The 286,221-nt window shown below is 43.2% G+C and overlaps 1 protein-coding gene across 3 annotated transcripts; it reads right to left on the bottom strand.

The window, feature by feature from the left end:
* Positions 1-82,576: 82,576 nt before the first annotated feature.
* SYT9 (synaptotagmin 9) lies at positions 82,577-220,632 on the bottom strand. Of its 3 annotated transcripts, none has more exons than XM_069968399.1 (7): positions 220,478-220,632; positions 167,272-167,614; positions 160,997-161,543; positions 96,832-96,952; positions 93,211-93,382; positions 92,597-92,726; positions 82,577-83,927 (listed from the first exon to the last, which is right to left on the bottom strand). In XM_069968399.1, exons 1-7 carry the CDS (start codon positions 220,623-220,625, stop codon positions 83,859-83,861), a joined length of 1,530 nt encoding a protein of 509 aa, XP_069824500.1. In that variant the 5' UTR covers positions 220,626-220,632; the 3' UTR covers positions 82,577-83,858. The 3 variants fall into 3 exon arrangements, with proteins under 3 accessions (XP_069824500.1, XP_069824501.1, XP_069824502.1); XM_069968400.1 differs by lacking the exon at positions 220,478-220,632 and adding an exon at positions 172,667-172,755; XM_069968401.1 differs by lacking the exon at positions 82,577-83,927 and having other exon boundaries at positions 92,651-92,721.
* Positions 220,633-286,221: the final 65,589 nt, after the last annotated feature.

Raw genomic sequence — 286,221 nt, 5'->3', positions numbered from 1 at the left:
AAAGGAGGGGGCCATCTATGAGGGTGGGGGGGAAGGAGGGGGGCATTTATGAGGGTGGGGGGGAAGGAGGGGGGCATTTATGAGGGTGGGGGGAAAGGAGGGGGCCATCTATGAGGGTGGGGGGGGAAGGGGACCATCTATAAAGGGAGGGAGGAAGGGGACCATCTATAAAGGGAGGGAGGAAGGGGACCATCTATAAAGGGGGGGAAAGGGGACCATCTATAAGGGAGGGGGGGAAAGGGGACCATCTATAAGGGAGGGGGGGAAAGGGGACCATCTATAAGGGAGGGGGGGGGGGAAGGGGACCATCTATAAGGGAGGGGGGGGGAAGGGGACCATCTATAAGGGAGGGGGGGGAAGGGGACCATCTATAAGGGAGGGTGGGGGGAGAGGGGACCATCCATAAGGGAGGATGAGGAGAGAGGGGGCCATCTATAAGGGAGGGGGTAGAGGGGGCCATCTATAAGGGAGGGGGTAGAGGGGGCCATCTATAAGGGAGGGGGTAGAGGGGGCCATCTATAAGGGAGGGGGTAGAGGGGGCCATCTATTTGGGGGGGCAACATAGGGGGAGAGGGAATACACAGAGGGGGGCATATATTAGGAGGTCACATAGAGTCAGGGCTACCCACTAAATGAGGGTGTAAAGGGGACAGTACAGATGTGCAGTGTGTATAGAGATGAGGATGGTGCCAGAGTGTGGAGCCTAATATATCTGTCTGGCAGATTCTGTGGATTCGTGGCTCGGAGAAGTTCTCATAACGGCCCAGGGCAGATGGAGAAGATAATGAAAAGGAAAGAACTCCGATCAGAGAAGACGTCCCCCTGTGAGTCACCTGATATATCTGCACTGTAATGTATATGGTGTATAGAGCCTGTGTAGAACTGGGGCCACCTCTATATGACTGGATGAGGTGATTTAGTATACTGGATTTGGTCAGTAACAATATGGTGGTGATGGTAGTGGTTGTGGTGTGGCGGTAATGTTTCCTCCCTATATACTGGTATTACTGGTAATATTGGTCTCAGTATACAGGATTTGGTCGGTAACAGTATGGCGGTAATAGGTAATATCTGTCTTGGTGTGTGTGTGTGTGTGTGTATATATATATATATATATATATATATATATATATATAATATATATAGTGGTACCTTGGTTTAAGAGTGACTTCGTTTAAGAGCGTTTTGGTTGAAGAGCTCACAGTTTTTCAAAATTGTGACTTGGTTTAAGAGCATTGCTTTGGTTTAAGAACTTCCTGTATTGGGTGGGAGCGCGAGTGGAGAAGGGGCATGGCCTGCATAGCGGGGTCTACAGCACTGTACTCTAAACACCTTCCAAATCATAGCAGATCCCCTTCAGGCTGGGGCTTACATCAGGGGACAGGACTGTGGGGGGGGGTAATCTCTCCATAGCTGTAACCCCTCTCTCCCCGGACAGAGAGTGCTGCATGTATGTGCCCACATCTGCCCTGCTCATTCCTTCCTGCTCCCTGCAGTCTCTGTCAGCCCTTGTGTTTCCCATCCTCTCCATTACTGTACAGTACAGAATAATAAATATATTTGGGGTGTGGAACCAATTGTCTGCATTTACATGATTTCTTATAGGAAAATTTGCTTTGGTTTAAGAGTGGATTTGGATTACAAGCACGGTCCTGGAACGAATTATGCTCATAATCCAAGGCACCACTGTGTATATATATATATATATATATATATATATATATATATATATATATACACACACACACAACAATAGCATCACTTGGTCGTGAAAGGAGGGGGGGGGGGACGGGGGGGTCGTGAAAGGAGGGGGGGGGGGCCCAAGTTGGCCTCTCCCACCAGGGCCCAGGAGACATTAGCTACGCCCCTGACCTCGCCCACCATTGTTAGCAAGCCTAGCCAGGGGTAGCAACCTGAAGGTTGCCTGTCGCAGCAAGTCCATCCCACCTTGTGGTTGGCACTGGTGAAGACCAGCGGGCCCTTAGACTCCGCTCCATGGTGTGGCTTACGCCATTGCTAGTTGTACATCGGATCCACGACTCCAGTGGTTACACCACCTGACTATGTTAAGGTAACCTCAGAGAGATGGTCTCTAACACTTGCCTCTCTCGGACTGTAAGTCTACAAAATTAGGCATAAAGGAACTCAAATAAAATAATAATAATAAAAAAAAATGAAAAAAAGGACTGTTTCTAGGGATATTCACATAATTACCCCAATCTATTTTGATCAGGAATTTAAATATTCATTTGCTTGGGGAAAAGAAAATGTGTCTGGACTGGCAGATTGCTGGTTACATAAGGGTAACATTTATAGGAAAGATGTGCAATGCATTTTTCAGAGTCTTGCATGTGTGTCCTTAATCTCACATCAGCCACCTGCCCCATATAACACACCCTCAGAGGATGAATAATGCATGGCTGTAAGAACATGTGTAATGTTGCTCTACATTCAGTAACTATGAGCCCATTTACACATTTTTCGAAACACCTACAATTATAGAGACCTTACCTGAATGCACAATAGAAATGTATATAGTAAGCCAATACATTATACAGTAATTTATACTCTGTTTTATTAATATATATAGCAACACGATAACATGTTTTATAAGGCTGAAGAAAACACATATGTCAATCAATCAAGTTTAGCCTATTACCGTGCAGTCATGATCAACAGGAAGATGGGAAAAAAAAAAACATTCTTTCACTATAAGGATAGACATTCCTTCCTGGATCTAACAATTAGAATAATTCCCTGGATGACTGACAATTCTCCAGAATTAGCTAACTATAACGTATTATTTTACATGAAATATATTCAGTACCTTTTATTGAGTTCATCATTACATCTTTCTCTGGCAAAGAGTTCCATAGTCTCACTGCTCTAAAGAATCCCCATATGTTAGTTTAGAAACCTTTTTAAACAGAGAGGATGTCCCCATATTAAAGCTTCAATATAATAAATAGATCGATAACTTCTCTATAAATCCTGTATTAGGCAGCGCTCTATTAATCAGAGCTGATAGATCTTACATAGTGAGGACGTACATTCTAGCATTGTATGTCATGCGATTATGGGAAGCCAATCAATATAATGGAATCTCTATACCAGCAAGCTGAAACTTAAAGGTGTATTCCATTTAAACAAAACTTTTTATATGTTTCTGCCCATGGTGAAACTAACTTCATTCCATACTTGTTATTATCCATTTAGTCTCCTTCTCCAGTTCTGAGCTGTTGCCCTCTGCTAAAGACATAAAAAACTATCTGTGAGCCTTTCTCTCTGTCTCACCCTCCTCTCCAGGGCCTGACTGGGACAGAAAATCCGCCCTGGCAGTCAAGCCCCACCAGCCCACAAACCATATCCTCTCCCATACATCATGGCTAGCAGCAGGCTTGGACTGGACCACAGGGGGGCAGGGGGATCCCCCGGTGGGCCCTACCCTGTGGAGGAGGGAGGGAGAGGGGCTGCAGCCTGCCCAGTGTGGCCCTGGGGCTGAAAACTTGACAGCATGTGAGCTGCACCTGGTGCTTTCCTGTACCACAGGTAAATATATGTCTGTGGACATAAAGTATGTATATTGTGTGAGTCTGTATGTATGGTGCATGTGTGTGTATTATCTATGCATATATGTAATGTGCATTTGTTTAGATGTGTAGATGTGTGTATTCTGCATGTGTGTGTGTACTATGCTGTGCTGTTTGCATAGAGTGACTGACCAGTTACTAGCAGTGAGCTAGCATCACTGGTCACATGCCCAGCTAGTAATTTGAAAGGTTTGGCGCTGCTTATATCTGGTATATGTAAGGTGGGCCCCTAGAATTAAATTCCCTGGTGGGCTCAAGGTACCCCTGTCCGAATGTTGCTTTAATTGGTCCCACCCCTTACCACTCCTTTAAAGGGATATTTCGTGAACAATTCACTTTTCCCCTATCCACAGAATAGGGGAAAAGTAGGAGATTGTGGGGGATCCAACTACTTAACGCCCAGACGATCTCTGTATTGTACCCTGTCAGCTCTGTCATAAATAGAGCCCCGGGTTGGCATGTGACCCGCAGCTCTATTTATTCCTATGGAGTGACAGAAAGAGCCAAGTACAGCAGAAGAGCGCTGTACTCTGCTCTTTCCATCACACCATAGTAATTAATAGAGCCGCTGACAGAGCCGGCGGAGTCCAACACATAGATCGCCAGGGGTTTCAGGGGTCTGGCCCCCCCACGATCTCCTATTTTCTCCTGTCCTGAGGATAAAGGAAAAGTACATTTTTCCTGGGATAACCCCTTAAAATATGTCAACCTTACCATCAACATGTGAAGAAAAAAAGAGCTACAGCATGACTTGGTCAGGGGCGGGCATACACTACTACCATATAAGCATCAATATATGGGGCTGGATGGCAAGCACACACTGCTGGTTCAAAATCTACAATGGCTTAAGTATGAATGAGTCCTTAGGGTACGTTCACATGTACCATATCCGCAGTGGATTTTACGCTGTGCGTTCGCAGTGAAATCTGCTGCGGATACCTGCCCATTCACTTCAATGTGATGACATACTCTGAACGGGATTGTGGCGGGGCAGTGCACTGATTGGCTGAGCGCCGGGAGACGCCCAGAGCCCTTGAAGTAAGTAATATGTGTACCCGGGCTGCGGGGATTAAGGGTGCTGACTTTGACACACATACAGCGGGATGACACGCTATGAAGTGAATGGGCAAGTATCCGCTGCGGATATGTTACGCATGAATCTAGCCTTAAATAGAATCTTTGAGGCCCATATCAGGTACAGAGCTGCAGATTCCAGCAGACAGGTCATGGGACCTTCACTGCTGCTCATCACCACTTTTATAATTGTCCTTTTTATTACCAGCTGAAGTGTCAGAGAGGCGGAGCCAAAACCACAGCAGCACAGCCCTAACCCACTCTTCCCTGACTGATTGACATTGTCATTGTGACACTTCAGCTGGTAATGAAAAGGACCATGGTAGAAGTTTACAAGCAGTGATCAGCATCACTGAAGGTCCTGTCACTTATATTTCCCTGGCATTTGTCTGCTGGGATCTGCAGCTCTGTACCTGGTATGAGGTTAAGAGATTTCCTTTAAAGGGGTTATATCCTATCTATATATCTATCTAGACAAAAGCAAAAGATTTGGTGAGAAAAAGCTTAAGGTTTATTTCATACGAAAACACATGGAAAAATCAGCAGCAACGTTTCAGTCATTTGGACCTTTTTCAAGCCAGTGAATACACACATCATATATATATATATATATATATATAAAAAAAAAACATATATAGTATACGTGATCATTGATTAGTGACGTATGCAAGTGCACCTGATGTCCAAAACATCAGAAATATAAAAGTGAGTAAGGGAATCCAAATTCCATATTAGGCTGGGTTCACACTACGTATATTTCAGTCAGTATTGTGATCCTCATAGCAACCAAAACCAGGAGTGGATTGAAAACACAGAAAGGCTCTGTTCACACAATGTTGAAATTGAGTGGATGGCCGCCATATAACTATAAATAACTGCTATTATTTTAATACAACAGCCATTCTTTTAAAATATTTGCCATTAAATGGCGGCCATCCACTCAATTTCAACATTGTGTGAACATAGCATTACTGTGTTTTCAATCCACTCCTGGTTTTGGTTGCAATATGAGGACCACAATACTGAAATATACTGTGTGTGAATATGTTCATACAATGTATGAGACCTGCCGTTCTGTGACCCAGCCGGGTCGTGGAACGGCCGGTCTCTGAAAAAGATCATCCCGGCCGGTACTGCCAGTGGCTTGAAAAAGGTCTGAATAGAAGGACTGAAACGTCGCTGCTGATTTTTCTGTGTTTTTTTTGCATGAAATAAATCAGTATTTGAGTTTTTCTTCACCAAGCCTGGAGTGCCGCAGTCATTTTTTCTATCTATCTATCTATCTATCTATCTATCTATCTATCTATCTATCATATCTCTTAATTTCCTATGTCTGATAATACTGTATATCTCTAGGTACCTCACGAAGCTACCAAATAACACCAGTATACAAGAAGGAAATATCACTATACATGTTACAGCCAGACTGTTACCAACCAAAACCAGCAAATAACGGTAGACTTAATAAATGTCCCCCTTAGTCTCACCATGGGCAGCAACATATGAAAAGTTATGTTTGAGTGGCATACTCCTTTAACTTCCACTGAGAGGTAGATAGCCCTTCCAGGCGTGTAGCCAAGGAGTTTTTTTTGTTTTAGTTCTTATATATTTATTCCTTATTAAAAAAATTAACAAACAGATCAGCTTGCAAGCCCCATGACACTTGTCAACACAAGAAGTCAGGTATGCTCAAGAATAAGCTATACATCTTCCACTTATTCTATTTTATTTTATTATGCAAGGAGGGGCGCACCCTGACACCTCCCCCTCATGTCACTACAACTTAACCCTACTTCCACTCCACCACCCCCTCCCTCACAAGGGACACACTACCTATTTATTTATTTATTTATTTATTTTATATACTGCCATTTAACCTAAATAGGTCAAATAACCATCAGCAGCAAAGACCATTCTAAATGTGCTTGGTGTGTTGAAAGAGTAATAAAACCATTCTGATTTAACCATGATACTTAGATGTAGGGATAAGACAGCTGAATTAAAGGGAACCAATCAGCACATTTGGGCCTCCCAGAATGGCTGCATGCGCCTCGTAGACAGATCTCCAATGGTGTTGGGGGTCCCAGGCTCCATAGTCTTCATGTCTGGTAAAATCATTTTCAATCCCGCTTGCGAGGCAGGAGGAGAGCCATAAACTAATCATCTGAGCTGTGACTAGTAAAGATAAGCGGAACTTTCGGACTTTTGGTCTGAAAGCCGCTCACTCCAGTGCAATGCCTGCGAGTGCCTCCAGTGCGAGTGCCTCCAGAGCAATGCCTTGCGGGTGCATAGTTGCGCTTCTGGGAATCTGCGGCAATCCAGGGAATGTATCTTGAATTCCCTGGAAGATCCTGCCCGCAAATTCCCGGGAATGCAACTATGCACTCGGGATTGCAGGCATCGCAGGCATAGTAATTGAGGGAAGATGCCGTCAGACCAAAAGTCCGACGGTTCGCTCATCCCTAGTGACTAGTCACGGCTTTTTACATTTTATAGTGCAGAATATTTATTTTAATTTATATTCCAAAATGGTTTCAAACATTCTGGCTAAAATCCACAAAATAATTCAGTTTATTCCCCCTCTGTTTGGCTGTATTCATCTGGAGAATAAAAAAATTAGCATTGCAATAGCCAGCCAATATCATGAATACTGAATGAAAGAATGTTTTTTTCTCTTAAATTAATCTCATACTAATTAACTTCCATAATTAGTAAGTGAAAGCTAAATTAATTGAATGTGATTGCTTGAAACATCTCCACCAAGAATGGGCAGAATGATTTGTTTTACAAGCCATTAAGCCGTTAAAGGGGTTATCCAGTGCTACAAAAACATGGCCACTTTCCCCCTACTGTTGTCTCCAGTTTGGGTGGGGTTTTGAAACTCAGTTCCATTGAAGTAAATGGAGCTTAATTGCAAACTGAACCTGAACTGGAGACAACAGTAGAGGGAAAAGTGGTCATGTTTTTGTAGTGCTGGATAACCCCTTTAAACCTAACCTTAAAGGAGAAGTCCGGGCAAAATTAATTTTTGATATGTTGTTACTTATGAAAAGTTATACAAATTTCGAATGTACATTAATTATGGGAAATGCACATATAGGGCTATTTCCCTTAATTTACTAGATCAGGAAGTGTTAGAATTCTCTCAGATCCAGTGACGTCACGACGAAAGGTGTAATTCCTATGGAGTGTCCAGCAGGGGGCGCTCTCTATATAGAAGTCTATGGGACTTTATTGTTTCTATGGATTTCTATGTAATGTAATGTAATGTAGTGTACAGTGCTTTATTGAATGAATACATCTATGGAATACTTTGGGGAGCAAGTGTCCCTGCTCCCCAAAGTATTGCATAAATGTATTCATTCAATACATTAGGATATCACAGTAAGCCTGCCGATCCGCCACATTCCCGCCGCCCGCCGATCTGCCGCATTCCCGCTGCACGCTGATCCGCCGCATTCCCACCGATCCGCCGCATATACACTGAACTACAGCTCCCATCATCTGCTTATAGTATGAATAGGTGATGGGAGCTGTAGCTGGGTTATGGATATGACTTGCCTGCCGCCGCTGATGCCACTGCTTATGCCGCCGGGCGCAGGGGGAAGCTGCTCAGTACACAGGAGCGCTCCCCCCTCCTCCTCCTTCTTCCGGGATACCTTCTCCCTATACCACTGCTGACTCCCCGCCTGGTGGCCGCTCTCATATACCTGCTCCCGATGCATCAGTGCGGACACCAGGATGCATCGGGAGCCGGTATATGAGAGCGGAGAGAGGTGGCCAGGCGGGGAGTCAGCAGTGGTATAGGGGGAAGGTTCCCGGAAGGAGGAGGAGGAGGGGGGAGCGCTCCTGTGTACTGAGCATTTCCCCCCTGTGCCCGGCGGCATAAGCAGTGGCATCGCAGGCAAGTGATATCCATTACCCAGCTACAGCTCCCATCACCTGTTCATACTATAAGCAGATGATGGGAGCTGTAGTTCAGTGTATATGCGGCGGATCGGCGGGAGTGCGGCGGGAATGCGGCGGATCGGCGTGCTTACTGTGATATCCTAATGTATTGAATGAATACATTTATGCAATACTTTGGGGAGCAAGGACACTTGCTCCCCAAAGTATTCCATAGATGTATTCATTCAATAAAGCACTGTACACTACACTACATTACATTACATTACATAGAAATCCATAGAAAAAATAAAGTCCCATAGACTTCTATATAGAGAGCACCCCCTGCTGGACACTCCATAGGAATTACACCTTTCGTCGTGATGTCACTGGATCTGAGAGAATTCTAACACTTCCTGATCTAGTAAATTAAGGGAAATAGCCCTATATGTGCATTTCCCATAATTAATGTACATTAGAAATTTGTATAACTTTTCATCAGTAACAACATATCAAAAATTTATTTTGGCCGTACTTCTCCTTTAACATATCCTATTAGACCTTTTCTAAGTTAAAAGGGACAGGTGATTGGCCGGATTGGAGATCAGCTACAAAGACCATCCCTCTCTCTGAACGATCATCATGTCCATTCACTACACGGACAGACCACTGATTTCAGTAAGCAACATAAAGAAGGCTTCATTTCTACTTTGGGAGTACTGCAGGAAAATGTAGGGGGTCCAAGCAGAAAGCACATTTTCAGCTTCAGCTTATCATTATGGGACTTTTAGATATAAGGATTGTCAAAATTGCACAACTCCTTTAAGAACTTAGTGAATTACACTTTTCTGTTAGTTCAGAGTTCTCTAATAAGAGAGGGGACTTATTGGTTATTGGTTACTATGGAGAAAAAAGTTTTACAGATATGTAAATTACTTCTATTACAACTCAATACTTTCAGAGCTTATCAGCTGCTGTATGTTCTACAGAAAGTAATCCATTCTCTCTAGTCTGACACAGGGACATGCTACAACTCTGGACAGTTACTGTCACAGACAGAAGTGGCAGCAGAGAGCATTGTGTCAGACTGAAAAGAAAACATCACTTTCTGCAGAACATACAGCAAAGTACTGAAAAGTACTGGAAGGCTTAAGTTTTTTTTTATAGTAAAAGTAATTTACAAATCTATATAGCCTTCTTACCAGTGGATTTAAAAATTATTTCCATCCAGAGTACCTCTTAAACAAGCTATATGAGCGGTGCCCATAGTGCAATAGTGTTGGGCACCAAAGCAATGTCAAGTGCTCACCTGTTTAGTTGTGTATATAGACAGTAAATGTAATGGACTTTATAATAGAGATTTCTAAAAATTCTGGCATCAGAGGGATCATTGATTTTTCCAAAATAATAGTGTGTTGGGAGTTACTAACACTTAAAATCCACAGGGGCTTTTCATTGTACAATCCAATTATACTTGGATCCAGTTGTACTTTGATACAGCATCTTTTCTTAAAGGAGAATTCCTTTAGGAGAATTTTTTAAACTTTAAGTATTGTATTGCCCCCCAAAAGTTATACAAATTACCAGCATACACTTATTACGGGAAATGCTTATAAAGTGCTCTTTTCCCCTGCACTTACTACTGCATCAAGGCTTCACTTCCTGGATAAAATGGTGATGTCATGACCTGACCTTCAGAGCTGTGCGGGCTGTGGCTGCTGGAGAGGATGATGGCAGGGGGACACTAAGGGACACAGGGAACTGGAGGGACACTGAGCATCCCTCTGCCATCATCCTCTCCAGCAGCCACAGCTCTGGGAGTCGGGTCGTGACATCACCATTTTATCCAGGAAGTGAAGTCTTGATGCAGTAGTAAGTGCAGGGAAAAAAGCACTTTATGTGCATTTCCTGTAGTATGTGTATATTGGGGATTTGTATAACTTTTGGGAGACGATACAATACTTTAATAAAACATTTCGACGGACTTCTCCTTTAAGTCCCCTCTGAAGGCAATGCTTTTAGAAATCTTCATTATATAGTCCTCTTTCTAAGGGAACCTAGCATGTCTGTGTGACACATGAAAAACAACTGATTTCAATAGACACTATGCAATGCATCATTTCACCTATGGTTGTCTATAGGGAAGCTTAAAGCCGCTATTACACCGGGCGACTGGAGGAGCAAACGAGCGCTACCAGCGCTCGTTTGCTCCTTGTTCCCGCTCGCTGTCGGCAGCGAGCGGGTGACTGCAGAGAGGGATTTGGGGAGCTGTGGGGGGGCTGCCCGGGTGATCACTAGAATGGTTGGCCAGATGAGATGACCCTGCCATATAAAACGCGCAGCCGGCAGTACTCGCTTCAGACGCATGCTGTGAGAGATTAGGGACAGAGCTGCTGCTTCTCAGGGAGAGTGTCAGTGTAGGATTTAGCGTTCCAGTAGGCAGGGAATACTAGCAATATAAACAAACAGCCCTTTTCAGGGCTTCAAATCGTTTCTTAATAGTATTACTACAGACTGCTGGCTGGGACTTGCAGTGCTGCTACCACGATTTAACCAGCACACTGTGGTGATAGGCTGCTGGCAGAAAGGGGACATTAGGTGTTGCATACAGACCCCTAAGAAGTACTCAGTGTACTCCTTTTTGATTTTAGGGCTGGTGGTCCTGCTGTACTACATTGGATTGCTGGGATTTGTAGCACACCTGCAAAGAACTTCACTGCTCATTGTAAGGGGGTGTCAGAGAGTGTGTCTAGGTCCAGTCACTATCAGATTGTAACAAGCCAAAAAGACAGAAATGGCTGCACATCGCACCCATGGCTGACACGAAAGCTTATTCAGCTACATTTAAAACCAACATCAGAAGTTAGTATATAATTTGGCCAAACCATATTGCCTCATGTACCACGTGCAGGTCTTCTGATACCCTTTAGGGTCTGGTCCTGTGACAATGGGATTGCAGGGCCATGCCATGGCCCCCTTTCTCTGCTTGAGCACGTTTTGCGGAGATTGTGGTCACTGACCGGCACAGTGATGTTTTTTGGTTAGGGACTCATGTGTATCAGAAGACCTGCACCTGGTACATGAGGCAATATGGTTTGGCCAAATTATATACTAAGTTCTGATGTTGGTTTTAAATGTAGCTGAATAAGCTTTCGTGTCAGCCATGGGTGCGATGTGCAGCCATTTCTGTCTTTTTGGCTTGTGCATATTTTATGTATTCTGTCCCTTTTTTTTTATTGTGGCTAGCACTCGTGCTTTGTAAGACCCATGTGATCCAAATTAGCAGGAAGCACCTGTGTACATAAGGGGAGGATCTCCTAGTATTCTCCCATTCTACCTGCAGAGGAATGGAGAGAGAGGTAAGAGCTTGTTCACACTTGTGTTGCTTGGCGTCCACTTTTTCCGCCGGTGGCGCCTGCGGGGTCCAGGGGGGCCCTTTAGGGTCTGGTCCTGTGACAATGGGGTTGCAGGGCCATGCCGTGGCCCCCCTTCTCTGCTTGCGCACGTTTTGCGGAGATTGTGGTCACTGACCGCCACAGTGATGTTTTTTGGTTAGGGACCAGGGGCTGGCTGGCAAATTTTAGCCTGGGGGGCAGGTACACAGCAGTGGCCCATGAGTAGCCGGCTAGCGGTCCATCCTTCAAGGACCACTCTGGTCCTTACCTTTTATTACGCTCCCCACATCGGTGCGAGGAAGGTAGATGCCACCCACTCCAATACTTCCTCCAGCGGCAATGTTCTCACACTTCGGATAACACATTCGGCCCTTCCAGTCATTTGTAAACAAGGAATTCCTACTGTTCACTGTGAAGGGGTCGGAAGACACTTTCCTATATAAGTCTATGGGACGGCTCAGCGCTGACACCGAACCATAGTCCCATAGACTTACATTGACAAAGAGACTTCTGGCCCCTTCACACAGAGCAGTAGGAACTCGCTGGTCACAAATGTCCAGAAGGGCTGGAGACATTATCCAAACTGTGCTGCTGGCAGAAGTACAGGCCCGGGTTATCATCCACCATCCCTGCACTGATGTTGGGAGGGTAATATTTGGTAAGAGCACAATTGTGCTGATATGGTTTTCAGCTGCACAGTATAGATTTACTGTGCATCTCCCCGAGGCTACCAACCACTGAGTATAAGATGCTGGGAAAGCTGGGTGACCTCCATTACACTGAGTACAATACAAGATGCTGGGAAAGCTGGGTGACCTCCATTACACTGAGTACAATACAAGATGCTGGGAAACTGGGGTTTCTGTATTTTCACCATAGTCACTTTTCCCTTCACATGATCACTTTTGCTGTCAAAATTCCCCCCGCCCCCCTCATGTGCGCACCCCCTATTAGTAAAAATAATAATAAACATGGGATGCTGTGTGTGGGGATGGGAGGGGGGCTGCAGGGGATGCTGGGAGGGGGGGAGGGTAGGATGGGGGGCTGCAGGGGATGCTGGGAGGGGGGGAGGGTAGGATGGGGGGCTGCAGGGGATGCTGGGAGGGGGGGAGGGTAGGATGGGGGGCTGCAGGGGATGCTGGGAGGGTAGGATGGGGGGCTGCAGGGGATGCTGGGAGGGTAGGATGGGGGGCTGCAGGGGATGCTGGGAGGGGGGGAGGGTAGGATGGGGGGCTGCAGGGGATGCTGGGAGGGTAGGATGGGGGGCTGCAGGGGATGCTGGGAGGGGGGAGGGTAGGGTGGGGGGCTGCAGGGGATGCTGTGTGTGTGTAGATGGGGGAGGGCTGCAGGTTATGCTGTGGGGGGGATGGGGGGGCTGCAGGGGATGCTGTGTGTGGGGATTGGGGGGCTGCAGGGGATGCTGTGTGTGGGGGGGTATGGGAGGCTGCAGGGGATGCTGTGAGTAAGGATGGGAGGGGTGCAGGGGATGCTGTGTGTGTGGGGATGGGGGGGCTGCAGGGGATGCTGTGTTTGCGGATAGGGGGCTGCAGGGGATGCTGTGTTTGCGGATAGGGGGCTGCAGGGGATGCTGTGTGGGGGGGATGGAGGGGGCTGCAGGGGATGCTGTGTGTGTGGGGGGATGGAGGGGGCTGCAGGGGATGCTGTGTGTGTGTGGGGATAGGGGGGGCTGCAGGGGATGCTGTGTTTGGGGATAGGGGGGGCTGCAGGGGATGCTGTGTGTGTGTGGGGATAGGGGGGGGGCTGCAGGGGATGCTGTGTTTGGGGATAGGGGGGTCTGCAGGGGATGCTGTGTGTGGGGATAGGGGGGGCTGCAGGGGATGCTGTGTGTGTGTGGGGATAGGGGGGGGGCTGCAGGGGATGCTGTGTTTGGGGATAGGGGGGTCTGCAGGGGATGCTGTGTGTGGGGATGGAGAGGCTGCAGGGGATGCTGTGTGTGGGGATGGGGGGGGCTGCAGGGGATGCTGTGTGTGGAAGGATGGGGGTCTGCAGGGGATGCTGTGTGTGTAGGGATGGGGGGGCTGGAGGGGATGCTGTGTGTGTAGGGATGGGGGTCTGCAGGGTATGCTGTGTGTGGGGATAGGGGGGGCTGCAGGGGATGCTGTGTGTGTGGGGATGGGGGTCTGCAGGGGATTCTTTGTTTGGAGATAGGGGGGTCTGCAGGGGATGCTGTGTGTGTAGGGATGGGGGGGCTGCAGGGGATACTGTGTGTGTGGGGATGGGGGTCTGCAGGGGATGCTGTGTGTAAGGATGGGGGGGTGCAGGGGATGCTGTGTGTGGGGATAGGGGGCTGCAGGGGATGCTGTGTGTGGGGATTGGGGGGCTGCAGGGGATGCTGTGTGTGGGGGGTATGGGGGGCTGCAGGGGATGCTGTGTGTGTGGAGGGGGGCTGCAGGAGATGCTGTGTTTAAAGGGGTTGTCCGGCGATAAAAAATTATTCACAGAATAACACACATTACAAAGTTATACAACTTTGTAATGTATGTTATGTCTGTGAATGGCCCCCTTCCCCGTGTTTCCCCCCACCCACGCTAGACCCGGAAGTGTGGTGCATTATACTCACCGCATCTCGTGTCGTCCACGGTCTCCGATCGTCAGCAGTGATGTCTTCTTCGGGAGGCCAGCGGATCTTCCCGAGTGCCGGCCACCCTCTGCAGCGTCATCCGAAGCTCAGCCGCGATTGGCTGAGCATAACGTCACTGCTGAGGATCGGAGACCGTGGTCGACACGTGACAGGTAATGTATAGCGCACCACACTTCCGGGTACACGGGTGGGGGTGGTGGGACACGGGGAAGGGGGCCATTCACAGACATAACATACATTACAAAGTTGTATAACTTTGTAATGTGTGTTATTCTGTGAATAATTTTTTATCGCCGGACAACCCCTTTAAGGATGGGGAGGGGGTGCAGGGGATGCTGTGTGAGGGGGGGGGGGGGGATGGGGGGGCTGCAGGGGATGCTGTGTGTGTGGGGATGGGGGTCTGCAGGGGATGCTGTGTTTGGGGATAGGGGGGGGTCTGCAGGGGATGCTGTGTTTGGGGATAGGGGGGGCTGCAGGGGATGCTGTGTTTGGGGATAGGGGGGGGCTGCAGGGGATGCTGTGTGTGTGGGAGGATGGGGGGCTGCAGGGGATGCTGTGTGTGTAGGGATGGGGGGGCTGCAGGGGATGCTGTGTGTGGGGATAGGGGGGCTGCAGGGGATGCCGTGTGTGTGGGGATGGGGGTCTGCAGGGGATGCTGTGTGTGTGGGGATGGGGGTCTGCAGGGGATGCTGTGTGTAAGGATGGGGGGTGCAGGGGATGCTGTGTGTGGGGGGATGGGGGGGCTACAGGGGATGCTGTGTGTGGGGGGATGGGGGGGCTGCAGGGGATGCTGTGTTTGGGGATAGGGGGGGCTGCAGGGGATGCTGTGTGTGGGGGGATGGAGGTCTGCAGGGGATGCTGTGTGTGGGGATAGGGGGGGCTGCCGGGGATGCTGTGTGTGTGGGGATGGGGGTCTGCAGGGGATGCTGTGTGTGTGGGGATGGGGGTCTGCAGGGGATGCTGTGTGTGGGGGGATGGGGGGGCTACAGGGGATGCTGTGTGTGGGGGGATGGGGGGCTGCAGGGGATGCTGTGTTTGGGGATAGGGGTCTGCAGCGGATGCTGTGTGGGGGGGATGGAGGGGTCTGCAGGGGATGCTGTGTGTGGGGATAGGGGGTCTGCAGGGGATGCTGTGTTTGGAGATAGGGGGGTCTGCAGGGGATGCTGTGTTTGGGGATAGGGGGGGCTGGAGGGGATGCTGTGTGTGTGGGGATGGGGGTCTGCAGGGGATGCTGTGTGGGGGGGATGGAGGGGTCTGCAGGGGATGCTGTGTGTGGGGGGATGGGGGGTCTGCAAGAGATGCTGTGGGGGGGGGATGGAGGGGTCTGCAGGGGATGCTGTGTGTGTGGGGATGGGGGTCTGCAGGAGATGCTGTGTGGGGGGGATGGGGGGGCTACAGGGGATGCTGTGTGTGGGGGGGATGGGGGGGCTGCATGGGATGCTGTGTGGGTGGGGATGGGGGTCTGCAGGGGATGCTGTGTGTGGGGGGATGGGGGGGCTACAGGGGATGCTGTGTTTGGGGATGGGATGGGGGGGGTCTGCAGGGGATGCTGTGTTTGGAGATAGGGGGGTCTGCAGGGGATGCTGTGTTTTTGGGGATAGGGGGGGCTGCAGGGGATGCTGTGTGTGTGTAGGGATGGGGGTCTGCAGGGGATGCTGTGTGGGGGGGGGATGGGGGGGCTACAGGGGATGCTGTGTGTGGGGGATGGGGGTCTGCAGGGGATGCTGTGTTTGGGGATAGGGGGGGGGTCTGCAGGGGATGCTGTGTGTGTGGGGATGGGGGTCTGCAGGGGATGCTGTGTTTGGGGATAGGGGGGGGGGTCTGCAGGGGATGCTGTGTGTGTGGGGGATAGGGGGGCTGCAGGGGATGCTGTGTGTGTGGGGATAGGGGGGCTGCAGGGGATGCTGTGTGTGTGGGGATGGGGGGCTGCTGTGTGTGTGGGGATGGGGGGCTGCAGGGGATGCTGTGTGGGGATGGGGGGCTGCAGGGGATGCTGTGTGTGTGGAGGGATAGAGGGGCTGCAGGGGATGCTGTGTGTGTGGGGATGGGGGGCTGCAGGGGATGCTGTGTGTGTGGGGATGGGGGGCTGCAGGGGATGCTGTGTGTGTGAGGATGGGGGGCTGCAGGGGATGCTGTGTGGGGATGGGGGGCTGCAGGGGATGCTGTGTGGGGATGGGGGGCTGCAGGAAATGCTGTGTGGGGATGGGGGGCTGCAGGGGATGCTGTGTGGGGATGGGGGGCTGCAGGGGATGCTGTGTGGGGATGGGGGGCTGCAGGGGATGCTGTGTGTGTGGAGGGATAGAGGGGCTGCAGGGATTGCTCTGTAGGTCTCCCCTGTACAGATGTTACCTGGCTCCCTGCAGACCACCATCTTCTCTATTTTCCGGCTCCTCTATCCAGGCTGTATTAGTGGCAGCTGGGGGGACAGAGCGGCCTCTAGTGGCCGGAGGGAGAAGGTGCAGCAGTTTACTTTTAACTATAAGCCTCATAGGCTTTAGTTAAAAGTATAGGAGTCTGCTGAGGGGGCGGGGTTTGACGGCGTGGAGAGGGCGGAGCTTCAGCGGCGGCCCGCAATACAGCCTGAACTCTCAGCGCTCTTAGGTGACAGAGAAAAGAGCGCTGGGGAGGCAAGAAGCTGCAGGGCGGCCCTGACACCATCAACCAGCTGTCAGTGAGTGACAGCTGTGCGGCCCTTTAATGAAGTGGGGAAGAACGGCCCGGGGGGCAGATGCCACCCTGCCCCCCGGCCCAGCCCGCCCCTGTTAGGGACTCATGTGTATCAGAAGACCTGCACCTGGTACATGAGGCAATATGGTTTGGCCAAATTATATACTAAGTTCTGATGTTGGTTTTAAATGTAGCTGAATAAGCTTTCGTGTCAGCCATGGGTGCTATGTGCAGCCATTTCTGTCTTTTTGGCTTGTGCATATTTTATGTATTCTGTCCCTTTTTTCATTGTGGCTAGCACTCGTGCTTTGTAAGACCCATGTGATCGAAATTAGCAGGAAGCACCTGTGTACATAAGGGGAGGATCTCCTAGTATTCTCCCATTCTACCTGCAGAGGAATGGAGAGAGAGGTAAGAGCTTGTTCACACTTGTGTTGCTTGGCGTCCACTTTTTCCGCCGGTGGCGCCTGCGGGGTCCAGGGGGGCCCTTTAGGGTCTGGTCCTGTGACAATGGGGTTGCAGGGCCATGCTGTGGCCCCCCTTCTCTGCTTGCGCACGTTTTGCGGAGATTGTGGTCACTGACCGGCACAGTGATGTTTTTTGGTTAGGGACTCATGTGTATCAGAAGACCAGCACGTGGTACATGAGGCAATATGGTTTGGCCAAATTATATACTAAGTTCTGATGTTGGTTTTAAATGTAGCTGAATAAGCTTTCGTGTCAGCCATGGGTGTGATGTGCAGCCATTTCTGTCTTTTTGGCTTGTGACTATCAGATTGTAACGTACAGATTGTAACGAGTGTGTATCTAGGTCCAGCCACTACCACATTGTACTGTACAGCCCCCCCCCCCCCCCCCCTAAACTAGTGGGTACTACACTGTATTGCTGGGATTTGAAGTACACCTGCATAAAACTTCACTGCTCAATGTAAGGGGGTATCACAGCGTGTGTCTAGGTCCAGCCACTACCAGATTGTACCGTATAGCCCCCCCTAAACTAGTGGGTACTACATTGTATTGCTGGGATTTGAAGTACACCTGCATAAAACTTCACTGCTCATTATAAGGTGGTATCACAGTGTGTCTAGGTCCAGCCACTACCCGGTTGTACCGTACAGCCCCCCCTAAACAAGTGGGTACTACACTGTATTGCTGGGATTTGTAGGAAACACCTGCATAAAACTTCACTGCTCATTGTAAGGGGGTATCACAGCGTGTCTAGGTCCAGCCACTACCCGATTGTACGTACAGTCCCCCCTAAACTAGTGGGCACTACACTGTATTGCTGGCATTTGTAGTACACCTGCATAAACCTTCACTGCTCATTGTAAGGGGGTATCACAGCATGTGTCTAGGTCCAGCCACTACCATATTGTACCGTACAGCCCCCCCTAAACTAGTGGGTACTACACTGTATTGCTGGGATTTGCAGTATACCTGCATAAAACTTCACTGCTTATTTTAAGAGGGCATCACAGAGTGTGTCTAGGTCCAGCCACTACCAGATTGTACTGTACAGCCCCCCAAAACTAGTGGGTACTACACTGTATTGCTGGGATTTGTAGTACACCTGCATAAAACTTCACTGCTCATTGTAAGGGGGTATCACAGCGTGTGTCTAGGTCCAGACACTACCAGATTGTACCGTACAGCTCCCCTTAAACTAGTGGGTACTACACTGTATTGCTGGGATTTGTAGTACACCTGCATAAAACTTCACTGCTCATTGTAAGGGGGTGTCAGAGAGTGTGTCTAGGTCCAGCCACTACCAGATTGTACCGTACAGCCCCCCTAAACTAGTGGGTACTACACTGTATTGCTGGGATTTGTAGTACACAACCCCTCAAGTGATGATCCCTTTGCATGAGACAATTGCCAGATCCTCAAGGATCAAAGTCAAATTCAAAATCAAAACAGCAGTGGGATGAGAGGTGGCGAGTCACATTATGGAGGGAATGTTACCCCAACTGCTGCAGTCAAATTGAAAACTGAAAGGGTGGTGGTGGTAGAAGTGAGTAGTTACATTATGCAGGGAATGTTACCCCAACTGCTACCGTCAAATTGAAAATCGAAAGGAAACTGGGGGTAGAAGGCTATTTGTTGGCTACTGCTGGGCCTTCACTGGCATCCATGTTGACTACTGGTGTGCCTTCCCTTGCATCCTTGTTGCTGGGCCTTAACTGGCATCCATGTTGGCTACTGGTGGGCCTGCCCTTGCCTCCTTGTTGCTGGACCTTAACTGGCATCCATGTTGACTACTGGTGTGCCTGCCCTTGCCTCCTTGTTGCCTGGCCTTAACTGGCATCCATGTTGACTACTGGTGTGCCTGCCTTTGCCTCCTTGTTGCTGGGCCTTAACTTGCATCCATGTTGACTACTGGTGTGCCTGCCCTTGCCTCCTTGTTGCTGGGCCTTAACTGGCATCCATGTTGACTACTGGTGTGCCTGCCCTTGCCTCCTTGTTGCCTGGCCTTAACTGGCATCCATGTTGACTACTGGTGTGCCTGCCTTTGCCTCCTTGTTGCGGGGCCTTTACTTGCATCCATGTTGACTACTGGTGTGCCTGCCCTTGCCTCCTTGTTTCTGGGCCTCAACTTGCATCCATGTTGACTACTGGTGTGCCTGCCCTTGCCTCCTTGTTGCTAGGCCTTAACTGGCATCCATGTTGACTACTGGTGTGCCTGCCCTTGCCTCCTTGTTGCTGGGCCTTAACTGGCATCCATGTTGACTACTGGTGTGCCTGCCCTTGCCTCCTTGTTGCTGGGCCTTAACTGGCATCCATGTTTACTACTGGTGTGCCTGCCCTTGCCTCCTTGTTTCTGGGCCTTAACTGGCATCCATGTTGACTACTGGTGTGCCTGCCCTTGCCTCCTTGTTGCTAGGCCTTAACTGGCATCCATGTTGACTACTGGTGTGCCTGCCCTTGCCTCCTTGTTGCTGGGCCTTAACTGGCATCCATGTTGACTACTGGTGTGCCTGCCCTTGCCTCCTTGTTGCTGGGCCTTAACTGGCATCCATGTTTACTACTGGTGTGCCTGCCCTTGCCTCCTTGTTTCTGGGCCTTAACTGGCATCCATGTTGACTACTGGTGTGCCTGCCCTTGCCTCCTTGTTGGTGGGCCTTAACAGACATCCATGTTGACTACTGGTGTGCCTGCCCTTGCCTCCTTGTTGGCTACTGCTGGTCCTTAACTGGCATCCATGTTGACTACTGGTGTGCCTGCCCTTGCCTCCTTGTTGCTGGGCCTTAACTGGCATCCATGTTGAGTACTGGTTTTGAACAACACAGATTACTGGGTGTTCACCCTTCTGGACCCTCGGTACAAACCGAACTTTTCCACTGTCATTCCTGCCGAGGAATGCAGTATGAGAGTGAATCAATATCAACAGGCCCTGGTGCAGAAGCTGAAAATGTACTTCCCATCTAACACCACTAGCGCTAGAGTACGTAGTTCTGTGGGCCAAAGAGCTGTAAGAGAGGAGAGGTGGAGCAGGCAGCTTGTCAAGGGGCAGGGGAACACTCTCCAAGGCCTTTTGACAGTTTCATGGCGCCCCAGCAAGACTATGTAAACCGTCCCCAGTCTAGACAGAGTAGGGGGGAAGCCTTCAGGAAAATGGTGAGGGAGTACCTTACTGACCATACCAACGTCCTTCCCGATCACTCTACCTACAACTACTGGGTTGCAAAGCTGGATACGTAGCCCAAACTTTACGCCTTTGAGGTGCTGGGCTGCCCTGCCGCTAGCGTGTTGTCAGAGCGTGTCTTCAGTGCAGCTGGTGCCATCATCACTGATAAGCGCACCCGCCTGTCAACTGACAACGCTGACAGGCTGATGTTAATAAAAATGAACAAAGCCTGGATTTCACCTGAATTCAACTGTCCATCCGGGGAAAGCAGCTCAACATAAAAACTCTTGTTGTTTCCTCTACTCCTCCTCCTCTCCCTTCCTTCCCTTCCTTCAATTCTCAGCCTACAGCCAAGTCTTCTTCCACCATGCAGTGTCTGGCCTAATTATTGGGAGGCTCAATTGCTTCCTCACTCACTTCTAATGCTTCTCTGTGTCCTCTCTGTGTCCATGCTCTGACGTCACACTACGTCTGCGGAGGAACGGGACTGGTTGCCGAGGGCCCGTCGATCGTGCCCCCGCCAACCAGCCAGCTGTTTTTTTTTTTGTCTAGCCGTGGCCGGGGCCTCACCACCCCGGTCGAGAGGCATCAGGTGTATCCTTGATGGTGACTGACAGCTGACCAGGCCAGATTGTACCATACAGCCCCCCCAAAACTCGTGGGTACTACACTGTATTGCTGGGGTTTGTAGTACACCTGCATAGCACTGCATACCACTGCTCATTGTAATGGGGTGTCACAGAGTGTGTATAGGTCCAGCCACTACCAGACTGTACCGTACAGCCCCCCCAAACTTGTGGGGGCACAAGTATTTTTCCTGATTTCTGTAGGACTATCTAAGTTCCATACTGTGCAGTGCCCAGAAAATGGGGTAAGGGGTCGAGGATGAGGGCATGGGTGTGGGGTCCCAAGTGATGCCGTTGCCGGAGGCCGTGGTTCAGGGCAGGGTGACACAGCAGCACCTGTTGAGGAGGTAGCAATGACACACCGCAGACGTCCACTCCCTAGCTTCTTTGCCCAACTTACGGGGTCTCAAGGTAGACCGATATTGAAACCGCAGCAGTTTGAACAGGTGATCACGTGGATAGCTGATAATGTGTCCAGTAACTTATCCACCACCCAGTCTTCCACGCAGTCCATCCACGCTACCCAAGGGAGTGGAACCCTTGCTCCATTAGCTCAGCCTCCTTCCCCACAGCCTGGCCCCTCCAGGGAAAGAAGGGATTCAGATCCACCACCATGCTCCCAGGAACTCTTTTCTGGACCCTTCTTTGAGTCAGAGCAACCGGAGCAGTCGATCTGTCCTGATGCCCAAACTATGCAGCTCACGCAGTCAGTGGGTGATGAGAGTGGGGACTTGCAAGCGGGGTTGGAAGAGGTGTCTGATGATGACGATGAGACCCGGTTGTCAGACAGTGAGGTTTTTGTCATGGATGCAACTCAAAGTGAGGAGGAGAGTGAGGAAATGGAGTTGACAAAAATGACGTTTAGGATACACACCGTCACAGTTAATAGTTTGTTAATGCTGTTTGTGCCTTAAAGGCGAGGGTAACTATCACTTTATAGAACGATTGAGGTGACTATAACTTTCATATTGACATGTCAGCCTCTTACCCCCAACAGTTGCCAAAATAGGGCAGAGGTGGTCAGGTCGTCACCTTTTTGTTTCTGTTTGTCTATCCGGGAAGAGATGATCAGGAAGGAACAGATGCCGCACTCTGCTGAGGGCCCTCTGCCCCTTCCTTTCAGCAAGTAGGGTTAGGGTCAGCACTTGGACCCTAAAAAGTTTGGTGACATGTCAGAAATTTGGAAATGATAGTTACCCTTCAGTTTTATTTCTTGGGATATATACATATTGTTTGCACACTATGAGAGAGAAATCTATCTAGCTTTGCTCATCACATTAGTTAACTAGGGAATGGGATGTCACTATTGTTTGGTGACTGTTTTCAGTTCATAGTTCACATTGTAAAAGTTTAACGTTCTGCACATATCTCACTTTTCATTGGTTGTTGTTTGATTGCACAGTTCGGGTTCACTTTTACCACTTTGATAGTTTAGAAGGATGTGTGCTTCCCCCCCCCCCCCCGTTTGCACTATAATGTACCACACCACCCCTTACTAAGGCACCATGTATAGATATATTGTACTTTTTTAAGTTAATTTTTTATTAATTTTTCTTAATGGTTCTCTGTGTGCTCACTGCCATGCTGTGTCTGGTATAATTTTTGGAAGGCTCACTTGCTTCCTCACTCACTTTTAATGTTTCTTTGTGTGCTCACTGCCATGCTAGGTCTGGTATAATTTTGGAAGGCTGACTGGCTACCGCTTCTACCTTGTTCACTCTGTTCTCTCCGCCATGCTGTGTCAGGCTGAATTTTTGGCTGGTTCATGATATGCTACCTCTGTTTTAATGCTTCCCTGTTAGAGATGAGCGAACCTCGAGAATGCTCGAGTCCATCCGAACCCGAACTTTCGGCATTTGATTAGCGGTGGCTGCTGAAGTTGGATAAAGCCCTGAGGCTATGTGGAACACATGGGTATAGTCATTGGCTATATCCATGTTTTCCAGACAACCTTAGAGCTTTATCCAAGTTCAGCAGCCCCAGCTAATCAAATGCCAAAAGTTCGGGTTCGGATGGACTCAAACCCAAACCCGGTTCGCTCATCTCTATTCCCTGTGTTCTCACTGCCATGCTGTTTTTGGGTGGTTCATATGCCTACCTCTGTTTTAACCAGGCTGTTGCACAGAATTAGGCATAATGATGCCATTAGGCAGGCTCAGAGGCATGCATACATGCTGCCCCTGCTGTTTCCTGTCCATTTCCGTTGTGTTTCCATCAATTTCTGAGGTTAACAGGTTTTCACACGACCTTCCCTCTACCAAACTTGAGTCTCCTGCAAAAATGCTCGAGTTTCCCATTGACTTCAATGGATTTCGTTACTCGAAACGAGCACTCGAGTATCGGGAGATATTCGTTTCGAGTAACGAGCACCCGAGCATTTTAGTACTCGCTCATCACTAGTTTTTAACCAGTCCCAAAATCAGCAGGTGTGATTAATGTCAATGTCACAATGTTAATGTCGCCGCTCCTATTCCACAGAGCGATTGCTGCTATCATAGTCATTTGTCTTTCAACATGTCAAAAGAGAAACAACTGCAACGATCATTGTTGCCTTCTATTACACTGAACGATTATCGGCCGATATCAGCCAAATGTGCCTGATAATCGTTTTGTGTAATAGGGCCTTATGTGCATACTACGGAATTGGGGTAGAAATTTCAAGCAGAGTCCATGCAGCGGTCTCCGCTTGAAGTTCCGACTGTCCCACAGACTCAGTGATATTCTGAAGCTCAATCCGCCATCCGCCAAAAGAAATGAAATGTCAATTGAAATTTCCTCCCCAAATCCGTAGTGTGATCACATACCCTAATGCTGCGTTTACACAGACAGATTTATCTGACAGATCTTTAAAGCCAAAACCAGGAACAGACTATAAACAGGGATCAGGTCATAAAGGAAAGACTGGGATCTATCCTCTTTTCAAATCCATTCTTGGCTTTGGCTTCCAAAATCTGTCAGATAAATCTTTCTGTGTAAACGCACCCTAAGGCTATGTTCACACTGCGTATGAATCCGTCTGTAGTGCGAACCGCGAATATACACACGTAGTTTTGAGGTTGATGCGTTCGCTTGAAAGTATACGATATACGCTCGCACAGTGCACACTACGTATGAGCTTACGGCCGGATCGTATATGGCGCCGTGAAAAATGAACAAGACCATTGTTTGAGGGCGGAAATGTTGAAACTCACGGCCTGTGGATTTCCATGCAGTCCTGTACGAAGTACTTATTTCAGCCAAATTGAACTTGATTTTTCGATCCAAAAGGTTCTGTGTGGTTTACGGGGCTGGGCGAAGATTTCCAAGTAAATGACCTGCCTCACATCGCTTCGAAACAAGCTAGGGAAACATAACTGTACTGTAGGCGTATGTTCGCGGTTCGTACCAGGAACCAGGAACAGACTATAAACAGGGATCAGGTTATAAAGGAAAGACTGGGATCTATCCTCTTTTCAAATCCATTCCTGGCTTTGGCTTCCAAAATCTGTCAGATAAATCTTTCTGTGTAAACGCACCCTTACTTTTAAACTTGCCATACATTCATAGATTAACATTGGTCACACCTGCTGATTTTGGGACTGGTTAATGACCTATTTTAATGCCCAATCCTTTGTTCTCAAGGGAGATAAGCTGTCCTCATTGAGGCCAAACCAAGCATGCAAATGTATTGGTAAGTTGGTTGGAATACCTGTTGGTTGATTGAGTGTTTTTACTGATAGCTATTGAGGACTGGTTTCCTAATAATTTATTTTTTTGTATTTTTGAAGGACATCCCCTTTAAGAGCAACTCTTTGAAACTCTCAAACATTGTGTTGAAACCCTCTATTTATTTCGGAACGTCTTAGGAATATCAGTATGTAATGATGCTCATGGCGGAAGCGGTATTAGCACAGATGGTGATTGTGGAAAGCAGGAAATAAGTGATGTCTAGCCAGTGTCATATTGTTTTATGTGCTGAGGATAAAAAAATGAATTGCAGGCATCATTGGAGGAGTAGAAAAAAAGTAATAAGCTGGTAGTGTTTTATACAATACAAAGGTGAAGAGAAATATATGAGACCTATCTACAAAGCTCGCTACTGGACAGACTCAAGAATGACAAATTGCCTACAGCTATACGAAACAGATGAAAGGATAACAAGGCTGCTATCATTTATGGAGGACTTTTATCATCCTGGTTAATCATGATGTCATCAAAAGATAGGTCTTATATACCTGTATACTAAACCAGTGCAATCTACAACCAAAACATACCAGAGAGATTGGGGTAAATTAAGGTGAGTTTGATAAAATAACATCATTTTACTATGTCCCTCAGCTATGTTCATCACAATTCTCATTGGATCCATTGCGCTAGCCAAATAAATGGTTAAAAATTAAATAATTTGAAATAATTGTCCAGGCAGATATATAATAACATTTTTTTCTTTTTCGTTATTTCAGTAAGAAAATGTATTCTAACTGATGTGTTATGCTTTATAAATAAAATGCAACATGACTTAAAGGGGTTATCCAGAGCGAAAAAATGAAATGCTAGCTGGTCTTACTCACCATGTCCCCCTGAGTATTTTGAACTGTCTCCTGTCTTTTTAGCTGCTGTCATTCCTGAGTTACAAGTTTTTCTAAAAGCCATTTTATAATCTAGATAGGAAGCTAAAATTATTAAGTTAATTTGTTTTCCCTAAGACCCATTGGCATCACAACATATGGGGTATTATCGCTCTTGCGAGCCACTGGGAATAAGGAATTTTTAATGAAGTTATTAACTAAAAAACTTTATTCCCCTCCTACAGGAAGTATAAATGGAGCCCGCCTTCCAACCTCCACAGTCTAGTAAACCAGAAATACAATACACTGGGAGGGAGTCTTGTGATGCCAATGGACCTTAGGGAAAACAAATTAACTTAATAATTTTATCTTCCCTTACATCCCATTGGCATCACAACATATGGGGAACTAGCAAGTACTATGCCGAATAGGAGGGCTATCCTGCACAGCAACACTTAGAATGGACCTAGCGAAGACCGTCCTAGCAGAAAACATGGAATCAAGGTTGCAGATTGACAAATGCTCTCCAGAGGTACCAAAGATCGTTCAGCCCAGCTAGTAGCAACGGCCCTTGTAGAGTGTGCTTTCATAAATTCAGGAGGCGCACGTTCAGCTGTAGTGTAGCACAGACCAATGGCATCGCAGATCCACCTAGAAACTTATGGCTTGGAGGCATTCTTCGCCTTATTCTTCCCAGAAAACAAGACAAGAAGATTTTCTTCTTTACGAAATGATTTCACTCTGTCCAACTGCAACTTGACAGCTCTGGAAACACCCAAAAAGGAAAGATTTACATCATCCTGATGTGGATCTGCATGAGCAAAGACTGGAACCATCAAAGGCTGATTTATATTCTCGAAAGAAGCTACCTTGGGAAGAAATCCAGGAAGGAATCTGAGGATGACTTTATCATCAAAAGGGTGAGCTGATCCAAGAGCTTGAAGCTCCTGTACCTTCTTGGCAGAGGTAATGGCCAACAGTGGTGTAACCTTAAACATTAAAAACTAAGTTGTCATACATAGTGTGAACCCGGCCTTAGAATGTGCAATACTGATTAAAGTGACTCATGCTGTGTGATAGACCAGATAGTCTAAAAGTTAACTTAATTTGTTTACAACCACTGTTGTTTAGTTTAATTTGTGCCAGAATCTTGTGAATTTGTTATTCTAACTTCTACTCTTCCAGTACTTATCAGCTGCCAGATGTCCTGCAGGAAGTAGTGTATTCTTTCCAGTCTTACACAGTGATCTCTGCTGCCACCTACTGTATATGAAATGAGGTGCCCAAAGCAGTAGCAAATCCCCATAGAAAACCTCTCCTGCTCTGGAAAGTTCCTGTTATAGACAGAGGTGGCAACAAAGAGCACCGTGTCAGACTGGAAAGAAAACATCACTTCCTGCAGGACATACAGCAGCTGATAAGTACTGAATGACTTGAGATTTTTAAATAGAAGTAAATTACAAATCTGTATAACTTTCTGATAGCAGTTGATTTGAAAGATTTTTTTCCCCTCTGGAGTACCCCTTTAATACTTGCCACCATTCACATCTACTTTATATATTTTTATATATATTTACATTCTATTTTATGCTCTATTCACACCCAAAAATAAAATCAAACCCCTTCTGGTTTCCCGTTACAGGGAATGCAAAGCATTATGAGAGCTAAACTTACAGAGGTATCTAACCACCTGTTATATTTCCAGGGCCTGCAGAGAGTAAGTCGCAATCCATACAAAATGGATATATACCAAAGTTTATATAAAGCTCCACCACCTTTTTATGCCTTTGAGCTAAACTGTGAAATGTTATAAAATAGTCACAAAAGCTGCAGATCTCAGCGCTTCACATTAGAATGCAAAGTTCTACTTCCAACTGAGAGCTGCAGGTTACCACCACCCATATTTCTTTATCGGCCTCTCATCAAGCTCAGTGGAACTCATTATATTTGCTTGCAGACCTATTTCACTGTGTCTGCCAGAAAGGCAGGGAGATTAACTGTATATTCCTGTTCGAATAGACACATAAAATTACATTTTAAGAACACTCTCCATGCAGACAGAGGAGAGGCCATTGACCTTTTCTAGCATAAATGAAGTGCGAAATGATTTCTTTCTTACATTACAAAAATATTATGCACTGATCATGAATTGCCATTTTACAGCCGGGGTTCTGCTTTGCAGGGGCCTACACAGAAATCATAGGCCCACATAGTACAAAAGTAAAATTAAAGGGGTACTCTAGTCCTAGAAATCAGGATCAGGACGCTATACAAAAACATATTTACTTACCCCTATCGGACAGTTTTGTTTAGAACAACACATTACAGGAAACAGGAAGTAAATTTTTACAGCATACCTTTATAGCAGGGGTGTCAAACCATCGGTCAGGGGTGTAACTACCACTGTGGCAGCCATAGCGGCTGCTCTGGGGCCCTCTGCATCAGGGGGCCCCATGGCCTGCTCCTGCAATACACTGGGCCCCCTGAGCTGTCATCATTTTGCAGCACGGGTTGGCCAAGCGGTCCCCCCGCGATCTGCACATGTCCCTTTAACTGAAACACTGTAGTCATGACTAGAGATGAGCGAACCTGCTGAGGTTCGGGTTCGTATAAACCTGAACTCTCGGCTTCTGACTGCCGCTGTCTGCCCGCTCCATGGAGAGGGTGGATACAGCCAGAGGACCGTCTGGAAAACTGGGATACAGCCATAGCCATAGGCTGTATCCCAGTTTTCCAGGAGGTCCTCCAGCTGTATCCACCCTCTACACGGAGTCGGCAGACAGCGGCAGTCAGAAGCCGAGAGTTCAGGTTCATAGGAATCCGAACCTCGGCAGGTTCGCTCATCTCTAGTCTTGACTACACTTCAAGGCTTTGTGGTCAGTCGGGAAGGGGCCCAATCAAATGTTTGCTATGGGGCCCAGCCATTTCTAGTTACGCCACTGCCATCAGCCCTCCAGCCGTTGGATATTGGCTATACAGACATACTGGGAATTCTAGCTGTGAAACAGCTGGAGAGCCAGTTTGATACCCATGCTTTATAGGGTTTCACAATTTAAAATCCCCGGCTTCCCTTCATACAACATATTTTTAAATTTTGGCCGCCTGCAACCAACCTTAACAGGTGCTAACTGTTATACATGTATTGAGATCAGTGGGAGCTGTAAAATATATATTTAATGTGATGTGTTCCCATAGTGATAACTACAGGAAAAAACTAGCTATCAACTAGAGAAACCAATCCAGTTTTACTGTAGATTTTTCCAGCATTATTTTTTACTGTGAATAAATAGCAGTAGGGGCAATTCATTAAAGGAGTTCTTCCACCAATTGCATAGTTGCCGACAGTCCTGGTTTTACCGGGACTGTCACGATTTTTAAGCAAAATTATGTCCTAGGTATGTCCCAGGAAGCCCTCCCCCGTGACTTTAACCATCCCCCCCTAATGAGTGCTTATTATTAAACACAGTAGTGCACTGAAAGAGGGAGGAAAAATTGACTCCTCTCTCTGACAGTATGTCTTGTGGCTACAGGCAGTATTCTACCTCCAGCCACAAGTGGGTGCTCTCTCTTTCCAGCTCCTGCCGCATTAGTGAAATTACTGATGCAGAACATGAGTCACCTAAGTACTATATTAGAGCAATGTTGTCTTTTCTATTGTGGTGCAGAGGGAGCTTATACACTAAAGGGGGGCTTATTACTATGTGAGGGCACGGAGGGAGGCCTATAAAATACCTGTAATATGCTGAAGGTCTGATACTGGGGTGTGTAATATGCTAGGGGCCTGATACTGGGCTGTGTAATATGCTGGGGGCCTGATACTGGGGTTTGTAATATGCTGGGGGCCTGATTCAGGGGTGTGTAATATGCTGGGGGCCTGATATTGGGGTGTGTAATATGCTGGGGCCTCATACTGGGATCTATAATATGCTGGGGGCCTGACTGGGGTGTGTTATATGCTGGAGGTTTCCTGTGGGCATATCTCCAATCTAGAATCTGGTGTAGCAGACCAGATTCTAGATTGGAGGATTGACGCACATCGAAGTGCATCCATACTATAAATATGGTGGTATAGCGTCCCCTGAAATCCATGAGATTCTCTTAGTGCCCCCAGGTAGAGTGAAATGATGCTGGTTCTTCCTGGTGCATAAAGGCTGTAGGTTAATGTTGGGCCACTGTGATATAGTGGCCGCATGTGAGGCTGGTCCATTCCCTTAAGGTATGTGCACAATGATCAAGTTCATTCTTTGGACGGAGGAAGGAATCCTCCCGTGCATAGAATGGAGTCTATGACACGGGCGGAGACGCGCAAGCCCGCCGCAGTCCGCGAGCAGCTGATTACACAACTGAGTTTCTGTCACTTTTCAGCAGTGTGCACATACCCTAATGAAGTATCCAGAAGACTTACTACAGAGGAGAAGCAAGGCAGACCTTCTCCTCATCCCACTACTCTAACGCTGGCTTGTGCAAAGCATAAGTGATGGCAGGTAACTACATTGTACAGACAAGACTTAACTAGTTATATTGCTGACTAACTGGAAAGCCAGTAATCTGCCATGAGGGAAGCTAAGCTAGAGGCCTCCACCCATGGGTCTTAGAAAATTCTAATAAAATATACCAAAATCACATAGCACAGCGTATACAAATGTAAAAGGGTTCAGTAAATATTAACAGCTTACAGTACTGAGATATTATACAACATTGTCATATCACTAAAGCCATCCAATACTACATACATTAATGGAAGCAATGGGACAATACACTGGTATTATCTCTTCAGATACCAAAGCCCATTGGCCTTGCTACCCATGTAACCACTACACCCCTTTGTATCTCAATTAACACAAACTATACATAAGTTTATATATGACTTGTCTCACTCTTAAATAGAGCAGGCCGGTCCCTGTAATAAACCAGTGCTCTATTTATCGAGTGCTTTGTAACATGTTCATTATCTCGCCTATGTGTATTCTTGAGGTGACCTAGTTAAAAGTTAATTTAATTGGTTATTAATAAGTAAAATGAAAGAAGTCCTTTATAGGTGAAATAGTCTCTACAGTTACATCTAGGAACAATATGATTAGACAGAAATCATTAGCTTAATGAACAGTACGGTCATGACTGACCCTAGTGGCATCATTAAAAAGGTAATGAAGACCACAATAGGGGTGGAATAAAGGGGCCCAAATCCACTATCCATTGCCAGTCTACTATGCTAGGTAGTTTCTGGCATGTTAAAGGGGTAATCTAGGGTAAAATGTTTTCAAATCAACTGGTGCCAGAAAGTGATACAGATTTGTAAATAACTTCCATAAAAAAAAAAAAAATCAACTACTCAAGCTGCTGTATGCCCTGCAGGAAATTGTGTATTTTTCTAGTCTGACTGTGATTTTTGCTGCCACCTCTGTCTGTGTCAGGTTGCAGAGCACCATGCCAGCATGGAAAGACAACACCTTCCCGCAAGTTATACAGCAGCTGATAAGTATTAGAGGGCTAAATTTTTTTTAATAAAAGTGGTTTACAACTGTATCTGTATAAGTTTCTGGTAGCAGTTGATTTAAAATAAAGGACATTTACTAAGGAGTCTAATGTGTGCAAAAATTCTAATGAGGATTAGTGTGTATTTTGTTCCAATATCTTGTGACTGATTTATTAACATGTAGCGCTGCCATAGTGAATGTATCTAAGTAAAAAGTTGCACAAAAAGTCGCAAAAATTGTGCAAGCATATTCACCTGGTACTCACCAGATGTAGGCCTGCACCTGTTTGTGCGACTTTTTAAAAAGTTGCAAATGATAAATTGGGTGCTAATCCCAGATAATGCGAACTTTTTGTGATGAATGCTCAAAACAGGCAGATAAAAAAAAAGTTGCATCTAAAAAATATTCGACTGTTGATTACTGGTTCATAAATAGAATTTAGACCAAAACTGGGCGAAAAATACAATTATTCACCTAAAAATAGGTGCAAAGCACTTGTTAAATTTCCCCCAATGTTTTTGTTTCCGGAGTACCCCTTAAAATTGTCCATCTTTTTGCCATGTTCACACAACGTATGTTTTTTATAAACCACGGCCGGCCACACGAAAAACTGACATGTCAGTTTTGTGCGGGCGCTATTAATTGAACAGCAGGAATGAGACTTCTGGATACTACGATTCCTTGAAGCAACATAAACAATTTACTAGATCTGTGCAAATCCTGATATAGTAAAGTCACTACAGCACAGGATGAAATGTTACAGCCATTAGCACAGATTAATATTTGGATTAACTTCTCTATTGGCATGTGTACATGGAAGGATTAATACAGATGCAGGATACAGATGTTGCACAGTCCCATTTACTTTATCATGTATTGTTCAGGATATGCACAGATTGGATTTACTGTACTTTTACTCATGAACTCTAGTCTGTCACGAGACACCTGTAGGGGTATATGGTAACCCTGGTGGAACTTGCAAGGGCAGGTGTTGCGGTACCATGGCGGCACTTGTCATAGTGCTCGTAATGGTATATGCCCTCCTTCCTTGGGTCCCAATAAACGTCCTTTGGAGGTATAGGTGTAGTTCCTGGTGTCCATTGTGGTGTGGTTTGTTTGAATAAGCTTGGAATTGCGGTTACTTAAACAGTGGAACAGCTTCACTTGCAAAATTCTTAAAGTCACAGTACAGTGCAACATAAAGCGTTTTTTATTCGCTCAAGAATAGATTTTCCTTTGAATACTGGTCATGATTACTTAGCAGTGCTGGGCTTTAAATATAGACACTTGAATAGGAAAGTCCCTTGGTGGCTTTTAGTTAGGTGACTTGAAGTAGAGGCTAGGGGGGCACCAGGAGGGACCTGTCTAGGTACAGCAAAGCTCTGTCAGAGTGACTCTTATGGGTCTGTTTGTAGATGACAACACGTACACACAGTATGAAAGAGAACTGCCTAATGCTAGAAGAGATCACTGAGTGCCAGGTCCAAGAACAGGTAGATATGTCCGGGTAGAGCTAATACTCAAGATTACCCAAGCAGATCAAGCAAAGGTCAGTGGGGTATTTCAGCAGACTAGCAAACTTAACAAACATGCTGGGGATAGTCCTGAGTAGCTAAAGAACTTCCTGAAGAAACTTGAAGGGCACTGGTCACCCCAGACGTAGACAGGTTGGGTTACCCTTTTAGTGGTAGTTCCCCCTGTTAAGGTTTAGCAGGCCATACCAGCAGTAAGTCTCTTGCAGAAAGATAACAGTGTTAAGCACTTGGGTACCTGGTTACACCTAGGAACTAACTAAGGGTCTTTTTTACATAAGGAGCTGGGACTAATCCCCCATTGGTCAGGCTGTCAGCAGGGGCAGGGGGGACAGTGATTAAAAGAATGGAATTACCTCTCCCTGTGCCTGCGGTAAGCGGTGGAATCGACCTTGGGCTCTGGGATCTCCGGCGCTGACGATTCACAACCTGGCTTATAAACTGGCCCTCAGCCAGTCAGTGACGCCACACCAGTCACTGATTGGCTGAGAGACCAGCCCATCAGTTGTGACAGGCCTCCCCCCCACGAGTCGTGGCATCATCACAACTGCACCTGTCCCTTCTGGATGCCTGATTTTATAAATCTCTGGACTTCTCATGTAACCCCCATTGCTTTCAGTGTACTGGCAGTGAATAGAGGAAGCTAGGTGGCTGCATCTTGTGGTCAAAACATAATACTGCAGCTACCTTAGGGAAGCATTAGAAACCCAATACTATATACCTCAGCGTAGACTGACATGAATAGAGACCTAGCAGTGGCAAATGGCTTTTAGACACTGCAGGTACATGCAGGAAAATTTCAATGACATCCAGCACTTTCTCCAACCATAGGCCTCAGAAATGATTACTGTATGCAGAAAACGCGAAAAAATTTATCCTCACCGTCTCAAATAGAACAGGACAGTGACTTGTTTGTAGCAGTTTTGATTTTGACAAGTTTGAGAGCAGGATTATACCTAAGAGTAGCCCACTTTACTTTACAACTGGTCTACCCAGTGGGAGCATTGCTGCCAGACATGCGGCTCTGGAACAAGCCAAACTCTCTGGTTTGGGTCCACTGCTATTGAGAAAGGCAGTTGGAAGAGGGACTCCTCCCGTATCTGTTACAGAGAATTTTGCATAAAAAGCTTAGCTGGGAAAAGGGCATAATTCATCCTTACAAGGCATTTGCAAATATTAACCCTTGTGAATGCAATCTTTTGCAAAGACAGTTTCCCAGGTAAACTCACGATACTCCATAGAGGTTGGAAAACAATTGTTCACAGCCACACAACAACTGTTGATGAATGGTAGCTGGAACATAACTACTTTGATACTTTTTAATGAAAAAGATTTTGTATATTTTAAATTCCTTGGTCCCAGTTTGCTTTGTGCTAATAAGTCTGGTGGACAGGCTTACATACACAGAGATAGATGTCAATCACTAAGCGGGACTACAGAAATCATAAAAAATCACATGGTAGTCTAGCAATGTACGATAAGTTTGGATCTACTTTTGCTGGTTCTGGGCATGAATATATGCTACATAAGAATTATACTCCATTTATGCTGGGCTTTCAATGACCAATGCCTAGAAATGTCTTGACGGTGTTGATATAGCTGACTAGCAAATTGGTCTGGAAACCACATTATTGAAATGGGGACACTATATGAGTGGTATTGTCAAAATCATTGCTACTTTGAATGCTGTTCTGTTCTTTACCCAACATGCACTTTTAGGCCTCAAAAGACCGTCAGGATTGGCTACATTCTACTCTGTGCCCCATTATGTTTCTTTTCCTCTAGGGCACCAAACACATTGAAAAGTTTTTATGTAAAACATGCTTTGTGAATCTTTATGGCCACTTTCTTCTGATGGAACGTGTATAGAGATTGAATATTTAAGCCATGAAAGCTTCTATCTCCAAGGAGATTATTTGCTATTTTAATGGAGGGAGTTTTTCAGAAAGGCTGATTAATAAAATATGACCATCCATAATTTAGTTTTAAATTTAAAAGCGAGAATTCAGACCTGATTGGATAGAAATTCATGGTTGCTGTCACTTGTAATCTTGTAAGACTGGCTAGCTATTTGGAACTACATCACACATTGTTATTCATGTGAATGAATTTCCTTGTCTTCCTCTAGATGGTAATAATGTGTTTCTAGGTGTGAGCCTAGAAGTATCGTGTGAAAAAGAAACAGTACTTATGGCCCTTTTACACAGAGCGGTAAGTGCCCGAATTGGCCCAATTTGGCCGATTATCGCTCCGTGTAATAGACACAACGATTTGCTGATGAAACTATCATCAGCTGATCGTTTCTTTAGGCCTAGACCTAAAATCATCGACTAGCGACAGTGCATTGGTATGTGTACTAGTGATGCGCAGCCGACGATTGCCCAAACAGTTCCTACCTGTCTGCGCTTCCCTGGTGCTCTCTAAGGCATCTCCGAGTCCACTGTTCAGTGACAGCAGTATTCTACACTTGCTGTTTGATGGAATAAACTATGTAATATCTATCTATCTATCTATCTACTCTATCTATCTATCTATCTATCTATCTATCTATCTATCTATCTATCTCCTATCTATCTATCTCCTATCTATCTATCTATCTATCTATCTATCTATCTATCTATCTATCTAGTGAAGGAAAGTCACCACAACACTGTGGTGACTTTCCTTCACTAACTACTACTAACTATTTAAAGAGTCACTGTCGTTTTTTTTTTTTTTTTTTTTTTTGTAGAAATTAATAGTCCAAGCGATTTTAAGAAACTTTGTAATTGGGTTTATTAGGCAAATATGCCATTATCTGCATTTAAAAAGACTTTTCCCAGGTCCCCCCCTCCTCTCCTTTCTTTCATCCACTGCTCAGAATCAGGAAATCTCAACCGGATGGATCCTGTCTGTGCTATGGAGAGGGGAGGGGGAAGGAGAGAAGGAGGAGAAATGTCAGCAGCAGAGAGCAGAGAACAAAGGATTACACAATGGGGGAGCTATTCAGTGTGCTATTCAGAGGTCAGATAGGTCAGTGGTGACATCAGAGGAGAGAGAGATGTAGCTTTAAATTAACTCTTTGTTGTCCTGTTTTGGTGTCTCATTTCCCTCTCCCCATAGGAGAACAATGAAGACAGGGGAGAGAGCTTCAAGCTGCTTTTTCATGATAAAAATTCATTTTTCAGCTAATAGACCCAATTACAAATGTTCTTAAAATTTCCTGTAATATTGATTTCTGAAAATAAACGATTGAAGGGGTTCAAGTGTACACTGTTATTAGGTGTACTCACAGCACTTATTGACTGCAGCTCCCTGTGCACCTTATAGAGCTAAATTCAGACTCCCCTCCTCCAAGCTGTGCTGCCCTGCTCTGTGGGAAGTCTTTCCATAAGATGGCCAACATGGAGGAGCATGTGACCATGCTCCACCCTTCAGTGTCCTCCCTAGAGATACACAGGATTAGTTGTAGACACTGGTAATCGGGCATGGTCACATGCTTCCCCAATGCTCTGCTAACTTATGGGCAGAATCCCCAAAGAGCAGGGCAGCCTGGAGGAGGGGAGTCTGATTATAGCTCTTGAGGTACACAGGAGCTGCTGTCAGTATATACAGGGAGTACACTTATACTGTACACTGAACTACCTTTAACAAAGTTTTGTCCAAAATTGTCAAATTCTCCTGACACATATATCTACTGAGTTTACTAGATATATACAGTATGTGGAGAATGAGGACATATGAAATATGCACAAATACTCTCAAGTGACTTTTTTTTAGCATTTGATTATCATGTTTTCTAGGTCATGTTAATAATTCATGAGCTATTTCAGGGTAAAAGGAGTTATAAAGCTTGTCATTTCTAAGTGTCTGGATTGCTGACAGAAGGAAGGACGAACATATTGTGCTCGTTTGAGAATGAATTACTCGACATAAATAATTGGAGTGTTGTTGTGAACATAAAGAAGGATACACGTGTACAGGACATATTTCTCCGTCATATTAAGGCCCAATGAAGCAGGTAATATCAATTTCCTCAAGAAAGCTGGCATGAATCTTTTATTGTGTTGTGCCAATCAAATTGTGGGAAAAGAATGTAAACTGGATAGAAATTCAGTATATAAAAAAGACCAGTCAGCTATTGTTAAAAGTAATTGAGCCATAGAATAATATGGGGGGGTTACAATACACTCTATGCTCTGAATATCAATTTTCTACCCTGCACTCCAATTACCCCTACTAAAGCATAGCAGTGCCTTTAGGGTTAAACCAAAAATAAAGTCACTGTCGTTATAATCTCAATCAACTGTAGGTGTGAAATAAAGCAAGTTTGCACTTTACATTTATAATTTTTTTAATAAGTTAGCATGCTGTAAAACAAAGCTGAACTTACTAGAAATCCAGGTCCAGTCTCTTGAAGGCAGCTTCTTAGTCTTAGACACCAAAAATTGGAGATGCACACTCATACCTCCCAACTTTTGCAAAGAGCAAAGAGGGACATGTGCGCCGCGGTCCCCATAGCCACGCCCCCATAGTGACCCTCCATAGCCACGCCCCCATAGCAACCCTCCATAGCAACTCCCCTACAGTCACTACATGCTGCTGACTGAATAGTGCCCGATATAGTATCCAATCCTAATTATAGTTCCCTATACAGTATCCAATCCCCCCAAAAATGCCCTATATAGTATCCAATCCCCCATTATAGTGCCCACATAGTATCCCATCCCCCTATATAGTGCCACACATAGTATCCAATCCCCCATATAGTGCCCCACATAGTATCCAATCCCCCATATAGTGCCCTACATAGTGGCCAATCCCCCCGTATAGTGCCCCACATAGTATCCAATGCCCCCATATAGTGCCCCACATAGTATCCAATGCCTCATATAGTGCCCCACATAGTATCCAATGCCTCATATAGTGCCCCACATAGTATCCAATGCCCCCATATAGTGCCCCACATAGTATCCAATGCCTCATATAGTGCCCCACATAGTAGCCAATCCCCATATAGTGCCCCACATAGTAGCCAATGCCCCCATATAGTGCCCCACATAGTAGCCAATCCCCATATAGTGCCCCACATAGTAGCCAATGCCCCCATATAGTGCCCCACATAGTAGCCAATCCCCCATATAGTGCCCCACATAGTAGCCAATCCCCCGTATAGTGCCCCACATAGTAGCCAATCCCCCCATATAGTGCCCCACATAGTAGCCAATTCCCATATAGTGCCCCACATAGTAGCCAATCCCCATATAGTGCCCCACATAGTAGCCAATGCTCTCATATATGCCCCGCATAGTAGCCAATCCCCATATAGTGCCCCACATAGTAGCCAATCCCCATATAGTGCCCCACATAGTAGCCAACCCCCCATAGAGTGCCCCACATAGTAGCCAACCCCCCATAGAGTGCCCCACATAGTAGCCAATGCCCCATATAGTGCCCACATAGTAGCCAATGCCCCCATATATGCCCCACATAGTAGCCAATCCCCCATATAGCGCCTCACATAGTACCGAATGCCCCATATAGTGCCCACATAGTAGCTAATACCCCCATATATGCCCCACATAGTATCCAATCCGCCATATAGTGCCCCACATAGTAGCCTATCCCACATATAGTGCCCCACATAGTAGCCAATCCCCCCATATAGTGGCCAATCCCCCATATAGCGTCCCACATAGTAGCCAATCCCCCCATTTGTGTGGCCCGACCAGAAAAACAATAAACCAGTAACTCACCTGTGCGTTGGTCACAGCAGCTCCTCTACCGGCAGAAAATACTGTATACAGAACCACAATACAAGAAAAAAGCCTGAGAAAGATATAAAGTATGCACATCCAATAGCTAAAAAATTATTTTTAATGAGAAAAATTAAGAAATTTTTAGTCTTGTGTTGGTTGAAAAAAATAGACTAAACACAGAAAGTCCAGTATAGAGTGGCACGGCCCAATGTATCCATCAATCACATGACTGCCTTCTCTTGTGAGCGCTCAGATGACCTGGGAAACATGGGACTTCCAGTGTATACTCAAAAAAAAAAAAAAAGTCTAAACACAGGTAGTGCCATGTTTTCCAAAACAAAAAATAAAATAGAAAAATAGAAAAAGGAATAGAAAATAGAAAAAAAAAAGAAAAGGGGTGCTTTCTTGTGTATTACCCAGGTAGTGTATAGGTGAGTTCTATGTAATGAAACTCACTCGCCTGATCGAGTTGTGCTATGAGACACAACTCTATGGAGCATTTGAGAATGGTATCACCGCAGCTAGGATAGGAGCACCAAAAAAAGGGTGTGTAGAACAGGATGGGCTGATCCAGACAGGGCTATAGAACCGGGAAAATCTCCTTTTGGACCGGCGCTGGTGCTCGGGTAAACCAGATTGTTAGTGTGCAAGTGTACTGGATGGAGTAACATGTAAATGCACTTCTTAACCATAAGGTGATTTATTAAATGCAACGCCTCTAAAAATAAAATAATGAATGTAAACTGCAAACTTGATTTATATCACATCTGCTGTTAATTTAGATTTTGAACGTTATAACGACCGAGACACTTTAAACAAATTCTACTTTTTGACAATGTTTTGCTGGAGCTTATAGCTATCATCTGTTTTTTGCATGGGACAGTGAAGAGATCAGAAATGACTAAGCTCTCTGTAAGAAATACACTATGTGCATATAGCATTTAATTTTTTTCCCCTAGTGACTCTCAGCAAACATCTGGCCACAGAGCTACTTTTTAGTTCCAGTCTAGCCCTGCGTCTGGTGCTATTTTGGAAAAATGCTGCCATGTTTTTGTAATCTTGCGGTAAGTATGTATTCCCGTTATGCGCCTGTATGCAGATTTTTGCTCAGACCAGCTAATCATCACCTGCATTCGTGTCCAGCTGATTGGCAGGGTGGGCCCGAGGACTCAAACAGCGGGACGGAGTGGCAGGATAGCAGGAGGTTATTGTCAATTATTATTCTTTACCATGAGAACAGTGAATCTGTGGAACAGTCTACCCCAGGATCTGGTCACAGCTGTGGAGGGCTTCAAAACAGGCTAAGACAAGTGCATATGTATAGAATGTAGAACTTATCAATCCACCTTCACCTCACCAACTGCTATTTTTACAGATTTTTTCTTGGATTTTTTTTAGTGGCTCAGATTTATTCCACCTTACAATATGCTCATCTATCCCTGTGCCCAGGCTGAGATGCATCTCTGGGCTTCCATATCCCGCTGGATGTCCTCTTCTCCCTGTTTCCGGGTACATCCCAACCCAGTGCTGCATGGGCACCTGGAAAGGTGAATATAACTTTTATGTTCCCTCACCCCAAGCCTAAAATAATTTTTTTGCCCCACTTTGTTGCTTCTCCTTTGAGAGTGCCTTCACACGTACACTATGGCAACAGATTTCACGCTGTGAGTTACACATCGAAATCTTCTACAATACTCTGGAGTGTCATTTCTCATGGCTCTACATTCTGTAAGAGCCCCTGCCCATTTATCCCACCGCTGCCAGGCAATACATTACTTCTCCAGCTCCCGGCTACCTGGTGTCCCGCTCAGCCAGTGGCGTGGCTACCGCGGTCGCGGCGGTCGCTGCCGTGACCAGGCCCGCCACGAAGGCCCTCCCGATCAGTCACTCTTGTGACCGCAAGCATTGTTTTGCTTGCGGTCACAAGAGTCCGGCTCCGTCTTCCCCCGGCTGCTGTGCGGCTGCCGGGGGTGTCGCGTCTTATCCCCGGCAGCGCGCGCACCCAGAGCTCCCTGCGCGCCTTGGGCCCTGACTTCTGGTTTCGGCTCGCAGGGAGCTCTGGGATGCGCGCGCTGCCGGGGATAAGAGGCGACACCCCCGGCAGCCGCGCAGCAGCCGGAGACAGACCAGGAGGAGTGAGGATCGATGTGGGAGCGCGTTGTCAGGTGAGTTAAGTTTTGGTTTGTTTTTTATCAGCCTGCACACGGGAGGGGGGGGGGGAGGGGACCATCTATGAGGGTGGGGGGAAAGAGGGGGCATCTATGAGGGTGGGGGGAAGGAGGGGGGCATCTATGAGGGTGGGGGGGAAGGAGGGGGGCATCTATGAGGGTGGGGGGAAAGAGGGGGGCATCTATGAGGGTGGGCGGAAGGAGGGGGGCATCTATGAGGGTGGGGGGAAGGAGGGGGGGCATCTATGAGGGTGGGGGGAAAGAGGGGACCATCTATGAGGGTGGGAGGAAAGAGGGGGGCATCTATGAGGGTGGGGGGAAAGAGGGGGGCATCTATGAGGGTGGGGGGAAAGAGGGGGGCATCTATGAGGGTGGGGGGAAGGAGGGGGGCATCTATGAGGGTGGGGGGAAGGAGGGGGGCATCTATGAGGGTGGGGGGAAGGAGGGGGGCATCTATGAGGGTGGGGGGAAGGAGGGGGGGCATCTATGAGGGTGAGGGGAAAGAGGGGACCATCTATGAGGGTGGGGGGAAAGAGGGGGGCATCTATGAGGGTGGGGGAAAGAGGGGGGCATCTATGAGGGTGGGGGGAAAGAGGGGGGGCATCTATGAGGGTGGGGGGAAAGAGGGGGGCATCTATGAGGGTGAGGGGAAAGAGGGTGGCATCTATGAGGGTGGGGGGAAAGGGGGCCATCTATGAGGGTGGGGGGAAAGAGGGGGGCATCTATGAGGGTGGGGGGAAAGAGGGGGCCATCTATGAGGGTGGGGGGGAAAGAGGGGGCCATCTATGAGGGTGGGGGGGAAAGATGGGGCCATCTATGAGGGTGGGGGGAAGGGGACCATCTATAAGGTAGGGGGGGAAGGGGACCATCTATAAGGGAGGGTGGGGGGAGAGGGGGCCATCTATAAGGGAGGGGGTAGAGGGGGCCATCTATAAGGGAGGGTGAGGAGAGAGGGGGCCATCTATAAGGGAGGGGGTAGAGGGGGCCATCTATAAGGAGGGGGAGAGGAGGCCATCTATAAGGGAGGGGGTAGAGGGGGCCATCTATAAGGAGGGGGAGAGGAGGCCATCTATAAGGGAGGGGGTAGAGGGGGCCATCTATAAGGAGGGGGAGAGGAGGCCATCTATAAAGGAAGGGGGTAGAGGGGGCCATCTATAAGGAGGGGGAGAGGAGGCCATCTATAAGGGAAGGGGTAGAGGGGGCCATCTATAAGGAGGGGGAGAGGGAGCCATCTATAAGGGAGGGGGTAGAGGGGGCCATCTATATGGAGGGGGGAGAGGAGGCCATCTATAAGGGAGGGTGGGGGGAGAGGAGGCCATCTATAAGGAGGGCAACATGGGGGGAGAGGGGTCATCTATTTGGGGGGGCAACATAGGGGGAGAGGGAATACACAGAGGGGGGCATATACTATTAGGGGGTCACATAGAGTCAGGGCTACCCACTAAATGAGGGTGTAAAGGGGCCAATACAGATGTGCAGTGTGTATATAGATGAGGATGGTGCCAGAGTGAGGAGACTAATATGTCTGTCTGGCAGATTCTGTGGATTCGTGGCTCGGAGAAGTTCTCATAATGGCCCAGGACGGATGGAGAAAATGAAAAGGAAAGAACTCCGATCAGAAAAGACGTCTCCTGTGAGTCACCTGATATAACTGCACTGTAATGTATATGGTGTATAGAGCCTGTGTAGAGCTGGGGCCACCTCTATATGACTGGATGAGGTGATTTTGTATGCTGGATTTTGTTAGTAACAATATGGTGGTGATGGTGATGGTAGTGGTTGTGGTGTGGCGGAAATGTTTCCTTCCTATATACTGGTATTGCTGTTAATATTGGTCTCAGTATACAGGATTTGGTCGGTAACAGTATGGCGGTAATATGTACGGTGATAATACTTTCTCTTCCAATATGCTGGTGTTATTGGTAATATCTGTCTTGGTGTGTATATATATATATATATATATATATATATACACATACACCAATAGCATCACTTGGTCGTGAAAGGAGGGGGGGCCCAAGTTGGCCTCTCGCACCAGGGCCCAAGAGACATTAGCTACGCCCCTGCGCTCAGCCAAACAGTGTCTACAGCAGGAAAGCGCACTTTCGGGACGCCAGGTAGCCAGGGACCGATTTTCATTCCACTAGGATAGGGGATAGGGAGTAGGGGATAGCCATAGGGAATGACACTACAGAGTAACACAGCAGATTTTGCTGCGAAACATGTAGCATGAAATCTGCTGCAATACTGTACGTGTGAAGGCACTCTAAAGAAAAACTCTGGAAAAACTTCCTTTCAGACACAAGAAACGCATGTAAATTGGTCCTTGAAAACACACTGTACAGAGGGGAACACCAGGGACTACCTTTTATTAGGCGTGTATTGGGACCTATCACAGACACCTGGACGTGGCGTCAGCAGCACTCTGACTCTCTTCGACCCTGAAGGGCCTATAACGGACATCGGGAGGTTGCAGCGGCAGCACTCTGATTCTCTTTGACCCCTAGGGACCTACTAGAACAGACACCGGGAGGAGTCATGGACAGCATTCGGATGCTCTTTGACCCTGAGGGACCTAGCATAGGCAGTTGTGGTGGTATCTGTAGCAGGACTTTCCTTTTTTCTTTAAAATATATGAGAAAAAAAGAAAGCCCCCAATGAATAGACACTGAGGGGGAGATTTATCAAACTGGTGTAAAGTAGAACTGGATCAGTTGCCCCTAGCAACAAATCAGATTCCACCTTTCATTCCTCACAGACTCTTTGGAAAATGAAAGGTGGAATCTGATTGGTTGCTAGGGGCAACAGAGCCAGTTTCACTTTACCCCATGTTTGATAAATCTCCCCCACAGAACCTATTTTTTTTAACATGTCAAGTAAAATTACTGTAATCTGACAGTTGAGCTGAATTCGCCAACTGCCAAAAAATGGAAATGAAGTTATGTAGTTATGGGTGACTTCAACATGCCGGATGTGGATTGGAATATCCCTTCTGCACTTACATGTAAAAGCAAGAATGTAATGGAGGCCCTTACAGGGGCATCTCTAAAACAGCTAGTGAAGTTACCAACCAGAGGAGAGGACATTCTAGATTTAGTATTTACTAATGGGGATCGGGTGTCTGAAGTTAAAGTGGAAGAAAATTTAGGTTCCAGTGACCACCAGTGTTTATGGTTCGACATACAAACTGACTGCGTCCAATCCCATACTACAACAAGAGTATTGGATTTTAGGAAGACAGATTTTAAGAAAATGGGGGAATATTTAGATAAAGAATTAAGAGGGTGGGATAAAACATTGTGAGCGAGCACTCAGTGGGCAGAATTAAAAAATGCCATATTAAAGGCAACTAGACTACATGTACGAGAAGTTAGCAAAAGTAAAAGGAAGAAGAATCCATTATGGTTTACCAGAGAGGTTAAGGCCATTGTAAAAGGAAAAAAGGCAGCGTATAGGAAGTACTAGAAAAAGTACCCGGCGCTGCCCGGGTATAAAGTGTCAGTGTGTTAATTAGATTTGTTCTAAGGTGCCCAGGAGACCAAGCTAAAGGTATTGTTTCATCTAAGTTAATCAGTGCAATTAGTGTATACCTGTAGTGCATAGTTGGAGGGGTTCTGTATACCCACAATGTATAGTTTTTAGGAGTCTTGCATATCTGTAGTGCATAGTTGGGGGGGCTGTATACCTATAGTGTATAGTTGGGCGGGTCCTGTATACCTGTAGTGTGTAGTTGGGGGGGGGCTGTATACCTGTAGTGTATAGTTGAGGGAGGTCCTGTATACCTGCAGTGTACAGTTGGTGAAGGTCCAGTATACCTGTACTGTTTAGTTCGGGGGTCCTGTATACCTGTAGTATATAGTTGGTGCTGTATACGTGTAATGTATAGTTGGTGGAGGTCTTGTATACCTGTAGTTTTATAGTTTAAGGGTCCTGGATACCTGTAGTGTATAATTGGTGGAGGTCTTGTATACCTGTAGTATATAGTTGGGGGGTCCTGTATACCTGTAGTGCATAGTTTGAGGGTCCTGTATAACTGTAGTATAGAGTTGGTGGAGGTCCTGTATACCTGTAGTGTATAGTTTGGGGTCCTATATACCTGTAGTATATAGTTGGTGGAGTTCCTGTATACCTGTAGTATATAGCTTTGGGGTCCTGTATACCTGTAGTAAAGTGTTGGTGAAGGTGCTGTATACCTGTAGTATAGAGTTGGTGTAGGTCCTGTATACCTGTAGTGTATAGTTTTGAGGTCCTTTATACCTGTAGTGTATAGTTTGGGGTCCTATATACCTGTAGTATATAGTTGGTGGAGTTCCTGTATACCTGTAGTGTACAGTTTTGGGGTCCTGTATACCTGTAGTGTATAGTTTGGGGTCCTGTATACCTGAAGTATATAGTTGGTGGAGGTCCTGTATACCTGTAGTGTATAGTTTTGGGGTCCTGTATACCTGTAGTGTAAAGTTTGGGGTCCTGTATACCTGTAGTATATAGTTGGTGGAGGTCCAATGCACTTGTAGTGTATAGTTTTGGGGTCCTGTATACCTGTAGTGTCCTGTATACCTGCAGGGTCGTATTTACCATTAGGCACCCATGGTCTGGTGCATAGGGTAGCACCTTGCAGAGGGGCAGTACCCTCCCGTTCAGACTTGCCAGAAAATCTTTGGTCAGGTCTTGTATAGCGCTGTTATCCAGTCACAGTATGGCGGTATTGGTCAGCTCTGGTATGGCAGTGTTATTAAGTCACAGTGTGTCGGTATTGGTCATGTCTGGTACGGCAGTGTTATCCAGTCACAGTATGTCGGTATTGGTCAGGTCTGGTGTGGCGGTGTTCTCCAGTCACAGTGTGGTGGTATTGGTCAGGTCTGATATAGTGGTGTTATCTAGTCACAGCATGGAGGCATTGGTCAGGTGTGGTATGGCAGTGTTATCCAGTCACAGTATGGCGGTATTGGTCAGGTCTGGTATGGCAGTGTTATCCAGTCACAGTATGGCGGTATTGGTCAGGTGTGGTATGACAGTGTTATCCAGTTACAGTATGGCGGTATTGGTCAGGTCTGGTATAGCAGTTTTTTCCAGTCATAGTATGGTGGTATTGGTCAGGTGTGTTATGACAGTGTTATCCCGTCACAGTATGGTCGTATTGGTCAGGTCTGGTATGGCGGTGTTATCCAGTCACAGTATGGCAGTATTGGTCAGGTCTGATATGATAGTGTTATCCAGTCATGGTATGGTGGTATTGGTCAGGTGTGGTATGACAGTGTTATCCAGCACAGTATGGCGGTATTGGTCAGGTCTGGTATGGCAGTGTTATCAAGTCACAGTATGGCGGTATTGGTCAGGTCTGGTATGACAATGTTATCCAGCACAGTATGGCGGTATTGGTCAGGTCTGGTATGGCGGTGTTATCCAGCACAGTATGGCGGTATTGGTCAGGTCTGGTGTGGCAGTGTTACCCAGTCACAGTTTGGTATACCTGTCCTGTAGTGCCCTGTATATACATGTACTGTATAGATGGAGTAGGGGGTCCTGTATATACATGTACTGTATAGATTGAGTAGGGGGTCTTGTATACATATACTGTATAGATGGAGTAGGGGGTCTACCAGTTATTTCTGTGGATGTTGTGAGGCAGCTTCCCTAGCATCCATTGCTCCCTGTGAAAATGAAAGCAGTAATCCTATTGGTTGCTAAGGCTCCAACTGCTGTGTCTGCTGCAGCTAATTATATCACCTGTGTGTGCAGTGAGGAGATTTTCCCATTCATCTCTATGGGGCGCCGCTCTTCCCCCTCCTCTCATGTACATCTGACGGGGACGGGACCTTCGCTAAAACCTTCCCGGGCACCCAATGTATCTGTGTGCCAAATTTGGGGTCAAACTGTTCAGGCGTTTGGAAGTCTATTTGGGACAGACAGACAGACAGACAGACTTTGATTTTTATTATATAGACTAGAAAATGTACCCGGCACTGCCCGGGTATAAAGAGAACATTCTAGATTTAGTATTTACTAATGGGGATCGGGTGTCTGAAGTTAAAGTGGAAGAAAATTTAGGTTCCAGTGACCACCAGTGTTTATGGTTCGACATACAAACTGACTGCGTCCAATCCCATACTACAACAAGAGTATTGGATTTTAGGAAGACAGATTTTAAGAAAATGGGGGAATATTTAGATAAAGAATTAAGAGGGTGGGATAAAACATTGTGAGCGAGCACTCAGTGGGCAGAATTAAAAAATGCCATATTAAAGGCAACTAGACTACATGTACGAGAAGTTAGCAAAAGTAAAAGGAAGAAGAATCCATTATGGTTTACCAGAGAGGTTAAGGCCATTGTAAAAGGAAAAAAGGCAGCGTATAGGAAGTACTAGAAAAAGTACCCGGCGCTGCCCGGGTATAAAGTGTCAGTGTGTTAATTAGATTTGTTCTAAGGTGCCCAAGAGGCCAAGCTAAAGGTATTGTTTCATCTGAGTTAATCAGTGGAATTAGTGTATACCTGTAGTGCATAGTTGGAGGGGTTCTGTATACCCACAATGTATAGTTTTTAGGGGTCTCCCATATCTGTAGTGCATAGTTGGGGGGGCTGTATACCTAAAGTGTATAGTTGGGGGGGTCCTGTATACCTGTAGTGTGTAGTTGGGGGGGCTGTATACCTGTAGTGTATAGTTGAGGGAGGTCCTGTATACCTGCAGTGTACAGTTGATGAATGTCCTGTATACCTGTACTGTATAGTTTGGGGGTCCTGTATACCTGTAATGTATAGTAAATGGAGGTCTTGTATACCTGTAGTTTATAGTTTGAGGGTCCTGGATACCTGTAGTGTATAATTGGTGGAGGTTTTGTATACCTGTAGTATATAGTTAGGGGGTCCAGTATACCTGTAGTGCATAGTTTGAGGGTCCTGTATAACTGTAGTATAGAGTTGGTGGAGGTCCTGTATACCTGTAGTGTATAGTTTGGGGTCCTATATACCTGTAGTAAGTATATAGTTGGTGGAGTTCCTGTATACCTGTAGTATATAGCTTTGGGGTCCTGTATACCTGTAGTATAGAGTTGGTGAAGGTGCTGTATATCTGTATTATAGAGTTGGTGTAGGTCCTGTATACCTGTAGTGTATAGTTTTGAGGTCCTGTATACCTGTAGTGTATAGTTTGGGGTCCTATATACCTGTAGTATATAGTTGGTGGAGGTCCTGTGTACCTGAAGTATATAGTTGGTGGAGGTCCTGTATACCTGTAGTGTATAGTTTTGGGGTCCTGTATACCTGTAGTGTAAAGTTTGGGGTCCTGTATACCTGTAGTATATAGTTTGTGGAGGTCCCGTGCACCTGTAGTGTATAGTTTTGGGGTACTGTATACCTGTAGTGTCCTGTATACCTGCAGGGTCGTATTTACCCGTATGGCAGTGTTATTCAGTCACAGTGTGTCGATATTGGTCAAGTCTGGTATAGTGGTGTTATCCAGTCACAGTATGGCGGTATTGGTCAGGTGTGGTATGGCAGTGTTATCCAGTCACAGTATGGCAGTATTGGTCAGGTCTGGGATGGCAGTGTTATCCAGTCATAGTATGGCGGTATTGGTCAGGTCTGGTATGGCAGTGTTATTCAGTCACAGTATGGTGGTATTGGTCAGGTGTGTTATGACAGTGTTACCCAGTCACAGTATGGTGGTATTGGTCAGGTCTGGTATAGCGGTGTTATCCAGTCACAGTATGGCGGTATTGGTCAGGTCTGATATGATGGTGTTATCCAGTCACAGTATGGCGGTATTGGTCAGGTCTGGTGTGGCGGTGTTATCCAGTCATAGTATGGCGGTATTGGTCAGGTCTGGTATGGCAGTGTTATTCAGTCACAGTATGGTGGTATTGGTCAGGTGTGTTATGACAGTGTTACCCAGTCACAGTATGGTGGTATTGGTCAGGTCTGGTATAGCGGTGTTATCCAGTCACAGTATGGCGGTATTGGTCAGGTCTGATATGATGGTGTTATCCAGTCACAGTATGGCGGTATTGGTCAGGTCTGGTGTGGCGGTGTTACCCAGTCACAGTTTGGCGGTATTGGTCAGGTCTGGTATGGCAGTGCTATCCAGTCACAGTATGGCGGTATTGGTCAGGTCTGGTATGACAGTGTTATCCAGCACAGTATGGTGGTATTGGTCAGGTCTGGTATGACAGTGTTATCCAGCACAGTATGGCGGTATTGGTCAGGTCTGGTATGGCAGTGTTATCCAGTCACAGTATGGCGGTATTGGTCAGGTCTGGTATGACAGTGTTATCCAGCACAGTATGGCGGTATTGGTCAGGTCTGGAGGTGTTATCCAGTCACAGTATGGCGGTATTGGTCAGGTCTGGTGTGGCAGTGTTACCCAGTCACAGTTTGGTATACCTGTAGTTCCCTGTATATACATGTACTGTATAGATGGAGTAGGGGGTCCTGTATATATGTACTGTATAGATGGAGTAGGGGGTCCTGTATATATGTACTGTATAGATGGAGTAGGGGGTCCTGTATATATGTACTGTATAGATGGAGTAGGGGCAGTGTCGGACTGGGGTACCTTGGCCCACCAGGGAAATTGATTCTTGGGGCCCACCCAACATATAAAGACATAATCAGCGCCAAACCTTTCACGTTAGTACAGCGACTTTGCATAGAGCTGTGTATGTGACCAGCAACGCTAGTGCACTACCAGTCACTTATACAGTTGTTACTGATTTATGCAGTTGTGGTAAAACTGCACCATTTATGTAGAAACTTTAATGAAATTCCAACAATATTGCTGTAAAAACACATAAAAAATGTCGTGTGTGAACACAGCCTCAGAAGATGAAGGAAAAAATGACCATCTAGTCTGCTCCTCTATTACAATCTCCAGCAGAGGAGACCCATGACGGTTTATTCTAGCCTCACCACAAGCTGTTGGGCTGGAATAAGACTTTAAAGGACCATCATGAAAAGCACATCAGTGGTCATTAAAGTGTTAAAGGGGTACTCTGGTAAAAAAAAAAAATATATATATTTTTTTAAATCTGATGTCAGAAGTTACAGATTAGTAAATTACTTCTAATTAAAAATATTCAGTCTTTCAGTACTTATCAGCTACTGTATGTCCTGCAGGAAGTGGTGTATTCTTATTAATCTGACACAGTGCTCTCTGCTGCCACCTCTGTCCATGTCAGGAACTGTCCAGAGCAGCAGCAAATCCCCATAGAAAACCTTTCCTGCTCTGGACAGTTCCTGACATGGAGAGAGGTGGCAGCAGAAAGCACTGTGTCAGACTGGAAACAATACACCACTTCCTGCAAGACATACAGCAGCTGATAAGTACGGGAAGACTGGAGATTTTTAATTAGAAGTAATAAATAAATTCGTATAACTTCCTCACACCAGTTAGTTTAAAAAAATATTTTTCACTGGAGTACCCCTTTAAGGTCAATACAAAATGTCAGACAGACGTGATTAAAAGTTTAATCTGTCTCAGGGGTGAGACACCCAACAATGGCCAGAATGTCACTCAGTCCATCATAATGCAAGTGAGGGGCTGAGCACTCATTATAGGAGATGGGTTCCATTATAGTCTATGGGCCCGTCATGTGTAACATGACTGATGGAGTGATGATCTAGCCCCCAGATGAGGTCTCAGCACTGCCCCCCCGACTGATCGAAACATTTTACACGTCTGCATGATGTCAAAAGTTTTTATAATGACAGTCCAGGCTCTTGCACACATCCGTGTATGCCTCCATAAATGCACCGTCCATAACCGCACGCTGCCCAAGTCTATGCAGCCCGGGTGCAATCTGGGCCATTTAATAACATGTATTTCTTATGGGTTCTGCTGATTACAGGAAACAAACTTTATATAATAAAGTGGAGACAGTGACCTGTAATCAGCCGGACTGCGCACAAGGTCTGGGAGTGATGCTTCACCTGGCTGTTACTATCAGAGAGACCCCGACCAAGCTAAACCTCTCATATGTCAAAAGTTCATTCAAATAACAGTTAACACTTTAAAGACTGCAAATATTCACAATCAATGGCTGCAGCAGGTCATTGCAGTGATTGGCTGAGCGGGCTGTCAGCGAGTCAGGACCAGTAGAAGCAGCAGGAGTGCACCAGTGGAAAGAAAGCGGTAAGCATGGTGTCACACAGCTAGGTTCACACAGTAGTTTGGTCATTTTTTTTGTAACCAAAACCGGGAGTGGATCTGAAACACAGAAAGGCTCTGTTCACACGCTGTTGAAATTTAAAATAACGCCAATTATTTGCCATTAAATGGCGGCCATCCACTAAATTTCTACAGTGTGGGAACATAGCCTTTCTGTGTTTTCAATCTACTCCTGGTTTTGGTTGCAAAATACTGAGCAAAAATACTGTGTGTGAACCTAGATTTAGGCTGGGTTCACACCACATATAACACCGGCTGTTTTGTGACGCAGCTGGGTCACAGAGCAGCCGGTGTTACTGGAGATCATCCCGGATAGTACTGCAGTACTGGCCGGATGATCTTCATTTCTGCTGAATTCGGATGCAGGTGCACCAGTGTGCACCCGCATCCGAATTCACCACTGCACACAATGGAGCGTGTGGCCGGAGCCGCACACTCCATTGTGTAAACTGCCATGTCTGTACGGCCGCAGAAAAATTACATGTCAGTTTTTCGTGCGGCTGGAGCGTATACTATGTGTATACGCTCCATCTGGGATTCCATTCATTCCAATACAACGTATGTTTTGCATAAATCGCGGCTGTTATTGCAAATTGCAACAACAGCTAAGATTTATGCAAAACATATGTTGTGTGAACATGGCTTTAAGATGTAATCTGCCATTTTATACATCTACTAGTAGAAGAGAGAGAACACCATGCGGCGCACATAGCGTATTACTGCAGAACAAATGTGTGTAAGTGGCTAAACTTGCTGCTCACCTTGGGCGGTCATGCTACAAGCCCAACACCGCCAGTCACTTTAGCGGTGGTTTGCACACCTTGATGCCGCTTGCAGCCCTTTCAACGGAACCAGGAGACTTGGTACAATAATTCAGCAGCGAAGATAGCACCAAAGTAGTCAAAAATCTTGTGACTTTATTAACTCCCTCTTGTGCAATGTTTTGCCTTTCTCAGAGCTAAAACGAAGAATTTTTACTACTTTAGTGCTGCCTCTGCTGCTGCTCCGGAGGGGGTGCAGTCTGGTGAGGGGGGGGCATAATCCTACCTATCACTGATACTACTGCTCCGGAGGGGGTGCAGTCTGGTTAGGGGGCATAATCCTACCTATCACTGATACTACTGCTCCGGAGGGGGTGCAGTCTGGTTAGGGGGCATAATCCTACCTATCACTGATACTGCTGCTCCGGAGGGGGTGCAGTCAGATGAGGGGTGCATAATCCTACCTATCACTGATACTACTGCTCCGGAGGGGTGCAGTCAGATGAGGGGTGCATAATCCTACCTATCACTGATACTACTGCTGCTCCGGAGGGGGTGCAGTCTGGTGAGGGGTGCATAATCCTACCTATCACTGATACTGCTGCTCCGGAGGGGGTGCAGTCTGGTGAGGGGGGGCATAATCCTACCTATCACTGATACTGCTGCTCCGGAGGGGGTGCAGTCTGGTGAGGGGGGGCATAATCCTACCTATCACTGATACTGCTGCTCCGGAGGGGTGCAGTCAGATGAGGGGGGCATAATCCTACCTATCACTGATACTGCTGCTGCTGCTCCAGAGGGGGTGCAGTCTGGTGAGGGGGGCATTATCCCACTTGTGTCTGTGTCTGCTGCTTATATCTTTTTTCCTGAGTCGGTACAATAGTTGAGAAGAAGTTCACACTCTGGAGGTCCCAGTTGTGCACGAGATCCCTGAGGCTTGGGCGCTGATCAGCTGATTCAGGATTCTTACATTAAAGATAATAGGTGTCGTATTAGACGTAGGAGTAAGATTTAAATCAATGGATGAGGCGTTTCTAAGGGAATCCTCAATAGATCTGATGATCTCATCTGATGAAACCCGTCATCCATTGATTAAAGTATTACTGTTATATCTACTACAACACCTATCATCTGTGATGTGAGAATCCTCAGCTGATCAGAGCCCAAGCCTCACGGATCTCCGGCACAACTGGACCTCCAAAGTGTGAACTTCTCATCACATACATACAGTATACATATATACACAGACATACTGCATACATACATACAGTATACATATATACACAAATAGACATACTGCAGACATACATACAGTATACATATATACACAAACATGCAGACACAACACACCTTACATATATACATCTAATCATACTAACACACACAGACTCACCAACATGGATACACAGATACAAAAGCATGCAGATTACACATATAAACCATCTATAGAACTACATTACATAATATACACTATATACATGATAGAAAACACACACACACATATATATATATATATATATTACTCACATGCATAAACACATGACACATGTACAGACACACACGGATGACAGATAGACAAGAATATACACTCACACTCACATGTTCAGCAGGGCAGGAGGCTTCAGTCTTCTTGTCTCCATCTTCTCTTCTCCCTGCCAGGCCCAGCAGCCTGCAGCCTCTCCCCATCTCCTGTGCACCGACTGCACACATAGCAACAGGAGAGTCACATGATTGCAGAGGGGAGGGGGGATGGAGGAGGCCCTGCTGCTGCTGCTGCTCTCGTGACAGGCAGGAAGAGGGCAGCGCTGAGGCCCAGAGCTGATGTAAGGGAGTCAGGTGAGCAGGGGGAGGGGAGGGCCCATGATTACAGAGAGAACAGGCCCTGATGCCGTGCTGAACTCACCCCAGCAGTGTGGGAGCCAGCAGGGGGCCCCTTGAGCTCCCGACACTAGGCAGCTTCCAAACGGGAGGCCCCTCTCTGGCTTAGGGGAAGGGCCCTGCAAGAGGGAGGAGGGGGTGGGGCCCACCGGGGGATCCCCCGGCTCCCCGGTGGGCCAGTCCGACGCTGAGTAGGGGGCCCTGTATATACATGTACTGTATAGATGGAGTAGGGGGTCCTGTATGTACATGTACTGTATAGATGGAGTAGGGGGCCCTGTATATACATGTACTGTATAGTTGGAGTAGGGGGTCCTGTATATACATGTACTGTATAGTTGGAGTAGGGGGTCCTGTATATACATGTACTGTATAGATGGAGTAGGGGGTCCTGTATATACATGTACTGTATAGATGGAGTAGGGGGCCCTGTATATACATGTACTGTATAATTGGAGTAGGGGGTCCTGTATACACATGTACTGTATAGATGGAGTAGGGGGCCCTGTATATACATGTACTGTATAATTGGAGTAGGGGGTCCTGTATATACATGTACTGTATAGATGGAGTAGGGGGTCCTGTATATACATGTACTGTATAGATGGAGTAGGGGGTCCTGTATATACATGTACTGTATAGATGGAGTAGGGGGCCCTGTATATATTTGTACTGTATAGATGGAGTAGGGGGTCCTGTATATATATATGTACTGTATAGATGGAATAGGGGGCCCTGTATATACATGTACTGTATAGATGGAGTAGGGGGTCCTGTATATACATGTATTGTATAGATGAAGTAGGGGGTCCTGTATATACATGTACTGTATAGATGGAGTAGGGGGTCCTGTATATACATGTACTGTATACAGGGCCGCCATCAGGAATTTCGGGGCCCCATACAACCAAAGTCTGGGCCCCCCACATTAATAAATAAAAAAATAGTGTGTTCGACCCACGCCTTGCTGGGAGGTATAATTTGGTTCCAATCAATTCTAGAGAACTGGCTCATATACCCCATTTTCCCAGTGGCTTAAAATGTAACCTCTGTTATACAGTTATAAAATTGTAGAAACTAAATGTGAACAAGGTGCAATTTAAATGTCACCATACAGACACTTACTTGTATAGCTGTCTCTTGTGCTCTGTATGCAGTGCATTATATTCACCCTTGCAACGTACAATTTATAGCGTGTCTACAAGCCCAGCGGGGCTCATTATGATGGAGACTAAAACTTATACAAGAGTGGGGTAGGGGTTCCCCTGTATTCAGAATGCTGTTGAGTACTAGGCAATGCCCCCTTTGGGGTTATTGAATTTCGAGGGTCTGGGGGGCTGTTTGATTTGTATATGTTCACCAATAATAATGCCCCCAGAGGTGCCCCCATACACTAATAATGCCCCCAGAGGTGCCCCCATATACTAATAATGCCCCCAGAGGTACCCCCATACACTAATAATGCCCCAGAGGTGCCCCCATACACTAATAATGCCCCCAGAGGTGCCCCCATATACTAATAATGCCCCCAGAGGTGCCCCCATACACTAATAATGCCCCCAGAGGTGCCCCCATACACTAATAATGCCCCCAGAGGTGCCCCCATGAGCTAATAATGCCCCCAGAGGTGCCCCCATATACTAATAATGCCCCCAGAGGTGCCCCCATATACTAATAATGCCCCCAGAGGTGCCCCCATATACTAATAATGCCCCCAGAGGTGCCCCCATATACTAATAATGCCCCCAGAGGTGCCCCCCATGAACTAATATTGCCCCCAGAGGTGCCCCCATACACTAATAATGCCCCCAGAGGTGCCCCCATATACTAATAATGCCCCCAGAGGTGCCCCCATATACTAATAATGCCCCCAGAGGTGCCCCCCATGAACTAATAATGCCCCCAGAGGTGCCCCCATATACTAATAATGCCCTCAGAGGTGCCCCCATATACTAATAATGCCCCCGGAGGTGCCCCCATGAAGTAATAATGCCCCCAGAGGTGCCCCCATACACTAATAATGCTCCCAGAGGTGCCCCCATACACTAATAATGCCCCCAGAGGTGCCCCCATATACTAATAATGCCCCCAGAGGTGCCCCATATACTAATAATGCCCCCAGAGGTGCCCCCATGAGCTAATAATGCCCCCAGAGGTGCCCCCATATACTAATAATGCCCCCAGAGGTGCCCCCATATACTAATAATGCCCCCAGAGGTGCCCCCATATACTAATAATGCCCCCAGAGGTGCCCCCATATACTAATAATGCCCCCAGAGGTGTCCTATATACTAATAATGCCCCCAGAGGTGCCCCCCATGAACTAATAATGCCCCCAGAGGTGCCCCCATATGCTAATAATGCCCCCAGAGGTGCCCCCATATGCTAATAATGCCCCCAGAGGTGCCCCCATATACTAATAATGCCCCCAGAGGTGCCCCCATACACTAATAATGCCCCCAGAGGTGCCCCCCACATACTAATAATGCCCCCAGAGGTGCCCCTAAAAAAACAAACATCCTACTCACCTAATCCGCGCTGTGCAGGCAGCAGCTCTTCCTCCTCTTCGGGCTCCATCTTGCGAGCCGCAGGGACGGGACTTGCGGCAGGCGTGATGACGTCACATGATCACGCCTGCCGGAGAGGTCACGGCCCGGCCTCCCATAGGCTGCTGGTATGAAGTGCCGGCAGCCAGGCCTGTATTTAGAGTTTATGCTGCCCTAGGCACTTTGCACGCTGAGGCGCCCCCCCCCCCCCCACCCCATTACTGTACATGCATGGTATATACCCTGGCACTTGGGTGTCGCTCTGCTTGATGCCCGCTGTTCTCATCAAACAAATGTGATGGAGGAAGGAAGGAGGCCGAGGACGTCTTAGTTTGGGGGCCGCTTCTGTCCAGTGTCGGACTGGGGTACCTGGAGCCCACCAATATAGAACCAGTGAGACACGACATGCTGACCCGCTCCTTTCCTGAATTCATCTGTATTTGTGACAAATCCCTACATTTATACAGCTCTCAGGGTATGCTGGGAGTTGTAGTCTCTGAGAGGACAACCCTGTAATAAATCACTGTGTGCAGAGGCTCCTGGTGGCTGCAATCTGTGGGTGACAACCATCAGCCCTGAAGGTCCAGCAATACATCTGTCTACACTGTACTACAACTCCCAGCATACTCTGAGGGCTGCAGACTGTCAGTACATGCTGGGAGTTGTAGTGCCTGCAGCTGTTGTAGTTGGGTCCTATACACTGAATGCTTTGTGGCATATAAGAATACAAAGATCTGTGGGGGCTCAGTGCAGGGAAGTGACCCCAGAACATCACTAATAGGGGATAGAACAAAAACATCTACCACTATCCCCTATTAGTGATGTTCTGGGGTCACGTCCCTGCACTGAGCCCCCACAGATCTATGTATTCTTATATGCTACAAAGCATCCAGTGTATAATGCACCTAGGACCCAACTACAACAGCTGCAGGCACTACAACTCCCAGCATTTACTGACAGTCTGCAGCCCTCAGGATATGCTGGGAGTTGTAGTGCCTGCGGCTGTTGTAGTTGGGTCCTAGTTTAAAAGTTTGCGCTAGTGTACTGTAGTGACCGCGGGGCTGTGTCAGTACACTACCGCAAACAATACACTGACCCATTTAGACCCCAATGGTACACAGGCTCTACACACTATAGAAGTGATTACAGTGCAGTTACTAATGACTCACAGGTGACGTCTTCTCCGATTGCCGTCGCTTCTTGCTTTCTTCTCCATCTGGCGCAGCAATCAAGAAGACTTCTCCGACCACAACTAGTCTGCAAGCAGGCAGCTGGGGGTGACTGGGGAAGGGAGGCAGCTGGGGGTGGCAGGGGAAGCCGCTGGGGTGACAGGGGGAAGGAGAGCAGCTGGGGTGACAGGGGGAAGGAGAGCAGCTGGGGTGACGGGGAGGGGGAGCAGCTAGGGGTAGCAGGGGGAGAATCTGGGGAGGCAGAGGGAGCAGCTGGGGGCAGGGGGAGTAGATGGGGGCAGGAAGAGGAGCAGATGGGGGGCAGGGGGAGCAGCTGGGGTGAGAGGGGCAGGGGTAGTAGATGGGGGCAGGGGGAGCAGCTGGGGTGAGAGGGGCAGGGGGAGCAGCTGGGGAGGGCAGAGGGAGCAATGTGGGGCAGAGGGATCAGCTCGGGGGCAGCAGCTGGGGTGGCAGGGGGAGTAGATGCGGGGCAGGAGGAGCAGCTGGGGTGGCAGGCAGGGGGAGCAGATAGGGGGCAGCTAGGGTGGCAGGGAGAAGATTGGGCAGCTGGGGTGGCAGGGGGAGAAGATGGGGGACAGGCGGAGGAGCAGATGGGGCAGGGGGAGAAGATGGGGGGCAGGAGGAGCAGCTGGGGGGCAGGGAGAGCAGCTGGGGGTGCTGGTGGAGAGGCTAGGGGGTGCTGACAGAGAGGCTGGGGGGTGCTGACAGAGAGGCTGGGGGGTGCTGACAGAGAGGCTGGGGGGGGGGCTGACGGAAAGGCTGGGGGAGAGGCTGGGGGTGCAGGAGGGTAGGCTAGGGGGAGAGGTTGTGGGGTGCAGGAGGAGAGGCTTTGGGGTGCAGGAGGAGAGGCTGTGGGGTGCAGGAGGAGAGGCTGTGGGGTGCAGGAGGAGAGGCTGGAGGAGAGGCTGGGGGTGCAGGAGAAGAGGCTGGGGGAGAGGCTGGGGGGTGCAGGAGAAGAGGCTGTGGGAGAGGCTGTGGGGTGCAGGAGGAGAGGCTGAGGGGTGCAGGAGAAGAGGCTGTGGGAGAGGCTGTGGGGTGCAGGAGGAGAGGCTGAGGGGTGCAGGAGAAGAGGCTGGGTGAGGCTGTGGGGTGCAGGAGGAGAGGCTGGGGGGTGCAGGAGAAGAGGCTGGGGGAGAGGCTGTGGGGTGCAGGAGGAGAGGCTGGGGGTGCAGGAGGAGAGGCTGGGGGGTGCAGGAGGAGAGGCTGGGGGAGAGGCTGGGGGGTGCAGGAGGAGAGGCTGGGGGTTGCAGGAGGAGAGGCTGGGGGGTGCAGGAGGAGAGGCGGGGGGGTGCAGGAGGAGAGGCTGGGGGTTGCAGGAGGAGAGGCTGGGGGGTGCAGGAGGAGAGGCGGGGGGGTGCAGGAGGAGAGGCGGGGGGGGGGTACAAGAGGAGAGGCTGGAGGGGGGGTACAGGAGGAGAGGCTGGAGGGGGGGTACAGGAGGAGAGGCTGGAGGGGGGTACAGGAGGAGAGGCTGGAGGGGGGGTACAGGAGGAGAGGCTGGAGGGGGGGGACAGGAGGAGAGGCTGGAGGGGGGGTACAGGAGGAGAGGCTGGAAGGGGGGTGCAGGAGGAGAGGCTAGAGGGGGGGTACAGGAGGGGGGGTACAGGAGGAGAGGCTGGAGGGGGGGGTACAGTAGGAGAGGCTGGGGGAAGAGGGAGCGGCCGGGGGAGCAGAGGGAGCAGAGGCAGGTGAGGCAGGTCCCCCCTTCCCATGCAGCTTTGGTCCGGTGAGCTTCCGGCACACGCTGCCTCTATCACTGGCCGGAAGCTCACAGCTGCAGCCCCGCGGTCCAGGAACTTCTCTCCTGCTCGGCGCGATGACATCACGTGCGCCGCTGCCGAGCAGGAGAGAAGGACCGCAGGGCTGCAGCTGTGAGCTTCCGGCCAGTGATAGAGGCAGCGTGTGCCGGAAGCTCACCGGACCGAAGCGGCACAACCCCCCCCCCCAGGTGGCAAGGGGGGCCGCCGGGCCCCCCCCATGTCTCTTAGGGTCCGGGCCCCATACGGCAGTACCGGTTGTACTGCCCTATCGGCGGCCCTGACTGTATAGATGGAGTAGGGGGCCCTGTGTATACATGTACTGTATAGATGGAGTAGGGGGTCCTGTATATACATGTACTGTATAGATGGAGTAGGGGGTCCTGTATATACATGTACTGTATAGATGGAGTAGGGGGTCCTGTATATACATGTACTGTATAGATGGAGTAGGGGGCCCTGTATATACATGTACTGTATAGATGGAGTAGGGGGCCCTGTATATACATGTAATGTATAGATGGAGTAGGGGGTCCTGTGTATACATGTACAGTATAGATGGAGTAGGGGGTCCTGTATATACATGTACTGTATAGTTGGAGTATGGGGTCCTGTATATACATGTACTGTATAGATGGAGTAGGGGGTCTACCAGTTATTACCGTGGATGTTGTGAGGCAGCTTCCCTAGCAACCATTGCTCCCTGTGAAAATGAAAGCAGTAATCCTATTGGTTGCTAAGGCTCCAACTGCCGTGTCTGCTGCAGCTAATTATATCACCTGTGTTTGCAGTGAGGAGATTTTCCCATTCATCTCTATGGGGCGCCGCTCTTCCCCCTCCCCCTCCCCTCCTGTACATCTGGTGGGGACGGGACCTTCGCAATAACCTTCCCGGGCACCCAATGTATCTGTGTGGCAAATTTGGGGTCAAACGGTTCAGGCGTTTGGAAGTCTATAGAGGACAGACAGACAGAAGGACAGACAGACAGACAGACTTTGATTTTTATGATATAGATTATACATAGAAACATAGAAGATTATCGACAGAAAAAGACCACTGGGTCCATCTAGTTTGCCCTTTTAGTATTTTCTTTCTTTTTATCTTAGGATAGATGCATGTTTATCCCAGGCGTGTTTTTCTGTTATTGTAGATTTACCAACCACCTCTGCTGGAAGTTTGTTCCAGGTATCTACTACTCTTTCAGTAAAATAATATTTTCTTACATTGCTTCTGATCTTTCCCCCAACTAACCTTTCACTGTGTCCTCTTGTTCTTGAGCTCAGTTTTTTACTAAAAATACTTCCCTCCTGAACCTTATTTAGTCCTTTAACATACTTACAGGTTTCAATCATGTCCCCCCTTTCCCTTCTTTCCTCCAGACTATACAGATTCAAATCTTTAAGTCTTTCCTGATATGGTTTATGCCTCACACCCTCCACCATTTTTGTAGCCCGTCTTTGGACCCGTTCTATTTTATCAATGTCCTTTTTTTAGGTGAGGTCTCCAGAACTGGACACAGTATTCCAGATGTGGCCTCACCAGTGCTCTATACAGCGGGATCACAATCTCCTGCTTCCTACTGGTTATACAGTACCTCTAGCTATACACCCCAGCATACGATTTGCTTTCCCCACCGCCTGGTTGCACTGGTGACTCATTTTAAGGCTTTCAGAAATCACTACCCCTAAATCCTTCTCTTCTGAAGTGTTTTCCAACACAGTACTGCCGATGTGATACTCGGATAGAGGATTCCTCCTTCCTAAGTGCATTATTTTACATTTGGAAACGTTGAACTTCAATTTTCACTGTTTGGACCACTTATCTAGCAAAGCTAAATCATTTTCCATATTACTGACACCTCCATGAATATCAACCCTATTGCACACTTTTGTGTCGTCAGCAAACAGACAAACTTTACCTAACAAACCTTCTCCTATGTCACTTAAAAACATATTAAAAAGAATAGGACCCAGAACAGACCCTTGTGGCACACCACTTGTAACCAGTCTCTGCTCGGAATATACACCATTAACAACAACCCTCTGATATCTCTCCTTCAGCCAACCACAAATCCACTGAACTATTCAGGGATTAAGTCCAATTTTCTCCAACTTCTCTATCAGCTCTTTATGGGGAACTGTATCAAAAGCTTTGCTGAAGTCCAGATTCAGAGCACCACCTTCACCCAGCACTTTTGTGGCATTATCAACCAAATATTTTTTTTTATTGTAATGCAAAATGTCTTGTCAGCTCCCAGCAACTTGCTATATTGCACAACCAGTACCCAGTCAATGATTATGCACACCCAGTAATTTGGTATAATGTACACCCAGCGACTTGCTATAATGCACAACCTGTACCCAGTAACTTGGTATGCACACCCAGTGACTTTGGATAATGTACATCCAGTAACTTGTTATGCACACCCAGTGACTTTGGATAATGTACATCCAGTAACTTGTTATGTACACCCAGTGACTTTGGATAATGTACATCCAGTAACTTGTTATGTACACCCAGTGACTTTGGATAATGTACATCCAGTAACTTGTTATGCACACCCAGTGACTTTGGATAATGTACATCCAGTAATTTGCTATAATGCACAACCAGCACCCAGCAACTTTGTATACTGGAAACTGACTGCACAGCTCCCACAGAAAACCACTCACAATCAACTCACAACCTACAATCCACCCAACTATCCTCTCCTTTCTGTCCCTATCTCTCTGTATTTCTCTAACTGCCTGCTGCAACCTACTCTCCACTACACATACAGCCGACTGTCTTCCTCCAGGAAGTAGCTTACCCTATATAGAGAGTGAGGGGGAGGTGCTGACATCACAGAAGGGTTTGCGGGTGATTGGACGGGCGCAAGGGCTTATGGATAATCCTTTGCTCCAGCCCAGTGACAGTACTGTAAGCTAGTATGTGCGGCCGCCATTGCATCTACAATGCTTAGCGAGTTTGGTTACAGATCGATGTGAATTCGATTTGTAAAACAAAGCGAATTGACATCACGACTCACAGTATATCTGGCTGATTTCAAGCACTGGTGCAGAGAAGAACTTTCCTGAGGCCAGAGGAAGCAGGAAATACAGCAAAACAGCTGTAGCCTGATAACTCAGGTGAAAGGCGGAACATTCTTCTCTGCACCAGTGCTTGAAACATAAAATAGAATAAAGCTTATGAAATTTATAGTGAGTGCCACTTTGCATTTTTTTTTTTTTTTTTTTTTTTACTTTGGAACTTTTGATATTATTAGGATTGTGCCTAGGAAATTTAATGTTAGCAAAATAATCATGGTTTATGATTTACAGGCCATGCTTATGTAGCCTTAGGGTTTAATAAACTACACAGAAAAATGCAATGCTGCATTTATAGGTATCAGAGCCCCAGGGTATGAGAAATGCAGACTTGGGTTAACCTTAAAAACCAAACACATACATATGTATTATATATATATCTCCAAGACTACATATATTAATACTGTATAGCCCTAAAAATAGTCATAAAGTCTCCAAATAATAACACTATACAAAAAGCAAATATTATCCCCTTACTGTCATAGTATAACTGGCCAAATCCAGAATACCAAGACCAATATTACCAATAATACTATTTTACAAGGAATAAATTATCCACCATGACTACTGCCATTACCAGTACTCAGTGATTGATACTACCACCTTACTGTTGCTATACACAAAACAAAATTACTAATAATGCTTTTAACTTTATATGCTTATAAGCAAATATAGGTGCAGTGTTAGCTAGGGCAGATAGTAATGTGCTGCTTAGGCACTTATCACAGTGGCCAGGAATGGTATGTGCCCAGTGGCGTAGCTATAGGGGTCGCAGCGATCGCCATGGCGACCGGGCCCCTATGCTAGGGGGCCCGCACGGCCCCCCTTGCCACTTGTCTCTTTAAGCATCCCGAGAAGATGCGGCCACGCAGCTTCTCGGAATGCACAGATTGCTTTGATGTTCCGCCCGCATAGTGAGCGGGCGGAACATTAAAGCGAGCAGAATGCAGGAGCAGGACCTGTCAGCGTCCTGCTCCTGCATTCCCTCCCATAGGCTGCTGGCACTTCATACCAGCAGCCTATGGGATGCCGGGACGTGACCTCTCCGGCAGGCCTGATGATGTGACATCATCACGCTTGCCGGAGGTCCCGTCCCTGCGGCTCACAAGATGGAGCTAGAAGAGGAGGAGAGCTGCTGCCTGCACAGCGCGGATTAGGTGGGTAGGATGTTTGTTTTTTTAGGGGCACCTCTGGAGGCATTATTAGTTCATGGAGGCACCTCTGGGGGCATTATTAGCTCATGGGGGCACCTCTGGAGGCATTATTAGTTCATGGGGGCACCTCTGGGGGCATTATTAGCTCATGGGGGCACCTCTTGGGGCATTATTAGCTCATGGGGGCACCTCTGGAGGCATTATTAGTTCATGGGGGCACCTCTGGGGGCATTATTAGTTCATGGGGGCAACCCTGGGGGCATTATTAGTTCATGGGGGCACCTCTGGGGGCATTATTAGTTCATGGGGGCACCTCTGGGGGCATCATTAGTTCATGGGGGCACCTCTGGGGGCATTATTAGCTCATTGGGGCAACCCTGGGGGAATTATTATTTCATGGGGGCACCTCTGGGGGCATTATTAGTTCATGGGGGCACCTCTGGGGGCATTATTAGTTCATAGGGGGAACCTCTGGGGGCATTATTAGTTCATGGGGCCACCTTTGTGGGCATTATTAGTTTATGGGGCCACCTCTGGGGGAATTATTAGTTCATGGGGGCCATCTCTGGGGGCATTATTAGTTCATGGGGGAACCTCTGGGGGCATTATTAGTTCATAGGGGCACCTCTGGGGGCATTATTTGTTCATGGGGGAACCTCTGGGGGCATTATTAGCTCATGGGGGCCACCTCTGGGGGCATTATTAATTCATGGGGGCACCTCTGGGGGCATTATTAGTCCATAGGGGCACCTCTGGGGGCATTATTAGTTCATGGGGGAACCTCTGGGGGCATTATTAGTCCATGGGGGCACCTCTGGGGGCATTATTAGTCCATGGGGGCACCTCTGGGGGCATTATTACCTCATGGGGGCACAGCAGGGGATCCTACATACAGGGGGCATCCCACTTTCCTACTCGCTTTACTGCACATAACACCAAACAGTGCAGTTATTTTGGGAGCCTACAGGAGGGAGAAAGGAAAGGAAGTTGCTAGAAATGTGCGGAGCCTAAATTGTTTGTCTCGCAGGTTATGAAAAGATGAAACATATCTGGAAGGAATCATCATGGAGGACTGGACAGGATGGAGAGGAAAAGGGAAGAAGGATAGAAGAAGGATAGAAGAAATGAAGAAGGATAGCTGCCCAGCATAAATAGAGTTTCGTGTTTTCCTGGCCTACTGGAGCCTCACTGTGTTACACCCTAGCCGGACATGGCTAGGGTGAAGATGCTTGAAGAAATAAGGAATAGTCTCTCATAAATGGTCTCCACAAGTGTGTCCTTGCCTCCAGGTCAGGCCTTCGAAGATACTCTGTGGCAGGAACACTCTTTCTGGTATACTTTCTCTTGAAATACATTGACTTAATCTGGCCCAAAGCTCCACTGCCACTGCCACTGCTCCACTGGGCTCTCTGATTGGTCAGGAAAATACTAGAACTCACTAACTTTTAGTCTGTGATGGGTTAAAGGGTTTATCTGGTTCAGTAAAATATATGTTCAATCATCCCCTCTCCTGGGGTTTTGAGCTGCTGCTTTCTGCTAAATACAAAAAACTTTATCTGAGCTGTTCTCTCTGTTCCCCCTCCTCTCTTATGAGAGGGGTGATGTAAACAAGTCACTGGCAGGCTTTATCTGCAACATTGTATCTTCTTTTAATTTAATTTAATTTTTTAATGCTGGGTTAATCTGAAGTGAAGGTGCTAAAGAACTCACTGTAGTGAATCCCTTCTGCATTACAAAGTTGCAGATAGGGACTTGTCTAGTTGAGCAGTCTTGGAAGGGAGGACTGTTTTCTGTATCTTTAGCAGAAAGCAGCATACTCAAAACTGAGGAAAGAGGACAGAAAAGGTAACAACATGTAGGGGGGGAGGGATAGTTTAACATAAATTTTAACTAATCAGATAACCACTTTAAGGAATAGTGGAGGGACACGTGAGGTACCCAGCTTAGGAACTGGTTCTCATACAGCTAAACATCAATGGATACAGCAAAATACTTGAGAGAATACAAGTATAACATTAACCCATGAGTTACTTTTCCTTCAGCTGTGCTAAAATAGAACAAAGTGCATAGCGACCTTGTGGTGGAAGTGCAAACTACAATCCTTCAGCCCAGAGCATAAAAACACCTCAATACTCACCTACACACACCACATATAGCAGTGACACACCCACTCTGGGACACTGCATAGGCACTTGCTCACTTGGGAATATGGGGCAAGTGTCCAGGATTCCTGCTTAGTGTATAGACACAATGTGGACTATAATGGGGGCAATTGGCTTTAGGCCCCAGGCCCCTCGTAATAATCTGCCCCTGATTAGAATAATACAATATATAGCAATCTATTAAATCAAAAACTACCATGCTTATTAGTGGTGGGCAAATGCAGGACCCTGTAACTCTTGTCCTTGTTTTCTTTGCTTATCTTTATATTAATGAAGTTCTCACAGCAGTTGTTAATAACACTGCCTTTCACGCTTTGCTGGAGTGATGTGTTAAGGTGTTCCTATGTACAGCCAAATACAATGATCACGGTAATTGATTTTCTAACTTATATAAAGCCAGAACAAAGCAATCCACATTTTATCTATTAAATAAACATTACATAACAATCTTTATTCAAGATAACTCAAAAGATTAAGTATTTTTTTTTATATTTTTACAAACTGCAAATAGTGAACTTCTTCCAGATTTCCATAGATTTAAAGGGAATATATCAGCTGCATTTCAGGTAACAAACTGCTGAACCTGTTAGGGAGCTGTGACATAATGTACCTTTTATATGTCTGTCTTTGCTTCCATAATGTAGTGAGTAAGCGAAGCATATTAAGATACAGGGGAGAAATGAACTGTCATGAATGCAACTTGGGCGCAGTCCTCGGTGTGTAAGGTACGACCAAGACTGCGCTTTTGGCCATAATCTTCTATTTATTCTGTGTTTTGTTTGCCTTTGTTTCTGCTCTGTCTGAACTGTGTCTTATGCCTTCTGTTCTGCTAATTGTTTTCAATGCCCCACCCGTGTTTGTTCTGCTTAGTTTCTTCTGGTCATGTAACAGTTAACCTGCCTTTGCCTCACTGATTGACAGCTGGTCCCTCCAATCACCTTCTGGACCAGAACCCTGGCCTCCTATATAACAAACTCCAGTCTGTGTGCTCATTGCCGGTTATTGACTTAGTCTCTGCCTGCTTGTGTGTTCTGTTTTCTGGTTTCTCCTGACTCCTGCTTAGTATCTTTGACCTCCCTCGCTTGCCGCCTGCCCCTGACAATTTTGCCTGTTATTCGACTATGCTTTTATATCCGATTTTGTACTTTTGCTGCCGGACCGTTGTGACACGGATTGCTGACTATTCTTATTGTGATTGTTCATCTTGTCTTGTCTTTTGTTTCACCTATCCAGGCTAGGGATCACCACCCAGTTGCTCGCTGGCATTTTAGGGCAGATTGTGGCAAGTAGGTAGGGACAGTGGCTGGGCTGAGCTTAGGGTTTACTGTCTCTGCGTGTTTGGTGTGACTGGTCCTGACATGAACATAGCATTTATGCACATGAGGGGCTTTGTTAGCTGCCATGCACCTGGATGGTTTTCATAATAAAATTTATGTAATAGAAATCCTCTTTAACCCCTTCATGACCAAATGTCATTGATGCACGGATAATCAGGTCACAATAAAGCAGTGTCCTCCTCCTCGCCTTCTAAGAGCCATAACACTTTTATTTTTTTCATCTACGGTGCTGGTTGGGGGCTCATTTTTTCCACCATAATCTATAGATTTCATTGGCATCATATTGAAGCAAATGAGTTTTTGATTGCTTTTTATTTTTTTTTTTTTTATTTCTGATATATAATAAAATACCCATTTCTCCCCCCCCCCAATTTTTTGTTTATGCTGTTACTGTTGTGAAACAATATTGTTATATTTTAATAGACTGGACAATACCGCACGCTACAATACCCAAAATGTTTCTCTCTTTATTTATTTTACATATTGTTGTTTGTAAAATAGTAAAAGGGAGTGATTCAAATTTTTATTGTAGGGGTTTTGCTATGTTTTAAAAACAATATTTTTTTTGCGTTTTTTTAGGGGACTCATATATGCAATCATTAGATTGCATATACTGATCAATGCTATGCCATTGTATAACATTGACACAATATTATCTGCGATCTTTCCATAGATTACCGATCTGACAGGACGGAAATATGTACTATACCCCCGCCTATCAAAAAAAGTAATCAGGACCCCCGCAGTCATTGACAGGTACTTCTCCTGTCATTGACTCCCTTAAAGGTTTCTGTAGATTAAGGTTTAATGACAGGCAGCAGTGTGATCAAGGCTGCCTGTCATTATGCCCAACTCCTAGGACATTAATGTGAGCTGGGCTGCTCACTTTAAAGCAGCACTGCACACATTTAAACCCCTACTGCACGTTCCTACTGCACAGGAATGTTTCAAGAACTACACCATACTAAAAAGCTTGGTGTTAGAAGACATTCATCTCCCCCTGCCAGTGACGTTTACAATGGTAAGCCATGCAGCTTCTCTAGAGTCTCTGGAAATGTGGTGCCTGCTACTGATCGGTCCTATCCCATTCCTACTGGATGGTAAAAACCTGTGCAAGACTCCCCCCCCCCAGAGGATATGCATTGTTAGAAAACCAGTGAGTGGGAAATTGGCCCAAGGGTCATGGTAAGTGTATGCATGTAAAAACAGACAACAGGCCTTAATTTTAATGTTCCTGACACCATAACTGGCGGGAACCGATTTTTAACGTTGTTAAGGGGTCTGCATCGTTCTGTATACACTATTGCTCTGTGCCTACTAAAGATCAACATCTACACAAAAAAAACACTGCACATGGTGATTTGTCTTCCACAATCTATTTTAATATTTACATATGAAAATTGGAAGTCCACATCCTGTTGAAATATAACTTGTATTTCCATTGTTTCAAATTCAATTTCATGCCATGCTAAATTGCCTTGTATCCAATTAGTATCCAATTGTAGCCTGCCAGTCATTTCCATTTATCATTGCATACTATTCATTTTCATATCAAAGACGTTCATTTCAATATCATTTTATGAAATACATAGTTTTCAGTCCGTTACATACTGTGGTGATCATTTCGGCTGGAAAAAAAAACACACACTTTAATTGCTGCTAACTTCAAATAGAATTTTTAGATCTTGTTTCTACTTAATAAGTTGGTTTCGATCCTCAACACACGACTCAATTTAGTTCAGCCGTTTTGAACCTCTGTTGAAAGCTGAAAGTTTTAAGAAAACGAAAAGTAAAAGAGAGAAAAAAGAACATTCACAATTTGTACATGCTGCTTATCACTTCTGTGTGGGGTGCAGATGCCTTCCAGTGATTTATTTGCTAAAATTAAAATTTAGCAAAAAGCCAGTGGCTGGATACATATCCATTTATACTGTAATAAACAAAATGTATCACTCCATTTAGACTCATGTCAAAGAATTCTGCTTTATCAGTGGTATATGTAACTGACTTTAACCTATGATGACAAGATCTTCAAACCAGAACAGATAGTGGCGTTACTTTGCTCCCTCATCACCCTTTTTATGAATCTTGGGGTCATCCACCGTTTGCAAAAGACGTCCGAAAATAATTGTCATGATCATTTTTTTTTTTTATGTCCGCGGTAATTACTTCCATCATTCAATACTTTGTGTGCACTTGGATGTCCATCTTTTCATTGATTTCAATGCACTGCATTGCAGTCATTTAAATCGCGACATAAGGGATGTTATTTTAAATAGCAAAAGCAGCCGCCTTTTCTCTGTTTTTGACATTGTGTGAACATAGCCTTACACTGCACTCAAGTATGGAGGGAAAGCACAGTAGAGGACGCAGAGTGACATGCTCCTCAACAGGAAGCCATGTATGGACAGAGCAGCAGTCACCCATGAAATCAGGATGGGGTATCAGCAAAGGTTGAATAATAAAATGTTTGTGCTACTGTACTGAAAGTAAATACACAGTGACTGGCCATGCTGGTCTCTCAAACACTTCAGAGGGCCAATGCAAGTGTACAGCGGAAAAGGTGGCCCACTGTCTGGCAACCTAGGCGGCCTACTAGCCATTTGCCTGGTGTGCCAAATTGCCTGTCTGGGCCTGCTTTCCATTATAAGGAAAGAGCATCCTAGCTCTAAGCTTCTGGAGTCTTTTTAAAGTATGGCTTGCACCGGCCATAAACATTAGATAAAAGTCAGCAAACGTTGAGGGGTCGGTATGTTGGCTTTCCTTTTGTTCTGAGGGCAATAAGTTCACACCAGAGGTGTCTGGAAGCAGCCTTTCCCCCTCTCCGCTCTCAGAAAATATGCCGTGCTGAGCATGCATGTGTATAGGTTGGGACAGGGAGAGAGCTGTTGGCCGAATGCTCATTCAGAAGAGCTATGTGAAATGTAGAGCCAGCTTTAGGCGCAATAGATTATTCCCAAATCAGACGGGTTAATAATTCAATAAGTGACACATTATAATGCAGGATTTCTCATCATATCACATTTGCTGGAGAGTTATTATGCCTTTAGCGGTGTAAATTGTGGTTCTACATATACTAATATATTATGCACCCACCTTCTTTACAATACATTTAGGATGAGTGTAAAACATGCTTCAGATTATATTCACATCAGCATTGCAGGCTCCATCATGTTTGACAGGAAGGATAGCACAACTTGCATTTTTATTCTTCCCTTCAAAATGAAAGACCCTGACAGACCCCATTAAAAGTCAATGGGGTCGTCCATCAAGCACTGTTGGCGTTCATCATGTGATGGACCTGGCAATGCATTGAGGTTTTTTGTCTATAGCAAATGTGAACAGAGCCTAACATCTCCTTTAACTGTACAGACAGCATTGATTTCTAGTTGTGGTGAAGGCAAAGCTACAGTACATTACAAGTATTGTAGATGTTCTCTTTAGAAGAGGAATCCAGGATAGAAAATCAAACAAGAAATAGGAAGACTAATATCCAGCCTAGCTCTTTTGTGTGCTTTAATAGAGAACAGCATTCTGGGAAACAGAAGAAAAAGGCTGGGAATGGATTAGACATTGACAATGGTGCTCAGCTTTGTTACAATGTGCCATTGTTACTTTTGTTCTGTAGCACTGCTTCCTTTCTCCTTCACCTATTTGTATTGATTGAATAAAAGACATCTATTAAACTCGTTCTGAGGGAGAGGGCAAATGTAAAAAAAAAAAAAAAAATTCTCATGAACAGACTGTAATGTGTGTTGGGGGAATAAAAATGGGAAAAGTTCTGTTGAACAGAATATAATGTATTCTGTGGGAATTAAAATGATTACCAGAAGTAAAAAAGAGCAGTTTGGTCACTGATTTACATTGTTACTAAGTTGTTTCTATGTCAGCTATATACATAGATGGGCATAACGTAAGCCAGCTATTCCTATAGAGCCTATAGATGTGCCAGCTGTATCAATAGGATTGATCCCCTGTGATACATCTGCCTAGTTATAGGCATAATATCTCTGCCCCCGGGTATATATCACCTGCCATAGTGCCTTTTTGTTTTCCCAATGCCCACAATGCACCCGTACAGTTACAACCCTATGCCAGTCTCAGAGTGCCAGTCACTGTCAGCCCACACAGTTCACTTCTACTAGGAGAAGGCTTTGGGAGAGCCGCCAAAGTAATCAATGGCACCACTAATGTTTCCCCCTAGTGTCATTTAATAGCGCACAGTGTTTGCTCAGAGAATACTGTGTGTGGCGGAGATTCATGCAGCCTGGCGGTGATTGGGCGGTAATGATTTAATTGCCAGTTCTGTCTGTAGGTAGCATTTACACATGAACAGTTTCCACTAATGATAGATTTCAGTGGACTCCAGCCTGTTATAATTACAGTCTGAAGTGTAAATTATAAAGGAGCTGTAATAATAAATGATGTGGATTATGCATCTGTTTCTTCTCCTGGCTTATATAGCCTGCATAAAGCAATCCCATAAAACAATCTACTCGCTAATCCGGTAACATTTCTCCAAGAAACTTTCATCAAAGCTCATTCGAGGAACTAGGCAGGGAGTCAAGTAGTAATAGTAATAATGATCTTACATTTTTTTGTAGAAGAAAAAAATATTACTTATACAAATTAAAGGGGTACTCCAGAGAAAAAATAGTTTAATTTAACTGGCGTGAGAAAGTTATACAGATTTGTAAAGTACTTATATATGTTGCAGTGAAATGATAGAATCCAGGGATTTGATCAAATCCCTGACCCCTTTCAGGAAAATGATGGGATGGTTATCTATCATTTCCCCTGCAACATGCTTCCTGCTCCTTGCTCTGCTCTCCCTGTCCGCCTCCTGTCCCGTCCGGACGGGATTTTAGTAACCCTAGTAACCTGTGTTACTCACCGAAGGCCAGGTACAGCAGCAGGGAGCAGGAGGCCCAAGATAGAGGTGGCCTCTCGGAAGGCACACGGCTGACGGGGGTAGACATGGAGCAGAAGGCCGAAGAAGGCATCGGACCTCCAGGCAGACGCAGCAGGAGCAGGAGGGCCCATGAGAGCGTGTCCTGTCACCCCCCGCAGCAGGCACCATGGCAGCAGTAGCAGCGGGACGTGGAGGAGGATCAAGATGGCGCCAGAACTCCTCCCTGGACCTCCCAACAGGCATGGCGGCAGAGGCAGACAGGGGAGCAGAGCGTGGAACAGGAGGCATGTTACCAGGGGCAAATTAACTTTGCCATAGGCCCTGGGGTGTTGACCAAGCTTGGGCCCCCTACCCCACTGTAACTTTGACAGCACTAGCATAGTGTTCAAAAGTACAGGATAGATAATGTTATGATGCCCGTTTTTGTTCAAAATTGCTGTAAAAAAGCAGCAATTATTTGCAAATCATGGTAGACCTGTAGCCAGGAGACAGTACACCACTGAAAGCATAAGTCTTTTTGGGTGGCTGTGGGCCCCCCAGGAGCTTAGGGCCCCGGGCTACCGCCTTAAACAGACCTATTATAATCCACTTTTGCATGTTGCAGGAGGTTAATAAGCGGCAGTCCTATATCAGCGAGGCGGACGGGGAGAGCTAAGCGGGGAGCAGGAGGTATGTTGCAGGGGACATGATAGAATTACATTCCATCATTTCCCTAAAAAGGGTCAGGGATTTGATTAAATCCCTGACTTTCTTCAGGGAAATGATGAAAGGGCTTGGCCATTTCATCATTTCCCGGGATTTGATAAAATCCCTGATTCTATCATTTCACTGCAACATATATACAGTGGTACCTCGGTTCTCAAACTTAATTGGTTCCGGAAGGCAGTTTGAGAACCAAGCAGTTTGAAAACCGAGCAGTGTCTTCCCATAGGAAATAATGTAAATGTGATTAATTGGTTCCAGCAGCCACCAATAATCACCTACAATACTCATTTATTACACTGATAAGTGCTCAGTATAATCACTACAGTACAGTACAGAGCAGCACTATACTGTATAGGACATTAAATATAAGAAATGTTCATCAGAACCAGCAATTATAGTACAGTAGTCACCAACTCCTCACCTACCTCACCTTGTATGTGGTATTGCACTCCAGTTTCATTGATGTGAGTTGTAATACAAATATAAGTGTGGTACTGTTTTTGGAAGACATGTTTTTCTCAATAGCCCCTTTAATACCAGCGGCGTACAGATCATTTTTTTGGTGTTGCAAAAGGGTAGCAGAGATTTGTTTTACACATATGTGCAAGAATTTTAAGGAATTGTGTTTTTCTATTAAACACATATGTGGCTAGATTGTGTAGACTTTCTGTTGCTGCTTACTTTCAGTAACACATTAGTCATTGTTATATGGCGGTATGAGTGAATACTGTGTATGAAGCCAGGCTGTAACAATGATGAATAATCTGGCAAGGGAATGGAAGCTTCTCATCAATGCACATGTTCGCTAAGTGCAGATTCTCATACATTATTCACCTTTACATGATAATTTACTTCTATCTCTCACCATTCCCCATTCTCCACTTCACATTGCTGCGATGTACATTCTGCTCTAATAGCAGCATTGTCAGACCAAATGACCACTAAACCAACAAGTATGAGTTGACTTATAACGAGACAGAGTTACTAAGTTACTAGGAATGTTTACAGCTGTGAATATTGATGGAAGACCTTATAAGAACTAACAGACTTGTTCTAAATGTTTTTGTCAGTTTTGTCCTTAAATATAGAAGTCAGGCTTTATCTGCCAAATGTGTTGTCTTATTTCTCTGGCAACTTATGTTATAGGTTTAGTGGTCCTTTCTAAAGGCCCTATTCCACGGAACGATTATCGTCCGTATTCGGCCGATATCGGCCGCTACGGACGATAATCGTCCCGTGGAATAGAGTGCAACGATCAGCCGACATCGTTTATGTCGGCTGATTGTTGCATTAGCTTGTTTTTCAACATGTTGAAAAACAAGCGACTGATATAGCAGCGATCTGCTGCCGGCGCTCTGTTGAACAGGAGCGTCGGTAGCAGACGCTGCTATATCCTATGGGCTGCCCGGACGATCAGCGATCACCCGGGCAGCCCCCCCGCAGCTCCCCGCCGCCCCTCCCGCACTCACCCGCTCGCTGCAGCCGCGTTGAATAGCGGAGGCAGCGAACGGGGAACGAGGAGCAAACGAGCACTGAGAGCGCTCGTTTGCTCCTCTAAACGACCTGTGTAATAGGCCCTTTATTTTTGCTTGCCCTTATTATGGTGCAAAAACATTTTCTCCAACCAAAAGTCTTCATTAAAAAGGTTTATCTACAGCCTGCTATCTGCTTTCTCCCTATACTTGTACACAGCCTGTATGGTTCTCTTGTGTATGCCTTGTATCTGCCCTTCTCTTTTTCTCCAGCCTTTGTGAGCTGCCATGCAAGGCTTCTCTCCACTCTGTCTACAATCTTTGCTGGTCTGTAAATCCATTAATGCTGCTATCTCTAACACTGAGAGAGAAAAAAAATTATCTTATCTTTTTTTAATGAAAATGGTGGGAAATTTTAAAGTATACTATAAAGGAAGACGTTACATTTTGCAATCCGGAATCAAATCAACAATAAAAAAAAAAAAATCAGAACAAAGGTGTCCATATGTGCATGTTGTTTGCTATAGTTCTGCAATACAGTTATTGGCTGCTTGTCCCTGTGCCACCTACGTGATTACACATTGCGCATGCCCCAATAACATATAAAGCTCAAATTATTGACTTAAAGCGACTCTGTACCCACAATCTGACCCCCTAAACCGCTTGTACCTTCGGATAGCTGCTTTTAAGATCTGTCCTGGGGTCCGTTTGACAGGTGTTGCAGTTATTGTCCTAAAAAGCAACTTTAAACTTGCAGCCCCGTGTCCAACAGTCGGGGCTTAGATTGTGTATGCATTAGGCTGACACAACCTCTCTGTCCCTCCTCCCTGCCCTCCTCATCATTAGATTTTCTCCTATGCCCCACCTGTGTCAGCCTGGCACATGGGCTGGATCTTTAAGTTAGGGCACAGATATTCTAAGCCACGCCCGTTGGGGACAGGACTGCAAGTTTAAAAGTTGTTTTTAGGACAATAACTGCATCACCTGCTGAACGGACCCCAGGACAGATCTTGGATTAAGAGCAGCTATCTGAAGGTACAAGCGGATTGAAGGGGGTCAGATTGTGTGTACACCTTTAACAACACCAGTTAGACCATTGAAACGTGTCTTTTATTTGACCTGTGGTTTCAATTTTAACATATAGTTTTAATGTTAATAAAACCATTATTCGGACCCTCCTGTGAAACTATTGTGCAAATTATATGCTGAGGGTATGTGCACACTACGGAATCCCGATGGAACACCCTTTGCGGATTCTGCAACCACTTGCGGACTCAAGTGGCCGTGCGCATCTCTGCTGCTCCCATTGGCTTCATCCTATGGTTTGACAGATTTCAGCATCTGCCCTAAGAATGAACTCTTAGAATCATGCTCAGTGAGCACCATGAGAAGGGTTTTCAGGAAACAGAGAATTCATCCCCGAGACCACACAACGCAACGTCTTTTTTTTGTCCATTTGAAAGCCGTGTTTTTGGATAGCCATCATTTCATACCCAAATAAAGTCCGTTGTTTTCAAATAAAAAACGTTATTTGGGTGTGAAATGACGGCCATTCAAAAAACTGCCAAATAAAGACATTGTGTGTTTGTGGCCCAAGTCTGACGCTGCAACCTGGGATGAAGGCAAAGTCACAATATGGTGAAAAGCAGATACTTACCCTGTGATCACTTTATGTGAGAGGCTATGTTTACACTACCAAATAGTCATGGAACGGCTGTTCTCTGAAAAGATCATCCCGGCCAGGTTTTCTGTGTGACATGTCAGTTTTCTACTGCACCGCTAAGGATCCTGGCCAGAGTGTATACCACGTGTATACACTCCCGCTGGGATCCCTTCAGCCTGCAGCACTATGTGAGTTCTGTCAGAATCACGGCTGTTGTAACAACGGCCGTGATTCCCACGGAACTTACGTAGTGTGATACTGCAAGTACCTAGCGTTCTGGAAGCAAACCTAGAGGGAATTTGCTATTTGTGTTTATTTCCATATGGTGCAGATGTCATTCTGGCCTCCAGACCAGCACTTTAGTTGGGCTTTTTAGATGAATAAATTGCTTTGTGTTATTATCTTATAGGTGTCTTGGTATAAGGTGATTTGTTCTGGCAACCGATTCCTTTCAAGTCACTAAACGTAGCATTAGAATTTCCTGACACTGTATAGCACACGCATGTGGGTTCCAATTAACATTGTCTACAACGAATACCGCATGAAAGATCTGCAGCCATAATTATCTCCTTGTGAATGACATAATGAAGAGCCGCTGGCCCTGGATACAATTCATTTACAGGTTTCCATGCTGTCAGAATACTTATCCCTACTCTCCAGTCATCGGATACTATTTCACGGTTGCTGCAATGTGTCACATTATAATTGACACATAGATAGAATGTGCAATGTATGTTCACGTTCTATATTTGGGATGTTTGCCAGGACACGGTCTGAATACATTGAGGCAGAGATATCTTTTTTGAAGTTATTACATTTGTCGTTTTAAGAAAAAAATAAAAATAAAAGAAATAAGAGCAACCACATTTAACTTGAAAGCCAACAGCAAGGTCCTCATATGCTGTAGAACAATATGGCTTCATCAGCAGTGAAAATGAACAACATAACCTTATAGAGGAGAATACGATACATGAAATGGCCATGGGCACATAGTACTATAGGATGTGATTAGTGATTAGCGAACTTGCTCTTTAGGACAATGCAAGATGTGGGCCTTTTAAAACATTTTTTGAATTTCAGTTTGATGATTGCTAGCTTAAAGGGGTTATCCAGTGCTACAAAAACATGACCACTTTTCCCCCTACTGTTGTCTCCAGTTCAGGTGCGGTTTGCAATTAAGCTCCATTTACTTCAATGGAGTTTCAAAACCCCACCCAAACTGGAGACAACAGTAGGGGGAAAGTGGCCATGTTTTTGTAGCGCTGGATAACCCCTTTAAAGAGAATCTGTCAGCTTTACATCATACTAAGCAGAGCTCGAGTGTCAAGAAGGTGGTGCCAAGCCATAGCATGCATACCTCCTCCTTCCACCACCCCTCCCTGCCTGGACTTATTGATATACAGGGCTCAGTGCTGGAAGCCAAGTGTTTACGTCAGTCAGTCAAGGGAAGGAGGTGTAAGGGAGGGAGGAGGTGTGCATGCAACAGCTCAGCACTGCCTCCTTGAGACATGAGCTTTAAAGAAGCAGTTCACTTTTTTTTTTTCTCTCCCCCCCAGGTAGCCGCTGTCATGTATACTTACATAAGATGATCGGTGTCCCGTTCCCGTCGGTCAGTTCCGTCCCGCGGTGCCGTTCACATCGGGCGCGCGCTCACTTCCGCCGGCTGCTGCAAGTCCTCTTCTCTGCCCAGTGATTATACGCCGGAAGTCACTCGCTTCCATGCATTCTCTATGGAAGCGCGTGACTTCCGGCGTTCAAATGACAAGGGAGAGAAAAGGAGTCACAGCGCCGGCGGAAGTGAGCGCGCGCCCGATGTGAACGGCACCGCGGGACGGAACTGACCGACGGGAACGGGACACCGATCATCTTATGTAAGTATACATGACAGCGGCTACCCGGGGGGGCAAAAAAAAAAAAAAGTGAACTGCTTCTTTAACCTTAATATAGCTGTCAGGTTCCATTTAATGCTCTTATATAAAGGGACTATCTTAAGGCTGGGTTCACACGCTGTAACTGTGCGGCTGTATTTTTTATGCGGCTGTAAATGTGCGGGTGAAACTACTGCCGTGGGAAAAAATAGACATGCGGCTCAAAACATACGGTCATTTACTTGGAAATCTGGTTCAACTAAAAATAACAAATAAAATGTTAAGAAAGTGATGCAAACACCTCTGGATGCATCTGGGAAAGCAGGGAAACAGTTTACATGAATTGCTATTACCGGGGTTTGCGATCCTCTGCACTATAGCCGATGTCTCTCATGGTTAATATATTGAATTAATAAAACACATTTTCTGTCTAATAAAGTCCCTTTTATTGTTCAATAATTAAATGTAAACGATTCCATCATTTTGCAATTAAATATACTGTTAAAATAAATATATATATATAAATAAATGTATATTTATATATATATTTATTTTTTGACAGTATATTGAATTGCACAATGATGGATTCGTTAGAATTAAATTATTGACCAACGAAACTGAATTTATTTAAACGAAAATGTGTTTTCTTAATTAAATATTAATTAGTACAGGAAGCTCTATAAGCCGGTAATTCATATTCCCGGCAATAGAGCATTCTGTACTAATCATCACTTTACTTTACTCAAAACATCAAATGTTTCTTCTAATTATGTTATGACAATAACATTATTAGAAGAAACATTTAGAATTATATGTGCGCTCAGCTGATTTTCTGTTCGGCTGAGCGCACATATAATAAGCCGGTCCGCAGTACAGTGACTTCATTGTGCTGCGGACCAGTGAAGAGGACACATCGGGGTGAGTATAGAGCTCTCCCCACCCCCTCCCCGGCACTGCACCCCTCCCAGCAAGGAAGGGGGGGTCAGTTAACCCCTTCCTTGCTGGGATGGGTGCAGTCTGACATCAGTCTGGATGCAATACATCCTCCCTTAACCCCTTGGGGGTCAGACTGTAAGCAGCGATCTGTAAAGATGCTGCATACTGTAAGGAGCACAACACCGCTCACAATGATGGGTGTTGTGCTCCTGTTTGTGTTTTTTTGTGTGTTTCTCCCTTTTTGTTTTTCAGATATCGGTATCCTGGGGATTACGTCGGATTCCATGGACTACGTCGATGACCAGCGGTTGTTCTTTGAATTTTTTAAATAAAATGGTCAATGAGGGGTGTGGGGGTGTTTTTATTTGAATAAAAAAATTTTTAAACTTGTGTCTTGTCTTTATTTCTTTACTTTTTAGACTTAGTAGTGGAAGCCGTCTAATAGACGGAATCCATTACTAAGTTGGGGCCTAGTGTTAGCCGGTATAAAATGGCTAACACTAACCCCCTATTATTACCCCAGTACCCAATGCCACCAGGGGTACTGGGAAGAGCCGGGTGCCAGTGGTCCTGGAGCGTCAAAATTGGCGCTCCTGGACCGGGCGGCAGCAGGCTGGTAATATTTAGGCTGGGGAGGGCCTAAACCAATGGCTCTTCCCACCCTGGTGTTACCAGGCTGCTGTCGTTTGGTTTTTAACCCGGCTGGTTATAAAAATAGGGGGGACCCTATGCGTTTTTTTTTAAAACTCCACTATAGCAGCCGCATGGTCTGCCTCTATAGTATACATTATTCGGTGATGTAAGACCATTCTGATTATACAGAACTGTCAATGTACTGCGATTATGATGTTCCCCAATTGTGTCTTCTCTACACCTCATTTTATCAACTATACATGATGATTGATGTAAAGCCCCCCCCATCTCTCTTAATAGAGGTTCTGCACAGATGGGAGAGTATACAATAACCTTATACACACACCAGTGGTCAAACAGCAGCTCATTGTCAATAAATACCTCCTCTTCTCATGATCAACAAAAGCTGGGCTGTGTATTGTGTATTGAAATATATTACTCGGCATATAATGGGCCACCTTACAGTTTGCAGGAAGGGGTCTTACATCCTGGTCCTTACTGGCAATTTCCCAAAACAACTCTGAGCTGTAACATATAATACTTTCTTTTTCTTTTTTTTTCCGAATAAGATTAACAGTTTTATTTGTACATACTAGTTCTCTATAAATAACACACCAGACATAGGACTTGTGTTTATAAGATTTACACTTTATATAAAATTTAGGAAAATCTTTGACGGTACATTATATTTTCTTTCATATCTCATATGAGGATGAAACATGCACCATTTACAACACAGCATATCAGGACAAGCTTTCAATGCGAGAGATTCTTGAGACTCTCCCAAGAATAAATAGGGAGCAGACCTGCACAGTGGGGGTACCCATTGTTTGTTTAAACAGGACCTACTAACATCTATGTAGAACCCTTTTCATGTGAAACACGTAATATCTATTCTCATTCTGAGAGACCATTGTTAAGGTTACAGACCTCCTATAGAAGGACCTACTATGTTTCTATAACATTTCCACTAGAACCTTGAGTCATATAGACACAAGGGCTCATGGCAACCAATTAGAATTGACCTGCTAATGCCCTTTAACACAGCTCAGTTATCAGCAATGAGTGTTCCTAGAAACACTAATTTGGTAGATAATCGGCCCATGTAAAAGTGGCAATGATTAGCTGAGGATCTTTTTTTATCGGTTGCACATCTCTCTTGGTTAATGAATGGTAATGGCCACACTAACAATACAGTAATTGTTTTGTTACCCGGCATTAGTTGTGCCTTGGGAAGGCACTGAAAGCAAGCGACAATCTAGCTGGATGGCGCTTGTTTGTGGCCACAGATGGGCGAATATAGCTGTGTGTAAAAGGACCCTTACTTTCAAGCTTATGAATATAAAAGATTTTAGTTTATTTAAGTGGTTCCCCAGATACATAATTTTATTATTTCTTTTTTAGCTGTAAAAATGAAGAATAAGGCATAGTCACCTGCCCTGATCCATACTGCTGTTCCACTTCCTCCCGGTCCCCTGACTCTGTGCTTATTTCTGCTTCCAATGATTTCTTGGACCAGCCAAAATGAGGTGGGTCACCAGTGAAGCTAGTGATTGGATAAGCAGGTATGCTCCTGTGAGGTCAGTATATCACTGGAAGCAGGAAGAAGCAGAGAGCACAAGACACTTGACAATACTGCAACTTATGATTTCATTATTATGTTTTGTTGAAAACAAAAAAAAAAAAATATTTAAACAGGAACTGGGGGAAAGGGAGATTGGGTCAGGTGAATATGCTTTATTGGGTCATGTTAAGTGTCACTATGATAACACTTAAGTCTTCAAACAGCTTATAATTTTAGTCTATATTGGTTGCCTTTAAAGTTTTTTTAAGAGTATTTTAATATAAAGCTTAAAATGTAAATTCGTTATGTATTCATACTTTATAATATCTGAAATTTTGTAATTTGGATAAAAACGGGGATAGAAAATTTTGCCAAGAATCCTCATTTGACCACACAATCCTACAATTTGCCATGCAATCTGCCAAGTTACCTGCAGCTTATACAGTAAGGCCAGGTTCACACTACGTATAACACTGACTGTTGTGTGACCTGGCCGTGTTACTGAAGATCATCCTGGCCAGTACTGCAGTCTCCTCTTCTGGTGAATCCGGATGCGGGGGCAACCATGTGCGCCCGCATCCCAATTCAACGCTGCACACAATTGAGCGCGTGACCTGAGCTGCTCGCTCCATTGTGTGGACTGACATGTTCTGTGTGGCCTCTATTCAATGAATAGCGGCCACAGAAAACTGACATGTCAGTTTTTCGTGCTGCTGGATAGAATCCCGGCTGGAGCGAATACTATGGGGGACATTTATTAAGTTCGACGTTTTTTACGCCGGACTTAAAAATGTCCCCGCATCTCTGGCGCTACGGGGATTTATGTAGAGGTGGACTGCCTCTACATATATCCCGTGCGCTCTGGTGCGCACGGCCGAAAACCTATGCCAGCTGAGGACAGGAGTAGGTTTTCAGCGTATTTTTTGGCGGAACGGATGGTGAATCGCGTGGACTCCGCACCCTCCATTCCGCCCCCTTCACACCCCCTCCCCCCCCGGCGTACCCAGCGGAAAGTGCCGATTTGCAAATATTTTATTTGCAAATAGGCCATTTGCGAATAAAATAATGCGCAAATCGGCACTTTCCGCCGAAAAACCCCTGTACGCCCGTTGATACATGTCCCCCTATGTGTATACGCTCCGGCCGAGATTCCATGCATTCCAATACAACGTATGTTTTGTATAAATCACAACAACGTTTGTTGCGTTTGTATAAAATGGAACATCGCAAATTGCAACAATGGCCGTGATTTATGCAAAACATATGTTGTGTGAACATAGCCTAATGTTGTGAGTGATATAATAGCATTTTATTTCACTTTGGAAAACTAGTTAAGCCAATATACACTCACCGGCCACTTTATTAGGTACACCTGTCCAACTGCATGTTACCACTTAATTTCTAATCAGTCAATCACATGGCGGCAACTCATGGCGGCATGCATTTAGGCATGTAGACATGGTCAAGACAATCTCCTGCAGTTCAAACCGAGCATCAGTATGGGGAAGAAAGGTGATTTGAGTGCCTTTGAACGTGGCATGGTTGTTGGTGCCAGAAGGGAAGGGTCTTAGTATTTCAGAAACTGCTGATCTACTGGGATTTTCACGCACAACCATCTCTAGGGTTTACAGAGAATGGTCCGAAAAGAAAAAACATCCAGTGAGCGGCAGTTCTGTGGGCGGAAATGCCTTGTTGATGCCAGAGGTCAGAGGAGAATGGGCAGACTGGTTCGAGCTGATAGAAAGGCAACAGTGACTCAAATAGCCAACCGTTACAACCAAGGTAGGCAGAAGAGCATCTCTGAACGCACAGTACGTCGAACTTTGAGGCAGATGGGCTACAGCAGCAGAAGACCACACCGGGTGCCACTCCTTTCAGCTAAGAACAGGAAACTGAGGCTACAATTTGCACAAGCTCATCGAAATTGGAAAGTAGAAGATTGGAAAAACGTTGCCTGGTCTGATGAGTCTCGATTTCTACTTGAACATGACAATGAGTTCACTGTACTCAAATGGCCTCCACAGTCACCAGATCTCAATCCAATAGAGCATCTTTGGGATGTGGTGGAACGGGAGATTCGCATCATGGATGTGCAGCCGACAAATCTGCAGCAACTGTGTGATGCCATCATGTCAATATGGACCAAAATCTCTATCTATCTATGCCACGAAGAATTGAGGCAGTTCTGAAGGTAAAAGGGTGTCCAACCCGTTACTAGCATGGTGTACCTAATAAAGTGGCCGGTGAGTGTATTTGTCCTTAAATTTTCCTTGTGCATGGAGTCTGTATGGTTTCCTAGCACATAGCCATACAGCACCTGTGTGCTGCTGTACAGGCTCTGTTGGTACATTAGAAGTCCCATGGACCAAAACAGAGCTACATTATGATTATAAGCATGAGGTCTTAAAGGCGGATATAGTTTGTCTCTTGCTGTATTGAAGCACGTCTTGTCACCTTTGCCAAAATGGCATTCTAATTGAAGGAAAACAGGATAATTTTCAGTAAGGGGGAACAAAAAATGGCTGTAAATCCTCTTTGATGGTTCTTATTACACTGTGCATGTCCACATCCCTATTAGTACATAACCTCCTCCGACACCACAAAAACATCAGTCAAGGGGGACGCCGAATTTTACTATTATGAAAACAATGATAATACTGAAGAGAACATACTGAATTATAAGACTGGAAAGAATAATGTTAGCTGTGGATGAACCAATGTTATTAGAAAACCAACACGGGCCATAGAATGATATGATGTGAGCAGGTTATGTAGGTGGAACTAAGCAGCATGCCATTGAAAAAACATTCCAAATCTAGTGATGTCATCATTAAGTGGAAAGGAAAAGATGGGTAGGAATGAAAAGAACAAAATAACAAGTAACGTACACTCAGGAACATTTATGAAAACCTGTGCACCAGAAAAGATGCAAAAATCATGGCTCTGTTCTATGTTTTCTACAGCTGACTGCTATGATCTATATGGTTGCCATGGGTTGCAGCAACTTCATCCTGGCGCCAGATGTCATATATGCCCCCTATTAAATCTTCTAGTGTCCAAACTCTTTATTCTGACTTGAGAGGACGCGGTAGTGCCTGAAGCCAGCGTTCCTTCATATTCCATATTACAAGCTTGACCTTCACTGTGTTCACGGAGATGGTGGACCCTTCAGAGAATTGCAAGATCCATTGCCGGTTGCCGCAGTTTGAGCAGTCCACTAGGGAATGAAAAAATACAGATTAATATTGATTTCCTTTTGTTACTAAAGAAAAGGCATTTCACATATAATGTTTACTTTGGGAGAGTCATTTAAAGAAGCCAAGTTGTGGGTCTCTAGTAAGAGGATTTTTTTTTTTCAATATGCCTGGGGGGTAGTAGAATAAAAAAGTGCTAATGACCACCCTAAAGCTACCATTTGGATGGTTCTCGGCCTGTGCTAATCAACTCTGCTTCCTTGCTCCTTTGACGTATTATTCACACAGGAACTGCACTATTTAGCCAATCCCTGACCAGGGTGGGACACTGCTACAGCCAGTGACTGGTTGACTGGGCACTTCCTGAGAAGGCAATCCAAATGGCTGCTTCATGGGAGGTCAATATCACTTTTTTTTTTAATTTTATAATGCCCAAAGATAGTGATTGGCTAAGAGGGTAGTTCTTGTGGGATTAGCAAGTCACGGAAACAAGGAAGACACAGTGAAATTGACAGATGAGGATTGAAAACCCCTCAACTGGCAGCTGCAGGGGAGAGCAGTATCACTTCTTTTTTCTTTTTATAGTGACCCCAGCCAGGCATTATTATTTTACATCCCTGACTACCCATTTATAGGAGTCTTCCTCTGGTTCTTCCCAGCTCTCATTCAGTTCCTTCCTGTCCCCTGATGTTTCTTCTGGCGGCTTCCGAGATGAGACTTCAGAGCAGGACCTGCCCGCTCAGGCAATCACTGGCCAGGGCAACGTCCTTTCTTAACCAGTTATTGGCCGAGCAAGCAGGTCCAGCTCTGAAGATTCGTCTCAGAATCAGGCAAAAGAGACAAGTGTCAAGGGACCTTTAAAGTAACTATGGGGGACAGGGGAGTAGGTAAGTATATTTTTTCCCCTATTTTTATGCAGGTCCCGCAATATATGATATACAAAAAACACTGATATGTCCCATTAAGGTTACCTGACACTCTAAAAATAGAATGACTAGTGAGAGATGGAAGAGTAACTTAGTTGCCAAATGGACTGCCTCTATAATACATATGTCCTTGCATGGAAAAAAAAAAACTTCCAGAACACGGATTTCCTGCAGATATATAATGCAGTTGATTGACAGGACCTGTAGATGGTCTTTTTCAGGCTACATTTAGGAACATGTCTTACATGATTTAATCTTTTGCATTCTAATAATTGTTCTACTGATCTAGTGGGACCATAACCTTTATTGAAAATGGTCATAGTTCACATTTGACCCAGTTAAATTCATCATCAATTTTTTTTTCTACAAAATTGCATTTATGAAGCCTGTCAGTCCAGCTAGTAAAGGCCATTTCTTTTCCCAAGATGGTAAAGCAGCTGTCAATATAATTATATCGTGGAGGCGTAATCACTCAGAACAATGCCGGGGACAATGGATTGAGCTTGCTATTTACCTTGGACTGCTTGCATTTTCTGAAGACATTTGTTTTGTTGTCCGGCTGATTAGCCTGTACACTGGATGGTCAATTTATGCCCGGCATCAATGGGAGATCAAAACCTAATTTAATTCTGCTCCCTTCCATCTGTCAGATTTTGAAGGTTATGATATAAATTGTCTGGGAGAGAACCTGTCATCTGTTCACAACTGCATATTATCAAGTTTTTGAACATACAGCATACAGAAAGTAGACCTGGCATACAAAGTCAGTGCTATGAAGTCCATGGTGGAAGATCAGATTTGTATTAAAACCATCCCTCTCCTAAAGATTGAGGACATTAGGATGGATCGGTGTTCGGCTCCTTTCCTGCCTGTCTCAGGGTTATCAGAGCTTCTAATCTAGAAACTGTAAAAGGATGGGCAATCTAGGTTGGAAATAAGTTGACCACTATATGTGTAAAAAGCTATTTGTCCAGGAAGAAATAAACTGCCCCTGCCAACTTTAAGTAGGGCCCAACATTAGTTGTGGCTTTGATTCTATAGGCTCTGTAGGCCCCAATTTCTTGACTTAGTCAGAAATGGAGATATTGATTTTACATTACCCTTCTCCTTTTGTAAAATGCCTTGAATTGGCAGGCTTTAGGGCTCTATTACATGAAAAGAATATTGTCTGAAAAATTGTTACATCGTTGGAATTTAAGCAATAATCTTTCTGTGTATATGCAGGCAATGATCACATGACTAACCAAAATTAGTTTGTACATTGTTGATAGTATCTTTTGAGAAGACCATAAAATCATTGTTAAATGTTTACTAATCCTTCCCTAATTGTTCAGTGTATTCATCATTCATTTGTTTGTATAGTATAGAGCGTACAAACAATCGAAATAATGATCGTAACTAACGGGCTGTGTGTTATGGTGAATGATTTCAGGTACTTCACAAAATCGCTCATTTGCGGGGTACATTAGGTTTAGTTTGGGTTTACACTGCATTTTTCCTATCCGTTTAACATATACGTTTCAAGGAAAAAACAGATGCAAAAACGGATGCAATTGTGTGCCATCAGTTTGGATCCATTTTTCCATTGACTTCCATTATAAAAATACGCATCAAAACGGATCCTTTTTTTCAACGTACACAAAAATAGTGTTGACTACGTTTTTCTTTCCGTTAAAAGTAACCAATTAAGAACGGATACGTTGAATGCATAGGAAAAATGAAGTGTGAACCCAGCATTACTCATTGGGACTGCACTGGGATGCTCTTAAACTGACGCAGCATTTACCAAACATTCTAGGTTATTAAACAAACACAAGGAAATAAAAAAATAATGTTAAACTAAAAAAAAATTCAGGTTTTAATAGTGTCTGTTGAAAATGAGGATGGACCCAATGCACTGCTATCTAATACTACAGCTTTCAGATTACTATGGAGTTCTGCAGCACAGCCCCTTTCACTTGAATGGCTAAGGGCTGCAATACAGTACAGCCAATTTAAAACTGGCATTGTTTGTGGGATAAGGTATTTTATTCATTTATTTTTTTGATTGTACAGGTCATATACATATATATCATTTGGGTATCCCACACTAATCTCTTGTATAAATGATCTCCATTTATCTATTTTGATATTAAACAGATCTTAAGAATAGCTTTCTGAATTTGCTATTTGCAGGGTTTAGTCACTGTAACATGAATGGCAAACTGTAAGGAATATTTAGCACACAGTGTGACAGTTTGCAGTCACCCTCCGCTTGCTTTCAATGCTGGAACAGTGCTGAGGTCTCGTGAGACATAGGAAGAGATTTTTTTTTATATACCGTAGATATTTTCTATACAATACATTCAGAATGCTCCAGAATGGGTCACTGATTTTTTCGTTGTAAACCAGCTTCAGGCTGTGTATAGTAATTTAAGGTTTACAATCCATCACTCTGGGCTTATCCATGTAAAAATAATAGAACAATATCCAGCTCCATACAGCTTATAAGGTATATGCTATAGGATTATCGCTGGATAAGAAGAAAAAAAATTATATATATATATATATATATATATATATATATATATATATATATATATGCAGTGTCCCAGAACAGCCCTCTTATCCTCACACTTTTACTATGACTGGTTCTGTTCTGGAAAGCTATGGTCCACTGCAAACTGCGGGTATTGTGTCACCCCCCTGCAGTATTCAGGTCTGCTATTCCATTAATTTCTTGTATGTATATTCAGGTATCAGTGCCTAAAGGTATTATGTTGCCCCTCCCCCCAGTGTTCAGGTGTGGTGCTTCTCATGTATATTTCTCTGTATATGCCTAGTGGTGTGATGATGCAATGGCTGGATGTCACGTGACTGCCCCTGCTTCCATGGTAACTCCAATGGTCATCGAGCTTTGGCTGGGGTTACCATGTGACTTCCTGTTCTACCTCAGTCTTGTTCTCCACCTTCAGGGGACAAGTTCTGTGTCTGTTCTCTCTCCCTGCTAAGGGCGGGTTCACACTACGGAATTCTCACGGACAATGTCTGCGGAATTCCGTCAGCTGTCCGCCCGCACGGGCACGCGCTTTTCCGCCTGCTCCATAGACACCATTCTATGGGCCGGCGTATTCCACGATCCGCTGAAAGAAGTGACATGACACTTCTTTCAGCGTATAGCGGAATACGCCGGCCCATAGAATGGTGTCTATGGAGCCGGCGGAAAGGCGCCCAGATGTGCGGGCGGACAGCTGACGGAATTCCGCGGACATTGTCCGCGAGAATTCCGTAGTGTGAACCCGCCCGAAGAGAGAGACCTGTGTGTGCTCTGCTGCTCCAGTCCACTGGCTGTGTTCCTGTCTCAAGTCTCAAGATTCTCATCTGGGTGTCGATTCTTCAGTCATTCTTCAGTTCCTCTCATCATCTTCTCTAATCATCAACAGCAAGTATTTCATTCAAGTCTCATTCCACCCAGCATCTCATCCTCAGTTTCACTACCACTCTTATCATTCAGCATGCTACTCTCACAGCCTATTGCAGCATCACCCATTACTCTGCTTTATTCAAGTCTGCCTTATACCCGGTTGCATCCGGAGAGACTGTTGCTACTAGTTACCACCGTTACAATAAATATACAACAATCGTTGTTTCTGAACCTTGGCATTGGTGTGATAATTGGTGCCATGACTAAGGACAACAAAGAATCGCATGCCCAGTATCCCCGCATGGTCAGGAGCCCGGTTTTCAGCTGTATCACCCTCGTGCCTTCACCGTGACAACCCTATACCCTACAGCTGCCCCGGTTCCTGCCTGTTAGCACCATCTACACTGCGGAGTGGCCCCTAGGGGCCAGGGCATCGCATATATATATATAATTATAATTATTATTATTCATGAAAAAACTCTTTGGTGGGCTTAGACAGTGGGGGGTGAATATTACTAACTTTGGTGGCCCAGAGTTGCGGAGCGGTGGCCTCCAGCATTGGTCTCCTGATAGTTCTGCAAAGATTGGCGTGAAGAGTTGCAGCTTAAGCTGGGCGATACATTTGCAGATGAAACCATAAAACACCCAGCAAGTTCCATGCCTGTCCATCAGAAAAAGGGCTTGTACACAGAATTTTCTGGGTGTCGGATGGACGTCCTCAGCATCTGTACTGCCCAGTGCAAGCTATACAGCAAACAGATCACTGGTCTCAGGGAGACCAGTCAAAGAAAACACTGTCGGCTGTCGGTTAAAGTGCTCAGTAGAGTGAAATTCTAGGTGCATTGGCCCCTGGGAAACATGAATATGCAAAAAAGTCAACGGAGCCTCAGTTATGGCTGGCGAATGTCTTGTACTTACTGTAGTTCTATTTTTTGTGTGAATCCAGGCATATGATTAGTGACTATGTTGAGTACATGTGTAAGTGTATTATACCATTTTACACACCTGTCTGCCCTTGGCCTATTACTTGGAGGTACGTTGCTGGGTGTCCTGTATGTGCACCCAAATTGGACAATTAGGCCTTGCAATGGAACAATTTTATCTACTGTTTTATATGTTGGTGGTAATGACAAAAATCAAGAAAAAAAAACACACAAAAAATTATTGAAATTCTAAGTAAAATAGGTGACTCTGTCAATATCAGTAACTGCATTTGTTTGGTGCTCAGTAAATAGGACTGAGCTATGCATAGCAACAGGCAAAGCCAATACAAGCTGTGTCCTGTGTGTTGTAATAAAAAGACTGCAGCACTTGCCCATGTACCACAACCTCTATAATCATCTGACTAGTGGGGGTGTAGAATCCTTAAAGATCTAATACAAGGGTACAAACGGCAGTCATATGTCTTAAAGAGAGATATTCTAAAATAGCTGAGGAGAGAATGTTACATTGCAGAGGCAGATCTTATTATCGCTGCACAATAAACAGAATCTGTAACTTATAAAAGGTGTGAAAGTTATTCATTCTCAGACACCCTTGATTTTCTTTTCATTTGTGTTAATGTGAAACGCGTGGGACTGAATTACTAGTATGTTCCACATTTAATGGGGTTTTCCTTTATCCTTAGGCCATTAATATTAAATGGGTCCTACTCTCAACATCACCATTGGTCATCTGCTTGAAGGGGCTGTGTAGCTCTAACAAGTGCTGTGCCCCCTTCATTTGTTAGGCTGGGACTACAGAGCAACCCTGGCTGCAACAGGGGTTGCACAAAGAAAGATCACCATGATGCACAGCATGGACTGCAATGCAACACAGATAAGTTCATGGAGTCTCACAGCTACCCAAAATGTGCAACAGTTCCAACAAATGCATCTGGCATAGATTTCTTGTGACTGTTGGGTTATGGTGACTTCTGGGTCATATAGTGACCATTCACTGACCTTGAATGTTGAAAGTGTGATTCACATAGTGCAACATGGCGATCTTTGGTCCTATGACGCTGTCACAGCCTACATCACTATGTAGCCTAGCCATACAATAATCACCATAGCATTTTGAACTTTTAGCAGTACCTTGTAATGCTGGGCATAGCTGCTGCTAAAAGTGCAGAATACCTTGAAAAAACGAATTCTGAAATTACCATAATTTGGAGTCCCCATCAGACAGCTGACCAGAGAGAGAGACAAGAGTGACGAAGATAAAGGGATTGTTCACAATTAAAGGGGTTACCCAGGAAAGCCAGCCTTGTCTTTAGGTTTTGTGTGTTATTACAAGTCTGCTCTATTCACTTTAATGAAACTGAGCTGCAATACCACACACAAACTGTGTACAATAGTGACACTGCTTTTGGAGGGAGCAGCTATGATTTTCTAATGCCTGATGACCCCCTTTAAAGGGAACCTGTCACCGGGAATGCGGGCACAGATCCCGTCTAACCCCCTGGTGAAACCCCCAGATACTTAGCCTTTCCGGCGAGTCCCGCTCCTGGAACCGGTCCCAGGATGAAGATATCAGTGCCCGAAGCCGTGCGCGCGCTGTATGCAAATGACCTGAGATGAGTCCGATGCTCATAGAGAATGAATGGAGCCGTCATTCTCTATGGGCATCGGACTCATCTCTGCAGCTTGCACGCACGGCTTCAGGCGCTGATATCTTCGTCCCGGGACCGGCTCCGGGAGGGGGACTCCCTGGAAAGGGTAAATTTCTGGGGGCTGCACCGGTAGGTCGGGCAGCTCTATGCCCGCGTCCGCGGTGACAGGTTCTTTTTAAAGAGGTTATCCAGTGCTACAAAAACATCATGAACAAAGAAAAAACTCAGCTCACCATAGGTGGTTTGTTGTGTGATGGTGGACGTTCAGGCAGGAGCAAGTGGAGTAGTAGCGGGCCGCACCCGGTGATAATAGTAAGAAGGAGGAGAAGATCCACAGCGTCCAAAAAAAGTTTTGTTGGCTTTATTATGAGGCATATAAAAAGTTACAAAAGATAAAAACGTAGGCCTACATGTTTCGGGGAAAGACACCTCCTTGACTGCCGTGATCAAGGGGGGGTGTTTCCCCGAAACATGTAGGCCTACGTTTTTATCTTTTGTAACTTTTTATATGCCTCATAATAAAGACAACAAAACTTTTTTTGGACGCTGTGGATCTTCTCCTCCTTCTTGCTACAAAAACATGGCCACTTTCTTTCAGAGACAACACGACTCTTGTCTCCAGTTCAGGTGTGGTTTGCAATTAGGCTCCATCCACTTCAATTGAACTGAGCAGCAAAAACCCACCCAAGCTGGAGACAAGAGGGGGCTGTCTCTGGAAGAAAGAGGCCATGTTTTTGTAGCACTGGATAACCCCTTTAATTGCTTTAGAATGAAAAATAGGGACAATTCAAAACTGATGTCAATGTGCATGAATCCATCTTTGCAAACTATGTAACAGCATTTTCCCAAAATTGGAACTCTTGTTTCCCATTTATATGGTTCACTAGTGGACCAGGCACCAATGATACTGGAGATGTTGTAGAGAAGGAAACTGACCATAGGCTAAGATACAGTTTCCTGGTCCAGATCATAGGCAGTGTTACTAATACTTATCTATTCTTCATACTTAACCCCTTGCCGCAAAATGACGTTCCCGGAACGTCATTTAAAGCAGGTAGTTCCTGCAACATGACGTTCCAGGAACGTCATGCTGTTCCTGCTTCCCTTGCTGTCCCTAGCGGCGATTCGGTAGCAGGAGGAGGCTGTGTCACACAACCTCCTCCTGCTGCCCCTGCCCCAGGCTGCAGAGGCAAGGGGTTATAGGGTCCATGCTTTCTAGACTAAAATCACCTCTTAGGCCCAGTTCACATTGAGCAAAAATGGCAAAATTCCACTGCGGAGCTCTCTGCCTCGGAATCCCGCTGTGCTCCGTGCCTTGCAGTGAGTGAATGGGAGGGCGAGCGCGCATCAGCTTCCTACCCTCTCCACTCAAAGAATTAACATGTCAATTCTTTGAGCAGAGAGTGGCGGGAGCGGACGTGCGTGCACCCTCCCATTCGCTCATTGCAGGACACTGAGCACCTCAGGATTATACGGCGGAGAGTTCCACCGCGGAATTCCGCCGTTTTTGCTCAGTGTGAACTGGGCCTAAGAGGTGATTTCAGTCTAGGAAGCATGGATTACATCTGAAAAATAGCAAAAACGGAAGACTTCCTAATACTTTTCTCAGTGTGAACTGGGCCTTAAAGTGTGATCATACTGAAAATTGTACTTTGTTACTTTTGTACTTTTTCTTTTTACAGGTGGATAAAATTAGTATTTATTGAAACAAAACGTTAGATAATTCTTAAGAGAGAAGAGAAGCAAGAAGCAGGCTTGTGCCAATCTTACCTCCACAAGTGGATGCCAATGGGCGATGGGCTTTCTTGGATATGATAGCATTTCACTCCAATGTTCCCGACCCAAGCTCTCTGCTTCGTTGCCTACTTGACATACCCCAATGACCTCATTGTGACCTACACTGTGAAAATGTTAAATAATGTTTTTTCTGTATGAAATACATTGAAACAATTCACATCCATAAGACATTTAAACAGTTGTGATGGGTAATGCTAAAGACGTATGCTGGTATCAAAGCTAGTTAAAGGGATTCCAGGAACAATACAATGCATCTTGATTCAAGTGACTGGTGATGATGTGCAATGCCTTTTTTCTAATTCTATATAACTTTTAAAACATTACATTTACAATATACAACAGCTACACAATGTGAAACATATGTATGGAACATAAATGTGCAGGCAGGGAGCCGTGGCTAGTCATGGGCGGCTCCCTACCCAGTTGACTAGTTGCTGCCCCTCTCCCATCCACGTGCCCCGCAGTAAAACACAGAACACAGAATTCAGTTTTGGAGTTTAGAGCAAAAAGTAAAATGGCTCCATGGATCTATACTATAGTATACAGAGGGCATTTATAACTGCTGAGAATTCATTGTAATATCTCACCGGTCATAATCCATCACAGCTATTAAGAGGCTGATCTGATCGATATTTTCAGGTGGGACATCAAATACTATGGCTTCATTATAAACAGGGTTTAATGTATTCCTCTTGGTAGATGTTTTCCTTTTCTTCAGCCTCCTCCCATCACACATTATTGACACCTTCACATAGGGATCTACAAAAATGTGGGATAAATGCTCTGTTAGTCATACTGAGTAGCTGTCAGCATGGTAATCTGTATGGCGTATGTTACCTTTGCACATATTTCTTATGATCTTTAGGGCTCAGAGAGAACACACTGAACACAAACAGCAATTCATAGGCTTATTTTTAAAAAATTATACTGTTTTGCTTTTACTTTTTTTGTAGACCTATGGTTACTCCATGATTACAGACTACAGACAAACCCAGTGTAGTCTGATGCTGCAGCCATATGCCCCCTCTCTCCTATGTCTGCAAGTGGGCAATTAAAGTGGGCAGAGAGGAGAACACATGACTGCAGGGGCACACCACACACAGTTTGTTTTGTAGGGTAGTTACAGACTTAGGGTCCCATTATACAGGCCGACTACGGTTGATCATTTCAGTAAATGAGCTCCGATCTGCTAGTTTAGCGCTCATTTACTGGACCTATTAGACGGCCCGATTATAATCGGACAGTAAGGGCTGCATGGACATTGTTAGCGATGTCCATGCAGTCCTTGCCCATACACCTGATATCTTACCTCCTTCCGCTTTTGGTCTTCTCTCCTGTGCTCCACAGCCTTCCAGTGCTGGTAGCTGCAGTGACTTAGCAGCTTGTCAGCAGACAGGCCACTCAGCCAATCACAGGACTGGACCGCCGTGGCCTTTGGCTGACCGGCCTGCACCGGAACGCTGTGGCACACAGGAGAGAAGTCCGGGAGCGGGGTGAGGTAAGGTGTCAGGTGTTTGGGCAATCTCAGCTGTTAGCCATGCATCACTATTACACATAGCCATGCGCTGTCAACGCCCAATAATTTTAGGTCCAAACCTAAACCAACGATAAGCCAATGATCGCTGTCATCGGCTGATCGTTTTCTCTATTACACAGAGTGATAGTGGTCCGGATCGGCAGATTATCCCTCTGTGTAATAGGGCCCTAGGGCTATGTTCACACATAGTATTTCTGTCAGTCTTTTTTCAACCAAAAGCAGGAATGGAACTGACAGGTTAAAATTATAATGGAAAGATTTGCACAGTTCCTGTGTTTTCAGCTCACTAATGGTTTTGGTTGATAAAAGACTGACCAAAAGACTGATAGAAATATGTGTGAACATAGCCATAGAAGATGTATACAGAACATTATAGGGTATTTTTATAGACACCATGGGGGACATTTATGAAAGTCCTGCTCGAGGCGTAAATGCGGCCATGGAAAAGGGGTCAGGGCCTAATTTAGGATTAGCGTACAAGTACGTCTGTCTCCATAAATTCCCCCCTATGCACAGTTTTTTTTTCGATAGGTGCATTGGCATAATTGGTTGATAAGGTGAACACAGTCATTATGGGGGTTATAAAGATATAAAACTAAAGTTAAGTAATTTGTAGTAATTTTCTTTCCATATTTATAAGAACATTATTTACAAAATCTTATCAAACAGAATAAACAGAGACATAAGCCTAAAATGAGTGAATATGAATGAGATTTTGCACTCCTTGTTTATGAGATTTTGCTATTTAAATGATTGATGTCAGACAGCTGCATAATGCCACATACATCTAATTAATAAAAAACAATACAAAGACTTTTTGTTCTCATGACAGTTCAAACTTTTATTAACTAGTATACCATTGGTGATCTCACATAATACATTAAAGTATGAAACTAGACACTGCTTCAAAATCATGAGGTGAACTCCATAATCTCAAGTTCAAGGTAACCACCAGTCTCCTCTTTTCTCTCTTTCTCCTTTCAATGATTGACAGGTTTCAGATCGAGAGTCTGATTTAACTTAGATCTCTGTATTGTGTGAAAATCACCATTTTACTCTACAAAGTGCCTAAACCAACTTAGAGCTATGTAGCATGTTTGACCCACTTTAGTACTCAGTAGAATGACTAAAGTACCTCTGAGCTCTGTACAATGACTGATCTACAATAGCACTCTGTGAAAGTTCTAAGCCACCTTAGTACTGTGTAGAGTGCTTGGACCACCTCAGACCTTTGTAGAAAGCCTGAACCGCCTTAGTACTGTGTAGAGTGCTTGAACCACCTCAGACCTCTGTAGAGTGCCTGAACTGCCTTAGTACTGTGTAGAGTGCTTGAACCATCTCAGACCTCTGTAGAGTGCCTGAACCACCTTAGTACTATGTAGAGTGCTTGAACCACCTCATACCTCTATAGAGTCCCTAAACCACCTTAGTACAGTGTAGCGCTCCGGAACCATGTTGGTAATTTGTAGAATACCTAAACACATAAAATTTAGGCTATGTTCACACTACATAAGAGACCGGCCGTTTCATGACCCGGCCGGGTCATGAAACGCCCGGTCTCTGCCCGGATCATCCCGGCCGGTACTTAAGTATCAGCACGCGCCCGCATCAGAACCTCCCGTAGCACACAGTGAAGCAAGCAGCCGGAGCCTCTCGCTTCACTGTGTAAACTGACAGGGTTTCCTACGGCCGCAATTCATTGAATTGCAGCCGCAGAAAACTGACATGTCAGTTATTTGCGGCTACGTGCAGGATCCCAGCCGGAGCGTATACGATGTGTGTACGCTCCGGCCGGGATCCTATAGAACAATAGGTATTGTTCACCCGTAAAAAGTACGGCCGTTGTTGCCGATGGCAACAATGGCCGTACTTTTACGTAGTGTGAGCATAGCCTTAAAATGTGATCTTTATTTCATTGGTTTAAAATATTTTGTTTGAAGCACCAATGTGTTTCGGACCATAGAAGACCCTTACTCTTGGCTGTGTTGCAACTCCTCTCCATCATATTCTTTGTTCTGGGATATGAGGTGTTTTGAAAATTTCCAAACTTGATTAGTGGCACATTTGGGCAGGATTATTTTCAGTATTAAAACAGAGTTGCAACACAGCCATAAACTAAGGGTTTTCTATAGTGTGAAATGCATCATTGCTCTTAACAGAAAAAAAGGGAAATTTTGGCAGCACATCTATGATTCTATTCACACTGCAGGTTGCACATTGCTTGTGGCTTAAGTCAAGACAAAAAACAAAAGGTGCAACAGCAACCTACAGGTGCAAGGGCCCACGCACCTGTGGGTTGCTGTTGCACCTTTTGTTTTTTGTCATTGCTCTTAACAACCATTTTTTTTTCTCCACTAAATCCACTGGAACTGTTGAACAATATTTTATCATAACTAAAACACCTAATATTCTGTTGAATGTCTGAACTACACTAGTACTTTGTAGAATTTCTGAACCACCTTAGTAGTACTCTGTAGAGTTCCTGAACCACCTTAATTCTCTGCAGGGTGATGAACAACTTTAGTTCTCAGTACAGTTTATGAACTTAGTTTGGTGGGTGGCCTGCTCTAAGAAGAGTTCAAACTGTTCAAACTTTTTATCGCAACGAGAAATATGCTGCGGATCTATTACTAGGGAACGCATCCTTACACAGTTTCTCATGCTTACTCACCAGAAGCCCCTGTGATATCCATAGCCTTAAGGTTTCTTGCCTTTATAATAGTGATGGTAAGTCTTCCAGCAGTAGGGAGGTAGCAGAGAGAGAACATCAAGTCACCAAGGTCAACATTATCCTAGGAAACAAAGAATCAAATATTTAAGAATTAAATAGAATTCACAGACCTTTTTTCCACATGAAGAAGTTGCTGCCTTAGAAAACAGAGGACAATGCAAAACAAAATGCTTTTCTATTGAAGGATAAAATTGAACAGGGAGAATCGGAAGCTCATTTCTTCAACATCATTATTTCTGTGTTGAAAGGTTAAATCATCTTTCTGTTATTATTCATTCTTTATTCTAAAAAGTTACAGGAAAGAACCATTGAAATCTAGTCACCAAATCAATTTCAACTTATATGTTCTGTATTCTGCCTCGACATAAAAAGAATGTTGTTTACATGGGTTTTTATGTAATGCACTAGCCGTCAAAAAAGGGAGCTAGACAAATTTTGACATTCATTTTCAGGATGGATACATGTGAAATGGTTACTAGAAAGATAGATAGGACAGAGGGATTGCATGATAGATAATGTACTGTATGTAAATGCTGCAACCAGACCATCTGTGTGCAGAAAAATAAGTGACATTGCACTCTTTTCTGCATTTAGCCAGGATTAGCACCACTGTATGAGATTAAAGGGGGAATTGGGCAATTTTTTTCTCTATCAAATCAACTGGTGTCAGAAAGAAAGACTGGAGGACTTGCATTACAAAGAAGCTACAATTTTGTAGATAAAGCCTGCCAAGGACTTGTTTACATCAGCTGTCTCACAAGGGAGGGGTGGTAGGAAGAGACAAGAGAAAAGCTCACACAGAAAGCAGAAAGCAGCAGCTGAAAACTAGGAGAAGGAGACTAAATAGATAATATTAAGTATGAAATGAATTGTTAATCTCGCCATGGGAAGCAACACATGAAACATTATATTTCAGTGGAATACCCCTTTAATAAGGCCAAAGCAAACTAAAAGGACAGAGCTCCTCTGCTATGAAAGAGAGCAAAATTGCTATAAATGACGGATACTTAAAGTGACACTGTCACCCCCTTTTGGCATTCTGATTTCTCTTCACAGATGCAATGGGTAAATTTAGCAGTTTTTATAACTTATTTTATATCATACATCATGGTGCTTGTTCCAGTAAAAAGTGATCTTTTATCATCTGCAGATTGTGTTAAGTGGATGGGGCTTTTTACGGCAACAGCACAACTTAGCTCCACCCACAACACCATCGTAGGCCCTGCCCCTCATTGGCATCATCGGTACATAGGCCCTGCCCCCTCGGCACCCATTGGTATGGGCTGACCTAGAGGGGGGGGGCTAGACCTTTAGGCCAGCCTATTCAAATGGGCCTCGAGGGGGCAGGGACTATGTGCATATTACGTCACGGAGGGGCCTACGGTGGCACTGTGGGTGGGGCTAAGTGGCGCTGTTGTCGTGAAGCCCCGTCCACTTAACACAATCTGCAGATGATAAAAGATCACTTTTTACTTGAACAAGCACCATGATGTATGATATAAAATAAGGTATGTAAACAGCTAAATTTACCCTTTACACCTGTGTAGAGAAGTTAGAATGCAAAAAGGGGATGACAGGGTCACTTTTAACTGTATACTTGAGTCTATAGTTAATAGTTGTGTACCTCAATATCATCACGGGATACATAATAGATATGTATATAGATAGTAGGGAATATATTGAAACAGTTAAATTGGAGATGCAGAGGTAAGATCAAGTAAAGGGATCAGGTTCTGCTTATCTGATGAGGTCATGCAGCAGGCACGACTCCTACATTGACCCAAATACACTGTTAACCTGGGGAGCAGCAAAAACCAACCAGAGAATCAGCAGAAGCAAATGGAAAAACTGTAGATGTTGTGATGTTGTAGATTTCAAAACGCATTATCCTTAAATAAAGATTACCTTTACCTTTAAAGAGAACCAATCACGGGCAAATGTTGTTTTTTTTTTATTGCTCCATTTAATAACATTTAATTTTTAATACATTTTTGTAAATATAATTAATCAATTTTTTTGCCGGGTTTTTAATATATTTGCATTTCCGTTCACTGTCGCGCGCCGGCTCTTTTCAAAAGAGCCGGCGCGCGACAGGAAACTCCCGGCATGCCGAGCGGCGGGAAGGGCTCCCATGAGCCTTTGCCCGCGGCTCTGTAAATACACAGTGATCCCGCGCTATACAGTGCGAGATCACTGTGTATGAATGTCCTAACTGACAGTTTAGTTTATCTCTGAAGATACAGACTGCCTTTGCAGTCTGTATCTTATATTTTACCTAATCCATCCTAGCGGCGCAGTAAGGCCGAGCGCGGCCATCTTGATTATGTCCCTTGCGTTCCAATGGTGCGTTCCACCGTCGGACCGCAAGTGACGTCATCAAGATGGGGCCCGGCTTTACTGCACCGCTACAGAGGACTGGGTAAAGTATAAGATACAGACTGCAAAAGCAGTCTGTATCTTCAGGAATACACTTTATGAAGATACAGACTGCCTTTGCAGTCTGTATCTTATACTTTACCCAGTCCTCTGTAGCGGTGCTGTAAAGCCGGGCCCCATCTTGATGACGTCACTTGCGGTCCGACGGTGGAACGCACCATTGGAACGCAAGGGACATAATCAAGATGGCCGCGCCCGGCCTTACTGCGCTGCTAGGATGGATTAGGTAAATTAGAAAGATACAGACTGTAAAGACAGTCTGTATCTTCAGAGATAGACTTAGGGAGAGAGGAACTTTTACAACAGGGACAGTTAAATTTAGGTGATTGGTCCTCTTTAAAGGAAAAGTACTATCAGATACATTCGCTTTAACCCTTTGAGGACCAGGCCCCAAATGACCCAGTGGACCGCGCAAATTTTGATCTTTGCATTTCGTTTTTCCCTCCTCCCCTTCTAAGAGCTCTAGCACTTTCAGTTTTCTATCTACAGAGCCATGTAATGGCTTGTTTGTTACAGGAATAGTTGTACTTTGTAATGGCGTCTTTCATTTTACCATAACATGTATGATGGAACCCAAAATATATTATTTATGAAGATATAAATAGGGGAAATCGTAAAAAAGAATGCAATATGGTAACTTTTGGGGGGGTTCCTTTGTCTACCACTATTCTATAGGTCAGCCCGAACACAACCATATGCAGGTTTACACAGATTCTCTAATGTTATATATATATATTTTTTTAATAAAATCCTTTTTTTTGGCAATTAAATATTAATAAAATGGGCCTATTGTGACGCTTATAACAGCTTTATTTTTTCACCTTCCAAGCTGTATGGGGTGTAATTTTTTTCGCCATGATCTCTAGTTTTTATTAATACCATATTTGTGAAGATTGGACGTTTAGATCATTTTTTTTATTTTTTTTTTATATATAATGTAACATAAAATCGGTAATCCGGGAACTTTTTTCCCTCTTTTCGTGTACGCCGTTCAACGTTCGCAATGACGCTTGTTATAGTTTAATAGATCGGACAATTACACACGCTACGGTATATTATATGTTTATTTATTTATTTTTATATGTTTTATTTATATAATGGGAAATGGGGGTGATTTAGACTTTTATTGGGGGAGGGGCTTTGGGGTAGTGTGTTGGTGTTTTTAACTTTTTTTTTTTTTACACATTTGAAGTCCCTTTGGGGGACTTCTACATACACTACTTGGATTTGTACACTGATCATTGCTATGCCATAGGCATAGCATTTATCAGTGTTATCGGCGATCTGCTTATTGAGCCTGGCTGTGCAGGCTCAGTGACCAGAGCACCGATCGGACCGCACGGAGGCAGGTGAGAGACCTGCGGCGGTCCGTTTTACCGATCGGGACGCCCGCAGTCACACTGCGGGGGTCCCGATCGGTAAGTGACAGGGGACTCCGCCTGTCACTTACACTAAAACGCCCGCGGCGTTTAAGGAGTTAGTGTCACGCTGCAGCGCGATCCGCTGCAGCATGTCATTAACGGTGAGGTGCCGGCTGCTAATTGCAGCCGGCCCCCACCTGCTATGAATCGCACTCCGCTCTGGAGCGTGCTTCATAGCTCAGGACGTACCGGTACGTCCAGGGTCGTCTGGGGACAGACTTCCAGGTCGTACTAGTACGTCCTAGGTCGCCTAGGGGTTAAAGGGAATGTGTCACAAAGAAAAAAAAAACAATTGTAAAGTGTTAAAATTGCATTCGTTTTTTTTTTTTTTTTGGTAATTTATATGTGTTTTTTTTTTTTACATGTAAAGAAATATGAAAAATTAACAATCTAATTTTTCATATTTCCCAGTTATGGCCACCAGGGGGAGCTCCAGCAGGAAAACTGCTGGTAAAAGTAACCTGAAATACAGCTGCTGAAAAAAGAAGCAGTCTCTGCTCAACTGCTGTGACATCATCACCTCCCTCCTCTTTTCATAGGAGAACAAAGAGGGGAAAGGAGCAGCGACATTTTGTTGTTGTCTGCACAGCAGAACACATATAGCAAGCGTGTCCCCAGCCTACTTCATAATACACCTCAGCTCTGCTCCAAATGTATCAAAAATCTGGACACAGTCCTGCAAAACTTCACCAAGGACTGTATCCCACTTTTCCAGACACCCAGACCAGAGCTCAAATGGAGCCAGCTGACAAGCCGACCGCCATGCAAAGCAAAGCACTTCACTACTACCATTAATTTGTTCCTCCCTGATGTACACTTAGACAATCATAAATGCACAGTCATACAGACAGCTCATACATGCCCAGTCATACAGACAGATCACCCATGCACACTCATACAGTCAGCTCATACAGTCAGCTCATACACACAGGTGGGTCTTCTGACAGTGAGTTTTCTGACAACTACTCCAGGCGCTCCCACTACCCTCAGATCTCTGTCGTCATGCATCTCCCAGCTCAGGCTCCAGTAGCTGCAGACCATACCACATACCTCAGCTGTAGAACCTCATGCTATACACCTCAGCTGCCGTTGCCGATTATCATACACACCTCAGCTGCTGCAATACATCCTGTGGTGTCCCACTAGGGGTGTTACTGTTATTCACACCCTTCGTAAAAGACTGTACTTTTGTGGTCTTATTACAGCCAGAGTAGCTGCATGGCTGAAGTGTCTCAAAAAGGTTATTGTGTTTGCGTGTACCAGATTCTGTGAACCAGTAGGATCTTTGCTTTCTTCTGTCCTATCACCTTTTCAATTTCTGCTCTTCTGTTGCACTCTTTCCACCCAACCACAGCGTACCTTACACGCTGGATAGAAAGTTAGTCCCTTGGATGAAGGGGGAATCTAAGTTGAGCTTCTGTGGAGAAAGGACGCAGCTCAGATAGCTCTCCGACGTGTTTCTATCTGGGCCCTGGCCCTCTGCCAGATCCCCTCAACAGAGAAGTCCTAGTCTTAGCCAGTGCCCCACATGGGTAGGATGCAGGACAGTGTCCTCTTACAAACTTCTTTCTTGAAGTGCCTGTACCCTGAGTGATGCAGTGCTAAACCCTTCAAGAGAGGACTAGCCAACACATCATCTCAACCCACGCCTAGGATTACGAGTAACCACACTGCAGGACAGTATCCACTAAAGAGCCAAAAAGCTAGAAACTGATCCGGGTGGAGCAAAGTGACTGGAAAGTCTATGAACTCCATCTTACAGCGCGAGTGTCAGCAGGAAATCCTCAGCACTCTGCTCATCCCAGGTTACAAGGTCTGGAGCCAGGTAACAAGGTCTTTGTCACCTATTAGTACGGTTCAGCCAAAGCTTAGTGGGTATAAGACAGTGTAAAGACTATAGGAAAGTCAATACGCAGGCACAAGTTGTCTTATTCTTCATCTTCTACAAGTATTCTTCTATACCCTCCAACATCCTGGCAGAGCACATTACTACTTTGGTTGAGAGTCTCACGGCACCCTCCTCTCTACTACACCAACTCAGTACAACCTTATCAACTCTACTACATCCTACTCAGCACTTCAAGCAGATCTGGTGGTTTTACGTCTCAGTATTTATTGGAACTTTGTCAAGTATATATATCCAAGTACTTCTGAATTACCTGTTGCACACATGCAGATAGTAAACCAAGTCAACATTATCAGCGAAGTCTGTAATTATTCATTACCACCTGCACAGCACTTACTCCGCAACCTTGGGACATCTCCCCTTTCTGTGGGTGACGGGTCCTACTACTATTTTGGAGGGTCATTACACCGCTCTGGCCACCTGTGACTATGTCATCTGTGACTACACAATCCCAAGGGACCCAGCAGCAGGACAGGACACCGACCACAGGGGAAAAGGGTACCACCGGCCTTATACCTTAAAAGCAGGCGTGCCATCACACCTGTTTGCCCACAGGTACTGGCATCATGTGACAAATCCCTAAGGTCCAGCTTTATATTGGACATCCACCATAAGAAGTGGCGTCACACCACAACACCTAGCAAGTGACTGGCCGTCCCACTGCTATAACACCATCCGGGGGTCACTACACACCTTAGCTGCTGCAAAACCTCAATACACCTCAGCTACTGCAGAACTTCATACTACACACCTCAGCTGCTGCAGAACCTCATCATACACCTCAGCTGCTGCAGAACCTCTTACCACACACATTATCTGCTGCAGAACCTCATAATACAAGTCAGCTGCTGCAGAACCTCATACCACACACATTAGCTGCTGCAGAACCTCATAATAAACCTCAGCTGCTGCAGAACCTCATACTACACCTCAGCTGCTGCAGAACTTTATACTACAAACCTCAGCTGCCGCAGAACCTCATCATACACCTCAGCTGCTGCAGAACCCAATTCTTCACCTCAGCTGCTGCAGAACCTCATACCCCACACCTCAGCTGCTACAAAACCCTATATTACACCTCAGCTGCTGCAGAACCTCATAATACACCTCAGCTGCTGCAGAACCCCATACTACACCTCAGCTGTTGCAGAACCTCATAACACACACTTTAGCTGCTGCAGAACCCCATACTACACCTCAGCTGCTGCTAATTGTCTGGGAGTTGGAATGAAAACTTTGCCAGGTCTAGGGATAAGCAAACTTTTGAAAAGTTCGGTTCGGTTCGATCCGGCAAACTTTCGTGAAGTTCGGATTGGTCCGAACCGAACCGAAAACGAACCTTGCTCTTACAGCTGAATAATTGCAGCTACAATAGTGGAGTGTGATAGGGTATAGTTTCGTTTGGTTGCAGTTGATATTACAATGAAAAAAGTGGGGGAAAAAAGTGCAAAAATAATGAGAAAAAAAAAATTATAGAAATAATAATAAAATATAGTAAATAAAAGTGCCAAAATAGTGACAAAAAATATTGAAAAAAAAAGTTTACAAGGAGGATGCGGCAGCACTTGATTGCACCCAGGCCAGTATTGTTGAGAAGAGACAAGTTGAGCAGCAGGAGGAGGCAGCGGTTGATTGCTCGCCTCTCAGGCCAGTATTGTTGAGAAGAGACAAGTGCAGGAACAGGAGGAGACAGCAGTAGATTGCTCGCCTCTCAGGCCAGTATTGTTGAGAAGAGACAAGTTGATCAGCAGGAGGAGGCAGCAGTTGATTGATTCCAGTCCAGTATTATTGAGGAGAGGCTACTTGAGGAGGAAGCAGCAGTTGATCGATTCCAGGCTAGTATTATCGAGGAGAGGCTACTTGAGGAGGAGGAGGCAGCAATTGATCGATTACAGGCCAGTATTATTGAGGAGAGGCTACTTGAGGAGGAGGCAGCAGTTGATTGATTCCAGGCCAGTATAATTAAAAGCAGACTACTTGAAGAGCAGGAGGAGGCAGCAGTTGATCGATTAAAGGTCAGTATTATCGAGGAGAGGCTAATTGAGGAGGAGGCAGCAGTTGATCGATTCAAGGCCAGTATTATTGAGGAGAGGCTACTTGAGGAGGAGGCAGCAGTTGATCAATTGCAGGCTAGTATTATTGAGGAGAGGCTACTTGAGGAGGAGGAGGCAGCAGTTGATCGATTCCAGGCTAGTATTATCGAGGAGAGGCTACTTGAGGAGGACGAGGCAGCAGTTGATCGATTCAAGGCCAGTATTATCGAGGAAAGGCTACTTGAGGAGGATGAGGCAGCAGTTGATTGATTCAAGGCCAGTATTATCGAGGAAAGGCTACTTGAGGAGGAGGCAGCAGTTGATTAATTCAAGGCCAGTATTATCGAGGAGAGGCTACTTGAGGAGGAGGAGGCAGCAGTTGATCGATTCCAGGCCAGTATTATTGAGGAGAGGCTACTTGAGGAGGAGGCAGCAGTTGATTGATTCCAGGCCAGTATTATCGAGGAAAGGCTACTTGAGGAGGATGAGGCAGCAGTTGATCGATTCAAGGCCAGTATTATTGAGGAGAGGCTACTTGAGGAGGAGGAGGCAGCAATTGATCGATTCCAGGCCAGTATTATTGAGGAGAGGCTACGGCAGCAGTTGATCGATTCCAGGCCAGTATTATCGAGGAGAGGCTAATTGAGGAGGATGAGGCAGAAGTTGATTGATTCAAGGCCAGTATTATCGAGGAGAGGCTAATTGAGGAGGATGAGGCAGCAGTTGATTGATTCAAGGCCAGTATTATCGAGGAGAAGCTACTTGAGGAGGAGGAGGAGGAGGAAGCAGCAGTTGATTGATACCAGGCCAGTATTATCGAGGAGAGGCTAATTGAGGAGGATGAGGCAGCAGTTGATCGATTCCAGGCCAGTATTATCGAGAAGAGGCTACTTGAGGATGAGGCAGCAGTTCATTGATTCAAGGCCAGTATTATCGAGGAGAGGCTAACTGAGGAGGAGGAGGCAGCAGTTGATTGATTCAATGTCAGTATTATTAAAAACAGAAAAGTTGAGGAGCAAAAGAAGGCAGCAGTTGATGGCTCTCAGGCCAGTATTGTTAAAAACAGACAAGTTGAGATGGCAGCTTCCGCAGGTCTTGATTCCACCCAGTATGTTTCCAAATAGACAATTGACGGTGGGGGCACTAAAGCACTGTGCAGGTGACAGTGGCAAGAATGGGCCAACTTCCTGATGGTCTCCTGGGAGGATAATGACCCAATGGGCAGTTACGGACATGTACTGCCCTTGCCCATAATTAGAGGACTAGACATCAGCACTCAGGTGCACTCTCTTGAACACCGAGAGTCCCAATGAGTCGCCAACCTTTCTCTTCACATAACTGTGCAGTGATAGGACAGCTTTGCTAGAGAAGTAGTGGCGGCTGGGGACTCGCCATCTGGGGTGCGCACACGCCACAAAATCCCTGAAAGGCTGGGAGTCCACAAGATTAAATGGCAGGGACTGAAGCACCAGCAGCTTAACCAGGTGTCCGGTTAGTTTCTGTGCCATGGGATGGCTGCTGCAGTACACCTGACGTTTGGCCATGGACTCGGTCAGGGATTGCTGCCTCATTAGGGGTGTACATGGCAGTGAGACTCTGCTGGGACCAAGGCTTAAAGGTATTGATGAAGTCTGCCTGGTAGGTTGTCTTCCCTCCCTCTTGTGCTTTGCTTCCTTGCACCAGTGGGATGTTGCTGCTTCATTAGCACCTCAGTTTCCTACCCTGATGACGCCGAAGATAATGCTGCTTGAGGGCGCCACGTCCGATCAGCGACATCATCATCACCACCACTGCTACTTTCCTCCAGGGGCTGGGACAGGATCTCAGGTGTGGCACTGGATGCCCCTCCCTGACTCTGTTGACTGCTTACAGCCAACACCTTCTCTGCAGCCTCTGCACGTTCCACCTGCTGCCTTTGGGGGACTACTACCTCCTCCTCCTCATCATCACTAAAAAGTGGTAGAGACTCCAAGGGCAAATCAAGGTTTGCCAAGAGTTCCCTGGCAGGTGGTGCCCCAAAGGTTAGTGGCATATTAATAATAGGGGACGGGGCACAGGCCTGTCGCCGACCGTCCCATGTAAGGGTGGTGTCGGATGATCCAGCCGACCTCGTTTGGGAGCTTTGGGCAGTGGAACTGGAGGATTGGGTAAGCCAATCTAGAACCGCTGACTGTGTGGTTCTTACATGACCCGTGGGCGTCTGGGGTAGCTGCACCCTGCTGCCACGCCTGTTGCCCCGGCTGCCACTGGGCCTGGTGCTGCCACTCCTCCTACCCTCACCGCCTGCCGGTGCAGTCCTTGCCTGGGAAGTGCTGGAAGTAGGACGCTTGGACATAGTTGTTTGGTTGGTGTAAATTTTGAAAAAGAAATATTCTATTGGCCAGAAGGCACAAAGTTTCAGTGACTATTGCTTTGTGGGTTGGAGGCACACAGCAAAGCAGAAATGTACAGGTTATCACAAAAAAACAGTTATTTTTTATTTTTTATTTTTTAACTTTTTTTGGTTGCGGGTGGCTAAACGGGTTTGACGGCAACCAGCAGAGCACAAACGGACAGCTTTTGTGGGGCGCTGACTTAGCGTCACCTAGAACAGCTTATGACAAACAAACAAACTTTTTTTATTCTTTTTGAAGTTTTTTTAAACTTTTTTGGTTGCGGGCAGCTAGACGGGGTGGACAGCAACCAGCAGAGCACAAACGAACAGCTTTTGTGGGGCGCTGACTTAGTGTCAACTAAAACAGCTTATCACAAACAAACAAACAAACAAACTTTTTTTTTTTTTTTTTTTTTACTTTTTTGAGTGCGGGTGGCTAGAAGGTATGACGGCAACCAGCAGAGCACAAACGGACAGCTTTTGTGGGGCGCTGACTTAGCGTCACCTAGAACAGCTGATCACAAACAAACAAAAAAACTTTTTTATTTTTTTTTGAAGTTTTTTTAAAACTTTTTGGTTGCCGGCAGCTAGACGGGGTTGACGGCAACCAGCAGAGCACAAACGAACAGCTTTTTTGGGGCGCTGACTTAGCGTCACCTAGAACAGCTGATCACAAACAAACAAAATTTTTTTATTTATTTATTTTTTTAAATTTTTTAATTTTTTTTGGTTGCGGGCAGCTAGACAGGGTTGACAGCAACCAGCAGAGCACAAACGGACAGCTTTTGTGGGGTGCTGACTTAGCGTCACCTAGAACAGCTTATCACAAACAAACAAACAAACAAACTTTTTTTTTTTTTTTTGAATTTTTTTTTTTATTTTTTGGTTGCGGGCAGCTAGACAGGGTTGACGGCAACCAGCAGAGCACAAACGGACAGCTTTTGTGGGGCGCTGACTTAGCGTCACCTAGAACAGCTGATCACAAACAAACAAACTTTTTTTTTTTAACTTTTTTGAGTGCGGGTGGCTAAACGGGTGTGACGGCAACCAGCAGAGCACAAACGGACAGCTTTTGTGGGGTGCTGACTTAGCGTCACCTAGAACAGCTTATCACAAACAAACAAACTTTTTTTATTTTTTTTAACTTTTTTTTTAAAGGGAACCTGTCACCCCCCGTGCCGGGGTGACAGGCTCCCGACCCCCCGTTAGAGCCCCCCTATACTCACCTAATCCCGCCGGGTCCCGCTTCTGGAGGTGTTCGGGTGATGAAGATCTCAGCCGCTGCAGCCCGGCGCGCGCTGAGAGATGAGTCCAACACCCATAGAGAATGACAGGAGAGTCCAGCGCTCCGTCACTCTCTATGAGCGTTGGACTCATCTCTCAGCGCGCGCGCCGGGCTGCAGCAGCTGAGATCTCCGTCACCCGACCGGATCCAGAAGCGGGACCCGGCGCGATTAGGTGAGTATAGGGGGCTCTAACAGGGGGTCGGGAGCCTGTCACCCCGGCACGGGGGGTGACAGGTTCCCTTTAAATTTTTTGGTTGCGGGCAGCTAGACAGGGTTGACGGCAACCAGCAGAGCACAAACGGACAGCTTTTGTGGGGCGCTGATTTAGCGTCACCTAGAACAGCTGATCACAAACAAACAAACTTTAAAAAAAAAAAAAAAAAAATTTAACTTTGAGTGCGGGTGGCTAAACGGGTGTGAGGGCAACCAGCAAAGCACAAACGGACAGCTTTTGTGGGGTGCTGACTTAGCGTCACCTAGAACAGCTTATCACAAACAAACAAACAAACTTTTTTTATTTTTTTTTAAGTTTTTTTTAAAAATGTTTGGTTGCGGGCAGCTAGACGGGGTTGACGGCAACCAGCAGAGCACAAACGGACAGCTTTTGTGGGGTGCTGACTTGTGGGGTGTCACCTAGAACAGCTGATCACAAACAAACTTTTTTTTTTTTTTTCAGAGTTTTTTTAAACTTTTTTGCTTGCGGCTATACGCGGTTAACGGCACCCAGCAGAGCAGCAACGTCTAGCGTCTCCTCTCTGTCACGGAACAGTAGGTGGTTCAATGCTACGTGTCCTGAGTGACTCTTCTCACTTTTCTCTCCCTATTTCTTTTTTTATCTCCCTATCTCTCCCTAGATATCACAATTATTGAGTTAGATGCCTATCTATCCCTCTCTCTACCTAATTCTTGATTTCTCAGCTTTCACTATGTATGGGCTTATCAAGCTTTCCCTGGATCTTGCGATTTTTTTTTTTTTATCTTCCTCTCTCCTGCTTCTCTCGAAAACAATATATACTCCTTCTCTATCTCTCCCTGTACTTATCCAGTTGTTTGGATATGTAATCTACAGATGTAGCCTGTGTTAACTTGATCACAATGACGCATTTAACTAGACACTCTAATTGACTTAACACAGCTCCCTGACACAATTGTTGCCTCAGGGATCATGTTAACCCTGGCTACATCTGTATGTGTTTTCCCTCTTTGCCTAACTCCTCTCTCTCTGCAGTCTAGACACACAATGGGAAAGAGCATGGACGCTCAGGCACTTCCTGTTCCTGTAGTGACGTCACACACCTTGATATTCACATAATAACAGGACAAAAGGGATTATAGGAGTAATAATTCCTTATATCCTCTTCCATTCTGTGAAAACAATACAGTTTTGCGACGCCGTTGCGATTTTAACGAACTTAGTAACGGACTTTTGGAAAGTTTGGAACTTTGGAACTTTTTGCAAAGTTCTTAACGAATCTGGTTCGTAACGGTTCGGTTCGCTCATCCCTAGCCAGGTCATATATAAAACCCATCTATATCATGTTAGCCTTGTATTATATATACAGATACAGTGTAGTAGGCAAAGGTAGTGTCCAGACATTGGGAAGGAAGGGGTTAACATACTGACAGTTTTTGTCTTTCAGTGTGACACTTTTCTGCCTTCTCCATCCACTATCTCCCCAGGCTGAGATCCCCCTGTCCCAGCATGAAGTACTGTAGTCTTTGAGCATCCCCCCCCCCCATCTCTTGCATGGAGCTGAGCCCCTACTGGACTCAGATCAATCACAGCCCGAGCAGGAGAAGAGGGAGTGGGAGAGCACAGCCACCTGCTGAGGTCAGTGCTGGGCAGAGTGCACCTTCTCTGGGGGCTGGACAAGTATGGTGTCTGGCTCCCTCTTCTACTCCTTGTGTGCTGTGAGCTGCTCATGTCAGCTCTCAGCTACATTGTAGCAGACAGGGAGACATACACAGATGCTATTGCAAATGGCAGCCCCCAGTGCAGCACATTATTGTTAATTGTACAAAACACAAAAATAGAAATCAAAGCCTATTTTTAAAGATATTAATTAAATTACAAAAATAATAATAAATATATATATATTTTTTTTAAAAAAAGTGACACATTCCCTTTAAGTGTTGCACATGAATAAAGGGATACCTCATCAGTCTCCGATTGATGGAGTGCAGACAATGGGGGTGCAGATATGTAACTGCAGCTTATGTAAGTAGGACCTAGGCTGCAGTTACACATTGCCACTGCTACACAGTGAACTGAAATAAATTCCATTAAATGTGCAGTGTGGGTGCTGAACTGATGATTGGTGCAGGTGCTGGGTGTCAACTATTTAATGTTTTTTTTTTTAGCTAAATAACCCCTTTAGGGTGTGTTCACACATAAGGGATCCACAGCGGATTTCTTGCTGCGAATTCGCTGCAAAATCTGCTGCATATCCCTGCCCTGTACACATATGGGCAGACAAACTCGCAGCGGGATGGACATCCTGCTGTGAGTATGTCCGCAACCCGCCCCTTTAACCCCCTTGCCGCCGAAGCGTATACATCACCTTCTCCGTGCTCTGACTTGCTTTGGGGCCCCCGGAGGCGGGGCAGTGCACTGATTGGCCGATTGGGACGTGTTGGGAGCCCCGAAGCAAGCCAGAGCGTGGAGAAGGTGATGTACTGTATATGCTCCGGTGGTGGGCAGGTTAAAGAGAGGGCTGCAGACATACTCACAGCGGGATGCCCATAAGTGTACAGGGCAGGGATCCGCAGCGGACTTCGCTGCAAATTCACAGCGAGAAATCCACTGCAAATCCGTTACGTGTTAATGCACCCTTATGGGGTAGTTCCACAAGTGTCTTTCTTTTCTATGTAACTGTGTTTAGGGTACAGTCTAATAGGGAAAAAAAAACAATACGTGCGCCCTTACTCCCCTGTAATGTCAGGGTTGGTTTCCCAGCACTTCCTTGTGTTTGTGTTGCACAGAGACCTTTCAGCTCAGCCAGTCAGGGGGACAAGGCTGTGACTACTGGTTAGCTGAGTGGAAAGGTCATTGTGTGACACAAACACAAGAAGGTGTTGTGTGATAGGGTACTGAAACTGAGATAGCAGGTGCGCTGATGGAGTAGGAGGGATAAGTAAATGTTTTCTTCTATTTAACTGTGCTCAGGGCAGTAGAAAAGAAAAAAAAAACTCTCAGGAATATCCCTTAAAATGAAAAAATACCTGTTTTTCCATGGAAATGCAAAGTATCCTTATGACAGAAAATAAATAAATAAAATAAAATGGAGATTGCCAAGAGAATTCCACTTCACAGGCTTCAAAGTGGATCTGAGTAATTTTCTGTGTAAATATTACAATATGACCTGACAGTGTAGAAGGCAGATTTCTGTTTATGCAGAATTTCCATGAAAAATGCTTTTCCTGCAGACCTGTCTCGCAGCCTCTAGGGGTCCAGCCTAATAACCAGGGCACTGCTGTGATAAACCGTGTGGAAATCATAAAGTATTCAAAATATGCCATCAATTGTAAATCAGGTTCATGCTTTCTACTTTATACTGCACCATACCCAGAATATCAATAAGCTGATGAAAATATACAGTATGAATGGACAACGTCGCTGCCTGACACAGTCATGGAAAGCTAAATGTAATACTGGATCATATGCTTGAATGAATGTGGACAAACAAATCTACCTACACATGACATTCCACCAATAAAGTCTATTAGGCTATTTAAACATTAGAAAGAGACTCTAGTAGCAAGCGACTTGCTCCCAATAGGGTCATCCTTTAGGGAATCCTTTGTGCTCTTGTACTCCAAACATGTAGTACGTGTAGTTGACACCAAAAAACTGCATTATAAAATTTCGACAACTGAGTTTGTCAAAGTTTTACAACTTTTACAAATTTTCTTACAAATCCCAATAAATGCTTACGTTAATGTCCTATATGAAGGTATTCTTTGGTTACGTATCATTTACATACTGTGACTTTTTAAAAAGAAAAAATTGCAAATTATGATGCAATGTGACTACAAATCGAACAACACTTACAGTGAACACAGAAATTCCTGGTTTTGTTGCTATGGAAGTCTAGTTAAGCATATAGTTATATTTTTTTTAACCGCAGCCTAGTTCCCAAGCCCGGCATTGGTTTATTCTGTGGGCTGTGGTTCAAAACAAAGGACTGTGCATCCCCGTGCTGGCGCTGTTTTTTTCATATAACAAACCACAAAGCGATGTACTACTGGTACATTTGCTTTTGTGCATGTTGGAGTATGCAAGTAATTTTTCAGATAGGTAAAATTAACATTATTACACATTTAGTCATACCGATATGAAGCCAAATTAGTGGATTCATTATTGGCTTTAATAACAAATAAATCCTGCAGTGCAGAACAGGCACAGAACATTTTCCCTGGAAATATTGAAGTTTACGATACCCAGAATAACCTTGTATAAACACAGGAAATAAATGTATCATCAACTGATTAATTAGAACTCAGAAATACAACATGTAGCCGACTAGTACTGCCAAGGTGAAGCCCAGATCGTGATGCCCTAAGGCTTCACCTTGAATGACTAAAACAATATCTGTGCAGCTAACAATATACGAACATAATACTACATGTAAGAAAACATTACTGGAATACTACATTTAAATGCAAATAAGCTAACAAAAAGCAACAGAAAATATTATATATATTCCCCATAGGCAGAACTTTAACCATTTTAAGGGGTTTGTCAACAATCAAATAACTAGGACCATACTACAGATTTAGATTTGACCAGATTCTTATGCACAATCCACGTGCTACCATATGAAAACTATATTCTTAGTTTGCTCTGTTTTTCAATGGAATGGTACAAATACACTACCTGTACAACATAATTACCCACCATTATAAAAGTCAAAACATTTAAAGGGGTTTCCACAATTCTTGTAAAAACAGCACTACACCTGACTGCAGTATAATTGGGTCCCTGTTCTCAAGACTGGGGGGTGCCCTGGCTGTCGAACACTCATTGATCAGTTTGTTATCCTCTATCATGTGGATACATAACAAGCTCAGATGGGAATACAAATTTATGACCCACCCCAGTATAAACACTTTTGTCACAGCACAGGAATAATGCATACAATGATTTCATTACATTATTCTTGTCTATACTGGACCTTCCACTTAATACTGTATCAGTTCAAACAATATTTTTGATTGGGCGGTATGGTGGTTCAGTGGTTAGCACTGTAGCCCTGTAGCGCTGTGGGGTCTTGGGTTTAAATCCCACCAAGGGCAACATCTGCAAAGAGTTTGTATGTTCTCTCCGTGTTTGCGTGGGTTTCCCCCGGTTTCCTCCCAAAACATACAGATAGTAGATAATTGGCAAAAAATATGTTAAGTGCTGCGGAATCTGTGTGCACTATACAAATAAAAACATTATTATTGGACAAAATATAGCAAAAAAAACTAACAAAGAAACAGCTGTGAAACCGGCTATATTTTAGACTGTAAGGTTTGACAATTAACTTTACAACATTTACGGCTTTAAAATTAATGTAGCGTGAACTTTTAACTGTAAAATTGCCATTTTATGGTACACAAAACAGCCCAAAATACTGTGTGGATATGGCCTCATACTGCGGCACATGATTAGAAATGGCACAAAACTGCTAACAAGCTGCAATCTTCAGTGTCTATACATTGCCTGCTTTGTAGTTTTTTTTTTTTTTTAAAGAACTATGGAAATACTCCTTAAGGCTATGTTCACACAACGTTTTTTTCTCTCCGTTTTTGAAAAGAAAAAATGATGTCCCTCATTTTGAGCTTTGATCATTATTTTGACTTCCGCACAGACAACGTCCATCAATTTAGACACTGTGTGCTTTGGACGTCCGTCATTCCATTGACTTCAACGCATTGATTTGAAGTCAATCACATCACAGCAATAACAGACATCTTTTTAAATAGACGCCTTTTGAATATATGTCACCTTTGGTAAACATTAGAGATCAGCAAACTGTGAGTTTAGGTTCGTCCGGGCCTGATCGATCTGCATTATATTACCAGTGGCTGCAAAAGTTGTATACGGCCCTAGGGAGGTCTGGAAAACATGGATACTTCCTTAGGGCCTTATCACACGGATCATCGCTCTGTGTAATAAAGACAACGATCAGCCGATTATATCAATCATCAGTGATCGTGTCTTTAGATCTTGACCTAAAATCATTGTCCGCCGACCATGTCTATGGCACAAAGGAGATGCGCGCCGCCGCGAGCCAGGATGGGCGACGGAATCCGCAACTGGTTTTCCGTGCAGATTCCGTGATTATCACTCCATGTAATAAGGCCCTAATGGTGCGTTTACACAGGCAGATTTATCTGACAGATTTTTGAAGCCAAAGCCAGAAACAGACCCTAAACTGGAAACGAGTCATAAAGGAAAGACAGATTTCTTCTCTTTTTAAATCCATTCCTGGTTTTGGCTTCCAAAATCTGTCAGATAAATCTGCCTGTGTAAACGCACCATAAGTCACCCTGACTCAACTAATCAACAGAGGGTCTGATCCATAAGGCTCAACTTCTACTAGACCTTTCAGACCTGTTAAGGTTGAGCCTTGAATAGTAAATAAATTGTAATAATAATAATAAAGATAGTACCAGCCATTTAGCTCAAGGAGTAAGATCATTTGTAATTCTAAATCCCCATGCAATATCTAAAAGGCAGTAAGAAGAGAATATTAAAAATTGTATAATAATGTGCAACTTTCTTAACCAAAATCCCAGCCGTAAACAAGGCAACACTCGTCTAAGGTTTCATCTGGGGAACTTCAAAGAATGTGCTTATTTGTATGACTTTCCTGCTGACCTGCTGAGTAGGGACATCTGCTCTTTTCACTATTCTATCTGGCTGTGTTGATGATTTTAATACATTCCTTTGAGAAAAGGGACAGCTGAGATGACGCACGCAGTTATTGGCTCACACTATCATCCTCTAAATGCACCTCTTATAGTCCTCCTCATTTTATACAGAATTTATTTCAATTTAAATAGTCTGAATGGGAGGTTGGCGAGAGGCCAGTACATTAATCTGAAATGTTTCTCTGGCTGAATATTCCTATGTTCCACTTAAGTGCAACCCTCTCACTTTTACCGCCTGCATCATGCAAGCAGCCGCAATTTCCCATGTCGAAAGTATAAAATTTTTGTTTTATTGATCAATGCTCAATTAGGACTGGAAATGTGAAGAGCGTTGCATCAAAGGCCAAATGCAGCAGCTTGTAATAGAAACAATACATCGATATGGCACAGGTGAACATGCTCTGCTACAAGTATTATGTAATGTGAATGCTTACATGACTTCACAGCTGTCCCACAGCTGTACAAGCCCTTGAAATTAATGGAGCTTTATAGCATGGAAATCTATGAACATTGCATAGTTTAGGTGCTCTACAGCAAATGATGATCCCTACATTTATATCTTTGTTATATTCTGAAGAGCTGGGATGATGCCAATGCTCTTTGAGTTTTTTTCTATTAGAAAATCTACTTTTGTTTTTTTTATTATTCTGTTCCAATGACAGAGCCAACGCAGATGTGCACCTAGCCTTGTATAAAAACCTGGGTGGCTCCATGATGTCTTTGCTTACATTAATTACCATACTGGCATTTAGTGATATAGGTGATAGGTGTAATATTTTCCATGCAGACTTCCAACTTACTCATGGCAACTGAGTAGTGAGAGTGACAACACAGTCTTGGATGGAATTGTTAGATTAATAATGAAATGCAAACATTTTTGTTATAGCTCAGCTGTAGTGTTAAAGGAGTACAAAAATGCTTGAGTGTTCGTTACTTAAATCAAGCAATTTTCAGTTTAATACCCTGCTTGGTAAAGCGGAGGGTCCCTGGTTATCTGAAACCTTAGGGTGCTTTAAGTTAACCCTCTGGGGGCCAGACTGTGCTCTGTTGGGTGTGTGAGTGTGGGGGGATTATACTTACCGCTCTGGTCTTTTATCTTTACTATCCTGCTCAGCCAATCAGCTGAGATGGGACACTGCTGCAGTTACCAATTGGCTGAGTCGCAAAAGTGAAGATAGAAGATTGGAGCTGAAAGTATAATTTTAACCTCCCCCATAGGTTTAAGCCTGTGGAAATGCATTATGCAATCCCGCAGCCCTAAAGCTTGTTGATTGGCTCCTTTTTGTAAACAACTTTTTGTATACCAAGCACCTGAGCAGCACGAGGTGCTGAGCCAAGCACGCTCACTCGACATTACTCAGCACAGGTGTGCTTAGAAGCCCAGATTTTCTATGCCTGTTGTGCCATAATTTTGGTTTCATTATGCAGTGTACAACAATCTATACACATTTATTATGCACAGTGCGGCAAAAAGAACTCTAAAATGTGCCATGTCCAAAGAGGAGATATAGAGATAGATAGATAGATAGATAGATAGATAGATAGATAGATAGATAGATAGATAGATAGATATTGAAGGGATGTGGTTTCAGCAAGAACAGGTGTAGCTCAAAAATGTGATGTCATATGTCAAAAAAATACATCATTCATAGCACTACTGTTAAATGACGAATGATGAACTCTGATTATTAGAAGTCATTTCTTTAATAATCCAGAAAATCTGCAAATCAAAGTAGAATTTCTGAATGAAGGCTTACATTCTTGGCAATACAATGCGCTGTGAGGACTGTGGCTGCTCTAATACATACTAAATTCAGCTTTGAGACAGTAATACCTGCAGCACACCAGCTGTTGCTACACTGCAATTCCCAGGATGTACAGCTAGAGGCAGCTGCGCTAATTCAACCACTAGATTTAAACAAGTGATTGCAAGGCAATCTGCATCCTTGTTCAGTTCCAAGTCTGCGCAGCCCCCACACACCACACAGAGAGTGTAATTAGGAAGAAAATGCCTCTTGATTTGCAAGCAAACCACAACATAGAAATGTTTGCTGTAAACACAATAAAAACTACTTAAGGCAATCACACTGAAAATTGTTTCTTAAAGTGATGGTCTGGAAATCAATTGGAATCTCACATTCACTCTGTGCAGTCAGCTTCCTGAGTCATCTGTAGGTCTGCAGGCTAATTATTCGCATACCAAATACTTTAAATTTAGTAATTTTCGTATTGCTCCTGTCACTGCCGCCATTCCTTTCGCCAATGCTCACCTCTTTTCTGCTGCTAGAACACCTGGGTACATGTCAGCTGTATGTTTTTTGTGTCAGTCTTTCTTTCAGGCTAATGTATGTTCAGGCACATGTTCAGTTGCGCCACAGTATTTTTTTGAAATCGTGGAAAAATGTCACAATTTTTAGAATATCACAGCAAAATTGTGACATAACCATGACACAATGGCAATGTGTGAACACAGCCTTACTGTGTAGCTTGGTCACACATGGTTGCTGGAGTCAAGTCAGTGCTCTGGGACCATATGTCACTGTACCTATAAATGGGCTTCTCTTATGGTGATGTCATCAATACCTGCAATTTAATGTCCCCTCCTACACTCATGTCTGAGCAACAGATTCCGATAGGTTTCATTACAATGCACATTAACTGTTGCTTATTGTTGAAAAGATTTAGCTTGTTCTTGACCTCCGCCCTGACCTTCTGTATGATCATCTTGCAAGACCATCATTTTGCAAGAACTCTACCAGCCTTTAATTCAGGCTGTCTGACAAATATTCTACCTTTTGCTCAGGTACCTTTGCGATGCCTAAGGGGTAATGTTATGTTGCAGTACTTTTGGAGTGTCACATGGCAGGGTAGTGTTGCTAAACTAATGTGCCCCAATTACACTACTAATCTTTTGTCAATGAGGTTTCTGCAGTGATACAAAGTGCGGGAATGAGACATTTGGACACTCTTGTGCGCGTCTAGGGAAAACTTTTAATGCAGCTTTACATGTACACAATCCGCAGCAGATTTCATTAAATAAATGAACACAGCATCAAATCTGCACCATCAAATCTGGTGATCTGCAGATCAAATTTTCTGCGGATCCGCTATGGATCAGCACCATCAAATCTGCTGCAATATGGTATGTGTGAAGCTACCCTTAGGGTACAAACCCACACACCGTATACGCAGCAAATACGCAGCAAATACGCAGCAGATTTGATGCTGTGTTCAGTTATTTAGATCTAATCTGCTGCGTATTTGCTGCGTATTTGCTGCGTATCACAGCAGTAAATACGCTGCGTATACGGTGTGTGGGTTTATACCCTCAAACTGTTTAGGAGCTCCTGACATCATAATTAATCATGATGCTGTGAGCTCCGAGGTCCAGTCTGCAGTGCACGGACGGAATTCAACAGACGTGTGAATGACCCCTTAGGAGTGGACTGACTGGTTAAGTCACTGATCATCTAACCATCAGGAAAAGAGCAGGACAATACACACAGTTTGCCGGCTTGAGCCAAACTCAGACTGGTGGATTTTGGTCCACTCTTTTGGGTTAAGGGGTTGGACAAGGGACTACTTTCCACAGTGCCTTACACAAATTTTTATGGGAAGCCATATTGGCAAGTCATGTGACCAAAGCATCACTCATCTGTTACACTGGCAGATGTTAACCCTTAGGGTACATTTACGTGTGCAGATAATGTGTGATTATTCCCTTACACTACTGTTCACCTGTGTATGCAATGAATGCAATGTAATTGTTAGGACTAGTTGCTCTAAAAGTAGGAAGGGGACACAGACCATGAGCCCTAAACTGAAGCCCCGCCCACTGTCACTGGCTACTTTCTGCAATCTGCTCTAAACAGCAGTGAGCAACTGGGCGACAGCCCCTGCACTGGCCAGGTGGAACACAATACAAGACAAACACAATGAGGAGAGCCAACAGTCCGGGTAACAGCAATCGGGCAGCACAGTACAAAGCAGAAACCAAATGCAAGGTCAAAAAGGCAAAAGTGAGGGTTGGTAGCAAACAAGGGAAGTTAAAAACAAAGCAAGGTCAGAGTAAATAGTAAAAGACACAGAAGTAGGCAGAGACAAGCTCAATAACCGGCAAGGTAAAGGCAGACACAGAGACATTAAATAGGAGACCAGGTACCCAGTCCAGAAGGCAAAGGGAACAGAGAGACCAGCTGTCAATCACTGAGGGAAAACCAGGTTAACCATAGCATGACCAGAGAAAACGCAGCAGAACAGACACAGGTGGGGCAGATCACAATTAGCAGAACAGAGGAATAAAAACAGTGTTCAGACTAGGCACAGACAAAGGCAAACAAAACAAACAATAGACAGAAAATTAGGGCAAAAAGCACAGTCTCGGTTATGCCTTACACACCGAGGACCACGCCATGTTTCATCATGTGCAATCATAATGGTAGTATACAAAGTATACAAGTTGCCTCACAGTACCCCATGCAGGTTAGATAAGGTTATTCATAGCCACATGACAACTTGTTAATAAATGATTTTGGAACTGTTGAGGTTTGTATTAACCCACAATTTCTTTGTGTTCCGTGACAGCTTCTACCTGCAGCAGCGCGGCACTGCCATGGGGGCGGCCTGTGCCCCTTCGTACGCCAACCTCTTCCTAGGTTACTGGGAGAGGGGGGTTTTCCAGTGCGAGGTGGTGCAGACGGTTTCCCATGTGCAGTGCTGGCTGAGGTACATCGATGATGTACTGTTCATTTGGCAAGGATCAGAGTCACAACTGATAGAATTTATGAGGGGCCATAACAGGAATGATGCGAACATCAGGTTGACATATAAATATAATTCAGAGCGGATTGAATTTTTGGACATCTTGGTTGAGAAAGATGCATGTGGTCAGTTACAGACTGATGTTTTTAGAAAGACCACATCGGTAAATGCATTATTGCATGCGTCCTCATCCCATACATCCGCTACAATTAAGGCAGTACCGACCGGTCAATTTTTGCGTATGAGAAGGATCTGTTCCTCGGAAGAACGTTTTGAGATACAATGCCGTGACCTGACGCAATGATTTGAAAATAGGGGGTACAGTAGAAGGAGTATTGCACAAGGGTACCAACGAGCCAAAAATGCCAATAGATCAGCGATGCTACAAATGACGGAGAGAAAGAAAAAAAGTGATGGTCAGATTAGGTTTATCTCCACCTACAACTGTAACTGGGAATTGATGCGGGAGGCCATACGAAAACATTGGCGAGTGTTAAGTACTGATCCAGTTTTGGCTGCCAAAATCTCAGATGTCCCTTTAATGACTGCACGCAAGACCAAAAATTTAAAGGATTTTCTGGTTCGGAGCCACTATGTGGCGAAACCAGCAAATCCTTTTGGCATTAGGGGCCAGCCCAGGGTGGGGTGCTTTCCTTGTGGGGATTGCATAGCATGCAATAACATAGTTAGAGCATCCTCGTTCAAATCTGCAAATGGAGAAAGAGAATATGCCATTAGAGAATATATTTCATGCAGCAGCCGTTATTTATTATGCCACGTGTGGTTGTGGCATGATTTATATTGGTTTGACATCCAGAGAACTTAAAGTCAGGATAAGGGAACATGTACGAGATATAATGGCAGCAAAGGATATGGAAGATACTGGACAGCTAAAGATCATTCCCAGACACTTTAAATTATTTCATGATTGCAATCCCAAGACCTTCCAAGTGAAAGGGATTGATAAAATACATTGTGGCATCAGAGGTGGCAACGTGAGGAGGGTTCTTGCCCAGGAAGAATGTAGGTGGATCACCACATTAGGAACCTTGGTTCCGAATGGACTAAATTAGCAACGTGGGTTCTCTGCGTTCTTGTGATCGAGGGTTATCAGTTTTTATTATCAGTTTTTAATGTGTCTTTTCTTGTCTGTTTTTTCTAGTTTTTAAAATTTACATACTTATGCTGGAGAGTGAAGTTTGTGATGGTGATATATAAAAGAGGAATAACATCTATTATGAGAAGGAAAAGGGGACTGACATCTATCATGAGCAAGATCAGGATTGGAGCTGGGATTTGAAATATACTATATAAAATGTCTTTGGACTGTAATGGCCGATATTAAATCACTAATTTTTATTATATGATTTTTTCTCACCTTGTGTGTTCTTAAATTTTTTATTTGTTTTTTTCTTTGATTTAGCACATTTTTTTAGCCTTGACGGCATCTAACACTTATAATAATCATATTGATTTTATATTTTTTCATTTACGATGTTAGAAATGCATATGAGTGGTCAAAATGCACTTGCACTTTGTAACCATTGGCACGGTCACTTTATTAATTATTGCACTTTAATATTTGTTAATATGGTATTCAATTGTGAATGCAGTATGCACAAGGCACTTAAACTAGTAATACGGTCTAATGATCATTACTGATCAATTCACATGTGGGAAGTTATGTCTTATATATTGCACTTTATTATAATCATTTATTTATTGTGTTATTCATTATTGGGTCGATTACCTGGGAAGGGTTAAGACCAAGTCCATTGGTGTAGAATAGGGGTTAAGATCTAATATAGCCCAGCTCCGGTTGTGCGCATGTCTGCAATGTGCTGGCAAGGGAGTCTTCCAGTCTGGTGACAAGAAGCGTTGTCCGCCTGCGGTCCACGCGGCGGATATGCGTTCCACGCTGTCTGCCGGAAGCGGAAGATGATGCAATATCCTGCCTCTCTCTCGGACAAGCGCCGATACCCCCGGAAATGACGCTCTATCTCACAGCATATTTAAATGGCACATGACAGCTTGTAGACACGCCCCCTGAGGAAGCGCCAAACGTGAAACATACGTTGGGGAGACGCTGACATGGGTGAGTGGTGATTTGATTACGGGCTCACAGGGTTTATGGTTCTCTTGGGTGGAAGTTAGGAGAGTCCCCATTGTGGGAAGCTTGTACTTGGTCTTATCCCATCCCCCTGTGTATAACCTATGTTTACACTGCACTGAGCACTTTCGGAGCAGTTGCCTGTTTGAGCCTATGCTACCCATCTCACTGTGTCAGTTTATCTGGATTGCCATAAAACACCATGTAATGTAGTTTTTTATATTTTTTTATATTTTTTATGAGCAGTGTTATTGATTAATAAAGATTTTTTGTCATTATATTTGGTCCCTTTTTTGTATATAAGGTATTATTATGGACTAAAAGTTTGGTTAAATGGACATTAGGCTAGTGTTATGCTGAGAAAGGATGGTGCATGTCCAGTGGAATTTAAGTGTATAACTTGTTAATAAATGGTAGCTGGAACAGTAGTATTAGGACACTAAACAAACCAACAGTCAGCTGTTGTTACCCATGACTACTCTGGAAGCAGAAACCTGGAGATTACTGCTGGAAAAACACACATCTTCTTGCAGAAAGTGAAAAATCATATAATCTCTTGGACTCTGCTGCTTGGTTTAAGCAAATGCCTAATATGTAAAGAAAATGGGTGTGCAAATTTTTACATTGTAAAGTAGTAATATAGTCTATAGCAGCCACACAGATTAATTACTAGCTACATACACATGTTCTGCAGAGTATTGAGTTACCTGCACTAGTTCATTCTAGATGCTGGTCTCCAGCTGCATGGTTACAGGATGCTGACTACAGGGACTTCATATCGTTCATAATTAATTTTCAGCTGCCAGGAATCTGTATGGATTTTCTTTTTTTTCACAAGCATTAACAAGTTCTTGTGGGATATGTGTCAGGTTTGGTGTCTGAGGACCAAACACAAATCAGAAAGCAAACAAATGTTCCAATAAACTCTGGATGAAGCTGGAGGTGGATGAGGATGTATTTTATCATGTATTATTTTGTGTGTTGCATCTAAATGTTTAAAGTGGGTATCTATTAATAGTGTTATTTTAGGAGACGCATTGATGACTTATAACTGTGATATTTTACTAATGCTTCATCATTGAGGATCTGACTCTGCATCCCAAACGCTTGTCATTTCATCTCCTGTTAGCTCTGTCAGCCATTGAATCACTAGGCCAACTATGCAATCATATTTTGCACCTGTCCACTATCCAATGTGTGTCAGTGTTCTGACTTTCTATTAATGGCAGCTGTAAGAGAAAATTATTCAATTTTAAGGGATTGTGTGCTACAATCTCGGTCACCTACTGCTTTTGTCTAGCAAACCCTATAGTAATAAGCAGTTAACAATAAGCCAACAGTGTATGATCAATGCTGACTTACTGTGGACTGGGGTACTGGGTTCCGATATAAACTGGGTCCCCACTGATTTCCAGTTCCTAGGACATTCTTGACATGCCCTCTCAGCCAGTCATTGACTGCAAGGTTGACCCATTTCAGCCAGTAATTTGCAAGTGGACATTTCCTGTACTTCAAGATTGGACCAGGAATTGGAGACCAGCAAGGACCAGGTTAAGGTTAGACCAAAAGTGTCAGGAGACTGACAAGGTGAGTGACTTCTTTGTTTTTTTTTAAGACGGCCCGCACTTTTTCACAGTAAGGCTATGTTCACACTGCGTACGATTCCGTCCGCAGTTCTTACGCCGCCGTACATGTGCGGCTGAAACTACAGGCGTGGGAAAAATCGACATGTGGCCGGATGCGCACCACGAACATACGCCTGCAGTACAGTTATGCTTCCCTAGCTTGTTTCGAAGCGATCTGAGGCAGGTCATTTACTTGGAAATCTTAGCCCAGCCCCATAAACCACACAGAACCTTTTGGATCGAAAAATCAAGTTCAATTTGGCTGAAATAAGTACTTTGTACGGGACCGCATGGAAATCCACGGCCGTGAGTTTCAACATTTCCGTCCTCAAACAATGGTCTTGTTCATTTTTCACGGCGCCGTATACGATCCGGCCGTAAGCTCATACGTAGTGTGCACTGTGCAGGCGTATATCGTATACTTTCAAGTGAACGCATCAACCTCAAAACTACATGCGTATATTCGCGGTTCTCACTACCGACGGATTCATACGCAGTGTGAACATAGCCTAAAGGTGATGGGGAAACAGAACCAAAAAGGATCTTTTAGCACAGGAATCCTCAACCTGTGGCTGCTTAAACAGTTGGAAAGCCACAGTTTAGGTATCACTATTAGAGATGAGCGAACCGGGTTCGGGTTGAGTCCATCCGAACCCGAACATTTGCCATTTGATTAGCGGTGGCTGCTGAACTTGGATAAAGCTCTAAGGTTGTCTGGAAAACATGGAAACAGCCAATGACTATATCCATGTTTTCCACATAGCCTTAGGGCTTTATCCAACTTCAGCAGCCACCGCTAATCAAATGCCGAACATTCGGGTTTGGATCGACTTGGGCATGCTCGAGGTTCGCTCATCTCTAATCACTATTCTAAGATGTCATAGATACATTATATAGGATCCTATTGGTGGAGTCCAAGAGCTTGGACCCCAACCAATTTTCTAAATAAAGAGCTGCAAACCCTGCTGGTTCCAGTAAGAAATTTACCTTAAGGCCATATTCACACGTCCTGTAATTTACGGATCCGTATTTCCATATCCGAGTTAGTGCACATTGATGTCTATTGGTCTATTCACACTATCAGTAGATGAAACGGATGAAAATCAATGCTGAAAAAAAAAGGACATGTCATAGTGCGGACCCAGATTTTTTTTACGGATCCTCTCATTGAAATCAATTGTTTACGGATTGTTTACGGATTGCAACATGTTTGGCATCCGTATTTCAGTATTCCCGTAAAAAAATACGGATGACTCATAGGTCACAAGGTTCTGTTTCTAAGCAACCACAGGCTGACAAGTGATCATGTGACTTATTTTAGGGGTTGGGCAAACTGATGCTATTTTTTTTTTACCTACTCAACTGTATTAACTTGTATAAAGCAGTCAGTAGTAAAAACGGATTTACGGAAATACGGATGCAGTATGGATGTACTACGGATGTCCAATCCGTAATTTTTAGCGGGTTGTTTCAGGACTAGAAAATATTACTAAACATGTTAATAAGGCCTAAGAGAATTTTCTCCACTTTTTTCCTATTTAACATTTGTGCAACTGCAATACACAACTTACAGTATAGAGATATTACTTGTTGTTCACAGAGTATTCTGAATAATATTATTGTGGAAAATATTAAGCTCATTGTGTTTCAATGGCTCTTTTCTAGATGTCGACTAGGGGTATAATTAACATGTGCAGTTATTATGCAGACCTGTCATCAGGTAAATTATAGGTGCAGCCGAAATAGAACATTAGGCATAATGAGAATGGAACATCTGAAGTAGAGATCTGGAACAGTTACAGACTCTTAGGGGGTTTATGATTTCATATGTTGGCTTTCGATTAACAGTTAGTAATGAATCTTAAATGTTAATTCATCTCGTAAGGGAAAAAATGATGCTCTTTAGATCAGAATGACTGCCAATTCCATTCAGATTAGAACTAGAAATTACTAGACCCCATTATAAACATTTTAAAAAACCAATGGATATGAGATTTTACATAATCTCCACAAAATGTGCCGTAGAATTCTAAAAAAAAATTTATATTTCCAAGAACCACACATTTATCTTGCACATGGAAGGTCAAATCAGGTCTTTAAACATGTATAGTTAGAAAAGAAAGCTGCACATCATGCCAAGGGCTGCCAATAGTAATGCTATCATCTAGTTGTAAACGGCAGGAGTCACACAAGTGTTATTTTGTGGTGGTGGCTGTAGTATAGCCTGGTTATGGACGACCGGTCACTTGCCAGATGGTGATGTGTGACCCCGCTGATGTAGTGGTTGGTCGGGATATAGCCCAGCCAGGTGGTAGATTGTTAGCTCCATCCTGTCCAGTCCTCCATGATGATTCCTTCCAGATATGTTTCATCTTTTCAGAACCTGCGAGACAAACAATTTAGGCTCCGCACATTTCTAGCAACTTCCTTTCCTTTCCCCCTCCTGTAGGCTTCCAAAGTAACTGCGCTGTTTGGTGTTATGTGCAGTAAAGCGGGTAGGAATGTGGGATGCCCCCTGTATGTAGGATCCCCTGCTGTGCCCCCATGAGCTAATAATGCCCCCAAAGGTGCCCCCATGAACTAATAATGCCCCCAGAGGTGCCCCCATGAACTAATAATGCCCCCAGAGGTGTCCCCATGAACTAATTATGCCCCCAGAGGTGCCCCCATGAACTAATAATGCCCCCAGAGGTGCCCCTATGAACTAATAATGCCCCCAGAGGTTCCCCCATGAACTAAAAATTTCCCCAGAGGTGTCCCTTATGAGCTAATAATGCCCCCAGAGTTGCCCCAATTAACTAATAATGCCCCTAGAGGTGCCCCCATGAACTAATAATGCCCCCAGAGCTGCCCCCATGAGTTAATTATGCCCCCAGAGGTTCCCACATGAACTAATAGTGCCCCCAGAGGTGCCATCATGAACTAATAGTGCCCCCAGAGGTGCCCCCATTAACTAATAATGCCCCCAGAGGTGCCCCCATGAACTAATAATGCCCACAGAGGTGCCCCCATGAACTAATAATGCCCCCAGAGCTTCCCCTATGAACTAATAATGCCCCCAGAGGTTCCCCCATGAACTAATAATGCCCCCAGAGGTGCCCCCATGAGCTAATAATGCCCCAAGAGGTGCCCCCATGAGCTAATTATGCCGCCAGAAATTCCCCCATGAACTAATAATGCCCCCAGAGGTGCCCCCTATGAACTAATAATGCCCCCAGAGGTGCCCCCATAAACTAATAATGCCCCCAGAGGTGCCCCTTTGAACTAATAATGCCCCCAGAAGTGCCCCCCATGAACTAATAATGCCCCCAGAGGTTCCCCCCATGAACTAATAATGCCCCCATAGGTGGCCCCCATGAGCTAATAATGCCCCAAGAGGTGGCCCCCATGAACTAATAATGCCCCCAGAGGTTCCCCTAAAAAACGAACGTCCTACTCACCTAATCCGAGCTGTGTGGCTGCAGGAAGCAGCTCTCCTCCTCTTCGGGCTCCATCTTGCGAGCCGCAGGGACGGGACCTCCGGTAGGCTCGATGAAGTCTCATCATCACGCCTGCCAGAGAGGTCATGTCCCGGCGAGAGGTCATGTCCCATATGCTGCTGGTATGAAGTGCCGGCCGCCTATGGAAGGGAATGCAGGAGCAGGACGCTGACAGGTCCTGCTCCTGCATTCTGCTTGCTTTAATGTTCGGCCGGCTCACTGTGCGGGCGGAACATCAAAGCGATTTGTACATCCCGAGAAGCTGCGTGGCCGCAGCTTCTCAGGATGCTTAAAGAGACAAGTGGCAAGGGGGGCCGTGCCATGGCGACCGCTGCAACCCCTATAGCTACGCCACTGCCTGGTTGGATGTTGTGGGGCAAAGGATACACATACTACCTTTCATTTGACTATCTAAAAACAGAAAAATACTGTTTTATGCTGCAGTGAAGTGCCAAAGAGGTGTGCCCCAGGTAGATTCTGATAGGATGTTAAATAACATGTTAATAAAGTTTAGCATGTCTCAATAGTTTCATAAGATTGACATATCTCCACTGCACAACATGAATTTTTCGATATTGTTGTCAGGACAGGTCAGGGTATACACAGGTAAAGCAAAGACAAGTGCATGCCCACTGTCCCTGCCTATTTGCCTCAATGTGTCCTAGGCAACACAGGACAACTTGGAGACGTCCCCTACGCTAAAAAAGGTGGAACAAGACAAATACAAAACAGTAAGGAGACAAGGACAAATAAACACATTTGCGGGTGGTCAGCAAGGCAAGCTAGGGTATACCAGGAGAGCCAGATACTAATACAAAGTTGCTAGGCAATAAACAGAGTCAATGAGGCAAACCAGAGGAAAAAAAAAAAACAGGAAAAAAATACAAAAAAGTCAGGAGACATAGTAAGGGACACAAGCTAAAGTTAGGTAACCAATAAATCAGGATAGTAAATCCCAGGGTAGGAAGCGAATATAGGCACACTAAATATATCCTATAGCAGGCATCAGGCACAGTGAATGACTAAGTTTTAAAGGAAACCATGACCCAGTCTTAGAGGTAATTGGAGCAGACAGACATGAACTAGACAGGAGGATAGGGATAGGGTTGTCAATCACCGGCAAGGAAAGGAGTTAACCATTTAGGTGCTGGTAGAATATACTCCAGAAAATGCACGGGCGTTAACCAGGCTTAAATCAACTAGTTCAAGGCAGAATTAACCCATGTTAACACTAGAAATATACAGAATCATCCTGGCTACATCGCCCATAAGGCAGGATGCAGCCAGGGTGTGTCCCAGAAAGGAGCAGCACGGCAGCTGCTTACAATTGTCTACAATGGAAATTCTTTGATAACCAATAATTCGAGTGCCAATATCTAGAGTAAAAAAGGAAGGCTGGGTTCACACTACGTTTTTTTCATCCATTTATTGCAAAAAAAAAAAAAAAAGGATGAAAAAAAACAAATGCATCCGTTTTGATCAGTTTTTCCATTGACTTTGATTATTAAAAAAAAAAATGGTTTAAAACCCTTCAGTTTTTTTTAATGGACACAACAATGAGGTTAACTACATTTTTGTGTAAAAAAAAAAAAAAGATTCGTTTTGATCAGTTTTTTTTTTTATAACGGAGGTCAATGGAAAAACTGATCAAAACGGATGCACACAAAAAAATTTTCATTAGTTTTTCAACCTTTTTTGATAAAAAAACAGATGTAAAAACAGACTTTTCCATTAACTTACATTATAAAAAACAAGTATTGATACACAAATGTTTTTTTTATGTACTTAAAATTAAACATACTGAAATGGAAACAGTGAAACAGACAGAAAACTGTAGTGTGAACGTAGCCTGACTTGAAGGGGTACTCCAATCTTGGCTGAGCATAACTATGCTCAGCCAATCGCGGCTATGCAGCTGATGAAGCGGCAGGGGGGGGGGGGCTACATGAGGGAGGGCTGGAGTGGTCTGGACGGCTCCGTCGACCCAAGATGGCAGCCAGGGTCAACAGCAATTGAGTATGTATACTGCACCACACTTCTGGGGTGAGTCCCACCTCGGATCTCAGAGGTGGTAATATATTTTTAAGTCTACATGTAAGGCAACTAGAAGAAAGTATACAAACTCCTTATAGATGTTGCCCTGAATAATTCAGCAGTCTATGGATTGTTAAGGGGTGGTAACCACTGCTTAGTTGTCAATAGAGAGGAAAACAAATGACAGTCTAGACCCTTATTACTATTGTGGACATAGATCTCTTTGAAGTCCTCTTTTATAGTTTCTAAGCAGCACTAATAGACAGCTGCATCACCGATGCTCCCTTCAGTAGATAGAAATTATGCCCTCTGTGGGATCGGTCGCACACTCCATGGCCAGCTCTAAGCATAATCAGTAACAGATGAGAAAATGAATACATAAATTACTGCAGTCGGGTTGCCAGGATGGGAATATTCATCACAGAAAAACATACACAAAGCTTTAGTGGAACTTTAAACATTACAGAACGTACAGTACCTTTTGGAATGACACATAGATAACTTAACAACATCAATGTGTAGTAGTGTAATTGTCAGCATCTTGGGTGGGGAGCCAAAACTTGGATAAGTTAGAAAAGCAACTATGTCAGCTTTTTTTGTCAAGTACATCATGCTGTTTACCTAGTTTGAAAACATGAATAATGAATAAGTTGTATTGGCATGTTTTACTGGTGACATTTTTAATTTTTTTTTTTTTTTTCCAGCCTAACTGCAACCCTTTTAGAAGGGTATTGATAAGTTGAATAATAATTTATAATAATTCCTGCACTTACAGTATATAGCACCAACTGATTCTGAAGTACTTCACATATATACAGGGTGTCCTGTTTCTAGTTCCCTAACAAAGACGTTGTCACAACTAGAGTTGTGGATCCGCTGTACCACCACTAGCGATGGTGTAAGCCGCACCACGGAGCAGAGTCTAAAAGGGGCCGCTGGTCTTCACCAGTGCTCACAGCAAGGGGGATAGACTTGCTGCGTCAGGCGAACCTCAGGTCACTACCCCTGGCTTGGCTTGCTAGTGGCGGCGGGCGAGGTGCAGCTGGAAACAGGTGAGCAGGCCTCACGGCTGGTACTAGGACAGCAGTCACAGGCAAGAACCACAGATAGATGGGACAAGAATCACGAGCAGGAACCACAGGAGAGCTGGGACCACACACTTATCGGAAGCATGCAAAGGCTCCAACACTAGTGTCCAAGCAAGCCGGAATTTATAGGGAAGTGTTAAAGGGGTTATCCAGCACTACAAAAACATGGCCACTTTTCCCCCTACTGTTGTCTCCAGTTCAGGTGCGGTTTGCAATTAAGCTCCATTTACTTCAATGGAACTGAGTTTCAAAACCCCACCCACACTGGAGACAACAGTAGGGGGAAAGTGGCCATGTTTTTGTAGCGCTGGATAACCCCTTTAAGCACAGTTAACCAATTAGGGACGTACTGTCCCTTTAAATTTCACAGAACCATCACGCGTGCGCCCTAGGAGGTGGGGATGGGACACAGGCCGCCCGCTTCTGTAACAGCTGTAATCTGTGAGGGCTACCAAGAAGCAAGTATTCAGTTCCCTGTAGCACTCCCACAGGTGAAATTACATGTATCTAACTACATTTAACTGACTGTCCATGTAGTGCACATGATAAGTCTGTAAGAGAAAAAAAAAATAGAGAGGTTCTACAGATAATTGATGGTCAAGCCAGACTCGGACTGGGCCACCGGAGAGGCAGGGAAACCTCTGGTGGGCCCCTCCCCTTTCTCCCCCCTGATGGGCCCCTCCCCCTTTCCCACCCCCTGGTGGCCCCTTCCCCTAACCCCCCCCCCCCTGGTGGCCCCTGAACAGGAGGCTTCCTGTTTAGCAGCTCAAGGCCCAACATAAGCTGCTGCTCAGTACAGGCCATAGGACACTCCTGTCACCTCCCAACCTTCCTGTCAGAGCCCCCATGTGTCCCCCCTGCACGGCCTCAGAGAGGACAAGCCCCGGGCACGTCACACCAGTGATAATGTGTGCAGGGGGCACAGAGCACAGAGGGGGCACAGAGCACAGAGGGGGCACAGAGCAGGAAGGCTCTGTGCTGCTATCTGTATGGACGGGGCTACAGTGCAGAGAGCAGGAAGTGCAGACACAGGAAGGCTGGAGGCAGGAGATGACGGCAGCACAGTGAGAGGTGAGAGGATGTGTGTTGTCTGCTTACTGTCATCTAATCCCACCAGTGACACCCCAACACTGATCAGATGCTCCTTCCCCACAGTACATAGCGACCCCCTCCCCAGAGCCCCCCAGAACTTTAGAGTCCCCCTCCCCCCCAGCAGTGTATATATCCCCAGCCCTGTATGTATCCCCTCCCTCCAGTCTTGTATGTATCCCCCCTTCGTCCAGCTCTGTATGTATCCCCCCCTTCCTCCAGCTCTGTATGTATCCCCCCTCCCTCCATCCCTGTATATATCCCCTCCCCCCAGCCCTGTATATACCCCTCCTTCCAGCACTGTATATATCCTCTCCCCCCAGCACTATGTATTTCCCATCCCCTAGTCCTGTATATATCCCCTTTCCCAGCCCTGTTAATATATAATTCCCCCCCAGCCCTGTATATATCCCCTGCCCCGACACTGTATACCTTATCCCCCTGGTTGCTTGTAGTACACACTATGTTACGGGTTATTACTGAATGCTGGGAGTATATAATGTTTCCTGTTATCACTGATATCATGATGCATACTGTATATAGTGTTAGCGGTTATCACTGGTCTCATAGTGTATACTGTACATATTGTTACTGGTTATTACTGATCCCATGCTGTATATAGTGTTACCAGTCATCACTGGTCTTATAATATAAACTGTACTGATGGCTGGATCATTAGTCAGTCCGTTATGTTGCAAGTAATGGGCTCTAGACACTACAATGGAACCCATCTCCTGCAATAGGTGCTGAGCCTTTCACTTGCAGTATGACAGGTGAGTAATGAACCAGAAATTGTTCGGGGTCTCAGCACTGAAACCCTGGCTGATCAAACCTTTTAATATGTCAGTCTGACAATGTTTTAATGACCTTTCTATGTCTTTCATGGTAGACATTAGGTCTTATTCTATCCTGCACCTGGTAGTTTACTACAAGAAAAAAGGAATTCCTGTCAGGTTGATGGGTGCCCCTGCTTCACTTAACCCCTAGACGACCTAGGACGTACAGATACGTCCTGGAAGTCTGTCCCCAGACGACCCTGGACATACTGGCATGTCCTGTGCTATGAAGCGCGCTCCAGAGCGGAGCACGCTTCATAGCAAGTGGGGGCCGGCTGCTGCTCACTGTTAATGACACACTGCAGTGATCGCGCTGCAGCGTGACATTACCTCCTTAAATGCCGCGGCCGCGGCGTTTAAGTGTAAGTGACAGGGGGGGTCCCCTGTCACTTACCGATCGGGTTCAATGAGCAGAGCGCCGATAACATAGCAATGATCAGTGTAAAAAAGGAAAGTTATGTATGTACAAGTCCCAAAGGGACTTCAAATGTGTAAAAAAAAAAAAGTTAAAATCACTAACACAACCCCAAAACCCCTCCCTCAATAAAAGTTGAAATCACCCCCATTTCCCATTATATAAATAAAACATATAAACATAAATAAATAAATAAATAAATAAACATATAATATACCGTAGCATCCGTAATTGTCCGATCTATTAAAATATAACAAGTGTCATTGCGAATGGATAACTGCGTAGACGAAAAGAGGGAAAAAAGTGCGCGGATTACCGATTTTATGTTACATTATATATTAAAAAAATTAATAAAAAGTGATCAAAACGTCCGATCTTCACAAAAATGGTATTAATAAAAACTAGAGATCATGGCGTAGGTGAAAAAATAAAACTGTTATAAGCCTCACAATAGGCCCATTTTATTAATATTTAATTGGCAAAAAAAGGATTTTATTAAAAAAATATATATAACATTAGAGAATCTGTGTAACCTGCCTATGGTTGTGTTCGGACTGACCTATAGAGTAATAGTATCATGTCGCTGTTACCATATAGTGCATTACGTAGACACAGGAACCCCCCAAACGTTACCATATTGCATTCTTTTTTTACGATTTTACCTATTTATATCTTCATAAATAATATATTTGGGGTTCCGTCATGCATGTTATGGTAAAATGAAAGATGCCATTACACAGTACAACTATTCCTGTAACAAACAAGCCATTACATGGCCTTGTAGGTAAAAAACTGAAAGTGCTGGAGCTCTTAGAAGGGGAGGAGGGTAAAGTAATCTCATTCTTAGCTAATGACTGATGACCCCAGGCAGAGGGAATCTGGTCTCACCCCTGTTAGACCAGCCTCCCTTTGTCAGATGACTCAGGTTGCTCAGCTCTGATTGGACCAAAGTACCCCAGTCTGACACTGCGTCAGACTGTCCTGTATCTAGTGCACTTGATGACTACACTTATAATATCTGGATAATACACCAAACAGTCCAAATATACTTAAAGTAATGTTAATAGGCAAAAGACAAAAACATTTCAGATATTCAATATGCCATTTGAACAGCAAGTCTAATACTGTTATTATTTTAATTTAAATAATTGCTATATCATTGGCTGTAGGGCCTGACATGAAGCACCCCTTTTTACCTATTCCTAATCAATAGTAATGTTGCTTTCTAAATTGTCAAAATCTGACTGTCATTGGTCCTCTACAGGATCTCTTGTCATTTTAGTAGTCTGTCCAAGAGAATTTGTCTTCCATTGTTAGTTTATTGTCCCGAGGGTTATAGTCAGGAAGAGTGGTATGTCATACAGCTTTCCCATAGATCATTAGGCTGGTTTGACTGGCCTGGCTGTCTAGTAAAGTCAAGTTGTATCTCACATTGAAAATGTACAGAAATCTGGGTCTCCATGTCCTTGAACTAATTATATCTAGGTTTTGTACAACCTTGTGACAACTTCTTTCCAGCCCTTGAGTTTTATGTCTAGAATTTACTGAAAAATCCATGTTCTAAACACATTACTTTTCATTTTAAAACCAAGGCCCCATTCACTTTCTGTTTTGACTCTTTTTAACATGTATATCGAGATATTGAGGTAACACTAAATGTGTCCTCTGGGGTCAATGTCAGATGAAGGCCAAAAGAGTGTATTTTGGGAGCCATCCATACTTATTATATCTCAAATAACAATTGGATAGAGTATATGTTACACTATTGAATACTTCAGGATCCTCAAAACAAACAGCAAATATTTGCCATTAAATGGCGGCCATCCACTCAATTTCAACATTGTGTGAACAGATCCTTTCTGTGTTTTTAATCCACTCCTGGTTTTGGTTGCAATACTGACTGAAATATACATATACTGACTGAAATATACGTAGTGTGAACCCAGCCTTAAAGTGTAATATTTCATGATTAATCACTAAAATTGGTATTTTTTTACTAATCCCCAGAAAGGTGATTCCAACACAATATTTAGAATAGGGTCCCCTTTCTGGTGTTGATATTTGTCTTTCTACACCTCTACTCCGACATGGTCACATGGTCTTCCTGCCCCTTTTCACCCATATAATATAACACTGTAATGATTCAGTTGCTATAAGTACAGCATGTTTTATATCACATCAGGATTGGATAATGGCCATTTAGTGTTCATGAAAATGTTAGGACTTTTTAACCAGCACATGAAAGAAGTCATACAAATTGACAAACTGTTGATTTAGAGGGAACCTGTCACCCCCTGTGCCGGGGTGACAGGCTCCCGACCCCCAGTTAGAGCCCCCTATACTCACCTAATCCCGCCGGGTCCCGCTTCTGGAGGTGGTCGGGTGACGGAGATCTCAGCCGCTGCAGCCCGGCGCACGCGCTGAGAGATGAGTCCAACGCTCATAGAGAATGACAGGAGAGTCCAGCGCTCTGTCATTCTCTATGAGCGTTGGACTCATCTCTCAGCGCGTGCGCCGGGCTGCAGCGGCTGAGATCTCTGTCACCCGACCACCTCAAGAAGCGGGACCCGGCGGGATTAGGTGAGTATAGGGGGCTCTAACGGGAGGTTGGGAGCCTGTCACTCCGGCACGGGGGGTGACAGGTTCCCTTTAGGTTTGTAGGTCAAGGAAACACGTGTCCTGTCCACTTTATGGTTCACTTATGTGAGAACTGGGTTAACAATGAATTTTAAGATTGAATAAATGACATCTAGTATTGTGTCCCTGATGCCGAGATTGGTGACCTACATATATTTATCTATAAAAACACATTAAAAACCTGATATAAAAAGGTAAAAAAAAAATTGCAGAAATAATACATAATAATACTATTGCTTCAGTAGTTCATCACACACAATCTAATACACATTAAGATACAGCTTTTAAGCTGGTAGTGGGTCCCGTATCTTCTGGGCTGCTGTATAGCTGTAGGGGATAACATATAATATGACTGACTATGACACATTATTGAATAGAAATAAGTTGAAATATCAGAAACAGCCCATAATCAAGGGTGGCGCTACATCTGGGGGGAAAAAAAGCACCCTGGACAAACCCTTTAACCCCTTCAGGACCAGGCAAATTTTCGTTTTTGCGTTTTTTTCCTCCTTGTGCTTAAAAGGCCATAGTACTTGCATTTTTACACCTACAGGCCCACATGAGCCCTTATTTTTTGCATCACTAATTGTACTTTGCAATGACAGGCTGAATTTTTGCATAAAATATGCTGCGAAATCAGAAAAAAATTATATGTGCGGTGAAATTGATAAAAAAAACACAATTCTTTTTCTTTGGGGGGCTTCGTTTTTACGCCGTGTGTCCTATGGAAAAACTGACATGTTATGTATGTTCCTCAAGTCGTTACGATTACAACGATATGTAACATGTATAACTTATATTGTATCTGATGGCCTGTAAAAAATTCAAACCATTGTTAACAAATATATGTTCCTTAAAATTGCTCCATTCCCAGGCTTATTGTGCTTTTATCCTTTGGTCTATGGGGCTGAGTGAGGTGTCATTTTTTGCTCCATGATGTGTTCTTTCTATCGATACCTTGACTGCGCATATGCGACTTTTTGATCGCTTTTTATTACAATTTTTCTGGATTTGATGCGACCAAAAATGCGCAATTATGCACTTTGGGATTTTTTTTGCGCTTGCGCCGTTTACCGTACGAGATCAGGAATGTGATAAATTAATATTTTGAGTGATTACGCACGCGGCGATACCAAACATGTTTATTTTTTTATTTTTATTTATAAAATGGGAAAAGGGATTCTGAATTTTATTAGGGGAGGGGGCTTTTTTTTTTTTTTTTTTTATAAATAATGACACTTTATTTTTTACTTTTACACTTATACTAAAATCCCCCCTGGGGGACTTCTAGTATATGTGCACTGATCTCTCATTCATATCTTTGCTGCATAGATATGCAGCATTGATCAATGAAATTGGCACTCGTTTGCTTCCGGCTGCTGCAGCCGGAAGCAACCGAATGCCAAGCCGGGATCAGCGCCATTAGGGCGCAGACCCCGGCCGCCATCAGTCACGGAGATCGCTCCTCCTTGACAACGTCACGGGGGAGCGATCTCCCCACTAGACACCAGGAAAGAGCTGCTCTGAACTCTTTAGATGCAGCTGTCAACTTTTACAGCTGCATCTGAAGACTAATAGCTAATAGCCGTGGCCCCGGGCTACGTGCAGCACCCGGCACCGCGGCTGTTCAGAGCGGGGTCGCCACGCGGCCCTGCTCTCAACCCCCCACCCGCATGAGGACGTACAGTTACGTCCTCATGTGGGAAAGGGTTAAACAACAATAATAACCTGCAGTTTACAATGATTGTGGAACTCCATAGCACATGAAAATGTAAAAGTGGCCATATCCCTTATGTAACTGTTAGATGAATTCTTGGCTACAGCTGGTCCTCCTATTCTCTGCTTGCATGCTCATCAAATACGCAGGTGTGCTTACTTTCCCTCCTACATGATCTGAAAATTGGAACACCGCCATACACATAGGATAATTAGATGATCCCATTGAAACTGGAGATTTGGGACAACTTGGCCCTTATGTGTATGGGCACCTAAAACCACTTTTATTTTAAAGGTGATTTGGCCATTTTAGTAGTAAATAAGCAGCTAACATAATTCTTACTAATTGTTATTTTTTTACCCTTCTTTCCTATATATTGTGTGCACAAAGAGAGATTAAGACAACTCAACAGAAATGGCAGGTGACTGACAATCGCTAAGGCATGTGCTTGGGGGGGCAGAGAGCTTGTAGATGAAATCTTCCCTGTCACTTATAGAGAGTCACAGGATAGCGGCATGTCGCTTTTCTCAGTGCGTTCCTTGTTTAGCCATTGCACAGCCTTGACTTACTGTGCTGCCTTTTACTCAGTCAAATTACATTTGTCCCTTATAATAAATCAGCAAGACTGTTTACAGCCCCCAGGCTTAATGTGAGGTGTCCGCTTTCCATCACTTAGCATAATAGACTGAAGCATCAAGACTTGTTCATCTACCTTCCAGTCTTTTGCAGAAAGTTTGCAAAAGCCACAGCAAAACTCACTATTTGGGATAAAATGGTGTATTTAGTGACATGACTAAAAGTCAGCAAGACTTATATTTAATAAAGACTACAGTGGTGCCTTGGATTACGAGCATAATTCGTTCCGGGACAGTGCTTGTAATCCAAATCTGCTCTTAAACCAAAGCAAATTTTCCCATAAGAAATCATAGAAGTGCAGACAATTGGTTCCACACCCCAAAAATAATGATTTCATTTTTTGAATTACATGTAAAACAGATGAAACAAAGATTAAGAAACAGCAGAATATGTGATATCATAAACTACTGTACAGTAACTGAGAGGATGGGAAACACAAGAGCTGAGAGAGACTGCAGGGAGCATGAAGGAATGAGCAGGGCAGATGTGGGCACATACATGCAGCGCTCTCTGTCTGGGGAGAGTGGGGTTACAGCTATGGAGAGATTACCCCCACAGTCCTGTCCCCTGATGTAAGCCCCAGCCTGAAGTGGGTCTGCTATGATTTGGAAGGTGAGGGAGACTTCCTGGGTTAGAGTACAGTGCTGTAGACCCCGCTATGCAGACCATGCCCCTCCTCCACTCGCGCTCCCACCCAGAACATGGAGCTCTTAAACCAAAGCAATGCTCTTAAACCAAGTTACTCTTAAACCAAGGTACCACTGTATTATGGTCTTCTTACTAAGTGAACATAGACCCCCATCACTAGATCACTAGTCACAATATGACACTGTGACAAGCATCCAAGGTGTTGTGTCAACAAGAAAAGTAGGTCTGAACTGATGCATTAGGTGAATTTAAATATATTTCATGTGTACAAGCATTTCTGAAACTGTACTTTTTGAGAGCAATAGACTCACTAATCCCCCATGGGCCTACATTGTTTTGGTGACATGGTGCCCTTGGTTACGACCCACTAAAATGGGCCAGGCATGCTCAGTTTAATCTCCAGGAAGTATTGGCAGTTGGTCTCTACTGAGCCTGCAGGCACAGAAGATTACGGGAAGATGTGTGTACTGGTGCATGGCAACAGCAGGATTATAGTTCAGAGAGGAAACTAGGGAGTGAATAAATCCATGGGAAGAAAACTGCACTGATATACGTTTCTTTACTAAGATCAGCACATCTGTCCTCCTTTATAAATATATTTTACCAACTTTGTTTCATGGCTCATCCACTTTAAGGAACTGTGTTTCAAAAAACATTAGGGGAAATTTAATAAGGGTTTTGCACCTACACTATTTTTAGGCAAATATTTAGATTTTTCGCCCATTTTTGGAATATTTTTTAGATGTGACTTTTTTAATCTGCCTATTTTGAGTATTTACCAAAGAGTTTGCATAATCCAGGATTAGCACCCAATTTATCATTTGCCACTTTTTAAAAGGTCGCACAAACAGGCGCAGGCCTACATCTGGTCAGTACCAGGTGAATATGCTTAAGCAATTTTTGCATTTTCTGCTATTTTTTTTGCAACTTTTTACTTAATAATTTTTATAAATCAGTCACAAGATTTTGGAACAAAATATACACCAATCCTCTCTAGAAGAGAAAATGTCGCTCAAAGTCTATATGCAGCGCCCTACTAGCAAATCCTCAATTAGGTGTTAAGGCCCTATTACATGAAGCGCTTATCGGGGGTATTTGGCCGATTATCGGCCATTATGGCTAATAATCGCTTAGTGTAATAAAAGGAAGCGATCAGCCAACATGCACGGCGTTGGATGGTCGTTGTTTTTCAATGTCTATCAACATGTTGAAAGACAAACAACAACGATGGCAACAATCTGCTGCCGTCGCTCCGTGTAATAGAAGTGATGGCAGCAGACCGCCGCTATCTCCTAAAGATCATCCAAGGAGCCGATCCCACTGCATTTCGCCCCCCACACTTACCCTATCGCTGTTGGCACATGTAATAGCGCAATTGGATATTGTCAAACTATGTAGTGATACTCCCATTTGACAAAGGGGAATAGTAACCTTCAAATGTGGAATTCAGAAATAACAGCAGGATGGCATAATGCACACAGGGATATCCAAATTATGACTAAGGGGGGCATTTTATGCTTATCTTAAACATAGCTCTGCCCTCATTTATTCCATCAAATTTACTAAGGAGCATGCCTCTAAAGGCCCTATTCCACAGAACGATTATCGGCCATATTCGGCCGATAATCGTCCCGTGTAATAGAAGGCAACGGTCATCCAACATCGTTCATGTCGGCTGATCGTTGCAGTTGTTTGTTTTTCAACATTTTGAAAGACAAATGACTCATATAGCAGCGATCTGCTGCCGTCGCTCCGTGGAATACGATTGTCGGCAGCAGACGCTGCTGCATGCTATGGGCTGCCCAGACGATCTAGCAATCACCCGGGCAGCCCCCCTGCAGCTCCGCGCCCCTCCCCCTGGAGTCACCCGCTCACTGCCGACGCGTGGAATAGCGACAGCTGTGAGCAGGGAATAAGGAGCAAATGAGCTCTGACAGTGCTCGTTTGCTCCTACAGTCGGCCCATGGAATAGGACCTTTAGTATATGAAACAAAAACAAAAGGAGCGTGGAAAAGAATGCAATGACTGTAGGTACTATATAAGCAATTTATAAGATAACAAACAATAAATACATATAAAAAACAATAATAGCGATAATGGGAAAAAACCTTCTAAAACTCTATAATCGGGGAATAACCTGAAATCAGCATAAATGTCCCAAGATGAATTTCTGTGATCGTTAGCTGGTCATCTAATGTGCTGTCAACGCAGATCTTACAGTTCGTTACGCTATCTGGCCAGATAGATAGCTAGTATTCACAAAGTCTAGTCCGTGAGAGCGAAGCAACCAGATTGAGTAGTAATCAGCGTATGGTCTTTCAAACTCAGTGCCGTGGCCACAGCACGTGTTATCCGCCGTGTACAGGTGATTGAACTCTCTTGGACATAGAAGAACTCCCAGCAGAGCCGTAGCAAGATCGCAGTTAAAATAGGTTGGATGAATATATGATGGGGGTAGTTGTCCACCAAATTGTACTATGCTAGACGCGTTTCGGAAAGTCTCTTTCCATCCTCAGTAGCGAAATGGTTAATCCACTCTTAAAGGAGACAATTTATAGTGGTGAAAAAAGAAAAAGTAAATGGATGATTTTGGCCTGGGTCTTCGGTATGTTCTAAAACCCAGATCCTGTCTGTTCAACTAAAGCTCACATCTTAAGGTTAATACGTATAAACAAATAAATATAATTATAACAATAAAAATTACAACACAAAAATAATCTAATTACAAAGATAATGATCTATAATCATATAGAAACTCATATATTGAGAAGGGAATAGTCTAGGACACAAAAGGCAAGGAAAACGCATATAAAACGCATCAAAGACGCATACTGTGTGAATATGGTTCAAAACCATAATTTGCTAGAATCATTAATATTGATGCAATTAACAATAAATCTCATAAAATAGGGTAATCCAAAAGAGGGCACATCATGGTGCTGTTAATCAGCCTGACACATGATGTGTCATCTATCCTGGAATAGACAAAATGCAATAAAATTCTTTACAAGAAACCAAAAATCTCAAGGTCTGAATTAAGGCAATGAGGGACCAATGACTGGAATTCATAGATAGTCTTGGATTCTGATTGGGACATTTTCATGATATGATTGCCACCTCGCCAATTTCTTTTGACTGTAAAGAGAGCAGAGAATGACAGGCCTGTTGGATCTTGGTTATGGCTTTTTTTTTGAAATGTGCAGATAATGACTGGTTCTCAAAGCCAATTCTAATATTTCTAATATGTTCTGCTATTCTTATTTTGAGAGGCCTGATTGTCCTTCCAATATACTGCTTGCCATAAGGGCAAGTTATAATATAAATAACTGATTGGATATTACAGGTTAATAGTTCTTTTATGGGTAATAAAAAAAATAATTTGTAGCTGATTTAACTGTCTTAGTGCACTTCGGAAAGCTAGTAGTTCTACAGCTACTACATCTACCACATCTGAAAAAACCCTTCAGTGTTAGCCATGATCCCGATTGTGTGATAGGTTGACGAGGCGGATATCACATGCTGTGGCCACGGCACGGCGTTTGAAAGACCATACGCTGATTACTACTCAATCTGGTTGCTTCGCTCTCACGGACTAGATTTTGTGAATACTAACTACCTATCTGGCCAGATAGCGTAACGAACTGTAAGATCTGCGTTGACAGCACATTAGATGACCAGCTAACGATCACAGTAATTCATCTTGGGACATTTATGCTGATTTCAGGTTATTCCCCGATTATAGAGTTTTAGAAGTTTTTTTTACCATTATCGCTATTATTGTTTTTATATGTATTTATTGTTTGTTATCTTATAAATTGCTTATATAGTACCTACAATCATTGCAGTCTTCTCAACGCTCCTTTTGTTTTGTTTTTTTCATTTCCTTGAGTGTAAACAGGTGTACACTTTGGAGTATAGACTCTGACAGGAGGCAGTTGCAAGTTGGTGGGACGTTTTTTCTTTCTTTTTTTCCGACCTTTAGTATATGCAGCAGAAATGTACACCTGCTCCGGAGATAAATCAGGTTTGGAAGGAGTCCTTGCCCCACCCACTTCCTTCCTATCGGGCAAGTGGGGCATACATGGTGTACTCCAGGGTGCAAAATGATAAATGTGCCCCAAACTGTCATGCCAGAAGAGGTAACAAGTCCTCTTTAAAGGAAGTGTACTAATATTTCTTACTCTGAACCATAAATAACTAATGTTTGAATATAACCTTTTTTCAGAATTGTCAAACTCAGATTGTCCCTTTGTTTTGTAGCTATACTATCCTGCTGCAAAACGTATGTGCACAAATTCTGCATGTTTGATGAATCATACATGGCCACAGAATTAGGTTTGTTAGTGCATAATTTATGATGTGGTAGAATCTCTCTAATCTCAAAGCTGCCATTAGGCATCCAGCTCTAGTATAATAATGTTCCATTCAAAGGTAACATCTTTTCCAGTTATTTCTTCACCAGGAAGACATTTTCTCTGATCAAAGGCTTCATCTTTTCAAATATCATCACTCGATAAATGCAGAAAAGAAATGTTCAGTCTAGCACTGTCCACTTAGGTGTTAAAGGATTTTTCCATTTCTGAACACTTCCCAAGCATTGAAAGCAAATGCGTGGTCACTAAATGTAATTATACAGATGTAGTAGAGATTGGAGATTAGAGGGTATTCCAATCTCTGCCATGATAGTTATACTTATAGGTCTTATCAAGTTAAATATTTTTGCAAATACTGTACATCCATTTACCAAACTTGACTCCTCCTGATAGGCTCCTCTTTCCCTCCAATTTGTTGACAGCACGTTAGCTAGGCTACCGAACACCACTTCGGTAAACACAGTGCTCTAAATACAGTGATCTGCCTGGTGTATATATATCTATAATGTAGACGTATAGCAAGATAGTGTGTATATAATGTATAATATACATTAATAACATACACACACACACACACATATATATATATATATATATATATATATATATATATACATCCTCCAGACCACTGCTTTTAGAGCAGAGTGGTGGTCAGGGAGCAAAATATTCTGGTAACAAAGGGGTTAAGTATTAAAAAGATGAATGGGAGATGAGTGAATGCAACATAAGTGACTGGTAAACAATTTTTAGAGGACTCACTAAGAGAAAATCGTGCTAAAAGCAAGTGTGAACATTTCAATACATTCATTAGCACAAAAGTAGTAAATTTCAAGTTGGATGTGTGAATGACGATGTCTACAGTTAATTTTAGCTATCAGGTGCTAAGAAACTTCCCAAGTCGTGACAAACCTAGGATTTTTTTCTCTATGCTGCAAGTTGGTATTTTTTAAAATAATTTTCTGCCTGTTCCATTCTACATTCTGCCTCTCTGTACAAGGACTCTGGACTGGACTACCAGAGTATCCTCCAGTGGCCGAGGCTCTGACATAACAGTTGAGCTTCACGCTCCGGTTCTCACTCTTTGTCGCTGGCGCACGGCTCCCTGCCTCCTATGGCGTGTGTGCTCCGACTCGCTAAAATTTAAAGGGTCAATACTGTACGTCCTTAATTGGAGAATTACAGTAAGCACTGCTCTATAAATTCCTGCCTCTGTCCTGACCATGAGCCTCTGCATTTGCTACCCTTAGCATTGTGGTCCCAGCTTTTTTTCCTTTCTTTGTGATTCCTGCCCGTGATTCCTGCCTGTGATTCCCGGCTATTGTTCCTTCCTGTGGTTTCCTCCCATGACTGCTGTCTGTGGTCCCAATTCTAGTTCCTGCCGTGAGTCCTGCTGCGCTCTTGCCTGCTCACCTGTCTCCAGCTGCACCTCGTCTGCCTCCGCTAGAAAGCCAAGCCAGGGTTAGCGACCTGGGGGTTGCCTGTCGCAGGATGTCCATCCCAGGGCCGTCTTACCCATTGGGCATGGTAGGCGGCTGCCCGGGGGCCCTTGCATCCTAGGGGGCCCCTGCCCCAGTGGCAGACCTATCGCATGTGCAGCCGGGGCCCCGAGGAGGAGAGGGGCCAGCTGCGGCCGCTGCTCCCTGCCAGGCAAGGTTTTTAAACAGGGGCCTGGGGCTGCTTATAAAGATCTCTGCAGCCAAACGTCCCCTAATCAATTAAAGCAAGCAGGCTGCGGCTGGCTACATTGAGGTACGCACACACGCTCTGAAATTTCCTCGGTGCCTAAGTGAGCAGCTGGAGTTTGGTGGCCTCACAGCCGCCTCCCGAGCTCCTAGCCCCGAAACACAGGACCTGTGCAGTGCATGTGCACAGCTGCTGGAGTCTGCTCTCCCCCACCCGGGCAGTAGAGTGGCCTGCACTCCCCTCCCCCCCCTCGGAGGACGCAGTAGAACAACCCCTCCCCCCGAGCCCTCACCCGGGATAGAGCATCAGAGTGGGAGTGTTCTTGAGTATGCGATGGGGTAAGTGTTCTCTGCTGAGTGTGCTGTGCTATGAAGTAAGGAGTGTGTGCTGTGTGTAATGGGGTATGTGTGCTGTGTGTAATGGGGTATGTGTGCTGTGTGTAATGGGGAATGTGTGCTGTGTGTAATGGGATATGTGTGCTGTGCTATGTGTAATAGGGTATGTGTGCTGTGCTATGTGTAATGGGGTATGTGTGCTGTGCTATGTGTAATGGGGTATGTGTGCTGTGCTATGTGTAATGGAATATGTGTGCTGTGTGTAATGGGGTATGTGTGCTGTGTGTAATGGAGTATGTGTGCTGTGCTATGTGTAATAGGGTATGTGTGCTGTGCTATGTGTAATGGGGTATGTGTGCTGTGCTATGTGTAATGGGGTATGTGTGCTGTGCTATGTGTAATGGAATATGTGTGCTGTGTGTAATGGGGTATGTGTGCTGTGTGTAATGGAGTATGTGTGCTGTGCTATGTGTAATGGGGTATGTGTGCTGTTCTATGTGTAATGGAATATGTGTGCTGTGTGTAATGGGGTATGTGTGCTGTGTGTAATGGGGTATGTGTGCTGTGTGTAATGGGCTTTGTGTGCTGTGCTATGTGTAATGGAATATGTGTGCTATGTGTAATGGAATATGCGTGCTGTGCTATGTGTAATGGAATATGTGTGCTGTGTGTAATGGGGTATGTGTGCTGTGTGTAATGGGGTATGTGTGCTGTGTGTAATGGGGTATGTGTGCTGTGCTATGTGTAATGGAATATGTGTGCTGTGTGTAATGGGGTATGTATGCTGTGTGTAATGGGGTATGTGTGCTGTGTGTAATGGGGTATGTGTGCTGTGTGTAATGGGGTATGTGTGCTGTGCTATGTGTAATGGAATATGTGTGCTGTGGGTAATGGGGTATGTATGCTGTGTGTAATGGGCTTTGTGTGCTGTGTGTAATGGGTTTTGTGTGCTGTGTGTAATGGGGTATGTGTGCTGTGCTATGTGTAATGGAGTATGTGTGCTGTGCTATGAAGTAAGGAGTGTGTGCAGTGTAATGGGGTATGTGTGCTGTGCTGTGTGTAATGGGGTATGTGTGCTGTGCTGTGTGTAATGGGGTATGTGTGCTGTGCTTTGTGTAATGGGGTATGTGTGCTGTGCTGTGTGTAATGGGGTATGTGTGCTGTGCTGTGTGTAATGGGGTATGTGCACTGGGGTATGTGCGCTGGGGTATGCTATGTGTAATGGGGTATGTGTGCTGTGCTGGGGTATGTGTGCTGTGCTATGCTATGTGTGCTGGGGTATGTGTGCTGTGCTATGCTATATGTGCTGGGGTATGTGTGCTGTGCTATGCTATGTGTGCTGGGGTATGTGTGCTGTGCTATGCTATGTGTGCTGGGGTATGTGTGCTGTGCTATGCTATGTGTAATGGGGTATGTGTGCTGTGCTATGCTATGTGTAATGGGGTATGTGTGCTGGGGTATGTTATGTGTGCTGGGGTATGTTATGTGTGCTGGGGTATGTGTGCTGGGGTATGCTATGTGTGCTGGGGTATGTTATGTATGCTGGGGTATGTGTGCTGGGGTATGTTATGTGTGCTGGGGTATGTGTGCTGGGGTATGCTATGTGTGCTGGGGTATGTGTGCTGTGCTGCTGAGAGACTGTTTTGTGAATTAAAGTTTATGTTAACAATAATTTGTATTTTTTATTGTACGTAATTGTACTGGCTAGGGACGGGGTTGCATAGATGGGGGGGGGGGGTTTGATGGTGGCGGCCAGGGGGGGCTGGGGGCCAAATCGCACCTCTGCCCAGGGGCCCGTAATGCTGTTAAGACGGCCCTGGTCCATCCCACCTTGCGGTGGGCGCAGCCCCTTAAACTCCACTCCCTGGTGCAGCTTTTGCCATCATTGGCAGCGGTTCAGCAGATTTATGACCCCTTTCATTATATAACTGATTAGATTTTAATGATGTTATGTCCATATGCATCAAAGTTTATCAGGCACATGAATGTGTATAAATGGAGGATGAATTATTTTATCTGTTGGGCTCAGGAAACCATTTTTCAATATTGGCCTTATAAACCCAACGAGGGTTCACAATCTAAAGCTCTGTTCACAGGTCCATTTCCTTCCACCAGGTTTCCGTTGCTTTATGCACTCAGTGTAAGTAGGTTACAATATAATGAGTGTATCATCTATATCATGGCTTGTGTAGAATCATGACTAATCAAGACCTGAAGACACAACTTACACACTCTAAAGTCACCAATTTATCTAGTAGCATGTTTTATAGTGTAGAAGGAACAGTCAGGGAAGGGATGGGGTGGACATGGACAGTGAACCCTGGACTAGTCCCCGCCCACTGTCCCTGTGTGCTTTACCTGGTCTGTGTGCATCTGTCTGGCTGCATCTGAGGCTCCTAGCTCCCGTAGGTCCCGTGTAGCCAGTCAGTGCACGTCCCCACCGCAGTCACTGATTGGCTGCACAGGACCTATGGAAGCCGGAAGCCTCAGATGCAGCCGGAGAGTGGACCATGGATTATGGGGGCAGCCATCTTGCCTCATCTCTGTTGATGGTAATTTAGAGAGATGCTTTACAGCAGCCACATGGACAAGATGAAACTGGTGTCTACTGAAGATTTTTTTATAGGAAAGTGCTGTGGGCATGCTCTGTGTCCTGTGCAGAGTCCCTGGTGCATGGAGAGAGGGGGAGGGGAAGGAGGTCCGATCACGAGTTGTCGAATTCTGTGTTATTTATTTTCAGCTTTATAACAGCGGTATTAACATCAACGTTAATCTTGTCTGAAATGATAATAAGATGACTGCTAAGAAAAGATCTTAACATATCAAGTTGTGTCAAGTCTAGTGGGGCTAGATGGTCAGTTACAAAAATGTAAGGTTTTAAGATTATTTTAAACTATAGCAAACATGACATGAAAAGTGAGACAAAAAGGGTTTTCCAGATATAAAAGATAATTTCTCCTTATAGAGAAGCCATGGTCAGTGCAAAAAAACTCTTTACTCTTCTCAATATCCTGAGAGGTTTTACTATTTGGTTGACTATGTGAACTTTTCACTTAATTGTCAGATGGACAGAAACTTTGTCTAACCTGCTGATTGTTCCCGTTCAACATTACAATGGGTTGTGAATGCTGGACTGAGGGGTGTGATTAGAAGATTCATATTCACACCCCAGAACACGATTCCCACTACAGTCTCTTGATCACATCTTCTTAGCCAGGCATTAACACCTCTTTTTCCTATAAAGTTCCAACCCTATCTGATAATTGTGGGAAAAAAATCTCATAATCAGACAAATAGTATAAGCCGGGAGTGCAGCAAAAATGTAAAAACACCATTAAAGTCAAGGTACCAGAGGCTATAATGTAATATAAAAAATATACTTTTTTTGCATTGACCAAAAAAAAAACAAAAAAACCCCAAAAAGCATGTGGCTCCTTTCTCTCCGCCCACATGAAGTTATTGACACTTTTTCTTGCATGAGCTTGTACATTGTAAACTGTGTGTGTGGGTGGGAGAAGGAGGACTCTATGGGCGACATTTATAAAACTGGTGTAAAGTAGAGTTGGCTCAGTTGCCCCTAGCAACCAATCAGATTCCACCTTCCATTTACCAAAGAATCTGTGAAGCATGAAAAGCTGGATCTGATTGGTTGCTAGGGGCAACTGAGCCAGTTCTACTTTACACCTCTTTGAAAAATCTCCCCCTATGAGTCTGGATAGCTTTCAAACACTAAAAATACTCCAAAAATCCAAACACAGAAATCTATATAGCTCAAAGTTTACCATTTTGCCCTTTATCATATGGTACTTTCTGATAGGAGATCTAATAGACTGGCTTTAAAAGGCTACATCAGTGGTGCAGCTATAGCTTTTGCAGAATAACATAGTCACTCGTAGACCATGAATGGTGCCTAAGAATACTTAAGAGGAAGACACCATCTTTATAAATGGCACTTAAAAGTTGGTGGCCGTCATAGATAATAGATCCCAGCCTATTTAAGTTACCTTTGGTCTACATATTATTGGGAGGAATATTTATTATGTAAAGGGCAGCCTGAAATGTTACATTTTATCAATGCTATAATAATGCTAATAATGCTAATAATAATAATAATAATAATAATAATAATAATGCTAATAATAATAATAATAATAATAATCTTCACCCAAAGATAGTGTAGAATAGTAGGCAATGGTTGATTACTTACTGCTATTGTATGCTGCTGTAGGTAGTATTATGGTTCATTTGTTAGACTCTTCTGACTGGTGTATGGTATAGAGGCAATGATCAATGTTCTGTTAATGTTCATCTAGCACAACAAGGTGAATTACTCATCCGCCTGAGAGGATTTACCCAGCAACTGATTGCTGTTTTCCACACCTTGAAGAAAAATTCAACAACCCCCCTCCCCGCCTTCCCGCTACTGCAGGTCCTTGTAAAGCTTTGCGTGCCTTTCTAGCAGCAGAAAAGTATGAATTTCATCACTTTGACTGAAATTTCATATTATAAAACCCTTCAGCTAGTTGCTAGGGTAGCTATGGTAAATAAGTGGCCTAATGGGTCAGTGTGTACCTTCTACAAGTCATTCTGACACTGTCTGCATATAATGACAAACTTCGGTGGATGAGACAGTTTTACAAAACAATAAAAATAGGAAGAGGAATCTGAGGACCAACTGGAGCCAAATTATATACTTGGAAGGTCTAAAAATTCAATAGGGTCTATCCTAAAACTTTCTCCAGAGACCTCATGCCATTTTACAGACCTGTGCTATTCAGATGTGTGTATTCAGACTGGTATAGGCCTATAGTGTAACTCATTGTAACTGCTATAAATCTTATACTATTGTAGTTAATAGTTTAAATTATTATTATTATTATTATTATTATTATTTATCTACATTTGCAAGGGCATCGTCATGGGATGGCATGTGTAAAGGCATGTATCTGTGAGGTTCTTTATCCAATGTGTTTGCGCAGTTTAAAGGCAACATGTTACAATAAAAATACAATCTAATCTGCAGGCAATATGTTATCGAACTGGAGTTAAACAGACTGACCTACAGTTTTAAGGGAAATGTTTTAGAATAACTTGTCATTTATGCTTGCAAATCTCTGCTCATTTTGAGATAAGTAGTGAAGTGGGCGATCCTATTCAGTGACTGACAGCTCTCTATAAACTAATTTATACCCAGACAGCTGTCAATCAATAGAAGGGGCGATCACATGACTACTTATCCCAGAATGAGCAGAGATTTACAGGAATATATGACAAATTCTACTTTCCACACAAAGGTGTATAACAATCTGCTCATCTTCTTCTTCTCTATAACATTATGTCTACAGATTACATTAAATTTCCAATGTGGCAGGTTCCTTTTAATGGTGCGTTCACACCTACAGGATCTGCAGCTGATTTTCTGCAGCAGATTTCATTTAAATAACTGAACACAGCATCAAATCTGCTGCAGATCTGCTGCAGATCCTGTAGGTGTGAACGCACCCTAAAGGAGAAGTCTAGCAAAAAAAAAAAAAAAAAAATCAGTGTGGGCAGAGGGTAGGGGTAACATAATAAAGTATACTTCTAGGTCCCCCGTGCCCCCTCAGTGCTACATCCTACTCCCAGACCCCCTGCTGGTATCTCCTGCAACATCACCAGGCTGATGGATGCCCCGCTCAGCCAGTCAGTGACTGGGGTGGAACATCTATTTCCTGCCCTTTCCCGCAGAATCATGATGTACCCTGAAGCTGGCAGAAAATGACATCTGGCGGGGGGTCCAGCAGCCTATTGGCATTGTGAGGGCACAGGACCGGTAAGGATACTTTTTTAATTATGTTCCCTCCACCCCCTACCTACCCTATAGTTTTTAATTTCGCTGGACTTTTCCTTTAAGTCAACCTAAACGTTAGACTTTTCTCTCAACGAGGGGCCAGTCTCCAAGACCCCCATTCACTAAAACAAAGCAAATAGTCTTACATCTTGATAATATGTATATAATATTATTACATTCAAAAATTAGAATGCTTAAAAATGCACTAAAAGAGGGAAAATACTTCATTCCCATTATTTTATTAGCAGATTGAATGCTGACACCAACTATGCCAGGCATCTTAATGTAGATCAGATATTAATAGCCTATTAACAAAACCGGATAAATACCCCGTCTGTTGCTGTTACCAAATCCTTGCAGTTTTTGTGTAATTTAGCAGAACTCTGTCAGCTACAAGTCATCACCATGATTGATTCCTCTGCAATAAATACAGTGTAGAAAATGATCACATTTCCCCGTTTCATCAAATATGCGATGGGGCTGATCATTGAGTGAATTATAAATTACTGTATTGCTCTTTGTAGGGTCTTATGATTGATGTATTAAATATAACGTAACAATCACACAGAACTATTTATAAGTTATATCTGTGCATCTTTTATTTTTCCCGACACACAGAAGAGCCTAACCTTTGGTCGCCATAGAAACACCCGCTGGTGATGCTCAGATGTGACACTCCTGCAGGGTTCCCTACGGTGGATTTGTCAATATCAAATATTGTAGCTATAAATTCTACTTCTCTTGGTGTCAGCTCATTCCCAAATCACTTTCCATTTTCTCTTTAAGGAAAGTTCAGCCAGCTGCACACCAAGACCTTTAAATCCCAACAATAAATGAATAGATATCCCTGCATGGTCATAGGCGACCTATATATGCAGCAGAGCTCATCCCAGCTATAACAGTAATCTCATCACAGGTTCAACATAGAGGAAGCCATAAGGTCAGTGTTAAAGGGGGTTTACAGTTATGTGCAATGCTGTCCAAGTTTCTAGTAATAATCATGTTTATATGTAAAGGCTAAAAACCATCTCATCCTAACCAAATGAGAACCCTAATTTAGAGATATTCAAATGGGTGTCTCATCCTTTTGTGGTCTGGTTAATAGTTTGGTTAATACAAGGTAATGTTCCTCCTAGAGAAGAGCTAATTGCACTGCTTGAAAATAAGTCACCAAATATCATGTAGTGATCAAAGCAAGAGAGACAGCAGGCCGGCAGCTAACCACTCCGAACAATCGGCAAAACAAATAGTAACGGTACCTACGGAACAACACCTTATGAGCACCTTAGAACAGGGGTGCACCTCTCAGAAATTGCAAGGCACAATACGAACTTCCAAAAAGTAAAAGAATGGAGAGGGCACTCACCATAAAAATCTTCTTTATTCAGTCCGAAATATAAAATTCATGCAGAGTGTGTAGCAGTCGGCGGGGACGCCATACAATCACAGAAAGGGTGTGACAGCCGTTACACGCGCGCATGCGCGCATCATCAGACACTCCCAGAATTTTATATTTCGGACTGAATAAAGAAGATTTTTATGGTGAGTGCCCTCTCCATTCTTTTACTTTTTGGAAGTTCAAATATCATGTAGGTCACTTTCAAAATTGGTCAAAGGGGTTGGCCTTTATAGTAAATTAGTTCAGTGTATAGTATTAGTAATTGTACTCACAGCACTTACTGACAGCAGCTCCCATTGTGCCTCATAGAGCTTAAATAAGGCTCCCCTCCTCCAGGCTGTGCTGTCCTGCTCTGTGGGAAATCTGTCCATAAGATGGCCATCATGGAGGAGCATGTGACCATGCCCCGCCCCCTGTCTCCACCACTGAGCCTGTATATGTCTATGAAGGACACAGGGGATGGGATATGGTCTTATGGACAGACTCACCACAGAGCAGGGCAGCACAGCCTGAAGGAGGGGAGTCTGATTTTAGGTCTGTGAGGTACACAGGGAGCTGCTGTCATTATACACAGTGAGTACACTTATACTGTACACTGAAAAATTTTACTATAAAGTGGCCAACCCTTTAATAAATTTGGCACCACTGTTTGATACCAAAGATGGCGAGTTTCTGATCACCAAGCAAGCTGGGCAGATTCTAGGATCACTTAGATCACTTAGATCTGCATATATCCACTCTACAATTGTCTAGTCAATAGTGGGGAGGCCTACTATGACTGTTGCCTAAAGCAAGAAACATACCTGGAACCAACCATGGATAAAAGTGATGTTTTTGAAATTTGAGGAATGCCAAAAGATTAGAAATGTCACCTGTAAACAAGATGAAAAGCTGGTACCACTAAAACTTTAAAGGTTTTGTTTGAAAGAACTAAATGCCCAGAGGTCATTTCCTGCTCAGTAAATTCAAAAAGCCTCAATGAATTCCCCAGTCACCAGTGCAAGTATACAGAATAACATTAAAAACCACAACATTAGAGCGAAAAGCAGAAAGGAAGTCAGCTGATTAGCCATCATTGGTAAATGTAGAAAGCTCTGTATTGTGAGAAAGACTTTTCTAATGCCTCTGGTCATGGTTTCTTCTACATTAGATACTGCTAGAATTCTTAGGAATTAATGTGTTTAATTTATAAGTTCTTTTATTCCGTGGCTTCTCAAGAGGTTAAATTTCAATCTGACCTACTGAACAATTCATCAGCATAGCACTTTTTCATAAGCTTTCTCCGCATGAGTTACCATGTAAAAAGCAATATATATTCTATCAACTTCTACTGATTTGCTTTTTATTCTGACTTTCTTTGTGGAGTATCAATCCCTGGGATTCGTTGAAGATGCATAGTGGGCAAGCTTCTTATGTTTCCAGTCTTATGACCTGATGGCAACCTTGATGTTTCTGAGAGCATTTAAGGGACCATGATACCTGCTATGTAATTTTATTCTTTGTTTTCTTTTATTTAGCTAGCTTTTTATTTAGTTTTCTGGCCTCTCCTGTCTGTTTGTATAGGTTTGTGTTGTCCTGTTGTACATGTTAATTATTTACTCTTTTTCGTTTCTTGTTTCTTTTTAGAAGTCCAGCAAAATTTTTATTAAAGTATTGTATTGTCCCCCAAAAGTTATACAAATCACCAATATACACTTATTACAGGAAATGCTTATAAAGTGCTTTTTTCCCTGCACTTACTACTGCATCAAGGCTTCACTTCCTGGATAACATGGTGATGTCACAACCCGACTCCCAGAGCTGTGCAGGCTGTGGCTGCTCGAGAGGATGATGGCAGGGGAACACTGAGGGACACAGGGCACTGGAGGGACACTGAGCATCCCCCTGCCATCATCCTCTCCAGCAGCCAGCAGGTTGTGACATCACCATGTTATCCAGGAAGTGAAGCCTTGATGCAGTAGTAAGTGAAGTTAAAAAAGCACTCTATGTGCATTTCCCGTAATAAGTGTATATTGGAGATTTGCATAACTTTTAGGGGGCAATACAATACTTTAATAAAAATGTTGGCCGGACTTCTCCTGTAAGTAGTGCAATCTTTATAAATACTGCTCATTCTGCAGTTGTTACAATCTTTCTCCCTTCTGAAATCAACCCTGTGAGTAGTTATTTAACTTTTCTTCTGACATATGATACTTATAGGTGTTTCTTTCATGGTTACCACAGGTTCTTTCTATTCTTCCCTACTACAAGTCCTAGGGGCATCTGGGTATGCACAGACATTGCTCGGAAAGACTGCTACTATAAACATAGTGAAACATAGTTCTGCAGGCTAGCAATCCAACAGCTTCATCACAGTACATTTTTACCAGCTGTTGCAGAAATTTAAGCGGACCTTTAATTTCTGAGTCAGAAAATAAAGCTGCTATGTGCGAACATCTACAGGTCTTGTGGACTTGAATTGTCCTTTAATTTACATAGATCCCAATCCATGGCTGGTCCCGGTTGTGGCTTTTATGTTCCCGGTTGTTGCTGTAGTGGACTGTTGACCTCTCTCCCTGCATGTAACAATATAGGGACTGTTGCCGAGTTGGGGGTCTGACACCTAGGAAAGTACATACAAGTAGGCAGGGATAGTTTGCTAGGTTCCGTTACAGCTTACTGTTCCCCTATGGATGTGACACCCTCCTTGTATCAGTGTCTTCCTACCTTCCTTACATTATGCTAGTCTTAACAACAAGTGATATGTCTGAAGAGAAAGAAAGATAAGGAGAGTATGAAGGGCCATTTAAGGGTAAGAAGCCTGAAGATATGGATTTAATGTTTCCAAGGACAGAATAATTAGAGAATAACATCCAACTTTATCCTAATTCTTTGATGCTGTTTCTGCCTTTCAATAACATTTATCTCTCTAGAATAGTGTGTAGTGTAACAGTGAACGATGGATAGGAAATAACTACTATACTTTAGTTAAAATGTACAAGTCATTCTAAGTTCCTTGGTGCAGTGTTCTTTATACAGTTTTTACCCTGTGGCGAACCAAACAGCTGAAAAAATGTATTTTTCTGTCTGCTGCAAAATTGAAGGCAATCAGGAACCATGGGAAGCCTGGCTCATCTCCAGTTAGCATGCATCACAAGACCTCGGAGATGTGGATCATTTGTTCGCAAGTGCAGCCGACAGTAGGAGCTCAGACCTGTATTAGCCTTTCATAGAGACAAGACGCATCAATATGGAAAAACTCCTCTGCTCCCACTGACTATCCCCTTTTCAGTCCCTAAATACAGCTGTAAGAACCAAATCTCTGAATCTAGGGATTTATCAAAAAGTTTACTTTATTCCATACAGACTGCTGCACGGAAAATCTTTATCCAAAAACAACCTGCAGTGTCCAACTGTTTGTTAATGTGTTCAGAATAACAGATTTTTTGTTGAAAAAAAAGAACTAATGCTAAAATCTAAAACTTGTGGTAAACAAAAATTTATAATAAAAAGGTTTTTTTAGGCCATTTTCACACATGGCAAAACAGCAGTCGTTGTGTGACACCGCCGTGTCACAGAACGGCCACTGTCTGTGATATTCACTCGGCCAACATTACTTAAACATCACTTCATTTTAACTGGAATGCGGGCAGATTCAGGTGTGCCTGCTTTCCAGTTAGCCATAGCATACAATGTAAAGTACGGTCAGGAGCCATAGTTTACATTGTCTATTTTGTCTATACAGTGTGTATACACCACAACCGGTGTTCCATACATTACAATGTAATTTATTGCTGTTATTTAACAACGGCTGTTGTTGCAAGCTGCAACAACGGTCATTGTTTAACAGCAATATACACTGTGTGAATGTGGCCTTAGGATCGGTGCTTGGGGGCAGAAGCCCCACCCTCAGTCCTCTTAACTGTTTTCCGGGCAGAGGATTTAACAGCTAACAGCACCCCAGCCCCATCCCCAGTGCTCTTAATGATTTACCTGGCAAAGGATTTCACAGCATACAGCACAGGAATGGCGTAAAGGATGAAGGTAAGAGACATATCTTCATCCTCAGTGCCCATTGCCCACTAGGGAGCTATAAGCAAGTTGGATTTGTGTAACCTGCTAATATGTCCCCTTTAAGGGGTTAAAAAACATTATATGGATTTTTGATAACTGGACACCTAATTGGTCACAGATATCTTTGATTACAGCAGGAATACTGTATACTAATCCATGTAATACTGTATCTATTTTGGCAAAAAATATACAATTAACTAAAAAAAAATAGGACAAATATTATATGACTAAATATATGATCAAATATTATATGACTAAAAGATACCTGAAAATAGACTCCTACACTAACCATTCACATCTTTAGTGAACCACAGCTAGACGAGAAGTTCTGAGTATGAGCTATGATCAGTGCTATTCATCTGCATTACATCCTATCAGTAACATAAGAAAAATCCACTAGATGCCGAGTGTATTTTTGTACATCCTATTGATTACGTGAGCTGATGTAATAAAAGGTAATTAAATCAGTCAATGTCCTATTTTGCCTATGCATGATTTTTTCACATCATATGATATAGCTATCATTCTGACATCTCTTAATGTATCATCTAGTGCAGAAATAATTCCTGGTAGGATGTAAGGAGGGCAGTACTCCATTTGACCTTGTAGAAAACATAAAGAAATGATAGGGTTGAACATAGTCCAGTACATGAAAACACATATTTACTGTCTATTATCTATGAAACCAATGACAGGTAAAAAGATATAGTAGACAGCATGTCAATAGATCTTGAAGTTCATGCGTTAGAAGGTTGAAAATTGGCAAACATATAGATCTTTGTAACAAGGGCTACACTCTGATGGCTAGATGACTGGTTTAGTCTCTAAAGCCAAAGGTCTTCTGGGGGTTTTTACATACCGAAAGTTGTTTAAAGAAAGAGAGTGAGGTGGCTACAAGGTTATAAGTGCTAAAATGTTCACTGATGACCCTGGGAAGCAGAAGCTAGTCTACCTTGTCATATCCCACAGATACTTGCCAAAAAAACAATGATGGTCTACATTATTTAGGGCCTGGTATTTCCTTTATTTTTGGTGCAGTTTGAGTCTGATTTGGGGGGGGGTCTAATCTGAGGTTGTATTTATTTTGGCGTCTGGTGTGGAGTCTGAATTTTAGTGATCTGGACTAAGATTAGAGTATTGTCTATGATTCAAATTAATTTGGGAGATTTACCTGGTTCAGAGTCTGAATTTCAACTAGGTCTTGTCCTGTTTAATACTGGGGTCTGGTCTTGGATTTGAATTTATTTAGGGGCCTTGTCTGGAGTCTAAATTTGTGTGTGTATCTATAGATCGTGGGCATGGGCTTAAAAGCGACTCAGTACCCACAATCTGACCCCCCCCCCAAACCGCTTGTACCTTCAGATAGCTGCTTTTAATTCAAGATCTGTCCTGGGGTCTGTTCGGCAGGTGATGCAGTTATTGTCATAAAAAACAACTTTTAAACTGCCAGCCCCGTGCCCTGGGCGTGGCTAACATTGTGTATGCATTAGGCTAGCACAACCTCTGTGTCCCTCCTCCCCACCCTATTCACCATTTTTCCTATTCCTCTGCAGCGAAAACTACACAGATGCCTTAACAATCCAGCCCATGTGCCGTCCTCTCACAGCTGATGAATAGAAGGCAATCTGCCTGGAGCATTCCTAATGATGAGGAGGGTGGGGAGGAGGGACAGAGAGGTTGTGCCAGCCTAATGCATACACAATGTAAGCCATGGCCAAAGAGTTTATTGGGATAATATGCCATTATCTACATCCAGAAAGAGTTTCCCCATTCCCCCCCCCCCCTCCTCTTTTCCATTCACTGCTCATTATCAGGAAATCATGTCTTGTTGCATCGTACATCCCCCTGTCTGTTCTTTGAAGAGGGGAGGGGGGAGGAGGAAGGAGGGAGATTAGTCAGCAGCAGAGAGCAGAGAACAAAGGATTACACAGCGGGAGCTGCATGAAAGCCATATTCAGAGGTCAGAGAGATCAGTGCTGACTGTCAGAGGAGAGAGCCTGGTGATGTAGCTGTAAATTAACGCTTTGTTGTCCTGTTCTGGTGCCTCCTCTCCCTCCACCCTCCCCTCTCCATAGAAAATCATGAAGACAGGGGGGAGAGCTTCAAACTGCTTTTTTTTTGGGGGGGGGGGGGCAGCAAGGCGGGGAGTAGGTGTGGCGTCCTCTAGCACCTCAGTTATCATGATTCACGGCTCTTAGTGAATTCGGCTGTGGAAAATGGGGCAGGGACGGTCTTCATACCCCCCCCCCCTCTCTGTGTTCACTGTATAGCAATATTATCAGTAATATTAGTCTGAAAAAACAAGTGTATGCCTGTCCAGGATTTTGTGGATCAGAGTTTCTGTCGTCTACTTTATTTTCCTTATTCCGACCCTACTATGACTAAATCCATAAATGGCACAAGGATTTTATAAGGGGCCCTGGGGCCCTTTGCCCCTCTTTCTATGTATCTGCTCTCCTATTATTACAATGTTTAGGTATTTAGGCACTATTTTCCTACACTGAACATTCTTCCTTCTACATTCAGATTTGATTTGTAATAGTCCTCTCACTTATACATTATAATTCAGTGTAAGATTTAGCACTGTGAAAACCAGCCATTATACATGAAAGCATTGAAGCATCACTGGATGAGCAAGGGAGACAAGCTAAGCAGTGCCCGGCAAATCCATCAATGCTTTTCATTTGTATACACTTCTGTGATAGCACAAACACTATTAAGAGCTTACTGGATTTTTAGACAAGAGGTGGAGTGACCCAGATTTGTCTTGGAAGCTATTAGAATGGCAGAGCTGTCTATTACTACCCATAAATCTAGCACAGAATACTGTTAATAAATACTGCATGCCTGATAATGTATAGGCACATCAATAGGAAGACTACATCTATTTAATCTGTCAAGCAAAATGTCTCTCATAACCTTTGCCTGTCTGGAAAATCCTTGCTTTTAACGCAACATATACTCAACAAATTATTTTCTTTCTGAGGGGTAAAATTGATATGTTAGGGCTTGTACTGTATGCACAAGACATCTTACAGAGGCAATGTTTGATCACTACAAGTACAGATCATGCCATGAATATCTAATTCTCACTAGCCTAAACTACAGATAAAATTGCATTCTGTTACTATACCAAGGGGTTAAAAAGACTGATATCTCCAAGTGATTATGTAATGCTCAGAGGATTTGCCACTTACATTTCCTTCTCGGTAGTATAATACTTAAAGGGGATGTTTGCTTCAGAAACCTTATTCTAAATAGTCCAGTGGGGTGGGGGCTACTTTGCCCAGAATTGTCATCTGCTGGGAAGAGGGTGCCAAAAAAGAGCATTCCTCATGATGAAGGACCCTGCAGGACCTTGCTCAGACATCTTACTGGAAGTAGTGTAATGCTCCCTTTCCCCTGTGGTGGCGCTGAAGGAAAATTAAGCATTTCCTGCTTAGTTCACTGACAGATTACATCTGATCACTGGATGTCACAGCAGCAGTAAACTCTGTAGCGGTTTAACAAAAGGAAATTATCCAAAGTAGGCAAACCCTTTAAGGTGGCAGTAAAATAAGCCACTGCGGTCTTGCATGTAATGTGACCCATGGTCCTACCCCTATTATTATTATTCAAAGATACCAGAAAGCAGAGTAGACAGCCAATGTAACAACGATGATGGAAAGCAGGCAAACTAACACATACTCTTGGGAAGTTGAGCCTGCGTAAACCTGCGTGAATGGCAGTCCAGGTATCCTCATAGAAGGAGAACACATATTAATAAGTGAAGGCTCAGATTAACATAATACAGAGAAATTCTACAACTAAATGTCATTTGAAGAATATTGTCTAGGTCTCAGCATCACTGACATGTTACTGAAGTGAGGAAAAACAGACATCAAAGGTCTACTTCTATTTAAAACATAACCATCTGGGCAATGGGCAGCAATGCATAAAAACCCACAAAACTGTAGTTTCTCAAATTAATGCAGCATTGGATGCAAGTATAGAGGGAATCAGCAGGTGAGGGCCTTGAAGGTGTTATCCAGTGAAAATATTTTCCTTTCAGATCAACTGGTTTCAGAAAGTCATATAGATTTGTAATTTACTTCTGTTTAAAAATCTCCAGTCCTCTCATAGTTATCAGATGTTGCATGTCCTGCAGGAAGTGCTCTTTGCTGACATCTCTGTTTGAGATAGAACTGTCCAGAGCAGCAGCAAATCCCCATAGAAAACATCTCCTGCTTTGGACAGTTCCTGTCTCGGACAGAGGTGGCAGCAGAGATCAATGTGTCAGACTGAAAAATAAAACACCATTTCCCTCAGGACATACAGCAGCCGATAAGTATTGGAAGACTATGATTCAACATTTTTTTTTAACCAGTTTGGTAATGTGGCCATTCAGTATTGAAGGAGCAGTCCTTTACCCCTCAATTCATGGCCATGCATCCACACCTTGTATCTCGTCCCCAGTAAGTATGGCGGCTGTCCCTCTGCATTAAGGGCTGCTGCAACATATTAAAGGCAGTATATGCCTCTGTGAACGGTGTGCTAGAGGTGGGCCACTTTATAGTAAAATCGTTCATCCTTCAGTATTAGTAATTGTACTCAATGCACTTACTGACAGCAGCTTCCTGTGTACCTCATAGAGCTAAAAATCAGACTCTCCTCCTCCAGGCTGGGCTGCCTTGCTTTGTGGTGATACAGAGGTCAGACCCGCCTGCGAATCCTATTTTTCCCCAATGCTGTGGATAGGGGAAAAGTCAATTTCTCCTGGAATACCCTTTTAAGACAAAGGGACACTAAGACCAAGACACTTAGAAAACCATGTAAGATAGAAATTAAACATTTTTGCATGAGCACCAAAAGACTAATGCAGAAGCCTCCACTTTTTGCATATTGAGGGTAAGAGGTGATAAGAGAAACTTATAAGAGAGACAGATGGGGTGAGATAAGTAAATGACAAAAAGGGCTGGACATTTTTGTGAATTTAATACTCACATTGGTGACGTGTTCAATGTCCCTCCAGATGTTACTTTCCCTGGGAAAATCTGCCAAATCTAAAAAATTATCCACTATGACCTGTCCAATGACATCATGCCTTGAGAAACGGTCAAAATCATAAACAGAAAAGTGTAGTTTTCTGGTGGGTAACTCATTATATGGGACAGGAAATAAAAAAACTTCATCAAACACCGGATTTAGTGTCTTCCGATGGACTTTAGTCTGGTGCTTTGTTTTTCGATCGGGAAGCAAATAAATCTTCACATAAGGATCTGATGTTCCAGAGAAATCCTTTGCTGGCAGGCCAACTGCCTTATGAATCTTTACTATAAGTTTTTCCAAATCACAGTCATATTTAATGATAAAATTGAGTTTCCCACAAGATTTGCTATTATTTTTTCGACCATCATCGGTCTCCACAGATCTTTGTTTGTAAAGTTCTGGTTTGATACGACCAATTCCTGTTAGTTGTTCCTGTTTCTGAAACTGCTGGATGTTGAAATCAGGATTGGAGAGGTTCAGCTGTCTTCTGATGGAATTATGTCTTAAGAAAGAAGTGAAAAAAGTATTGTTATTATGTATGTGTCAAATCTCAAGTGTAGATAAAAAAAATACAAAAGGTTGATTAAGTCATCAAATTTATCATGAATGTAAGTTTTATTGCAGTGGTTCACTACACAGAAAAGAAGGGGCCTTATAGCAAAAAGATGATCTCCATATTACGGTGATTGAACACTTGCCCTATACTTGTTCCATGAACCTAGAACCTATTGCTCACCCTCTTGCTTGTTAACCATTCAGTTATGGAATGGGTCCAACCAAGGCTGCCCCCACCTTCCCAATCTCTTCAATCTGCCTGAATGGAAAGCTTGGGGTAATGGGTCAAAGCACTGGCTGCACTCTGTGTCACACTGGTATACAGTTTGAAAACTACCCATTGTCTTCTTTCCTTGCAGCCTGAAGTAATAGAACACATTAATACCCATTAACTTTAAATGGTGTTCTGTTTGCATGTGTATATGTTATGCATGTGTATGTGTTAAGGGATGAGCTATAACAGGTATGAAAGTGATATTTTCACCCCCCCCCCCCCTTCCTCTGTGCAATTCTTCACACCATTCACAAGCTTAGATACTGCACATTATATCCCCATATAAAACTTGTCTGGGTCTTATTTCTACCCTAAAATAGCTTAAAGGGGTACTCCGGTGAACAGCTTTTTCCCAGTAATTGAAACTCATTACAAAGTTATATAACTTTGCCATATGCTTTAATCACCTATCTGACCTCTTCCCTATCTTTTCCCCCCTCAGCCCCCCACCAGGAAGTGAAGTAAACTCATTCTTACCTAATGACTGATGACCCCAGGCTTTTCTGCGGCAGCCATTTTGTGACAGTGACATCATCAAGAGGGATGCGGGTCTAAGCCCTGTTAAGCCAGCCTCCCTTTGTCAGATGACACAGGTTGCTCAGCTCTGATTGGCTAAACAAGCTGTAAGCCACCTAACCATTTTACAGAGTCAGTTAGATATCACAGGAGACAAATCATGGGAAAGCCCAAACCAGGGACAGACTCAGGATGGATGGTAAATGTAAAGACTATGTTCATGATTGATTGATTGATTGATTGATTGATTGATTGTTTTTTATCAGTGCTGGAGTACCCCTTTAATTTCATCGGTGGACAGTGTCACCCAGGCTGAGCTTCACAGCAGTTGGGCCCCTCTGCTCTCGGGAGAGGGGGCCCAACTGCCATGAAGTCCTGCGTAGGTGACATGTCCACCACACAGAACCATACATAGTGTAAGGGGGGTGACAGTATCACTTTAAAGTGATGATTTGCCATTGAGATCTAGGATTGGATTGGCCTACTATAGCTCACTATTCAGATCCATAGATCTTTTGCAGCAAGACACCTTAAAGGTACAAAAGGGCTCATCAGAAGAATAACAAATCCATGATCACCAGTAATCTTTCCTTCTGGTCACCGAGCTGAACATCTCAGGGTAGAGTTTATTTTCTCATGGCTCTCTTGTGCCAAGTTATTCTTGGCCAGCATGCCTTCATTAGTGTTTTCTAACCCAGTGAACTGTACTCAAAGTGTCAGTCATACAGTATAGTAGTGATGCTCTGAAAGGCAACGAAAGTCAACCTTCTCTATAAAGTAAAAGTCTTGAGTCAAGAATGAATTTATGTCTGATGTTAATATATGGTAATTGAGGTGTGCTCACATCTTATGATAGCAAAAGAAAAGAGAATGGGGTCTCAGTCAGAATTTTAAATGATGCTATAAAGGCTGAACTTTGCTAACTGCAATGGAGACAGCCGCAAGATTTTATATATAGTTCATGTAGCACCTCTCTCTCAAAAAAAGTAGGTTTCTAGTTCCTAAGCTTTTTGTATAAAGAACAGTAGACTGGTTGACAGAAATAGTTTCTAGATATGTATGCACTGCAAAAACTTACTAAAGGGCCACTTCTTTTATAAGATTAGAAGGTTCTCTTTACCCAAAGCAGATTACTTTTGATAGTTTTTAAGTTTCATCATGCTATGCATATTGACCATCTTCTTAGAAAGTATGCCAAACCAGAGAGTGCTGTATAGTGAGCACCACCCTATAATCTGAGTGCTAAACCAATGCATATAAGAAACACAGAAGGACTCAACATTAAAAACACTAAAATGTCATCCTTGGTCCGGCATAATTAAAATGCAAGAAAAAATCCCCAAAACTATTACAAAAATAATGGGTAATGCAGTGACTAATAATAAAAATGAAAAGTGTACTGAAAACAATACCACCATGTGCGGTGCAGCAGCTGAAAGGATTGGTCAGGTGGGAGCAGCAAACACACCCCACGTGTTTCGCCCTACCCGGCTTCCTCAGGATGTTCATTTTCATTATTAGTCTCTGCATTACCCATTATTTTTGTAATAGTTTTGGGGATTTTTTTCTTGCATTTTAATTATGTGCTGTGTCCGGGGTCAGGTAGGGTGTTGAGTCCGGGCTGGGACGCCAGCCGGACCAAGGATGACATTTTAGTGTTTTTAATGTTGAGTGGCATTTAGAGCTTGTCTCCCTAGGTTTACTGCTCCTGTTTTGTATATATTTTGTGTATTGTAAGGCTATTTAAATAAAAAAAAAATTCTTGATGTGCTACCTTTTTGTGCATATGCTTTTTCTTCATAGTCCATCTTCTTAGAGAGGACCAACACTCTCAAACAAACGCCTTTTCCATCCCTGGGGGTTAACTACGACTCCCAGGGTCATCACTGAGGGTTAAAAAACATCTACCTGGGGCATCACTGATGGTTAACTATGACCTCCAGGAGCATCACTAGGGATTAACTCTGGCTACCAGAGCATCACTAGGGGGTAACATTAGCTACCAGGGGCATCACTGGGGGTTAACTACAATAGCAGGGGCATCAGGGGCACAATACTTCCCCTTGCCCCAAGTACTGCCAACCAATGCTACACCACTGCAGGGCACTGTATAACATTGCAGTGACCGTGTAGTGTATTGCCCTCAAATGATTTTGTAAATGCCTGAATGGCCCTTAACAGGGAAAAGGTTCCCCACTGCTGTTGTAAATGGTCAATGACAAAGTGGTATGAGGAAGTCATATGAACAAGGGTGTTTTAGGCAAGGCGGGCAATCTCCCCTTCTTTCCAAGGCTTATCATATTAATTTTTAGACTGTGAAGGGCCAATTACTATTTCTGCATTGGGGCCCTGTATGGTCCCATAATTACAAGGTCTTGTTTTAATGTGTCCGGTTTGGATCTGTCCATCTCTGTGAAGGCCACGTTTCTTGAGCACTGAATGTACAGCAGATGCTCTAAAAAGTCAAACTCAAGGATTCCTGCATTCATTTCAGTGCATTTATATAAATTATGCACAGTGATAGGGATCATTCCCATTGAAGAAGTCATAGAGAACCTGCTATTTTTAAGAACAAGGTCTTCTCTACAAGAATCAGCCATGTCTGCTAATTGACAGATTTACTAGGTTGTGTAATGGCTTCATCCCATCTAATCCATTTATCACACACCTCTTGCACTTTAAAACGATTCCTTTCCCCTCTCTGTAAAGCAATTTTCCTTGGTTTATCCCTTCAACAAATTTTATAGCTATGTGTCGCCTGTAGCGGAAATTCTCATTGAAATTCAGTTAGAGGCTCCAGTCAGATGTTTTGTAATTCTTTCTCTCATAAGACTAGTAAAAACAGCTGTTTAACACATTGCTAAACTTGGTAGCATTTTTTATATTTTAATGCACCCTATAATAAGGGTGTTATAATTTGTAGCAAAGGTCTGTTATGGTGCACCACCATTCTCAACTTCAGGTTTTGATGAACGTGGACGTAAAACAATAGAGTCTGATGTGGAAGTCACTTTAGATGACGACATCCATTTTTAACATGGATAATGCTAACGGCTGTGTTTTTTTTACCAACACTTGCCTTAGCAACACACGTCCACAATTATTCAAGCTTAGGCAGTACTTTTTGGGTTTTGATGCAGTGCATGGGATCAATGTAGTACCAGTGGGTGTGAGTAGTGCACTGACCCCATATGCTAGGGATAGGATAAGGTCTGACCACTCTGTGTGTAACCAGCACTCCAGTCATTCTTTGAGGGGCCACTAAACATTTCTGGTGCTGGTGTGCAATGTTCAGAGACACATTGACCAGACCCTCACTGACCACCTCATTATTCCCTATGCTATGGAAAGGGAATAACACATCAAGATAGAAATACCCCTCTAATAATGGGTTGGGGCTGGATAACCATTCTTGACTCATTTAGTTTCCTTGACTACTTTCATATAGTGCAATTTAGAGTGGTTACCAAAGAGGAAAACCTTTTTTTGGTCCTTATGCACATGGCAAAGCACATACCTATATAGTTGCACACAGAGTCCCTATGTCCATGTATTATGAAGCTGAAAGGTGAAGGCTATGTGCACACAATGTAAGAGACCGGTGGTTTCGTGACCCGGCCGGGTCATGGAATGGCCGGTCTCTGAAAAGATCATCCCAGGCGGTACTGCAGTACTGGTCGGATGATCTTTATGGCTACAGAGTTCTGATGCGGGCGCATCAATGCGCACCCACATCAGAACTCCCCACAGCACACTATGGAGCAAGCGGCCAGAGCCGCTCGCTCCATAGTGTGCACTGACATGGTTTTCTACAGCCGCTATTCAATGAATAGCGGCTGCAGAAAACTGACATGTCAGTTGTTTGCGGTGCCACTAGGGATTCCGTCCGAAGCGTATACCATGTGTATACGCTCTGGCTGGGATCCCATAGACAACAATGCAACATATATTCTTGTACATATATATATATATATACATAAATATACATATATATACATAAATATACATTATGTAAACATAGCCTAATACTGTAAAATTATAAATGATACTCTCCTATAGAAGTAAAAATGTAATTTTTTGCTTTTGAGACCTACATGCCTTAGCAGTACATAGACTTTAATGCATATAGATCCAGCCTCCTCATTTATTCATATATTTTAGAAGCTCACAATCTCCTCAGTGATGGAAGGCTATGTGGAGAATGTGGGATTAAAACAGTATTGATGCCTGGAAGTCATACATTTAAAGGAATATGCTATCCTCAGCTGGGAAGGTTTTACCTACAGTATATTGACACCTAAAAGTCACTGGATGCAAATGTGAGCTGGGAGAAATACTGCATTAGCCTAAACACTTGAGTGAGCTGCAAGGAAATGAAATTAATTCACATATGAAATTTAATTAGTAGGTTTAATTGACGTCATGGTATCTACTCTAGATCATCCATGTAAATGCTGTTTTATTTAATTTAATGCAATTATATTGGGCTCCATACACATAGAGAGCAACAAGGAGTTCCTGTGATTTTCTACTACATGGTTGTAAGACTTCTGTGTACAACCACATGGTGCTTCTGCATGGGATGTATTATTGGAGAGAATCTCAATTATACAGCACTTGATGGAGCATGTAATGATTTATTTGTCAACATTCATATAAATTCAGCAGAATAATTAAAGCTCAGTATGAAATCTGAGGCATGCAGAGGTACAGCAAAGACCCATTTACTTCTATTGGTGCCATATATCAGCTCCATATACCTCAAAGGTTGTAAAAGGCCCTACTATGGCCCCCATAAGTACTTGTATTTTTTAGTTTAGGGGCTTTCTTAAAGGATGGATCAATCATATAGATTAATAGAAAGAAAAAAGTTATAGACACTGACCGAGCTGATGAGGTTGGTTCTGTGATTTGTCTGTGCATCCGAACATTGTGAACACAGTTTTCCTTGTTGGCAGTCTTGGCTTCCAATGGAATATCGGGAGATGTATGGCTGATCTTCATGGATGACTCTGGAAATAAAGGGGGCTGCCCCAAATAGTTATCGCTGTAGTCATGCTCATTTGTGTCACTGTCAGCATAGTTCAGATGCTCATGTTCTTTACTTCCTTTCAAGCCACGTTCTCGCCAAGGAATCCAGCAAAGTTTCCATGAAACAAAAAGTGATACACCAAAGAGGGCAAGTCCACAGGCTGTTACCAAAAGAGACAGCAAGCTCACTGAAACATCTAGAATAAGAGGAACAGAAGGTATGACATGATGAGTCAAAGCTAGTTATTCATCTTGTATTCACTGTGGTCTCAGTTATATAATACCTGGAATACTAGAGATACAGTGTGCTTTTAATAGGTTTTCCCAATATCATAAAGAAAAGGAGGTGGGCCTTATTGCACTAATTGGTGAAAAACAGTGTTGTGCGTGAGAACCCCCCACACAATTATTACTTGATATCAATACCCATTACTTTATTTACCTAGTTTGGAAGACAGCATCACTCTAGGACTTTCATGACAGCTGCAAATATAACACCAAACTATTTTGATACCCAATAAGATCAAAACTTCAAACCAAACAAATCAAATCCATCGATAAGGTTTATTAAATGGTTAGCCAATAATTATAATATATATAGCCACTGCAAAGTCTTGGTAATATGCAAAAATGATTTCTTTCCCATGGGCTTAAGCTGTCTTGAATCTGTATAATCTTTGATCCTTTGACAAAATTACATACCTTACCAGTACATTGGAAAAAACTTGAAGGGGACCTGTCACCATTCCTGGCTCATCTGTTTAATGCAGTGCCCATAAAAAACATTCCCGAACATCTTTCCTTAAAGCGCTGTGATTGGCCGTTCCTCTGTTATCCTTCATAGCAATCTGTGACTGAATAACCAACTCGTTGTTACCAATTTGGGGTGGTGCTGCATCATCTGACAGTATACCATCAGTGCTCACAGTGTCAGACTGTGGAGGGACATGCTCCAACTAGCAAAACCATTGCCCTTTGATGGCCAAAAAAGCAGTCTGTGACCTTGTTCTTTGTCAACCTTCCTGACTGGATTTCTTATACCTGCCAACATGCTAACGTGAACCGAACTTTACAGTGTGATAAGGTGAGGGGGGGGGGGGGGGGGGGAGGAGCCAAGAACCTAACCCAAGTAGACCAGAGGAACTAGCAGGGCAATTTCTGTTCCACATTAACAGTACATGTCAAAACTGACCAATGAGCCAGTAATGTATATGCTTGGAAGCCTTTCAAAAATGTTCAGTCCCCACAAATCTCTACCACCCTTAGTGCTGTACATAACCAAGGGGGTTTCCTATAACCACAATAAAAAGCAAGGCCCTTGCAGCAGGTGCTTGGCATGATGACACTCCTTACTATGCTGGTTCGGAGATTCTCATATCTGTACAGCATCTCGAATCGGGACAAGACTACAATGGTTCCTCTCCCTTCAGGAGACCCATAGCGGCAGCGCAGACTGTCTCTGATACATATAGAGCTGACCATTGCCATTATACAAAGATTTCACAGTTAAATGAGTATCTGAAGAGTTCATTGTGTTGTCATAGTTGCCAAAGACTATTAACAGTGCCTGAGGGATCCACAGGATGCACATTATATAATTTAATAGCTGTGAAAAAATATATCATTGGTAGAAAAAATCCTGTGTATTATTAAGTGGAGCTGAAGTGGAAAAAGGAAGATTCTGAAGTCTCAGAAGTGGGTTTCAACCTCCACAGAATCTAATTATTGATGTATCCTGAATTCTTTCACACGCATCGCTGCTCTGTTGAATCAGCTTAACATGTTTCACTTACAGTTAATTCGCTGCACTTTCAAGCAACCATTATCGTCTACTATGTGAATGTACTTAAACGTTGCTGTCTGACTATGTCCTGTCTTTATTTTATTTTGTCTGAATCAGACTTCGGCTCAACTACCAAGACAAAAGCAAGAGGGGAAAAGATTTCTAAATTTCCAGCTTTGTAATTTTGTAAATTTCTAGACTTGTATTCATCACAAGATTTGTAAGAAGGATAAAATAGGGTAACTATGAACTGAGCTAGAACCCCTTGGGACAAGGGGGATTTGCTATATTGACGTTGACAAGGCCCCTTTGAATACATGGTATGTTGCACACTTTATTCTTTGTACTGGGTAAATATGATATTGTCTTTTGCTGCAGTATTTGTGTCTATTAGCAACTAGTGATGAGCGAATACTGTTCGATCGAATAGTGAGATATTTGAATATTCGATATTCGTACAAATATCCCACGAATAGTCGACAAATATTCGATAAGCGTTCAAATTCCCCAGCCTCCGGTTTTACCATCGAAATGGTCAAATAGATGTTTCTCACTAATTGAATACTTGTTCCCATAGACTTTAATGGGATCGAATATTCGATCGAATATTCGAATATTCGTGGGATATTCGTACAAATATCGAATATTCGGATATCTCACTATTCGCTCATCACTATTAGCAACATGTTGGCAGGAAACTTCAGTCGTGGATACCTTGTAGCTGTTAGGTACAGGGAAGACAAAGTGCATGGTGCCATGCTTTCGCCCCCCCATTTGTTCAGTACGGTTGCACCTGTTAGATTAAAAAGGTGTTCCTGCTCCTCACTGCCTGGCTTCACCAACGATATGAGCGGCACTGCCACCCACTTAGAAAAGAAGGGGGACTCAGTATTAAAGGTGTTGACAGACACCATTTTGGGAAACTAATAGTAGCTGCAGGGTGTGCAGGCATTCCCTGCCTGCAGTGAGGCTTTGCTGCAGAAGGCGGTGGGACGCAGCTTGTGAAGCCATTAAGGTTCCATAAAAGGATGCAAATGGAAAGGCTGCAGCCAGTATCGTAATTGTGCATGGGAGGAGAAGGAGTCTCCCTCACCTATAGAGAGGCCAGAGAAGTTATCAGTGGATCTACTGCGGTGTCAGGTGTTAAAACATTGTCTATAAGCTGCCTCCAGGACAGAGGGGCTTGGACCTGCTGGAAAATGGCTATTGGGTTGGAGTGATGTTTTGTGTTGTCCAAGTCTTGACCTGAGATACTGCTGTTTGGGCTATGCAGTGAAGTCTGACTTTGATAAGTGAAACAGATCACTGATCTCAGGGAAACCAGCCAAAGATAACACTGTCGGTTGCCGACTAAAGCACTTAATACAGTAAAATCCTAGGTGCATTGCTCCCTGGAATATATGAATTTGCAAAAAAAAGAGCCTGTGGAACCTCATTTGAGAGTCTCAAAACACAGGACTGGCCAGATATCCCTCTGGGAAGGGCCAAGCCAAGGGGTGGCTCCTGTAGAGAAACCACCATATTAAGTTGCCCTATCTGACTAGTCCTGTGTTCCGAGACTCTTAAATGAGGCTCCACAGACTTTCATAAGTTACAAAGAGGCCTGAGGTAGTGACCATGCTTACTTAGAGTGCATTTGGAGAGACAACTGAGGCATTTGGAACATATGAGTATGCAGAGCTGGTGTACTGCGGAGCTTATGCCTTGTCAGCTGTTATGCAATAATCTATGAGCCCTGACCACATATCCAGGCTGCATATTCACACTTTTTGCTGTCTCAAATATAGACTATTGACCAAGAGGTAAGTTGGCAATTCAGTATAATTCTAAGTTGGGTTACCTATGACCTCAGTTGTGTTACTATTGACAGGAAACACATCTGCTGTTGGGTCTACCTTGGTAACGGCTGCACTCACAATGATGTCTACCATCATGATATAGATCTGTCTTTGGTCAAATAGTGGGCTATGGCTTAAAGCATGAAGAATGACAGCACATGATTGGTTTTGCTGCATTTATCTATTTGCGAGCTGTAAGTGGCTATCCTTATGAAATGGGAGCATTAGCTGAAGATAGGTGGGTAGGTCTCGTATTTGTGAATTCCTCCGACTGTATAGTGCAGGTTTATAAAGACAATAGCTACCTGGTTTCTAAATCACTAACATTGACTGGGTACAGAATATAACAAGAGCGAATGTTGAATCATATGGAAAGCATAATAGCCTTAGGCAAGTGCATCATTCCAAATAATATTATTTAACAAGCAATTGATTGCCATGTACAGCATCCGCTACTAGGTACATCATCATTGTTCCTTTCTCTAGCACTACACAAATTTCATGCCAGCTTTCTGCATAGTGGCTGCATGGAAAGCAGCATATCACAGTCTTAAATCTTTCTCTGTGGTCAAGGCCAGGAAGTTCTCTATTGATTACATTTCCTTTAAAGAGCTTTTGTATCTTCACAAGAATCTTACAAGTGTTCCTACTCAGTGTAAAACATTTATAGCAAAGTGCATGGTAGAGCTACACCTCAGATCTGCCTGGATTTTTCTGCAGGAAAAAAGAGTTTTAGGGTAGCTTCACACGTACCAAATCACAGCTGATTTTCTGATCCGCAAGAAGAAAATCCACTGCAATATGGTAAGTGAAGCTACCTTGAGGAAATACCTCCATAAATTTAGGTAGGGTGATGTAGGCAAGGTGTCCTTCACAATGTAGCTAACTGCGCTGAGCCTGCAGGGGGGAGCTATGGGATTGTAGGCACTGTAAGGTGATTGAAGGCCAATGTAAGGTGCCTTGGCAAAACAGAAGCATTGTTCTTTAAAGTGTACCTGTCGTTATACTTGATCAGTCTGGGTCTGAATGCTCAGACCTGTACCGATAGGGAGACAGAACAGGGAGAAGACACTCTGCAGTGCGTTCACTCTCCGCTCTGAATTTTAAAAAAAGCTCTTTTGGAGCTCGACTCTTTTTTTTAAACTCGCGCTGCATCTGTGGTCCTCTCCCTTCTCTATCTCCCAATCAGTACGGGTTTTTTTTTATAACAACAGGTACACTTTAAAAGCTGTGTCAAATAGGGATTCCAAGACCCAGTGGAGTTAATTCTGGGGGCTTAGTCTACAGCTGATGTTTATAAAAATATTACTTTTTGAACGGCATCTTTCATTTTACCACATATATTGTTCACTTAGGTGAAGAAGATGTTTGCAGCAAGAAACTTCAGGATGATTGGGCAAGGAGAACACATCTGGCTTCACTGTGGGTTCAGGAGGGGGTCCCAGGTAGAGAGTTTTGTATGCTGTCACTATAGCACTGGAAACAAAGATCATTATGTATGTCCCTCCCCCTTAGGCTAGGGCTACATTGTGACTTTGGACATGTTTGCAATTTGCAGTCCTAGCCTGAGGGCCCACATACCTATTATTCACTTGATTTAGTTGCTTATTTAGGCTGGATCATATTACCATGTAATGTGTACAGACCTTCCTGATAATCCTCCATCAAATGATGTCGGGAGAGAGAAGGATCTGTCATTGTAATATAAACTGCTTGATTCATTGTTCTGGTGGAGATAAGCTGCCGTCAGAGATGTCTGGCATCAGTCCCCCTTCCAGTGCAAACATGTGAACACTCTTCATGTTTATGGGGGATCAGGAGATATAGGTATTAGCTGATTGAGCATTCAGCCCACAGGTATAATATTTGTATGACCAGCTTTAGGTGCAGACACAGTACATGGATGATAATCTGGGAGATATTGCGCTATTTTATGTAGAATTGTTCTGGCAGGGAATCCATTACTCCATTTTATAAGGGGTGGATGGGAAGAAGTTAAACTTCATAAGACAGAAATTTGTCGCTCAGTTTTCATTTTGTCTTGCTTTGTTGACATTGATAGGATGTCTTTATAGGGAATAAACAAAATGGCACCAAGTAACACCAAGAAATTGTCATTGGATGATGGATTCATGGCTGTATTGCCATGGTAACTAGTGATGTGTAAATTCATCCTCTCACCAATTACCTGGACTGTATATGTCAGTGGTGACGGCATGTGGTAGAATAAGCTGCAGCTCTCTGGTAAGAAAATATTAAAGTCGACATTTATAAAGATGCACACTTTATTCTTAATTAGATTTTTACGAGATAATTCGGCCAAGACTTAAAGGGAATGTATCAAAAATGTCACTTTAGTTTTATGACTTAGATGTCAGTCTACAGAGGTGATAGATTGCTTTTATACATTTTTAAAAATGTTGTAGCTATTTGTTCCCCTGTGAATTGAATTTGATGGCCTTAACATTGTCCCTAGATATTATTTGACCCTTACAAAAGACCAGGATGTGGCATGGGAGCTGCATACAGAGCCTACACAGCTGTCACATCATGTTTTTTTTTTATTTTTTACACATGTATACCTTAAACGGAGGCACCTGTTTTCCATTTGCTATAATGAAATCCATTTAATGTATACATCATAAAAAGCTAGTCAAGAACTCATGAGATATACATTGCCTAGCATATGGGTGACGGATATGTTAAATGCCTAAGATACCTAAGAGAGGCACACATCATACATGGGTTATTATGGTGCCCATTCAATGAATATGTCATGAGATTTGGAATCATGATATACTGTGTCTATATGAGGGATGCCATTATAGCATATAGGTGATGTATGCCACTGTTAGGCATCTGTCACCCAGAAGCTTTTATTTATTTAACATGTACATCACCAAAAGTTATTCAAAAGCTCTTAATGTATATTTTTAATGAATGCCTGTGGCATAAGCCATACCGAGCTATCCATCATTTATAGGCCACTTTGTCAAAATAAAATACATATTTTTTTACAGGATCCAGAAGGATGAAATAACATAGTCTAATATGCTATTCTATACCTTTATTTTTACAATGTACTATCACATATCAGCAAAAGGACAAAAGGACAAGATTAGTGTGTTAGAGATTCCCCAGCATAGCTGGCTGCCCTCTAATGAGAGTGAGAGGGCTTTTGACACTGTCCAAGCCTATACAGCAAAGCTGACAAGTGAGCTACATGACAATGTCAGCCTATTGTGCCATCTCTAGAGGCCTGATAGACTACTGGACTATTATAAAAGTTTTATATGAATAGGACTGTTATAAAAAATTTTTTAAAATAAAACATTTAAAAAAAAATATGTTTCATATAGAAATCTGAGTAATAATTGGTCTGATGAAACGTTTCCTCTAAAGAAGTGCTTCATGATAAGCTTATATTTAGTGCAGGGCAGGGCATGAAACAAGGGTCCTCTCTATGGTGTTATTTCCTTTTTTGTGTCATGCTCCTCCCTCCCAACACCCTCTCCTCCCTCTCAACACCATCTGGAGCACTCCCTTTAAGCTATTTAGGGCACAATTGAACTTTTTGATGAAATAAGCCCCTTACTAAGGGCCATATTACTTTGCCTGATGCGTAGTGTAAATGGGCGCCAATCTGCTAGGTTGGCTTACTGAGCCTATAACACGGATTAAAGATCGTGCAGCAAGAGGGCTGCACGGACATCATTAGCGATGTCCATGTAGTCCTTGCTGTGTGTATAGACAATAATAAAGCATTATTTTACCCCTCCATGCTCCCCGGTGTCCACTTAGCAAATCAATAAACAAGACAGAACAGTGCCATGGCTAGTGAGGTTAGGTAATCTAACCTCAAATTACTCAACAAAGTTCACTCAAGCAGTTACAAAAAGGTGAGCAAGGGCATTATACTGTATATGATAGAAAATATTTTCTTTAGCTCTGTTTCTAGTATTATAAACCATCATGTCTAAAGTTTAGGAGGAAGAATAAGCTCGCCATATTGTTATCATCACTGTCTAGACTTTCCTTTATTAAGCGTCGCAGGTTCTATAATGGATTTTTTACAGGCTAGTACAGAAGAAAGAATGGTGAGAGGAGATGATAAAAGCTTGTACCTGGAGAGACAATGACGGGGGAGATTTTAACTTTCACTATCCACACACATAATATTTTTAAGAATGGAAATGGTCTTGCATTGGGCTCCACTGCTTCTGAAGAGTAGGATATTTGTGCAGATAAGATTATGTCCAATTTGATAAGAAAAGGCCAATACAATTATGTAATTTAACCAGATTAAAGAAGGGAACATTGCAGAACTACACGTTCCTAATCTTTATGAGATATGAAAAGAAGCTGAAATATAGCAGATTTCAATCAATGCAAATAGAGCTCACTATCCACAGACAGGAAGAGTGTCCAGTCTGTTTGTAGTACAGCAAGAAAATGGAATACAATCTTAAAATCTGTTAATATTACAATGTTTTTTATCGCAAACAGCAGAGCATTTAAGACCCTCCTCTCATTATATCCGGATGGGTACTGCTTAATTGATCTGATTTGGCTTTAATGTGAAACTTTACAGTTTATGGAGCTAAAATTAGGAATGCTGACTTATAGGCACTAGCAAAGAAAAGGTTTGTATAGGTGTAAATGAGGGATACAGGCTTATCAAGTATAAAAATAATCCCCATTACACTGAATTTCAAGTAAAATGTGTTTGTCTACTTTTAACACTATGTTTACATTAGGAAGGTAAAGTACTTGTGTGCATTTGAGTGCCAGGAAAAAGGTATGCCAATGTAACATAGCTTACCCATTCACAGACTACAGTGCTTCAATCCATTTCCTGAACATATACATTCCAAAACATTTTGACAAAGTGACTCATTATACTAAGTCTGCTCTATTATAGTAAATGAGCCTTCCACAGTATATGTTCTGCTGGTATCCTGATGTACACCACTTACTAAATTGTTATTATGTGAACATGACCAAAGATAAGCAAACTTTTCAAAAGTTTGGTTAAACAGGTTCACTAAATTTCAGCAAAGGTTTCCAGAAAATGTGAGAGCCCTAAGAGCCCTATAAGGCCTAATTCACATGTTCTGTCAGGTTTGTTGCATATAGTCTGACTGCCTGCTGAGCTTGTGGCACCCCTGGATAAAATATCAATAAAAGCATTCAGCCTTTGTTGTCTATGCTAGTGTTTTTATTTTCTTAAAAAAAAGTTGTTGTTTTTTTTTAGTGTCAAAGAGGTGGAGCTTATAGTTTCCTGGACTCTGTTAATTCTTACTTTGCTGCATGTTTGCTTCTTTGCATAATCAGTGGTACGCACTGGGCATACAGCACAGTGAGGCATAGGGATGGTCAGGCACAGGGAATGATAGGCTCCTCCTCACTGTTCACTGTTCATGACCCAAATAAAGTCAAATTTCAATGAAAATAAAAACACAGACACAGGCAGAAAAGGTATGTTATGAATTATTTTATTGATATCTATCCAGAAACTAACCTCACAGTGTACTAGCACATTTTTTATGCTTTTTAAAATTAAAAAAGTCTAAAAATTATTTCTGTCATGTCTTGCGGTCCCCTGCTGAATGTTCTGGTTGCCACATCCGAGTAGATAGTAACATACTGGCTGAAGTGGAATAGCACCAGTTATTGGCTGACTGGGCTGTTAGTGCCAAGACAAGCCCATCTAAGAAGTAGTGACCAGAGCACTCAGATGGACTCAAAGACGTGACAGGTGTACCCTGAGGAAGCATGGTAGATGAAAATTAGTAGTATATTATTTTCCGTGAAACCCCAGCAATATATCAAAATATGAGTGCCTGGAATACCCTTTTACCTTGCACAAAACCAGGGTTCTACAGGTTTGGTTTATTCCTCTCTAAACATGACCTGTGACTCAATTTGATGCTGTGTATGTGCGTGCTGTGTGTGCACCTATAGTTGTTAGCCATGGAGACCATGTCCATGGTTACAGACTATAAACAATCCCTATAACGTCTATAGGGTCTGATCCATGTAATACTACCTTGATTTCTTGCTAATGCATATAGCAGATGGAGGTTAGAATACTACCTACATCATCAGACTACACAGGTTTTGTTTGCCGTCTGTTACCATGGAAACACATAGGACTGTGCAAAAACTGTAAAAAAATGTAGAAGAATCTTACTAAAAACTACTGGCTTTATTTTTTTGAATTTCCTGTTATTTTGAATGCAATGGAGCAACACATGTATCAGTATTCACTGATATCAGCCTCTTAGAAGCAAATATACTGTAAGCTTCAGCAAGTCATTACATATCTATTTCTACCATGGTCAAGGGAAAACCTTTTTCCCTAACCTGGCCCTCTATAAATTTACACTACTTGCTGTGTATGTTATTTTACCAAGGGAAATTCACGCATGGTTCACTGGCTACAAATAAAGTACATCTCTTGAAAATGACTCCGAACTGCAGGTTTGTAAGAGACCTCCAATGTACAAAAAAGCACTGATTCAGTCATAGCTTCCATAGTACACTAGGTAAATAGGTGTTCTTAAATTCTTTTTTTTATTTTTCACTTCTATCAGGCTTTAGGATATGGGTCACAGATTTCAAATGTGTTTTTACCTTTACTGTTTTTTCCCCTTTTTGTTTTTATTTTTTGGGGGTGTTGTCATCTGAAGAATTCCATTTTCTAAAAGCTGCGGACAGGTGGAGGAGGAGGAGGAAGAAGAGAAGTGACAAATTTAATAAGTGAGATCATGAGGGCACCTAGGGGAAGTTCCTAGAGTTTGGAGGGTAGCACACAGTGATAAAGTTAATGGGTTTATACAGCTAGATCTGGTTCAAAGGAAGCGGAAAAAATGGAGTAGGCTCCTACTGTGTTTTTGGAGTTTGTTTAAGGTATCCCTTTAATGGGGAAAAAAAGGATGCAAAAGGCATGCAATTGTGTGCATAATTTTGGATATGTTTTTCCATTGACTCCTGTTATTAAAAAAAAGAACAAAATGGATGTTTTTAAAAATAATTTTTAGCATTCACAAAAATGGTGGTTGACCATGTTATTGTGTACGTTAAAAGTAACCATTTAAAAATGGACGGGTGTGTTCAGTGTTAACCTACCCTAAGATGTAATATGTAAATTGGTGTTGGTCCATGCTCCTGCCGATAAACACAAGTGATACTTTTTTTTTGTATACCTGCCTGTTATATTTACATTTATATCATTTATCATTTGCATGCAATATATATTTTCAGTTATATCATGATATTGTATATGTATCCTGAACAGATGGCTTTTCCTTGTCCAAATGAACCAGCATTATCTGACAACAATAGGACACAAAATGCGTCTTTCATTAATAGACTATTCTGAATGTTACCATAACAACAATTGGGCCTAGTCCCATCCAAGGTAAACGGCACTAATATACATGCATGTTTGAGGTGACCTGTAATCCTGTGCTGAAGATTCAAACAGTTAATTGAAGTTTACTGTATATCCTAGCAACAATGGTACATGTTTACAAAGCATTTACATTTAACCAATGTTCTACTACCTCATTTACAATAAAAAAATAAAATAAAATTATCCCAACATATTTGAGGCATACAATCGCATGTCCATTGGCATTAATGGACTGAACATAGTCTTCAGGTGACTACACCTGCTACTGAGCAGATGTAGGCCTGCACCTGTTTTTGCGATTTTTTTAATTGTGCAAATAATAACTTAAATAAATAAAATAACAAATCTAAAAAAAATGTGCCCGGCAAATTCTGGTTCATAAATAGAACTTTTATTACAGAAACAGTGTCTCTCTTGTCTATGGTTATTTCTGCATTCCTAGATGTGGCTTATAGATAACACTGGCACTGTTTCTGGAAAAGAAAGCAGATTTTTTTTTTTTTATACAACACCTTTATGTGTCAATTAACCACAAAGTAAATTGCTGCCCAGTAAACTAGAAATTGTCTATCGCATAGAATACATTTACCACATGCCATTTGCTCCATATTTTGGCACAATCTACAAAATAAATTTGGTTCACACGACTGTACACTGGCCATGTTTCCTTTAGAGACATGTAAAGGATGCCTTATAGGTGCGGAATCCTCCCAGGACCCCTACCTATTGGGAAAAGGAGACTACCAATTTGCAAGTTGAAGAGTAATCTATATGAGCTAGCCACCACATCACAGAGGTACAGTACACCTAGAGGATCTGATGGGTAATGTGCTGCTGTATGCTGGCCACTAAAAAGGGGGGTTTCTTATAATGTATACAGCATTCCTTTTAGGTGAGGAATCCTTCCAGGACCCCAATTTACAAGATGAAGAGGTATTCATATCCAGGTAGCGGCTGAATGGAGATATGGCTGCTCATATGCAGTTCTCTTCATTTTAATCTATATGAGCTGGCCACCATGTCACAGAGATGCACCTAGAGGATCTGATGGGTAATGGGCTCCATGAGTTCACACTACTGTAAATTGACCACTAATAAGGAGGCTTCCTAATAATGTATAGAGGATTCCTTGTAGATGAGGAATCCTACCAGGATCCCTACCTATTGGGAAAAGGAGACCCACAAGTTGAAAAGGTAGCCATATCTAGGTAGCGGCTGAATGAAGATATGGCTGCTCATATGCAGTTCTCCTCATTTTAATCTATATGAACTGGCCACCATGTCACAGAGGTGAGGGTGATCTGATGGGTAACATGATCTGATGCTGAGGGCCATGGAGGTGCCAATAAGCCAGGGTATTGATAAATAGGGCAACAACAGCAAACAGAATCATTGCTCTAGTTGAAAGACAGCTAACACCCTACCATAATGGCTAGAAAACACCTTATAAAAACAAAGATAAAAGTGCATTTAACGCTTGAATGAACCATTCTCCACAGAAACCATACAGTGACATGTATGGAGGTTTTTCCTGCCTCTTCTTGCTGGTGGACACAGAACTCAGTGACAATTGTTATTATGCATGCTGTGATTTTGAAGCCTTATACTCTCACTATCTAGTAATCCCTAATGGTACAGAAGTCATAAAAACTTCATCATTGTGTCATTCTGTGTCAGTGTTTGGGATGGCATGTCAGAGCACATCACTGTGCCTTACTGTAAATGTGTCTGTGTGTGTGCAGGACAGGACGGGTGAGCTTGAAGTAAATTAATACATCAGCTATGGCTCGTCTTTTCATTTTCATGCATTTGTTTCATTTTCTAGCAGAGAATGTTTCAGGAAGTTCATTAACCATATACTGTAAGCAGTAGCGTAATTTGGTGGGGGCAGAGGGGGCGGCAGCTCCCGGGCCCCCACAGGCAGGGGGCCCACTGAAGATTTGGTAAGTTGATGCTGTCCACAAAAGCTATTGCTTTTGCAGACAGACTTCACAAATGTCTATTGGCTGTAGGTGGCCCCTGGCCAGTAACCAGTGCTCCTGGGGGGCCCACATGGCTACCAAATGTTGTGTCTGACCATTTAGCTGTATGCACTTGTATGCAAGGAGAACATACAGTTGAATGCAGCAGGATGATTGACAAGGTGAGAAGAGCTTGCGCGCTCAGAGAGTAGGGAGATAGTTAATATGAGAACACCACAGTAGTGCAACCACACAGCAGGTAAGTATGGCTTTTTTTCCTTAGTTATATAGGAGGAGACCTAGGTGGGTGGGTGGGGATAACTCCTGGGAAGGATGTTATCTATGAGGGTTGGGGTATTGGATGTGCTGGCTAACTGAAAAGGGGGTACCTAATCTGGAGGTACAGTCTACTCACAGTGGTGGTGATGGTGGTGGGGGTGCTGAGGGTGGGGGTGCCTAACCACCAGGAGGATTACCAGGGAGATTACTGCTGGGAAAGGGGGTGGCTGCATGGGGAATACATACCAGGGGGATTATCTACATGAGATGGTGCTGGAGGGGATGGCTATATGGAGGATACTACCTTTTTGGGGGGGGGGGGGGATTCCCTGCACAGATTATAACTATATTGGGGCACAGACAACCTAACTGCCATATGGATGCACAGAGAAACTGAATTTCAACATGAAAGTACAGAGGGGCCTGACTACTATATGGGGGAGCACACAGGGAGGGTCTATCTTCTATGTGGAGGAACAAGGGGGGGAGGGTAATCTACTATGTTAGGGTATAGATTGTGGCCTTTTCACTATATGAGAGCATAGAGGGACCCTGTGAACTATATGAGGGCTAAAATTTGGTCTAAATACTACATGGAGGCATAAATTGGCTGCTCTCATATACCCTGTACACCAGGATAATAGGTGCTGATTCTCCTACATTTTAATGTATTGTCATGTATTGTTTCTATGGATTAATAAAGTAATTATTCCATTGTGTTATGTTGCCGTAGTCTGGCTTATCTGCATATAGAAGACTTAGTATAGTTGCCTTGAACTGCATGGGACTATTTATTGTTATTTTTTTTTTTTTTTTAATTTCAAAATTTTATTAAATATTACACCATATAACAAAACATCATAAAAAAAAGAGAAAGCCAAGACGAAAAGACTTACGGACCTTTTCACAAGAGGTAGTCTTTAAACGTCAGGGTTATACTACCCACAAATTGGTCCTAGCCCGGCAGATCTATTCCAGCCAAATTTAGGGTTACCCCTCTTATCCTCCCCATAACAAAATAACAGACCCAACATAGACCTTAACACATCAAATGAAATAAGCACACGCCCCCCAACCCTACCCCAAATAATCCCTATTTCCACAATTTACACTTGGAGAAGGACAGACCTGGCACAGCATGGCATAGCACTCCTTATTCTCCTATTAGTAAAAGCTACTATTATTAATACCATTACTTTTACCCTTCCCCCCCCCCCCCCTTTATCCTCTCTCAACACCTTGGGACGCCAACCCCCCCCGGAAGTCATCCTTACACACTACCATATATATATTTATTGTTATGCATTTTACATTTTCCTTTGTTTATATATCCCTGCTGCGCAAAAACAATTATTACTCATTATTCTCTCTATGGCGTCTCCTTTACTCACAGTCACTCCTTTGTTCACCTACTCTCGACCACCATCTGGCGCGGCCGTCGCCCCTCCTCGCCCCAAACCCGTCCCATCCCACCTACTTCATTCTATTACTGAGAGGGAAGGCGTCCCACCCCTTAACACTCACCCTTCTCCATATACTATCCTACTACCAGCCCCGCCAGGTCTGCCCCTCCTTACACCATCTCCAAATTAAACTCCTTCTAGATTCGCCCCAACTTCTAAACATATCCTAAATTTTTACCAATTTATTATCCCCCCCCCCCCAACCTACCCCAGAAGCAAAAAACAAAAAAAAACAAAAACAAAAACAGACAAACCCCCCCCCCCCCCCCTCTGCCTGGCTATATTACCTCCTTATCCCTTTCTACCATTTTGACCATAGGTTTTCGTATTCCTCCATCTTCTTAAGTTGTAGGGCTTTTACATAATCCATCAATTTTAAACTCTTTATCTCTCTATTCCAATCCTCCAACGTTGGTAAGGTCGGGGATATCCACTTCCTTAATATACAGAGCCTAGCAGCGAACAATACTCTACTGACTATACATTTTTTCACCCTCGTGACCACTATCCCTCCCATATCCCCAAGAAGTGCAGTTTCTGGACAGAACTTCAACTCCACCCTGAGTCTATTTTTAATTTGACCAAATATTTCTTCCCAGTATCTTCTTAGTTTGGGACATCTCCACATCAGGTGAATTACATCCCCCCTATCCCCTTTACATCTATCACACAGATCCGTGTTTCTAATTTTCATCTTAAACAGCTTAACTGGTGTAAAGTGTAACCTTCTAATTATAAAAATCTGTGAAACTCTATGGTTCATTCTCAAACTAACCTCTTTTATATTGCCCAGCACACTTCCCCAATCTATTTCACTAGTCCCCATATCTTCTTCCCAACTGAATCTAAATTTCTCCTCCAGTTTTGCATTTGCAGTATGAATTAACATCTTATAAATTTTCCCAACCGTGCCCTTAGCTGATTTCATTATATTATCATTAAGTAAAAAAAAATCCTCTACCACCAAGAATTCTTTCTCATTAACCCCTCTCTCCATGTGTTTAAGTTGATAGTACCGTAGAGTATCCCCCTTACTAAGGCCCCATTCTGCTGACAAGACTTCCAGGGATTTTAAATTACCAATTGGATCAAACATATGTTCTATCTTTATAACCCCCTGTTTTGCCCAAAATAACCAGTCATGGAATTTGTTAAACGGGGCCAAGTGCACATTAAACCACAAAGGCGTGAATTGATTACTCTTATCCACACCCACTATCTTTTTACAGTGTGACCATACTTTATTATATAAGTCATTTAGGGGGTCATTTTTTATCATGATCCTCCCAGCTTCTAACAATGCTGGTAAATCTGGACCACATATATCGGTCAAAGCTTGCCACTTGCCCCAAAAGTCATACTCCTTCCACTTCACAATGTACAACAATTGTGCCGCGAGAAAGTATAATTCAAAATTAGGAAGATTAAAGCCCCCTTCCTCCCATTTTTTCGTTAGGAACTCGTATTTTACCCTCGGGATTTTCCTTCTCCAGATTAGCTCATTACATAGACCCCTTATCTCTCTAAAAGCCTTCTTCCCCAGCCATACTGGACTATTGGCCAGGACATACAGGGCCTGTGGCAACACTATCATTTTTACTAGACCCACTCTGTCGGCCATACTAAGAGGAAACCGCTCCCATAGTCTAATTTTCCCCTGTATCTTCCTAATTAGGGGGAGCCAATTATGTCTATTATAGTCATATAGATCAGGTGAGAGTGCTATACCTAGGTACTTTATGGAAGCCCCCGGGGCACAGACCCTCACCTGCCCATAGTCCCCCCCATCACTGGCCCCCAGCATCATAAGTGAGGACTTACTCCAGTTTATGGCGAACCCCGAGTAACTCCCATAGATCCTAATTACCTCCATTACCTCTCTTAGTGAGGACCTAGCACTCCCCAGGAACAGCATCACATCATCCGCAAATAATGCAATCTTTTCCGTTCCCGACGAGTGCTCAAAGCCCCGAACGTTCCCAGAACATCTAATGTACTCGGCGAGCGGCTCCATTGCTATGGCGAACAAGAGGGGGGACAGGGGACACCCCTGTCTCGTACCTCTAGATAGCTGAAAAGGGTCAGAGACCTGCCCATTAACCATTACCCTAGCCCTGGGTTCCGAATAGAATAGTCTAACACAACTAATGAATCTTTCTCCTATTCCCATTTTCCTCATGACTCTCCATAAATAAGGCCATTCTACCCTATCGAAGGCTTTTGATGCGTCGAGGGTAAGAATAGCCTTACCCCCCGGGTCCTTCCGCCCCTCCTGAATATTACTAAAAGCTCTCCTGATGTTGTAGTAAACCCCCCTACCAGGGATAAATCCTGACTGATCTCTGTTTATAAGTTTCCCTATCACAACTTTCAGTCTATTAGTTAATATTTTAGTAGCCAGTTTCGCGTCCACATTGATGAGGGAGATGGGTCTGTATGACTCCGGGCCCCTAGATTCCTTCCCATCTTTTGGTAATACAATAATTACAGCCTCTTTCATGGAGTCTGGCAGTCTCCCACTCTGCCATGCCCCATTTAGAACATCCAGTAGCTCAACCAACAACCTCTCTCCAGCCACTTTATAGACTTCCGCTGGCAAACCATCCGAGCCCGGAGCCCTACCGACCCCCATCTCCCCCAATGCCTTCTTCAGTTCTTCCAACGTGAATGGTGTATCCAGCACCTCCCTCTCATCCACTTCTAGACTAGGTAAAGAGATGTTCCCCAAATACTCCTCCAACTCCTCTGGCCTATAACTCCCCTCTGAGGTATAGATAGACTCATAATACTGTACAAAAATATCTAAGATCTCCCTAGTTGTAAAGGCTTGCCGTCCCTGCCACTCCAGTGAGGCTATCCTTGTCGATCCCCTATTACTCTCCACTAATCTCGCCAACATTCTCCCTGGACGTTCCCCTTCCACTCCTCCTCTAGCTTTTATAAACATCTGTCTGGCGGCATTCTTTTCCAGGAGGACTTTCTCTAGTTGTTCCTGCTCCTTTACCCAAATACTCCAGTTCTCCTGGGAGGTATTCTCCTTATAAATTCTTTCCGCTGTTTCTATAGCTACATACTGTCTCCTTTCTTTCTCCCTTACTTCTCTTTTCTTGTATACTATTTTCTGGAATAGAAGCCCCCTCAACGTTGCCTTCATGGCATCCCACACTACTATACTCTCTGCTGTCCCTTTATTAAAATGAAAGAATTCCTCTATGCTGCCTAACCACTCTAGATCTATAACTTTCAACCAGGAGGCATTGAGCCTAAACGGCCTACCCGGACCCTCTTCTTTATTCCCTAGCTCTATCATCATCGGGGTATGGTCAGAAAAACCCCTACGCCCAAACTTGACTCTCTTGGTAAGCTCTAGCATCCGTTCATCGCCCAATGCCAGATCTATCCTGGACATACATTTATGTGATTTATTTACACATGAATACTCCTCTCTATCCCCATTTTTGATCCGCCAAATATCGTACCAATTTAATTCTGTGCAAATCTTCGCCAGCTGTGAACTTCCCCTTCTACTTGGTCTTTCTCCCACATAACTTCTATCCCTTTCACCATCTAATATTTCATTAAAGTCCCCCAGCCATAACTTCGGACACTCCGCCATTTTGTCCATTATCCCGTCTATTTCCAAAAACAGTTTCCTTGAAAATGGTGGGGGAAAATAGACGGCACAAAGGAGAAGCTCAACATCCTCACAAACCAAATGTATGATTACATATCTCCCACAGGGCACAGGGATGAGCACAGGGGATGGGGTCACGTGAGCGGACGTGAGCACGTAGCGTCCGCTCCCTCCCCCTTCCATCTGACCGACGGATCAGGGATGCGTTGCTGGGGCGCAGAGCGGCACTAGCTGGGCTCGCCACGCCAGAGGCCGGGACACGGAGTGACGGGGACCCTCATGTGAGTGTGCGGGGATCGGATGTGGTCCAGGACGAGGGGAAGCAGCCAGGCAGCGTTCACGGTGTCCGGCGACACAGGAGCGGGCGCGGGTGCCGGTGTGGAGCAAGGAGGACCATGTGGAGCCCGCAGGAAGCTTCGTTTGCAGACTTACAAGGAAGAGTCCGGTGCTGGGTGAGAGATTTCTGAGGGGGCTCGGCAGGACCAGTGGCAGCTGCTGCAGGTTGTTTGTGCTGCGGGGTGAAGGAGTAAGGGCTCTGTTAGTGAGTCCAATACCTGCAGTGTGTGGAGCTATCCTATGGGGGAGGGGGAAGGCACTCAGGCCATTCTTTGATCTCTGCCTAAGCCATAATACCTCAGAAGGCTATATCTTCTGCTATCTTGACTGCTATTGCCCCCATATGACTGAAAACTAACTAGCCTTAGGGGCCTGGGGGACATTTATTGATCTCATAGGATTGCAAGACTCTAACCATCTGGGCCTAAAGCGATATTGTTTCTATGTGACTTAAAGAGTCTGCCGCTTGGTCTGTATGGTGCTAACCCGGTGTGCCTGTGGGGTACTTACTGATCACATAGGATTGCAAGACTCTAACCATCTGGGCCTAAAGTGATATTGTGTCTATGTGATCTAAAGAGCCTACAGCTTGGTCTGTATGGTGCTAACCCGGCGTGCCTGTGGGACACTTACTGATCACATAGGATTGTAAGACTCTAACCATCTGGGCCTAAAGTGATATTGTTTCTATGTGATTTAAAGAGCCTGCCGCTTGGTCTGTAGGGTCCTAACCTGGTGTGCCTGAGAGCAACTAACCCCAAGGGGCAAGATTCTAGCACGAGAACTCAAGGAGCTCATGTATACCGAGTGGAACTAGTTGTTGGAGGTCTGCCAGAAGTACTGTCAAGACACTATAACCATCTCCTTTTACATTTTGAGTGTCCGGTGGTTGAACTGAACATTAAATGGACATATAAAGTAGATTAACAGTATAATTGTACTGGAGGGGCTACATATATATGGTACAGAGTGTGATCTAAAAATATTTTGTTACTGGTAAAAGGGTGAGCACAGTGACCATGCCTCCTAAAAAGTCCAAAGAGGATCCTAATCCACGTAGATCTGGGGGTGGAGGGTTACAGGGGGTAGGGGGTTCTGCCAAAACGAGTGGTCAGAAACTGGATAGATTCCTGCAGTCCCCAATAATGAAGGAAAAATCTGTAGCGCCACCCCCCGAATTGTATATATCAAGCCATGAAATAATGGAAGAGAATATGGAGGGAGGTGATCCTCAGTTGGTGTCCGGGGAGAGTATGGCCGGATCAGTTTCTGGAGACGTGGAACATATGAGGGCTATTGTTTCCATGATCCAGAAACTAGACCAATCAGTGAAGGAGGTTTTGGCTCAGACAGGTAGTATTGGTGCTGATGTGTCCATTATCAAGAATGAACTAAGTAAGATGAGAGAAAGGATGGGAGAGGCAGAGAATAGAATATCACAAGTGGAAGATACACTGAATAATATTAAAAAAGAAGTGCAAGATCTAAAAAAGATAGTGGAACAGAACCAAAAAAAAATTCTAGATATGGAGGATAGACAGAGAAGAGCTAATATCAAATTGGTAGGCTTCCCGGAAAAAGCTGAGGGGGAAGATTGTGTGTCTTTCATTTACAATTGGCTGCTGTCGGTCTGTGAGATTGGTACTCTATCAAAGTTTTTTGGGATAGAGAGAGCACACAGGGTTCCGTTCCGCCCGTACCCCACCGGAACCAATCCTAGACCGATTCTGGCTAAATTGTTATTTTATGGTGATAGAGACAAGATCCTGGCATTTAGTCGAAAAAGGGGGGATTTGAGTTATGGGGGAAATAAGATCGCAATCTACCCAGACTTCTCATATACCACGAATAAATTGAGAACAAGTTTTGTCGGGGTTAAAAAAAGATTGAGGGATGCCGGGATAGGATATTCCCTGTTGTTTCCAGCGAAAATGAAAATTATCCACGGAGACAGAACTCATTTCTTTACGGACCCTGGCGAACTAGATAAATGGCTTGAGTCTAAGGGTTTGTAGTTAGAGTAGCAATAGAACATAGCTATTGTTGGGCCTGGTGCGTCGGTTGGGGGGGGGGGAGGGATTGACCTAGTAAGGGGTGTGGGCCGAGCCTAGCGGTGAAGTCTAGCCAAGTAGGGGGTGGGGATGGGGGGGGAGAGGGGGGGGGGGGGAGGGGGGGGAGGGGGGTGTATGTTTAGTGGGGGGTCAATCTTTAGTTTTTTTTTCTCTTCTTTCCTTTCTTTCTCTTTTTTTTTGTTGTTTTTTTCTGCCTGGGTACATTCGCTTCATAGGTGTGAGGTATGAAGAAAGAAAGGTTGTTGGATGGGGCGGTTTAGAATTGTGACGTGGAATGTGCGGGGGTTGGCGAGTAGAGAAAAGAGAGTGGCCATTTTTAATGCTATAAATGGATATTTGCCAGCTATTGTTTGCCTCCAGGAGACCCATCTGACACATGAGTCCCTGAACAGCATACATAGAAAGTGGGTTGACTCTAGCTTTCATTCAGTGTTCTCTAATTACTCTAGAGGTGTGAGTGTGCTTATTCATAAGGGTTTAAAGGACTATTTATTGTTATTACCCAGCATTTGTATCCCCTTCGGGTGTTGGTAATTTGGTCATTGACCATCAGCTATTGTGCTGCCCATTAGATATTAGACAGATAGATATGAGACAAAGAGATAGAAGAATGGATGGATGGCTAATAAGACAGAAACAGCGCAATAGCTTCCTCTATGTTGTTTGTGGTATTACAACTTGGTTCCATCCTATTTTAGTTGAACTGAGCTGAACGACCACATCCAAGCTTTGCAGTGGCGCTGTTTCTGGAAAAAGGCAGCTATGTTTTTGCAAAGCTTGATAGCCCCTTTAATTTTTACAATGTCATGATACTGTATATGTGAAATGTAGAAAGTCTTTTCCACTTTTCTCAGTCCCTGTTCACTATGAATAATGGAGTAGAAAATACCATTTATTATTTGGAAAGCATTATCATCTACTGAGGTTCCCCATGAGTAACATAATCGGTTGGGGGCCCACTGAGACTCACTCGCGTCCCCCCCCCCCCTAGGCTGAACCCCTAGCTACGCCCCTGCCTGTAAGTACTGTAAGTGAAAAGATGCTGCATAAAACTAATACACTGGACTCTATGGGGCAGATTTATCAAAGGGTGTAAAATTTAGACTGGTGCAAACTACGCACAGCAACCAATCACAGCTCAGCTTTAGGCAGTGCTGAAAGGAAAGAGGAGCTGTGATTGGTTGCTGTGGGCAGTTTGCACCAGTCTAAATTTTACACCCTTTGATAAATCTCCCCCTATGGGTACTACAAAGAAAAAGGGAAAGCCAGCTTTACCCCTTACCTACTTACCTAAGTCATTTCTTCACCACCAACACTTGCTCTACTACATATTGGGACACAGAAATAAAGGAACAGGCCCTTAAAGGATTACTCTAGGAAAAAAATAAATCTTTCAATTCAGCTGTGTCAGAAAGTGCCAGACATTTGTAATTTACTCCTATTAAGAAATCTCAAGTCTTGCAGTACTTATTAGCTGCCGTGTGTCCTGCAGGAAGTGGCATATTTTTTCTAGTCTGGATAGCAGGAGAGGTTTTCTATGGGAATTTGCTACTACACTGGACAGTTCCTGTCATGGACAGAGGTGGCAGCAGAGAACATTGTGTCCTACTGGAGAGAATATACCACTTCCTGCAGGACATACAGTAGCTGATATGTACAGGAAGACTGGAGATTTTTAATAGGAGTAAATTACAAATTTCTGGCACTTTCTGACACCAGTTGATTTAAAAGAAAATCTATGCTCTGCTGCTGTCACCCCCAGCCCCGTGCACCTCCACAGCGCCCCAGTCCGCCCCCTGCACGTCCAGGGAGCATTGTGCAGGTGCCGATCGCACAGTGCTCTCTCCTCCTGGCCCCCCCCCCCCCGTGCTCTTATCACTATCCTAATTGCCGCTCTGCTGCTATCACCCCCAGCCACAACCCCTCCATGGCGTCTCAGTCCTGGACTGAGCGGGACGGAAAGGGGCAGCCTGGGACGCGGTGGTGCTCGGGGCTGGGGGTGACGGCAGCAGAGCAGCAATTCGGATAGTGATAAGAGTGCGGGGGGCCAGGAGGAGAGAGCACTGTGTGATCGGCGCCTGCACAGTGCTCTCCCGGATGTGCAGGGGACGGACTGTGGCGCCGTGGAGGTGCTCGTTGTCGGGGGCTGCAGTAGAGTGGTGATTAGGGAAGTGATGAGAGCGAGGGAGACCAGGTGGAGAGGGCACTGTGCGATCGGCATTCGGGGCCTGCACAGTGCTCTCCCGTTCCCCTGTGTCAAACAATAATGGCACATATACTAAATACCGCAACACAATGGGTGAGAGGCAGGGGGAGAGAGCACTGTGCACTCTGCATCCAGCGCCTGCGCAGTGCTCTCCCGTTCTGTTGTGCTTTGTAATAGACATAAAAGGATACTTGAACACAGGGGGACGGGAGACCACTGCGCAGGCGCCGAATGCCGTGCGCGCAGTGGATGCTGGGAGGCAGTGGACGGGCTGATGGATCACATGGATCTCCATGAACTGACTTCCGGGGGATGGAGGAGGAGCAAAGCGGGGATGCCCACATTGTATTATAGGGCTGGAGCACCATGCCTGAAGGGGAAGATCGGAGGAATTTCTAAAGGCACCATAGGGCTAAGTATTAACCCCTTTTTGAATAACTGTGAATGGGTTAATATGTTTAAAAAGTGACCAACCCCTTTAAAGATGTTGTCTTGGGTAAAAGAGGTACTACTTTATTTTGAGAAACTAAAAAAAAAAAAAAAAAAAAAAGAAGAAAAGTGATGAATATTTTTCAAAAACCAGTTGGCTGTGTGTTTAGCTGACAGCTATCCTAAATGTATTGTCAGCTTTAGTCTGCCCCTAAATTATTATGTTTGTCAAGTCTATCATTTAATAAAACTATGATTACAGAAAGAAGTCAAGCAGGTTGAAAAGTCCCATCAAGAAACTGACTAAAATAGAATGACTATGGGCCATTCACGCAACACAAGACAACTATTGGTCGCATGGTCAAATTGGTTGCTGGGTTTGTGTGGCCCTAAAAATCATTGTTTGTTGCCTGTACATATCCCTGTGTAAACAGGGGATGGGGGGCTTAAATTATGTAATTGAAGGGGAGATCATTAGTACAGCCCTGTCTGCAGAATCATTAAACCAAGTAAAAGGCTTATTAAAAGAGTGCCTATCTGGTAGATCAGTGCTCATAATGGCCTGCGTCTGCATATTGAACAGTACTATAGATTACATATACCAGATTAGGATTTACAATCTTAAATTGTAAGAGGGAGTTATAGATTAGTATGGTAGTCCAATATCAATAGATCACTTACTCGGAATAATAAAAAGTTGCCATTGCTTTATTTGATTCAACTTTGATAAAGTTAATATTTTTATGAGTGTGAATGATGTAAAAACTATATGCAGAAAGAGTAGTCTTATGACACCTTCTATGAAGCCAGAGCAGTATTAGAAGATAATAGCCACTTTATCCAGGTCATTAGCTTGCTTGAGTTGCTCCAGATTACTGTGCTCTCTTTCCGAGCCCTCTATCACTCATGGAGACAGAATAAGTAATGGGTAATTTTGACTTACCCCAGAAAAAGATACCTCATATTTAATAGTGAATTTGCCCTTTTAACATCATATGCTTTTTCTAATTAAGTTGTCTGGTATAAAATGATATTACTGTTCGCAAGGCTGTCAGTTGATTTAGTGGTGTCGATGGCTAGATGCTGAACTCTAGGGGAAAGCATTTATTTACATCTTAATCTGCTATTTGCTTTTTAATACTTAGTTAATTATATGTATGTTCTATCATACTTCTATTCTGAAGACTGAAAGACTGTGGGTTAAGAAAAATAGTGGAACATATCTGCATTTACATATTCTGTCAAAATAAAAACTTGTTAGACTAAGTCATATTAAAACTTTTCAGAATAGAATGTGTCCATTATAAATGAACAAAAACATTGGCCATGTTGCTGAGGCTGTTGAGGTACACCTTTGGATTTCTGTATCAAGTTCTCAGATTTACGTGTGGATTGGCCTCATTTGGTGTTGCTAATATGTTTATGGCATCAAGGGGTGACATTTTGCTTTCAGCAAAGCATTTCAAATGTGTGTGAGAAGAGTTCTGTGCCTTATGATCTATGGTGTAAATTCCTAGTAAAATCAGTGGAATGCAAATATTAAGTGGATTTACACATAGAATCCTCATTAAATATACCCTTACTGATTCAACACAAATATGAAGATATGGTTTTGTCTTTGCTCCATCTTAGAGATGAGCGAACTTGTTAAAAGTTGGACTTGGCAGGTTCGGCTAACTTTAATGTAAAGGATGGTTATCGCTCATTCTTAAATGTCTGTGCTCCCAGATCCTTCATCTCTGTTCCCGTCCCATTGTCTTCTCCGGTGAGGGCCAGCTCAGCCAATCACAAGCAGACTGGGTTGGGCCTGTGATTGGCTGAGCGGGCTGTCACTTATGTCTCTAGCCAAGCCGCTCAGCTAAACGCAGGCCAAAGTGCTGTCCTGTCCCAGTCAGCCTGTGATTGGCTGAGAGGGCCATCACTGGAGAAAACTATGGGATGGGCTGGAGAGCCAGAAGAAGACACCAGTGGAGCACTGATAAGTGAGAATAACTTATTTTTTTTGTTTCTTGCGATGTGCGTCCGCAATTCCAGAACCTGTCCAAACCTTGCAAAAAGTTCAGTTCAGTAGCTGCTCAGCTCGCTCATCTCTACTCCATATATACTAAAAAACAAGATCAGTTCAATCTAAACATGATGATTACCCCTTTAGTAGAGAAAGGCTATGTTCCCACACCATCCTTTTTTGCTCATTTGACGGCTGTCTTTTAGGATGGTTGTCATTCTGAGGCCAAACAAGGGCTGTTATTTCATAATGATGCTTATGCTTTTACAAATAACAACTGTCATCATAAAATAGTGGCCTCAAAATGTCAGCCCCCCCTAAAAGACATTCATGTAGCAGAGAAAAATACAATGTGGGAGCATGGAACGGCTTGTGCGGTGTCTGACATTATGGGTAGGTGCAATATGTTCTAAAAAGTTATAATGGCCATTTGGTCTTTGCAGCCTATGTGTTTATTGGAACGGAGGCAGTATTAGAGCATTGCGAGACTTAAAGCACCTTATATGTACATATTCCTATATAGAAAAACCGTGGTGGTTAATATATTTCATTACAGACACCTGTTTTATACTTAATTTTATTGTGGTCATACTTTTTAACTTCATTTAGTATTGGAAAAAGCTTTTTTATGTATTGGTACCTAATATATATAATAAAAATTATTTGTATTTTCATGAACTAAGCCCATTTTTTCTGCTTATTGTATCCAATGTGGGAGCATAGCCTAAAGATCCACATTTTAGACCCCCCGCATCTACAATGAATTCAGAACAGTTTCTGAGACAAACTCCTAAAACTCAACAAACTACCAAGGAGATTTATTGTAGTGAAAATTAAGTAGTAGTAAAGTAGCACTCAGGTTTGCTACTTAAAGCCTTATACGATTTCCATAGTAAGCAGATCTAAGCCTATGGTAAGTAGCTGCCCACAGTCCTGACTGTCCAGATATTTTGGAACATTCCTTATTGGAATGGGAGGATCATAAAATGTCCTGTGATTTGGGAAAAAATGTTGGTAAGTTTTATGGAGTAATGTTTAAAAATACCCTTGTAATATAAAGAATAACTTAAAAGGGTTTTCCAATTATAAAATCTATTTAATAAATTGTCATATATCTGTCGGGTTATTTTACCACCTTTCTGGGATCTTTCATGCTTTCCTTCTACTTCCGATGCAAGCTATCAGCTCTGCTGCCCTTATTAGCCCAGCTTCCTGTCTAATGTACATATTGTAACAGATTTCCTGTTCTTCTCGTACACTCTAGCTGTGAATTCAGCCCCATCTCCCTCGCACTATACCTTCTTGACTATAACCTTGTTGAATATACCCAAAGGAGCCTCCTACACAGTGGAAGGGAAGTAGCATTGTCTGAATTCCCAGTAGGGGCAGGCTGTCCATTACAATATGTACAATAAACAGTAAGTTACGCTTTTAAAGAAAACAGAGCAGACAGCAAAAAAAAACAAAAAACAAAAAAAACATGAAAACCACAGAAAGGTAATAATATACCTTTATTTACCAATCTATGTTCAGTTATAAGACAGATGAAAATAGGTTTCATTGTTAGATAACCACTTTAGGAAATCTCACCTAAGATAATAATAATAATTTTATTTGTATAGCGACAACAGACTCCGCAGCGCTTTTTTTCTATGCATACAGTACAGAGATACATAATACACAGTTAAATAATTATAATAAATAAAAACAACATAAAAATACAAAGTATAAACGAGACCTGCTCGTTGGAGCTTACAGACTTGGCTGACACCAGGCATAAGTGCTTCATTTGTCCATGGTCCAGCCATTGTACATAGTTGGAAATACAGGATGAGCCAGTAACAACGTCAATGTCTGATTGCAAGTAAACATATAGGGGGACATGTATCATGTGGCGTATCTTTTTTTTTCGGCGGAAAGAGCCGATTTACGATTATTTTATCCACATATCGTCCGTTTTGCAAATAAAATATTCGCAAATCGGCTCTTTCCGGCGGGTACGCCAGGGGGGCGGGGAGGGGTGTGTTGGGGGCGGAACGGGGGAGCGGACTCATAGTCTGCGCGATTCAGCATTTTTTTCTCTTAAAGATACGCCGAAAACCTACTCCAGCCCTCAGCTGGCGTAGGTTTTTGGCTGTGCGCACCGGAGCGCACAGGATTTATGTAGAGGCAGTCCGCCTCTACATAAATCCTCGTAGCGCCGGAGATGCGGGGACATTTTTAAGTCTGGCGTAAAAAACGTCGGACTTAATAAATGTCCCCCATAGAGTGCAGGAACCGTCAGAGATAGAGCGAGGGAAACAGAAGGGGGAAACAAGTTTAGGGAACGTTATAAGCGAGCCTGAAGAGATGAGTCTTCAGGGCACGCTTGAAACTGTGAATATTGAGTATGAGTCTGATGTCTTAAGGTAGGGCATTCCAGAGAACTGGTGCAGCACAAGAGAAGTCTTGGTGGTAGGAATGAGAGGTTCTGATAATGGAAGATGTTAAGGTTAGATCATTTGCAGAGCGTAGAGCACGGGAAGGATGATAGGTGGAGATGAGGGAGGAGATGTATGGAGGAACAGAGTTGTGGAGAGCTTTATGGGGTGAGGGTGAGGAGCTTGAAGTGGATTCTGGATTTAATGGGTAACCAGTGCAGTGACTGGCACAGAGGGGAGACATCGGTATAGCGGCTGGAGAGGAAGATGAGCCTGGCTGCTGCGTTAAGGATAGGCTGGAGAGGGGAGAGCTTAGAGAGAGGAAGACCAATTAGTAGGGAGTTACAGTAGTCAAGACAGGAATGGATCAGGGCGACAGCCAGAGTCTGAGCGGTGTCAGTGGTGAGAAAAGGGCGGATTCTGGAGATGTTTTTGAGATGAAGATTCATCTCACCACTAATTCTGGACACGTTGTTCTACGCATAAATGAACACAAGCCATTACAAAGACCATATAACTGTGCATAAAAATAAAACCTTCATTCAGGTCAAGCTTCCTCTACTAATTTTTACTATATTTTACATGGTGTCTAACCATCCTTAGTAAAGTCCTTCTAATCACCCCCTAATGTACAATAGGAAAGCTGCATACATTATTAGGCGTAAGCGATTAGACCATTGCTTTCCCGATCACCAGAATAATTTCCATACATAATCAGGTCAATCATTTTCTCACAAGAGCAGTTCCCATTAAATGGATACATTATCCCCCTAGGAATACACTGATTACTTTACATTGGATTAATGACTCAATAAAAGTCAGTGTTTTCTAAGTGTGCAAATATGGATATGACGGATGATGCAGCAGACTGCTTAGGATGTGGACTGTGGTACGTGTCTCAGGCACGTGGCTCTCTGCACTACATCCATGTCTGTGGTGAGAATTTAATTCTGTTCTTCACAGATAAGGTCTATTTTAAGACTGAGAAGAAGGTGATAAAACAATTGTTAACATTGTTCTCCATCTGTCTGCATTCATCATATCCCTGACGCTCCTCACCATCATTTCAGCAGATGCTCGGATATCATCGCATTTCCTCACCAGCTTTAAGAGCTTGAGGCAAGGCTCCATTTACAATCACAGAAACAGAACTATAGGGATTCAAGGGGTTAGACACCCCAATATTGTGACTGTAGGTTATTTATGTTTACTCTGATTCTTCACCTAAATATAAGGTCAGTAGACACACACTTGATTTACTCCAGGCTAATTCTAGTTCTAGTCTATGAAGCACAGTTGAGAAAATAAATCCTTATGTTAACTCAATTGACTTGTATATATCTAAATATATCTATTGATCTAGATGAAGCAAATAGAAAAACCTCAATGAAACACAGGACAATTATATCACAGAAGGAGAAAAAGTGTTCCTGTAAGTAGGTTCTTTCTGGGTCTCTTGAGGCTTTTCAGATCAATATGTGACCATGCATCAATATAGGCCATGAGGTAGCACTTTAAAAGCTACAGAGGTGGGATAAAGAAGGCAGTATATTATTCACAGTAAGGGAACAAATAGAGGCTAAGGAGGCCAAGTGTGGTTACATTTACCCACTATATCTTCTATAGTACCTAGGAAAAACTTAGGAGCCCAATGATTCAATTTACTTCTGTTGGCCTGTATCTTAATACTTTGGCACAGATAAATCCTCACTTGCCTCATATCAACCCCTCCAAACTATTCCCCTACATCCAGGGGCGTAGCTAGGGGTTCAGTCTAGGGGGGGGGGGCGAGCAAGTCTGAGTGGGCCCCCAACCAATTAAGTTACCCATAGGGAACCTCAGCAGACAACACTGCTTTCCAAATAATAAATGAAATATTCTTCTACAATATTCATAGAGAACAGGGATTGAGAGCAGTGTAAAAGGCTTTCTACTTTTCACATATATGGCCGTGTAAAATTTAAAGGGGTTATGCAGAAAGGGAACCATAGCTGCTTTGTTCCAGAAGAAGGCTGATGCTGTTTTGCAATGCTTACATCTGAGACATGCACCACTCTTGTCCTCAGTTTGGGTGTGGTTTTGCTGCTAAGTTCAAGTTAATGGAGCTGAATTGCAATACCACACACAACCTGAGGACAGGGGGTGGTACTGTTTTGCTTTTTTGCAGTCAGTACTTTAGAAGTTTACTATAATATATATATATATATATATATATATATATATATATATATATATATATAAAATTTATTTTATTTTTTCCCTTGAATTCAATGTATAAGTCAGATTTCCTGCTCTGCATCAGGAAAAGATGCTCTGACTGCAAGAAAGATACATCAAGCTAACTGGACTGTAGTTACCTGAGAAATGTGTTATGTTGTATGAGACTCTGAATACTGAAGCTTATGGAAGAAATACTTTATATAGAACTATAGGGAATAACAGAAACTATGCCAGCCATCAATAATGTATATGTCATCTCTTCATGTAACAATACTTATCAACACGGAGCTCTGGATACTTCACCATCTGGAGACCAAACATTGTAGTAATCTTCACTAATAACTCTTGTCTTTAAGACTCTGCAAATATAACCATGACCTGAATTAAAGGCAGACATGCTACAACAGCTGTATAATTCTCCTCAATATGTGATTAAAACCCCAAGGAAATAAATCCGAGCTGAACTTTAGCGTTTTTGTCTTTATTCAGATCATTTCTTGACTGTTATTATTATAATGATGATATACTTAGTGCATTAAATCTTCATGAAGGTAATAATAACAGGTATTTAATAGTAATATTACTGTAAGGTGTCACACAGGCCAGAAAGCCATGTGTATGGAGGCACTGTGTGTTACCTTATGGGACCTCCAAAATATTACTTTTAAAAAACAATGTTCCTTGGGTAGTATGCCCCTGCAATATGCCTCTCTATGTTACTGTAGTGAAATTGGGGGCATGTGGAGGTGCAGTAGAACAGCACTGACTTTTATGGTCACAGTATCCAAAGAACTACTATACTGTAGGTGAACTGGAAGTTCATGGATGCCCAAGACTCATTGATGCTTATGGGTAGTTAAGGCTAGTCTGTCTCGACTTATCTGACAGAGCATCTACTGTTTCTACTTCATTTCATGGAAAACTTACTACTAGCTATGATCAAAAGGTCACAACACATGATGTCACCATTTAAATCAAATGAATCACACTTATACTTTTACATCATATGGACGGCTGGGTGTGTGTACCTCACTTACTGCATCTGGCAAGGAGATAACACTATGGAAGGAAGCCTATAGCAGCTTAGGACATACCATTCTACAGCCATATGGAGTTGCTCTCCTGTTGCAGTTAAAGGGGTTATCGAGCGCTACAAAAACATGGCCACTGTCTTCTTAGAGATAGCCCCTGTCTTGTCTCCAGTTTGGGTACAGATTTTGTAACTCAGTTCCATTGAAGTGAATGGAGTTTAATTGAAAACCACATTTGAACTGGAGACTAGAGTGGTGCTGCCTCTGGAACAAAGTAGCCATGTTTTTGTGGACCCCCACAAAGTCATTGTGTGTGATGACACGCATTGGGTCCACACCAGGCTATTAGCTCCCATGACCGTAGGGTGACTATATACTTTTTTCTATGCAAATGGTTTGGCATTTTTTTCTCCTTCTGTGCAATATTTTGGTGTTTACAGGGTTTTCTCTAGTATTTGTAAAGCTTTACAAGCACTATTAGCACTTTATTTGTATAAGTGTCTATTTATTGACTATGATTATTTTGCTTTAATTCGGTGTATTTAATTATTTTCTGGAGGTAGATTGTTATTACATCCCACGCCAATCATTTTTTTACATGCATTGGATCATGTGAAGTAAGATTATTGTTTAATGTCCTGGTGAAGTGAAGGATTACCATATCCTTTCACTTAGGTTACCATACACCTATGTTTTACTTGTTTTTATTCATGTCTGTTTTGGTGTTTCTTGTTATTTGGATCATGTCTTAATAAAAATCGATTTTTTTTACATTTCATTTTAATGGTGTGCACTTTAAATATAGTGTCCAGCTTTCTTTCTCTGTTTTGTGACAATTGGTAATATGGACACTTAGCTGCACCCTATTGTACATTTTGATATTGGTGTGAGCTATCCCAATTATTAATTTAAAGGGAACCTGTCACCCCCGTGCCAGGGTGACAGGCTCCCGACCCCCGCTACAGCCCCCTATACTCACCTGATCCTGCCGGGTCCCGCTTCTGGATCCGGTCGGGTCACGGAGATATCAGCCGCTGCAGCCCGGCTCGCGCGCGCTGAGCGCTGGACTCTCCGTCATTCTCTATGAGCGTTGGACTCATCTCTCAGCGCGTGCGCCGGGCTGCAGCGGCTGAGATCTCCGTGACCCGACCGGATCCAGAAGCGGGACCCGGCGGGATCAGGTGAGTATAGGGGGCTGTAGCAAGTGGTCGGGAGCCTGTCACCCCGGCACGGGGGGTGACAGGTTCCCTTTAAGAATGTTTTTGTGGCCCTGGATTGAGTAAGATCATCGGAATTCCACGGCCGAGCTCTCCACCACCTGTTTCAGTGTCAAAGAGTGTCTCTATGGGTGGACTCATGCGCCTCCACTCTCTGCGGCTCTCCGACATGTCAATTCTTTGAGCGAAGAGCGGAGGAGGCAGAGGAAGCAGGGGCGCGCAAGCCCACCCATAGAGACACTCTTTGACACTGAGGCAGACGGGATTTCAAGGCTGAGAGCTCCGCCACAGAATTACGCCGATTTTTCTTAGTGTGAACGAGTCCTTATACTGTACTGTAACACATCCTTATGGTTTTGCATGGAGTGTTTCTTAAAATCCTTTCTATCTTGTATCCACTATTCCAGGCTGACTAATATTCTCCAGCTAACATACATACACAGTGATAGAAACAGAGCAGTGTAATGATGCATTGGGTCAGTCTGAAGGCTTGTCAGTCTCAGTTTTCTCTCTGTAATACTGAGGTTGTACAGAATGTCATTCATTTTCCGGCAGAGGTAAGATAAATGATGGAGAATCATGTTCGGGATTAGTAGTGAAAGGGGAAGAGAATGTCTGACTTGACAGGTTTTTAATAATGAACTGCAGAATGTGCACTGTGCATATTCCTGGTGCCAATTTTAGCTCCACATCTTACCTGATTAAACATTGTCTGCAGATAGCACAGTGTTTAGTGCTGAAGAAGAATTGTCTTTGCTAGCAGATTGCTGAATAATCTTTTCGTTGCCCTGTTTATATGACACTAGTCTGGTTATGTTAAAGACAGAAATCATTCATGGTCCTAAGGCCCTATTACACAGAAAGATTATCATGCAAAAAGTTGTTGTATTTTTCCAACTGAAAGGGGTATTTGCGGGGAAAATGGACTTTTCCCCTATCCATAGAATAGGGGAAAAGTTGGAGATCACTATGGGGGACATGTATGCGTAAATGCCTTTTTTAGGTGCAGATGGGGCAAATCGGCGTAAAAATATTCGCAAATGGTATCTTTGTGAATATTTTTTTTCGCATTTGCCCCACCTTCCCCAGTGGGGCAGAGATGGGGCGTTATGGGGGGTGCGGCTGCAAGCAAAGGGGGTGCGGCCTCTGCCTGTGCCGCATATATGATTTTTCCATGAAGAAAATTATACTAAAACCTACGCCACCTCTATGGGTCTAACCCCTGAACCCCCCAGCAATCTGGATATCGGACCCACGTCACCCGAGGCTCTATTCAATCCTATGGAGCGACAGAAAGAGCCAAGGATGCTGGAAGAGCGCTGTACTCAACTCTTTCCGACGCTTCATAGGAATGAATAGAGCCGTGGGTCACGTGCCGATCCCGGGCTCTATTCATAACAGGCAACGGTAAAACGGCTAACAAAAAGTCGCCCATATGTCCTTGATTGAATGTTTTGAGCTGATCATAAAATGATTGTTCGCTAATTCTTTTGTTTGTTCGTTGAACGATCATTTATATACTAAAGCATACAAATGATCATTTGTGATCGTAACGACTATCGGTCCATGTATTATGGTAAATGATTTCAGGTTGTTTGTAAAAGCCCATACTCCTGAATCCCTGCATATTGCTCTAATGCAATGTAGAGCTGGATACAGAGTGGGAAAATCAGGGACTGATTGGGTGAGATTGACTTCAAATCCCTAAATGGAAAAGGATTTGCAAATCTAGGTGATGTAAATGTGTGTGAGGTTGACACCTTTTCACTTGAGATAAGTGAACTGGGAGGCCCAAATCGCAGTTCTACCTGAACTTTACGGTCGAACTCAGATTCAAGCTGAAGTGGGACTTGTGCCAGGTTGCTGCAGCGAACTAAGGCAAAATTACTCCAGCTAAGTTAGGGTATGTGCACACTATGGAATTTGCCCAGAAATTTTTTAAGTGTAGCCCACACTCCGGCCTCCGCTTGAAGTCTCGTTGGTCCCATTGACTCAAAGATATTCTGAAGCTCAATCCGCCATCTGCCTAAAAAAATTGGCATGCAATTTTTGGGCGGACAATGGGTTGAGCTTCAGAATATCATTGAGGCAATGGGACAGGAGGAACTTCAAGCGGAGTCCATGCAAATTGCCTAGTGTACACATGCCCTAACAAAGCAAGAAACTGAAAATGAATGGAGATCACATGAAGAGGAAGATGAATGAGAGATCACGTGACCACAATGCCTGGCTCCGACAGGAATGCCACAAAGCCAATCAGGAGGCACATAGGGGTGATGTCACAGGTTATATATAAGTTGGCAGTGGTCTTGGCAGTGGTTATTTTCAGCCTGTAATCCCCCAGTGTGTACAGCATCAGAGAGTGCAGTGCAGCTGGACTGCTGTAAGTGACTATTACCTACCAACAGGCAGCTGATTCTTATCTCATTGTCTCATCACCAGTGCATCAGATGTGTTGCAGGCTATTTGGAGTGTAAAACACTGTTAAAGGGCTAGTTCACCAAAACATTTTTCTTTCAAATCGACTGGTGCCAGAAAGTTACTTCTATTAAAAAAGAAGTCTTTCAGTAATTGTCAGCTGCTGTATATCCTGCAGGAGGTGATGTATTCTTTCCAGTCTGGGGAGCATGAGAGGTTTTCTTTGGGGATTTGCTACTTCTCTGGACAGTTCCTGACATGGACAGAAGTGACAGCAGAGGGCACTGTGTAAGACTGAAGAGAATACACCACTTCCTGCAGAACATACAGCAGCTGATAAGTACTGGAAGACTTGAGATTTTATAATAGAACTAATTTACAAATTTCTGGCACTTTATGGTAGCAGTTGATTTTTAAGAACTTTTTTTGTGAACTACCCCTTTAAACATGAGGGTCTTTTTGAAAAACCCAGTTAGTTTAGAACTGAACTGAACTTCGACCAAAAATTTCATGAACCAGACAAACCAAAACTTTTCCAAAGTTCACGCAGCTTTACCTCTCTCCAGTTGTTATCTAAAATAAGTCCATCTAAAAGGAGGATAGGGATAGAAGTATCTTTACCTAGGAATCTGTGTTAGTCATTGGACAGTATTAGACAATATAGAAAATGCCCTTTTGACAAAGGGGATTGTAACTGTTTATTTAGTCATACAGTTCCAGGAGGGAAACAGAGGGACAGCACAAGGCAGCGTTCACACTGCAGGTAAAAATGTTCCTCCATTGGTTTATTATGAAAATGCAAGTTTTTTTTTTAGTTTTTTTTTACAGCAGACATGTCAGGGAAGATGATACCATGGAACAGGCCCCTTTTAGGTAATATTTTAATGTTGTTTTGTTTTAGAAAATGTGCTTTTTTTAGTAATAGGAATGTAATGATAATTCAGTAGAAGCCTTTGGAGAATGCTGTATTCCCAATCCGGAGTAAGATTGATCATGTAAGGTGCAATTGGTCCCCAAGGATCCACTGCTAATGCTAGAGGAACAGCTGTCTAACTGGAAACAGCGCATTACATGGTACTGTACCATCTGCAATCAATGGCCTTCCATTGATTTTATTGGATGTCTGCTAGTCTCTAGAAAAGAAAACCATGCTTTACATGGTACTTCTATTTGGGTTGTTAATACTAAATCTGGGCACTTCTTCTATTATCTAACAATGCCCCATAATACTTATTACCTCATAGTGGATGACAGAGTAGAGCAGAGTATTTTTTATGATTGAAGTTTGCAATTATATTGGAAATTATATGGATTGTAGTTTTAGTTACTTTCCCTATTAAAAAGCTGCTAACACTTCCTGAAACCCCCAATAATGTGCATTAATTTATAAATGAACTTTGCAGCAAGTGTTCAATTTCCCTAAAGAGCCTTTCTAGGGAAAATTAAGCATCCATTTTCCATCTTATCTATCTATCTATCTATCTATCTATCTATCTATCTATCTATCATCTAATATAATTTTATATTGTTCTATACTTCTGTGACTCTTCATGTACTAATAAACAGACAACTGAATTACCAATTATTTTATTATTGCAAGTTTCATTGTTGCAATGTGAAGGAAAAATCCTACTTCTATTACGACTATTTATGAAGCGCCCTGGGACAAGTTGAGGCCATTCCAATCAATGACTGTCTGTATAATGATGGACAGTAGTCAAAGCAAGAGATGCTCCTTTTAGCCAATCTCCACTCGTTTTATAGATGAGGCTAATGCATGGGGACCCTCTGTATTAACTAAATAGGATATGTCCTAATCCAGCCAATGCTCCTGATGATCTCGATATAAAATTTTATATTCTTCAATCACAGGACTTAGATGAGTATTAAGCCAATGAAATAGAGATATAGATATATAAATTTGTTCTCTTGCAGAAAGCAAAACAGTTTAGCTGTTAATAATCTCATTGGAAATCTTTGCAATAAAGTAAGGATCTTTAAGGGTAGGGATACCAAACTCGCGGTTCTCCAGTTGTTGCGTGACTACAATTCCCATCATGCCTGGACAGCCAAGGCTAAAGCTTTGGCTGTGTCCAGGCTTGATGAGAATTGAAGTTTTGCAACAGCTGAAAAACCTCAAATTTGACAACTGTGTTTTAGGGCATATTGCACCAATATTTAATTTTTCCCTATTCTACATCTGATATCAGCCCCTCCCCTTCACTGTCAGTAGTTTAACTGAACTGAACTTATAGCATTATTCTCCCTACTACTGTAAGTTTAGTGCAATTGAACTGTTTATCTTCCATGTTACATACAGAATATGGCTGTGACATACTTACAAAAAAGCCTTATATTACTGCAATGTTTTTTACATATCCAAACAATCCCTTTTAGAGGTAGCACCCTCTGTGTGCGTAATAAAACCAACTTTGCTAAAGATACATAAATGGGAAGGAAAAAGAAAGAAGGTAGGGATACTGGGGCCTGAGGAAAATAGAGCGTATATCACATGTACATGGGAAAGAAAGACCACCTACACCAGCGGCAAAGCTCATATTGCAGCTTTAACCCCTTAAGGACAGAGCCTGAAATGGCCTTAATGACAGAGACAAATTTTATGAATATGACCAGTGTCATTTTATTCATTAATAACTTCGTGATGCTTTTACCTATCCGGCTGATTCTGAGATTGTTTTCTCGTGACATATTGTACTTTACATTTCTGGTAAATTGGAGTCGATACTCATAACAAATCGTTATGAAAAAAACCCAAATAATGTGAAAAAATGTGAAAAAATGCATTTTTCCAACTTTGAAACTTTTTTGCGTATACAGAAAGTGGTTATACCACATAAATTATATATTAAATAGCATTAGCAACATGTCTACTTTATGTTGGCGGCATTTATTAAACTATCTTTCATTTTTTTTAGACAATAGGGAGCTTAAAACATTAGCAGCAAATTTCCAAATTTTCAGTAAAATTTCAAAATCAGATATTTTTAGGGACCTGTTCAGGTTTAAAGTGTATTTGAGGGGCCTGTATGTTAGAAAGCCCCACAAAGCACCCCATTTCAGAAACTGCACCCCCCACACTCTGCAAAAGCATATCCAGAAAGTGTTTTAACCCTTTAGGGGAGTCACAGAAATAAAAGCCAAGTGTGTAAGAAATTTGAAAATTTTAATTTTCTGTGCAGAGATTTTATTGTAATCCAATATTTTTCATAATTATAAACCTATTACCAGAGAAATGCACCCCAATATTGATTGCCCCGTTTCTGCAGTTTATAGAAATACCCCATATGTGGCCCTATTGCGCTATTTGACGCAACCACAAGCCTCAGATATAAGGGAGCGCCTAGTGAATTTCAACGCCTCCGTTATATTTGGTCATTTTTGACTGTACCACTTCAGGTTGGCAGAGGCTCTGGGGTGCCAAAACCTAAAAAACACCCCTAAAGGGACACCATTTAGAAAACTACAACCCTCAAGGAATGTAACAAGGGGTGCGGTGAGCATCTGGACCCCACAGGTGCTTCACAGATTTTCAGAACAATATGGCTTGAAAAAAGAAAAATGTTTTTTTTTTACACTAAAATGTTGTTCTAGCCTTCAATTTTTCATTTTCTTAAAGGGATAAGAGGGAAAAAAAGACAAAAAATGTGTAGCGCAGTTTCTCCCGAGTACGGAAATACCCCACATGTGGCGATAAAGTGCCAAGGGGGCGCAGGACGAGCCTCCAAAGGGAAGGAGCGCCAATTGGCTTTTGGAAGCTGAATTTCACTGAAAAGGATTTCAAGGGCCATGTCGCATTTACAGAGCCCTCGTGCTGCCAAGACACTGGAAACCCCCCACAAGTGACTCCATTCTGGAAACTACACCCCTCAAGGAATCTAACAAGGGGTTCAGTGAGCATATGGACCCCACTGGTGACGGGCACAAATGTGGAACAATGTGACGTGAAAGGGAAAAATTTCATTTTTTCACTTTCATGGCACAAATGTGCCCGTCATCAAGGGGTCCATATCCTCACTGCACCCCTTGTTAGATTCCCTGAGGGGTGCAGTTTCCAGAATGGGGTCACTTGTGGGGGGTTTCCAGTGTTTTGGCAGCACGAGGGCTCTGTAAATGCGACATGGCGTTCATCATCCATTCTAGCCAAATCCAACCTCCAAAATCCAAATGGCGCTCCTTCCCTTTGGAGGCTTGCCCTGCGCCCACATGGCGCTTTATGTCCACATGTGGGGTATTTACGGACTCGGGGGAAATTGCTCTACACATTTTGTTTTTTTTTCCTCTTTTAACCCCTTGTGAAAATGATAAATTCAAGGCTAAACCAACATTATAGTGTAAAAAATTTAATATTTCATTTTCACGCCACATTGTTCCACATTTGTGTCCGTCACCAGTGGGGTCCATATGCTCACTACACCCCTTGTTACATTCCTTGAGGGGTGCAGTTTCCATAATGGGGTCACTTGTGGGGGGTTTCCAACACAGAGGCCTTTTGAATGCAACATGGCCCCTCGAAATCCATTCCATCCAAATCCAGCCTTCAAAAACGAAATGGCGCTCCTTCTCTTTGGAGGCTTACCCTGCACCCGCATGGCGCTTCATGTCCATATGTGGGGTATTTCCGTGCTCAGTGGAAATTGCGCTACACATTAAATGTTTTTTTTTTTATCTTTTAACCCCTTGTGAAAATGAAAAAATCATGACAAGATTAATGATTTAGAGTAAAAATTTTACAAAAATTACACTAAATGTTGGTCTAGCCTTGATTTTTTTCCATTTCCACAAGGGGTTAAAAAAGAAAATGAACACAAAACGTGTAGGGTAGTTTCCCCTGAGTACGTAAATACCCCACATGTGGGCATAATGTGCTATATGGGCACAGGGCAAGCCACCAAAGGGACAGAGCGCCATTTAGAGGCTGGAATGGAGGATGGAGGCCATGTCGCAATTACAAAGCTCCTGTGCTGCCAGGTCAGTAGAAACCCCCGACAAGTGACCACATTCTGGAAACTACACCCCATAAGGAATCTAACAAGGGGTGCAGTGAGCATATGGACCCCACTGGTGACGGGCACTTACGTAGAACATGTGCCGAGAAAATAAAAAATACCATTTTTTTCATTTTCACGTCCCAAATGTGGCCGTCACCAGGGGGCCATATCCCCGCTGCCCCCCTTGTTAGATTCCTTATGGGGTGTAGTTTCCAGAATGGGGTCACTTGTGGGGGGTTTCTACTGTCCTGGCCGCACAGAGGCTTTGTAATTGCATCATGGCATCCTCTAATGGGAATGGCGGCCATACCTACTTAGCTGGGGAAAAGGGACAATTCTAATTTATTTGGGGGTATTAGGGCAATTATTAGTTTATAAGGTTGAAAATGACAGGTGTCCATCAAATTCAACCTGTGTTGATCCAGAGGAAGGCAAAAAACCCTCGTGAGGCAGACGACAGTAGCCTCATCACAGGGGAAAATTCCTTCCGACTCCATAATGGCGATCAGAATAATCCCTGGATCAACGTGACCCCTGAAATAGAAATAAGGGACAGAATTTAGATAATGTAGAACTCCGATGACGTGTGGTGCGCCTTGGAGCGATCCAGTATGCAGAGGCCGGGGGGATCAGGACAGGTGTCACACTGGAAAATGGCGTCCTTCCTGATCCTCCTGTTACCCCACACTCTGCACTTCTTCTGGGGTCTCCTGTTTTCCAGTGTGGGGGACGTCACCTGGAAAATGTTGTCCTGATGCGATACGGGGTCCTTCATATCCAGAAGCGCTGGGTCCGCTCCATGGCTGCTAAATATTAGGACTCTATTACTACTTCTGATATGTTCGGATCGTGCCGCAAGCTACAGTAGCTCGGGCAGCGAGGGACCAGAAGAGGGGGAGCTGGTATAAAAGTTATCCCCGTACAGGTGGTGGTGACCTTTATCCAGCAGTGGGAAGATCAGTTCCCGGACGATCTTCCTACTTGTTCCGAGGATGGGGGGGCATCTGGGGGCATCTGGGGCTGGATTCGGGTGTCCCTTCCTACATACACTCTAAGGGTACGTGCACACTGCGGAATCGCAACAGATAACCCTTCGTGCATTCCGCAGTTGGCACCCGCCGGCGGACTGATGCAGGTGCACGTCTCCATCCGTGTCATAGACTCCATTCTATGCACGGGCGGATTCCGCTCTCCGTCCAACGTATTCATTCTTTGGACGGACGATGGAATCCGCCTGTGCATAACATGGAGTCTATGACACGGGTGGAGACATGCGCCCGCATCAGTCCACCGGCGGGTGCCAGCTGCGGAATGCACGGAGGGTTATCCTTCGCCATTCCGCAGTGTGCACGTACCCTAAGCTGGGTTCACACTACTTATATTTCAGTCAGTATTGTGGTCCTCATATTGCAACCAAAACCAGGAGTGGATTAAATGCACAGAAAGGCTATGTTCACACAATGTTGAAATTGAGTGGATGGCCGTCATTTAATGGCAAATATTTGCTGGTATTTTAAAACAATGGCTGTTGTATTGAAATAATGGCCGTTATTTACTGTTATATGGCGGCCATCCACTCAATTTCAACATTGTGTGAACAGATCCTTTCTGTGTTTTTAATCCACTCCTGGTTTTGGTTGCAATACTGTCTGAAATATACTTACTGAAATATACATATACAGACTGAAATATACGTAGTGTGAACGCAGCCTAAATCTGTAAGAGTACCCTGAGGTACGCTCACAGAGTTTGTAGAATTTCACGCCATACCGTGATCTCTTATTGGGACGGTACTGGTGGAAAAGACGTGTCTGGGGGGCAGCGTACGCTACGCTACCCCCAGACACGTCACTGGATGATGAGGATGATGAGGATGAATGGAGGAAAGAAGGATCCCCCCATTCATCCTCACTGGCTGTTTCGGTGTCGGAGGCAATAATAACGTATCCCTCTGACGCCGAAAACACCCTGGGGGCCATCTTTATACGGGGACTAGTATATGGGGTATGTAGTGGTGTAGTGTCAAACTTTATTCAATGTAGTGTGGTGTAATGTAGTGTTTTTTACGTGTTTTTTTACAGTAAGTATAAAAAAAAAAACTACGCCAACAAAGGAGTTGCTGATAAATGCCGCACTTATGTGCGGCACTTATCAGCAGACCGTGGCAGTAGAATATAGAAAAAAAACACCCTACGCCAAAAAGGAGGAGTTGCTGATTAGCAGCGCACTTTCATGCAATGCTGATCAACACTCAGCGGCGATAGGGTGCGGAAAATTTGAAAAAAAAAAAAAAACATTTCTACATTCTGAACATCCCTGTAGCTGCTGATAAGTGTATTACACATATCAGCCGCTAGAGGGCAGCAGAGCGCAAAATACGGAAAAGGCCGACGCTGGAGCCGAAAATAGCCGAGAGAAGCCGAACGTGATGTCACGGAGGAAGCCGAAGACCCGAACGAAGACGAGGACGCCGCGAACCCGGAAGACGCCGATCAGGAGCCCGGGACAGGTGAGTAATGTACAAATACCTGCTCTGGACCCCTCGGCTACCTAGCTGAGGGGTCCAGGGCAGGTATTTACTATTTTGTGGGACTCTGATCGCCGTGCCACCGGCCCGATCGCCGTGGCAATGGCGGTCGGTGCCGTCCTCGGACAGCACCAATCGCCATTTTTTTCCGGGTCATCGGGTCGCCGATGACCCGGAAAGGTTCCGATCGCCACTATTGGCTGATCTGAATTGATCAGCCTATAGCGGCGATCGTAAGCACGGGGGGTGTTAACCACCCCCCGTGCCGTGAAGCTAAGATGACCTGCTATGATTTATAGCAGGCCATCTTCCCCGATCGCTGTGTGCAAACACGCAGCGATCGGGGAAACATCGGGCGTAAATTTACGCCCTGATGCGCCAAGTACCAGGGCGCGAGGGCGTAAGTTTACGCCCGATGTCGTTAAGGGGTTAATCAGTGTACAAAACAAAATAGAGGAATTAAAAAATGCCAAAATACCAATATAGTTATCAATGTATAAAAAGAATAAATAAATAATGAAGTACCAGGTAAATTAAGAAAAGACTACAACAGCCACCTGCTTCCAACATGTGTTTCATTTCAGATTCTTCATCAGAGGATCCCCTGGTGAAGCTTTTGGAGCTAAATGTGCTTTTTGAGCTACTGCCGTACCCTTATATATAACCTTGGTACCTTCATCCAGAGGAATTGCATAGTTATAGACAGTTGTGCAAAAAAAAAAATATATATATATCTGCAGCATGTGAATCCACCCTTGTGAAAAGAGATCCTAGAGTTCTTCAATTATCAGTTTAACTTTTATATTTCATAGAAACATAGAATATTGTTGGCAGAAAAAGACAGTTGGGTCCATCTAGCCTGCCCTTTTTAGTATTTCCATTTTTTCTTTATCTTAGGACAGATGTATGTTTATCCCAGGCAGGTTTAATCTCTGATATTGTAGATTTACCAACCACATCTGCTAGTAGTTTGTTCCAAGCATCTACTACTCTTTCAGTAAAGTAATATTTTCTCATGTTACTTCTGATCTTTCCCTCAACCAACCTCTCACTGTGTCCTCTTGTTCTTGTGTTCAATTTTTTACTAAGACACTTCCCTACTGAATTCTATTTAGTCCTTTTACATACTTAAAGGTTTCAATCATGTCCCCTTTCCCTTTTTTCCTCCAGACTATACAGATTCAAATCCTTAAAGAGGTTGTCCAACATTTTTTTCTTATTGGAAATGTGAATAATTTGTAAGCTGTCCCTTTCCCTTAGTGGCTTCCTCTAACCTTTTTTGCCTCTGTGGCCCTGGGCATTCTCCTCTGTTGCTGCTTTTTGGACTTTTTTGGACTGTTTGTTTACATAAATAACTTCCAGGTCACAGGGGTCAGCAGTGACATCACAGCTCTGCAAGCTCAGAGTCTGCCAGTTACTTATGCTATCAAATCAACTAGTTTTTTCACATTTTATCTGTTGCAGGACTACAAACCCCAGCACACATGTACATGTTAGGAGTTGTAGTCCTGGATTACATATACACTACAGTAGCCATCCTACTGGTGGGTGGGGTCTCAATGAGGCAGGATTCGGTTACCTCAGCATGAAATAGATGGAATAGTGACAGCCTCTCTCCTCTCCATATTACACACAGCAGCAGCTCTGTCCTAACACTATACATATTTACACTACAATAGTAACAATATAGGGGAAGATTTAGCAAGGCCTGTGCAGAGGAGCAGTTACCCATAGCAACCAATCAAATTGCTTCTTTCATTTTTAAAAAGGCCTTAGAAAATAAAACCTAGAATCTGACTGGTTGCTATGGGCAACTGTTTCCCTGTTTCTCTGCACAAGTTTTGATAAATCACCCCCATAGTTCCTTTATTTACCATTTATAGCTCCAACCTATGCTGCAGTGCTGTACAGAGATTGTAGTCTGTCAAGCTGTCCTTACTGCTGCAGTTTCTTCTGGGCTCAGATGTTAGTTACATGTTAGGGGTGTGGCTAAATGCATGTGGATGCATTACCCCACCCACCTGATGACTCCCTGTTCCCTCACTGGCAGGAACAGGAAACAGAAATGGAACGTGACATCACAGGAAGTAAAAAAAACACAGGCAGAGTGGTCATGTGACTAAGCCTGAGAACACAGTAAACACTCTAAATAAAAAATAGAAGTGTATGTAGAATATGCAACACCCACAGAGGTCAATGCAATGCTAGTTTAGTAAAATATCCTGGACAACCCCTTTAAGTATTTCCTGATATGTTTTATGTCTTAAACTCTCCACCATTTTTGTAGCTCGTCTTTGGACCCGTTGCATTTTATCAATATCCCTTTTTAGGTGAGGTCTCCAGAACTGGACACAGAATTCCAGATGTGGTCTCACTAGAGCTCTATACAGCGGGATCACAATCTCCCTCTTCCTACTGGTTATACCTTTAGCTATACAGCCGAGCATATCATTATATACAGCCCAGCATACGACTTGCTTTCCCTACCACCTGGTTGCACTGGTGACTAAATCCTTCTCTTCCGAAGTCTTTGCCAACACAGAACTGCTGATATGATACACGGATAGAGGATTCCTCCTCCCCAAGTGCATTATTTTACATTTTCCAATGTTTGGACCACTTATTTAGCAAAGCTAAATCATTTTCCATATTACTGACACCTCCAGGAATATCAACCCTATTGCACACTTTTGTGTCGTCAGCAAACAGACAAACTTTACCTACCAAACCTTCTCCTATGTCTCTCACACACAAAAATAGGACCCAGAACAGACCCTTGTGGCACACCACTTGTAACCAGTCTCTGCTCAGAATATACAACATTAACAACAACCCTCTGATATCTATCCTTCAACCAACCACAAATCCACTGAACTATGCAGGGATTAAGTGACATAATCAAAGAAATCAGTGACATTAGTCTGACATAATCGGGTTGCAGTAAAGCCATGCTGGTTTGGATCCATGAGATGTCAGGCTCACTGGCCTGTATTTGCTTCTCTACTCCTCTTCTTGTGGATTGGTATAACATTGGCTGTTCTCCAATCATCAGGAACATTTCCTGTTAGGAATGGGGATTGGTTGTACAGATCTGTCAGAGGGGCAGCAATCACAGATCCGAGTTCTTTAAGAACCCTGGATTGGACACTATCTGGACCTATTGGGTTATTTAACTTCAAACAGACAAGTTCCTGTGCAACTTCAGCCTCTAAAAACACTGGGGCCAAACCCATACAACTGGAGCCAATGCTGTGTCCAACCATCCTGTGATTGTGAAAGCCTTTTTCTGAAAACACTGAGCAGAAGTAGCTATTCAAATAGTCAGTGGCCGCCTTATCTCTGTGTGTAATTTCTGCTGTGTGTAACATTGTTGTTGTCTTCAGTATAATAGGCAGCTAAATGGTTATTTTTTTCTAACTTGACGTATTCCAGTTACTGATTAAACCGGGTCATCTGGTGACATCCGACCCAAGGACTGAGACATCTGATGCTCAGAGAATTTAAGTGTAAGCCTAATGCACATGCAATGGTTTAAGCTTCAGGACCATCAATGCTTGTACTAAATGCAGATCAAATAGCAGTGAACAAGAACACTATTGATAACATTGATCCCAAAATTGAATGCATCCTCAACATGTGAATAATAGACAATTACCGCTGTCTACTAGAAAAAAAAGTTGGAGTGTGTAAATAGGATACATCCCTGGGTCAATAAACCTACAAATACAATTTGATCTGTTTTATATTCGAATACCATAGTGCTGAGATATATGAGCCCATAAGATGCATGTGCTACCTTTTTCTTATTTAAAAAATAAATAAATAAAAAAGCATTTCTGTGTTGTTAAGTTTTAGAGGACCCCCCATCCCCATTGTAATTAGTTTATTCAGTCATTATGAATAATGAATATATATTTTTAGCCTCACTTTTTTCTATGCAGGGGGCTGTTGCTTAGCAACAAAGGTCTCAGGTGGTAATAAATCTTGTGGAGACCGCCAAGCCGGCATAGGGAGTCTCATAGGCCAGGAAATTCCTTCCTTGGTAGAAAAAAAAAGGTATGCAAAGTAGCTGTCCTCCTAGTTTTTTATTACCACCTATTAGAGTCCTGTAAGTCAATGCTCAACCAATTTGAAGGGGGTATTCATACCTCAGCTAGTAAGGTTAAACTTTTAGAGCTTGTTACGTTAAATATTTATGCAAACACATTCATTTTACCAAACTTGCCTCCTTTTCCTGATTTTTCTCTATCTCTTCCATTGTTGTCAACTCATTGTCTAGGTTATTGACCACCACTCTGCTCTAAAAGCAGTGGTCTGGCTGACATATATATAGATACAGGGGGACATTTATTAAGTGTGGCCTTTTTGCGCTGGGCCTCTACAATAAATTTCTCAATAAATGCCTCTACACCAGGTTTTTCTGCTGTAAAAATGTTATATTCGTTAACCAGTTAACTATTTAACTACTGGAGATGGACATACCCCCATAAAGAGTCTTAAAACATGACTAGGGATTGTCAGCTAACCAGAATTTCTTCCATAAGGAAGAATCACCCATCTGGTCATTGCTAGAGATGAGCACGACTTGATCATGCTCAAAATGGATTGCTCGGCATTTAAATACCGGTGGCTGAAAAAGTCTGATGCAGCCCTAATGCTGCCAAGAAAACATGGATACAGCCATGGACTCATCTCTAATTAGCGCAACTCAAGCATGATTGGGTCCGCCAAACCCTACTGTGCAAGATTTGATTATGGTTGCTGAAGTCTATGGCTGTATTTATGTTTTCCATGCAGCCCTAGGGTTGCAGCTAAGTTCTTTAGCCACTCCTAATCAAATGCTGGTATACATCCTTGTCTTGTGCTCTAAAGGAATAAAGCACTGTCTTAGGGTCCATTTACACAAAAAGATTATCTGACAGATTATCTGCAAAGATTTGAAGCCAAAGCCAGAAATAGACTATAAACAGAGATCAGGTCAAAAAGGAAAGCCTGAGATTTTTCCTCTTTTCAAATCCACTCCTGGCTTTGGCTTCAAATCTTTAGCAGATAATCTGTCAGATAATCTTTCTGTGTAAGTAGACCCTAAGTATAGCCCCATATCTGTGTGGAGGAGGTATCACAATGACATGATGCACAATAAATAGGTAATTTATAGACCTCATATTTTTTGCAGTTTAGACAGTCAACACATTTCTTAATTTGTAAATCACAGCAATTCCTAAATTGGACTACAATTTTAAAATAGTATAAAATAAATCAACTTTTTGTTTAAAGAAGATGTCCATATGCCCTGTCAGGAAACTTAGACATCATATATGGCATTTACATAGAGTAGTTTATAATTCTGAGAATACTTATACAGAGATAAATATTTAACCCTCAAGTCAAAGTAAGGGTACTGCTCGCAAGAGCTTCTAATTTATAAGGAGAGTGTCTGAGACTAAACACATAGGAGCAGAAGTGAAGGTGAGTGAACCAGTCACTGAGTATTCTGGTGGACTCTGGTGGACTCTGGTGTATTACCAGGATATCTATTTGTCTGAAAGGCTGCCATTGTTTTCCCTGGCAAAATTAGCTGTTTGGTGGGGACTTTGGGTGCTGGACCAGAGGGGATCAGCATTTGACTGATCTGAGGTTACATACTCTGTAGCATCTGTGAAAGAACACCCAACCACAGGCCCCTGTGCTGCTTCTAGGATAATAGTTTTTACCAACAATGCAAAAGTAACAAAGTGATAGGAAGAAGTAAGTCATCAGAATATGTCTGGAAATGACTATGGAAAGTGGAAAATTAAACCCCACCGATGTCTTACAAATCCACCAGTGGCTACCATCAGCCTGGTATGCTGTCTTGTTGAAAAGCTACAGTACTACAACTGTAGGGGGATCTTTGCTTTTCCATCTCCTGGGAATATCTGTTCGGGCGGCCACTAGAAAATACCACAACAACCCATTCTTTATAGAGATCCAAGACCCAGGAATAATAGATAACAAGGCAACCTTAGGGGACCTTTCTATGGGACATTGTGTGACCCTGTCAGACACGTCAAAGATCTTATTCCAAAATGACTGGATTAATGGGCAATCGCACTAAATATGAAGAATTGTCCCCCTTCCTGCTCCACAGCGCCAACATACCTCTGGTACATCCGGATAGATTGAATGTAATAGGGCAGGACACCTATACCATCTTGTGCGATACAAGCAGTGGACATCCTACGGGTAAAACCAAACACCTTAACCCAATCCTCCTCGGCAATGGAAACCTGCAACTCCCTTTCCCAGGAACCAACATAGGGAGGATATCCTCGTGTGTCAGATTCCAATAACACAGAATACAAAAATGAAAGTGTATGTGTAGGGAATTCCTTTTGAATAAATAACCTTTCTGATTGCTGTGGGTTCAGCCCTAGGTGAACATTTAAATTTTGAAGTGTTAACGTAAGAAGATAATTGAATATAAGCAAACCAGGGGATAGAAACCCCCGGAGCCTGTACACGCAAAGTCTCAATACTTGACAGTGGTTTCCTACCCAATATGTGATAAGATCTAATGTCATCCTCTCTGTCCCATCCCATAAACTTAGCCTCTGATAAAGCAGGAGGAAAGAAAGGTTTTGAAAAAGAGGGGTTAAAGGCCCATCTACTGTGACTATTTTATTACTTTCAGTGAATCTATCCCATAAAGAAAAAACCTTATCTGGAAAAAAAAGAGAAAAAAAAAAGAAAAAAGATTTCATATTCTTTGACCTATCTACCCGTGAAACCCATGGTAATTTGTGTAATTGAGGGTGGACTAAAAAAACTTCTATACCCACCCATTGCTTTGTCTCTCTATGAAATTGCCAATCAAACACACGCTGCAGCACTGACGCGGAATGGTATAATTTTGGCACTATTTTGATTGACAACTTTTTGGTTTCATATTAAGTTTTCATGTTTACTTTTTTCAATACAAGCAAATCCCACATGTGTGAAATTGTTGAGAATATTACACCCACACAAAGAAGGGTGTTACATTGTCCCACTCCACTGATCTCAATAGAAATTATAAAAACCTCCAACAAACCTATCTCAGGGTTTTCATAAATCCCTGTGTCTCAAATCCAAAGATGACTTTTGAATTTCTGCTACAGTTTTGCAATGTGATACCATGTAGATTCCCTTGTGGATTAACCCCATTCAGTGGGCTAATCCATGTGTGGCAATCTGTGTGAGTTTTCCCTGCAGAATCCACACAGAATTTGTTTCAACAAGTCACCTTATTAATCCGTGGTACAATACTCTTTATCATATGAGCTGCAACATGGATTTCACATGGAAATCAATGGGATTCAGGTCTGACGTGGATATTACCCGGTTGAACACACAGCAAATTTAATGCAGAAATGTCCTGGAATTGTTCCACAGGTAAATGGACACAGAAAGACATTAACTTGTCCATCACAGAAGATAATTGCAGCAAAGGCCTATCTCTGCTTATCTTGTAGTGGGTGTAATAATCTTGTGTTTTCTGGTTTAGAAAACCAATTTTCAATACCCTATTAGAGAAAGAGAGGGGTGGGGGTGCTACCTGGTGTAATATGCACACATACTCACCTTGTGTGGTTATATATATATATATATATATATATATATATATATATATATATATAGTAATACCTCGGTTTTCGAACGAAAATTTAGCCAAAAGTAGTGTTTGGAATTCGAACTTTGGTCGGTTTTTGAAAGTTTTTTGAACGTTTTTGCGAGCGAGGATGGTGGGTTGTACCTGGCGGGTTAAGCACTGGTGAGGTTTCACATACAGTACAGTGCTGTATAAGACTGCTGGAGTGCATATACAGTGCAGTAGTAGTACAGGCAGTGCACCACCATCTCCCATACATTACAGTGCTTGGATGGGGGGGACCCTATACAGTAAAGAATGGGTGAGGAGTTGGTGACTACTGTACTATAATTGCTGGTTCTGATGAACATTTCTTATGTTTAATGTCCTGTACAGTATAGTGCTGTTCTGTCCTGTACTGTAGTGATTATACTGAGCACTTATCAGTGTAATAAATGAGTATTGTAGGTAATTATTGGTGGCTGCTGGAACCAATTAATCACATTTACATTATTTCCTATGGGAAAACACTGCTCGGTTTTCAAACTGCTTGGTTCTCAAACTGCCTTCCGGAACCAATTAAGTTCGAGAACCGAGGTACCACTGTATAGGCACAACACTACAACAGAGCTCAAAGGAACAAGGAGTCACTGCTGCTTTCCAGGGACCATCGAGGTAAAGAACCAAGACAGACAAGGATACACTGGCCTGGATTATGCCAGCTACGAAATTCCTGTGAACCACAAATGAGCGCAGATGACATTAGAGGTAAGTATTACACTAATCTTCAAACACAGTGTAAGATCAAACAACTAAATTTCTTTAGATCTGTGGATAGATCGTCCCTCCTGAACTGTAGAGAATACCTTCAGGATTTATAAGATCCAGATTCTTGTTCTGGATGGATTAAATTAATTTATTGAACATGTATAGTGATTTGTAGCTGCCGTTACTGGCTATGTTAGGTGTACACATTTACCTATAGTGGTGCGATAGCTTGTGGGATTTCAAGCACATGAGCTCTTCCTATGGGCAAAAGAAATGGGAGCTACATGCTTGAGGAGATCTGCCAACTTCTCGGACTAGTGGTGTAAAAGTGATGGGGTGGTGAGCAAACTGGTCACTCTTGCATATTGAGAACAAGGATAGGGCAGTGGGCAAATGTAGACGCAGAGGTGTCCCGGTGGTCACCAATAGGCTTCTGTTCAGGTAAATATATGTTCTATTAATATATTCTGTGCAGTGATATTAATGTACTTGTTTGTATCTATTTATTCATTTATATTTATTGATGTTTTGAATCTTGTTTGCATTGTGTGTATATGGTGGTCATGTTATCTAGCTAACCTCTGACCTGGAGGTGGGTGTGATCTGGGCCATGAAAAGAGAGATGGTAGTTGTCTTTTGGATGAGCTTGCGACTTTTAATAAATTTAGTTGTTTGACCTGACACTGTTTGACTGGTGTGATACCTACCTCTGATGTCATCTGCACTCATTTTTGCCAATTTTGTAGCTGGCGTGATCCAGGCCATTTTATCCTTGTCAATACCCTAGTAGGGCATTGTGTTGGGACCTTTATTAGAGCAGAGATCAGCTACAAGGTGCAATGCTTGCGATGATGGTTTTGGCACTTCCATGGGAACCAGTCTGCAGGAAAACTGTTATGAAACTGCGCTGTTGCGCAGTCCCTCGTGTCTTGTACACCCAAAAACAGGTACACATGCCGTGAGCTCCCTATCTCACTCACAGCGGCAGCTTTAATGATTCACTGAGCATGCACCTCATTCAAGATGCCTGTCAATAAAAAATGGAGGGGAAGAGAAAGCGACAAAATTTCAGAGCCATGGTCATGCCTCTTGACACAGGTAATGAAAGTTTATTTTTTGGGTATAAAAACCACGGTGGACCAATATTCAGGTATCATTACTGATTGTGCGATAATCACCATAAAACTACTTTAGCAGTTTCCTAATGATTTTCTTGCCGGCAGGTCCCCTTTAAATGGTAACTATGTAATGCACCACTTCCCCTGTGGTGGTGCTACAGAGAAAAAACTCTGGCTGCCAGATTCCCCCATGGATCACAGATAATTGCTGTAGGTTCCAGCAGCTGTAAACCACATGATCATCTTGTTTACCTCTTTAATATAAAACAATATAACAAAAAAAAAACTATATAATTTCCCATGCTGTTATGACATCTTGATTTAGAGGACAATCATTAAAAATGCTTGTATGGTTTTCTCTGTAGACATACACTGACACTGTGCCTACAAAGTTTTCACAATTGAAATGGTTAATATGGGCAGTGCAACTTTATTGACAAAGTGCTCCATTTAGTCTAAAACTTGTGGTTCTCCACTTGTAACAGAACTTTAACTCTGCAAGACTACAACTCCCAGCATGCTTTGACGCTCCAGCTGATGCAAAACTTTAACTACCAGCTTGCTCCAAGCTGTTGAAAAATTACAGCCCCCAATATATCTTGACACACCCGCTGTTGCAATACTACATATCCCAGCATGCCCCAAGGTGTTGCAAAAATGTAACTTCAAGAATACTTTGATAGCCCAGCTATTACAAAATTACAATTCTCAACATAGTCTGACAGCCTGCTGGGGCTTGTAGTTATGTAACAGCTGGGGAATCACAGATTGGAAACCTTAGATTTACAGTAATAAATCCTACTCCTTCCCATAACCCACAAGCTGAAAAATTGTTATCCACCCTATGATAACTATTCACATGTACGCAAAATCATATCTCTACAATGTAATAATGATGATATGCTTTCTATGCTTAATTTGGCTTCATACACTGCACAGATCTGTCCAGCAGATTTGCAAAAAGGATTTTTTTTTTCTCATTTCCAATATGCCTGGATTATTCCTAAACACAAAACAATTAGTTAATGCACATAACGTGATGTCTGAGATCCTGGAATGGATCCTCATCCAGCAAACAGCAAAACACAAGGTAGCTATCCTTCGCTGATAACCATGATCAAGAGACATACACTTATATACAGAGAGAAGATTATCAAGATGATTGTGTCTCTCCAAAAGTTGAATTCCAGTGCAAATCATGCTGGAACTTGTAGTTCCTTAAGTTCTCAGTCTGGATTACAAAGACAGTGCTAGTGCAACAGAGGTTTCTTGACTTAATATAATCAAGCTTGAAGTTTACCTGAGTCATTTAGACGAGGTCTGGCTCTGTCTATCCGGTAGTAGATGAAGTCCAAGCAGTTCTCGTTCTCTACAATCCCACTACTGCACAGGTCCGCCACCAATGTGAGTGCCTTCATGCAGATGTCCTGCTCCCTGTCTCCAGGCATTTCCTACCACCATCCTTGTAAACCCAGGAGCTTGATGCTCTGCTAGATCTCTCCCTACCCCTCTCCACCTAGGTTGGCAGAGAGGGCAAGATGCCTTTAGTTCACAGCCTGGCTGTCTGTAGTCTCCTGAGATCACTGCTCACACCCAGTGCTTTACTAAGATCACACCCAGCTGAAGTTCTTCTCCTAGAAGACTGCACAAAAATCCCACCCAGAACAACTATTCTTATTCAGAATCTTGTGCAAATCTATCCCCAGCCCTACCTCCTATGAACTCCTGGTGCTCCCTAGAATTAACACTCCTGCACTTGACTCCCTTGAGCTCACACCCCATTGAACTGAAACACTCAGCTGCTCTCTTTACACCTATCCCCCAGAGCTCCCTAAGAACTCAACTCTTCTCAGATCACATCCAGATGGTGTCCCCCCTACAGAGATGGACCGAACACAGCTTTCGATGTGCAAGCCTTTCCTCAGACCTCAGCAAACCAGTTCACCTTTCTCACTTTGCAGAAGGGACCAGCTCCTCCTCTCATGCTGCTAAGATGAAGAAGAAGAAAGTCTCTGCTGCCTGCTCTGCTCATCTTCCCCCTCCCATCCTAGCAGATTTACCGAAAATCCTTTAAAGTGTGTTTTCTACAGCAAACAAAACACAGGAGTAAAGAGACAGATGCAATCTTAGAAGCCAACTGCAATGCAAGTCCCCTTAGACTTCTGAGATGTTCCTCCTATTATCTCCAAGTTTTACATTGTAGGTAGAAGAGGTTTGCAGATTAGTGAGGATGCAAGTAACAGCCCCCAGCACTGCCATTCTCTGGCTCCCTGTGTTCTGTGTGGTAGCAGCTAGTTCGCAGGATGTGTTGCTGAGAGCTGACAAAGACTGATGTGAAGAGGAGGAGGGGTGTGGGAGCTGTGCACTAGAAGCTGCCTGCTTGTATAGCACTTCCTACTACCACTATCTTCTATGGGCACTTCAGTAATCAGCAATGTACTGGATTTGTAGTAGACAAATAACCATTTTTATATTTATTTAAAATTTTAAAATTACCCTTTAGTATATAGTTAATCATATGCTGTGATGGGGCAAATGTCATCTTCCTCATAGGGTTTTTTCCCCCTTCCTCTGGATCTACGAAGTAGGGTTTCCCTAGGTTGAACCTGATGGACTCTTATCTTCTTTCAACATTATTAACTATGTTACATGAGGTTCTGTAGATGCTGTGAATCTGCACATTTCAGTAGACCAGTGATCCCCAATTTGTGGCAGCAATCAGTTGTAAAAGTACAATTCCCAGAATGCCTTGGCAGCATGTTGGGAGTTGTAGTTTTGAATCAGTTGGAGAGCCACAACTTGGAGAACTGTGCACTAGACCCAGCCACCCACAATGCTCATTCAGCCTCCATAGACTTAGCACTGGATAGGAGCTGTCCAAATCAGTGGTGCTGAACTGGATAGCTGGCTAAAATCAAGGTTGTGCAGATAAATGCAATCTATTGTGTCCTGTAAGAAGCCCCTACAGGCTGGAAGGAGGTGGAATTTGCATTAATTCTGTAAATATACTTAAGGAGAGATCAGAAAATCCCTGCTTTTGTAATCATTACTGGATCTATTAGATTTACAGTTCTGAGAATAGCCGTCTCCATCTGGCGTGAAACTACTAGTCCCAGCATGCCCTAGTGATAGTTTCAAGACAGATGGATAGCAACAGGTTGGAGACCACTGCTGTAAATTCTCAGAACTGAAAATATATGAAGTGTGAGATCCTTGAATTATGGGAAAATTCTATACTGGAAAACTATCACATTGAAGACCCCTGATATACAGAAGCAACGTGTGAATGGTAACAGCAGACAATTTCACGTTTAATATTCCTTAAAGGCATTTTACAGTTTAGAAAAGGTTCATATTCATATAGGAAATTTGTAAGTTAATAAAGGGGCGGTGGGAGCTGGAGGGAGTGAGGAGTGGCCTTTTTTTATTGTAAAGTTACAAAGTGGATCTATTGCCCTGAAAGACCTTATTACACAAGCAACCCAATAATTTAAAAGGGCTCTGTGCAATGCTCAACCTCCTCAGTGGTGGCATTGTGGGTAAAGTATGCAGGTTTACCCATAGATTATGTCATAACATGGAACTATGACATTGCACCTGCAAGACCATCCTATAATTAACCACTTGTATACCATACTAGCTGCTGCAACCATGTGACATCATTTGATCTATTGAATGAGTATATCATGTTACTACCCAGAATCCTAAACAGAAGCAATAGGTTTCAGCAGTTTTTAATCTGTGGATTTGAGACTGTAACTTGAGCTGCTTGAATCAGACTCTCATATATATATATATATATATATATATATATATATATATATATATATATATATATATATATTCCACCCTTAGTGGGTGGTTATCATTGTGGCCTGTTTTCTATATCAAATACTATTAATTCGGCCACTGGGTGTCTCCCTTACTGGAAAGCTGCAGTCGAGGTTCCAGCATTAAGGCCATTTGGTCTTTTGTAAGAACAGAAAAAGAGACTAAATGCAGAAAGTGATGTCACTTGACCCAGTGAAGATGAATGCTAATCAACCAGCATCATGATATTTTAAGGCTGTGTTCACACAATGTACGAACAACGGCCATTGTTTGGCACTCAAAAACAACAGCCATGTTAGTGAGTGTCACTGAAACAACCATTGAAAATTATATTCAAATATTTCCACGGCTGTAGCACACACATTTCTGTATGACAAGAAGGGCCATTGTTTTAATTGAAAACAACGGACTAAGGCTATGTTAACACAACATATATAAAAAATTACCGTTATTTGGCACTCAAAACAACAGTGGACATCGTTTTAAATGAAAGATGCATTGAAGTCTATGGACAAAGGCTGGAAAGTTTTACAGGTCATTTTAACAATCCAGACACAAATGTATAGTTTTTGCATAGGTATGTATGTGCAGATGTGTCCACCTTTAAATTTCCTTTACAATCTAAGGATTGCAATTTCTCAGCAAACTTAATTCCACACCGTATCAAAACATGCTACCAGAAGACTGAAAAGGCTTTATTTATGTAATATGCACTGGATGTCCACATATAGACCCAATGCTCAAGATTAACTTAGGCTGATGTGACAAAACTTTGCCCCCAAATTGACCAGAATTGACCCTAAGGCGGCATTTAACTTCTCCAAATGCTGGGAGTGTAATGCTGTGCGTTTGCATTTGACCAAATGGCTGCACTCGGACATTTTTCCGATGTTCGCTCACCACTAGACAGTGCCCCTCATTTAGGCTGCGTCCTTTAGGTTGCATCCACTCAATTTCAACATTGTGTGAACAGAGCCTTTCTGTGTTTTTAATCCACTCCTGGTTTTGGTTGCAATACTGACTGAAATATACTGACTGAAATATACATATACTGACTGAAATATACGTAGTGTGAACGCAGCCTGAATGTGTACCTGGAGCTTATCATAAATGGGCTGTGGTATGTAAGTCTGGCCTAATTGCGATGATGCTCTGTTTGGCCTAAAGTAATCCAACTAAAATTGGTCTAAACTTGTATCAATAAGCCTGAGCAACTTTTTTTTTAGATTTGAAGAATTTCATGTCACAAAATCTTGTTGTTGTAAAAAGCTGCTAGTCTCACGCCATACATCTCAGAATACTGTATATTGCTTTTAGAGAGTTAAGCAAGGAGGACACATCTATATACAAACCCCTTGTGGCAAATTGTGTAAATAATGATGAATAGTGATAAAATTCATAATTGTTTACTAGAATGTTACACATGTATATATAGTCTGCATAAATGTTGTAACATATATACACAAATTAATGGTAAATATTTTACCTTCTTTAAATGATGAAAATGCCACTTATAATAAAATACAATAAAAATAAAAAACATATATACCCTGAAAATATTCTAAAAATGTTCTAAAAGTATTACAATTTTTATTGTATTTTATAAGTGGCATTTTCATCATTTGAAGAAGGTGACATCTTTACCATTTATTTGTGTATATACTGTATGTTACAACATTTATGCAGACTATATATACGTGTGTAACATTCTAGTAAACAGTTATCAATTTTATCACTATTCATCATTATTTACACAATTTGCCACAAGGGGTTTGCTAGAGAGCCTACTATTATTGTATATAAATATCTGTTATAGAGGTGCTAACCAAGTAGTGCACTCGCAACACACCTACACAATCCCATTTGTATCATCTGGTAGAGGTCTTACTACACAAGGAACATCTATGTAGTATCAAATAATTTTCATGTGCAGTACCTATTATTTTCCAGCAGAGGGAGAATATTAAAGTGACAGATACTACCCTATTATGATGTACTATATAGATACAAGTGTATGTTTAAATTACTCATGGCTGATGATTACTTTTTGCTTTAATATTATAATTGCACTCAACAGAGTATGGTTCCTAATTATTCATATACTGTATACAGTGTTTCACTGAAAAATTGTAGTTAGTATCATAAGTAATGTGTTCCAAAATTCTACATGCATTTATTGTCAGGAAGAAAATACCTGCTCTTGAAATAGGGATGGAGAATGTTCAGCCCTCCAGCTGTTGCAAAACTACTGTTTCCATCACGCCTGGACAGCCAAAGCTATTCATTTTTCTTTGTGTCAGTAAGAAGTCTGGTGGCTTGCTAGCCAAATTCTGCCAGGATATTACAATGATGACAGTCACCGTCGCCAGAGCTTTTTGAAAAAAATTCACAGTATATTACAGTACCAGCAATGTCAATGAGCGTGAATCTTTTTCCCACACTGGGGGAAGAAATTTGTAGGAAATTGACAGGTCAATTCCACGCCCGTATTGAACAATGGCCATTGTTCAATACACTGTGTGTACAATAGCAATGATATTAATTTTTTAAAGACAACAATGGCCATTTTTTTAATGTCTTAATACACTATGTGAACATGACTTATGGTTGTATTCATGTTTTCCACTTACTCCCTGAGGCCATGTTCAGATGCTGTAAGACAGCGGCCGTTCTGTGACATGGCTGTCTTTAAAGTTCACCCTGGCTGGTACTGCCGGTATGGCCAGTACTACCAGAGCCGCACTTTACATTGTCAGCACAGTCAATTTCATGTGGCTACTATTCAATGAATAGTGGATGCAAAAAATTGACATGTCAATTTTTTGTGCGGCCGCATGTGTACACTCCGCCTGGAATTGCATGGGAAACAATGTAAATTCGCCTTCTCAATTAATAGCGTCCGCAACAACAACAATCTGCAACAACGGCTGTTATTTATTAAGAATTTTCAGCAAGTGAACAAGGCCTAAAGCTGCATTCAACTTCTCCAGCCACCAGGAGTCAAATGCTGAATGTTCGGGTTCAGCTGAGTGGATCTGTTTTGGACAATGCAAATCAACCGCAAAGTAGATTTGTAGTGGTTTACAGTTATACAATAATTTCCCACTACATTTTTTATTACTATTGTGCGTGCATTCTTGTTTTTTTAGGTTGTGGCCATATGTGGTGCACTTAGCTACATAGCTGTGGAAGTGATAACATAGTATCTGCTGCCGGAAATTTGCAGCATTTCTTGCCTGTGTAACAGTCCCACAATGTGGGGAATGTGTCTTTGCTAATTGACATATTGTTTGGATAAAGTTTTTGGGTGATACATATGTTTTAGGAATTTTTTTTGCATACTACCCTAAGAGTAGTAGGATAAGTTATAGTGGAAGTCAATTACCCTATCCTTCTCACCCCTGAAATCTACTGTCAGTAAAGAGTTGGTGTTGTTGCCCCTTATCAGTACATAGCAGAGGCTTGGTTCACTGTGTACCATCATGAGCCTGGTTGTTCAATACTTACAGACTTGCTCGCTCGCTCGCAAAAATATCATGGTAATCTGATTCTTCTTAAAAGTGTCCCACACCAGAGTTCCAAGTCACCACACAAGAGAATCTCTCAATAATAGATCCATTGACAAATTATAGCCAACTATGTGTTTACCCCGAGTCCCCGGGGAATTACATAGAGGCGGCAAGACCATACAGCAAATATTACAATAGGCAGTCTGCTGATGCTGGTAGCAACCACCATACTTGAGCAAACCTTTAACAATTCTCACACAGCTTGAAAGGAAAACATCTAGTTTTACTCTTCCTATAAGAAAGATGAAAAAATGTATTTTAGTCTCAGGAAGATTGTAGTAATTTATATAATTACAGACTAATTTGTTCACACTGACAATTTGCCTTTTCTTAATAAATGAAGTAAGATACATTAAGTTATTTTACCATAATTGAATCATCTCCATTAGATTATATGAGTATGGCAGGTTGCAACATGTATACTGCACACTGATCAGCCAGAATATTACAACCAGTGACAGGTGAATTGAAAAGCATTGATTAACTACCAAGGGGTGGAATATAGTAGGCAGGAAATGAACAGTTAGTTCTAAAAGTTAATGTGTTTACAGCAGGAAAAATGTACAAGTGTAAGTGTAGTGACTAGACCCCCTAGGGCTGCATCCAAGTTCCTTAGCCACCGGTATTCAAATGACAAATGATCGGACCCAAGCATGTTTGAGCTGTGATCATCTCTAGTAGTGACTACTATTGTAGTGGACAGGCCGAAATGTTTGGGTTCGGCAACATTCTCCAAGTCTGAATACTCAGCATTAGACTCACTGCGGCAGAAGAAGTTGGATGCAGCTGCAGGGAGTCCTGAAAAACATGGATACAGCCTTAGGCTATGTTCACACTACGTAAAACTATGGCCGTAGTTCTCGCCGCAGAACTACGGCCGTAGTTTTGAGGAGTTGAACATAGCCTTATTTGCAATGGGATCCCGGCCGGAGCATACACGCATCATAAACGCGCCGGCCGGGATCCCATGCTGTGCCAGAAAAAACTGACATGTCAGTTTTCTGCGGCCGGAATTCAGTGAATTCCGGCCGCAGAAAGACCTGTCAGTTCACACAGTGAAGCGAGCGGCTCCGGCCGCTTGCTTCACTGTGGGCTATGGGAAGCTCTGATGCGGGCGCATCAGCGTGCGCCCGCATCAGAGCTTCCCATAGCCCACAGTGAAGAGCCACATCAGAGCTCCGCGCCCGGAAAGATCACCCGGCCGGTACTTAAGCACGGAACGGCCGGTCTCACAAGCCGTGTGAACATAGCCTATGACAGCATACATTATGTACTCAGCAGCTGTGAAATGGGCACTGGAACACTACATAAGGATCTGAATGACTCTGAGAAGGGCAAATTGTAAAGGTTAAATTACTAGGTTAGAGCATTTCCAAAATGGTAGGTCTTGTCCTAACCTCTCTGGGTTGTTTTGACGGCACCGGGACAGCCTACATTATTAGGCAAGTGGATTTATATAGTATCTGATTCGTCACCAAACACTGACTCTCAATGCCTTCTGCTGAGCACGCCCTGCCTTATCTTCTCCTCCCCATCTCTAAAAGTTTATTCACAAACAGAAACAATGTATCAGAGAAGAACATTTTTTCTATTAACTCTGTTATGGTATACATTTTTACATATATTATACTATATATATATATATATATATATATATATATATATATATACGCACACACACACACTATGAGGGGACTTATAAAGTCCAGTCTATGCCCCATACTAGATTTATTGCATGCCTCCCAATCTCCAAGTGCAGATTATAGCCATCATGGTGTGGGTGGAGGTTATGCCCCCTCCATGTCTTACTATGCAGCAGAGTGGTGGTCTATTACCCAAAAAGTGAACTGTGAGCAATAGGAGGGAAAGAGCAGCATATAAGGAGAAGGAGGCACATTTGATAAATTAAACATTAGCAAAAATATTTAACTTGACAAGCCATACATGTGTAACTATTAGCTGTGATGGCACTATCCCTTTAACATGCCACATGCTGTGAAATTGTGCCTTATTACAGTTCCTCCTTGACATCTTTTACCATTCTCCATTTAATAATTATTATTTGTTTTACTCATTATTCCAAAAAGCAGACCTCTAAAACTTCCTGTACATGACTTGCCTGTGAGAAACTTCAAAGGAAAGTCAAAACAAAAAGGGAATCATGAATAAAAGAACTGGTGCCGGGGAAAGCAGTGGTTTCGCCTACAGCAAGCGGTAAGATGTTTGCTTTCACTTTCGAATCTTTACTTTGAAATTGCCAATTGAAATTGGATTGATAGCTAAGAGCAGCAGCGTGGTTCTGTGCACAGGACGATATAAAGGAGTAAGAACAGAGAGGTCTGGAAACAATGAACAATGCATGAGCTTTCAGACAGAAGGTTACCCAATAGGCTTTCAAAACTTTTTATCTTTTTGTAGTGAAGTTAAAGATGAAAACCCCTGGTTCATGTTGGAAACATCTTGCACAGGTTTATGTGGCCAATCTCCTCAAATAATCACAAATGTTACCTTGTGGAATTGTTACTGACTCAGTTAGTGTCATATTAATCACAGCCGTTGTTGCAAATCGGCTTGTGCTGCCATCTATGGAATCCCTGCTGGAGCATATACACATAGTATACATTCCGGCCGGGATCGCAAACAGACACGCAGTTTTCTGCTGCTGCTATTCATTGAATAGCGGCCACAGAGAACCTGGCTCTGGCCGCATGCTCCATTGTGTGCAGCAGGGAATTCAGATGCGGGCGCGCACATGTGCGCCTGCATCCAAATTCAGCAGAAGTGAAGATCAGCAGAAGTGAAGATGATTTTCAGTAACACCGGCTGTTCTGTGATCATGGCCTGAATGTGTGGGAATGGATTTTACATCTGCCGAAAGACTACTCTTATGCAGATATACAGGGGTGTCACATGCTTTATGGATAGTCCACCATGATCATCACATTTTCTTGCATGTTTAATAGTAGAAGTTAAGGAGTTATCCAGTGCTACAAAAACATGCCCCCTTTCTTCTAGAGACAGCACCACTCTTGTCTCCAGTTTGGGTGCATGTTTTGTAAGTCAGTTCCATTGAAGTGAATGGAGCTTAATTGCAATCCACACCTGAACTGGAGACAAGAGTGGTGCTGTGTCTGGAAGAAAGTGGCATTTTTTAGCACTGGATAACCCCTTTACTGTCAATGTTGGTCATTTATAGGCATGGGTCACACGCATAATAGTTTCTACTGAATCCCCTAGCACTATGTAAACAGTTATTCATTGTTAATCTAGTCTACAATGTACCCTTTGCTACATACCTGTGCTGTATGTATGCAATGTTCCAGTACCCATATTCCAGCAGCTGTGGTATAAAGGTCTTCATGCAGCTGTAATTAAACTATTTTACTGTACAGTATCTATGAATTTAATAAGTAAATCAACTCAACTATTGCAGACATATCAGTTTTTTTTGTGTGTGTTTGTAAATGAGCACATAAAACCCACAGGGTTTTTCCCTGAGCTGCAAAAGCCCAGCATTGTTCACCTCTGTCGCTGTATTATAACACCCCTCTTTCACAAACACACTTTGCTCTCCTCTTTTCAGCCCCACTGTGTGTAATCAAGGCATCTCCATAGGTTTTGAGGCAATGAATATGACATACCTTTATTTGATCTGCAGCTGTGCCGAAGATTGGTTACAGGTTAGGGACTTTCTTTTACATAGAATAAACTGAACCTTGCTTTGTGCAGCCCAGGGAACACCCTGTGGGCTTTAATGGCTTTTTTACCCATATCTCAGCAACAGTGGGGTCAGTTTACATAACAAAGGTGTTTGTAACAATCATATTCAGGGACAAAGGCTCTTTTTATTGTATAGAAACATGCTAAGACATCCGCTTTAATATTTGGGAATGGCCAAGAGAAAGTCCTTACCTTAATCCAACAGGAATGTTGTGGAAGGGCCTGACGCTGGCAGTGTATGGGAGGAAACCTACCCAACATAACAGTGGAAGCTGTTTTATACAGAAGAATGATCTAGAATTTCACCAAGCTAATGTGTAGGACTGATTAATAGTTACAGAAAATGTTTAGATGCTGTTATCGCTACACATTTTGCCATTGACAGATATGTGGTACATTTTCCTCAATAAATAAATAATCAAATCTAGTATTTTTGACTCATTTGTTTAGTTTGGTCCTCTACCTTTTTTACGATTTGTATAAATGTATAATTTTAAACCATAATTATGCAGAAATATTGAAAATTTTGAAAACTTTAAGCACTACTATACATAATATTAGGCAGGTGGACTAAATGAAACTTTCCCCTAAAAAGACCATAGAATAGTCCATAAGACAACCCTATCCTGAAATTATATAACATTGTCTATGGTGCAGAAATTTCTCTTTGTTACCAACTCAAAGCTGTACATGTCTAAATGAATTTGTATATGAATGCTGAGAGGTGAATCCATAGAGGGCTATGATGGTGGTGGTGGAAAAAAAAACATATAGACAATGCATGGGGGAGGAGAAGCAAAGTAAGGCTTGTCTCATGCTCTGTACTGAGCAGCTGGTTTATAAATGGAATCATCTATGAAAACAAACATTTTCCTGATATTTATACACTACCATATGACATGGGAATTAGCTCATAGGCACGACTACATAGCTACAGGTGTTCAGTATCTCCGTAACTGATTTCTACATGGCATATTTTTCATTTATACAATTTGGTTATGCGCTGTTGGCTTGACAACCTTAATCTATAACATGGTAATACTAGAAGAAGCCATGATACTGTTCATTTTCTCTTTACTACTAATTTTTAGAATTGGATTTGCTGGGTGATTGAGGTGACAATGAAAATATGTTCTAAGATGTTTCACAAGTACTAAGTAAAATGTCTTACTTGTTTCTATTAAACTTTTCATTGATCCGAGATTTTCTCTTGAGGGAGCCCATTGTGTGTCTTTAGGATTTCTATAGGACTCTACAAAGACTGTTAAAGTGTGCTTTATTGCCATCCTGAGAAAAAAGAAAAGTAGGGCTAGTTTTATACACAGTACAAATTCTTGTTTTCTGTGATGTTAACCCTTTACATCATTTACAAATTGAACCTATAGGATCCACTCTTAAAGTTGTCTTTTTCTGGATCCCGCTGTAGTTATGTCCTGTTACCATAGCACAACCTAAAGCTGACCACCCACTTTAGAAACCAGGTGGCCACTGGCTCATGCGGCCAACAACTATTTTTAAAGGGGTTATCCAGCGCTACAAAAACATGGCCACTTTCCCCCTACTGTTGTCTGCAGATTGGGTGTGGTTTTGAAACTCAGTTCCATTGAAGTAAATAGAGCTTAATTACAAACTGCACCTGAACTGGAGACAACAGTAGGGGGAAAAGTGGCCATGTTTTTGTAGCGCTGGATAACCCCTTTAACAACTCCCTCATACCCAGGCATAATCAGCTTGGTCGATCATTTGTGTGTTCTGATTAGGAAGATGGTTTTAAACTTCTGCCATACCACTCTAGTGACAGCTTATCTCTCCTGAGGATATGTTGCAATCCAACAGCCTGTTCCTTCTTTTGTCAGATATTTGGACACCCCTGTACACATGTTGGCTGATAAAACAAAAATTGTAGGGTTCACATCTAATGTGTCTGATCACTTTAAAGGGGTTGTTCATAGCCATTAATTGATGAAGAAAACACACATTATATCGTGCAATAATAAATATCTGAACTTGCTAGGTGGATCGATAGTCTGTATGTACTGTATTAGAATTAGAACACACGTGTCTGTATGTAGCTATAGGCCAATATATCTTGCAACACCTATTTACAAAAAATGCCAAAGTACTAAAGTACCAATTTACTAAATCTTTATTATATCAAACCATACATAAAGAACAAAACAACAGAAAGAAGAGTCAGCACCGATAAAATGAATGGCATGGGACAAACAATAGATGTAAATATCATAGAGCAGGATGAATAGTAAACAATATGTAATAAATAGTATAGCTGCCTATGCAAGATATTAGCTACTGCATGTAATATATCACAAGATCACAAATCAGAATAAAGTGCCTAGTGCAAACAAATTAAGTACAAAATAAGCTGAAACCTAATGCTTTATATATAAATATATATAGATATGTCAATACCTATGTACAGTCTCAGCGGCCGCGTGCTCCAACGCACGTTTCGGCATCCACCTTTGTCAAGGAGCATTGTTAGCCGTTAATTTGTTGTGTAGGCATTTTCTGTTTGTCAGGGTGGATAACAGGACGTTTTGTGTAGCAGGAATACAATCTCCAGAAAAAAAAAAAATGTTGGGGGACGGGCAGCAAGTGAGTCCATTTTTTAAAATTTTTCCTGCCATCTTGACATTATAATATTGCTTTAGGCAATCCTGCTTTGTCTAAACAAAGTCATATTTGTCCAATGTTGAACTAGTCCAATTGACTGACAATAAACCTGTTTTTTTTTCCCTCTGAAGCACTGTTTAAATTTTGTGCATGCACCATAGCGATCACTGTTTCAGAGGAGACATCCTGCCTTGTGGCAGTGCTAAGAACAAGGTGGGTGGAGAGGAAGACCCAAGAGGCGTTGCCGGCCTAAGACAGGGTTTTTTTTTATTACCCCAAAGAAAGCACACCAGGACCAATGTCAACCCCCGTAAGTAAAATGACTTAATGCCAGCTAACCAATGGTACCTGTGGTTTGGGGGTTTGTAGGTGGGTACAGATTTACTTCAAAGTCAGATTTACTTCATAAGTCAAAAGTCAGCCTTCTTTGGTGGGACCTGCCAACCATTTAATGTGTATAGAGACTTCCCGATTCTCCCTCCAGATGATGTCAGGGCAGGGAAGGAACTGTTGGGGTACAACTGTCCAATCATTTTGTTTTTGGAGGTAAAAGTTATTGTCAGTGCTGTCTGTGGGATTTTAGGTATAGTGAGGGATCATATGAGACAGTAATCATCACGGGAGCCTTAAGAAAATGGTATACATTGTGTAAATATTCCATGTATTTGTAGATACTTTAAGAAAGTTTGAGATGGAGACCACAATAGAAAAGCACTGTGATCCAGCAAAAAAGAATTTAATAGTTTATTAGAAAAGCATTTTAAAAATTGCATTTCATACTCTACCATTGCTTCTAGCATCATATAATGCAAACCAAAGTGTTTCAGACAAGGCACTTTTCCTTAAAGGGGTTGGCCTTTCATAGTAAAATTGCTCAGTGTACAGTATTAGGCTATGTTCACACAACGTATGTTCTGTGGGAATCACGGCCGTTGTTACAACGGCCGTGATTCCCACAGACCTTACGTAGTGCTGCCTTCTGAAGGAATCCTGGCCGGAGTGTATACACATAGTATACACTTCAAACGGGATCCCTAGCGGCGCTGTAGAAAACTGACATTTCAGTTTTCTGTGGCCACTATTCAGTGAATAGCGTCTGCAGAAAAGCCTGTCAGTACACACTATGGAGCGAGCAGCTCTGGCCGCACGCTCCATAGTGTGCTGTGGGGAGTTCTGAAGCTGGCGCGCATGGATACGCCCGCATCAGAACTAATCAGCGCTAAAGATCATCCGTCCGATACTGCAGTTTCGTCCGGGATGATATTTTCAAAGACCGGACATTCCGTGACCCGTCCAGGTTACGGAACGGTCGGTCTCTTAAGTAGTGTGAACATAGCCTTAGTAAGTGTACTCACTGCCCTTATTGACAGCAGCAGCTCCCTGTGTACCTCTCAGAGCTAAAATCAGGCTCCCCTCCCCCAGGCTGTGCTACCCTGCTCTTTGCCCCGCCCTCCAGTGTCCACCATAGGCAGAGGCTCAGTGTTGGATACTAGGGGTGGGGCATGGTCACATGCTTCTGCATGTCAGTCATCTTATGGACAGATTTACCACAGAGCAGGACAGCCTAGCCTGGAGGAGAGGGGCCTGATTTTAGCTCTCTGGGGTATAGAGGGAGTTGCTGTCAGTAAGGGATGTGAGTACACTTACATTACATTTTTTTGCCTTATGGGGCACAGTGCCCCATGGGATCACAGTGCATTTCTGTTGAGGATGCAACTGCATGCTCAAAATTCAAGAACTAGTGAGCTTGTTCTTTTCATTTTTTTGACAAGTGACCACCAGAAACACTAAAAGAATAAGTTAATCAAAGAAAAGGAAATCATATGGTAGCTTCTGTAGGTGAAGAATGTTAGTTGCATCCCCACAATTCATGTTATCTGCTTTGTGGGGTCCAATGTTTAATTTAGGTTATGCTCAGTGCCCTTAATGGAGCCCTTAATCGTTACCTGCAACAAGAAGTTACTGCCTCTTCTCATTCAGATGTTGCTTTTATGTTCTGATATTATCGTGGCCATGCTTATGTCACTAATGTAAGTGGATTGAAGATAGGCTCACCACTTCTGTTGCTAAGACAATCTTTCTATTCCTTTCATGCCACGAGGAGCTCATAATGATTTTGCTATTACTTGACATTATACTCAAACCCTTCTTATTTTCTACGATATATTAGATTCTACTGGTTTGATTTTTTTATTTTTTATTTTAAAGATTATTTCCAGCCTTTTGTAGATCAAAAAAGTATAATTAGTTTTATAGAGCAGGTTATATAAATAAATGTGTATGGTATTTCGACAACTGGCAATCCAATGACATTCTTCATAACACATCCATAACAACCTCCATATGACCACTGTTAGGTTGACACGTTCAGATGTTCATATAGGCTAGTATTTCAAACTTTTTCAAATCCTATTCTATTCACAGACAATATCCCCCTGTACAGTGACCATATATTTTTAGGTGCCAGTGCTATACATTCTCTGCCAACTGTATAAATGATGACAGTGACTTTTATCCAAGCGGTGTTGTCTCTGATAGGACTCATTCACTTTTTTTTATTTTATTTTCCATCTGGCATGGACCTAAACTTATTTCTTCAAAATCTGCCATAGAAACATTATAGGTTCCATGCTCCAGCACATATAGTGAGTAGGTACCCTCTGTGCCACCCCCATATAATATTAAGGCCCTTCTGAACCACCAAATATTATTAAAGCCCCTTTGCCTCCCAATGAGGCCCCCACTAGTAAAGCTTATGCCCTCTGTCAGTAGTCCACCCATGTATTTATCCACCATGTAGGTAGTCTCTGTGGTAGTTGGCCCTCCTGTAAATAATATCCCTGGTGTAGGTAGTCCCTTTGTAGGCAGCACTGTAAGTATTCCCCTTGTAGGTAGCCCCCCCATGTAGGCAATCATTCCCCCTATAGGTTATTCACCAATAGGCAGCCCCCTACCCCCATTCCCTCATAAGTAATTCCACTTTAGGTAGCCTATGTAGGCTTCCCCCCTGTAGTTGCCCCTCAAAGTAGGCATCCCCCCTGAAGGTAATCCCCCAGTAAGCATCCCCCTATGTATGCATTTCCCTGTAGGTATTTCAGCAGTATGTAACGCCAATGTAGGCATTCCCCCTTGTAGGTCATCTTTTTGTGTAATTAAAAAGCGTGATTTGCAGAGCAGGGAGTTTATGGTTCCTCATCCTGTCAATCCTTCGCATTTAACTGTATGGCGCTCCTTATAAGGACAAGTGGTGCTGATGCTGGCCATGCCACCCCCATGTCACAGCAGGTGGTGACAACGGAGGCCACCACTTCAAGTGGCCTCTTGGATGAAGTGCCTCTGGTAGTATACTGCTAACTATTAAGAAAAGAAACCATTTCTCATGACCAGTATCAAAACTGGTCACAAAACCGTGGCAGCCAAGAAAAACAGGGTCCTCTATCCACCCAGTCAGCCAACAGGTGCTGCATCCAGGTATACGATAAATAGATTGGTGACTGCATATGTGCACTGTCTGGGTTTGACAGCCTGTCTGAATGTGATAAGCATCAGTCACCTCAGTTGGGGGGTCCCCTGCCTCCTATATAGGTTTGGATAGATAGATAGATAGATAGATAGATAGATAGATAGATAGATAGATAGACATACGTACTATGAACCACAATTTTGTGGTCAGTACAAAACTGTATTGAATTTTAAATGGTTCAGTATTGTTTGCATACATATGTCCCTAAACTCCCCTGAGAGACAGGGGTGTCATACTAAAATAAAATTCCATGACTATAATGCTGTGACATGGAGGACATGTCACAGCATTATGCTGTGTTATATTTTGATTGTTTATGGGGAAAAAAATACAGTTTTCTCCTAAACTCTTTGGACTCCAGTTCTGGCTTCCTCAAAGGGCCATGCCAGATCCATGTACTGAGACCTTAAAGACCCTGTGGACATTTGACTTTACTGAGATGGCTGCACCTTTCCTTTGATTTTTCATGCTTATTGAAGTTATTTTATTTATCACACACTTAAGGACAGGATATATAAATATATATATATATATATATATATTAGATACTGCCTTTATGTTTGAAATCTAGCATCAGTTCTGAATTTTGATGCTGTCTTGGCCGCATAGTGCTGAGTGGTTGTCTGTCTCTGAGATCTTGTAGGAGAAATGTGTTGTGTATTTGTCTTGTGTTTGAATTTTATCATGTGGAATTGAAACATACTGTACATTCATTATGTGCAACAATAGCATGGTCACTATTGTGTTTGCCCCAACTTCTGGTGTCTTTAAACCTTTATTCATAATTTGGGATCATATATACTGGGAAAAATGCCTGTCTGCGGGGATGGGGTGGGGGGTTATCTATATGTTGGGCAAACTTCCTACTGGGGCACCAATATACTGAGGAAAATACCTACTGGGATACCACTATACTTAGGAAGCTGGCTACTGGTGGCACCTAACTAATTGGGGAAACTACATACTGAGGGACCTGTCTACCCACTAGAGTGAACTACCTATATATTAGGGCTCTACTACCAATCTCGCCCCCAATTCACTTAGTGTGTAGAACACCTAGGGGCATTATTACTGCCCCTCCCCATTTAGTCTTTTATAAAGTTACTTGCAATGTGAAGCGTGCAATCTTGTCTTAGAACTGTAACTTTAGTAAGGGAAGTCGGGGAGGGGGGGGGGGTACCTGGGAGGTCATGCTTGGAAGAAATTTTTGTGTTCGTCTGGAACAAGCTGACATGTAGAAAAGGAAAGTGACCAATTCAGTGACCATATCACTGTATGGGCATTGTTTGGGGGGATATTGGTCTTTGAATAGTCTTTTTATTATTATTTTTTTTTTTATTATTGAGTAACAGTATGGTGATAATATGTGATCATGGTGTGGAATTTTTTTGTAATCCTCCCCATACCGTCCTTAGAAAATCCTGCATACACCCCTGGTGGTAAAAAAGAAGATAGAAGTAAAGTGGAAGGAACCTTCTCATATCATGCTTTTAAAATATGTATAAATGCTAACAATCCTCTCTGAATCATGAACTACATATTACAAAGTGAGGTTTAATGAAGCCTAAGGAAACACACAAGAGATCAGTGGTTAAATGCTACCATGGCTGTACACCACTGTGCTGTTTTTGCTTGAACTCTATGGAGAGTCAGCATGAATGAACTCTGAGATTTTTCTTCACCTTCCTGTATTTCTGTATTGTTTAACTAACCCAGAGTATTATGCCCTAATCCATCTAATGACTACATCAGCCTGAGTTTCAGCGGATAGTAAAAGCCCTAAATTGCTCTATTCCTTGCTGCGATAACTGAGCCAGCCGCACGTAGGTTCTTAAGGTCTTTTGACGTTTTCTATGTTTCAGCACAGCTGGGGATCTTGGATAATCCAAAATGAAGTAGGATCTGTTTGACCCGCTACAGCCTGGTATTTTCTGTAAATCTGCAAAGCTCAGTGTTCAATTTTTGGCATCAATATTAATCTTATATTGTATGCTCCCTATTAACTACAATACCCACATGGAGAAGTGTTATACATGAGTATAGATGAGCAGCAGTAAAACCGACTTTCTACTAAAGAGTCAAACGAAACCAGCAATTTTTTATGGAACATGTTATGTTATGTTAAGTCCTGTATCTTACCCTGCATTGTTCATCCAGTCAGGCAAAATTTAGACACAATGTTGGGTGTAAATAGCTTATGTCAGAGATATCTGTATTGACCCCTGATATAGTTATATTTAGTTATTAGGATAGGTGTGCTCCACTTAGTAAATCTGCCAGAATAATCGTAGACGGGGCTTTATTTAGGACCGCTGTATGAGTATGCCGGTCTTAATAAATCTCCCCCAATATTCCACATGTGGTCTACCTAGAGAATTGTAAAGTGGTAGAACTAGGTTTTCGTCATGTGCATCTATGTCCCTTTTGATGCACCCTATGATCATAGTTGCCTTGGCAGCAGCTGTCTGGCACTGGTTGCTACATTTTCTTCTCAGGAAAATTAAGCCGCCATGTTTGGCAGTGGCTTACTCCTCTCTCTACATTAACAATTGAGTATGTCCATGTATATTGGAAGCTTATTAGGGATAGCTATCGTATCGTAATTATTGTCTATTGAAGGTGAATGGTTAGGTACAACTGCATTATCAGCCTTCACAAATAGATTCTGGCCAAAGAGCCATTATGGGGACACACAGGTGTACATAGAATGTGTATTCACACAATAGTAAGATAATAGACTGTTTATTAATGTCGGATACATTGGAGCAAATAAAAGTGCAATTAGCCCTTTAAATAGCACAACAATAACTACTTCTCAACACTGTCTTGCCCATTGTGATATAATGAGAACAAAAATGGCAGTTTATTATTCTATGTACATTCATGTTCCTAGAAACTAATTGGTTGTATTCCAATTAACAGATTATAATTAATGGAGACTATGAAATGCCATGGGCAGTTTCCGCATAGCAATGAGAGACAGTTATGCTTTTAAATTGCTTGTGGATTAATAATGCAGTTAACAACTCACTGGGGAGAATATCACCAAACTGAAACTTTCACATGTTTAGTATTGCTATGTGTGTCATAACAAAGGCTAAAATATAAGTAATGTAACCACTTACTGCAGTGGTCTCCAACCTGTCACCCTCTGGCTGTTGCAAGGCTACAACCTCCAACATGCCTTGACAGCTGCAGCCTTTCAGGGCATTCTGGAAGCTCGAGAGCCATTTGGGAACACTGGCTTACAGCATAGGGCCACAACCTCCAGCATTTTGATAATATTCCAAAAAGAAAAATATGCATCATATTTGTCTCTAGACTGCTTTTAGTTTTTCTTTAAGAACCCACTTCCAGTGAATTGGATCTGTAGACCAAGTCTATTTTTTCCATACTTGGCATAATTTCTCTTCTTCTTCATTTGCTCTCTTTATGCAAAATAACCCTAATTAAAAATTGTATTGCATTTTGGGGCTGTAGCATCTGGGTAACTCCTTTTTGGAACAGGCTGTGCTGCTGCCATGCTTTCTGCTTTCTGAGTTACAGCCTGCACAGTCTAGAGGTTGCTCATGTCTGCAGCTAGGGTATCCTAGCACACAACACCAAAGCAAAAACAATTCCTAAAGTCATCACCTACTTGTGACTATCCAGGCCTTGCTTGGAGATGACTGAGTACTATTATGGTGCGTTTACACAGGCAGATTTATCTGACAGATTTTGGAAGCCAAAACCAGGATTTGAAAAAAGGAGAAATCTCAATCTTTCCTTTTTGACCCGTTCCCTGTTTATGGTCTGTTCCTGGCTTTGGCTTAAAAAATCTGTCAGATAAATCTGCCTGTGTAAACGCACCATTACATCAAACAATTATCATCTGAACTTGGCCAATTACCGTCCGTTCCAGCTGATAATCGTTTAGTGTAATAGGTCATGCTAAAAGGCAACAATCAGCTGACATGCACAACGTCAGCTGATCGTTGTCTTAAAGCATGTTTAAAAAAAAAAGATCAAAATAGCGACAATCTGCTGGCCGTTGCCCCATGCGACAGGAACAGCGGCAACAGACTGCCACTCTCTTCTATGGGTCACCCGAACAATCTTTAGAGCAGCCCACCCTGCTGTTCCCTGCAGCACTCACGCTCCTTCTTGCACGATGTCTGTGTAATAGCACATATAGCAAGCGGGGAATGAGGAGCAAGCGAGCACTGACCTGACAAGTCGACACTTGCTTGCTCCTAAATATCGGGCTGTGTATTATGGCCCTAAGGGTTTGATGCGCAGATTAAATGAGTCATACAGAGAAAGAAAAAAGTCCAGCTTACCGCTCTGATCACTTTCCGCATGGATCCTCCCTCCAATATGTGTAACAACAACAACAGGAACAAAATTGCAATGGATTCAGCAAAATTGAAGCACTTTTCCAGCTTTATTTTCATCTCATGAATACACCACGGTGACAACATACGTATTCAACCCCCGGATTAACGCCAACGTGTTTCTGCACCCTTAATCATGGCTTACTGCAGTACAAATGAATAGCCATTTTATAACTAGATGGTCTACACCCCTTGTACCAGGTGCACATATAACGTCACACGACAAGGTGATTTCTTAAAATGACCCCCATCTATTAATACCAACAGATTAAAAACTATAATGTGCATTGGGTCTAATCATGCTCTTTCACAGATTCTAAAATGAACACTGCAACTCAGTGTTGTTTTTTGAGATTAAATGATTGCTGATCTTGTAGATTGGTGTTTGTTAAAAGGTGCCTATTGCAAGGCTTGAAAACCATGGGGTGTGGGCTACACAAACAATCCCTGGATCATTTGTGTGTCCCTCTGCTTTCACTATCCTTTGGCTGTACTTCCCCTATTACACAGGGTGATATGTGGCTGACAAGAGATGGTTTTTAAGCAAGTGAAACAATGCGATTGGCTGTGTGTTGGCTGTGTGCTGATCACTGGCCTTATTTCATGGTGTAATATCGATCTACTTGGCTGATAATTGCCTGATTGTAGCCTGTCTTGTAATGTAATTGGCATTAGCAATAAAGCTATGGAGTGTTTCCCCACCAGCTGAGAGGTCTGTCAGATAATCCAATCCATCTCTTAAAGAGAACCTATCATCTAAATTTAATTGTCCCTATTATAAAAGTTTATTTCTCCCTATATAGGTCTATTCCTGAAGATGCAGTCTGTATGTTATACTTTACGTACTCCTTTGTAGCAGTGTAGTATGGCCGGTCACCCCCATCTTGATGACGTCACTTGCGTTCCAGCGGTGCATTCCAGCGCTGCGTTCCAGCGCACGAACACAAGTGATGTAATCAAGATGGTGGCACCCTGGCCATACTACACCGCTACAAAGGATTAGGTAAAGTATAAGTTACAGACTGCAAAGGCAGTCTGTATCTTCACAAATAAACTAGTAAGGACGCTTAGACATGTTTTCATAGAGCAGCGGGCAAAGGCTCATGGGAGCCCTTCCTGCCGCTCTGCATGCCGGAAGTTTCCTGTCACGCACAGACTCTTTTGAAAAGAGGTGGCATGTGACCGTGAAGGAAAATGTGAATAAATTAAAAAAGTGCCAGAAAATTAATTAATTATATTTTCAAATGTTAATACAAAAGTAATTTAATTTGAATTAAGGAATAATAATAAAAAAAAAACATTTATCTGTGATTGGTTCTCTTTAAAGTGGAGCTTCTTCTACCCCTGCAGCAACAAATGTAGGAGCCACTCAAACCGACCAACTACTCAAGGTGCACCAAATGTTCGTGTTCAGAATCCATCGAAGGCAGCAAAGGTGATTCGGCTATTCGCCATATGTTGTAAGCAAGGTGGATAGCCTAAATGTGTAAACATTGTACTAAGGCTAAATAATTTTTAATAATTTTAGGCTTTGTACACACACATATATATATATATATATATATATATATATATATATATACACATAAAGACTCAAAAACCTTTAACAAATCTCATGGCAGTAAGGAGGGCAAAGTGTATACTTCATCACCCGCACAGTGCCTGTTCAGCCCAGTGCACATCCACTAGCACCATCTTATGGCATAGTAGAGAGGAGTGTGTGCTGTGTTGTGATGAGACAGAAATACTGTATCACAAGCGTAACTGTTTGTCTACCACAGGCAAACAGTCCAGCCTTGGTCCTGCCCAATAAAAACGTAGTGAGAATAAGAAATATCTGTGGAGGGGACCCTCAGAATTGGGGGGGGGCAGTTTAGGTGCAATGGGCAGCATGAGCTGTAAATACAGCTCTAATAGACTGGAATTACCTAAAATAATATTTCCTAGTGCACACTGGCAAACTATCTGTTATCATCTGTTTGTTTACAAGCAATAATAATTGGGCAGCGTAAATCAACAAGAAGACCGGCAATTGACTATAAAACAATTGTTTATTGTTGATGTTGATCATGTTGCTGTAAAAATGATCAGAGGTATGACTGATAAAAGTGAATGCATTGCTGCCAAGTTCTCGGCTCTTCCAAGAGCTGTCTCTAGGCAACAATGACGCTAAACAATTAATGCAAAGATTATTCCTCAGATGCTCAAAGCAATGATGGGTTTAAAGTCTTTTATTTTAAAGGGACCTTTATTCATTAGTTCTACATTATGATTTTATTTATATACACATATGGTGATATTTCTTTGTACTCTATATGGCAGCATTATTTATTAGTACTGAATGCAGTGCATTATCTATTATATGGTATGAGTTTTTCCTTAAACAAAATATATGCATGGCAACCTTATTTATACATCCATGTGATGATTTTGCTAAATATAGTATATTGCAGCATTATGATCCATCCATCATAGACACTACAGGAGAACCTGCACCTTTTCAGCTGTTGCGAAACTACAATTCCCATTTTTCTCGAAAGCCAGAGCCAATGCTTTGGTTATCCAGGCAGAGTGGGAATTGTAGCTTTGCTCCAGCTGGAGGGTTGCAGTTTCCCCTTCCCTGATCTAAGACCTTACCACTTACTGTAAATTATATCTTTTCATACTATGTAAAACTATGTTTACTAAGTCCTCTGTACTTTGCAGTTGAATTTAATCTGTCGTATTTTGCTTTACAGAAAAACAAAATGGCTATAGGCAAAATTAGGCAATGGATAAATCATAGCAGTTTCCTGTTGTACTAGTCTGCAGTGTTACAGTATATAGTGAATAATTTATGCTATTATTTATGGAAAAGTGCATTAAATCGCACATGTACATGCAGTGTCGGAATGGCCAACAAGATGACCCTGGTGCGTCCTGATGTCTGAATACTGATCACTTAACCTGCACTGTTCATCACCTGCAGGCTGCCACTGATGATGCTCCTTCATGCAGCCTATCATGTAGACTGACTGAGTATAGACTGACATTGATGGGGTTCCTGATGAGTAGAGCAGAGAAACTTATCAGGAAAGATGGTGCCTAATTCTATACATAGAGCACAGAGGGGCTTTATTTCATAGATGGGGCCCTGGACTATGTAAGGGGGCACAAAGAGGGTCTAATATTTATGGAGGCATAGAGGGGCTTAATACTACAGAGGGGGCCTAATACTATACAGGGAGAACAGAGGAGGCCTAATGCTATGCAGGCAGCATAAAGGTGGCTAATGCTATACACAGAGTATGCCTTATGCTATAAGAAGGCATATAGTGCAGTAGAAGTATAAAGGAGGCACAGAGGGGAGAAAAACATACAGGTGAGTAATATAGGCATAAGAGAAAGTCAAAATACTATACTACTATACGTATGGTGAGAGTTCCGGCCGGCACTAACTACAAGGTACACCCAATGTGGGAAACCCGGGACTGGAGTATATGGCACACAAACTGTATCCAACACACTATACTACTATACTATACTATACTATACTAATATGAGAGAGGGGCTAATACTATATGGAAGGTACAGAGGAGGCCTAATAATATAAAGGGACACAGAGGGGGGATAATACCCCATACAGGAGACACAGATGAGGCCTAATACTATACAGGTGGCACAAAGGGGGCTAATACTATACAGGTGGCACAGAAAGGCCAAATACTATACAGTATACTATATATATAGGAATGTCATCAAACCCACAAAGCAGGGCAGCACAGCCTGGAGGAGGGAAGTCAGATTTTAGCTGTATGAGGTACACAGGGAGCTGCTGTCAGCATATACAGTGAGTACACTTACTAATATTGTACACTGAACAATTTTACCTTAATTTTACCACCACTTCAAAGGGGACCCTTTAGCAGAAAATCAGATGTGTAATAAAGCCAATGGCCTGATAAGACTTTTCGTCAGGATTTCAGGTATCCTTTCCTTTTTTTTTTTTTTTTAACTCCATAGTCCAGCATATAATCTTTTAATAAGGCTTTTTGTTAATATGTAAATGAGGCACAAAAGCCCAGAGGGCTTCCCCAGCATGGTGAAAGTTCAGGCAAATACAGCCTATGGGGGACATTTATAAAGTCCGGCATTTTTTACGCCGGACTTAAAAATGTCCCCGCAGCTCCGGAGCTCAGGGGATTTATGTAGAGGCGCATTGTCTCTACATAAATCCCAATTGCACGGAGCCTCTCCGTTCGAAAATTTTGAAACCTACGCCAGCTCATTTTTTGTAGCGAAAAATTATAAATGAAGCATACCCAGAGTCTGCACCCCCCCCCCATTCCGCCCCCTCCCCTCCCCACTGGTGAAGGTGGATGCGAATATTTTATTCGCAAAACCGCCATTGGCGAATAAGTTAATTCACATCTGGCCATTTTATGCCAAAAAATACAACTTTTTAGTTTGATAACTTTCCCCCTATGTGTTCATATTTACCACCTCTATATCTGATCGCATCCGCTGACTTAATTTGACCGACAGCCAGTAGATAAAGAGGACATGGGTTGGAATTACCTGGCCCATGTTGTGCTCTTTTAACTGTACTTTTTGTTTGTTTTGTATGCGCCACAAAGGTGCCACGTATAGCTCTGTTTTTGCATCTTTGCAATACCAGTGTGTGTGGGGGAATATATATATGTTATATACTGTACTTTTATTTTATTTTTTACAAGTACTCCTTTTTGGGGGGAGGGATGGCTTCAAACTTCTTGCCTTAGGCAGCACAAAGTCTAGTTGCGCCCCTGAATATGCTGGGCACCAGTTTCCATAGAAACTATAAAAATGACTTAAACAGTATCTGTTGCCTGTATACTGACATAAATAATGTTATATTTCTCATGGGTCTGCTATGCACATACTGGTTAAGGATTTAACCATGTGAGATTCTTGTGATTTTCCTGATTTCACAAGCTGAAAACAGTAGTACAACTACACAGTCAAGTCACATTATTATGGCCACTTCCTACTTCGACGTCTGCAGCGTGTAGCTCATGAAGTAAGTCATGTGCAGTGAGTTATCTTGGTGGGTATATAAGGTTTGCAATATAAGGCTATGTTCACACAACAAATGTTTTGCATAAATCACCGCCGCTTCAATATGCAATATACAAAACATACGTTGTATGTGAAGGAATCTTTTCTTTGGATTGACTAGTATAGGAATCTGTGGTGTGACAAGGTGGAACTCAGGTGACAGTTACCCCACCTTTGGGTTTAGCACTGCATAGTAGTTCTCTCATGAAATCCAACAAACTTCTATCTCTCTCCAACTACTGACTAGAAGCGACCCTGCCACTAGGAACTAACTCTCCTAAATAGGGGTAACCAGGACTGACCGCCTATTGGTGAGGAAAGTGCTGTAAGAGGTGAGGTGTAAGGCACCCATGCTAGTGATTGGTGAACAGAAAATAGCGAAGAACACACAGTTGTCCCCTTCAGCTCTGCACTGAGAACAAGAAGTGTGACACCTGACAGAGTTACCTTTTTACAGGTGGAATAAAGCTTAGTAGAACAACTGTAATGGGACAATACATTTTACCTTCATCCTGGGCACTGTTCCGATGCAGTATTAATTTAATTGTGTGTCCGGTAAGGCCGCTTGAAGCACTGCCCATCTACCTAAGGGTACGTTCACACTTACCGGATCCGCAGCTTATTTTCTGCTGCGGATCTACAGCAGATCCTCAGCAGATTTCATTTAAATAACTGAACACAGCACCAAATCTGCACCATCAAATCTGCTGTGGATCTGCTGCAGATCTGCTGCGGATCCTGTAGGTGTGAATGCACCCTAAGGCTATGTTCACACAACATAAAACTACGGCTGTAGTTCTCGCCGCAGAACTACGGCCGTAGTTTTGCGTTGTGGAACAATTCCCTATGAGCGTACACACATTGTACATGCTCCGGCCGGGAGCTCTTAGGGCGCCGGAACAAAACTGACAGGTTAGTTTTCTGCGGCCGGAATTCAGTGAATTCTGGCCACAGAAAGACCTGTCAGTTCACACAGTGAAGCGAGCGGCTCCGGCTATGATAAGCTCTGATGCGGGCGCGCGCTGATGTGCCTGCATCAGAGTTCTGCGCCCGGAAAGTACAGGCCGAGATGATCCGGCCAGAGACCGCCTAAGGCTATGTTCACACTACGTAAAATAACGGCCGTTGTCCGCGCTGCAAAACTACGGCCGTTGTTTTGAGGTTCCCTATAATGACTGCAATGCAATGTAACTACGGCCGTTGAATTCATACTACGTATGAGATAACGACCAATGTTTATACGGCCCCGTGAAAAATGACAATTATTTCTGCAACAACGGCCGTGGATTTCAATGCGGCCGCGAACGTTAAACTTATATCTGCCGAATTAAACTTGATTTTGATGTAAAAACATTTCTGAGTCGTTTCTCGGGCTGGGCGCAGTATTTAAAGTAAATGACCTGTCTCATCCCGTTTATAATCATGCTAGGAATCAAAATTAAACAACGGCCATAGTTTCCCGACTAACCCGTACAATAGTAATTCTACAGCCGTTGTTTTGGCCTCAAAATAACGGCCGTTGAAAACAACGGCCGTTATTTTACGTAGTGTGAACATAGCCTAAAGTTATACTTTTAACCAATATACTTAAACTTGTAAGGCTCACCAAGTTAAAAAATTTTTTGCAATACATTCATTTAGCAAACTTGCCTCTTTCTCCTGATATGCCATCTTTCTTCCTCTTCTTGTTGACAGCTCGTTGTCACTGACCACCACTCTTACATTGTCATTAACCATCACTGTACATTGATTAAAAGTTGCATATTTTTGTGCAAACCAGTCTAATCAGTGTGTAGAGAGGGTTTCAAGGCAAAGGAGGAACGTGGCCTCCTCTTCTGCCCAATTTACCATGATGCATGTGTAAATCAAGTATAACTCATGACAAAAATCTTCCCCCTGATCAGAGCTGGCATAGATTTCTGAGACAAGTTAATGTCAATGCAGGAGCTTTAAAGGTGAACTATCAGCAGGTTAGACAAATCTAACCTGCTGATAGCTCCCTACTGCGCAGGAGCCACCGAGGATGAAGGTATGGCTCTTATCTTCATCCTCTGCACTTAGAAGTTTACTTAATGGTCTGATTAGACTGTTTGGATCACTGGGATGCTGTTAGGAGCCCTGCCCCTCTCTCACAGTGCCGATTCGCCCTCAACCACCTGCCCCCTATAATGTTTATCAATAGAATGGGATGGCCAGGGAAGGGCAGAATCATCGCTAAGGGGCATGGCAGTGCTCCTAATAGCGTCCCTACTCTAGTCAGTCTTACCGGACTGTGGAGTGAATGGCTAAGTGCACCAGAACGCCGCTAAAGATGAAGGTAAGAGACATACTTTCATCCTTGGCGCTTGCTGCGCAATAAACATCTATCAGCAGGCTAGATTAATCTTTTTAACATTCAACACTAAAAAAAAAAATCTAAGCTTTGTCAACTACAAATAAATATTAAGAAATCATTCAGCAGAGTATTTTGGACCTATTTGGCCATATTTTTAACGTTTTACAAAAACTTGAAAAAACAAATAGCTAGAAATGCTTCCCTGTAAAAGAGCATGTATATTCTTTATGATTACAATATCCTTTTGATATACTGACATTTGCCCTTGAAGGTTTGTAGCTTCTGGAATATAAGGAAAAAAATCACAGATTGGATAATGCTCTGCCAGCGAATGAGAGCTGGGGAAATGACGGAATTCTCCTCGGTGTCTAAATTAAATTGCTGTTTTTTGGTTTGAGGCAGTGTTTTCAGTCTGGCTCATTGAGAGATCTGAGGCAGCTATAAATTGTATCCTCATAGAGCTGCAATCAAATTATCTTTTATTTTAACCTTAACATAATGTTATCTTTATTCTCTGCCATCTGGTAAGAAAGGTGATTACACTAAGGCATTGGATAATTCACTTACTTTGTCTTGTGTACACACAGATTTGTTCTGTGGTAAACAACTTCAAGCGGTGCTCGGATATTCCCTTGTGAATCTGGGAAGTGTTGCTGTCAGAAATGAAACAAGACTGCATGAAGTCCTCTCAGTATTTTTCTTTATAGACAATTACACAAAGTATTCTTTCTGGAATATAGAGCAGGGTATGAATACATTTCCTGTCAGAGGAACGACACCACCGCTGTGTTATGCATAATTAAAGATAATCTGTGGCTGAACTGGCCTCTAAAAAAGATCTATGTGCTGTAAGTTAGGTTAGCTGTAGGCCAAATTTTCAACACCCCATACCCATGCACATTTGGTTTGTGTCCTCAAGGGGGAGTTGGGATTGAGTTGTGACAGACACCTACTGTATACCTTCAGCTTATCTGCCCTCAGAATAGAAATTGTGCATGTTGCAATCTAACATCTGAGAGTTGAGAGGCCCTCATACATGTAAGATGTTAAACAGGTTCTGAAATCGGTCGATTTCCCTAAACTAATGGGGTTAATCCCCTATCAAGGAAGAATGAAGAGGTGGTCGCATACTATATGTGCACTACTGCTTCATAATGATGGAAACTTTTGGTCCCTGTTCTAAAGATCACAGGAGGTCTGACCTTGGGGACCTATGAATACTATGTATGACCCACATTGGGCTCTGCTCACTTTGCATTGTGGCTTTTATTTATAACTAAACACAAAGGGGGACATTTATGAAGATCCTGTCTGAGGCGTATGCCCCTTCTCCCAGGGGTATGCCTGCTGTATCCCTGAGGGGGGGCTCAGGAATCGTGGCAAGGTGGGAAGGAGGCGCGGCCTTCTCAGACGCCTCATCTACCATAGTTTATGCCTGCTCTTAGTCAATTTGGCCAGGAAAAAGGGGGCAGGGCCTAAGTTAAGACCAATGTACGAGTAAGCTTGTCTTCATAATTCCCCCCCCCTAATGTTCTGCTAAATTTTCAAACAATGGATACCCAGTGCTTACAGAACCCTGTAACTTATAATGGGGTGGTCTGTCAGGTTCTCAGGAGGAGTGCATTTTATTTTTTATCTGTGTACCCTAATAGTACCCTATAAGGCAAAAAATGAACACACGCCACACCAATTTGTGATTTTCAATTGCTTATGACTTCATTTTTTTCATTCATATTTTTCAAGGACAATTGCATGTCTCGTAATGAATAAAGTCACTTAAATTTTACATCACCCAGCGGCAAACGGTAGCAGAGTCTCTTAGCATGCGTCCTTGTTCAGCTTATAGCCATCAGGACACACTTCCCAGGTGGGAGTAGAAGTCCAACTTCCATGAAAAGTACGTGACGTTTCAAGAGCAGCAGTTCCCTTTGTCAAGCCGACCTGCTCGGGGGGGGCCCTTTAACTAGTGGGCCCGGTGCACGTGCACCATGTGCCCTCTGGTTAAAGCGGCTCTGTACCGCATATTTGATTTGTTAAATTAGTGTAAATTACTTCATTTATTAAATCACTTCATTTTACCCCTGAAAAGTCTCTAAAGTCTTTTCCTCTAGGTGTCTCTCTTTTGAAACAGGTATACTTTAAATAATGCCATAAGCAGCTCATGGACAGCTTGCTGACATAAGCAATTTTTTAAAATCTAAATCTAATACCATCTCTTTTATTGTGCAACATAGATCCAGACTATCTATGTTGCTAAATACCAATCTATGTTGCTAAACACATACCAGAGTTCAGGTATTAGTTGTAAGAGGTTCTGCTTTTCATCTCATCATTGTACATTAAAAAGGGTTGACAAATGCATGTAATTGTTAAGAAATAGCTATTACATCACCCATGCCTCTAAGATGATATTCAGACATTCACCATTATTACTTCAGTCTAATACTATACACAAGAAGATAAACTATACTCTGCATAGCTTTATGAGCTATGCCTCCGTTTTGCTTCTTTTAGGCAAAGGTTCAGGTTTAAAATTGTCTTGTTCTAGCTTATTGTTGGCACTTAGAACCTGCCCATCCCCCCACTTTAGGTAGGACATGGCAAAATTCATATGCATAACAACACCCTCCACCATAAGGACAAGCGGTAGTAGAGTATGCTCCTGTCAGAGTAATTATGTAATCTATTTATCTATCTATCTGTGTATTTTGTGGTGTTGGTTTTGTAACTTTTAGAATTTAGTCCTGGGCCTGGAATTATATAGTCAATGTGGGAGATTTATCAAACATGTTGTAAAGTAGAACTGGCTCAGTTGCCCCTAGCAACCAATCAGATTCCACCTTTCATTTACCCAAGTGTCTGTGAGGAATGAAAGGTTGAATCTGATTGGTTGCTAGGGGCAACTGAGCCAGTTTCACTTTACACCATGTGTCACAAATGCGCTGGACGTAGGTAGGGAACAGGACAAGACAGTGAGCCCTAACCACTAGAACCCACCTTCTGACCCTACCTACTTGCCTTATCGGCCCTAAACGGCCATGGACAACCACAGTGTCAGTCCCTGTCCTACATCAGGTGATACACAAAACAAGACAGACGAAACAAACACAATAATGCAAAGTTTACGGTCCGGGTCAGCAACGGCGGTCAGCGAGGTACAAAAACGTAAGGCAGAAGAAGAGTCAGGGACAGGCAAGGAGGTCAGGGCAGGCAGCACACAAAGCAGGTTGGGAGATCAAGCAATAGGTCAGGCAACAGAAGTAACAGAACCAGGAGAGCTGAAGCGCTTAGCTGAGTAACACTCAATAGCCAGCAGGGAAATGAAGAGCCTGCTGCTTTTTATCTGGAATCAGGGACTGGGTCCAGCACTTGATTGGATCAGCCCTGATCGCAGCACCCAGCTCAGCTGGACAGGTCTTATAAGGAGTAACCCCTGCACTGCCAGAGTGTAACAGGCAATGCGGGTGTGGCTGGGAAACTAAGACAGCATTCAGACAGAACTGCAAACAAAAAACAACCAGAGGCTCAGCTCTTCCTCGGTCGCCCAGCACGGACCGAGGAGCGCAAAGTCACATTCCTGACATTCTTATGAGGGGCCTCATTTAAAGGACCCGGTTTAAAGGGGGTTATGGTCATGAAACTTCCGGATGAGACGTGGGGCATGTATATCCTTACTGGCAACCCACGTATTTTCTTCAGGACCATATCCCTTCCACTCGACAAGATATTGGACGGAATTCTGAATTTGACGAGAGTCCAATATCCTGTCCACTTTAAACTCCAGCTCCCCCTGGATGACCAGAGGAGCAGGGAGGACTGAAGGAAGCACAGGATTAACATATTTTTTGAGAAGAGACTTATGAAATACATTGTGAATTCTCATAGACCCAGGTAATCGTAATCTGAATGAAACAGGATTATTGATCTCTGTGATAACGTACGGACCAATGTACTTGGGTGCTAGTTTACCAAAGGGAACCTTCAATTTCAAGTTCTTAGTTGAGAGCCATACCTTTTCTCCTATCCCGTAATCTGGGCCAGATATGTGTCTTTTGTTCGCCTGTTTCTTAGCTGTCTCTTGGGCTTTGACCAAGTTCTGAAGAGCTTGGGCCCAAACTGTGCACAGTTTAGAATAGATACCTTCGGCCGAAGGGTTTACGGACTCTGACGCATGTACAGAAGAATATCTGGGATTAAAGCCATAATTACAATAAAATGGCGACATCTTGAGTGACTGATTTTCACGATTATTTAGAGCGAATTCCGCTAAGGATAGAAACTCTCTCCATTTATCTTGGGTCCCTGCAACAAAACACCTCAAAAATTGTCCCAGAGATTGGTTCACCCTTTCTGTCTGGCCATTAGATTGTGGGTCAAAAGCCAACGAAAAGGATAATGAGATGCCCAGCCGACCACAAAATTCTCTCCAAAATCTGGAAATAAATTGTACCCCCCTGTCAGAAACTACATTTTCTGAAACACCATGCAAACGTAAGATATGGTTTATGAACAATGTAGCCAAGGTACGAGCATTAGGGAGCATACGCAGGGGAATAAGGTGACACATCTTAGAAAATCTGTCAACAACCACCCAAATGACTGTTTTACCCTTAGAGGGTGGCAAATTGGTAATAAAATCCATAGAAATATGAGTCCAAGGTCTGGTAGGCACCGGAAGGGGATGGAGGAGACCTTAAGGTAGTCTACGCAGAACCTTTGATCTGGCACAAGTTTCACAGGCGTTGACAAATGATTTGACATCTCTTGCCCATGAAGGCCACCAATAATGTCGTGAGAGTAAGTACGTAGTACCTGCAATTCCCGGGTGACCAGCCAACACAGAATTATGAACCTCCTCCAAAACCTTAAGGCGAAAGTTTGGAGGAACAAACTGTTTGGATTTAGGAGTGTTCCAGGGAGCCAGAGACTGAGATTCCGCAATCCGAGCTGCCAGATTAGGTTACAAAGTGGCCACTACCACCCCAGGTGACAGGATGGTCTCTGGTTGCTCCCTGGGAACCGTGTCGATGTCAAAGCTGCGCGATAAGGCGTCAGCTTTAACATTTTTAGACCCAGGTTGAAAAGAAATAAAAAAATTAAATAGTGTAAAGAACAAAGCCCATCTGGCCTGACGAGGAGTGAGACGTTTGGCTTTATCCAAATATATCAGATTCTTATGATCTGCTAACACCTTAATTCTATGTTTAGCCCCTTCCAGAAAATGTCTCCATTCATCAAAGGCTAATTTAATGGCCAGAAGTTCCCTGTTACCTATGTCATAGTTGCTTTCGGCTTTGGAGAACTTCCTAGAAAAGTAGGCTATGGGTCTGAGGTTGGTGAGGGTCTCTGAACCTTGTGAGAGAACTGCTCCTACCCCAACCTCAGATGCGTCAACTTCAATGATAAAGGATTGTTCAAAGTCAGGCTGAGTTAACACAGGAGCTTCCGCAAAACACCTCTTAAGCTTGTCAAATGCCAGGATAGCCTCAAGACTCCAATTAACCAGGTCTGCCCCCTTTTTGGTTAGATCAGTTAATGGTTTAGCAATAACACAAAAACCCTTGATGAACTTTCTATAGTAATTGGCGAATCCCAGGAACCTTTGTAGGGCCTTAAGGCTACTGGGTCGCTCCCAATTTTCAATGGCTGTCACTTTAAGGGGATCCATACAAAATGAGTTGGAGGTGATCTTATACCCTAAGAATGAGACCTCCTGTATCCCAAACTGGCATTTTGACAGCTTGACGCAGAGGTGATTTTGCCTTAGCAATTCTAACACAGTACGAACATGCTGAACATGAGAGCACCAATCAGGAGAAAATATCAAAATATCATCTAGATATACCACCAAAAAACGACCCAGATGTTCATGGAACACGTCATTAACAAAATGTTGGAAGACTGCCGGAGCATTACATAATCCAAAGGGCATAACGAGGTATTCGAAATGTCCCTCAGAAGTATTAAAGGCAGTCTTCCACTCGTCTCCCTCCTTTACTCTTATTAGGTTGTATGCGCCCCGCAAATCAATTTTAGAGAACCATTTGGCTCCCACAATTTGGTTAAACAAGTCTGGAATGAGAGGCAGAGGGTGTTGATTTTTTCACGGTGATCTTATTCAATTCTCGATAATAAATACAGGGGCATAGACCACCGTCTTTTTTACCCACAAAGAAGAATCCCGACCCCATGGGAGAAGAGAAGGGACGGATGTGACCTTTACGCAAGCTATCCTTGATATAATCTCGCATAGCCTCTCTTTTCGGACAGGACAAATTAAATATTCTACCCTTAGGGTACTTAGACCCTGATATCAAGTCAATAGTACATTCATAGGGACGATGGGGAGGTAATCCATCCACCGATCTCTCATCAAACACATCAGCATAATCAAGCAGAAACTCCGGAATCTCCCCATCATCAGAAGAACATTCAGCAAGCGACAAAGAAATACAATGAGGACCACACTCTGGTCCCCATCGAACCAGTTCCCTGTTGGGCCAGTCAAACACGGGGTTATGCTGGTCCAACCAGGGTAACGCCAGAATAATATCAGCAGACAAATTTTCCATAAGCAAAAAGTCAAGCTTTTCAAAATGAACTGATCCCACCTTTACCTCAAGATGGGGGGTAATGTATCATTATATTACCCTGAGCAAAAGGGGCAGAGTCCGCTCCAGTCACATTCAACGGACATTTAAGCTGAAGCGGACATGCCCCCAGACCAGGCCAGAAAGCAGTATTAATAAAGTTAGCAGAAGCCCCAGAGTCAACCTGGGCATATCCAGAGATAAATTTATTTCCCAAAGTCAAAGAAATAGGCAACAACAACTTCTTTTTCTTGTCGAAGGTTACCTATGCACCTGAATGACCCGCTCGATAATCATTTAGGCGCTGAAGTTTTCCGGCGGTGAACCAGGTCTAGCGGTACATTGTCGTACTTGATGCCCCGCTTTGCCACAGTAGGGACACAGATGGTTCTGGAGGCGATATGCACGTCTGGCCTTGGTGTCAGTTGACCCGATCTGCATAGGTTCGTCTTGCGGAGGGGACACAGGAGAGGAAGAAAAAGGTTTAGGAGGTAAGGTCAAAGGACATGAACCAGAAGGGAATTTAGATGTCTCTCTCTCTTTTCGTCTGTCCCGCATACGCCTATCTACCCGTATGGCTAAGGTCATAGTTTCCTCCAGAGTCTCAGGATTAGGATAGGCTACTAAAAAGTCCTTCAGTTGGTCAGACAGGCCCGCACGAAACTGGAAACGCAGAGCTGGGTCATTCCAAGCAGAGGGTACACACCACTGCCTAAAGTCACAGTATTCTTCCACTGGTCTCTTACCCTGTCTGAGTGTAGTCAATTAGCGCTCTGCCTCTGCTGCTCGGTCTGGGTCATCATACAGAAGGCCCAAGGCTGAAAAAAATCTGTCAACGGTCATCAAATCAGGGGAGTCAGAAGGTAGTGAGAATGCCCATTCTTGGGGTGGGCCCTGCAGGAGGGACATAATAATGCCCACCCTCTGGGCCTCATCTCCGGAGGAGCAGGGACGTAGCCAAAAAAATAATCTGCACCCCTCCCGAAAGGTCCGGAAATTTTTCCTGTCCTCCTTAAATTTCTCAGGGAGCTGCACTGGGGGTTCAGGAGCCTGGGGGGGGGGGGGTCAGAGACATCTGCCTAGGAAAGGACTCTTGTTCCTGCACACGCTCAGCAAGGTTCTGAACCGACAAATTCAGACCCTGCATCTGGGTCACCAGCGTGTTCATAGGGTCCATGATGCAGGTGACCCAAAAATCTTCTTTTGGGCTGGCTATTCTGTCACAAATGCGTGCGCTGGACATAGGTAGGGAACAGGACAAGACAGTGAGCCCTAACCACTAGAACCCACTTTCTGACCCTACCTACTTGCCTCAACGGCCCTAAACGGCCGTGGACAACCACGGTGTCAGTCCCTGTCCTACACCAGGTGATACTCAAAACAAGACAGACGAAACAAACACAATAATACAAAGTCTACGGTCCGGGTCAGCAACGGCGGTCAGCGAGGTACAAAAACGTAAGGCAGAAGAAGAGTCAGAGACAGGCAAGGAGGTCAGGGCAGGCAGCAGACAAAGCAGGTTGGGAGATCAAGCAATAGGTCAGGCAACAGAAGTAACAGAACCAGGAGAGATGAAGCGCTTAGCTGAGTAACACTCAATAGCCAGCAGGGAAATGAAGAGTCTGCTGCTTTTTATCTGGAATCAGGGACTGGGTCCAGCACTTGATTGGATCAGCCCAGATCCCAGCACCCAGCTCAGCTGGACAGGTCCTATAAGGAGTAACCCCTGCACTGCCAGAATGTAACAGGCAATGCGGGTATGGCTGGGAAACTAAGACAGCATTCAGACAGAACTGCAAACAAAAAACAACCAGAGGCTCAGCTCTTCCTCGGTCGCCCAGCACGGACCGAGGAGCGCAAAGTCACATTCCTGACACCATGTTTGATAAATCTCCCCCAATATGTTATTATTTGTATTCTTTTGTAGTGTGCCCCTGGGGTGATGCTATATCGGAGGAGCGACTGGTCACTTGCCAGATGGTGAAGTGTGACTCCATGCCGGAGGTGGTTGGTAGAGATATAGCCAAACCTTGGGGTGTTACTTCAGAGCTGGGTAGGCACACAGGTGTGATTGCACGCCTGCTTTTATTTTACAAGGCTGATTGTACCTTTTTCCCCTGTGGTCGGTGTCCTGCCGGGCTGCTATATGGTCCCTTGGTTTAATGTGATCACGGATGGCCAGAGTAGTTTAGTGACCCTCCTGGACTATCGGAACCACCACCCACAGAAAGGGGAAGAGTCCCAAGGTTCGGTGGTGTACTGTGTCGGTAGAAAGCGAAAAATCACAGAGTCTCTTTAACTTAAATAATCTATTGATTACTTGGAAAGGTACTTGGTGCATGCAGCAAGTTACACAGCTTTCACTTAATAATATAGTTTTCTCTTGAGTAAACACTTGATAACACACTTGACTATGGTTCTAGATGAATACTTGACAATATAGCAACCAAAACTGTAGTAGGGATGCAGTATAGAATGCTGTTGTGCCAACTAAGTAGTGTACTGAGTAATACAGAGAAGTAAAATAGCAGAGAGGAGGATATTGTGAGAGTCTCAACCCAAGTAGTACTGTGCTCTGCCGGGGTGTTGGAGGATGAGGTAGAACACTGTTTAGAAGAAGAAGAAGAAGAAAAGAACACCTGTGTGTATTGACACAGGCCCCAGACCTTGTTACCTGGGATGAGCGGAATGCTGAGGATTTCCTGCTGACACCCGTGCTGCGAGATAGAGTTCATAGGCTTTGCGCAACTTTGCTCTATCTAGATCAGTTCCTAGCTCTTTGGCTTTAGTGGATACTGTCCTGCTCTGTTATTCTCCTAGTCCACGGCGTGGGTTGAGCTTTTCACTGACTTGTACTCTCTTAGAACGGCTTTAACAGTGCATAGTGCTGTGTAGTATCACTGATAAGAAAACTGCTAGCTGAGTCCTGTCTTGCTTCCTACCCACAGGAGGTTCTAGCTAATACTGACCCTTGAGGGTACAGGAACCTGGCAGAGGGCCAGGGACCCGATGGGACCACTGTGGAGAGCTATCTAGCTTGCAACCTTCCTCCACAATGTCCAATACGAAAAAGCCACATGCAATTCCTCCACCCATGTGACTTCCTTCCTCCCAGCATATCTACCTTATGCTCTGAGTGGGTGAAGAGTACAGACTTTTGCGAAGGGTGTATATAATAGCGACACCCATGGTAGGACACCACACTTTGACTGCTGTTATAAGAGCCATAACATCGAGACCACTATCAATAAAAAATACTTAAATGGTCACTGTTGTTTTAAACAACTTCCCTCCATTTTATAGACTATACAATTCCTAACATATTTGTAAATCAATTTTCAAACAATTATTGGGAAAAGTCTCCCCCTATGTATCTCCCTTCCCTGAAATCTTCTGTCCACTACTTGTGGTCAGGGGAAATCTGTCTCTAGTAACAACAGTAGCAAGATGGGAAAAGAAAGTGGGAGTTATGTATAGCATGTATTGTGTGCATGAGGCAGATTGGAAGGGAAGAGAGAAACCCTGAGAAAGTTCTTATCAGCAGGACTTATTGTAACCCTTTGTCTGCTGTTGTTTATTTCATTTCTGCTTACAATGCACCGCACATAGCCAGTGCATGTAATTCATATTAGTGTACTGTATAAATTATACCCCCAGCATATGTGATACTACTAGTTATTTAATTTAATAATATATATATAATTTAATATATATATATGTACTGTAAAAATTATTAGCCTAGCACAGTGCAGCCTGTCCAGTGCACTTACTATGGCATAGCAGAGAGGGATGTGCACTGTGCCAGAGATGTAAGGCTCCGTTCACATGGAGCAAAACTGGCCCCGGAATTCTGCCAGCCTTCCATTCTTTAGCGTGGAGAGAAGAGGAGGCTGGCGGGATTCCCTGTGTGAACAGAGGAAGCCCAGTCTGTCTTCTACAGGTAAACAGCCCAGCTTTGGCCTTGCCCCTTGAAATAGAGAGAATGAGAAATAGCTCAATAACAGCAATAAGATATACTAAAATTACCTTGAATCACTCTGAAAGGTTAATCTGATAACACCTTGGAGGTTTTTAAAGTAGTTTTGAATTGATAGGCAGACTTTAATCTACATGCCACCGTAATTTAAAGGGTTAATTTTAAAGTAGACCCATTAGCCAGTGGGTGAAACCATTAATAATGACACCATCCAGTTGCAGAGTACAAGTATTACATTATTCATCATTACAAGCAGTCATATACTATATATACTGATGCTCACCACCTGACAGATCAGCATGCAGCTGCAAAGCATGAGAGCCTCTTCACTATTTTATATCTATGCTGGGAACAGTCGGCCACATCTATCAATCAAGTTCTTTAGAATCATTATAAACCAATGGATCAATGCCCATGGATTGGTCGTCTGAAATCAATTTCAGAGTCAGATTGTCTGTCGATAAATAAAAAAAAGTATCCATTATCTCAAAGAAAGCATGAAGCAGCTACAGCCCCATTTTTACACCAAGCGTAGCTGTCATCCTGTGGTTCAAACAGGGAAGAGCAAAGTTTCCCTGGAGACTCTATTATGTCTTGTGCATTGCTCAGGAAAGCGAATTGCCAGTCAGTGGTGTATACTGTGATTTAGAAGCGGCTCATTAAAGGTCTAACAATAAATGCTCCTCAGAAGTAACTTCTTTAGTTGGCTCAGAAATGGATTACTTGCATCAGGGAATTTACTAACTAGTTGTACAGGGCATTTGGTGGACTGTAAATATATCTCTGGAAAATACACTGTATTTATGATGATTAGGAATAGTGAAGTCATGATAAAATACAGACATAGCAGAGTCAATCATCTATATCAGCACACAGAATCCCCATGATTCCATACTACTGAACTGAAGGTCCTCTGTGTGCAGCTTTGCTATATGTGCCTGAATTACAAGGATAAAAATGGACTCCATGGGGGAGATTTATCAAACATGGTGTGAAGTGAAACTGGCTCAGTTGCCCCTAGCAACCAATCAGATTCCACCTTTCATTCCTCACAGACTCTTTGGAAAATGAAAGGTGGAATCTGATTGGTTGCTAGGGGCAACTGAGCCAGTTTCACTTTACACCATGTTTACATAAATTGCCCCCTATATGCATATATTTATATACTGGAAGGTACTGTAAATGGTGTTACAGTAGGTCTATAAAACTAATATTTGCAGGAAGCGTTATTTGTGACTTTTTTTTAATAAGGATGTACTGTATGCATATTTAGCCTATATATCGAAAGGGTCAATAGACCACTACAGAGTATCCTATTGTTTTTCCTGTACAAATATAAATCAGCATAAATTTATTTTATATTGCATAGGAAAGAGTAGAGTAAAAAAAAAATGGTTATACAATGTGCTACTGTATATATTTTCTTAACATGGGGGTCCAATGAATGGCATTTGTCACCTTATGGTACACAGTGGTACATGTTAAGGCTTTACAATGAGCCTAAATGATTAGAGATTAATAATAAGAGACATGACATACAGTAATACCTACTACTTTTCTGACATTTCTCAAGTCTTAACAAACTCTTCCTTGAAGCCACTCTTGACACAGACATGTGACTGCTGCAGCCAATCCTTGGTGGTCACCCGCCACAACCAGCTATTAGCTGCATCAGTCACATGTCTGTGTTGAGAAGGGCCAGAATGTACATAAAACAGTGGGACCCAGCAAGAATCCGAAAAAGATTGGAAAGAGGGGTATAACTTCTTTTATTGTTGTACAACTATACTGAGCTGTTTAAAGGAAAATAGGTGTGGCACAATCCCTTTAACTTAAAACCTATACAATGTGTTTGAAAATAGGTATCTGAACCAGACAAGCTCCTTTAAAAATAAATTACATATCAAAACTGAAAACACATGTTTATCTAAGGCTGTATTGAAGCAACATGATTATGTCAAACTCTGACAATGCATTTCAATAAAATATTAATTGAAAATGCTTTCCAGGGTTGTAAGTAACTGAGATCCTTCATAGCCAAAGACATTCTCTTACAAAAGAAGAAATTGTTCTGACAAACTGAACGAATCCAACATACTAGAGAGCCTGTCACGTGCTTTCATCCCGAGGACAGTTGTTTCTAGAGGAATTTTGTCTCGTCTTCAGATCTCACAGATAAAATCTACACAGAAGATTACATAAGATATAAAGACAGCTGAAGAAGAGGATTGAAAGCAGCCAAGGAACCGGGCTTTTTAGAGACAGTTTCTTATCGCAGTATAATTGTTTAGTTAGAGAGTTGTGGAGTGTTGCTTCAAAGGCTAAATTTCTGTTATGTAGCTTAACACACACACAGCTTTTGTGTGGCGTTTTTCTGGCCTCCAAAAATTTGTTTGGCGTATTTCCTGGTGTTTTTGACTTTACGTGTAAATGGCTTTCTTTTTTTGCCTTTGGTGTTTTTGTTTGCTTCCAGGAGTAGCGTTTTTAAGATGAACAGAAGAAACTCCATGGAATCTCCAAGGGAGAGACATGCCACAGTTTGCAGAAAAAAATGCCAAACGCTCAGCGTTCTCCGTTTTTGATAAACCAACACAGAGCTAAAAAAACAAAACAGAAAGGAGAGAAAAACGCCACAAAAAAAAAAAAAAAAAAAAAGCCAAGTATGTGTGGCATTTCAAAAAATTCTGTTGGCTAACATTGTGTAACATCTGGCAGCATTTTTGCTCAAATAATGTTTTTTGCGAAAATTTGAAGCTGTGTGAAACCAGTATTAGAATATTTCCTTCAACTATAGCTAGGCTTGATGGTTAAGAACAGAAACCTCTTACTAAATCTACACACTCCCCACATGAGTTAAATTTCATCCATTATAACCCACTTAAATGTTACCATACTCCATAAACATTTTTGGGTGGGGATTGGTCACATTTATTCTTATATTGCAAATACTGTAACATTTACAAAGGAAGTGCAAGTTTGTATATAAAGCTGTACAGTTCAACCAATTTCTTTCATTTTTTTTTATTTATGGGTGTGACACTACAGCCTGACAAAGTGCTAATCTAGCACGAAATGTGCATAGCTGGGAACACTGACACCATACTCACTGCCATTTGTATCCCAAGTTTTTGTATGGAATAAAAGATGACTACACACAGTTTGGAGAGTGCCTGTTTCTTCTTTCTATTGGATAATTGGACTTTATATTACGGCCTAAGAAGTTGCACCACCTTAGGGCCCTATTCACCTACAGATTATCTGACAGATTTTCTTTAGCCAAAGCCAGGAATGGACTAAAAACAGAGAACAAGTAATAAAGAAAAGACTGAGATTTCTCCTCTTTTCAAATCCATTCCTTTACGTGGACCTAACTTTGGTTTTGATAGACCCCAAAATTGTAAAGCTTGTGGGGAGCCCTGTGTGCTTCCCTTACATGTCTAGCCACAGATATCTTGATATCTGTGTTGATATTGCATATGTGATGAGAAATCTTATGGTGCAGTTGTTGTAACATCTTTCCCATGTACATTTGGGGGCATGTGCATTAGATCACATACACTATGCCAGTCGACTGAGTTAATGCAATCTCGTATGTCATGGTTTTTACCATCCAAGGGATTGTTAAAGGATTTGACTTTGGCCAGTTTGCAGAAGCTGCATCTCCCACATAGATAGGATGCAGTGAAAGAAGATTTAAGCCATCCCTGTGGTCTCTGTTCGCTGTAATGGCTCCTAACAAGGTACTCTCTGAGGTTGTGTCCTCTGCAATATGTTATTGTTGAGTATGGGCTAATAACTTTTTCTAAATCTGGGTCAGCCAAAATTTATTCAGAATGCCTTTGATCTGGGAGTTACTCTGATTGAAAGTGCCAATGCATCGAATTATTTTGGTTGAGGACTGTGTTTTACAAGTTTTGTTGGAGTTCAACAATTCATTCCATGGGGTCGCCCTGGCCCTGGCAAATGGTGGAATAGGGCCTTAAAAGTGGCGGTCAAAAAGAAAATGTGTAAGTAGTAAACGTAGTAGTGCTAGTAAAAATTCATTGTGCAATGAGAATTGTGTACCGGGGGGGAGGGGGGGGGTTAACACCCTGGCCACTGCTACATCAAGGAATGGCAAAACAGAAAACAAGAAGCAGTCTGGCTGCTATGGACACCACCGGCGTACCCCTAAGCAACCTACCTGAGCATTTTTTACGTACAGAAGTCCTAACACCTGGCTTGTGACAGATATTAGTATAAAGAGATTCCACATTCAAATTAGCTATAAAAGTGTGTGTGGGAAACGTGACCTCCTGAAGCCTGATGTCTTTAGTATCCTTTATGTTTGATGGCAAGGTGGTAATGAAAGCTGTAGGAAGCCATCTACGTATACACTAATATTTTGGGTAAGATTTTCATTACCGTATACTAAAGGTCTACCAAGCACAGGGCGACTGGTCTTCTTAATTTTTGGCAAGGCATAGAACGTTGCAATTGTACAGTAGGTACGGAATTGAACAAAAATTTGAACTCATCTAATGAGATGAGGTTATCGTCCTTGGCTTGTAGCAGTTTAGTTTTGAGTTCTGCCACATAGCTTTCAGTTGGCTTGGACTGTACATAAGACTCTCTCTTTATACTCCTCCTTTGTCATAATCACAACGTTTCCACCTTTGTCAGATGGCTTTATCACTATTCCAGAATTGTCTTCAAGTTGTTTGAGTGCCATTTTTTTCGGGTTTGTCGGGTTTACACGTACTGTAAGTCTCTTTTAGGTGTCATTTTCTCAATCTCTTAAGTCCCCATATGTACAAAGGTCTCCACATTTTAATATTGGCTTAAAGGTGTAGTCAATGTGGATTTAGGTTTACAGTCAGAAAATTGGGGATGATGGGGTCTCACATTTCCTTTACCTTCAGTTTGAAGATCAATTAGAGCAGATAAAGGTTCTACTTCCTTCCCCTGTATCATTCTCGGATCATTTTCTGAACATCTTGTGGAGGACCAGTTTCCTCAAAGAGGTTCACGTCTTTTATTCACTGTAGGTACTATTGTGAAGGATAAACCTTTTCGTAAGACTGATAGTTGGTCATTGGTGAGAGTGACTGTAGTGATATTATACTCACAGCTTATATCCTGTTGTAATCTGTTCTGTTCACAAGAGTTGTTACCTCATGGATTGTTCAAGCTGCAAGTCCTTTTGTTATTAAGTGCACCTATGATTTCTAAAGCATGCCAACATCCGCAGCAACTGGGCCGCAATGTATACACATTTATTTGACCTGTTGTTTACTGCATATACTGTAATTGTAGTTTGCTTGTATATGCTGGCAGGTCGGGAGAAGGTGTGCAGTAACTGTATGTGATAGGAGTCACTTCTTAGAGTCTAGAGCAGTGCTACTCAATTTCAGTCCTCATTGCCCACCAACAGGTAATGTTTTGAAGATATGCCATACGGAGAACACCTGTGATAATACCAGATGCACTGACTATAATTATATCACCTGCAAAATACTAAGGAAATCCTCAAAACATGACCACTTGAACACTGTGCCATGAGGGCTGGAATTTCACTATTGCTGAGGTCACTATGCAGAACTGTAACTGAACCCCCCACCTCCTGTTATTGAAGTGTTCCACTTTCAGGGGGAGAGTTCTTTATTTCGCACTTACTGTAAGTTTATGTCACATAGAGTATACAATTACACTGGTCAATGGCCAAAAAGGTTCCGTCATGAAAACAGTTGATCTCAACTAATTTTGGGGTGCTGAAATCGAAAATGATGTTAAAAATTTTGAAATTGGCTCTAATTTTCAAGATATTGACATACTTTCTATATTTCTTACAGCCTGTGATACAATACTGGGAAAAGTTTGCATCATCAGTATTGCATCATCAACTGGTATATTGCATCATCTTAGAATGACCAATATGGAAAAAAGGTATCAGGGTAAGGCTAGGTTCACACTGCGTTTTTGAAATCCGTTTTCTTTTGCAAAAAACGGATGAAAAAAAGTATGCATTTGTGTGCATCCGTTCTTCCATTGACTTCCATTATAAAAAAAAAAAACGGATCAAAACAGATCCGTTTTTTGGACAGACACAAAAGTAGTGTCAGCCACGTTTTCGTGTCCGTTAAAAAAAACGGATCCGTTTTTTTTTTTACAATGGAAGTCAATGGAAAAATGGATCAAAACAGATGCACACAAATGCATCCATTTTTTTCATCCGTTTTTTGCAAAAAAACGGATGAAAAAAACGGATTGCAAAAACGCAGTGTGAACCTAGCCTCAATGGAACCCATGAATGCTTGCAGATTACTGTTGGACAGTTATCAGAGACAATCCCATGTATGAATACAAAAGACATGTGTAAATGCACCGAGAAGCCATTGAATAAGGACCTACATTCCAGAGTTCAATAAACATAATTAATTTGTAAAAATTCTTAGATATGCCTGTAAATTGTAGTTGATTTCAAATAGAACTAAGTTTCCTATGAATATATTTCAAAAGTTTATGAACAGTAAACTTGCTTCCTTATGATTGCAGAAGTAATGAATATGTCGGCTATTATACTGTATTCTACACAATTCACAAAACAGTAACATGAGAACTCTTCCATATCATAGAAACTAGAGCCAATTAACATTTTTACTTGTGATATTTGAATTCAGCACATAAAAATCATTAAGAACTGGCTAATTTTATTTTGGAACCAAACAACTTTTGAAACATTGTTGGCCAGTGTTACCTGTCTACTCATACTGACCCAGAAATGATTTTTCAAATTAATAAATTGGTTCATGATTCCATGGTACTTCTCTCTGTGAGTATATTACTTATAGTGTATTGAGTGTATACCAAGCCAAGTAAGGGTTTCCTGAGTCAGCCCTTGGCAGAAGAGTAAAAACCTCCTGCATACCTCACAAGCTCTTGTCAAGACTGCACTGAATGAAAAGGTGAAACAAACAGAAACTCTCCTTCTTACACTGGAAGCTCCATTAGAGGGTGTAACATAGAGAAGAGGGATTATATAACAGCTCTATTATACTGCTGGAGACCTAGTAAAAGTAGGATAGTAACACTATGCATATAAATATTGGACTGTATATGGGTCCTCCTTGCCATCCCTTGTCTCTAGGGAAGTAGAATGTTCCCCATAATGGTTAGGAAACTGAATAAGCCTGTGGGTATTTTTCTGTCCAGTGATTCCATTTCAGCTGCAACAAAAAACACACAAACACACTGCTATAACCGTGGTTCCCATAAGGATGATGGTTAGAGTAGTCCAGGGCAGCTGAGGGTGTAGTTCCTCACCATATTAACCCTTGCACATCCTTAATCCCTTGCCTCCGCAGCCTCTTTTGGCCTTTTTTTATTTCAGTTTTTTTTTTTTGCCATTATACCATGTCACAGAGGCCTTGCGGTGCCAAAATATTTGTTGACATTTCCATTGGTACCATTCTGGGGGACATGTAACACCCTGATAATTTTACATTTACTTTTTTATGAGATGGTACGAATAAAAACACAATTTAGCAGCAGTTTTTCATCATTTTTTGTACGCCGTTTACTACACGTTGTGTTTACGAGGGGTAAAGGGGGGGTCGGAGGGAGCGGATCTCCCTCCAGATTCCCCATAAACGCTGCGGTCCCATGGACCGCGGCACCTATTAAGTTAACTGCCTGGGGGGATTGCAGCTCCCCTCTGGGCAGTGTTAACGGGAGAAGGCTGTGTGAGACAGCCTCCTCCCGATGCTCAATGGCTGCTAGGGACAGCGTAGGGAGGCAGAGAAATCTGATAGTTGCAGGAACTACCTGCTTTAAATGAAGTTCATGGAATGTCATTTTGCGGCAAGGGGTTAACCCCTTCATGACCGAAGGTCATTGATGCTCGAATGTCCAGAGACTAAGAGCCATAGCGCTTTTAATTTTTTTTTATTTTAAAAAAAAATCTACATTTCTGGTGTGTTTTTTTTTCACTTTTCATTGACGCCGTTAACCGTGCAGGAACAATATTGTTATATTTTAATAGATCAGATAATTCTGAATGCTACAATATGTAATATTTTTACTTTTTATGTTTCTTTTTATATTTGTATTTGTAATAAATCTTTATTGGGGCAATTTTAATAATTTTTTTAAAATATGTTCCAAAACTTTTTTTATTTTAATTTTTTTTTACACATTTTGTGTTGCATATATACTTCCCTTAGGGGACTTATATATGAAATTCTCTGAATGCATATAGTGATAAATGCTATGCCATGGGGAGAGTAATGTGTGTTGGGCCGATCACATTGAAACGGCCCTGACGCATTTGAACCCCTTTATATTAACGTTTATAAACTTTCCTGCTGCACAGGGTATTTGCAGCAGGAACGTATATAGCCATATGGCTGAGGAGTTAATACCTTAGTGTATTCAGCAATGGCAGAGTATTAGAGGACAATCGCCAGATACATTTGACAAAGGATTCTCCAGCCACACAACAACTTTATACTGAAGTAGCTTGGGTAATGGTACCAGGACACTGCATACTACCAATGTTCAAATGCCATCAAGGACAACATCAACAGGGAGTTTGTAAGTCCTCTATGTGTTTGCATAGGTCTTCCCTAGGTACTCCATTTTCCTTCTGCACTTCAAAGTTAGTTTGGAATTTAGGTTGCAAGCTATCGGGCAATTTACCAATGTTGGTAATGACTAGAGTTGATCAAGCTTATGCAGGACATATTCCACAGTGCTGTATAGAGCCTGTCATTACTAGGGTTGATCGAACCTTGGGAAATCCTAGGTTTGATCGAACTTGAACATTCACAAATCTACCGCATTTGATTGCTGAAGCCTTCCCCATCCGTAGGTAAGGAGGAGACTGCCCTAGAATTCTGGGATTAAAGGAGTACTCCGGTGATCATGGAAAAAAAACTAATTTATTCATACATGTGTAGGGTGTGTCATTACATTGTCTTGTTGTGTTATTTTTTTTTTTAACTCCCCTTTGTAGTCCCCATGTACCTACGTTGATTCGATCAAAAACGTATCTGCTTCCTGTTTCATCAACATCTCCAGGGCATGCGCTCCAGTCTGACTCTCTATATTCCCCTCTCGCTGTCAAGGCGCTCTAGGAGTTCCCTGGCCTCTCTATGGTCCCATGTGTTTCTCCTCACTGCCCTACCTGATAACCAACTGCCAATCCTGTTGCTAAGCAACATACTTTGTGTGTAAGGGTACAAACACACACAGCAGATACGCAGCAGATACGCAGCAGATTTGATACTGTGTTCAGTTATTTACATCTAATCTGCTGCGTATCGCAGCAGTAAATACGCAGCGTATATGCCGTGTGTGTTTGTACCCTAAAGATTGTCCTCACAGGAAAAACCCTGCTGACATGGTCATGTTGTAAATACATATCTGTAGTTTTACTATGCAGGAATTGTTGCGCTCACCTCCACTATCGTTCTACCTCAGCAACCTTCCCACCCCCGCGAATCCTCAGCCCCCCCCCCTCCCCCGTGCATCTTGGAGACTCTGTAATAGGGGAGGGGTATTTCACTATTGGCTTCGTTGTCACCCCCTCTGTGACTCTCCATTTGTTGTGGCTCCTGTAGATGTTGAATAGCTACAAATCCCAGTATGACCTGGTGACATTACATGATGGGAGTAGTAGTTATGCAACTAGAAGAGCTTCAGGTGGCAGAAGTACAACTCCCACCATGTACCATCACCACAAGATGAGGATGGGACTTGTAGGTATGAAACCAGAAGAGCTCCAAGTTGCACAACTTCAACTCCCATCCTCATGTTGTGATGACACTACAAGATGGGAGTTGAAGTTCTGCCACCTGGAGCTCTTCTGGTTGCATAACTACAGCTACCATCATGTACCATCACCAAAACATGTCGATGGGGCTTGTAGGTATGCAACCAGGTATGCACAACTACAACTCCCATCCTTATGTTATGATGGCACTACAAGATGGGAGTTAAAGTTCTGCCACCTGTAGTTTTCCTGGTTGCATAACTCCAGCTACCATTATGTACAATCACCACACCATGAGGATGGAGCTTGTAGTTATGCAACCAGGAGAGCTCCAAGTTGCTCAACTACAACTCCCATATTGTACTGTTACCACAACACAATGATGGGTCTAGTAGTTATTCAACTTGCAGTGCTCACGGTTGAAGAACTACAACTCCCATCTGGCACCGTCACCACAATATGAGGATAGGAATTGTAGTGATGCAGCCAGGAGAAATCCAAGTTGCAAAACTTCAACTCCCATTATTCTGATGTAGGGACAATACTCTATATGGGAATTGTAGTTTTCCAACTTTGATCTCTCCTGGTTGCATAACTAAAAGCCCCATCTGCATCTTGTGGTGACATTACAAGATGGGAGTTGCAGTTCAGCCACCTTTAGATCTCCTGGTAGCATAACTACAACTCCCATCATGTAATGTCACCATGGCTCCACAATCTGAGGAGCCACACTAGATGGAGAGTCACAAAGGGGCTGACGGGGAAGCATGTAGTGAAATTTCCCACACCTACAGAGCCGCCGAGATACTGGTATTCTATCTACGTATGTATCTCATATCTATCTATCTCCTATCTATCTATCTCTATCTATCTCCTATCTATCTATCTATCTATCTATCTATCTATCTATCTATCTATCTATCTACCTACTCTTGTCTAGTGTTTAAAAAATCTGCAGAATTTACAAGATCTCAAGATAAATTTATTGATTTATTTTTGCATGTACTCCGGTGATCATACCAAAATGAATAAAACATTTTATATCTGTAGTAAGTGTCATTAAAGGAGTTATCCAGCGCTACAAAAACATGGCCACTTTTCCTCCTACTGTTGTCTCCAGTTCAGGTGCGGTTTGCAATTAAGCTCCATTTACTTCAATGGAACTGAGTTTCAAAACCCCACCCAAACTGGAGACAACAGTAGGGGGAAAGTGGCCATGTTTTTGTAGCGCTGGATAACCCCTTTAACCCCTAGATGACCCTGGACGTAGGGTTACGTCATGGAAGTCTGTCCCCAGACGACCCATGACATAACTCTACGTCCTGGGTGTTTCTCCCGCTATGAAGCGCGCTCCGGAGCGGAGCGCGCTTCATAGCAGGTGGGGGCCGGCTGCAATCAGCAGTCGGGACCTCACCGGTAATGACACGCTGCAGCGATCGCGCTGCCGCGTGTCATTAACCCCTTAAACGCCGCAATCGCGACCGCGGCGTTTAAGTGTAAGTGACAGGGGGAGTCCCCTGTCACTTACCGATCGGGACGATCGTTGAAACGGACCGCCGGAGGTCTCTCACCTGCCTCTGTGCGGTCCGATCGGCGATCTGCTGCACTGAGCCTGCACAGGCTGGCTCAATGAGCAGAGCGCCGATAACACTGATCAATGCTATGCCTATGGCATAGCAATGATCAGTGTAAAAATCAAAGTACTGTATGTAAAAGTCCCCCAAAGGGACTTCAAATGTGTAAAAAAAAAAAAAGTTCAAAACACTATTACACTACCCCAAAGCCGCTCCCCCAATAAAAGTTGAAATCACCCCCCTTTCCCATTATATAAATAAAACATATAAAAATGAATAAATAGATAAACATATAATATACCGTAGCGTGCGTAATTGTCCCATCTATTAAAATATAACAAGCGTCATTGTGATCGGTAAACGGCGTACACGAAAAGAGGGGAAAAAGTGCGCAGATTACCGATTTTATGTTACATTATATATTAAAAAAAATCACTAAAAAGTGATCAAAACGTCTGATCTTCACAAATATGGTATTAATAAAAACTAGAGATCATGGCGGAAAAAATTACACCCCATAAAGCCCCGTAGGTGAAAAAATAAAACCGTTATAAGCGTCACAATAGGCCCATTTTATTAATATTTAATTGCCAAAAAAAAGGATTTCATAAAAAAAATATATAACATTAGAGAATCTGTGTAACCTGCATATGGTTGTGTTCGGACTGACCTATAGAGTAATAGTATCATGTCGCTGTTACCATATAGTGCATTACGTAGACACAGGAACCCCCCAAACGTTACCATATTGCATTCTTTTTTACGATTTCACCTATTTATATCTTCATAAATAATATATTTGGAATTCCATCATACATGTTATGGGAGAATGAAAGACGCCATTACACAGTACAACTATTCCTGTAACAAATAAGCACTTAGAAGGGGAGGAGGGAAAAACGAAAACACTAAGATCAAAATTTGCGCGGTCCACTGGGTCATTTTGGGCCTGGTCCTCAAAGGGTAGCTTCACACGTACCGACTCGCAGCGTTAATAACGCTCCCAGTCGGCTAGGTCCTGGCAGATCACTTTCATTACATACACACAGCGGTCTGAACGACCACTGCGTGTATGTAATTCTGCCAGCCGCTTAACCCCTTCAGCTGCGCCCGGCGCCGCTCTGCATGCATTACCTGTCCTCGCTGCACGGGGTCCCGGCGTACTGCTCTCCTGCCCGGCCAATCAGTGGCTGCGGCAGGGCAACACACTTATTGGCCGGGCGGGAGAGCAGTACGCCGGGACCCCGTGCAGCGAGGACAGGTAATGTATACAGAGCAGGCGCCAGGAGCAGCTGAAGGGGCCAAGCGGCCAGCAGAATTGCATACACGCAGCGGTCGTTCAGACCGCTGTGTGTATGTAATGAAAGTGATCTGCCAGGACCTAGCTGACTGGGAGCGTTATTAACGCTGCAAGTCGGTACGTGTGAAGCTACCCTAAAGAGGCTGGCCACTTTATAGTAAAATAGGTCAGTACAAAGTATTAGTAAGTGTACTCACTGTATATACAGACAGCAGCTCCCTGTGTACCTCATAGAGCTAAAATCAGACTCCCCTCCTCCAGGCTGGGCTGCCATGCTCTGTTTTGTTTCTGTCCATAAAATGGCCGACATGGAGGGGCATGTGACCATGCCATGTCCACTGTGTCCTCCATAGACATATACAGGCTCAGTGGTGGACACTGGGGGTGGGGCCTGGTCACATACTCTTCCATGTCGTCCATCTTATGGACAGACTCACCACAGAGCAGGACAGCACAGCCTGGAGGAGGAGAGTCTGATATTAGCTCTCTTACAACTCCCAGTATGCCCTGGTGACATAACATGATTGAGGCAATGTTCACACAACGTATATTTCCGTATCAATACAAAAATATGCTTTACCTTGCCTCTATGAAATCCTGGCCGGAGCGTATACACATAGTATACACTCCGGCCGGGTTCCCTAGCGGCGCCGCAAACAACTGACATGTTAGTTTTCTGCAGCCACTATTCATTGAATAGCGGCCGCAGGAAACCATGTCAGTGCACACTATGTGCAGTGGGAATTCTGATGTGGGCACACACGGATGCGCCCACGTCAGAATTCAGTGGCAGGAAAGATCATCCGGGCGGTACTTTAGTACCAGCCGGGATAATCTTTGCAGAGACTGGCTGTTCCGTGACCCAGCCGGGTCACGGAACAGCCGGTCTCTTACTAGGCGGGAACATAGCCTGAAGTTGTATTTATGCTACTAGGAGTGCTCCTAATTGTAGAACTACAACTCCCATTACAATGTTGTATGGAGTTGTAGTATTCCAACTTGGATTTCTACTGGTTGCATGACTAAAAGTCCCATCCTCATTGTGTGATGATGGTACCAGATGGGAGTTTTAGTTCTGCAACCTGGACCTCTCTAACTTGAAAAACTACAACTCCCATTTGTTACCATCGTCACTTTAGCATGGGTCTTGTATTTATGCAACCAGGAGAAATTCAAGTTGCAGAACTACAACTCCTATGATCATGTTGTGGGGACAATACTTAATGGGAGTAGTAGTTTTCCTGGTTGCTTGACTGGTAGTTGCAGTTCTGCAACCTTGAGTAGTCTATGTTGCAGAACTACAACTCCCATGTTGTACCATTGCCACAATATTAATTAAGATGGGGCTTCTAGCTATGCATATGTATACAGTATGGGAGACAACCATCACAGCATGCGAATAAATAACCCACTGATATTCCATGTTGAAACATTGCGAGAAATCACAATAATATGAACATATATATATATATTTTTTAAAACGTCAGTGGGTCCAGCAGCGCTATGAAGTGAGCTCAGAAGCAGAACTCACTTCATAGCACGTAGGGACCGGCTGCCTTATGTGATCGTGCAGCAGCCCGCCAGTAACCCTTGCAACTGTGCTCCTGTCACTGTCTGATTGGGACACTGTGGGGTTCCAATCGTACTGTATACATGGATAAATAGCCAGATAGATAAATACAATAGATAGTAAAGCAGCACGGCTCCCAGTTCGTAGGTTGGTGCCAGCACATATCACAGCCACAGGTTTGGGATATCTATATTGCAGATAGTCCGCAGCATTCCAAATTTAATTAAGTAAAAGTGTAAATTTATTCCATTGAACTTGCAAACAACAAACAATAGATAAGTGCAGCATAAAATGCGACGTTTGGATGGAAAAAATTCACTCATTTACTTCACTGAATTTGGAATGTTGCTGAGTATGTGCAATACAGATAGATAAATAGATAATCAGATAGATAGAAAAATAGAAAGAGATAAATTGTCAGTCAGCTAGACAGATATGCTCTTACATACAGTATATATAAAACACAATATAATATACAGTACACAGTAAGTAAATCACATACATTGAACAATACAATACACTACACATACATAGAACAATACAAACAGATAACATCACACATACATTACACACCACACATACATAGAACAGTACAGATATCACACATACATTACACACCACACATACATAGAACAATACAGACAGATAACATCACACATACATTACACACCACACATACATAGAACAGTACAGATAACATCACACATACATTACACACCACACATACATAGAACAGTACAGATAACATCACACATACATTACACACCACACATACATAGAACAGTACAGATAACATCACACATACATTACACACCACACATACATAGAACAGTACAGATAACATCACACATACATTACACACCACACATACCACTGCACATTGTACACATACAGTACTGTACTTACTCCTTGTGATATCCAGCTAGGTGCAGTCTTTAAAGGGTTACCTCAGCAGGCCGATGTGGATAGCAAAGGGCTGACTGTCTCAGTGTGTGCTCAGGGTTTGCACAGTATCGTCCCTCCCTCCTCCTTGTAGTCCCGACTGCTGCTCTAATAACTTCCTCACACGCACTCAGGGGGAAGGAGGTGGGTCCGCAGCTTCTTAAGACGGCCATTTAAAGTGGCACTGCCAGCACACAGTGATACTGCTCAGTGCTGGGTATAGTAAACCTCGGCAGCTTCAGCCAGGTTTACTTTTATATGGTTCAAGCTACTGCTACAGGGGGCCTTTGATGATGGGGGCTTTTCCAGGGGACAGTGCGATCATAGAAGCCGCCTCTCACATGGCCCCCTGCTTGATGTGATCCTCTCCTGTCGGCATGTGCAGCATAGAGCAGAGAGACAGTGTGCAGAACACTCTCCTCTGATTGCTTACCGGGGGCAGTGCAGTCAATCAAAGGAGAGTCTCCTGCACACTGTCTCTCTGCCCTATGCTGCACATGCGGACAGGAGAGGATCACATCAAGGCGGGGGCCATGTGAGAGGCGGCTTTACTGGGGAACAGTGCGGTCATAGAAGCCACCTCTCACACGGCCCCCTCTCTTGATGTGATACTCCCCGTCCGGCATAGGGCAGAGTAACCATGTCAGCGTGTGGACCGTAGGGGACAATGAGAGAAGAGCAGGAAGAACTGTCTGCAGCTCCTCTCATTGTCCCCTATGGCCCACACGCTGACATGGTTACTCTGCCCTATGCCGGATGGAGAGGATCACATCAAGAGAGGGGTAATGTGAGAGGTGGTTTTACTGGTGGCATTGAGCAGAAACTCTCTGCAGCAATGCCAGGCTCCCAGCTGCCACCTCTGCATGAGCAGCCGCTGTGTGATCTGCGCATACACAGAACAGTTTCTCCGATTGGAGCAAGTGCACAGGGAGGGCTCTGATTGGCTGCAACTGCAGACCAATCAGAGGAAAGCAGGAAGACACGGACTGACCGTGAATGACAGGCATATGCAGGAGAGAGAGAAGGTCGGTTAGTGACGCATTGTCACAAAATGGCGGCGGAAAACGGGGGTCGACAGTCAAGAGGAGGACCTCAGGTTTTCAACTTCCTGTGGGGAGGAGCTGGGACCAAAAAGAAGACCAAGCTGCAGGAATCCATTAGGTAAGTATATTGCAATGTTATATAACTTTACCTAACCCTTTCATTGTTAATTTTTTTTCACCGGAGTACCCCTTTAAGCCTATTACCTAGGCTTAATCCTGGAATTACAGGTGGTCCCCGGGCTGTATCCTCCTTCCCCGCGGATCGGGAAGGCATCATCAATCAAATGCGGCAGGTTCGTGAATGTTCGAGTTCAATCAAACCTAGGATTTCCCAAGGTTCGATCAACCCTAGTAATGACAGGCTCTATACAGCACTGTGGAATATGTCCTGCATAATATATGAAGAGAAAGAAATTGTTATACTTTTTATACGCCAAAAAATGTGAGGTCATGGAGCCCCACTGGGGGTGGGGCCTGGTCACATACTCTTCCATGTCGTCCATCTTATGGACAGACTCACCACAGAGCAGGACAGCACAGCCTGGAGGAGGAGAGTCTGATATTAGCTCTCTTACAACTCCCAGTATGCCCTGGTGACATAACATGATTGAGGCAATGTTCACACAACGTATATTTCCGTATCAATACAAAAATATGCTTTACCTTGCCTCTATGAAATCCTGGCCGGAGCGTATACACATAGTATACACTCCGGCCGGGTTCCCTAGCGGCGCCGCAAACAACTGACATGTTAGTTTTCTGCAGCCACTATTCATTGAATAGCGGCCGCAGGAAACCATGTCAGTGCACACTATGTGCAGTGGGAATTCTGATGTGGGCACACACGGATGCGCCCACGTCAGAATTCAGTGGCAGGAAAGATCATCCGGGCGGTACTTTAGTACCAGCCGGGATAATCTTTGCAGAGACTGGCTGTTCCGTGACCCAGCCGGGTCACGGAACAGCCGGTCTCTTACTAGGCGGGAACATAGCCTGAAGTTGTATTTATGCTACTAGGAGTGCTCCTAATTGTAGAACTACAACTCCCATTACAATGTTGTATGGAGTTGTAGTATTCCAACTTGGATTTCTACTGGTTGCATGACTAAAAGTCCCATCCTCATTGTGTGATGATGGTACCAGATGGGAGTTTTAGTTCTGCAACCTGGACCTCTCTAACTTGAAAAACTACAACTCCCATTTGTTACCATCGTCACTTTAGCATGGGTCTTGTATTTATGCAACCAGGAGAAATTCAAGTTGCAGAACTACAACTCCTATGATCATGTTGTGGGGACAATACTTAATGGGAGTAGTAGTTTTCCTGGTTGCTTGACTGGTAGTTGCAGTTCTGCAACCTTGAGTAGTCTATGTTGCAGAACTACAACTCCCATGTTGTACCATTGCCACAATATTAATTAAGATGGGGCTTCTAGCTATGCATATGTATACAGTATGGGAGACAACCATCACAGCATGCGAATAAATAACCCACTGATATTCCATGTTGAAACATTGCGAGAAATCACAATAATATGAACATATATATATATATTTTTTAAAACGTCAGTGGGTCCAGCAGCGCTATGAAGTGAGCTCAGAAGCAGAACTCACTTCATAGCACGTAGGGACCGGCTGCCTTATGTGATCGTGCAGCAGCCCGCCAGTAACCCTTGCAACTGTGCTCCTGTCACTGTCTGATTGGGACACTGTGGGGTTCCAATCGTACTGTATACATGGATAAATAGCCAGATAGATAAATACAATAGATAGTAAAGCAGCACGGCTCCCAGTTCGTAGGTTGGTGCCAGCACATATCACAGCCACAGGTTTGGGATATCTATATTGCAGATAGTCCGCAGCATTCCAAATTTAATTAAGTAAAAGTGTAAATTTATTCCATTGAACTTGCAAACAACAAACAATAGATAAGTGCAGCATAAAATGCGACGTTTGGATGGAAAAAATTCACTCATTTACTTCACTGAATTTGGAATGTTGCTGAGTATGTGCAATACAGATAGATAAATAGATAATCAGATAGATAGAAAAATAGAAAGAGATAAATTGTCAGTCAGCTAGACAGATATGCTCTTACATACAGTATATATAAAACACAATATAATATACAGTACACAGTAAGTAAATCACATACATTGAACAATACAATACACTACACATACATAGAACAATACAAACAGATAACATCACACATACATTACACACCACACATACATAGAACAGTACAGATATCACACATACATTACACACCACACATACATAGAACAATACAGACAGATAACATCACACATACATTACACACCACACATACATAGAACAGTACAGATAACATCACACATACATTACACACCACACATACATAGAACAGTACAGATAACATCACACATACATTACACACCACACATACATAGAACAGTACAGATAACATCACACATACATTACACACCACACATACATAGAACAGTACAGATAACATCACACATACATTACACACCACACATACCACTGCACATTGTACACATACAGTACTGTACTTACTCCTTGTGATATCCAGCTAGGTGCAGTCTTTAAAGGGTTACCTCAGCAGGCCGATGTGGATAGCAAAGGGCTGACTGTCTCAGTGTGTGCTCAGGGTTTGCACAGTATCGTCCCTCCCTCCTCCTTGTAGTCCCGACTGCTGCTCTAATAACTTCCTCACACGCACTCAGGGGGAAGGAGGTGGGTCCGCAGCTTCTTAAGACGGCCATTTAAAGTGGCACTGCCAGCACACAGTGATACTGCTCAGTGCTGGGTATAGTAAACCTCGGCAGCTTCAGCCAGGTTTACTTTTATATGGTTCAAGCTACTGCTACAGGGGGCCTTTGATGATGGGGGCTTTTCCAGGGGACAGTGCGATCATAGAAGCCGCCTCTCACATGGCCCCCTGCTTGATGTGATCCTCTCCTGTCGGCATGTGCAGCATAGAGCAGAGAGACAGTGTGCAGAACACTCTCCTCTGATTGCTTACCGGGGGCAGTGCAGTCAATCAAAGGAGAGTCTCCTGCACACTGTCTCTCTGCCCTATGCTGCACATGCGGACAGGAGAGGATCACATCAAGGCGGGGGCCATGTGAGAGGCGGCTTTACTGGGGAACAGTGCGGTCATAGAAGCCACCTCTCACACGGCCCCCTCTCTTGATGTGATACTCCCCGTCCGGCATAGGGCAGAGTAACCATGTCAGCGTGTGGACCGTAGGGGACAATGAGAGAAGAGCAGGAAGAACTGTCTGCAGCTCCTCTCATTGTCCCCTATGGCCCACACGCTGACATGGTTACTCTGCCCTATGCCGGATGGAGAGGATCACATCAAGAGAGGGGTAATGTGAGAGGTGGTTTTACTGGTGGCATTGAGCAGAAACTCTCTGCAGCAATGCCAGGCTCCCAGCTGCCACCTCTGCATGAGCAGCCGCTGTGTGATCTGCGCATACACAGAACAGTTTCTCCGATTGGAGCAAGTGCACAGGGAGGGCTCTGATTGGCTGCAACTGCAGACCAATCAGAGGAAAGCAGGAAGACACGGACTGACCGTGAATGACAGGCATATGCAGGAGAGAGAGAAGGTCGGTTAGTGACGCATTGTCACAAAATGGCGGCGGAAAACGGGGGTCGACAGTCAAGAGGAGGACCTCAGGTTTTCAACTTCCTGTGGGGAGGAGCTGGGACCAAAAAGAAGACCAAGCTGCAGGAATCCATTAGGTAAGTATATTGCAATGTTATATAACTTTACCTAACCCTTTCATTGTTAATTTTTTTTCACCGGAGTACCCCTTTAAGCCTATTACCTAGGCTTAATCCTGGAATTACAGGTGGTCCCCGGGCTGTATCCTCCTTCCCCGCGGATCGGGAAGGCATCATCAATCAAATGCGGCAGGTTCGTGAATGTTCGAGTTCAATCAAACCTAGGATTTCCCAAGGTTCGATCAACCCTAGTAATGACAGGCTCTATACAGCACTGTGGAATATGTCCTGCATAATATATGAAGAGAAAGAAATTGTTATACTTTTTATACGCCAAAAAATGTGAGTTAAATACAAAATTGTTGGACACAATTACTCTATTCCACAAATCTAGCTTTATGTAGGGCATAAAATTTTACAAGGTAACATAACTTTCCCTTTTTGGAGCCTAAACACCTCAGCAATAAATTACACCAGCTCCTTGCATTTAATAGAGAATTATTCGAGCTCAGGGTACCAGCATCCAGGTCATAAAATAATGGTATAGGCTTTTCAGCCAGTATTAGTGGTAAGTAATCCAGCGCAGAAGCATTAGTTTCCCTTAACAGCTCCTAGTAGATCTGGTGATTACACTCCTCACAAACATCTCAGTAGCTTCAAGAAGACTGTAAATTAAAGTGACATCAACAACATTAGTTGTAACTCTGAAAATAGCTCTTTATATCCTCTCCTCTCATTACTTGTTCCGCTGAAAGGTATAATAAAACTTAATGGATAAAACTACTTTACAAAGTCAGCGGATCTATTTTTTTTTCTCACCAGAGAAAACACAAAGTATTGAAGACTAATTCTCATTTTGAAAAGAAATGGTCACAAAGATAAGCATGTTAGCCCAGAGCCAACTTAGCAGCAGTGGTTTACATTCTCATACTGAAATCGGGGGATGCCTGACTTAGAAAACCCATTTTCTATTACACTTTTAAAGCATTCTGGGTAATTAGAGGGGTGTCTTGTTTAGGATTCTCTTCTATTTTTTAGAGTTGAATGTGGCCACAAAGAGAATGTCTCTATAGTTCGCAGAATGACTATACATTACATGGACTGCACTTTGATTGAAAATTGTGTAATTAGATTAGAGTGCAGTAAATGTAGCACACTATGCCATAAGTATATTGCTTATCCTCCTAAAGCAATGGGATTATCCAAAGTTGACAACCCCTTTAAACAACAAGATGATAATTCAGACAAGAGCACTAATATGCAGGGATAGGTTTAAAGCAGGGATGGGGAACCTTAGACCCTCCAGCTGTTATAAGACTACAATTGTCATCATTCCCTGACAGCTAAAGCTCTTTGACCAGGTTTGATGGGAACTGTAGTTTTGCAATAGCTAAAAAAGCCTGAGGTTCCCCATCCCTGGCCTAAGGTGTTGAACCCACCAACACTAGAAGCCATTTAGCCCATTCATTGCCATACTATGCTCATCTTAACATCAACATTATGTGGACATTTCTTTGTAGTTCTACTTGTTACTTATTTTTTTAAACAATTATTGGAATGTGAAGGTGAAAATAATGTAGAAAAATCTGTTATTACAACTTTTGAGTAACCAAAAACATGAAATAACATCAATGACTATATTTATATGTTACCAGGGGGCATAACTTGAAGCAGGACTGTCTATAAATCTTATACTACATAGACTACAGGAGAGTCATATGTACAGTATAAATCAAGGAAGGGATATCCAAAATACATATAAAGAGCTGGAGACTCTCTGGGTTTGCATGCAGTCCAAAGAGGGATCTGTTATTAGAATCGGTGTTATCTATAGGCCTCCGGGGCAAAGTGAGGACTATGATAACATGCTGATAGATGAAATTATTAAAATGTCATTAAAGGGGGACATTGTAGTTATGGGTGACTTCAACATGCCAGATGTGGATTGGAATATCCCTTCTCCAATTACATGTAAAAGCAAGAATATAATGGAGACCCTTACAGGGTCATATCTAAAACAGCTTGTAAAGTCACCAACCAGAGGAGAGAACATTCTAGATTTAGTATTAGGACACAGGCACGCTGGAGAGGGTTGAGTGGAGGAACGATGTTGGGTAGGCAGGCTGCAGAGGGGAGGTGCGGTGTCGGCGGCCTCCAGCCACTTAACGGTGCTGCAGCTGACCTGCCCCCGCCCCTTCCGCTGAGCGTCCTGCTCTCCTCCCGGCCAGACATGGAGCTCCCCGGTTTCTGGAGGAGGCCGCAGGGACTACAGGAGAAGGTGATCAGGTCGCTGTGGGTCATGGAGCTGTACAGCGGGATCGGGGGGTTCAGTGCAGCCCCCCGATCCCGCTGTACAGCTCCAGGACCCGCAGTGATGCGATCACCTTCTCCTGTAGTCCCTGCCGCCTCCTCCAGAGACCGGGGAGCTCCATGTCTGGCCGGGAGGAGAATGTGTGTGTGGACGTGAGAGGAGGAGGTGTATGTGCCCTCCTGCTCCAATCACCCCCAGCTGCCCCAGTCCCCCTCAGTGCCCCCCCAGTCCCCCTCAGTGCCCCCCAGTCACCTCAGTGTTCCCCCAGTCACCCTCAGTGTCACCACAGTCTTCTCAGTGCCACCCCAGTCCCCCTCAGTGTCACCCGTCTCCCTCAGTGTCACCCCAGTCCCCCTCAGTGCCACCCCAGTCCCCCTCAGTGCCACCCCAGTCCCCCTCAGTGTCACCCCAGTACCCCTCAGTGTCACCCCAGTCCCCTTCAGCGTCACCCCAGTCCCCCTCAGCATCACCCCAGTCACCTCAGTGTTCCCTGAGTCTCCCTCAGTGTCCCCCCAGTCCCCCCAGTCCCCCCCCAGTCCCCCTCAGTGTTCCCCCAGTACCCCTCAATGTCACCCCAGTCCCCCTCAGTGTCACCTCAGTGTCCCGCCAGTCACCTCAGTGCCCCCCAGTCCCCCTCAGTGTTCCCCCAGTCCCCCTCAGTGTCACCCGTTTCCCCCTCAGTCACCCCTCTTCTATACCTGTACTACTACACCCCTTATCCACTATACCTTCACTACTAAACCCCTCATATCTACCTGTAGTATTACTACAACCCTTATCCACTATACCTCCACTACTACACCCCTTATCCAGTATACCTCCACTACTACACCCCTTATCTACTATACCTCCACTACTACACCCCTTATCCACTACACCTCCACTACTACACCCCTTATCCACTATACCTCCACTACTACACCCCTTATGATGTTGGTCATTTCCAGCATCTTGTACTCAGTATAAAGGGGTCACCCAGCTTTCCCAGCATCTAATACTCAGTATGATGGAGGTCACCCAGCTTTTCCAGCATCTAATACTTAGTATGATGGAGGTCACCCAGCTTTTCCAGCATCCTCTACATCCTGTAAATGCTTTCCCTTTACTGCCCAGAGAAGGCCTACTGGGGGAAGGGGTGGTGTACTACAGAGGGACCTATACTGCACATAGGGGGGCAACACTACAGAGGGGCCTATACTGCACATAGGGGGGCAACACTACAGAGGGGCCTATACTGCACATAGGGGGGGCAACACTACAGAGGGGCCTATACTGCACATAGAGGGGCAACACTACAGAGGGGCCTATACTGTATAGAGGTTGCATAAAGGGGGCTACACTACGGGAGTTTGTATAGACATGAGGATGATCCTGGATCAAGGAGTCTAAAATGTTTCTGTTGCTGTGGTGCTGTTTCTGGAACAAAGCAGCTATGGTTCTCTTATCTTGCATAACCCCTTTACATTTTACATGGCCATATATGTGAAAAGTAGAAAGCCTTTTACACTGCTCTTAATCCCTGTTCTCTATGAGTAATGTAGTAGAATATTTCCTTTATTATTTGGAAAGCAGTGTCGTCTGCTGAGGTTCGCTATGGGTAACTTAATTGGTTGGGGGCCCACTCAGACTTGCTCGCCCCCCCTAGACTGAACCCCTAGCTACGCCCCTGGGTTCCAGTGACCACCAGTGTTTATGGTTTGACGTAAAAATTGACTGCGTCTAATCTCATACTACAACAAGAGTATTGGATTTTAGGAAGACAGATTTTAAGAAAATGGGGGAGTATTTAGATAAAGAATTAAGAGGGTGGGATAAAACATCGGGAGCGAGCACTCTGTGGGCAGGATTAAAAAATGCCATATTAAAGGCAACTAGACTACATGTACGAGAAGTTAGCAAAAGTAAAAGGAAAAAAAATCCATTATGGTTTACTAGAGAAGTTAAGGCCATTGTAAAGGGAAAAAAGGCAGTGTATAGGAAGTATAAGGAGACTGGAAATGAAGCTGACAGAGAGACGTACAAAATTATACAGAAGGAGGCAAAGCAGATTATAAATGCTGCTAAAGCCTCAAAAGAAGAAGAAATGGCAAAATCTGTTACTGCGGGGAATAAAACCTTCTTCAGATATATAAGTGACAGGAAGAAGAAGAAGAATGGCTGCAGCATTACTAAAATAAGTAATGGGGAGAATACGTTTATTGATGGGGATAAGGCGGTCGCTGACTATTTGAAAAGTTACTTGTGCTCAGTGTTTTCAGAAGGAGGCCTTCACAATCACAGGATGACTGGACACAGCATTGCCTCCAGCTATATGGGTTCAGCTCCAGTATTTTCAGAAGCTGAAGTTGCAGAGGAACTTGCACGTTTAAAGCTGAATAAGGCGATGGGTCCAGATGGCGTCCATCCAAGGGTTCTTAAAGAACTTGGATCTGTAATTGTTGCCCCCCTGACAGATCTGTATAACCAATCCTTGCTAACAGGAGATGTCCCCGATGATTGGAAAACGGCCAATGTTATGCCAATCCACAAGAAGGGGAGTAGAGAAGAGCCCAGTAACTACAGGCCAGTGAGCTTAACATCTGTATCAGTGAAAATGATGGAAACTCTTCTAAAAAAAGAAGATAATAAATCACCTAAGAATCAACAATTTGATGGATCCAAACCAACATGGCTTCACTGAGGGCCGATCATGTCAGACCAATCTCATTGATTTCTTTGATTATGTCACAAAAGTGCTGGATGAAGGTGGTGCTGTGGATGTCGCCTATTTGGACTTCAGCAAAGCTTTTGATACAGTTCCCCATAAAGAGCTGATAGAGAAGTTGAAGAAAATTGGACTTAATCCCTGGATAGTTCAGTGGATTTGTGGTTGGCTGAAGGATAGATATCAGAGGGTTGTTGTTAATGGTGAATATTCCGAGCAGAGACTGGTTACAAATGGTGTGCCACAAGGGTCTGTTCTGGGTCCTATTCTTTTTAATATGTTTGTAAGTGACATAGGAGAAGGTTTGGTAGGTAAAGTTTGTCTGTTTGCTGACGACACAAAAGTGTTCAATAGGGTTGATATTCCTGGAGGTGTCAGTAATATGGAAAATGATTTAGCTTTGCTAGATAAGTGGTCCAAACTGTGAAAATTGAAGTTCAACATTTCTAAATGTAAATAATGCACTTGGGAAGGAGGAATCCTCTATTCGAGTATCACATCGGCAGTACTGTGTTGGAAAAGACTTCAGAAGAGAAGGATTTAAGGGTAGGGATTTCTGACAGCCTTAAAATGAGTCACTAGTGAAACCAGGCGGTGGGGAAAGCAAATGGTATGCTGGGGTGTATAGCTAGAGGTATAACCAGTAGGAAGAAGGAGATTGTGATCCCGCTGTATAGAGCTCTGGTGAGGCCACATCTGGAATACTGTGTCCAGTTCTGGAGACCTCACCTAAAAAAGAACATTGATAAAATAGAACGGGTCCAAAGAAGGGCTACAAAAATAGTAGAGGGTGTGAGGCATAAACCATATCAGGAAAGACTTAAGGATTTGAATCTGTATAGTCTGGAGGAAAGAAGGGAAAGGGGGGACATGATTGAAACCTTTAAGTATGTTAAATGACTAAATAAGGTTCAAGAGGGGAGTGTTTTTAGTAAAAAACTTAGCTCAAGAACAAGAGGACACAGTGAGAGGTTAGTTGGGGGAAAGATCAGAAGCAATGTGAGAAAATATTATTTTACTGAAAGAGTAGTAGATACCTGGAACAAACTTCCAGCAGAGGTGGTTGGTAAATCTACAAGAACAGAATTTAAACATGCCTGGAATAAATATATATCTATCCTAAGATAAAAAGAAAGAAAATGCTAAAAGGGCAGACTAGATGGACCCAGTGGTCTTTTTCTGCCGACAATCTTCTATGTTTCTTTGTTTCTATGTTTCTAAGTGTAGCATGAGACCATAGATAATATCAGGGCATAAAAACATGGCCTTACAAAAAGCCTGATTTAATCTGGTGGTAAGTGCCACTGGAAGGAATTTTCTCCCTGTGATGGGCAATTGTCATCTGCCTCATAAGGGTTTTTGCCTTTCCCTGGATCAACACAGTAGGGTTTCTCTAGGTTGAACCTGATGGACTCTTGTCTTCATTCAACCTTTTTAACTACTGTATGTATATTACCACTGTATGTTTGTTACTTGTGTTTCCTTTTCTGCATATAATTCTTCATAGTCAAGCAACTTTATTAGAAACTAAGCATCTTATTTTCCCACTTTATGAAGCTGAGAATATTGCAAAATTTTTCAATAGCCTGATTGTCCCAATGGTTTTCTTCATTGACTTATTACTCCATAAGAGAAGCACCTACTCTGGCGTCATGGACACATCCATGCGTTACATGATAAACCATTCATAAATTTAAATGAATGGGCAAATGCAGATTCTCCCTGTAATAACTTCAGAACCCCCAGGGGCCAGAGAAGCTGATTGATGGGTTTCTCTATTTGAGACAACCACTTTAATTGCCAAACTTGCAGTGAAAAAAAATAACGAGTGGAATAAGGCTGGTTGCTTTAGGCTAAACGTCTAATTTTTGCCTGTACTAGTTTTTATAAATAGGTTCCAGCTGAAATCTGTACATTTAAAGATGATCTCTTTGATTTTCTTTTTGAAGCAGAATACTGAATATGTATGTGTATCTATATTTAATTTATTTATAAAGAATGCTATTTATAGCTGGCTCTCAATGTTGACATACTCTACTGACTTCAATAACTAGAAAGCAATATTTTCAACTCTGCAATTATCTTGACCAGCGAAAGCCCAATTAACATGGAGCGGTTCAGAACGGAAACCTAACAATGGTAAAGCTTTTGTAACAATGTTATGGTAATTCCTTAATTAGTTGTGATTCCTTTGTGTCTTTTCTAGGCCAATACAGACTAATCTTCCAAGGGAGAATTTATCATAAATGAAGTCGTAACGTCTCGTATTGTTTAATTTAATAGTTTAACAAAGGGGTTTTGTTAAAAATAATTGTATGCAGTGAATAAAAAGATGTAAAGAAAAATCAGCACCCCTCCAATAATGTTCCTTTGTTTAGTAAAAAAACAAACAAACCTGGCAACATAAGTGAAGCTTTGGATGCCAATAAGAGGTACAATACAACATGTTAGCCAATACCAGGGGTGGACAGACTCACCAAAGGT

Source organism: Dendropsophus ebraccatus, chromosome 4, assembly GCF_027789765.1.
Source record: "Dendropsophus ebraccatus isolate aDenEbr1 chromosome 4, aDenEbr1.pat, whole genome shotgun sequence".
Classification (NCBI taxonomy): domain Eukaryota; kingdom Metazoa; phylum Chordata; class Amphibia; order Anura; family Hylidae; genus Dendropsophus; species Dendropsophus ebraccatus.
Note: the sequence above shows the minus strand (reverse complement) of the source record. Positions and strands in the feature narration are given on the sequence as shown.

Bases quoted from the DNA above. Each gene is read 5' to 3' on its own strand.
- SYT9 (XM_069968399.1), bottom strand. From the start codon at position 220,625: ATGCCTGGAGACAGGGAGCAGGACATCTGCATGAAGGCACTCACATTG. The intron at 96,953-160,996 runs GTGAGTATTAAA...TTTGTTTCCTAG, and splicing joins ACATTGAACACGTCACCAAT to GATAATGTTGACCTTGGTGA. The intron at 93,383-96,831 runs GTGAGTAAGCAT...ACATTTTTGTAG, and splicing joins GGATATCACAGGGGCTTCTG to ATCCCTATGTGAAGGTGTCA.